Genomic DNA, 281,099 nt, shown 5'->3' with positions numbered 1-281,099 from the left:
AACAGCTAGTAGCTTAAGTTCCAATATGGCGGAAAAGCGAATTTTAGCGATAGGTTATTTTACAATTATTGGTATATATGGCAAATGTGAATAAGCTGCGGAGAAACGATGTGTAGTTTGAAAATATCAATTTCCATACTCCCAAATTCTTTCATCGACATCATTTTCAATTTGTTCCATAGTTTAAATTGGCCACCGTCTTTGGTAAACAAAACTTACTAAAGTGCGTTCGGTCAAAGACATGCGCAGTCGCACTTCCTGTACAACAGTTTGGTTGCTGATTAAATTCACTCTCAGTATGGCACATTTTTAACTTATATACGTTTCTTTGTCAGCGTCAATGCATCAAGCGGTCGAGGTCTTAAATACACTCCCTAAAGGTTTCAAGAGTGCCGTCGTAACATACTGAATATAGTTACACACTTTCTACAGTTTCACTTTCTACATGGAATATGTTTGATATTTCTATGGTACGTGTATATCAAGTACATCAACATGAATTATAATTTACTAGTCATTGAAAGATAAATTAAATTTTGAAATAAAATGTATTTTTCTTTTTAGGACGTGTGCTTTTTAATATTTATGCGTAATACGCGGGTAAATATGGTATATGTATTGCTGTACTTGTCCTATAAATGCAGCAATAAAACAGCATAGACACATGTATACTTGCAGTCAAAACGTTATGTTTCACGATCATAATAAACACTAAGTCCTGACTAGCTCTTGTCCGTAAGAAATAAATAATCCGTATGTTTCCGTTAATATTATATACCCTTAACAAATGCGCTCATTTGATTGGTCGAGAGGGGCGCACGCGCGGGTCCGCAAAAGTGATATTGACCCGACTATTCAGAATCAACACTCAAGCGCACGAAGACGGGACAGGTCAGCATTCTGCGTCAGTTTGTGTCCTCTCGTCTTCAGTACAAGAACACGAACAAAGACACAAGAAATCAACTGCTTTTCTTCCCTTCGTGTCCTAGTGTTTTCGTGTCCTCGCCCCGATACACGAATATCCGAAATGGCAGGAATCAGTGAGCATATTTTATGAAAATTATTTAGCATATTTTAAAATAGATTTCATAATCAAATACTTCTGAAAATTCTGTCTTCTTTCGTGTTAATTTAATACGAAGGGAAGCTACTGCCAGATCTGAAGTGTAATAGTAATAGATATGATTACTGTTCCTAATAGCTATTTTCGAACAAATTGAATAATTTTGGTCTGTAGTGTTTATAAATCATATACATGTATATAGAAACTGTAAACAGGAGAGATATTGGGTTGTAGCATTGTTTGGTCTATGCTATATAAATTTACCAGTTTGTAGAAGCGATGTATAGGAGAGAAGGTGGGTTATATCATTGATTGTTCTTTGTTTTCTGTACGTATATCTCGAAGCGGTACATAGGAGAGATATGCAGTTGGTTATAAACTTGTTTGTCTGTGTTGTCTATACGTTTATGTAGGAAGGGCGTATTGGAGATACAATTCTATGAACAGTGTTGTCTATACGTTTGTGTAGGAAGGGTGTATTGGAGGGACCATTTTTTAAATTGTGTTGTCTATACGTTTATGTAGGAAGGGTGTATTGGAGATACCATAGCATGAACCATGTTTATACATTCATGTAGGAAGGGTGTATTTGAGATACATTTGTATGAAGTGTGTTGTCTATACGTTTATGTAGGAAGGGTGTATTGGAGAGACCATTGTATGAACCATGTTTATACGTTCATGTAGAAAGGGTGTATTTGAGATACGTTTGTATGAAGTGTGTTGTCTATACGTTTATGTAGGAAGGGTGTATTGGAGAGACCATTATTTGAACTGTGCTGTTTATAAGTTTATGTAGGAAGGGTGTATTGGAGAGACCATTGTTCGAACTGTGTTGTCTATATGTTTATGTAGGAAGGGTGTATCGGAGAGACCAGTGTTTGAACTGTGTTGTCACGTTTGTGTAGAAAGGGTGTATCGGAGATACCATTGTTTGAACAGTGTTGTCTATATGTTTGGGTAGGAAGGGTGTTTTGGAGATACCAGTGTATGAACTGTGTTGTCTATACGTTCTTGTAGGAAGGGTGTATTGGAGAGACCATTGTTTAAACTGTGTTGTGTATACGTTTGTGTAGGAAGGGTGTATTGGAGAGACCATTGTTTGAACTGTGTTGTCTATACGTTTATGTAGGAAGGGTGTATTTGAGATACGTTTGTATGAAGTGTGTTGGCTATACGTTTAAATAAGAAGGGCGTATTGGATATACCATTGTTTGAACTATATTGTCTAAACGTTTAAATAGGAAGGGCTTATTGGAGATGAACAGTGTTGTCGATACGTTTATGCAGGAAGGGTGTATTGGAGAGACCATTGTTTAAACTGCGTTGTCTATACGTTTATGCAGGAAGGGTGTATTGGAGCGCCAATTGTATGAACTGTGTTATCTATAATTTTATGTAGGAAGGGTGTATTGGAGAGACCATTGTTTGAACTCTGTTGTCTATAAGTTTTTGTAGAAAGGGTGTATTGGAGAGACCATTGTATGAACTGTGCTGTCTATAAGTTTATGTAGGAAGGGTGTATTGGAGAGACCATTGTTTGAACTGTGTTGTCTATATGTTTTTTGTAGAAAGGGTGTATTGGAGAGACCATTGTTTAAACTGTGTTGTTTATAAATTTATGTAGGAATGGTGTATTGGTGAGACCATTGTATGATCTGTGTTGTTTATACGTTTATGGAGAGACCATTGGTTATACCATTGCTTGATCTGTTTGGGTTTAACACATATATAGGAACGGTATATTCAAGGGCCCGTGTGTAAAAGAAGCTGGCACGAAATATACCATTTTTATGAGACGTTTATTAATTAGGAGTCAATGTGTAAAGGAGGTACATTGGCTTCGAGCAGCATTTGGTCCGGTTACACGTGATCATTTTGGTGCACGGTATATTTTGCCTGTCAGTGTTGACTGCGTCAATGTGGAACAGTGATATACTGTATAAGTGGTTATTTCCGCGGGTCGAAGAGTTAGCGAATACGGCATTTCAAACATTTAGCGTGCGGAAATATAAGCGAATTCCCCTTTTCTAACTTGCGTAAAAATAGCTTTTCATAAGAAACACTAATGTGTCTGGCTTAATAATTACATTTTTGCTGCATGACAACATTATTATCCCTTATATGGAGCCAGCGAACGTTCATATATAAGAGAATGTGCTGCACATTACTAAAATTACTGAAATTGCTGTTTGTCATTTCTTTATAAAAAATAATTACTTGAAAACGAACTATAGTATTTATTGAGGAAAACAGAATATGTGTAATTATCAACCTGAGAAAAGGCTAATTTATTTATTTATTTAATAAAACAATCAAGCCTATTTTATTATTTGGTGCTGAAATTTGGGGAACAGGAAATAATGAAGTAATCGAACGAGTACAGTTGAAATTTCTAAAGTACGTTCTAAAACTTAAAAGGTCAACATCGGGTTACATGGTAAATGGCGAGACAGGTTGCATGCCTATAAATATCGATATAGAAGAAAAAAAATATATCTTTCTGGTCAAGAATTGTCAGCAATGAAAATGATAATTTTCCAACCAAAACTCTCCTCCATTATCTATGAAAATATGTATGCTATTAGCAGAAATTATAACCATGAATCTTTTAAGAAAAAAAATGTCCGTGGCTTTATGCTGTTCAATCTATTTTAATTAAGTGCGGTTTTAATAATATTTGGAACAAATATTCACAAATAGCAAATGGCTTAAAAAGGCAGTTAAATACAAACTGAAGGATTTATTTATAAACGCATGGTACTCGTTAGTTGAAAATTCTAGCAATAGCACATTCTATAGATTATTCAAAACTTCATTTGGTCAAGAACAATATCTATCCAATACCCCAAAGTCTCTATTGCCTTCTATCATAAAATTTCGCACGAGAAACCATAGGTTACCTGTAGAAACAGGAAATTGGACAAGATTACCATTTAATCAAAGAACATGCAACAACTGTGAAAATAAGTTAGGAGACGAGTTTCATTATCTTTTCGAGTGTAACCTGTTTTCAAATGAACGAAAAAAAAATCAAACCATATTTCTTCAGAAATCCGAATGTATTTAAATTTGTACAACTTATAAATACTGGAAATAAAAAGGAGTTTTTAAAATTGCGCAAATTTGTTAAATTTATATTGTCACAGCTAAGATAAATGATATTTTGTATTTTCATCTCCGTACATTTTATGACTCTCCGATGCCCGAATGGGGGGTATCATTTATTATATTCTAATACTGACATATGACATCTAGATATGAAAGGCGTTATTGTGAAAACTCATCATATTTTGTTAGAATTGAATTGTACTATTATTTTCTTATGAGCCTCCAATATATTGTTAAAAAGTCTCACCTCATTTATTCATGTATTCATGAAATGAGTGAAATAAAAGGTTTTTAACTTGACTTGACTTGACTAACAATATGCATTGAAGTAAATCCTTTTGTTACATTTTGTAAAGGTGTGAAATGCAGTTTTAAAAGTCAGTATGTTGTCTCGCTTCTATACTCGCCTATGTCAGTTTACGGTAAAAAGGCAATATGTAATAATATTTACTATTAAGAGAATTTGCAGAATGATGTTCGGTAAGATAAAGAAATAGTATTTAATGGATCGCGATAATTTTATTTTAACGGTACTTGGTAAAATCCAAAAACGGGTAAAGCAGGTGTTTTATCCGATAAGTGGTGTTAATTTGTATTGTAGTATTCTTAACTCTAAATGCGATGTATTTTTTCAGAACGATTTGTAGTCTAGTGGATAGGGTGTCGGACCTCTATTCTTTTTATGTTGGTATGGTGTAGGTTCGAGCCCTTCTTCTTTTTCTTTCTTTTTTTTTTTTTTGATTATTTTTACTTACTTTTTTTTTTTTACTTATTCATAATGTTTTTAACGATCGCAACATTGGTTGGTTTCATTTTCCTTTCTTTATTTATTTTACAATTTAATTAATAGATGCAATGTCTATTCTAATATGAGATCCTGTGAAAAATGTCAATAAGTGCTCAGTATAAGTGCACAAGAAAATCATGATACAAATAGTTTTACTTGTATTCCTTCACCAGGTAAAACATCCTGGAAAAAATAAAAAAAAGTAACTCGTCCTGTATTCGAACCAGCACCGTAAGCTTACAAATCATACATGTTAACCACTAGACCACGCCACTACTTATATCAGTTTTGCGAATTTATGATATTTGTCATAGAATATGTACACTTGATTCCCTATTTCATTGTTATGGGTTGATATGTATTAGTAAATAAAGGCCACAGTTATCGCGTTTTGTTAATACATGTATTACCTGTTTTACTTTATCCCTTTGGAGGGCATTATTTACAAACGTCGTGCGATTTTATGATTTTGTTTCATGGAAACTTTTGAAGTGCTTTTTGAGGATTATAAACAGAGGTTATGACTATATTTGTTTGGAGATAAAATATACACGCTCTGAAAGATAGTCTTTGATTAATTAGCTCATGAATTTTGAAAAACTGAATCATTCAAACTGTTTTGAGGAGCTGGTAGATGAATTCTAGATTCAGTTGTAACCATTTGTAGTGAGCACCATAACTTTACGCTCGAACATACAAAACTTTTAAATCTACCGTTGTTATGCAATAATAAGAGGTGGTTAATATACGGTTTAGTTGTGCCTTCTTGCCATAATGGCACACCTAGTGGCATAATTACCCGAGGGCTTTAGCCCGAGGGCCTTAATGGAACTGTGTGTGTCATTATGGCTAGAAGAAGGATCAAACCAGTCGTTTATTGACCTTTTTATTATATACATTTGCTTCATAGTATCTATTTTGGTATTTTCATTTCACATATTTTCCAAACCCTTAAAAGCATTATTTGTATTGCTTTTTTCATCGACAATGCCGTCAATATTTAAAAATCGACCTGAAAATGATTCAGCTGTAATAACGGTTTTAAACGGCTTTTTTGTTACTATTTATAGTAACGTATATAATAATTTACAATAGCTCTATGTTTATACTCGAATGGATGCATTATTCTTATTATGTAAATATTACGGATTGTAGACATACATTTTGAATAACACATAGATATATATGTTCAGTATGTTATTTAAAAAATAATTATAATGTATCTTTTTGTGTGTTGTTAATAATGTATTTGTAAGATATATAATTTTTTTGGTATTGAGTACTCCCTCTTAAAGTGGCCTAAAATAGAACAACTTTCAAAATATTACGGGGTATAATGATTACGCAGAATCAGGGTGTACGACGGTCAATATCTTTATACTAACTATCACTCGGCTCAACATAATTAAGGTGGAATACCTCTAATCTGAAGTTATTGGGTTCCGTTTCGACATTTTGTTTAATATAAGATCCAGCATATTCCTCATAGAATGCGTATTTTACTTTTTTGATATTTCTGTAACTTTTCTCTCTGCAAACCTTCAAACACGACCATTGACGTCCAATTTTTATGAACCGCGATTTCACGTCCGTCAGACGGTTTTCGTAAATCGTTCTATGCATTCTACAAGAATCGAATTGCTTGTTTCTCGTCGTATTTTCTTTTAAAAAGTCATTAAAATGGTGTATAATTTGTGTTTTTTTTCTTTTTTTCCAGCGTCAACGAAATGCAGATTTTAAACGTTCGCATGCGAGTTCTTTAGGAGTTCTGTCCTGGTCAGATTATAGCTTACTGACTGCTGGTGAAGTAACACTATTAGCATACGAATAGTATACCTACATGTATGAATTTTCGTTATTTTACATATCTACGGTTTTTCTGTCAAAGATACAGCCTTGTGACGTCAGAAGTGTTATGCTACTAGGGCAGGGTCGGGTATTACTGAACACTCCAGCGATTATTTTGGTTGTTCGGTAATCAACACACATTACCGATCAAATCGGCACTTCCGAACAGAAATATCAGGGTATTTCCGAACATTATGGTATGACAATTTTATGAATACTGACGAGTTCTTTATTTTCAATCTTTTAAGACATATATGTGAATAACATATGAGTACAGTACATTATTCATTTGATACTAAAAAGTCAATCATACAAGGTCTGAAAAGGTAAATTATAAATCATAATGCAGCCTTATTCAATGTTATGTTAAAGTCAACCAGTGTATTGTGGTTACCAGCATGTGACAGAGGGAATGAGGACTAACTGCAACCATTCTCATGACTCTGCATTGTGTCGTTAGTAGTATTACTGCCAAATGGAAACCCGGCGAGTTTTTGCTGGTGGCCAAAGTTAATCAAATACTTATTTAATTAATTTAGTTCTTTGCTTTATTTGATCTAAACTAAAATCGTCAATTCAGTGTCAATTAGGTGCATTCATCTTCTTTTCAGTTTCACGGTTCTTTTTAAGTCAATGGCCCTTAATAACATGTAGAGACAGGAAATTTAGGAATGTTTCTGTCCCACTCTTTGATACGTTTTCAATAAGCATTGTAAAAATGTTTAACGCATTAAAATGTTATTGCACTGTTCTTGACCTTCAACATATCAAAACTGAAACCTGTGGATGCCGGTATTTTTCTTACGAACAACATATTGTATCATACTGGTGACATTGTCCAGCAGAAATCTGCATTATTTTATCAATGGACCGTATATAACAGGGAATGACAGCAGTCATTAGCAAGACGCAAAATCATCAGCCATTTTAAAAGAAAACAAGAATAAATTTATTAATGACTGATAATATCATCATTTCGTTGGCCGATGAGTTAGCGTCCGATGAAAACTACAACACAGTTTAGTGGGAAAAGGCCGCGACTTTATTTAAAGATTTCTCATGGCAACTGGCAAGGTGAGGTAATGTTTAAAATGCACATACTATGCAAACAGCTAAAGATGTATGCTGAAAATAACCTAATTTCATTTGCCCAGCGACACTGCAAAGGTACAAACAAAATACATTAAATAAATAAGATAAAATTTGAATCAATCGAAAGAAAAACTATCCCCAGCGATGGCTGCAAAAGTGGAAAAAACTGTTAGCAATAAACATTATCAAAGAACCAATACGATTTGAATCATTATTTTCCGTCTTTTATTATTAATCACCTTGCCTAGTGCCATACCTGAAATGCACTTATGTGTGTTGAAGGGCCACTAAAATTATTATTTTATATACATATATATACATTATAAATAAATAAAACTGCTTAGTAAAATAAATTATAATTGCCCCAAGGTTAATAACAAGCGTTACTTATATCATATCAAAGTAGAAATTCGTTTAAAGTTTAGCAGTATATTAGAAAAACATAGAAATTTTTAGTGAACGAACAACATCCCTATAAACAACCCATCTGTCAAATCCATTTTTTTTCTATCCCGTAGAATTGGATACTTAAATATTCTAAAAGATTTGTCCCCCTACAAAAATAATGCCATTTGTACATAAATAAAATTAAACAATAGTCTAAAACGATATTTAACCTAGTTGTGTAAATATTAAGCGCTCGTACATTGTTGCAAATGCACCAAAACGAAGACATGTAACTTGTTTTAAACAATGATGAGGTTTTAAAGGCGCTGAACCCACCAAAGTGTGGCCCACTCACGCAGGCCCTTTTCGAAATTCAAAATATTTATAAATATGAGTAAATTGACAATGGATTTGTAGAATGAAAAATGTTTTATATGCTACATCTAGTTTTCGTGTAAAACAATTATTACTTTCTATGATTTCATGATATTTAAAATTTCTTCTCCAAAGCATGGACCTAACTCATCCAAACAAAATGGTCGAATTCTACCAGTGTATAAATGTAAACGTCTATTTTAAAGTGACATCCCTCAATTTTTATTATTATTATTTTCTTTTTAAACACGAGAATGTACTTTCATTATTTGATAATGTAAATGTGCCGCATTTGTGGAACATTTGTTAAGCATGTTAAACATACAGAGAAATAAACATAAACGATAGTAGAGCAATTTAAATGTGATGTAGAAAAAAGGGGGGTATAAATTATTTAATATTCTATAAGCGTTCAAAGTAGATTTAAAACATACGTTTATGTTTCTTATAAATATTTCCAATTTTACAAAACTAAAGCATTTTGGTGTCCTCATGGAGGCAAGCCCCTTTAATGTGATTAGAAAAATGGTCATGATAATGTTTCATTTAACAGCTAAATAAATAAAATGTATATATCAGGGACGATCCGACCTAAACATTTATTACCATTTGTTTATTTGTATATAAACATATATATAAGATACTTGCCTCTTCTAAAATAGAGATGTTTTACTGCAATAAATGGCTGCAGATACGAATCATCCTGTTAAATGAATGCTCATCTAGATTTTTGATCGGACGTCCATCAACACCACAGGTGTACAAACCATATAGACAATCACTGGAAACATGGCGACAGTAAGAAATTTGTGAACCGTTGTGCCAGTCGATGGAATCTGTGATGGCAATTATTTAGCCAATGCCGCTGAAAAATATGAATGAAACAGCAGCACAGCTGATGTAAGATTACGATAATGATCTTATATGTGATACTCCTTGGAAAACAAAACTCACAAAGAGAAAAGGGCCTGTAAGGCGGCTGTAAGATACAATCTGGCTGTCAGACATGCGTACCATGGAAGTGTAGTCACCCATATCATTTCTGATTTCTGACAATTTGTTTTACAATTTTAACTTTTAAATGTTGATCTGGAAGTTTTTTCCTTAAATTAGCACGAACAATAATGAAAGACTATCTATGACAATGCACTTGAATGCTAACTGGACAGGTCAAGATACTATGCCAGAATCACGCAAAAATACCAATTAAACATGAATCCAAACTGCCATGCCATTATGTGCGGAACTCAAATTAGCTATAAACAAAATTTTCTTGTACGAATTTTGCTATTTTTAACTAAAACCTACTTGTTCAAAGGACAAAAGGATACAGTACATTTATTGCGTATATAGTTATATCCCAATCACAGACCTGCACTGACCAAACAGACGGATACTCTTCAAGGGGGTCCTCTTTGGTGGGACCCTGGTTGTTAGAGGTTCCAGTTTGTTTAGTTCTGCTCATTGTTTTCTCGTTTAGGGCAAACCCATTATTTTAACTGGGGACCATACGCCGCTTTTCATGGAATTACACACTAGTGTAGCATTGAAGGTTCCATGTGCACCGCCGTATGAACACATCTGCGGATGCCTCTAAATTGTTTTTTTGTACTTTTAACATGTGTAAATGTTGAGTTCTGCTCAACCCGGGGCTAGAGGGCGTGGACGGTAGCATGCATTTCCACTACCGTCCATGAACAGGCTCAATCAAACCGAGCCTGCAACAATTTCGTTTTTGTTGTGTTGAGCGACCTGTGGAGTTTCCACTTTTTCTATTTAGCAATGACTTTTTTTTTTTTACTTTGCAACTCTCGACGTTGGGGACGGCCGATGAGAAGCTTAATTTACCTTAAAGTATATAAGTGCAGGCCTGTCAAAGGAAGCTGTCGCAGACGACAACTAGCCGACATTTTTTATTGTTAAGGCTCCCTCTAACAGTTAAGTGTTATTTATTTTACTCCTTAAACCAATATAAAGCATGTACTTGTGCCCCCACAACAGAAGTACATAGCCGCACAGATTATGAAGACGTGGCTGCAGGCAAGTTTTCTGCCAAACCAGGGATACAAACTAGCTGTATTTATCTAGGGGCCCAGACTGTCAAAAATAAATGTTAAACATTGGGTATATGGGCATTTTATACAACATTTTACAATTTAGGGGCCCAACCAAAAATATATGGCAAAGGGCTACTGGGCCGCGCTTATTTATATCCCTGCTAACGTACGCTTACACGCTTATAATCAGCCAATATATTTATCATTACATACTGTCGTACTGGGCAGCAGTATATGTAATTCATTTTTTTCTTTTTAAGCTAAAATCACATATGGAAAAAAATCCGCAACCGAGCATTCATGCTGACATTTCAGTCATTACACCAAAAGGTACAATAAAGTGTACAATAGCTCAATGCTTTAATCCACAACGCCGCTGTGAAAACTTATGAAGAACGAAAAACAACTTCCCATTACTTCCCATTTCCAGATTTTTATGATGCATAATTTTTGAAGTCCAAAAAATTATGTTTTAATGCAATGTTTAAAACAGAAAAGGGTTCAATGGCTTTCTATTGCTCCAAACTTGTGCGCCAATACCTTTATTCTATAAATTTAAGGTTAATACTTTGTTTCTAGTGCAGATGTATGAACATTTTTTTTAAACTAACATTTTTCTATAATGTTGTTAGTGAAAGCACAGTAAAATGTATACATTCATGTACTATCGCAATAATTTAGAGCATTAGAAAGCCATTGAACCCTATTTTGTTTTAAACTTAGCATTAGGACCTTTTTTTGGACTTCAAAAATTATGCGTCATAAAAATCTGAAAAGGGGAAATAATTCTATCAAAACTGAAGGCAACCAAGTTATTTTTATTTTAATTTGTATCATATGAAATGCTTAAGGTGATGTCACTTTTTGAATTTCCGGTGAATAACAAAAAACCAAAGAATATTCAGTTCTTTCCAAAAACTGTTATATTATGATTCAACCAAATAGTTTCCATTGTCTACCAGAAAGGAACAATTCTTATATCTTAATACTGAGATTTGATACCTTTATAACAGACAGTAAACTAAAACAATAGACATTCATATGTGACGTCGATGAGCTCAACAAAGCAATTTCAAGCACAAATATTAATGTGGAATGTAAAGTAAGTTACACACTACAATATCCGTCCAAGATACTTTCAAAAACAATGAATTTGCAGAATAGAGAGATAAAAGTAATTTTGACAGCTCGTGAAAACTAATGACAAATTTTGACAGGTATATGATGACTCATGACCTAATTAATTTTTTTCTGTTATTTCTAACTTCCAGTTTGATTTTCATAAAATAGATATTCTTTATTGTAGCTTACAACTCGTACATTAAAACAATAAAAGAATATATTGTTACCTCACTGTCGTTTTGTCTATCCATCTCTCGTACGAATTCCTATTGTTTCAGTCATTTGTCAGTAATTAGAGCAACTCACAGTGTTGCAATCATACAAAACACATCCCTTATTTTCACATAGATGTTGAGGATTTATCTAATGAGCACATGTATTGGAAACACAATTTCAATACCGACTGTGTATTGTAATAATACTAAACTATCTCAGCTGTGACATCTCCTTAATAAATGGACCAAGTTTGAAAGAAATATCTTTATTATTTTTTAAGAAATATTAGTTTTTATGTCGAAAGCCCGATCGGGCAATGTTACCAGTCTGCTAAATGAATACCACGCAATCATAGCTTATATGCAAGATAAATTCAGTGAAAGTCTATGTTGTTCCATTGCTGACGAGGATTGAAATGGCCATACAAACGTGGCAAATCCAAAAACGAAGTTCATGCTTTTTTCATTATAAATAGTTAGTAAAGGCAAGGTATTTCGACCTAATGAGTGTGCATATGCATAATGATAAATTCAAGTATAAATATGCATAATCTGCGACATATACATAGAACCTAAATATTCAAAAGGACACAATACGTGGAGTGTTACAGAAACATAAATGTAACGGTTTGGATAAAAAATGTATACCGATTTTGAAAACTATGTCTCTTTGAATGTTTGCGATTTGGACTAACTTTTTTAAATGCCAATCTTAAGATAATAGCGTTTGTTACTAATGATCTTTTTCGTATTTTGCATTGACTCAATATGTTATAATGTTAATTCTCGTTTATACACAGCTTTACCTTTTAGCTCAAATATGGAGTTTCTTGGTCTTCCCTAAATTATATTCTAGGTTATATATAAACAATTTTCTTTCGATTTGTAGTCTGCTGAGAACAGATCGAGGAGATAAAAGAAACTATCTATCTAGTCAACCCTTGCAAAACCAAAACGCGTATTTGGAAGACGAAAGTTGTATTTCGCATTTGAATTGAATATGTAAGCAGGCTGCAAATGATTGACCCAATGGTAATTTTCAATTTCATGATCCACATAAGTGTAAGCATTGTAAACAGGTAATATATAGGTCGCACCATGGAAAAAAGCTGTTCTGGGTAAACTTTTGTTGAGGTACGAATGTAATATAGAACGAATCGCTCTTTCATGTAGCTTCTGCCAAATATTAACAGTAAGGTGTTCCTTAATCGAAAACTGGCCAATTCGAACAAAACTACTAAATTTAGATTATTTGTGAGATTTATTGACGTGTATTTGTGACACCTAAAGTGTAATTAACTCTTAGAAATTACTATTGCGGTTAAATATATAACTGAGCTTTATGAATTCAAGAATAAGTGACAATGACATCGAACCTGCCTGTTTGAACAGCAATAACAACTACATTTTATCACAGCATTCAATAACACAAAGTCATTGTGTTAGTAGGATTGTTTAGGAGTGAAATTTGAAAAGGAGCCATGCCATTTACAATGCTTTTTTTCATGATGTTTTGTTGTATCTTTTGAAGTGTGATTCTAAAAACAGAAGAATATGATTACCAGAACTTTACAGACACTTAGCGGAGCAATCATCGATAGTTGATACAGTACTTGAAAACCCATTTAAAGGTGAACCTTCAATAGAAACCATTTAACTAAATGCACAGAAATAAATAATATGAATATTGTTTAAAATGCACAAAACAGTCGCAGTTAATGGAAGTCTGAAAAGGACATTGTATGCTGAGGGTTTCAATTAACAAAGAATGATTATGTACTGTAAAACGCAACAATTAACGACATATTCATTCCTACATGGCTAAACGTACAAAACGATTGAGTGTTGGTAGTTAGAAATGAATCGTGCATTATTTCTGCAGTCTGACTAAAGTTTTTGATCTTCATAAAAGTTAAATATGATGATAGATCTTTCTGTAAAATCGGATTTCCAATATCGCTATTTTTATTTTCACCAGTCTTTATTTATCTGTACCATAGAAGCGTTTGGTTAAAAGGAACCGGACTCAGATTTTGGCTAAAATATTTTTGCTTTAGAATAAAACTTTCATTATAAATTATGAATAATAAGAACATAAGATTTTGTTTCTAAACTATCTTTTAAAACATGTGAAATCAAGAAAAAATCACACCTGAGTAAAGTATCGAACCCGGGCCGCCGAAGCAAATAAATATATTCCCGCCTATTGACCAATACACCACAGAGGTACACGTACTATCGATGGCTAAATATACATTTTTATAATTAAGGCAGTTTACCTCCGGTACCCCTTACAAACACTTTTCAATTCTGAATAAAAAAATTAAAAGAAAAACAATTAAATTATCATATGTTTCTATCAGCGTTTTGATAACATATCGACAAAACTCGAATCCCAGGTTAAATACAGATTGTTTTAAAATTTAAACTTCTACTTTCACTTTTAAAATATTCAAATCAAGCTTCTGACTGGTCAGCATCTTAATAGCCTGTCTGCATATCCAATGCGTAGCGTTAATTGGGGATCATTTTAATCGGATTGATTATTTCTTTGAATATTTATTGATTTTCCGTCTAGAAATATTATAATTTACATAATTTAAGAAGCACCTGTGTCTTTTTGACAGTTGGATCAATGATGAAATCTATTAAGAACAAAGTGCGGCCATTCTGCGAGGTGACTTAATTGTGCAAAATGTCGACTGTTGTAACAGCCAACACATTTTAGGGACAATACACATTTTTGTCTATTACAAGCTGCAGAAGCCCACGGGAACGTTTGTGACTAAGACCAAAGGTCGAGGTCACAAACATATCTAAAGGGTCTCTGCAGACGTTAATAAACAAAACTATAAACGTGTTATATGGCTTTTATTGCATAAAACATGACGACGAGATTTATTGTTTTCATATATGATGACTTTACGAGTCTGGTACAATTATTAATCATTAGCATTCTGTTGTTCTTGGAAATGGTAAACATGTTTTAAATACCCGTATCCATAACCGGGATCCGTAAATCAACAACACTTTCAAAAGCACGAATTGAAGTGTTTTAAACATTTTTTATCACTCTATATTACAAACCAGACATAACTTTTGAGTACGGACACAATTTGAGTAAGGATGAGTACGAAAAAAGTGACAAGCTTTCAAGATTTACATAAATTCTGCGAGAAATTAGATAAAAAGAACACACCGATGGATACTTTCCAAAATCTTTAATATGAGTCCTAAAAATAAACACTTGCAGAAGTTACACGCGATTCAATCAATTCAGGATTATCGACAAAAATTGACCAGACGCTGAGCTTAAAAAAGTGAGTAAACAGAGGGAGAAGCGAGGATGCAGTGCGACATTCTACGGATTAGATTGTATCTTTAATGCAATAAAAAGCAATTATTATGTAAGAAACATGACTAAGATACCAGATGTCCATCTGCGCAAGGTTATATGTCCGTCACTGGCAAAGCATTCCAAAAATAAAAACCATGTATTAACAGCGCGTGAATCGCCCTGTTAATACATGATTTTTCTCCCGTTAATACATGGGCGAAGCAGTGAAAAAGACCTGGACCGATAGTCTAATACATAGAGAGATGTTTCCTAAATAATACTTTGCTTTCGATGAATTGAAATACAATAGTTGCATGGATAATGGTAAATCGAAGGAAAAGAAATAGACGGTGAATATAACCTGCTTTACGTCACAAACAGTCACAAGCTTTAAACGTATTTAGAAACTACTTAACGTTTGAAAGTCACTTTGTCGCTTGTATCAATTCAAATGATCACGATCAATTCTTGTCAATAAACGTTCAAAAGGTCTTCCGGCAATTTACCGAGAGAAGTATAAATACAACATACATTTGTATCTGTGTCATTCCTGTGAGGTTTTCCTAACTGTGGAATAATATTCGTACATTACATTATTTTGTCTGTATATAATAAGAAGCATATTTGCCAAAATGGTTGCAACACATGTCTTGCTTGTAGAAGCGATGCTCATTTTGTCCGCATTTGGCCAAAATGATTCGGTTTGGCAATATCAGCGGCTCTACAATCATCTTGAGAAAAAATTGTATGGTAAACTTCGACCAGTTCTTGACCAGTCCAAACCAGTTATAGTGGTTATTGATGCTCATCTTCTAGGCGTTCAGGAACTGCACGAAAAGGAGCAGTTGTTGGAATCAACGATTGCCCTAAGCTGCCGTTGGAAGTACGAAACTTTGGTATGGAACACATCAAAATATGGTGGAATTAACAGAATAAAATTTTCACCAAGAGATGCTTGGATTCCTGACCTTACTGTAGGCAACTCTGTAAACGCATTGTTTTTGCTAACAGAGACCAATGAAAACATGAACAGAATAACCGTCACAAGTAATGGAGACGCCAAGTGGGATACAGGGGGTAATGTGCTTACAGCTTGTCGTATGGACATCATTAAATATCCGTTTGATACTCAAACTTGCAATATCATAATTGGTAAATTGGAATTTGACAGTGAAGTATACATGACATCAAATAATGTCAACACTATATCGGCAAGGTATGAGGAAAATGGCGAATGGATGTTGGAAAGTGCAATAGTAGAGCAGAGACTGCTTTATCATGACGTTACCAACCTTTATATCAAATTAACTCTATCGCGGCATTCGTTCTTTTACATTTTAAACGTTATATTACCTGTGGTTCTTCTGTCATTTATGATGGTGTTAAGTTTTAAGATACCACCGGCTAGTGGGGAGCGTTTAGGCTACAATATCGCTTTGTTACTGACCTTCGTTGTGCTGCTTAACCTGATCGGTGACTCTATGCCAAGGGTATCAAAACATGTATCATACCTACAACTGTATGTAAACTATCAGCTTACTATTGCCGTGGTTGTTACCGCGCTTTCTGTCTTGTTAGTAAATTTTGCACACACACGAAACGAGGCCAACGTTCCTGTTATTGTCAAACTGTATTACAAGTGTTCTAGAAAGAGGAACAAAGCCGTCAACTTTACAAATTTAGAAGAAGTTTCCAAGACAGGGAAAACTGAGGCTGTGCAAGAAGGGGTGATGAAAGCAGAGTCAACTTTCTGCTCGGAGACTGACTTGCTCGTAGATAAAGAGATCGTGTTGCAGCATATTGGAAACACTCTTTCATGGGTTTTTGCGACAATGTTTATAACGTCGACAATTTTGTTCTTCATTGTCATTCTAATTTAGAACATAAAATCTTGTCAATGAAGGGATTGGAAAATAATAATAAAGACAATAAAGGTAACAATTTATGTAGTATGTCAAGAATTACGTTGTTTATTCAGAATGAATTCGATCACCGACCAGGCAACTATGGTTTTACTAAACTGTAATCAAACTCTTGAGAAGTGGTCTAATCAGAGTGAAGAGTGACGTCATCTGTCTATAACGGTTCAACCCACATGAAACAGCTAGTAGCTTAAGTTCCAATATGGCGGAAAAGCGAATTTTAGCGATAGGTTATTTTACAATTATTAGTATATATGGCAAATGTGAATAAGCTGCTGAGAAACGATGTGTAGTTTAAAATATCAATTTCCATACTCCCAAACTCTTTCGTCGACATCATTTTCAATTTGTTCCATAGTTTAAATTGGCCACCGTCTTTGGTAAACAACACTTACATAAGTGCGTTCGGTCAAAGACATGCGCAGTCGCACTTCCTGTACAACAGTTTGGTTGCTGATTAAATTCACTCTTAGTATGGCACATTTTTTGACTTATATACGTTTCTTTGTCAGCGTCAATGCATCAAGCGGTCGAGGTCTTAAATACACTCCCTAAAGGTTTAAAGAGTGCCGTCGTAACATATTGAATGTAGTTACACACTTTCTACAGTTTCACTTTCTACATGGAATATGTTTGATATTTCTATGGTACGTGTATATCAAGTGCATCAACATGAATTATAATTTACTAGTCATTGAAAGATAAATTAAATTTTGAAATAAAATGGGCTAGTCCCTTTTCAAATGTATTGTTCTTTTTAGGACGTGTGCTTTTTAATATTTATGCGTAATACGCGGGTAAATATGGTATATGTATTGCTGTACTTGTCCTATAAATGCAGCAATAAAACAGCATAGACACATGTATACTTGCAGCCAACGTTATGTTTCACAATCATAATAAACACTGAGTCCTGACAAGCTCTTGTCCGTAAGAAATAAATAATCCGTATGTTTCCGTTAATATTATATACCCTTAGCAAATGCGCTCATTTGATTGGTCGAGAGGGGCGCACGCGCGGGTCCGCAAAAGTGATATTGACCCGATTATTTAGAATCAACACTCAAGCGCACGAAGATGGGACAGGTCAGCATTCTGCGTCAGTTTGTGTCCTCTCGTCTTCAGTACAAGAACACGAACAAAGACACAAGAAATCAACTGCTTTTCTTCCCTTCATATCCTAGTGTTTTCGTGTCCTCGCCCCGAATACAGGAATGTCCGAAATGGCAGGAATCAGTCAGCATATTTTATGAAAATTATTCAACATATTTTAAAATAGATTTCATAATCAAATTCTTCTGAAAAGTCTTCTTTCGTGTTAATGTAACACGAAGCTACTGCCAGATCTGAATAGTAATGGTAATAGATATGATTACTGTTCCTAATAGCTATTTCCGAACAAATTATATAATTTTGGTCTGTAGTGTTTATAAATCATATACATGTATATAGAAACTGTAAACAGGAGAGATATTGGGTTGTAGCATTGTTTGGTCTATGCTATCATTACCAATTTGTAGAAGAGATGCATAGGAGAGAAGGTGGGTTATACCATTGATTGTTCTATGTTTTCTGTACGTATCTCGAAGCGGTACATAGGAGAGATATGCAGTGGGTTATAAACTTGTTTGTCTGTATTTTCTATAATTTATATAGGAAAGGCGTATTGGAGATACAATGTATGAACAGTGTTGTCTATACGTTTATGTAGGAAGGGCGTATTGGAGATGCAATGTATGAACAGTGTTGTCTATACGTTTATGTAGGAAGGGTGTATTGGAGAGACCATTGTTTAAATTGTGTTGTCTTTACGTTTATGTAGGAAGGGTGTATTGGAGATACCATTGTATGAACCATGTTTATACGTTCATGTAGGAAGAGTGTATTGGAGATACGTTTGTATGAAGTGTGTTGTATATACGTTTATGTAGGAAGGGTGTATTGGAGAGACCATTATTTGAACTGTGTTGTCTATACGTTTATGTAGAAAGGGTGTATTGGAGATACCATTGTTCGAACTGTGTTGTCTATACGTTTATGTAGGAAGGGTGTATTGGAGATACCATTGTTCGAACTGTGTTGTCTATACGTTTGTGTAGGAAGGGTGTATTGGAGAGACCATTGTTTGAACTGTGTTGTCTATACGTTTGTGTAGGAAGGGTGTATCGGAGATACCATTGTTTGAACAGTGTTGTCTATACGTTTGTGCAGGAAGGATGTATTGGAGATACCATTGTACGAACTGTGTTGTCTATACGTTCATGTAGGAAGGGTGTATTGGAGAGACCATTGTTTAAACTGTGTTGTCTATACGTTTGTGTAGGAAGGGTGTATTGGAGGGACCATTGTTTGAACTGTGTTGTCTATACGTTTATGTAGGAAGGGTGTATTGGAGAGACCATTGTTTGAACTGTGTTGTCTATACGTTTATGTAGGAAGGGCGTATTGGAGATACCATTGTATGAACTATGTTGTCTAAACGTTTAAATAGGAAGGGCGTATTGGAGATACCATTGTATGAACAGTGTTATCGATACGTTTATGTAGGAAGGGTGTATTGGAGAGACCATTGTTTAAACTGTGTTGTCTATACGTTTATGCAGGAAGGGTGTATTGGAGAGACAATTGTATGAACTGTGTTGTCTATACGTTTATGTAGGAAGGGTGTATTGGAGAGACCATTGTTTGAATGAACTGTGTTGTCTATAACTTTATGTACGAAGGGTGTATTGGAGAGACCATTGTTTGAACTCTGTTGTCTATAAGTTTTTGTAGGAAGGGTGTATTGGAGAGACCATTGTATGAACTGTGTTGTCTATAAGTTTATGTAGGAAGGGTGTATTGGAGAGACCATTGTTTGAACTCTGTTGTCTATAAGTTTTTGTAGGAAGGGTGTATCGGAGATACCATTGTATGAACAGTGTTGTCTATAATTTTATGTAGGAAGGGTGTATTGGAGAGACCATTGTATGATCTGTGCTGTCTATACGTTTATGTAGGAAGGGTGTGTTGGAGAGACCATTGTATGATCTGTGCTGTCTATACGTTTATGTAGGAAGGGTGTGTTGGAGAGACCATTGTATGATCTGTGCTGTCTATACGTTTATGGAGAGACCATTGGTTATACCATTGCTTGATCTGTTTTGGTTAAACACATATATAGGAACGGTATATTCAAGGGCCCGTGTGTAAAAGAAGCTGGCACGAAATATACCATTTTTATGAGACGTTTATTAATTAGGAGTCAATGTGTAAAGGTGGTACATTGGTTTCGAGCAGCATTTGGTCCGGTTAAACGTGAACATTTTGGTGTACGGTATATTTTGCCTGTCAATGTTGGCTCCGTCAATGTGGAACGGTGATATAACAAGTAAAAAGGCAATATTTTGTGTCTTCTCCATCCCTTTTTACCCTTAAATTAAAAATGATTTCAAGATAATTTTCTGCATGTACTTACTATTGAGAATTTGCAGAATGATGTTCGGTAAGATAAAGAAATAGTACATGTATTACCTCTTATACTTTATCCCTTTGGAGGGCATTATTTACAAACGTCGTAAGATTTTAAGATTTTGTTTCATGGAAACTTTTGAAGTGCTTTTTGAAGATTATAAACAGAGGTTATGACTATATTTGTTTTGAGATAAAATATACACGCTCTGAAAGATTGTCTTTGATTAATAAGCTCATGAATTTTGAAAAACTAAATCATTCAAACGGGTTTGAGGAGCTGGTAGATGAATTCTAAATTCAATTTTAACCATTTCTAGTGAGCACCATAACTTTATGCTCGAACATACAAAACTTTTAAGTCTACCGTTGTTATGCAATAATAACAGGTTAATATACGGCTTGGTTGTGCCTTCTTGCCATAATGGCACAACTAGTGGCATAATTGCCCGAGGGCCATTATGAAACTAGGTGTGCCATTATGGCTAGAAGGCAAAACCAGCCGTTTATTGACCTTTCTATTATATACCTTTGCTTCATATTTATCTTGGTATTTTCATTTCACATATTTTCCAAAAACTTAAAAGCATTATTTGTATTGCTTTTTTTCATCAACAATGCCGTCAATATTTAACAATCGACCTGAAAATCTTCTTTTTCTTCTTCTTGTTCGCAACTACACTGTCAGACCAGTAGCCTCGATGAAACTTGTGATTTGCCGCAGATCCTCAATGCCTCCATACAGTTTCTGGTGGATTGATGTATCTATCGGCCAAGTCGCAGCTCGCTCCTGGTCATGCCCTTTACATCTCTGAAGTATATGCTCCGCAGTCTGATCTTCCTCACCACATGGACAAGTTGGCGATGATGCCAGTCTGTATTTCTTGTACATGTGAGCATTGAGCTTGTTGTGCCCTGAGCGGAGCCTGACCATCATCACTTGTTCAGACCGATCAAGGAGATGAAAAGCATCTTCCTCCATCCTTGGTCTCGTTAGTTCTTTGATGATGGTGACTTTCTCCTTGTAACTCACAGGTTCTGTTGGTTGATCTGACTGAGCTCCTAGCTTAGCCAGTTTGTCTGCCTCTTCATTGCCTGCAAGTCCACAATGGGATGGAATCCACTAAAATGCTACTTTGCAGGTTATACTCAGGCTCTGCATTCTCCTGACTAGCTGCGGAGCTTTATTGTTGATCAGAGCTTCCATGACAGACAGTGCATCTGTTGAAAGACGACTGAGGAGCTTTCTTCTGCCGAGTCTTCAACCATTGAGACGGCCTTCATGAGTGTTTCAGTCTCTGCCTTGTAATTGCTGCAGTGTTTTCCTGTGGCTGCATGTAGTGTTTCTCTCTTGCCAGATGGGTATTGAATGAAACCTCCTGCTCCTCCATCTTTGACGGCGCATGTGGCTGATCCGTCTGTATAGACATGAGTCCATGATTCCAGAGGATAGTCTTTATTAATCATAGCAAATATGAGGCTCTTCCGAATGCCTTCATACTCTTGCTTCCCGCGGTCAAGATGAGGAACAGCAAGTCTCACAGTCACTGAGGACAGATCATTCGCTAGTGGGTTTACAATGTCTTTACTACCTAGGGGTATGTTGGTATGTTCAGCTCAGATTTGAACTCTTGATTGAGTTTCTTTGCCTCATGAACCTGAAAATGAGTCAGCATCCTTTCACCCGCCATAATGTCGTTGCTACATGACGTCAACGTCAGAACGTGCTTACGTTCCGGTTACCCGGGGCCATTATGATTATGGCGCGTGAGGCGCACTTCGCCATTATGGATTCGTCAACAGAGGCCGTAATGACGGTTTTAAACGGCTTTTTGTTACTATTTATAGTAACGTATATAATAATTTACAATAGCTCTATGTCTATACTCAAATGGATGCATTATTCTTATTATGTAAATATTACGGAATGTAGACATACATTTTGAATAACCCATAGATCTATATGTTCAGTATATTATTGAAAAAATATAATGCATGCTTGTGTGTTGTTAATAATGTATTTATAAGATATATAATTCTTTTTGGTATTAAATACTCCCTCTTAAAGTGGCCTAAAAGAGACCAACTTTCAAAATATTACGGGCTATAATGATAACGCAGAATCAGGGTATACGTACGGTCCATATCTTTATACTAACTATCACTCGACTCAACATAATTAAACGCATTCCAAACATAACTTTCCGCCATATTTGTTTGCCTTCATGTGGTACATATATACAGTTCCTTGTGTCTGGTAACGCAGCTCAGTCACATATTTTTGGGCGGGAAAAATAACCACAGAGATACGAAACATGTAATCACCAGCTTTCACAAATCATCAATACAATACAACATATTGTTGCATCCCCCGTCTGTTTTCTAAGTGTTTTTTCTTTTTTCCAGCGCCAACGAAATGCAGATTTTAAACATTAGGATATGACTTCTTAAGGTGTTCTGTCTTGCTTAGATTATAGCTTACTGACTGCTGGTGAAGTAACACAATTAACATATTTATAGTATACATATGAGTTTTCGTTTTTGACTTATTATATACCTACGAATTTTCTGGCAAAAAAAAAAAGCCTTGTGAAGCCTCAGAAATGTTAGGTCGGGTATTACTGAACACTCCAGCGATTGTTTTGGTTGTTCGGTAATACATAATTATGACTCGTATTGGAAAATGTTAACATGCTGTAAATTGTGTGTCTTTTTATTTGGGCCTATTTGCGAACTAACACATCGACATTTAAGCTGGTAGATCTAATATCAAAATAAAGTGCATATGCAATTGAAGGTATTACCGATCTTATCGGCACTACCGAACAGAAATATAAGGGTAATTCCGAACATTCTGGTATGACTGTGCTGAATACTAACGAGTTCTTTATTTTCAATGTTTTAAGACGTACATATGTGAATAAATTATGAAAGTCCGAAAAGGTAATCATAATGCAGCATTATTCAATGTTTTGTCAACCAGTGTATTATGGGCAGGCGTGGATCCAGCCAATTTTCTCAGGGGTGGGGTGTGTGTGTTTGGGGGTAGGGTAGGGGGTCCGACCGAACCCTTACTATGACAAACATGTGTTTTTATAAACTAAATAATTTGATGTGATTTTTGTGGATGTTAGCCGTTTACAAGTATAGTCAACGTTTCCAGTTCTAGCCACGAGGAGGCCTCCACATTTAGAACTTTTTTTTTCATTTTATTTTTTATTGTCACTTTTTACATTTTCTGTGTGATGTCAGTGTGTGCAAACGCAGCATAACAGTATGATTCCGACCGACCGCTTTACCTGCAATGTTTGCTGATGAGGTCTCAGCCATAGGCATCTAATCATATAAGACACTTGATTGGAACATACGCCTTTTGTTTTGCCCTACGAACGTTTAACAGACTATCTTTGTGTCAATCTGTTTTGCATGGTGCAAATGCATTAGCGCTAATGCTGATAATCTGTCCTCATTCATGGTGCTTCGCATGTAGCTTTTAATTCGACGAAGTCCAGAAAATGAGCGCTCAGCCTCACATGAACTGACAGGTAGAGTACAGCCTATGTGCAGAAGGGTTTTAATGTCTAGAAAAACATCTCCGTCCGTAATTTTGTACGTATCCAGAAGACTGTCTGGCTTAACCCCCTTTTCAACAAGTTTTCCACAAGCCCTCTTCCATTCTAATAATTTCACTATCAGATCATTCGAGGATGAGTTTTGTAAGTCGGACTCCCAGAAGAGCAAATCAGTTGAAAGCTTTTGCATTTCCTACTCTGACAGGTTTATCATTTGTTCGGGGATTAAACAGGCCAGAGTATAAGCAGCATGGTCGTCTTTCTGAAATCTGTCATTAAGTTCATTAGACAAGTGATCCAAGAACGGAATTGCAACTGAAAGTTTGAAGTACTCTGGAGGACTTTAGGCAGTTATGTTTGATCTCTTTGATTGTCTACTGCACGTTCGTGGGGCCTTTTCTTGGATTTTCAGCTCGTCTGCAATGCGTTTGTAGTCTGCATACCATATTGTGAACCCTCATCTCTTTAACTCTTTCGACCCGGTCATTTACGAGATTGCATGCCTTGTACACGTCCAAATCGCGCTTCTGAAGCTTTGACGCTAGAGGCTTGACTGTCTCCAGAATAGCTCTAATGCAAATGAATGTCACGAGAAATTGAAATGACAGCAAAGTACCCAACAGACCTTGTGTGGTTATTTTAGTCTCAATGCAAATGAATGTCACGAGAAACTGAAATGACAGCAAAGTACCCAACATACCTTGTGTGGTTATTTTAGTCTCAACATCTCACGACCAGTTATCTTCTGCGTTCTCGCTGAGTGAGGGATCTATTATGTACCGGAGGCACTCAATAACCACGGCATACATGTCGTAAAATACGTCGTAGCATGTATGCCGTTCTACCCACCTGGTTTTACACAAACCAAAGAGCTTCTTTCTGTTTGTCTCAATGCCATGTTGTACAAGTACACGCTCAAAATAGCATTGTCTTTTGGGCGACGCATCAAGGAAGACGAACGTGGAATTTACTCCACCAGTCATGTTTCTGTTTCTGCAGTGTGTGTAAACAGCAGGTTTATTCATTGCCTTTATTCGGGCTTGACATTCATATTCTAAGTCTTACCATTGTTATTCTATATGTCGTTATTCTTATTGTATGTTCGATATTCTTATTGTAAAAGACGTTATTGTTGTTGTATATTCATTATTGTTTTTGCAAGCTTGATATTCTTATTATATGTGTGATTTCCCGTGATATAAGTAGCACAGCGACGCTATGCAAATACAATCACATAACATAGAATAAGAATGACACGTTTTGTAAATAGAAACGTCAGATATTGAACAACAATGATGACTTTTACCATAAGAATATCGAACATACAATAAGAATAACGACATATACAATAGCAATGGTAATACTTAGAATATGAATGACACGACGTTGAATAACAATATCAAAGATACAATAAGAATAACGAAATATAGAATAACAGTAATGACTTTTAGAATATGAATGACAAGACATTGAACAACAATAACAAACATATAATAATAATAACATACATATATAATTTAGCAATGTTTGACATGCCACAGCCTGCAGCTTTGTAATCAGTTTCATCTGCAGTTTCTAGATTCGAATTTTTTTACTGTTCTGATTGGTCCTTGGTTTGCTCATGACTTTCAGAATCGGTGGTTGACGTTTGATTGCAATGTGATTCAAATTTGAAAAACAAAATCAGATATTTTCTGCTTCTTTAAAGGGTGTTGCCCAGATAATACCCTTTCAGAAGACTGTTTTGTGTCATCAATCACATGACAAAAAACAAAAAGATTTTGTTGTAACATTTCTTCATGCAGATTTGAAGTATGTGTCCACATAATGTAAATGCGGGCCAGATTTAGAATTTTCTTCAGGAAAGCCTAAAGGACGTATAGTCTGGTTGTGCATTTGTCTGCTGATGACAACATTTGGTAATTGTGGAAATATTGTCACTATTGAGCGGCTAAAGGCATTTGCGGTGGCAAACAGGGACGAGTACTGCCCGTCTTTGTCTGACTTCATGATTTCATTCTTCAACGATTTTGGGATATCATTGGGGACTCTAGCATCATCAGAGATCGAGGTTTCGAAAATATATTGAAATTCGGATGGTTTGCTCGACATTGCTGCATATGTGTTATTGCTTGTGTATTTCATAAAGTTTGTGAGCAACTCATACACACACCGAACCAGACACTTGCCGTGGTGATTTTCTGTGCCAAAAACAGAATTTGAAACGGACCGAAAAAGAAACATCTCCAACAACTTTCATGAGAGCAATGTTTTGCTTGATTTCTGTATCTTTTGAAAACAAGCATTTCGAGATTTCGTCTTCGGGGGAAGAAATTTTATCACGTGTTACAACTGCCTTCGGGAAAGCGTTTTCACAGCATTTGCAAAGGTCTTTCGCGCTGACTTCCACTTGGATGCTGTCACATTTTCTGACTCCATATTGCGGTGTTAACTTCTCAAAATGTAAGACTGAACAGTTAAACGTATCAAGATCAAGTATCTCAAATGATAAACTGGGTAGATCTAATTTTGTTTGAAACTTAAAAAACCAAACTCTTATATTTCTGACATTCAGAAAAAAAGAAATATCCAGAAAATTCTAATTCTTTGTCTTATAGATGCTGTGTCTACGAGTGCAGACGGGACAGCAAACAATAAGATATGAATATAGTTACATTATATATTAGTGACGAAATATAATGACGTCATCTCATGATGTCATTCAGGAGTAGTACACACGGTGCACAATCACGTGACTTGTGACGTTTCAACTGGGCTATCACGCCAAGCAGAATTCGTAAACAAAACGTTGGTTTTGAAGGTAAAGTTTTCAAAGATATATTTTTGTGAAAATATCATTATCCACGTGCAGTAAACTTTACAAAGTATTGCGTTGGTAGGGAAAAACGTTACCTGCGTTAATTGCGGCATTGCATTCAACGAAAGGAACGAGAAAATTGTGATTTAAAATAGTGCTTTCTGTGAGAGCTTTTGGACTTTAGAACGGACATTTTTCGACTTCGGCGATTTGTCCAGAAATACGCCAATTTTTGAGCGAAAATTCTACCAAAATGATCTTACATATCAAAGAGAACGCAGCGGTGACAACTAGTTGGTCGTTTATCGAGGAACAGTCGCCTGGGTTTGGTTTTCAAGCCATTTGAAAATACGCTTGCTGTGGAAGCATTGCGGTTTGTCCGGGTTACCAGCAAAACTAAAGCAGACACGGACATATGTTATATCACCGGAGGTACGCATTGATATAAGGACTTGCACCGGTTAGGTGTCATTTTACACAAATATATATTTAAAAACTTTACCTTCAAAAACACCGTTTTGTTTACGAATTCGGATTGGCGTGATATCCCAGTTGAAACGTCTTAAGTCACGTGGTTGTGCACAGTGGTACAGTGACTCCTAGTTTAACAAAACGGCTTAAATTACTTAAGCTCAGCTGAAGCTTCTATTGCTTTTGTAACTGAAACAAAGCTTACTTTCTTCATACACGGTGTCCAAAAACACGGAATCCAGATTGAGACTGCTATTTTACCGATTATATGTGTACATATTGCTGAATATGAATTACGTCGGGGTCGAATGTAGCAGCAGCGACATACACTTTGAATGCTGTCCTAATGTGTTAACTATTAAAATAAAAATAAATAAAAACTTTTGACAGGTCGTTAGTATCCTGACAGAAATTATCCCACCCACACAGCAAGAGCTTAATTCATACCGAAATTTGCGTATGCAAAGTAGTGACTTTAAAGGTAAAAATGCCATTATGGTAATATACAAGTTCTGTATAGTTACTAAATTTTTCAACAATTTTCAATATTTTTCCTATTAGTTCCGATGTTTAACAAGTCACAAGTTATTAGGAGTATAGCCTAGTAAGTCAATATTAACCTTTATCCTGTTAAATGTCTATAATGGACTAGTCCATCATTCAATTTATACAGTACCGCTTATTATTCAAAGGGGAGTTCACTGAAAAGTTACTGATTGAATATCGTGTAGGGCAGACCATGATCAGCCTGCAAAGGCAGAATAACTTGCCGCCAGCAGGCTAAAGATTAAGTGAATGAAATGTGTTTAATTTCTGCGAAGAGTATAATTCTCTGAGGATTTTAACTGAACAGAACAGAATAGAATACATATTTTATTTAGGTCTTACTAGAATATTTATAGTTTATAGTTACATACACACAGGTCATACATACACACTCTTCATCAGAATTCTGTTTAAGAAATACTATATAGCAGAATCATGTTTAACCATTAGCCCGCTAAATTTCTGAAATTGACTGGTCTATCATCTAATTTGGGCAGTGCCATTTATCATTGGAAGGGTGTGTTCACTGAAAATTTATTGACTAAATAGCGAAGAGTACACTTGCCGCCGGTGTAACATTTAATACTGACGTCCTTTTTCAATGTTGAGACCTGACCCCGCCAACATCAACATCAAATTTAGATCAATGGGGTCAATTTTCAACGGGGTCAATATTTAATGTTACACCGGCAGGCTAAAGTTTACACGTGCGGAGTATTTTCATGATAGAGTAGCCCAAGTGTATTTGGCGTATGGCCGACTCGTATTGTTGAGATATATTGAACAAAGATCTGCTAATATACTATTTCGATGTAATATGTCCTTTATGAAATAGGGAAGCACTATTCCATGGCACGTGTGTGGTACCAAATGTAGTAGGTCGACGTGACGTCAACGCGTAACCTTGTTTTAACAGGGTTCAGTCATGTGAAGTAACAAGTCCCGCGGAATTAATAACTTAGGAGTGCGTAGACGTCACGCGCCTAATAATCGATACAGTGTGTGTGAATTAAGCTGTCATATCATTTCGATTCTGAAACGTCTTTTATATAATACAGTAGATCAAATGTGGTAGTGCTCTTTCTCGGCGCTTCTACGGAGACGAAAATATGCATGTATGTTTCTTATTTGGATAGTTTATATTACTCAGTGATAGACAATATATACATGTATTTTACAGAATATGTAGCGGTATGCAATAAAAATGATATCCTTCCCCACTTCGTTCACAATTGTAAAGGTACATTTATTTAAATCAGTTTATAAAAATTCACACTTCCTTCTAGAATTACGAAAAGTCTCACAGAGAGAAAGTAATAGCAACTATGAATTGTTTAAATGTTTAAAATAGTTGTGATAACCGAGCCTACGAAAGCTTTCTGTAACGGAACAATTCTCTTAAACTTTTGTTTTAAATCCTGGTCAGTTTGTTTATAATTTAACAATGTCATGACGTCTATGCCGATATTCGATATTTCTTTTCGGTGATAGAATGTCTATATAATTATGTGGAAAAAAAACTAAATAAAGCATTGATGAGTACTTTAGAAACAATATACTTGTATATGTAATAATTTCTGAAATGATCCTTTAAAGCATTATGTATCAAGTTTTAAAACAACCTTTTACTCGCCACTACTAGAATCGCTGCAAAAATGAGTAATGGCAGAAAGGGCATTCTCATGGTGTCAACTCCATTACACTTGTAGGTAGAACACAAGCATAGATCTCCATAACCATATGGAGTGTCTCCCGTTTGGCAGTCATTCATCTTCCACAGGTCGCCGTAGACGTCGCATGTCCTCCAAACCTTTCCATCTACATAATAGAACGTTTACCATTAGAATACACCAGACAGTTTGTTTTTCATTTTAATACAAACAATACACATGCCTATGAGGTTATAACACACTAAATAGCCACCACTACATATTCTATATAAAATGACAAGTTTTCACAATGCTGCAATACACACCTAGACCCATTTTAAATTTCTTTAACTTACATTTTCTTGTAGAGCAACATTTATACTGTAAAAATATCCAAAGAAAAGTAGGAGTCATGTTTGATGCAAGAAAAATATTTCTGGTCAAACGGACACACCGTAATTTTTACACTGAAATGACAATCACAATTTAGGGTAGGGGTGTATGAATAAATTACACATGTTAAATCAGTTTGGAGTCTTTTTTCAACATGCAAATGCTACCAGTATGTCAAGTATAGGCATGCAATATGATTTCAACCGATATATAGCAATGATTTCAAGGAAAAATCCTTCTTACAGCAAAAAAAACAAAACAAACAAACTGAGAACTATTTGAATCCGCCATTATGAGGTGCTCAGGCTATTTAGTGTCTGTATGCCTATGAAGCCATCTTAACTGGCGTGATCTTTACATTACAAAATATAAATACCAGTAGCTACCATTGTATCCAAGTGAAAAAGGGTAATTTATAATACATTTATTTACTATTCATACAGATACTTTTACAAAGATTTGTTTGTTTTTAAAATTGGCAATACATGTAATACATCATAATTATATAAAATTCCTCTAGGTTCTAGGTTTGAATACCAGTGGGCGTTTAATAGCACAGATAGAAATCGTCCTACCTTCTTTTCTCTTTCCCTTTACACAGTAATGTCTGCAGGTGATTAATTCAGCGTAAGCAGATTTGAAAGGGTCATTGCAATTAACGTTTTCGCTGCAATTGTAACATGCCAGTGCCTTTACTCCTGTTAAAAGACAGTTGGCTAAAATAAAAACAACTGTTACAACATAAAATTGCTTATTGATGAAATATTTTCCCTAGTGAAAAATGATAAACATTACGCCTGTCAGTGAAGAAAGCTGTCCCCGTCACTGCTGAGGGTTCGTGACTCGTGACCCTACATTGGATAAATAAAGTTCAAAATTTTAGATTCATTCATTCAGCTAGCCCGCGGAGAAGCGACTATTTTGTAATTGAGAGGTTGCATACGTGTAGGTTCAAAGAGCATCTCATGCGACAAAAATTACAAAAGTAAAACTTATTCACATAAAAGTTATGTGTAAGCGTACAAGTTATGTATCAGGTAAAGATTACCTTATAGTCTTTCACATTTTGTATGAGCATGTGCATGATGTCGCTGTGACGTGCTATAATTGATGAATGAATGCGTAAATTCTTACACTACTATAACAAAATAGCGTCTTAATGAAAAACCTTCGTTTTTCTTTAAATCTTCTACAAATTGAAGAATAAGGCATGCAAGAAAAAGAATCAATCACTGGCAGCGGGTAAAGATGGGAATATCTGGCACTCGGGTAAGTGTTTAAGCAGTAACACGACAGAAGCCTCGTTACCGCCTAAACAGTTACCCTCGTGCCGGATATTCTCATCTTTACCCGCAAACAGTGAAAGTGAAAGATTCTTATATTCTACCATCGCCAATAAAATAATTACCTTCTAGCGAAATAGGTGCAGTTTATGTATGGTTGTTTTTTAAGGTAGTTCTGCATGTTCGGATCAATTTTTTTCTACAATGTAGAATTAAATTAAACCCTGATTTTTCAAAGCTCTGAATATACTGAGAAAATCAAACAAAAACGATAGGGACATGTGTTTGATTGTTTGCTACACTGATTTGAAAAATTAGAACCTAACACAAGTCTTTATAAGGGGAGTCTATGGGGAAATCACAATTTTCATAATATTTCGCCAACAGAATTTTTTCTACAATGTAGATTTTAATGAAACTTCTCACAGTCATAAAAACATATGGCATATAATGTGGTGATATTAAATTATAGGTCCGTGTGCTTGTTTTTGAGATATTTGCCTATGATTAAAGTGATTCACAGATTTCAAGCTGGTTTTATGTTATTGTTTTGAATTTTTTAAAGTGTCACATGTTTTAATACCGTATTTCAACTTTAGAAGATAGTAACATTGCCATTGTAATAGTTTTACGCATGGGTTGACATTAATTCATAAAATCCAGGCTTTATTCTACGCTATTCGGATAAACGACATTACGCTATCACTTCAGGTTTATCAACATAATGATCCATGACATAGCCACTCGGCATTCCTCGGCTGGTACAGAACACCATGCTCAATTATTTAACAGTAATGTCTTAGGCGTTAGACGTCCAACCTTGTGGTCCGGGTTCGAAACACATTATTTGTTTACGTTGTTAATTTCATTTTTGTTATTATTATAAGCGTGACATTGCAAACGTCATTCAAACGTCTTTTGACGTAAATGCAATGAGCGTTTTATAAATCTAGTATTAATCTAGTAAACTTGAGTCAACTCAGTTAGATTGGGTATAACTTATATCTAAATATTATATCTAAATTATTTTAGTTAGGTAAAGGCGTAAACGTCCAATCCTGGGGTTCCACATACTGATGACAAATATTTAAAACAGACATTGCAACCAAAATTTTACAAGATGATAATTATGTGTTTATACATAGATGTGCCCTAGAAGGAGCATTTGCTATGCTTTAACTTGTGTTCGCGACTAAGATTCCCGCGAATTTTAACAAGTGTACTTAATTTTACCTGATTAATGTCACCGGACATATTTATTATGAATATATACTGCATTGAATCCATGTATTAATATTATTTCAGAGTAAAAAGGCTTTATTTTTATATTTAAAGGTATACTAAACTCAAAATTTATAATATGAGCCGCGCCATGAGAAAACCAACATAGTGCATTTGCGACCAGCCTGGTCAGGATCTATGCTGTTCGCTAACGGTTTCTCTAATTGCAATAGGCTTTGAAATATATCTAAATATAAAACATTTAAGGAGGTAGGTTACCTTCATATTTGTATGTGCGCATGTCCAACCGGAAGCTAACATGACGATTTACGACGACGTTTACGACAAACTAAATGTGTTTGTATATTCATTCTTCTGAAAACAAATCATGAACCTGTCTTCGATCTGATGCTTTATGGTTTAATAATGCAGAAATAATGAATAAATTGCCGCAGAAACGCTTCAAAACAATGTTGCCTTAAAATGACGTCACTGACGTCATGACGTTACGTGTCAGTTACCGCGCAAAATTAATAGCTTTTATCTTGAAAATACGTTATTCTGTGCAATATCTATACTTTAACTATTTTCAAATAAACATTATTTGCTGAAATATTTTTTATGAGTCTTTTTCTCTGAATAATAATCAATATTTTGCTTCTTTTATGTAGTTATATTAAAATGTTATGCGGAATGTAAGAAAATGGGCGACGGTAACCAATGTTTTTTGGAATATAGTTGGGTGAAAGGTTACTTGTTACGGCCATTTTCCAAATAGAAAATCTAGCAGTTTGTTTGTAATACCTATTTTTCAGGTTCCGTTGATAATTTGTTACTTATATACTAAAACTAAGATCTAAAATTGTTCAAATTTCAGTAGAAAATTGTGGTTTCTTGAATTGAATTGATGTTACCATGGAAGCGAAGCCCGTGACCTATGTATCTAAATGTAAAATTCAAAAGCGTTGACACTGGTCTGTTTAAGAAACACAGCTTCGGCTTTTTATTTTCATTTCAACTATATCTATGAGAATAATATAAGCTTGCTGAACGATTTTTCCATGAAAAATGCCAGACAAGGGGTACTGCTGTCAGTATTCTAAGCTGTGAAATTTGTTTGAATAAATGCAAATAATACGAAAATATAACTTACGTTAGAAATAATACGTTTTAAAGCTACATCAACTAGAAAGATAATCTTATTCAATATTTTTTATAAGAAATTACGACAAAAAGCAAGATATAAGCTATTTTAAACATCTCTGTTGCCATGGTTACTTTAAACTTTAAGAAAAGTAGGGTACCGTGTAAAGTGCTTGGTATTTTGCTAATAATATTACCCAAATATTCCATGTCGGTCATTAACAGAATGGCACTGAAGCCGTCGAAAACCCCTATTTTTATACATAGTTGTTTAAAAATGAGAGAAAATGCGTTACCATGGAAACACGAGCCCCGCGACATATACATTTTAAGCTTATATTAGAAAGCTAACGTGCATACTAGTAAAATTATCAATTATGCAGACATCTACGGATATCAATGAAACTAAGATACACTGAAAAGTGTTAAATATCCGTATTTTCCTTCTTCTTTCAATATGAAATACCTTTGGAGGGTCATGTTCTTCAAACCTGGATAAAAATTGAACTTGAAGGGACAGAGACAAACGAAATTGAGATTGTAGCAGTTAAAACTTCATATTACACAAAATAAAAAAAAATGCTACGGTTCAACTAATTCGAATTTACCCTTGTAACAAGGTAACCTACCTCCTTAAGTCAAAGATATCTTTGAGTTCGTAATTGTTATTAAATCAAATAAATGAAAACGAAGCAAAGTGTAGATTTTATTTACCTGTTTCAAGAACAGCCAAAATACCACACATTGTTAGCAGTATAATGACTTTTGCAGCCATATTTCACGAATGCTGCCAACGATTCAGACGTTACGTGGGAAATGATAGATGTTAATTAAAGTTGTCTAGTTTTGATACTTTTAGCAAAATTTAGTGCCACTCCCACAGAACTAAAGTGTTTCCGTCATCTTCATATTGTAAATGCCTGATATGCATCTGTTTAAGAAAGTACGTGCATAAATTCAACGGGCACTTTAATTTTATCTAAAGAGTTTACCTATACGTACACATTCGCTAAGAAATAATAAATCGCAATCTAGAAGGTGTCTGTTGCCCGGCGATGTGTTTAACACTTTCTGCAATGTACGTAGAGCTATTGAACCATATCTAATTAATTACTTCTGTGCCAAGGATCGATTCTAGCCGATCTGTACAGAACATTTACATAGTTCGTTTGATTAAGCTGAATTCTTCATAATATTGTTCCTATGGATATCAAAATATATAACTGTTTCAAGCATATGATGACGTCATTATAATTATTATTATTATTATTACTAGTATACCAAATTTATATGACGCCCTTTTCAAGATAAACACGTTTAAAGGCGCTTTACATAATTATAGCAAACGCAGCAAAAAGGGCGAGAAATTCATCCTCTACTAGCACATACACAGAGCGTTCTGACCAGAGGGACAGAGTGAGATAAAGCCACCAGAACAGATAGAGAGAAATCCTTTTTAGATACAGGCCTTTCTGGCTAACTTAGCCTAGCTCTTGGTCTGGTTTTTTAACGTGCCCGGTGTATAGCACCGACACACGCGAAGCCGTCTTTCCTGGGAAAAACCAGTACAGGCCTCTTAGTGAGGTGGGAGACACTCAAGAGCATTTCAGACCAGTCCAGTGCCTGGACCAGACCTCAGGATTGACAGTCAAGCGTGTTACCGCTAGACCACTGACCCACCCATTTTTGAGACGTCACACAAGAGAAGTCATCGTAACAATAATTCCCGCAAAATAATGAATAGATTTCAGTCCTTTGGATGTAATACATCTGTCTGAAAAAAATTCATACAAAAATTTAGAACTTGTAAAGACGAAATATAAAATTAAGTTGTTCTAAACATCAAGATATCGAAATTCATCAAACAGAAATATGAGTCTAAACAGCCACTGATGTGAAAAAAATCACGTTTCATTCCCAACTGATTTGTCCTTACATTTCTAGGAAATTGATTATCACCCACAAAATGTAGCATGGATATGTTCATGAGGTACTTCTACACCCCGCTACATTCACCGATTTTTGATAAAATACTACATGCAGTAACAAAATGACAAAAACGGGGAAAAAAAACACTCACTGATCTCGCTTGATTTGTCAACATTGGCGAAATGCCTGCGGTACCGGAAGCGAAGTGCCTTCATTCCTCATTGGCACAGGCGGTACCACAGGCACAGTTTAGTACCCGTGATAAAAGAAGTTTCGGTTGGTATATCTGTCTCAATTGATCAATTGTATATTTATTTCAAAATGTATCATGTTAAATATATCAACCCTTAAAATAACTTAAAAGATACTGATATGCTTTTCATGCCTCTACTACTTTGTTGTTTGACAGCAAAAATATACTTCTTTATAGGCCCGTTTTCACGATGTTGTTAACACACTACATGTTGACAAATACATGTTCAAATGTACTGACAGGGAGAAAACCTAACTTTGAGTAGAAAAAACCCGAACTCAGTTTACATGAGGAATGGATAAAAACCTAACTTGCACGACATCACGGAAGGATAAACACCTAACTGACAAGTATTCTATAGAAATGAATGATTTCATGTACATGGTCTGATTATTGTAAACATTAGTTTACTTTATAAGCGGTATTGTCTTCAAACTTTGTCATTAATTTTACAAGATGTTATATGTGTGCCCACTACAGCCAAATATTTTTTCATAATTTTAATATTATGCAAATAGCAGTGTTTGCAAAAATCTGGATAAACCCTCGAAAATAATTCAATATAAAAGTCAAAGTTATTATATATTTATATAAGAAATTATTTAATACCACCGATGTTCGAAGTTCTGTAACCCTCCCCTCCTCCCTCTCTCACTGTTTCAGAAGAATTGCGTTTGTTTCAAATCTTGTATATCTAAAATTATAGTGTAAGAGATTTTATAGAAGTGCTAATGGAATATTTTGATATTGTTTAAATTGGATTAGATTTATGATTAATTATTAAATATGATAAAAATGGTGCAAAGCCAGATGAATTCAGAGAAAGACTCTTAAATCGTTCCGACGTGTTTTAGTCATACTTGCGATCTCTGTGTGCTTTTAATTTTCATTTGGCTGACTACTGGCTCCCATATTTCCTTTGGCAGTAACTTACTGTCTTAGCATTTGGAATTCTACTAACAAACTTGTCGAAATACTTTTTAAGTTGTTTACATCAAGTTTTGTCTGATTTTTTTTTATCATAGTCACCGAGTTACAATGTGCGCGAGACATAGCTAAAGAACCAGTCAGATCATAGAGTGTGATGCTGTAAAGACACAGATGTTTTTTTTTTCTAACACTGCAGCAATCGAGAGGCTCTCAGCAAGTACATCACGGATTTCATACCTTAAATTTTCTTTATCACCTCCATACACTTGAAGTAACACACAATCTAAATGATATTTTTTGTTTTCTCATTTTATACCTGAAAAAGTCTGCTTGTCCGCGGACACACAGAATGAAAAATGCACTTGTTTGCCGGCAAAAAATCACGAGTTGGACAAGTTGGACATAGGAATCCCACATCCCTGCAGGGGTGGATGGGTCAAAGAACTTCGAGCATCTAATGTTCATACATAAAGCACAGACAGCTATGTTTTCGTTTGGTTAGGTATTTATCCATTCTTAGTTCGTATTTATTCAGCACTGTTTCCTATACAAGTCAGGAATTATCCGCAAATTTAAACCAACCTCATAATCAATACAGTTTTTAAGCTATAAAAATGAATTTCAAACTTTGGTACTGTTAAACATTGTCAAATAAGAGATGTTTATTGAACTAATACAGTTGATAAATAAGGTTTTATTCTATACCTATTTTATCTATCCAATCGCGAAAGTTCATTTGCAACACGTGACCGTACAATATATTACGGTATTTTGATGCACGTGCGTACAAAAATCCTGTATTTTCTGTATTTGGACGCACGCGCGTACAAAAATCCTGTATTTTCTGTATTTGGACGGTTCAACAGTCCCATGTTAAACATTCGATAAAGCCCGAAACGCGTGAAAATGTTCCGAATGTAAATCGGATGAAATAGGCTCTAAGTACAGAGTTTGATTATGCGTCTTGAAATCTGGATTTAATTTGAGTTTTTTTTCTTTTTTACAAAACACAAAAACGATTCAAGGGATAACAATGCTATCTGATTTAGACATTAAAACGTTTGTTAATAATCAAAAACTTTAAAAAAAGTAATAAGGATCATCAGATGTTGAAAAGTCGCTAAAAGAAGCCGTTCCGGACGAAACCTAGAAATTGGTATCAGCCTTAACTGTCTGAATAGCTACCTCAGCAGTTTTGATTTAACGGTTAAGAAACAAAATGGAGAAGATTATGAATGGCAGCGGACGGGCGGTCAGCATCCAAAACATGTCTGCTCTATAATTCAGTTTTCGTCGGATCTTCACCAAACTTGCTGACAATGTTTGTGGGCATTACATCTCGGTCAATTTCGATAACCAGCCAAATTGTATACCAGGCACTCTTTGGTTATAGTCCTTGAATTACATGTACTCGAAAAACGGGAAATTTAGCCTTCCCCGCTCTTTTAAGTCGAACAGTTTTCATCCGATCTTCACCAAACTTGCTGACAATGTTTGTGGGCATAATATCTCAGCCAAGTATTATTACCACCCAAATTGCCAAATGGCTGTTGTAGGGAGGTTGCATCATATACTTTTTTAATGATGATACGCAGAAAAAACAACATTCAATGAATTACGTATATTACGTATGAAGTGAAATAAATATAGAATAAAAAAGTTAATATAAGGTCTAACATTGTTCTGTATAATATAGATTTCCACTCATGACAACCTGGGAAAAACTAGAAAAGGCAGGAATACAATATTCAGTGAAACATTTTTAATTTAAACTATCATTATAGTAAGATAAAATAGATATAGAATAAAAAGGTTATTTAACATTGTACTGTACAATACGAGATATATCTGGACTCGTACCCAGCTGAGAAAACCATATTGAACTCGCCTAGCGGCTCGTCCAATATGGTTTTCTCAGCTGGGTACGAGTCCAAATATATCTCCGTATTGTACAGAACAATGTTAAATAATCTAATATTATTGCATTTTTTTTGGTACTTTAAAACAGTTAGAAACATAAAATATGTTCATTTTGAAGACTTCTATGAGTACATTTTAATGAATTCCAGCCACATAATGTGACTTGTCGATAAATATTTAGCACACAAAACATGTTATCATGACAGTGTAGTGTGTACATGTAAATAAAAGCACCTAGTGAGCACAGTTCATATAAATAAATCAGATCAATTCCCAAATGAGGCAGTGCCTTTCTTATATTATTTTCAATAAACATAATACTTTTTACGATAAATTAGGCAATCAAATATATGTACAATTTTTTTATTTTATTTTCAATAAACATAATATTTTTTACGATAAATTAGGCAATCAAATATATGTATAATTCTGATCTTCTTTATAAAAAGTCGACCAAAATGTTACTGTCAGTGCACGTATCAATTTTAACAGGACGCAAAAATTAAAACGGCGCATAAAATTATACATTCTTAGACAAAATTGAAATACTTTTTGCAATAGTGCAATTAAGCACAGAATGTAAATATTGTTAAATGTAACAAATTGTGTGCAATTTATAACATAACCTTGTTTACAAATGGAAAGAAAATATAATGTAAATATAAGCTCGATTTATAAATTTGCCCATCCCAATCTGATTAAAATCTCGTACTTCTCGTCGAGGAAGCATTGAGGGAATGATTTTAATCAGACTGTGTCGATCCTATTCTGTTGTTCATATCACATGAACTCAAAAAACATATTTCATTTCTTAAATAAATTTCGGATAATGAAATGAAAAGAGCTAAATAGATTCACCACACCATCTATTTTACAATATAAACTACTAACTTCACATCATACTGGATCATTGCGTTGATATTTCAAATGTTTTAAAAAGGTCTTCATGTTCAAGAGAATACATAGCTTCTACAGTTATATTTTTTGCATTTCAAACAACATCTGTTAGTTGATGAAATTGCATTAGTGTGTCTCGATTTTATATACAAACGACTTTGGGGGAAAAAGAGTATTCAACTTGGGTCTGATTACCGAGTAGAAAGAGATTTGCGGTTTACAGAAATGACTCCAATTACAGTACATACACACCAGCTTTTCGTTCAAAAATAACTTAAACATGTTGCATACGCAATTACAGTTTGAAGGAACTAATCCATGCAGGAATAAGGAACTGTGATAAGAAACATTCTTTGCTCAACGTTTGAGATTTGTTAACTAAATTTCAATTATTTCAAAAGTTTAAATTTCTGTTCAATGCATTTTGTGTTTACACAACATAAACCCTTTCATACTTGCATAAAGACGATCAAGCTTCTTTTCTGAGGTAAGTATTACACTTATGCAAAAGACCATGTAACAAAAGACAGAATGCCTTAATACCTTTTCCGTTTTAGGGGCGGCAAATTCAATTGTCCGTATTGCCCAGGTTGTCCCAAAGCTTATACGGACAAGTGAAATTTGACCAGACTTTACTGTATAAATATCATACGGACAAGTAAAAATTAGGAAATGACAAAAACAGATAGGCAAGTCAAAATCAGTTTGCGCCGCCCCTGCCGTTTTAAGTTGGCGTTTGCAATAGGACTTATTCTCGGCGATATATGTCCCACATAAAACCCAACTCACTCAATCACTATCCGTTTTAAATGAATTTAAATTAATGATATGATTCATTGTTTTAATACAATTCTACTGAGCTCAGCAGGGAAAAAAAATACCCAGAAATCAGCGTAGGCTGATATCTGGCCGAGACGAGGAAAGATCAAATGAACGGAAAACGTGTTTCATTGTTCTATCTTTGGCATCTACTTAGATCAACAGGAAAAAACAAAATACTTAAAATTGGGAAGTTCCTGGTCGAAACATATGCACTACATAGTGATTTATATTGGAGACAGTATCATGCATCACGTAGCTCATTCGTCGTCCACCTCTGATTCACGTGAGGAACTCCTTTCAGTCACTAAATTATATGTATAGTATCTGCTATACATTTATGTCAATACTGTTAGGAGTCTGGTAAGGAATGCAACAACACTGTTAATGTTAACTGAACACAGTATGTATGTAAAATGCAATTGAAAAATATGATCAAATAAATCACCAAAAAAAAAAAAATCATTTTACCCTACGTACGTACAATGCAACTTCTAGAGCGGACACCATTGGGAGATGGAAATGTTTTTGTTGTACAGAGGTTGTTGCTATTGAAAAGTTAATTTACTATGAATTTCTTTAAATGAGTAAGAAGATATTGTCTTTATAGGGAGGTATTCGCTCCTCATAAGTGCCTTTTTCAGAGATTATATTGTGATTTAAATGTTTCTGAGAAATAGGGTCTGATTGCAGATAAAATGTTTTCTTGCAGTTTACGTATGTTGAAAGTAACTACAGTGCAACCTCTGTAGAGCAACACCCTTTGGGAGATACAAATATTGACTGTTGTGTAGAGGTTGTTGTTATGGAGACTCAAAGGTAAATTTGATAGTATATTTCAGCTTAGGGAAATTTTGATACTGTTGCTATAGAGAAGTTTTTGCTTAAGAGAAGGCCGCTCTGAAGAGGTTGTACTGTATACTGTGTTGGTATATCATCTAAATAAGTCATCTGTAATATCATGATGGCGATGTTTAAGTAGCTCTAGTTGTGTGTCGAGTGTCACGTACATTTTATGCGATAAAGGCAAAAGAACTTAAGGTGGTATTTCATCGGTATGAAAAGCTCGTATATAAATAAATCCAAAGGGTAATTATTTTGCTGAAAACAGACATATTTTGGATAAAAGTTTTGGGACGTAGTTGTGCATTCTTGGTAGTTGGTAGTGCAGTAAAGTGTGTCAATATGTCTCTGTAAATCATTTCGCAGCCACAACAGATTTACTTTTAATTCATGAAAATTAACTGTTTCTAAAAGTTAAATAAACTGTTGAACATAACAGGTCTGAGTAGTGTTAGCCTGAACGTTGTCTTTTGACTTTTATCCCCGAATATCGCGAATTTGTTTAGTAATATTGTGTGGCTGTGACTAAAAACAAATCTGGTGTGTCTGTTATATTTTACAGACTCCGGCATATACCGGATTCAAGCAATTTCAACAAAAAAGATCTGAAATGTATATATTTTGTAACCATAGTGATACTAACCCTAACCTTTAGTCAGTATATTATGCATACTTTACACTAAATGCGTGCGGACATGCAAAAATATTGCGTAATTTTGTCGTACACTCCAATTGATAATCATTCCGCGCATGCCCAGAACGCCTGCTCCAGATCTGTAATGAGAAACATCGATATCGTATATTATCTACTAAAGGAACATGCTTTTCACTTATCAGCAACAGTTTATTTTCGCACAAGTTCATTTTTTTCTTCTCTTAAAATTGTCATATATAACGTCATTTTCAAATGTTATCATACTTTAAATGTAACTGGAATATTTAACAACAACAATAGTAATAATTATAGTTATTTGATAATTTACTTGTTTACTGAGAGTATATTTTCTAGGTCAATACATAAAAAACAACAGAGAAAAGATGGGAAATGGTGGTCTAGTGGTTATGGTGTCGGCAGCGCAACCCGGGGATTACGAGTTTGAGTCCCACTGGCGTCATGACAACAACTTCTCATATGAGAGTGGTTCGGTTCAATTAAGTTTGAGTCTTTCATCACAATCTTGCAATAATTAATAGATATAACATAAGCATGGTTAAAAGAATCTGAATTACTTTTATGCACTTCGATTATGCACCATTTCTAAGTCTGTTTAGATTTGATTGAACCATTTCTTGCATACCAGACCGGAATTTCTAGTGATTTCATTGCTGCTGGAAAACTCTATCTTACAACCAAGAGTGACCCTCGTGCTGTAAATGACGTATAACGAACTACATCTATGTAGCAGAAGCTCGTGTAGTAATAATAATGATTTTACTTAAAATCGGATAAAAATCAAATACCTTAATAGTTTCACATTATTCCTTACAATAAATATTCAGATTAATAAAAGCTATTTTACGGAAAAAACATAACGCTTCACTACAGATGATAGAACAAAAGCGGAATTATTACGTTGCATTTTTTTAACATTGCAACATCATGACGTTCCTGTTTATGGACGTATCGCTCCCGCACTTTGTTAATGCGCTATAGAAAAAAGTGCTGTGAGAAAGTATTTGGTTTGAATCTATTTTACTAAAATTTGTTGACTATGGCATGTAAGATAAAGATTCAATCATTGATGGTAAGTGCATATGAAAATATCCGGCTCTCGGGTAACTACTTACGCGGTACCTCGACAGAGAATCGTTACCGCTAAAACAGTTACCGTTGAGCCGGACATTCCCATCTGAAACTACCACCAGTGAAAGAAGACGCGAAGGTAGATAAGTGGGTATAGTCACGAAATATCCTTTTCGATTTGCCATCTGCTTGTAAGAGTAGTCCTTCGCTTCCAAAACCAGAAAACGTACTTGGAAAATGGAAGTTATATTCCACTTTGGAACTGAATATTTTTTAAAGCAGGCCACAAATGATGCACCCCAGTGGGGTATCTTGAAGGTGTTCCTTAAACGGAAAAACCGGCCAATTTGAATAAAACTACTGAAGTATGTGTGTATTTGTCACTACATGTTTATTTGATACTTATGGGGTATTTGAGACTTACAGTTACTATCGCGACAAAATACATAACTGAGAACACCTGAAATTGTCGTACAGGATGTGCCGGTGTGAACAGCAATAACAACTACATTATACCGACGCGTTAGATAATACATGTATCAATCGGATCATTTTAAGAGAATCCGTTGACATTTTTCTCATAAAGTTTTGCTGCATTTGTTGATGTGTGGTATTCATAAAATAGAAGACAATGAATACCAAAACTTTACAGACACTTAGCGGAGCAATAATCGATAGTTGGTTTATATAGTACTTGAAAATTTGAAATCCATTTAAAGGTGACCATTCAATAGAAATTTGATAACGCCTGCCATTTTAGTAAATGCACAGAAATTAACAATATGAATAGTGTTTGAAATGCACATAAAAGTAGCAGTTAATGGAATTTTGAAAAGGACATTGTCTATTGTGAGTTTTAACTAACAAAAAATGAAAACACTACTGTAGATCCAAACATTACAACATGTTATGGCATATTCATTCCTGTCGGTCTAACAGTCGAAAGATGAAGTGTAGTAAAAAAGAAGACAAAAATGCATTATTTATTTAAACATTTTTTTTCTATGTATAAATCAATTAATTTATATACTTTTACAAGCTTGTGTGTTAATTTGCCTGTTGGCTCAATGATACAATTTGTTTGGAACGAAGTACGTCCACTCTATGAGATTATATAAAGGTTCAAAATATCGACTGTTGGAACAGCAAGAACTTTGTATCCAAACGTTTGTTTTCCCGCTTCTACGTCAGGTCACACGACCACTTGACACGACTGGTATTATATAATAGAGAGCTTTCACCTCTATAATACTCCGCTTTCGATGAATATACAATAACTTCATAATGGCAAATCGCAGGAAATAAAATTTGAAGGTGAATACGACCTACTTTACGTGACATTTGAAATGTATAAAGTCATATAATTATAGGTTATTAACTCTGTACGAGTTCTGCGGCGGTAATGTTGCGCGACTTTAGGAGCGCAATATTATCCGCGAAAGAACAAGTGGATATATCCACATACAAAGTTGATAACCTTTTTATTACATACCCACTTTTAAATAATTAATTTATGTCTAAATTATCGTTCTGTAGCGAAAGACAGGGAAAATACGAAAAGATTTTCTCCGCAAATCAAACTGACGCGCATTAATATTTTCCGCACAAATGTCGCAACGTGCGCGTAGACGCCATGGACTTCACGCGATTCTTTCCATTACAAAGTTAAGAAAACATTCTACGTCCGATATGAAAGCGTTCCACGTCAATATGGAAAACATATTGCACGATCGCGGTCCATTGAAACTCAATGGAAAATAATTTTAGGTATGTTATAATGACATCGATTTTGTTAAAACTTTGGACACTTATTTCGCCTTCACGAGTCTTTTCCCCAGTACTCCAGCGCACGAAGACGAGACAGATCACCTGTTATTCTTCCTTTCGTCTCATTGTGTCCTCATGCCCTCGACCTGAAAACACTAGGACACGAAATGGCAGAAATCAGTCGCCATATTTTTTAACAATTATTTAACATAATTTCTAATCAAACATGTGAAAGCGTTCTGAAGATCTATCTCTTTTTGCATACAGGAAAACATAAATTCACTCCGTGATACAAGGGGAAGCTACTGTCAAATTATCAGTGTAATAGCAATGAATAAGATTACTGTTCCTTATAGCTATTTTCGAGCAAATTGAATAATTTTATGATACTTATATGTGAAACTGTATACAGGAAAGACATTGGATTGTAGCATTGTTTGGTCTATGCTATATTTGCTTATTTGTAGACACTATATAGGAGAGACAGGGGGTAAAAACATTGTTTGGTCTATGCTATCTTTACTTATTTGAAGACACTGTATATAGGAGAGGCAGGGGGTTATAGCATTGTTTGATCTGTGTTTTCTATACGTATCTGTAGGAATGGTGTATTGGAGAGACTTTTGGTTAGAACATTGCTTGTTATGTATCTTTATGAAAGGTATATTCAAGGGACCATGTAGGCTATTAAAGCAGCTAGTTGGAAGTGTTGTTTATATTTATTAGGAGGCACGAAATATACCCTTTTTATGAGACGTTTATTTATTTGGAGGCACGATGTAAAGGAGGTACTGTAACATTAGCTTCGAGAAGCATTTGGTCCGGTTGCACGTGATCATTTTCCTGCACGGTGTATGTATACTGTATGCTCGAACGTACACAATTTTTAAATCTACCGTTGTTATGCAATAATTTAGAGATGTGAGAGATGTTGCACATTTCATTCTCATGAACAGACTAAATCAAACCGAGTCTGCTATTATTCTTCTTGTTTGCATTCTTTGCTTCCAAAGGATCGTTTTACAGATTTTATTAACTATCACAACAGCAATCTTTAAGTGCCGTGTGGCGGTTGTAAAAGGTCTTCCCGTACTTGGATTCAGTGTTGTTATATTTTCTGGTCCTTTGGGATCTTGTCACATCTTTTTGTATTGTAAATGATGCATTATTAAGATATGCACTTATTTTCGGTATTGAGTACTCTCTCTTACAAGCGGCCTAAAAGTGTGCAACATATTTCAAAATATTACGGGATATTATGATAACGCAGAGTCAGGGTGTATGTACGGTCCATCTCTTTATACAAAAGATTAACTCGGCACAAATATTCATTTCAACATAATACACGTATTCCAAACATAACTTTCTGCAATATCGGTTTACCTTCAAGTGGTACATATACACATTTCCTTGTGCCTGGTGCCTGAAAACAGTCAAATTTTGGGCGGGAAAATTAACCACAGAGATTCGCAACATGACCATTAGCTTTCATAAATTATCAATAAAATACATATTGTTGCATCTCCGTCTACTTTTTAAGTGTTTTTTTTTTATTCAACGTCAACGAAATGCAGTTCTGTCTTGGTCAGAATATAGCTTACTGACTGCTAGTGAAGTAATATATATTAACAAAAGCATAATATACAGGAAACGGACAAAATCTCCCCTGGACAAAATTGGAAATTGCATTAGAATTGCTTAATTCATAGTGATACATGAACATTCCATATCTGATCTGACGAATACTAGTAGATTGCCAAACTGTCTGTCATTAATTATCTATTTTTTTAATTACATGTATGTTGTTTATTACAGTACTTGCTATTGTTATACAATAGAATTCATTTCCATTTGATATTATAATGATAGAAGGAAGTGCTACAAACGTTAGTATGCTGTAACGGTCCTTTTTTCCCCAAGATATTATTTACAATAAATGCACAAGTCCCACAATAGTGGGAAACATCAGCAGTATGGTAACATATACTAATATACAAACTGCATAATGGAAAATGGCAACATTACAAACAAAGAGCATATAAATTCAAACAAACATATTTGAGCCGCGCCATGAGAAAACCAACATAGTGGGTTTGCGACCAGCATGGATCCAGACCAGCCTGCGAATCCGCGCAGTCTAGTCAGGATCCATGCTGTTCGCTTTTAAAGCCTATTGGAATTGGAGAAACTGTTAGCGAACAGCATGTATCCTTACCAGACTGCGCGGATGCGCAGGCTGGTCTGTATCCATGCTGGTCGCAAACCCACTAAGTTGGTTTTCTCATGGCGCGGCTCATTTTTACACTTGAAACATTCTATCATCTTAAGCATTTTCAACATTTTACAGTGTGAAACTTCAAACTGGCTTGAACAAAAAGGTTATGAAAGGTTCAATTGGAAAAAAAAAATTAAGTCTTATTGAAGTCTTGCATAATCTTGTCACAAAAATACTTAGTTTTTCAAGTTTCTTCATATTATTAGATGTTAATAAATTGATAAATTTAAAGATACTTGGTCTGCAGTAATTATTTATATATTTTCTTTTGACTATATGTATATACATGTTTCCATAATGAAATAGAAAGGAAAACAAAGGGGGGGGGGGGGGGGGGGGGGGGGGGGATTTGTCCAATTTGATATTTTCATAAGGGGGATTTTGTCCACCTTGATAATTTCACGAGGGGGTTGGGGGGCGGTTGTTCTGGTAGATCAGAAACAGCAGGAGGTAGGGGGTTTTTGTCCAACATTCATAGTATACCTATGAATTTTCATTATTTCACATACCTATGGATACAGCCTTGTGACGTCAGAAGTGTTATGCTACTAGGGCAGGGTCGGGTATTACTGAACACTCCAGCGATTATTTTGGTTGTTCGGTAAGCAACACACATTACCGATCAAATCGGCACTACCGAACAGAAATATCAGGGTATTTACGAACATTATGATATGACAGTTTTATGAATAAATACATACATATGTGAATAAAATATGAGTACAGTACATTATTCATTTAATACGAAAAAGTCAATCATACAAGGTCTGAAAAGGTAATCATAATGCAGTATTATTCGATGTTATGTTAAGGTGAACTAGTGTATTGTGGGTACCAGTACCTGGCAGGGAGAATGAGAATTAACTGAATCCATTCTCTTGACTCCGCATCAACATTTAGTAGTATTTACCGCCAGATGGAAACCCGACCATTTTTTTTTGCTGGTGGCCAAAGTTAATCAAATTATTTGATTAATTTAGTTCTTTGCTTTAATTGATCCAAACTAAAATCGTCAATTCAGTGTCAGTTAGGTGCATTCATCTTCTTTTCAGTTTCACTGTTCTTTTTAAATCAATTGCCCTTAATAACTGTATTAACATGTTGAAACAGGAAATTTAGGAATGTTTCTGTCCCACTCTTTGAGATACGTTTTCAATAAGCGTTGTAAAAATGTGTAACGCAGTAAAATGACATTGCACTGCACTTGGTCTTCAACGCCTGTGGATTCTTGTATTTTTCTTACGAACTACACATTGTATCGTACTGGTGACATTGTCCAGCAGACATCTAAATTACCAGAAGCAAACAGCATTATACACGGAACATGCTTGGTTTTTCAATAGTAAAGATCCGAAAGACCAAGCGGTTGGTAGTTTTGACTTTTGGATGATGCAAACCATACAGTATAATTTATTGTGTTTCATAACATTACATAAGAAATAAATATTATTTTCTTTTACTTAAGCTCAGCTTACCACGGACTGGTTGGCAGGACAACGGAAGACTGAACTCTTGCCTTGTTCAAAGATAAGTCCGGATTCAATCGGATAAATGGTCAATAGTTTATATTTCAGTGGTCAATAGTCATATGCGAAGAAATAAGGAATCAATAACTCATTTTCTTGAATCTCTTTATTCAGTTTTCATCCAGTCAGACTGCTGCGGGTGATATATTATAACACAAACTATTGACAGGTCATGTGAAAATAAGCAACAGAGCTGCACATCATTCTGCAGACATATGTTCAGGCTTTAACCCTTACCCTGCTATATGCCCGTAATGAACGTTTGGACAGTACCATTAGCTGTTAAAAGGTGAGTTGACCAAAAAGATACTGATAGAATGGCGAACAGTGCAGATCATGATCAGACTGCACGGATGTGCAGGCTGATCATGATCTACACTGATCACAAACAAGCAATCAATCATGTCCAGCATGATGAAGATTAAGAGGCATATTGGCAAAAGAATAGTCACAGTTCTATCATTAGCCCCATACTGGATGGATTACAATTATGCGTCGTTTTAAAAAATACATAATTAGATATTTTAATACTTTATTACACTATTTACTCATTTTGAGTGATATTGTTCTTCTAGCACCAGACCTTTCATGTTCATCAACACAAGGGCTTTTCCTGACTGTCATGTACATTTTTTTATTTTTTTTTTAAATTCTTCAACATTTGTGCCTATACGTGTATGCCATAAATCGCATTAGAATTCAGAAATCGATAATGTTTATACATTGGAAGTTGGGAAATTGCAGTAAAAGGTCTTTTTCTTAAAAAAAACCCCAATAGAACACAACATACTTACAATATATAGATCTACATATCAAAAGAGTTAGACTTGAATTCTTACATCATTGGTTAGGGGCTCTCCCAGTATTTAAGATAAGAAGGTATTATTACACAAAAGAACGGCGTTATTATGAGCTAATTTAATATGCATATTTATAAAAAAAAATCAAATTTACGTTGGAAATGTATCTGGTTACTCTAACAGAAAGCATATAAATAAAAAACAACTTTTGACAGGATCCTGACAGAAAGTGCCCTTCCCATACAACAAAGTCTATATTCCTACCGAAATTTGCCGAACATTGACTTGAAAGAATGGTAATACGCATTTCAATGAAATCAGTTGTTATTAAAAAGTTCTGTATATTCAATAAAATTTTCAACAATTCTAACTATTTTTCACATTACTCTTGATGTTTAACAAATCACAACTTATGAGTAGTACACGCCATGTACCCGGATAATCATAACTCTGTTCAGCGACCCTAACTCAGTGCCAACATGGCTGACAGAAAGACGATGTACGTAGTTAATTTCCTTGTCTTTTTTCGTGTTTTTATGTGAGTATGCAATGTTAGCGTAAAACTTTTGATAGTCATAATATTCTGTATTGATAACATGTTTTGTGTAGTAAATATTTCATTCGAAATGTCACATTATGTGGCTGGAATTCATTAAAATGTACTGAAAAAAGTCTTCAAAATGAACATGTTTTATGTTTCTAACTGTTTTAAAGTACCAGAAATTGCAGTAAGACCTTACTTATTAAATGTATTAGTTCCATAAATATCTCTTTGACAATGTTTAACAGTATCAAAGTTTGAAATCGATTTTTATAGCTTAAAAATTGTATTGATTATGAGGTGGGTTTAAATTTGCGGATAATTCCTAACTGGTATAGGAAACAGTGCTGGATAAATACGAACTTAGAATGGATAAACACCTAACCAAACGAAAACTGCTGTTCGTCTGTGCTTTTTTATGGGCTGCTGATGCTCGAAGTTCTTTGATCCACCCACCCCTGCAGGGATGTTGGATTCCTATGTCCAACTTATCCGACTCGTGATTTTTTGCCGGCGGACAAGTGCATTTTTCATTCTGTGTGTCCGCGGAAAAGCATACTTTTTCAGGTATAAAATGAGAAAACATAAACTATCATTTAGATTGTGTGTTGCTTCAGGGGTATGGAGGTGATAAAGATAATGGGTTCTTTGACTATGTCTCGCGCACATGTAACTCGGTGACTATGATAAAATATCAGAGAAGATTTAGATACAAGAAGATTTATTTAACGTCGGAAAAGTATAAACATATAACACTAGCTTAAAGCTATTTTCCGACAAACACATGTAAATAAGTTCAACATAAGTAAAACAGCTGTAATAAAATGCAAATATGTTAAAGCACATTAAAGCAAATAAAGCATCTGGCTCTAAGTAGATAAGAAACCAATCACAAATTATCACATACATGTTACAGCGCATTAAAACAAAATAGCACATATGTACTAGCAAATAAAACGAAAAAGTAATTTACCACATACAGATTTAGCATATTTAAAGCTGACACTACACAAAAATAAGAAGAGTCACATTTTACAACATGCATTTAAAAAAAAACAACATAAAAGAAGAAATTATATACATGCTGAAGGGAACATAAGAACTATTTAAAGTAGCTGAAGAAAAATATTTGCATCATCAGCATATAGCATTCTGTAACTAAAACTATAAAAGGAAAACAAGGGTTACACACAGAGAACAAAAAGGACATTTAAAGACATCAGAAACGTAAACAACTTATAAAAAGTATTATGACAAGTTTGTAAGTAGAATTCCAACTGCTGAGACAATAAGTCACTGTCAAAGGAAATATTTGACCCAGTAGTCAGCCAAATTAAAATCAAAAGCACACAGAGATCGCAAGTATGACTAAAACAAGTCGGAACGTTTTAAGAGTCTTTCTCTGAATTCATCTGGCTTTGCACCATTGCGTGGGCAGTGTTTCGGGCATGACCTGAAAAGATCCCGAACACTGCTTACGCGATTTCAGACTTTTATAAACGTTAAAAGGCAAATATTTCCACAGCTTATATTTTACCACAGTTACTGTGATATGCTTTTCTTTTCATTGTCCTAAAAAAAGAACTCGATCTCCAGTCTGTTTGCGCTTTCATGAAGGTTTGATATTACAAATCAGAGCAAGTGAAATTTGACTATGGACAAGTGGATTTTAAGTGTCTGTGGACAAGTGAAAAATGTAAGGATACCCACACCCCTGTCCCGTCAGTCCATTCATCACTCCCCCACCCCACCCCACCCCACCACACACACACTTTTCTTCCCTATTTACCATCTGAAAAATATCATATTTAATAATTAATCATAAATCTAACCCCATTTAAACAATATCAAAAATATTCCATTAGCACCTCTATAAAAATCTCTTACACTATACGATATACAAGATTTGAAACAAACACAATTCTTCTGAAACAGTGTGTGTGTGTGCGTGTGTGTGTGTGCGTGTGTGTGTGTGTGTGCGTGCGTGCGTGCGTGTGTGTGTGTGAGAGAGAGAGAGAGAGAGAGGGAGGGAGAGAGGGTTGGGGACTACATAACGTCGAACATCGGTGGTATTGAATAATTTCTTATGTAAATATAATAATTTTGACTTTTATACTGAGTTATTTTTTAGGGTTTATTCCAAACATTGCTATTTGCATTATATTAAAATTATGAAAAAATATTTGACTGTCGTGGGCATACATATAACTTCTTAAAATTAATGGCAAAGTTTGAAGACAATACCGCTTATAAAGTAATGTTTACAATAATCAGACCATGTACATGTCAACTCATTCATTTCTATAGAATACTAGTCAGTTAGGTGTTTATCCGTCACACAATTTCGTGTAAGTTAGGTTTTTATCCATTCCTCATGTAAACTGAGTTCGGTTTTTATCAAATCAAAGTTAGGTTTTTATCCCTTTTCTCGCTGTCAGTACATTTGAACATGTATTGTGTCAACATGTAGTGGGTTAACAACATAGTGTAAAGAGACCTATAAAGCAGTATATCTTTGCTTTCAAACAACAAAATAGTCGAGGCATCAAAAGCATAGAAGTATTTTTAAAGATTTTTTGTAAAAGTTTTCATTGAAAAAGTTGCCTTGTTCGTCGTTTTTCCACCTGAATACACAAAGGTTGATATATTTAACATGATACATTTTGAAATAAATATACACTTGATCAATGGAGATAGATATAACAACAGAAACATTCCTTTATACATCGTAATTATACAGAAAACAAAGTTGTATCGGCTTTACATCCGCCATGTTGGCACTGAGTTAGGGTCGCTGAACAGAGTTAAGATTATCCGGGTACATGGCGTGTAGTAGGGTAACCAAATAAAGCAGATCGACGTTATGCTAACGCGTAACCGTGGTTTAACAGCGTTCTGAAACGGTAGAACATATAATAGTAGATCAAATGTGGTAGCGGTCTTTCTCGGCGCTTGTATGGAGACAGAAATGTGCATGGGTTTTTTTCTTATTAGACTAGTTTAATGTAGTTATCTGGGATAGTCAATACATATCTTACAGAATATGTAGAGGTATGCAATAAAAATCATATACTTCCACTTCAGTCACTATTGTAAAGGTACATTTTTTCTAAATCATTTCATACAAAATCACATTTTCATTTATAATTACGAAATGAGCCGCGCCATGAGAAAACCAACATAGTGACTTTGCGACCAGCATGGATCCAGACCAGCCTGCGTATCCGCGCAGTGTGGTCATGATCCATACTATTCGCTTTTAAAGCCTACTGCAATTAGAGAAACCGTTAGCGAACAGCATGGATACTGACCAGACTGAGCGGATACGTAGTCTGGTCTGGATCCATGCTGGTCGCAAAGCCACTATGTTGGTTTTCTCATGGCGCGGCTCAAATGACTTACAGAGAGAAAGAAATAGCAACAATGAACTGTTTAAAGTTTAAAATAGTTATGATAATCGAACCTATGTAAACATTCTGTTACACAACTTTTTTTATAATTTTAAATCCTGGTCAATTTGTTTATCATTTAACAATGTCAAGACTTCTGTGTGGATATTCGACCATGATTTCTTTTCAGTGATAGAATGTTTATATAATTATATGAATAAAACTAAATAAAGCATTGATAAATACTTTAGAAACAATATACATGTATGCAATGTTTATGAAATGATCCTTTAAAGCATTATATACCAAGTTTTAAAACAACATTTTCCTCGCCACTACTAGAATCGCTGCAAAAGTGAGTAATGGAAGGAAGTGCATCCTCATGTTGCCAACACCATTACACCTGTCGGTAGTACACAAGCATACTTCTGAATGACCAAGTGGAGTATCTGCCATTTTACAGTCATTCATCTTGCCATACTCGGCGTAGAAGTCGCATGTCCTCGCAACCTTTCCATCTACATAATAGAACGTTTACCATTAGAAGACACCAGACAGTTTTGTTTTTTTATTTCAATACAAACGATACACATGCATATGAAGTACAAAATAAAAATATCAATAAGCAGCTACCGGTGTGTCCAAGTAAAAGAATGTAATTTATAATACATGCATTTTGCTATTCATAAATATTTGTTTGATTTTCGAAATTGGCAATGCACGTAATATATCACAATCCTATACAACTCCTCAAGGTTGTGGATTTGAATACCAGTGCGCTGGAAAATCACGGCGGTCTCAACGATTACTTTCTTTAGCCAACATAGTTTTTTTTTATTAGTGACGAAAGATAACTTAATAAGGTTGCTTGTGTTTTTTTCTCTCTAAAAATATACTGTATTTCCAACATGTAATAATCTATCAAGTCATTACTTTCTATTGATATTTTGAAATATAGTTTTAAAATAACAAAACGGAAGAAAACATTAAATCGCACAGATGGAAATCGTCCTACCTGATTCCCTCTTTCCCTTTACACAATAATTATCACAGTGGAGTACTATAGCGTCAGACGACTTGAAAGGGTCACCGCAATTGTTGCATCTGTAACATTCCAGTGCCTTTACCCCTGTGAAAAGATAGCTGGCTTAAGTAAATATAACAACATAAAAATGCTTATTGATGATATATTTTCCCTAGTGAAATATGATAAACAAATGCACCTGTCAGTGAATATGAAAAACGCCGCGTCGGGACTTCTTCAAATCACTTGCCCGTCAATGCCGAGGGTTTGAAATCCCACCGTGACTGGGTGAAAATTTCTTTAAAATTTCAGATCCAACCAGCTAGCTCGGTGTTTCTACGCAGGCGATCTTAGGTGCCTACTGTAATGTTAACCTGTAATATATCACAGATCTGTTTTAGTCACCGTCATTTTCTTTAAGGGTTTCACTAACAAACGTTATCCAGACACCTGGGAATTATATAAGTTCTTTTGAATAGGAAATGATCGTGTTTAGGTATCCATCAATTGTCTTGCTCAAAAGGAGATACTTCGACTAATGCGCATTATAACTGATAACAAGGCAGTCTGAAAGACAGCTAAATCCCCCGCCACTGTTATGGATAGTGAAAGGGTAAACCTTTGACCTTTAGCTGTTACCTTGACCTTGAACTGATATGACTGACTCATGAATTCTGCACAAGGTCTTGATGAGGTGATCATTTGACCCAAGTTTCATGAAAATCCTCAAGGGGTTTAGGAGATACAGAGCTCAAACCTTTGACCTTGAGTTATGACCTTGACCTTGAGTTGACATGGTAGACTCATGAGCTCTTGATGAGATGATCATTTGACCCAAGTTTGATGAAAATCCTTCAAGTGGTTTAGGAGATACAGAGTGAACACAAAATGGAAGGCTCAAACCTTTGACCCTAAGCTGTGACCTTGACCCTGAGCCAGCATGGCTGACTCGTAAGGTCTGCACATCAATTTGATAAGGTGATCATTTGATCCAAGTTTTATAAAATTCCTTGAAAGGGGTTTAGGAGATAAAGAGCAGACACGAAATGGAAGACTAAAACAGTTGACCTTGAGTTCTGACCTTGACCTTGAGCCGGCATGGCTAACTCATGAGTTTTGCACATCGCCTTGATGAGGTGATCATTTGACCCAAGTTTGATGAAAATCCTTCAAGGGGTTTAGGAGATATAGAGCGGACACAAAATGGAAGGCTCAAACCTTTGACCTTGAGTTGTGACCTTGACCTTGAGCCGGCATGGCTGACTCATGGGTTCTGCACATCGTCTTGACGAGGTGATAATTTGACCCAAGTTTGATGAAAATCCTTCAAGGGGTTTAGGAGATATAGAGCGGACACAAAATGGAAGACACAAACATTTGACTTTGAGTTGTGACCTTGAGCCGGCATGGCTGACTCATGGGTTCTGCACATCGTCTTGACGAGGTGATCATTTGACCCAAGTTTTACAAAATTCCTTCAAGGGGTTTAGGAGATATAGAGCGGACACACAATGGAATGCTCAAACTTTTGACCTTTAGTTGTGACCTTGACCTTGAGCCGGCATGGCTGACTCATGGGTTCTGCACATCGTTTTGATGAGGTGATCATTTGACCCAAGTTTGATAAAATTCCTTCAAGGGGTTTAGGAGATATAGAGCGGACACAAAATGGAAGGCTCAAACCTTTGACCTTGAGTTGTGACCTTGACCTTGAGCCGGCATGGCTGACTCATGGGTTCTGTGCATTGTCTTGATGAGGTGATCATTTGACCCAGGTTTCATGAAAATCCTTCAAGGGGTTTAGGAGATATGGAGCGGAAACGAAAGTGTTACGGACCTTGAGTTGTGACCTTGACCTTGAGCCGGCATGGCTGACTCATGGGTTCTGCGCATTGTCTTGATGAGGTGATCATTTGACCCAGGTTTCATGAAAATCCTTCAAGGGGTTTAGGAGATATAGAGCGGACACAAAATGGAAGGCTCAAACCTTTGACCTTGAGTTGTGACCTTGACCTTGAGCCGGCATGGTTGACTCATGGGTTCTGCGCATCGTTTTGATGAGGTGATCATTTGATCCAAGTTTGATGAAAATCCTTCAAGGGGTTTAGGAGATATAGAGCGGACACAAAATGGAAGGCTCAAACCTTTGACCTTGAGTTGTGACCTTGACCTTGAGCCGGCATGGCTGACTCATGGGTTGTGCACATCGTCTTGACGAGGTGATAATTTGACCCAAGTTTGATGAAAATCCTTCAAGGGGTTTAGGAGATATAGAGCGGACACAAAATGGAAGACACAAACATTTGACTTTGAGTTGTGACCTTGAGCCGGCATGGCTGACTCATGGGTTCTGCACATCGTCTTGACGAGGTGATCATTTGACCCAAGTTTTACAAAATTCCTTCAAGGGGTTTAGGAGATATAGAGCGGACACACAATGGAATGCTCAAACTTTTGACCTTTAGTTGTGACCTTGACCTTGAGCCGGCATGGCTGACTCATGGGTTCTGCACATCGTTTTGATGAGGTGATCATTTGACCCAAGTTTGATAAAATTCCTTCAAGGGGTTTAGGAGATATAGAGCGGACACAAAATGGAAGGCTCAAACCTTTGACCTTGAGTTGTGACCTTGACCTTGAGCCGGCATGGCTGACTCATGGGTTCTGCGCATTGTCTTGATGAGGTGATCATTTGACCCAGGTTTCATGAAAATCCTTCAAGGGGTTTAGGAGATATGGAGCGGAAACGAAAATGTTACGGACAGACGGACGGAAGGACGGACGGAGACCATTCCTATAACCCACCACCACTTGTGGCGGGGGATTAATAAGGGATGTATAATGAGCAGGCTATAAACACCGTGTCCAACGTACACGTTGCATTTACGGCGGGTACGCTAAATATTGAACGTTCCATTACCGGCATTTCCTGTTGATTTTGTCAACATTCTGCATAGTGAGGTAAGAAAAACTAGTTATTTTCACTGAAGTTCAACGTGCTTAAAGAAGCGATAAATTTAGTACGAGCGACAGATCATTCACGCTTCCCATAGTAATGCGATTTTGACTAGTAATTCTCTAGTTTCTTCAAACATTCGAGTTAACTGACGTATGGTGTCGGTTTCCAGCGTGGAAATTCACTTTCAAGTTCACTTTCTGTCCATCAAAACCATTCTATTGACTTTTCATCTGTTTAACGAGTGAATAGTATAACAATTTACTAATATAAATATTAATCCTGCCTCCTACAAGATTCTTGCAATCTATTGGTCAACAGACGTCACGTGGAAACAGGATACGTTCCATATCCTGCTAGTACATTTCAGATATGAATTTTGATTAAAAACAAAATGGCTGCCGCATCGCTAGCGTAATTGAATCAAGTCAGATTATAAGCTCTAGCTACAGATATCGTTTCCGAGATAAAAAAATATAGTGTTTTTTTGCCGTTCTACTTTTCCTATCTAAATTAGGTTCATGAAGTTAGTGGCAATAGAAGAGCAGTAACTCTGTATGGGACGGCCGCGATTGCCACTGAGGTTGAAATGTTGTTTTAGTTAAATCATCGTAAAGCAAATGAATTAAAACACTTGTAAGTAGGATCATTTAATCTACCTGCAACATAAAGGAATAAACAGGAAACGTGACGAAAGTCGAAGTTTTAAGAGATTTCTGACATCGTTTAATATGATTTTTCGAAATGAAAGGATGGAACATAAAAGTTTTTTTTTCAAAACCAGTTCATAACCTGTATAAATGAGCATCTGTATGTTGTGATTCAGTCAAAATACAGTTCATTTACATTTTATTGCTGGTGTTAATCAACTCATTCAACTACAGTCGAACTTCGATGGCTCGAATTCGAGGGTCCCGTTGAAATAAGTTCGAGTTTTCCGTTGTTCGAGCCATCCAAATGGCGGCCATTTTGAATTTGGGAATTCGAGGGCATGATGTGTTACAAACCTTACATCGTAATATATTGTCATATTGTACCTACATGTGTGTATAATACGGTGATTTGTAAAAACAAACGCTGAAATAGTCTTTATTATTAATTTTCAAACATGACATAGATACATAGATGTATAAGAAAAGCATGTTGACCAGAGAAGATTGCAGGATTCCAGTCAATGTCAATCACAGCGAGGATTAAAAGGTATTCGGCAAGAGAAAATCGTTACACTGCTTGTTGGTGACAGGATACGGGATAGACGCTGTCTCGAAAATCCATATCATAATATGAATTTCCTTTTATGTTCCATCCTTTCGTTTCCTTGACAGCGTATATCCCGTATCCGGTCACCAACAAGCAGTGTGACTAATAATATCACGGCATACATTGCTGATGCAGGGGCGCTATATGTCAAAGTTAGTGTTGTACGTCCCATAAACCGACACAGCTGCAGAAATACGTCATATAAAACGTTCATTCTCTTTAGTCATTCAGTCAGTAGCTACTGATTTTCTTCATTTGGGAATAGTTTTCTACTTCTTGATACATGTTTTGTAACCAATTTCATAAAAAAAAAAAAAAAAAAAAAAAAAAAAAAAACCGAACTGTATCAGTTCATGTTACTGTATTTCACTGGATATTCAGAATCATTCTTCTTGTTGTTCAAGCGGAAACTAGAAATTGAGTTATCCAAGCAAACTGAAATTCTACCATATTTTACAAATAAATAAAAGGTTTATAAATAAAAGACCCTTGTTGAAACCAAAAAATGCACCGGTAAGTTATTTTTCAGTAAAATATTATCAAACTGTCTTTAAATATTCAAAATATATGATCCTCAGTTGGAGTTGGGACGTACAACACTAATTTTAGCATATAGCTCCTCTACATCAACATTTTATGCCGTGATATATATTTATATAAGCAAATTGTTATACTATTCTCTCGTTAAACAGATAAAACGTCAATAGAATAGTTTTGGGAGACAGAAAGTGAACTTGAAAGTGAATGTCCTCGTTGGAAGCCGACACCACTCGTCAGTTAACTCGAATGTTTGAACAAACTAGAGAATTACCAGTCAAAATCACATTACCATGGGAAGCGTGAATGATCTGTCGCTCGTACTGAATATATCGCTTCTTTCAACACGTTGAACTTAATGAAAATAAGTACATGTAGTTTTTCTTACCTCACCATGCAGGATGTTGACAAATCCACTGGAAATGCCGGTAATGGAACGTACAATAAACCGTTTATTTAGCGTACCCGCCGTAAATGCGACGTATACGTTGGACACGGTGATAAAGGTATACAGACAGTAAATGGGAAAATGGTGCGGAAAAAATGCATTAATCGCAAATAGTCTTTAATTTTCTTCTCTGTAGAACTATTTTCCTTAATAGTTTCTTTGCAATTTTTGGCTGAAATCAAATGACAAATCTACGCTTTACCAGGCAGGTAGCATTTTCATAATGAAATAAATAATAAAATAACAACATTAGATTCAATAAAAAACTCTAGTATATTCGGTAATATTCAAACCTTTGAAAGTAATTATCAGAAATAGAATTTAACAAGAAATTAATGTATTTTATGTTCATAACGGAAAATGGGGTAGCCACGTTTTAAACAAAGGCATTAAGAGCCTTTAACAGTACTCTGCATTAGGTTAAAATTTTACACGCTGTATACATGTATGGTTGAACACAATAATGTGTACTACCACTAAGAAAACTAAACAATCGGCTGTTACTGCGTGATACTTGAGTCGTGCCATGAGAAAACCAACATAGTGGGTTTGCGACCAGCATGGATCCAGGCCAGCATGCGCATCCGCACAGTCTGGTCAGGATCCATGCTGTTCGCTTTCAAAGCCTATTGGAATTGGAGAAACTGTTAGCAAACAGCATGCTGGTCGCAAATCCACTATGTTGGTTTTCTCGTGGCGTGGATCATTAATATAGCTCAACGTACACAATTAGTTATATACATTTAGTAAATTTAAATAGATTTGATGAAGAATTTACTGTTCATATCTTAATATAAAACATTTTTGAGAAAGATGGCCATTGAATATCTTTAGGTTCCTAATTTTTATAAAATCAAATAAATGAAAACGAAGTAAAGTGTAAATTTTACTTACCTGTTTCAAGAACAGCCAAAATACCAAAAACTGTTAGCAGTATAATGACTTTTGCAGCCATATTTCACCAAAGTTGTCTACGGTTCAGACGTTAAGAGGGAAATGATAGATGTCGAATAATGTTATCTAGTTTTGACAACTTTAGCAAAATTTGGTGCCACTTTCGCAGAACTAAAGGGTTTCCGTCCTCTTTCCGTCCTCTTCATGTTGCCTGATAAATAAACATCTTTCTAGGAAACTACACTTGCGCAAATTCAACGAAAACCTTAATTTTATCACTATCTTTTATTAAAGAGATTGACTATACGTATATATTCGCTTAGAAATATTAAATCGCAGTCTATATATGATGTAGGTTACCCGGTGATGCTTTGACCACTTTCTACACAAATATAGATCTAATTGAGCCGCGCCATGAGAAAACCAACATAGTGGGTTTGCGACCAGCATGGATCCAGACCAGCCTGCGCATCCGCGCAGTCGCCAGCCTGCGCATCCGCGCAGTCTGGTCAGGATCCATGCTGTTCGCTTTTAAAGCCTATTGGAATTGGAGAAACTGTTAGCGAACAGCATGGATCCTGACCAGACTGCGCGGACGCGCAGGCTGGTCTGGATCCATGCTGGTCGCAAACCCACTATGTTGGTTTTCTCATTGCGCGGCTCAATTAATAGTTACTCGATAATTTACTTGTTTACATTTTGAGGTTAATATATAATAAACACAGAGAAAAAAGATGGGAAGCGGCGGTCTAGTAGATATGGTGTCGGCAGCGCAACTCGGGAACTATGAGTTCGAGCCCCACCAGCGTCATGACAATACCTTCTCATATGACGCCTTTAATGGTTCTCAAGGAACAGGGAGTGGTTCGGTTCAAATAAGTTTGTGGCTTTCATCTCAATCGTGCTAAAATAAATGAGTATCAACTAAACATGGTAATAAGAATGTGAATGACTTTTATGCACTTCCATTATTCACTTTTTAAGACTGTTTAGAATAAGGACAAGGAAGAAAGTCTTAAAGGCATAGTAGCATTCAAAGAACAAAGCCTCCCTAGAAGGAAATGATTAAAGGTCTTTGCCTGCTTCTTGATGTAGATTATGCTAAAACAAATCTTGTTACTTATAATTGATTTTCTTCCGCACTATAAGTAGTTCTTTACCAGATAATTTACACTGATACATTTCAGCATTTCACAGACAAAATATTTAACTGCATCAAAAACTGTACCGACGTAAGCTTGCGACGAGATATATTTTGCTTGTAATTCTTTATAAAACTGTTGAATTAGCAAGTGGATATAGATTCCTATATATGAGCCGTGCCATGAGAAAACCAACATAGTGTCTTTGCGACCAGCATGGATCCGCGCAGTCTGGTCAGGATCCATGCTGTTCGCTTTCAAAGCCTATTGTTATTAGAGAAACCGTTAGCGAACAGCATGGATCCTGACCTGACTGCGCGGATGCGCAGGCTGGTCTGGATCCATGCTGGTCGCAAAGCCACTATGTTGGTTTTCTCATGGCACGGCTCATATAATACAAATATAACCGAGCGCCTTTTCTTTTTGATCCATATGACTTCCTTTGCAAAATACTTCACATAAAAGAAATGCGAAGCAATACAAATTGATCATAAAGAAATACCTATAATTTCATAAATGAGTAAAAAAGACTATCGATCACAAAATGCCTTTGACGGTTAAACAAGCTTGTGAAAGCCATTGAATACTTTTTGCGGAAATAATCAACTGGCTTACGCTCAAGGATCTGTTTTAAAAATTCACGTTTAACGCATTTTACAATTAATGACGAAAATAGCGGTAGATGAAATAAGCGATTAGCTGGAAAGAAAGAGGGAAGTTGTGATAAATGAAATGAGGAATTATCTGGAAAAAGGAGGGAAATGATATGAATAAGATTAATTAATAATAATTATACGCACTCAAGGATGTGGCAATTTTCCTGTATGAATGTGCTTACTTCTTTGTAATTTTTAAGACTCTTTTGAAACGTTTGGTCCTCCAGTCATTTTTCACCATGGGCTTCTATGGAAAAATTGCACTTTTCTCGATTGTAACTTGAAAAGGTAACAATTGCTTGTTACAGTAAGTAAAAGTAACAGAAAAACAAACCAGAAACTATCACCAATAACAAAATTTTATTCATAAAAGTAACCGAATTCAAATACAAAAAAATGTACCTTAAAATGTCAGATGGCCGTAAAATCCGATCTTACTTGTAAAAATAGTCCAAATCCTGTCCTGGTCAAATTTAAATCCAATCAGTATAAATTCCACAATATTTCACAACAGTTCAAAATTAAATTTAGTATATCCAATGAATATAAATCCTCTCTTCAAAGATAACTTCTTCGAATGTTAAATATCAAAACTGGTAATATTTTGTTATTAAGAAATACAGGAAAGTTTTCAATGGCGGATATCCTAAAAAACAACAGAAAAAACGCTCGTACATACTTAACTACTCTATTCTAGCCTAGGGGCACAGCGTCCGCTTTAAGTACGGGTGATCGCGGGTTCGATCCCCTATCGCGTCATACCAAAGACGTGAAAAATGGTACCAGTATCTCCCTTGCTTGACGCTCAGCATTAAAAAGAGAAACTGGCTTCTCTTCCATCATACTCTCTTGGCGATAGGAATGAGGTACCGAGAGTTGTAGAACTTGTTTCACAATCGACCCAAAATACATTAGTATAAATCAAACTTAACAGTAGGGTTAAATTGTTGAAATTCAGAAGTTCTAAATCATAATTCAGTCACGTGTCCATGGTTTCAACCACATACTTTTGATTACATGAAAACGGACTTCAAGAAAGGGTAGTCTCGCAGCATGTGAAAGGCAGAAAATGATGTTATTGGGGAAGATTTCTACAACACACAGAAGGTTTAATTAAAATTTATTGATAAGAAATAGCACAACCAATACAATGTTCAATTCAGTGATATATATTGTTTATTTCTTTATCTACTTTAAAGTAATGTCCTATGAATTTAAAGTTTTAGGCGAAATAGTGCGCGGCTCTGTCGGGAACACCAGGTCATCACAATCGACCATATGGGCGAACCCTGAAACACAACTACATAGTGTTCATAACTTTTGTTTTTTGTAATTACATTATCAGGTGATGCTGACTTTGGTAAACAAGAGCAGCAACAATATGTTACAATCCTTATCATTCAACTGATATTGCAGGTTCGGTTTTCCGCCCAACACAAGAACACATTTAGAACTACAAATAAACTTAAAAAAAAGTCCCAGATTACAGACTTTCATACTGTTGACAGATTGAGCCTTGTGACCGGTGTTCCGAGCCGCACCAGATTGGTACTGGACATCTAATGTTAGCCACTGCAGTCATTGCCTGAAAGCAGATGAGCCGCGCCATGAGAAAACCAACATAGTGGGTTTGCGACCAGCATGGATCCAGACCAGCCTGCGCATCCGCGAAGTCTGGTCAGGATCCATGCTGTTCGCTAAAGGTTTCTTTAATTGCATTAGGCTTTGAAAGCGAACAGCATGGATCCTGACCAGACTGCGCGGATGCACAGGCTGGTCTGGATCCATGCTGGTCGCAAACCCACTATGTTGGTTTTCTCATGGCACGGCTCAGATATATACCAACTGCAGCAAACACCTTAAGGATGTACGAGCGTTTTTTTTTTCAGGATATCCGCCATTTTGAAAAATGTTTCTTCGAATATTGCTTTCTAACAAAAGTTTTGCCAAAAATTAATGCTAAATAATTAAAATATGGCTAATAATATACCATTTAACCAAATATATTATGCTTTCTGCGAAATTTTTTTTTCACCCTTATTTTTGGCTGGCATTTGCCGAAAATTGACGAAAGATTTACAATGGGGTAGGGGTAGGTAATTTCAAATACCTATGAAAGTAGATCAGGTTTGGTTTTGATATTTTTCTGACTGATACATATAATGTTAAGCTGTAAAGAAAATAAAAGTTTTCAAGATAGCACTCTATATTATCTAGAAAATATAAATTAAAACAAAAAGAACAAAAAATATCAAAATTCACCACTTTTTAATAGTTTTTTCTCAATAAATCTCTTAGATGCACGGTGACCCCACCTTTTTTTCATTCCATTTTGAAGTATTTTTGTGTGTCATTAATGTTGCAAAATATTTTGAAAATCTTAACGTCAGAAATTTTTTTGTAGATCTAAATACGTTTTTTCCATTGAAAATAAAGTGGGTGGGGTAATTATGTCAACATGTAAAAATTAAAGAGATTTGTTCGTGACATTTACGCTTATATAATACTGACATCACCATATATTCACATTAACCTGTAAGACCTGAAATCCCTATAAGATTAAATAGGATATTATATGTTTTATAAAGTACCAACATTTTTTCAATTTTACAAAATTTCAGAAATGCGTAAACAGTGGGTGAAGAAAATACCCTATAAAATTAAAACGAGTTCGGTGACCTATGTTTTTTTCTGCTCTTGTTTGTCTTAGAAACTAATGTCCTTCAAGCTCACAGGGTATGAAAAATTTCTTAACGTTAGAAAAAATTCGCTCGTACATCCTTAAAATAGAGATGTTTGGGCATATACAAAACCATTAAAACTTAACAATTCCATTTTAGCGATAAGACAGTATTTGACTTAGAATTAGATCTACAGCTAAACTAGACTGGCTCTATATTCTAACACGATCTGCAGCAATTGCTATATAAACATTTAGCGAAATCGCCTATACATGAATCTACGATAAAATATCGTTACATTTCACCCCCTATGATTGTGGCATAAGAGATTCTACTTCAGTTCCGTTACATACGAATTATTTCAGGGCCAAACGGTTGAAAACAGCATTTCAAAAACATTAATTTGATAAAAAGTCATACTGACTATGTGTAGGACCGTAAAACACGTTTCGATCTCTACGAGCGTATTCAATTAGCTTAATTAAGATTCAGCGGTGACGTCATAAATGTATGACATAAAATATGACGTCATAATGATGTGACTTCATATAAAGTTAAGCTCGTAATTTGTAACACAGGGTTAACTCGCCTAATTTGATGATTCTCTTCATAATTAGTTTGCGAGCTGTCAGATTACTAATTCATAAATACTTCTCAACATTCCGATAAAAAGAAACAAATTTCTATACGTTCCATTGGCTATGCAACTCTTTCTAACCATAGGGGGTAAATTGTAACAGCATATGACCCGAATGACGTATTACGCTGAAAATGTAGTACTGTAAAATGCGAATTATTTGTGTTGTTAGAATCGAAATAATAAATCTGTTCCAATAATTTTATCAATTAATAAAACATGGGCAGTCGTTTGGATGCGAATAATTAAATCACTCGTGCTACGCACTCGTGATTTAATTATTACGCATCCAAACTCCTGCCCATATTTTATTAACTGATAACATATAGGAACAGATTTATTATTTCTTAAATAACTTTTAGCTCAAGTTAGAAAATCTAGTTACAAACGAAATAGATATACATTTTCAAAAGGCCTTAAAAACGTATCTATTATCACAACAGCCCTGCTGAATAGTTTAAAACAGTATTTTAAGGCTAAACATCATCTTGAATGTTGTTGGAGGGCGGAATTCAAAATGTTTATGTGTTTCCTCCTTGAAAAGACGATGTAAAAGAAAGCTGCATTTACGTCACATTATGACGTAACTATGTCGCGCGCGCTTGCAAATCAAAGTACTCAAAAAAAAAAACAAAGACAAATATCAAACAGGGAATGCCACGTACCAAAATCGCAGCCTCCCCAAAACAAAACCTACAGCACGCAGACGTGCACACCACAAACATACACGTGCACACACACAAAGCCAACACACGAGGACAAAACGAACAAAGGAACACACACACATACACGCGCATACACACAAAGCCTACACAAGAGGACAAAACGAACAAACAAAGGAACACAGTGGAGCACCGCCTTCGAAACTTCCCAATAACGGTGGCTATTGTGTAGAGAATAGCCACATTTATTGGGGAAGATTTCTACAACACACAGAAGGTTTAAAATTTATTGATATGAAATAGCACAACCAATACAATGTTTAAGGTATTAGGCCCATAATAGAGTACCTCCTTTTTGAAGAGTATTCAATTCGTACCATAAACCTACTTTGACTGCAATTTTCAGGGGGGCGTAGGTTCAAGCCCCAGTGGGACCAAATTTTTTTCTCCTTATTTTCCTTTTTTCTAGTAAGTTTTGATGTCTTTCAATACTTGTTATTGATTTATTGTACAAAAGTGGGAAAAAAATTCTTTTGATATGCGATTTCTTGCTGTTCAAAGTGAATTTACCTCTGAAACTGAAGGGGTAGAGTTAGACATCATTAAAAATACTGAGTTACATGCGGTAAAAGTTCTCTATTTTGCCTTCATTCTTTAGATTACATATTATGAAAGAAATGCAGGTAGGTTTTACTTCTGCCCCAAGGTTATTTTTTAATAAAGTGAGCAAAATTCAAAACAGACCAGCAGGATTCAAGCTTAATGTTTCAATGTTGGAGTTAGAATTCTGTCTCATTAAATCCGTTTACTTGAGGTATCCCAGAAAAAAATGATACTGACAGTTTTATTTTAAAATAGAAAAAGTGGAAACTCCACAGGTTGCTCAACACAACAAAAACGAAAATGTTGCAGGCTCGGTTTGATTGAGCCTGTTCATGGACGGTAGTGGAAATGCATGCTACCGTCCACGCCCTCTAGCCCCGGGTTGAGCAGAACTCAACATTTACACATGCTAAAAGTACAAAAAACAATTTAGAGACATCCGCAGATGTGTTCATACGGCGGTGCACATGGAACCTTCAATGCTACACTAGTGTGTAATTCCATGAAAAGCGGCGTATCGTCCCCAGTTAAAATAATGGGTTTGCCCTAAACGAGAAAACAATAAGCAGAACTAAACAAACTGGAATTTAGAAAGGGGATCTGAGGTTATGGAGCCTGTATATCACAGGAACTGCCAAAAGACAAAATTAAAAAGCAGGCACCATATCCAAGGGGTGATTAAGCAATACCCAAAGCTATGAAAGCGGGAGTATTGGAACCACCCAGGCCGAAATGTTCATGCTTAGAAACTAAACAGTACCAGTAACACGACATAAAAGTCGTGCTGAACGATCTGAGAAGATCGAAACCTGATCCACTCTAACACTATGGACTCAACCTCCAAAACGCTATTATATGCCTTGAGAGCAGGTTCACCACCTCCATGTCAGCAAAATCTTCTGAAATTTTAGATAAAATACAGTAGGCCTATGATTGCATTTTATCAGCATGTGTTTGCACTTACAACAACACTTGCTTTTAAATTTGAATTAAAATTAAAGTATTTGGTAATTAAGACAATACTCTGATTTAAAAAACAGGAAGTTATTAGTAAATGTTTGTAAAAAAACCCCTTCTTTTTTAGATGATAGAGCTACCTAATTCTTCATTAAGACTACTGGGCCAATTCTTAAAACTGGTGAAATCGCTTCCTTTGAACAGGTGGAGATCACTGTCAAAGCGGGAATTAAGATCACTTATAATGGCTTGTAGGAACTGCTGTCTGCTATATTCCAAGGCTGGCTCTTGAGTATCATCTAGCTTATACCACTTCCTCAAGTATGTTCCAGGACTGATTAAGTAGATGAATATATTATCATTACATTGTACATTTAAAGTGTTAAACATGCAAGCAAACAAGAAAAAGAAATTGAATAGATGGCTAGTAAACAGCAGAGGAAAAAGAAGATCACAGACAGAGGACACCCTCAAAAACATTCCAGTGTTAATATAAATTTAGATAAAGTAATTGCTATCGGCTACATAGTTACCAAACCTATGTTTATGATGATGTCCTGAAAAGATTAGTGTAAGCTGTCTACAGTAAATTGTAGCACTATATGTAAAGTAAAACTAACTAGTAGAACTAACATACAAAGCAGGTAAGGATATGTTGTTTTACTGCAGCATTACAGAAGTGTGTTACAAGTATCAGGATTACCTTGTTTTGTACTTTGTCAGGATACATTTTACAGACTCAAGTTCATTCAAAACATCTCCAAGCGAAATGTTCTTCAATCTGTTGTATAGCTTCTGACACCTGTACTAGTGCGGACACAATATCCATCTGGGAGTACAGCCAGAAAGTAAGGTTTCTGTCCTTCAGCAACTTCAGAAAATGTTTGCCCTTTGCAGCTGAGTCTTTTCTATGAGCTGCATCTCCTGGATTCTGAATCTAAATATAAATTTGACGAACGTATGCTACTTTTTGTATATTACTAAAACACTGCAAATTTGAAAAAAAAAATCAAATGTGTTCTGGTATCATTCTTATTAAATTCGTAAAACATTTTCTAACCTGTTCAAGATGCAGGGATATTGCAGGCAAACCAAACAAAACATGATCAATGGTCCTTTTAGTATGCGCCAACCACCTTGTTCCACCTACTCGTGTTGGAACTTTCATCTTCATTCCTAAACTTGTGAAGGCAGCCTGCAAATTTGCTCTATTCAGTGGACTGTACCTTAAAATCATTTGAATTACATTGTTAAATATTTTGAAATACTAATATTTTTTTTGAAGTTGCTGTGTATAAACCCTGACAAACATTTCCAACTAGGCATATTTCTCTCAACATAGCGAATGGACTCCAATGAAAAAATTAAGTGTGATATCTAGATCTTATTTATCATGTTTATGTAGACGAAATAAAGAAATTTACTTACTTATAAAACAGGTACAGATTTAGGAGTAAAGCATCACACTTTTGTGGTGTAGTTGTTTGTAAGGCCTTCAAACCGTCCCTGTATGCGAGTTCAAGTCTGAAGGAGAAAATAATCAAGTTCCAAATCAATTTATTAAATTTATACAGTGAATATTACACAGTAGCAAGTTACCATGGTGATATTATTACTTCTAGAAACATACCTTGACATGATTATCATTTTTAGAAATTGTTCACCTGTGTGCAGAGCAGTGGATGGCATAAATGAATGGTCTGTCAGTGTACGAGGGGTGTTCAATAAATACCCGGAAAAGTGCTCTCATTTCTTTATTTCTGGTCCCATTTTGCTAAAATTTGAAAATATGACGGATATGAACATACTGAATGCAAATACCTAAATTACAGATTTCAGAACATGCACAATATTTATTTGTCGTCTCCTAGGCAACGCCATTACCTCAAAAGAGGCCCAGCGTCATTATGATTCCCTAGTCTACATTTTGTAGCATTTTCATTTATTTTTGATGATGCATGAAGAATTGAGAGCACTTTTCCGGGTATTTATTGAACATCCCTCGTATTCTCTTATTGCGCTCGAAGCAACCATTCTACTTTTCTGCCAAGCATTTACATGTAGCACATCTGTTCCCATGGGCATACTACTTAGTTAGTTCTCACATGTCATCAACACAAACTTCTGTATACTTGTTACATCACAAACGTAAATATGCCTTTGCTATATTTTCACCGTCGGCCTTTGGAACATTCTTAATCCCCATGAATTGTGTATGTACCTGTAACCAATGAAGTATAAAATACATTTATTATAGCTCTTTGCTGTAATATATTGGAAAGCAAAGCTCAATTCCTCTTTCTTTTTAAGCTCAATATTCAACTTTAGATATAAACAAAAAGACTTGGTTCTGAACTTCATCTTTCCATTCAAATTAGTTTTAAGTCAGTATGAAATGTGGTCACACATTAAACCGGAATACACATTCCAAAAACGGAATACACCTTTATATTTTTAATTCAAGGTATTTGAAGGTTTTCTTTTACAAAATTCAGTCATATGTAATATAAATAACGAACTTACAAAAATGAAATAAAATACGTTCGCGCAAAACGATTTGTATACGAGGTCGATATTCGGCGAACGCACGGGAAATATCCATAACCGAAATGCAGCCGTATTTTATTTGAAAAAATGTTTTTTATTAGGTTTAATGGCAGAATTCATTCATATATAACAAAAATAATTAATTTACAAAAGGAAAATAAAATACGTTCGCGCAAGACGTTTTTATACGAGACTGAAATTCGTCGAGCGAACAGGATTCCGGTGAAATTTCCATAACCGAAATGCTCCCGTATTACTTTAATAAATGGCATTTTTGTAGAATTTATGACAGAGTTCAATCTCTTGCTGAAAAAAAGAAAACAAACAATTTAATAAGATTATACCGACTTACAAATGATACGCCTGTTCCCCATAGTAAACGAATATCGAATGTCTCATTTTTTTCTCCGAAATATATCAACACAATAAAAGACACGCATATTACGCGAAATGTATGATGTGGCAGTATATTTTATTAAAATATAACCCACATAATTAGTGTTAATATTTGAATAAATTGTTTCTATTATTCTCTGAAAATGCTAAAACATGCAGAAGTTACATCTTATATAACAGAACATATATATTATTGTACCCGTTATTTATTTGTTAGTACATTGGTATCTTGTGTCAGCACCGTACATAATGCGATAAACAATATACAATCACACTGATTAGAGATAATAATTGATAACACGTGTCAGTCCACTCGTGTCAATAAAGCTAACACAATTATGGCGATTGTGGTTCATTCATGAGTGCGCAAATTTCCCGCGAGCTCATCGATTTTTCAACCTAGTATAAAAACGTTTCGCGCAAATGTATCTTAAATTATTTATTTAAGTTAATAGTATTTTTAATTTATGTCATCCCCTTACACAAGTACCATTTTGTCGAAGAAATAGGGTATAGCGCGTGCTCGCTGAAATTCAATCTCGTATAAAACCGTGCGAAGTATTCTATTTCCTTTCGTAAGTTAATTATTTATGTTGTATATGATTGAATTCTGTCAAAACCCTTCAAAACACCTTTAATTAAAATAATAAAGGTGTATTTCGTTTATGGAAACATCAGGTGGATTCCGGTTTGTGTGTGACCGGTATGAAAACTCATCATTTTTAATATGACAAGGAGGAAAAAGACATATTTCAAGAGTTAATCGGAAAAAATAGTAAATGATTACATCGGCTTCTGCTTTACTATTAAAAGCTTTCATGAAATGTGACAATTTTATTAAATTAAAAACACAATAAATCACCTTGCCGCGAAGACTCGAGCGTACAAGAACAATCTCAGCTTGCCCCCGAAATATATCCCCACATGATGTTTGTTTATTTTTATGACTTTATTTTGACCTTGAGTTTGTTATCTAATATTTGCGGTCATTTAAATCGGTATTTCGATACGGGAATTGGCCAGAGTAGACAAGTTCCTTTTATAGAAAATATATTTTTAATATTGAAAGAATGAAAAATAAATGTAAATATACTTTTCTGATACCTCAATTGTTGTAGACTATTCCCGTGAGATCGTTATTAAATTCTCCAAGCCGCTAGATAAACAAGTTACTGTGTTCCGTTCTCGGGTTTTTAGCACCAGCGTTCAATCCGGGCATTCCGAATTTCTAGGAAAACACACCGGGAAAACCAAATTCTATTTTTAAACTGCTATATACGGCAGTATCGGAACAAATCGGTGTTTATTTACTTATTTTAAAAATTTACTCGCTTATAATTTTCGGTGGTCCGTCGGACAACACAGATTCGAAAAGTTAGTGGTCCTCCCTGAAAACCACTGGTCTCGGACCAGCGGACCAGCGTTAGTGTCGAGCCCTGTCCGAGCATTTCGTGTTCTACGAGCTTTGTTCAATATTTCAATCTGTCTGTCTGCCCGTCTCTACACACTGCCGTTAGGCTGTCAATATCCGACCCATATATCAGATTCTTGCTTTCAGCACCGTTATTTCAGTTTTCTTTCCTTCAGGAATATCCAACAATTTGTCCTCAGGGTCAAGAACAATTTTAAACCTTCAGATCAAGGTCAGATTTGAATAAAGGAAAATTAATTATATAAGCACAATTATCAGCCATAAGCTTGTCACTATTACAATTCTTTAAGATGTTCCCTTAATGTAAGCTGGACATGATTCTAAACAGATAAAGCCATTAAACAAAACAATACTATTCCCTTGACATTTAAAATTCAAATTAATCAGGAGTCAAAGGCAAAAATAACCCTGCAGTATCCGCTATCGCAACGTATAAAATGTCTTGTTATAAAAGAAAATGTAAAATCCTTTGTCTCCACACATGTATATATTGAGGTTAATGTCAGAACGAATGTCATTGAGAATCTTCAAAACGATTCGTCAGGTGATTAGAGGTGGTGGTGGTGGCGGTGTGTGTGTGTGTGTGTGGGGGGGGGGGGGGGGGGGGGGGGGGCCCTTGCATTTATTCACATTTTCATATTCTTTATATCGTCACTTACCGGTTACCGTTGCACAGTGGTTAAGGCGTCCGCCTCGGGATCGGGAGGCCGAAAGGGGATGCTTGTCATTGGACTCGTTCCGAAATGCCGGTTCGTGAGCCGCGAGCTAGTTAGATGAATGGTTACCGACTTCTATCCGCCTGGCCCTTGGCAAAGTGGTAGGAGTTTGGAGGCAACTGGTACGCACACAAAATGAGTCTCATAAACCAAACTGGCTAGTCCTTTAGAAAGGGGTAACAATATGATAAGCAAGACCTTTATCCTTATCTTTTATAAAATAGACATGATTAAAACATTGCCGCGAAAATGTCAACTGATGTAACTTGTCGTTTTGTATTCAGCCCGTTAAACAATTTCATTTCGTCGATGAAAACATCTGAAACTCGTCTTCAATTACTCTGCGATATACGCAATAATTGCAGTATGTGGACAGGTGTAAATGCTGTCGTTGGTTTATCTATGGTGGCTTTTAGGATGTTTCGTGATGTTGCACTGGCTTGCGCGCGGTTTATGCAACACGTTTCTTTGTGTCGTCCTGGCACACACCTCGAACATCATAACAAAATTTTGAAAGTGTGTGTGTTGTTTTGGTATGCGTGCGTGCCACGTGTCAAAACGAAACTGATAAAGATACATAGAACTCGACATAAAGATACATTTAATTTCGTATTTAACAGACAGCACGAGTAACGGCGGAAAACATTCATACATTTGATGGATTCTAAAACTGTTGGTGAGAAAGTGCTTCTTTGTTTGCAGTAAAGAGAGAACGTCCTGTAAGAGGACTGCACTGGTTCTTCCAAGGAAAGACGGCTTTGCGTGTATCGTAGCTATACACCGGACACGTTTAAAGAACTAGACTGTCTATTCACAAAGAACTAGGCTAAGTTAACCGGACAAGCCTGTATCTTAAAGGGATTTCTCTTTCTTCTAAGGGCTTTTTCTCACTCTGTCCCACTGGTCTGTACAAGTTGAGAGTACAGACGATGAATTTCGCGCCCTGCTAGGCTGCGTTTGTGCTATGCAAAGCTTCTTTAAATATGTTTATTATGAAAAGGGCGCTATATAAATGTGGTACAATAATAATGATAATAATATAACGCCATCCGGTTGTTCAGAGGTACTTATCAATTACTTATCAAAGTTTCCAGCTAGATGGAAAAAATGATAGCATGTTATAGAAATATTCTAGAATGAAATTGGAAAGAATGCCACAGACGCGACGAATGGTAAATAACTTCACGGTGTAATCGGCTCTCCAGGGACATATCTAGCTAATTACTACCTTCGTACCTGTAAAAAATAACAACGGTTTAATTTTTTTATAGGTCAGAATGTACTTAGTGTCTCCGCTACTATTTCCAATGTAAAATGACAATGCAAAGCATTTACATGTCAACATGTCCAGTCTTATATTTCTTGCGAGATAGCTCCCGTCTTGAAAGTCTGTATATAGACAATCAATAAATAACAAAACATATTGGGTTTTCCATAATGCATTGAAACCATAGTCACGTGACTGAGATACATGATGATAAAACGATAATACTGCGTAGGAAGACATCAGAAGGTACATACATTAACTTGCATTCTACCCTGCAGGTTCTACACAAACATAGAACAATATAACGTTACGTAGCTTTAAGTTATCTACTGACATTCAAGTATAAGTACAGCTTAAACCTGAATGAAAATTACATAAACTAGACGGGAAAATAGCACTATATACTGACGTGGACTACTTTCAGTGTAACCACAGAGGCAGAATCGGCGAATCACTATTTCGTTCCTTATTTGAACACTTTCTCAAGAATCTGCACTTTCTTTTGAGTTTGTAACAAAGTCGTTAAGCTCGCTTTGATGCTTTGCCTTATTTCATATGAACGTCTTATTGGCTATCATCTGCATGATTTTTTTCGGCGTGCCGTATTAAGCACGATTTTATGACCTCGTATGACATTATGCCGCCTGAATAATGTACCAATCGGATTGCTTGGTAAGGTATTCTAGGTATTTTCAGCCATAATGAGAGATTTTGTAAGAGTGGCGCTGATTGGAGGAAAGGCTGAAAATGCTTCACTCTGAGTCATGTGTGACACTGAGTGAAATGACAACGCGTTCGTCATCTATAACCTCTATAAGTACAGCACCATCGGGTTGTATGCGTACCACTTGGACAGGTGTGCGTAACCAAATATTCATCTGCTCATCCCGACATATTTCTGTTTTATTAAGTTTTCTTGTTAAGTTATTTCTGTTTTGTTAAGTTTCCTTTCCTTAAGTTTTGTTTTTACAAAAAGGTTATTTGTTTTATACAGTCATTAACTCTTACCCTGCATTACAGCAACAATTTCTAACCAGTGCAAATCATTACTAACCTGCAACAACATGTCCGATACTGTTAAATTTTAGACTCTAAATTTTAAATTAATCTTTCCGGTGAAAACAGTACTGTACATATTCTGAATGATAGACTTTGATAATAAGCTGAAGTAGGATAAGGGTTCATGCTGCTTCCAGCAATTCCAGAAAGTATAGAACGTATTTCAATATTGTTTGCTTAGTGTTTCCATCGTTTAAGCACCAAAGGCTCAAAGTGAGCTTTTGTGATTGTTTGGTGTCCGTCGTGTGTCCCTCCACAATTTCTAAACACAGTCTTCTTCACAACTACTGTCCTCATTTATACAAAACTTCACAGAGGCCCCTTTCAACTTTGCCAAAAGATTTAAAATACAGGTTTCTGCCCATGTATAACTTGTGCTTCAGTTACATCACGCCGACCATCTTTTTTAAAGATATTTCTTGTTTTATAGTATTTTTTCAATATTTAAAAACGAATACGTGTATACTAACAATGAATACAATTTGTCACGGTCCAGTTGTTTTTGTCGTAAGCTTCTGAACATTGTATGAAAAAATTGCAATGAAATTGTCAACTAAAAAAGTTTCAGATCAATCTACTTGCGTATATTGACATTTTATCCACTTTTGTGTTAATTCTAGTTGGCACGACTCCAACCTTAATCTTTACATGAATTTTTACAAAATAAGTCAATGTGTACATGTTTTACATGCAGAATTGCTTTTACATCAATAAAGTTCGACACGCTTCAATAATTTTGCAACAAGCACAAAACAATTTTCATTTGCAAACATTCCATTGTTCAATAGAATTACTTCTGTTCCGTTCTATATATAAGCAAGAAACTCCTCTAAGCTCTGCGCATGCCCCAGCTTCAAAATCCTGGAAAGCTTCGTCAAATATATTTAAGTAAAATTAATTTAAATGAAACATATAGCATGCATATAAATTCTTAATAAAATTGAACACGCGAAACAAGGAAGTAGGAAGTTACTGGTGACAGTTGGTGCACAATATACACTCCCGTGCTTATTAGTAGGGTGACTTTCTGGCTTTAAAAAATATGAACCTGGACCCCCCTGTACAACAATATAAGTTATATACCAAAATGTTCGTAGAAGTCTGAAGTTTATGAAACTACCGGCATAAATCGGCATAAATGGTGGCGTTCTGAGAAATCCAAGATGGCGTCCAAGATTGCCGCCAAAAATCAAAAATATCATTTTTTTTCAGCTTTGTGGACCCAAGTGTTGCACTTAATGATTTTAATTATGTTTTATGTCTTTATATGCACGGATACACATTGGAATTACATTATTTAGTTGTTTTTTACATATATTTCTGTAAATTTTGCAAAAAAGAAGAAAATTGTTCCCTCTGAATTGGTTAAATTTAGGCTATTGGGTGTTTATTTTTTTAACAGCAGGTAAAAGGATATGACAAAATGTACATGTATTTATCCTCAGATATGACATATAACATTCAGATAATAAAAATATACACACATAGTTAGAAAAAAATAGATTTTTTAATTCATAAGCTTTTATAAGTGGGTGGGGTAATTTGACATGAATTTTAGAAATAAATGTAACTGGTTAATATGACTAGAAACTGACATTCCCTATCAACTCAAAGCACTGTTTATATATATAATGTTAAAAACATGTTATATTTGAGCAAGAAGAATGTGTAAACTGATATGTAGAATCCAAGGTGGCTTTCAAAATGGCCACATCTTTCACTGAAAATAGCCAGACTTAAGAGCACCGAGCATATTATGTATGATCTTTTCTGACTTAAGTCACCTTTTCTTAACCTACACATGTTTTATTGTAAAAAACACATTCAGCGTTTAATAAGAGCTTATATCAGTTTTACTTCAAATATTTACCTACCAGTATTTATGGAACAAACTAGGCTGTGCCTTGTTTGATCAAGAGTAACTCATTTGGTTGTCGTCCTATAAAATAACACGAAGAGTAGCTGATCATTGAGAATGGAAGAAACTGGTAAGTAGGATTGATCTTATATGTCCATATCTGTTTCATTTACTATCATTTTAACACTTATTTTGTTGCTGCAACAAATTTTATTGGTTACCAATAATATTTTGGGGTAGGACCAAATTGTTGAGGTACAAATAGCCATATCACTAGTTAATGTTTGGAAGCGGGAACATTCAAATAGATAAATGTAAACAATGTAGAAATACTTAAAATTACATACTAATAAAGCCTAAAAAGGGTAAATCTAGAAGAAAATATTTTACAATTATTGTTCCTGATAGATTTTACAATGATACACAATGTCAATGTAATAAAATATTGAAACCCAGAATGCAAACAGTGCATGACCTTGTCAAAGTTCTAAATAAACAAGAATCAATTAAATCATGGGGTTAAAACGAGTAGACAAGTCCAAAAAACTTCCATGAACTATTTGTACAACTGAATAATTTGTTCAGGACAATGATTTTGTTAATTCAAAGGCTGTCAGTATAAATGGAGAGGAAATGTATTTAAGACTCTTGGCCATCAGTGCCTCCAAGAAAGTACCACTTGAAGAAGTTCTTTCATTTGAAAATGCTCCTGTACCACTTAGTTTGTTTTCTGATGACGGCGACATGATGTCAACGAAGAAGTCTGATTTTGGTGAGAAGCTAGAGAAACTTGCTGGTTCTGATTTCATTGTCTCAAGTGTTTCTGAGCCTGACTGTATTGTTTTTGATGTTATGGCTATTGTTCAAATGCTACAACTTTCTAAAGATCAAAAACAGACATACATTCAGATGGTCTCTGGGTTTTGGAGCTATATCGTTAAAAGCAGTTTGCATTGTAAACAGATTCATGTTGTCTTTGACCGATATTTGACAGATAGCTTGAAGACCAAGACACGCAGGAAACGTGGAAACACTAGTACCACTGCGCTAGTTGCTATGAACATGTTGATTCCTGACTGGAAGAAAGTCTTGACTTAGGAGCAAAAGCAAGAATGAGTTAATAAAGCTGTATACAAGATATTTGACAGAAAATTGTCATAATCTGCTTGAGACAGATAAAGTTATTTTTGTTTCAGGTGGTATGGATGAAAAAATCCTACAAGTCTGTTGTAGTGCTGTTTCTTTTGTTTATCAAATGGAATCGAGTCAGGAAGAAGCTGATTGTAGGATGATATAACACTTGGCATATACATCCGGTCTTGGCACCAGGAAGGCCGTTGTTAAGAGGTGTTGCACATTTCATTATCTCTCATGAACAGACTCAATCAAACCGAGTCTGCTATTATTATTCTTGGTTGAATTCTTTGCTTCCAAAGGATCTTTTTACTGATTTTATTAGTCCAGAAACAGACGTTTTGGTTCTGTTAACTCTTCACACCAGTAGTCTTGGTATTGACACAATCTTTCTCATAACTGGTCGAAGATCTATCTACACATACTGACGTTACCAGATATATACCAATCCATGGAGTGGTTGCGAAGTTGTTGTTGGCCCAACATGATATCTTGTTACCTGTATACTGTGTTATAGGATGTGACACTTGTTCCTCAATGTATGGTGTGGATAAAAAGAAGGCATTCTAGGTACTGCTGAAATATGCAGAACAACTTCATGATCTCTCCAGTCTTGGTAGTGCACCATATTTGTCTTTCAAGTCTAAGTCTGCTGCCACTGCTTTTGTGGGGTATCTTTATGGGTCTTCAAACTGTCTTTTTTTAATTCCTTGCGTTCAAGTATCGTTCTCGAAAAGAAGCGGGTGAAACCAAGAAAGCTACCACCAACTGACGACAGCTTTATGTTGCATTTACTCCGCTGTACGTATCAGATACGAATTTTGAGAAATGCAGCAAATAAAGATTTTAGTTTGCTAATCCAAGCCGATTTTGGTTTCATGGTTGATACAGATACTGGTCTATAGAGTCCACACATCATGTCTCAGCTTGCAGCAGCATCCGAATTACATAGTGACCTAGTGTGTCTCTGTAAAGATTTTTGCTCTGGTAACTGCATTTGCACAAGAAATGAGCACCCATGTACACATGCCTGTGAATGTAAAGGCTTCATTGACAACACAGATACATGCCAAAACGTGTTTACAATATTAGCTTTTGGTGCAACTAATGACTATAAGACTTATATAGTAAAACTGTCCCTTGCAGTCTTATCCTACTGTTTACAGTTAAAACAAAGCAAACTAAGTTTGCCATTTATCTAACTTTGTGTTATTCAGTTACACCACATAACATGTAGTCAGTAATACATTTCTACAGAACTGAAGTATATCCAAATTTCGATGAATTCATTTTGATTTAAGCAAATATAGATTTGTCGCGATTGTTTTGGATTAAAGAAAGGTTACATAAATTTTATAACCTTAGAAATACCACAAGGGGAGTGTATCAGTAAATGGATACACCTACCTACATCATTCACAAGAGTTGATCTGGCCTAGTGGCCTAGTTTTTGACCCCAAAAGACCCAGTTTCGGATTTAATCATTAGATCACCAAGACAAACATTCTGACTAAGTTTCATATAGATTAAGTAAAAACTGTTGCCTTGAGAGTGTTCACAAACTTTTCATTTGATTTGACCACGTGACCTAGTTTTTGACCCAAAATGACCCAAATTAAAACTAGACCTAGAAATTATCAAGACAAATATTCTGACCAAGTTTCATAAAGATTGAGTTACAACTGTGGTCTATAGAGTGTTCACAAACGTTTCCTTTAATCTGGCCTACTGACCTAGTTTTTGACCCCACATGACCCAGATTCGAACTTGACCTAGAAATTATCAAGACAAACATTCTGATCAAGTTTCACAAGCTGGATCGGACTCAATATGGCCCAGATTCGAACATGACCTAGAAATCATCAAGACCAAGTTTCATAAAGACTGGGTCACAACTTTGGCCTCTAGAGTGTTCACAAGCTTTTCCTTTGATCTGGCCTAATGACCTAGTTTTTAACCCCACATAACCCAGTTTCAAACTTGACCTAAAAATGATCATGACAAACATTCTGACCAAGTTTCTTAAAGATTGAATCAAAATTGTGGCTTCTAAAGTGTTCACAAGCTTTTCCTTTTATTTGACCAGGTGACGTGGTTTTGACCCCACATAATCCTGATTCAAATCTGACTAGCAATCATCAAGACAAACATTCTGACTAAGTTTCATAAAGGTTGAATCACAACTGTGGCCCCCAGAGTGTTCCCAAGCTTTTCCTTTGATCTTGCCTACTGACCTAGTTTTTTACCCCACATGACCCAGATTCGAACTTAACCTAGAAATTATCAAGACAAACACTCTGATCAAGTTTCATAAATATTGGGTCACAACTATGGCCTCTAGTGTTCACTGGCTTTTCCTTTGATCTGGCCTACTGACCTAGTTTAGACCCCACATGACCCAGTTTCGAACTTGACTTAGAAATCATCAAGACAATCATTCTGACCAAGTTTCATAAAGACTGGGTCACAAATGTTTTCTATCCAAAATGAATAAATATCAATAAATTCTGTTTATTACAATACGTTTTGTTACTTTTATGTCATTAAGTCCAATTGCCACTCATATGAATGAAATTTAGCCTTATATTGGACCATTTTCAGTGTAAGTGGCAGCCATTTTGGAAGCCATCTTTGATTTTCGCTTTTAGATAGTACATTCTTTTAGCCTAAATGTAGCATGATTGTAATATACTATGCACACAGAGCAATCAAAGCTAAAGGTAAAGTTTAATAAATAGTTTAAAAATATAAAATGTAACGGTGTACGCATTTATATCTAAAACGCGTGCAAAATTACCCCACCCACTTATGAAAGCTTATGGATTCAAGTATTTAACCTCTTTTCTTATGTCATGTAACTATTTTTATTACCTGAAGGTTACAGTTGATTTCCATGCACAAATCTATTCAAATTTCGTAAACAGACCTTTGTTCTGCTGTTAAAAACGCCACCTCATACCCTAAATTTAAATATTTTATGGGAACATTTTGTCTAATTTTTGGCAATATTAATGGAAAATTCACGAAATTTACCAATAAATGGTCATATTAATGTGTATTCTTGCGTATTTAAGACATCAAAATTAATTAAAATCATTATGTGCAATATAAGGGTCCACAAAATTGCAAAAGTGATATTTTTAATTTTTGGCGGCCATCTTGGACGCCATCTTGGATTTCTCAGAATGCCACCACTTATGCCAATTTGTGCCGGTAGTTTCTGAAACTTCAGCCTATTACGAACATTTTGGTATATAACTTATCTTGTTGTACAGGGGGGTCCAGGTAACTTTAAAAATAGAGCCCTTTTGACTCGATTGTCACCCTACTATATAGAAAAGAGCATCTTACTGCGCTAGATCTAATAATTGTTCGACCAGTATCAACAGAAAAATTCGCTCACACTCTCACCTAAATACGGTGGCACAGGGTTTACATATATTTTTTTTTGGTAATAATACGTGCGCACGTAATAACTAATAAGTACCTATACATGCGCTGATGATTTTTACACTAACAGTGCGTATGTAATAAATAATACATAAATAATACATTCATAGATGTTTTATACTAATACGTGTGCATTTGTTAGATATTACATGCGCATATATTAGCTTTGCTTTCGTTTGTTTGTTTTGTGGTTTTACGCAGTTATTTTTCAATTATGTAACGACTGGCAGTTAACTTAACCAGAGTTATTAGATTCTGTACCAGTACAAATCTGTTCTCCGCAAGTAACTGGCAACTTTCCCACATAAGAGGTGGAGGACGAATGATTTCAGACACAATGTCTTTTATCAAATCGTCACGGAGAACATACTTCCCGCCGGGAATTCGAACTCATGACCCTGCGACCCGTAGATCCGTTCTATTCTCTCCCTATTGTCATAAGCCGACGGGCTCGACACGTATTAGCTAATATTTGCGCACATAATAGTTTAATAAACATCTGCTCTGCGCAGGTATAATTTATTACGTGTGTATGCATTACTGAATACGTGCGCATGTATTGCTTTATACTTGCACAGATGTTTATTATTAGTACGTGCGCTCGTGCTAATATGTGCGTTATTTATACAAAATTTAGACCACAAAACGCACCAGAGGCCACCATAAAATAAGCGGGTACCCTCTCCCATACCTAATAATTTAGAAAAAAAAAATGCAACAGAGGCCGCAATTTTATACCTGTGTTTTAAAAATTTCCAGTGGCCAAAAGAATGCACTAGAGGCCACCATTTCATACCATTATTTCAAACATTTTCAGGGGGAAAGACCCATGACCCCACCCCCATCCCTAAAATAAGCGGGGTATATCCTCCAGTACCATAAAATTTTGACCAAAAATGCACCAGAGGCCATTATTTCATACCTATATTTCAAAAATCCAAATCCATTTGCACTGGTCTGCGACTATTTTCAGGAAAACTCGCAGACTTTCAGGAGTCGATGCCAAACAAGTTATTCCTCCTATTGAAATCACAAGCAGGTTTGAATCCATTTGAACTTGTCCCCGATATCTTAAGCAACGCTCGCAGACTTTCAGGAGGCGATGCCAAACGAATTCTTCCTCTTCTAGACATCCCTTACAAGCTATTTTTCATTTGCACTGTTCTGCGTCACTTTCAGGAACACTCGCAGACTTTCAGGAGGCGGTGCCAAACGAGTACTTCCTCCCTTATACATCACCAAAAGGTTAGAATCCATTTGCACTGGTCTGCGACACATGCAGGAACACTCGCAGACTTTCAGGAGGTGATGTCAAACAAGTTCTTCCCCCATAGACAACGTAAACAGGTTCATATTCATTTGCACTGGTCTCCCAACATTTTCAGGGACATTCGCAGACTGTAAGGAGGCAGTGCCAAACGAGTCCATTCTCTAATAGACATACCTTACAGGTTCATTTTCATTTGCAGTGGTCTGCATCATTTAAATAACACTCGCAGACTCTCAGGAGGTGGTGCCAAACGAGTTCTTCCTCCTGTTTTTATCAGCAACAGGTTCGAATCCTATTGCACTGGGCTGCGACATTTGCAGAAACTTTTGAAGACTTTCAGGAGGCCTTGCCGAACAAGTCACAGCAATAATTCTGCACTCTATAATCTCACTGATCTCATTACCTGTCCCACTGCGTGTTACATATTTCAGTTGTTTACCATTCATACGCAGAAACAGTTTTCACAGTGTAGAAACGATTGAACAACCAAAACGGAAATAGCGATGTCATTTCAACCATTTGTTGAAATGTGATAAACGTAGTCTATCTTTTTCGATTGATATTTGGATAATTACCAAACAAAGGTATGTTTATTCCTTGAGATGTTTTTCGAAAGGCATGTTTCAAGTGTTCCCCAGTCAATATAAGTCCAGAATGACTTACAAGAGCAGTAGGTATAGTGCGTATTTTCTGACCTGGCGAAGATATTTTTAGTACAGGCTTTACCATTAAAATCAATAGGTAACTTGGTGCTTATCGGATTTATCCGACGTAATAAAACGAAATCTAATGATATAACCGATTACCCTAAACTCAATGATAGAATGGCCCATTTATGACCTTTCTATAAATATCTCCGCCAGGTCAGAAAATATGCACTATAAGGTGAAATCAATTGATTAAATGGTGAATGTTTAGATGATGCCAACAAAAAGTAAATGAGTTTTATCAAAAATTAAGGCAAATTTTCAGAATGCATGTCACATTATAAGAATTTAGTATAATTATTTTCTTTTTCATTGATCACGATTTCAGTCTTAATTCATCCCTGATTTCGTTTAAAACACAAATTCGCGGTGCTTTGTATTGTATTGTATTGTATTGTATTGTATTGTACGCCCTACTGAAATGATAGTGAACGATTTATTTTGATTTTTACACACAAGATTGTACTACTTATTCAGTTACTGCAAATATTTTGATACGATTTTGTCCATACTGAACGGCAGATTGTTATTACTAATTACGATTATATTCTGATTCCTGCATGTTTAGGTACAAAGAAGACATACAAGTGTTATCATTGCAAAGAAACGACACCAGACTTTGAAAAAAAAACACAATTAAACACAACTTGATTCAAAACTGACGAAAACATTGAAATAAGAATCGATGCACACGACAACATTAAAAATAAGACAGTTTTATTCACAAAAGATTTCAAAGTAATCCCAAAAGAAACAATAGAATGAAGATACCAATTAAAAAAAAAACAACTATAAAAATAACAAAATCCGCTAGTAAATTAGAATCGCCCTTGAAAAAAGTACCAAATAATACTGGTGCTCAGAAAACGAATACAGAGGCTTAGACAAGTTAAGCAGTCCAAATTAATGACACTCGAAAAAAATAAGGAGAAGAGTTCTATAAGACTGTATTTCATTCTTATCTTTTCATAATCATCTTGTTCAAACTATGATGTATGTTCTTAATCTGTATTACTAGGAATAAAATATGTTTAAACTTAAAAATTAAGGCTTAGGCAAGTTAAGCAGTCCAAATTAATGACGCTCGAAAAAATTAAGCTGCTTAATTATAACCTGAGAAAAAAGAAAAAACGATGAGAAAGTGTTTTAAAATGACTTAAATTTTTAAAATGCTAAGCATGATGTATATGTTGTAATACCACTCATATTGAAGGCAATATTACACGAAAATGAGGTGGTGCCAGTGTTTACAGGGCGTGTTTATACTACACCCAACATAATCATGAATAACTGGTACTCAAACCAAACAGCTGCCAAATTACAAACAAATATTGTACAACTTAGTTATTGTATGTGCATTTGTATTTGATAAAACTGCATGTAAATGTTTTTTTCTTTCAGGTCCAATACCACTGGCAATGTCCACAAAATTTCTCCCCTTTTAACAGTTAAATGAAAAAGAATTACTATAATCACTCTTTACTTTTTTATTAATCGCTATAAATTGTCAATAAAATATCATCAAATCGTTTGTGGGCAGTTTTCAATAAATAGTTCAATATGAACTTGAATGAAACCTTGACTACAGATGTCGGTATATTTCTACGCAAATGATTAATATCTTGTAACGTATGAGTTCAAGAACAATTTATTGCAAATGCTGGACTTATTTAATATGAACCTTATACACGTCCATTTTCAACTGGAAGGAAAAACTCTGTTTATTCGTGTGACACTTTCTGAAGTTTAAACAGAAATTGGTGATTGCTTTTGATTACGGTAACATAACGACTGTGAACACACTTACTGATAAAATCTAAGAGGTATTATCTCTTCAATATATAAACTATTGACAACTTACAGATAAAGACTCGTAAACTCCCTTGAAGGGTAAAAAAATAAATGCAAATGATAGCGGCGTGTAAACCCAGATACTGTGTATGTCATATAATTAGATCGCTATTTCCGTTTTGGTTGTTCACTGTTCCTACACTGTGGTTTTGTCACGCTGATATTCTTTTCCCATTACGTGTACAATGTTTAATTTCTTTGCTGTTCATAGGGAGCAACAAACCGCTGTCATTTCACTAAGCCGATTATCTTTTATCAAAATAGTGCAATCATGTAAAATGAACTGCAGTCTGTCTCACAGATTCTACCTCTATAAACAAGTTAAAACTATTTTTAAATTATTCTTTTACATTTCAGAGCAATTGAGAAATTAAAGATGCTCCATACATCCCAGACTTACACAATATGTTGAGATCAAGTAATCTGTAACACTGTTTATTTTTCCCTTCATACTGACACCGATATTTTCTCAGAAAATCCTTTCTCTCTAGGCTCATCTCAACACGTTTCATTAGAGACAATGTTACTGAATGTTTTTAGAAAGTGCTATTAAAAAGGATTTTATGGCAGGAAGATTTATCTTAAGAGACTAACGATTAATAGATCAATTTGTAGACTGACTCCTGTCCCTTTGTTTGTTCTGTCATTCTTCTGATTTGTAAGTTCATCATTGGAACAGTGGAAGTAACTTCGGTAGGTTTGTTTCTATCTTGACATTTGAGCCGTGCCATGAGAAAACCAACATAGTGGGTTTGCGACCAGCATGGATCCAGACCAGCCTGCGCATCCGCGCAGTCTGGTCAGGATCCATGCTGTTCGCTTTCAAAGACTATTGGAATTAGAGAGACTGTTAGCGAACAGCATGGATCCTGACCAGACTGCGCGGATGCGCAGGCTGGTCTGGATCCATGCTGGTCGCAAACCCACTATGTTGGTTTTCTCATGGCGCGGCTCATTTTTATATCCCTTATCTCCGAACAAGTATGGATAAGTCATCAGATAAAAATGTGCTAATTGGTGTTATTATATTTTCTGGTTCTTTTGGATCATGGACTCAATCAAACCGAGTCTGCTACTATTCTTTTTGGTTGCATTCTTTGTCTCCAAGGATATTTTTACAGATTTTATTAACTATCATAACAACAATCTTTAAATGCCATGTGGCGGTTATGAAAAGTCTACCAGTACTTGGCTTCAGTGTTGTTATATTTTCTGGGGAGTCCATTCAATAGATGTGTAATAGAGATTCGCTTAAGCCGTTAAAGAAATAAATACTTCGGAGTAATTTACCCCTCGAAACCAGACAAAAGACCTCTCTTAATTACCACACAATGGGGACACTTTTGATTGTTTTGTTTTATACGGTAAAAGAAGAGGTAACCACATGTAAAAAGAGTAGGTCCATTCAACTAAGATATGGTGACTTAATATGTTTAAGGTGAATGCGTGGTTTTAACTATTTTCTTTTTCCAATTCTTATCCAGCTTAACATGGTAGATGAAAACTTCGTATGTCTTCTTGGGCTATACAGTAGAACCGAGTTTGCAGCTTGGTAAATCACCGACCTTCCTTAAACTCACTACAATATGATTCGATTTGAGTGCTAGAAGTTACCTGAAATAGAAGTGATCGTACGTGATTTTCTATTTTACAGTATATTATGCATAAAAAAACGCCCAAAATCATCTGTGTATGGAAATAACTCACATTGTGTAGACATAATTATGTACGTATGAAACAAATCTAAACGAAAGTAGTGTTTTTATTTAAAACGGCAACTTAGCTGTTGCACTAACGAAGTTTTGCCAAGCTCTTTTTACATGTTGGTTATATGTTTTGCTTCAAATAACCAAATAAAATAGACACGAAAAGAAACTAAATATGGCTTTTTGCGTAAGTATAACTTTGCAAATACAATACCATTTTTGAATGCAGCATTCTGAATACATAACTGATATAGAACTATGTGATTAACGACGTAACTGCGATTGTCATTTCATTTGATTTGATATTGTTGATAATATCGATGCAATTAAATTAAATTTGAATTAAATTAAAACATGGTAATTACGTCACTCCTTTGTACTCTCAGTACTGTAATTTCAATATTGGACTGCTTTCAATGGGACTCAGTACAGTATTTTCCAAGAGGAGCCCAATATTTTGTTTAATATTGGACAGTTTATTTAATATCATACGGCACGAGGAAAACGATTAATATACACATTCTATTCATTCTATTCATTCGTGTAGTCTCCAATATTTAGCAATAGTTGAATTTCATACAAATACATTACTGTAACCCACTGAAAGAAGTCCAATATTATAACACAGTACTGATTATGTCGTAGGGTAAAATAGTGACACCTGTAAATCCTTAATGTTTTAGTTGTTTTATTTCATTTTCCCCGTTAATGTCCTGTCTGGTGTTCCGTACTTTTACCAAATCCTCCAATATTTATATATAGTATAAGGGAAGTAAATCATCGCCTCCTTTACTAATCTTACTAATATTTATGCATGTGACTTATTCCAACCAATCACGATCTGGTCACTCATAAATGGTCAATGTTTTGAAAACGTTTATTTGTTGTTACTGTGCAAATAAAACCAAATATCTTTGGATATATTCTACATATAGTCAGGTAATTAACATTTTTGTACTTTGTAATAATATTTCTTGATGTAACTGAAATTCTGTATTGATATTTCATGTATTTAATGAATTATTATAAATTACTGTGTTTAGAGCGGTCAGTTACGCGCCACCACACCTATTGTACTAGCATTTAGGAGTGACCTGTCGCTTTTATTAATAGATTTGAAAGGTTACTGGAATAAACCACTTCAGTAAAGGGGTACCCTACCTTTTTATAACTTATTTTATAATAAATATTTATATGACTGCCTCTTCGACAATTAGACGCCGTGGTGCAGTGTAAGCGTGACTGTTCTAGAATCTAACTTTTGTGAGTTCGAATTACAACGGAGATCAATATTTTATTTTCATTTTATATTTTTTTCATTTTATATTTTGGTAACATGCATTTAAAATGATAATAATGTTAAAGATGTATTCGTATGGATGGATCCGTACCCGTAGATACTTCCTATTTGAATTGAATTACTTGTATCATTTTGCTATTTTCGCATATAACATAGGTTTTTCAAATATCTTTTTGATTGTGAATTATTCAAAACATGGTTGACATAGCTCTTGACAATTTGGTCGACACTGATTCGGATAAAACTGACACCGCCAGCGAGTGTGAGGATGTTCCATTGGGCGCGTGTGTTTGAAATGTATTGAATATATTGAACTTGTATGAATGAAATTAAAAATGAAATTGAAGTGATGAAATAAAATGAAATAAAAAAAAAAAAACGTGAAAAAAATATAAATACACATGTAAAACAAATTCAATCATAAAACAAATCGCCCTATGTGGGATTCGGACCCACAGCCTCCTAATCGCAAAAGTGAAATCACTAGCAAGACTCCGCAATTCTACCAACTGAGCTACCAATGCAATTTCAATCCGTTTAGTGTTTGGAATATATTTATAGTTTTAGATAAGTCAAATATCTTTCAAACCCTTATTTAATAAATGGAACAGTCTGGAAAATCCAAATCTAAAAATAAAAGCGACAGGTCACTCCTAATTGCTAATAATGCTCGTTTGTTTACCTTTTTGACAGCTGTCATCTGTCAAATGATGATTGTTATTTCTTGTTTATATTTACTATTTGTTGTTTTATATTTTCAGAGTACATCTATGATAGTAATGAAATCATATTGAACATTATTATTAAACCCATAATTGAACATTAAAAAATCTTTGTCATCCGACCCACCCCCACATACAGCCATGTAGCCAAGTCATCTACAACTATAAAATACTTGAGCTAGTTGGGAGCAAGAAGAAGGGTGACAAATGGCGCCCAACATGGGACCGTGACGGCATTACACTGGTTAGTCTCCGACACCTGTAATTGCTTATATATAAAGTACCCGCTGAGGTAGCAGTTGGTAGTTTCCAGCCACAGATTCGAATTGGCCAGGGTCAAAATCTGTCATTAGAGATAAAACCTTGAAGTGAAGGCTGTTTTGATGTTTGAAATATTTGTTGATGTGAGTTTGTGATTAACAAGTTTAAGAATGGTATGTTGCAGAAATTCTGGCAGATACGAATGTAAGCTTGATGGCATCATTTTCATATAAATGCTTGAAATGCATATATACCACTATCAGCATTGAGCGTCTCGTGAACTGTCAAATGTCATATAGGCCTCACACAGTTGAAAATAGTGAAAAAAGTAATCGGTAGACAGGTATTTTTGTCCAGCTCTGCAAGTAATACTTGAAACTGAGTACAGAATGCAAGTGGCCATTTGGCTCTATCATTTCCCCTTACATTTTAAGGCCAGTTGGAGATATTGCTAATTTGGGCTGAAATGTCATGTATTTTCGCGGGCTGAAATTATCTTTCAGGTGGCTTGTGGATTTAAAAATCTATGCTTTGTATGAAGTTTACTATGTATTTTATTTTCTTCTTCAAGTAAGATGTAAACCGGTATCTTTTTATTTTCAGGTCTGCATCTCGTAAGATATCGGAAGCCGTCTGACTTGGCCACATCGCTCGGAAGTCCGAAGTACTAGAAAAAACCGCCATCTGCTACCTGAAATTCGAGGACGAATTTCAAAATGGTGGGGAAATATGTCACGGTATAGAACTTGAATATTTAAACGGGGAGAAAATGTGTAGGCGGCCGGATAGCTCAGTCGGTAGAGCATCGGAACGGTATTCCGAGGCCCCGGGTTCGAGTCCCGGTCTGGCTGCACATTTTTCTCACCCTGTGACAATAACAAAAAGGAAAATTAATATTTCATCAAAGTTTTATGTATAGATGCCTAATCAATATGGAAGTAATCGCAAAATATCTTAAATAACATTATACAATTCTTTGCATGCGTCGTCGTAGTCCTACTCCCTAAACGACACATTGCAAGAGAAACAACCTCCCTTGAAAAATATTGAATATGTTTCCAGTTTTAAGAATTGTGTGAGAATTTGATTCCTCTCTGCATAAAAAGTCAGTTTTAGCTGACCAGTGATGATAGATGATAGAGGATGTACTCCAGTAGGTTCCTGGATTTCGCGACGAGGAAGGGCCTAAATTGAAACTGAAAGAAATTGTAGGAACAGCGATAATGCTAAACAGTGAATTGAAGATTATTTAAGTAGAAACAGTCAGTTTTTATGGCACTATCTGAAAAACATTTAACTATAATGGGCAACTGTTGCCATCTGCATATGGTAAATTATGTATAAAACACACTCACACACAAACGCACGCACGCACGCACACACACACAAAACGCCTATACGATGAATAATGTCTTTTTTGAAAATAATGTCTATTTAAATCAATGATAAGTCTGATTTCAAAGAAATAAAATGAGGAACATTCATTTACATACTGAAGTTTGAAAACATTAAGATATTTTTAGAAGATTTAAAATGGCAATTGAGTACAAGAACAAGTGGAAATATTTAAACAAAGTAGATAACTATCATACATTGTTTGAAACAAAGAACTCTTTATATAAAAAGTTCATAAATCTATTTACATTCAAGTGTTTTTTCCAATTTCTGTTCATAAATTAAAAATTCTCTTCGTATGATGTTGTTCTATTTTGCCTATTTTAATTACCTTCTTTATCCAAAGAGCAATTCAAATAACTGTTAATGATCACGTAAGATCTTTTGTTGCCACTCTCCATTTAATTTTGATTTAAAGTTTTACTCTTCACAGAGCATTGTATTTCATACTTACATAAATATAATTTCAGAACAGGTAACAAAGATTGATTGAACTTTTTTCGACTGTCTGTGGTCTATTTCGTAGGATTCGCAGGCTTTTTTCACTTAAACATGTTTATACAATATACAAACACGTACGTTCGATCTCGTTTTGTGCAATGTGGTATACATATATTCTGTAGAGCAATGATCTATGAAGTATGAAACTTCAGGTGAAAAGTCATTGTAACGGCAACAACACTGTAGTAACTCTCGCATTGTTTAGAAAAGGTAGGAACGGTTTCAGTGTTTGGAAATTGCATTTTATAACACAAAATTAAAATGGGACATGGAGTAGATAAATAAACACATAACGTATATGTTTCAATGCTGCCTTCTTTGAAAAAAAAATCAGTTACCATGGTTACAAATAACTATAAGAATAATATGAAAAAGTGTATCCATCAGTTTTGACTTATTGTTCAAAGAAGTGAGATTTTAGCAGGCTTTTAAAAGCAGCCAGCATGTCAACTCTCTAATCTTGATTGAAGGGAATTCAAAAGATTGGAAGCAGTGATTGCTATACATTATGTATTAGTCTTTGGCTGAAATAGTGACAGCGTGTCTTGTTACCTGTCACATTAGGTTTCTAACTGGTCTATACGCTTCTATCATATCCCTTATTTAGGCAGAAGTCTCATTGTGTAGAGTCTTAAAGGTGTGAGTCAGAACCTTGTACTGTACCTTGTAATTCACTGGTAACCAATGGAGCACATTCCGTACCGATGTAATATGATTGTGACGGGACGGCCTAGTGACAACTCCAGCTTCTGTGTTCTGGATTGTTTGTCAAGTGTTCTGTCATGATATATTTAGAAACGTTTAGTTTTCACCATATTTTAACATGCACGTAAATGCGTTTTACCATGCTGTTTTTATGCAACGAAAAAGATCAAATATATTTCATTACACAGCTATACGAAAACACACTAACCTGACTTAGTAGCAACAATTTACAATATTGACATGTCAGCTATATTATTTAGATAATATAAAACGATGACTGTGTATTTTTTGTGACACTGCCAAATTAAGTGTACCTATGCATTTAATTACATCTTCACTTTTCGCTGACGGTGAATTACAAATAATAATCGGTAGTATGTATCTTATTACCGTTTGTTGACATTCAATATCACATAACGTACTGATAAAATAACATTTTTTTTCAACAACATTATGCGTGATAATAAATAAGCTTCGCAAGTTATATTCTACAATCCCGACGAAAGTTTACAAGATCTGATCTTTTTCTTTAAACTGCATTCAATAATGTTTGAAATGTCAGCAATTATAACCCCAATTTAGGTTACTTTATTCTTTATTTAGGTCTAACTATAAATCGTCGTAAAACGTTTATACGGCAACTTCATCTACACCATAGAACAGATCCTACTTTTTTACTTTTGCTAAATCTGATTTCATAATTTAAAAGTATGTCTTAGAGATTTTTTAAGGAAAAAACAGATCAATAAATTTTAGCATGCTGCCACATATGATTCTGCCTTTGCGACCAGTGCAGACCAAGATCCGTGCAGTCTGATAAAAAAATCTATAAGACGTTTACGCAAAGAACAGTATTCTGGCAGTTCGTATGAAGTGCAAAAATTGTGATCTTGTTGGGCATTATGTACAATACTAGCATTAGCATCATAAAGAAAATATCGATGAAAGTAAACATTTATGATTTTTACAAATCATTTGAAATGCATGTGGTACTAGACATTCATAGTTGAGCCGTGCCATGTGAAAACCAACATAGTGGGTTTTGCGACCAGCATGGATCCAGACCAGCCTGCGCATCCGCGCAGTCTGGTCAGGATCCATGCTGTTCGCTATTAGTTTCTCTAATTCCATTAGGTTTGAAAGCGAACAGCATGGATCCTGACCAGACTGCGCGGATGCGCAGGCTGGTCTGGATCGATGCAGGTCGCAAAACCACTATGTTGGTTTTCTCATGGCACGGCTCATTTATTTATTGTATGGAACCATTTTGATTAACAAGCTTGTAATAATATAACTTAAATATATACGGCTACTTTTCATACATACAATGTACAATAATAATTATAAAAAATCATGAAAGACGTCTAATGTGCGCATATCTTTCACACACAAAAAAATGTATTACAGTTAAATATCATACATATTATATTGATATCTGTTGAAATAACTCAATATTTGAGTAGTAGCATACAATTATATTTCTATTATTAGCTATACATGTACTTGTTATGAATTATTTAAACCTAGTACTCAGCTGATGCCTACAGACATGTTTAACTTTTAATGTTCACATAGATAATATGAAGTAGTTGATCATATTTTCAAATGTAAGTCCATAATTACCAGCTGATCAGTGTGTATTACATGTTACACATAAACATAGTCATACAAATATAGACATGAGCGTTCGAATACGTAGGTCGGTCAATCCATCAATTGCGCAAGCAAACTGAAGTTCATAACTTTCTATGGAACCAATATGGCGAACTCAAATATTCTGAATTATTCTCGTTCTTGATAATTTTCACAGTCCCTCTTTTAAGTAAATAAAATACTAAATATAATCTGGAAAGTAGATCCTTCGGAAGCACCGAGAACAGTGCAAACGTTGAAAATTGCAGACTCGGTTTGATTGTCTGTTCATGAGCAGTAATGGAAAATGCTACACTGCTCACGCCCCCCTAGCACCGGCTTAATACTCACTTTCAAAGGGTGTGGAAGATCGATCGTTAGAGCTTGAGTTTAAGGTTTAGTTTAGGACTTTAAATTTGTGACAAATTTTCAATTTCTCTCTTTCTTTAACATATTTGCGAATTTCTCAGCAATTGCAATAACCGGTGCATTTATATTTCCGGACGTCACTGCTGGAAATACAGAGGCATCGCAAACACGTAGATTCTTGATTCCATGAACCTTAAGGTCTACATTTACTACTGAAGTCGGATCATCCTTCCTTCCCATTTTACACGTGCTTGTTGAGTGATGGAAATTTAGTGCAATGTGATGTATCATGCATCTCCAAAAATCATCCGATCTGAATGTGTGATGAGAGCAGAACGACGCTTTATTAATGCTTATGTCAGCACCAATGCTCTGCAATGATTTCGTTGAGATCAACTTCTCAAACATACGGATACCAGCTAACAAGTCTTCTATATCTTGTTTGTCTTTCAAATGATTTGTATCCAATATTGGGCTGTCAAATGGATCAGTACTTCGTAAGCGCACGGTACCAGTGCTCCTTGGATGCAATAAAGCTATGATTGCAGAAAATCCTGGTATGTTTATATAATTGTTGATAAGCTCTGCTGCAACAGAATCGTTGTAATTTAAAAAGTTGTTATCACCAACAATAAAAGGCGGAAAAAACAGCTGAATATCCGGACGTTCTTTTCCAATTTTGGACTGGTCGATATGCATAAACGCTGTAACTTCACTAGTAGCAGTAAAAGGTCCTGTTCCAAATAACATATACTCTATTTTAGGCCGCGCACCGCTAAATGTGTCTATGGTAAGGCTTAATGATTGGTTTATTTTAGCTGAAAGGACAATACCAACATGGTCGTCAAATTTTTGTCCAACCGGTAGATCCGTTTCCACGGATATGCCTAAATCTTGCAAATGACGTTTTGGACCAACACCTGATAACATTAATAACTGCGGAGAATTGAATACACCTGATGATAATATTATGTCCCTTTTGGCCTTAACAAATTGTTTTCTTCCCTGCTTGATAAAATAAACACCTGTTGCTATTTTTAGTTCTAGCTGTATTTTTGTTACCAAGCTATTGGTAGAAATATCAAGATTTGGTCTTCTGCCTACTTTACCAAGGTACTCCAGTCCTGTACTACTGCGAACTCCGTTCCGAATGTTAGTTTGTACTCGACTAAATCCTTCCTGAATTTTGCCATTATAATCTGTTTCAGTGTAACCTGTTTCTTTTCCTGCATTCATGAAGTATTTCCCCAAGGGTGTTGAAAATACTCCAGATACTGCAATTGGTCCTCCGCTTCCGTGATATTTTGATGTTTTCAGACCGGGAATCTTTATATCTTCGGCTTTTTTGAAAAAGGGTAATAAATCATTGTATCCCCAACCTTTGCATCCATACTTATTTACCCATTCATGAAAGTCAAATGGGTTTCCTCTAGTATATACACAAGCATTAATAGCACTTGTTCCACCAACTAGTCTCCCTTTCGGAAGAACAGTCTTTTTGTCCTTCAGTCCTAAAAATATTCCGTTTTCCGTTTCGCTTTTGAACTGCCACGCTAGATCCGTTTTTAAAAAGCTTAAAGCTAGCCCTGGTATATGAATATTTTTATCATAATCAAAGTGATTTCCAGCTTCTAGAAGAAGAACACTATAATTTGCGTCCTCCGATAATCTTGACGCAAGGACGGAACCAGCAGATCCAGCACCAACTATGACGTAATCATATACGTCACTGATTTTGTCCGACACCAAAGATTCCCCGAGACTTGGTTTACCTGCATATCTCAAAATAAGTGAATAAGCCACCGCTAAAATTAATATAATGAAAGCAGTTAACTTAACGAATTCCATTTCCTTTTGTAGTCCTTATGAAAAATTTCAGGTAGTGATGCTTCAGTTTATTATTCAGAAATAAACACAATATTTCGTTTTCTAATTGAAATATTCTAATATACACGACTTATGTATCCACATGTATATTAATAGGTCAAATCTTAAATTTATGTAATATCTAGTAAGATATATGAAACTGCTAATGATCCACATGAATACTTTCCCGTTTCACATGAACATCCAACGACGAAGGGACTAAATAACATGTTAACTGCTATTCAGCAATATGTTATCATATGCACGTCATTAAGTGGAAACTAATCTTATCTATTTACACAGTCTGCCAATCAAGGTTATCCTTTGTGTACTTTGTTTTCTGTCCAATAAACGGAACATTCACAATATACTTGTTTACTTCATAAAAGCATGCCACTCGGTTAGGTTTATTTCCTTATGCACCAGCATGCATATTGGCAGTGAATATAAAGATAATTATGCATCTATGAACAGATGCATAACTCCACAAACTTGTTTTGTGATTTTTCGTGTAACTGAATATGTTGACATATAAAAGGTACAGTCGTGTATTGAATATTTTAACATAGTTACAGTTCAGTAGAGTAGTGCACTTTAATGTACAGTGCAGTATTGTATTTTAACAGATTTAATCCACATGATGTAGAGACCGTACAAGAGTCCTTCGTGTACTTTGATTTTAATAAAAAATACAGTGGTCGGTAGATCTAACGAGTTAAAATGTTAACAATTGGACTCTGTCTAAGAATATTTGGAAAGAATGAATGGCAGTCAGTCTTAATCATAATACTGATTGTCAGCGAATGCTAATGACTTCAAGTGATACAGAAAAGTATGTAGTTTTAAACTGTGATTTCCTTACGATTGAAATTCTCTAGAAGCTCGAAACATTATTGCTTAAAATAAACAAAACTCGATGTCTTTGCCGTTTGCCTGCTGCTAAAGGTCCAAAAATAAAAGAATCGCTGTAAGTTATATTTCACTGGTACTACTAGTTGCTAAGTTTATACTGTAAAACCCACGCCTGAGAAATTTGGGCAGTTTTGACAGATTAAAAATGTTGGCAAAATTTATGGTGGCATATTTCTGCCACGAGATAGCTAGGTAGCTATCGTATCGAGATAATTTGTAAACTTTCCAGGAAATGTGTGCATTTTTTTTTCTGAAAAAAAAAAAAAACAACAAAACAACAACATTTCAGCAATAAATAATATTTTCTAGATATTTTATTATTTCATGAAAACGTTTTAGGACAAAATTTCGCGTTAATTCGAGATGCTAGGTAACTATCACGATAATATTTCAAACTTTCCAGCAAAATTGTACAATTTTTTCTGAAAACATCATCGCAATAAATTATTTTTTATCGATATGATTTTTTATTTCCAGGAAACTTTAAGGTTCTAGGAGATAGTATGAAAACGCGTTTGGACCCCCTGATATTCTTTATGACGTAATTATGACGTAATATGTTTTATAGAATTTCATTGAATATTTTCCCGTAAGGCACAATTACACAACGGCCCAGGAAGTGAACCAATTGCTTGCAGGCTCGAATCTCGAGATTCTGGCCTTCAGTAGAGACATGTATCTTCCGAAGGGGGCTCATATTTCACTACATATTTTTAGTTTTGGACTCATTTATGATGAAAACAAGGGTTTTATCAATCTGGTCATATTTTTGTCCCAGGTCCAATACTTGTGCCTGTGCTTGGGAGACAGGTGGGCATTTAAGTGGAAGGGGTCATTTATATTAATCAACTGGTTATTGATGATGTTTATAGAACTAAAATAAATATATGGTTGAATTGATTTTCCAAGCTACGTGTAGATGGCATGGGTCTAAAATCTTGCCAGAACGGAAGTCAGACGAAATGGAAACGGTCATCAAGCCGTCCAGATTCATTTCAAATTTGCTAAAAAATTAAGCGGTTATGAGACACTTTTCTGCCCGCCATTAATTTTGTCTGGTCACGTGCTATAAATTTAAGTCCGTCATTTGCAAATAATACGGTACAGGTGAGCATTTTGGGCCATTTTTGACTCAGAATTTAGTGTCCTGAGTTTTATCGTTTCTATCATAGATACAACAGAATCGGCAGGCTGACAATATCGCATGGCAAAGCGCTAAGTATTTGCAATACATTCGCTCAACATTTCCCTGGAATTTCTCAAAATTAGATTTTTGTGTTTTTTTTTTTTTTTTGTTTTTTTTCGCGCTGGAATCAACGTAGATTTATACAATTTTCAAATTTACTGTCCCTTGCTTCCTTATTTTGATTTCTCGAGCCATTCGTTCGTATGAGCTAGTGAGCGAGAGTGCGGAGGCTCATAGTCTCGAATACGGATACAATAAGACCAAGAATCATCCACCTGTACAAAAAAATATATAACTGGCAACTGAAGTTAGAAACATGGGTTTAAAGTTTTGTATCTTATCTAGCAGTATTTTATCACAGGGTGAGAGAAAATGTGCAGTCAGTCCGGGGCACGAACCCAGGACCCCTCGCTTACAGGATGAGTGCTCTACCGACTGATCTAACCGCGGCTGCCGGACACATACGTCAGCAAGCCCGTTCCGTGACTCCCGAGTTCAGATGTTCCGTTCATAGCTCCAGTTTTTTGCAACGGAGCTATATATGGAGAATATAGCTCCGTGGGAGCTTTATACGGAAAGGTGCCCCGAATATAGCTCCCCGAGGAAATATAGCCGAAGCCGCGAAGGCAGCTATATAGGGTGTGTTGAAGCATTTCAAAAATAAAAATCATGTATTAACAGCACGCGAGTTGCCCTTGTTTGCACAGATTTTTCTCCCATTCATAAACGGGCGAATCCAGTAAAAAGTAGATTTTATGCAAGAATAATATTTCAAATGTGTTTGCCCTCAATTCACAATCAAATAGCATGGACTCTAAAATCAATATTTTTGTACATTCATTAATTATCCCCGTGAAACCAGTTTCCGCTGGTACAAGCATACATTTTGAAATAAACAATAGGCAAATACACAATTTCCCAAAATGTTTATGGAGTTTCCAAAAACAACATGTCCTGTTTGAGTAAATAAAGTTTAGCTTTTAAATAGGTCAATATACTTGATGTAAAAACAAAACAAACATGAAGGTACTCACTTGTGCTCCCATTTGATGACGTCACCTTATTTCGCCGATCATGTGATTATGTACAGTTACTCTCCAAATGTTTTTCCAAAGATTAAAAACAACTAACTGTTAACACACATACACTAAAGAACCCTAAAGGGAACAGTTAAAATTTCAATTGCTTGTTTTTCTTCATTTCTATATCAAAATAACACTAACAAGGTGTCCTATTATGTATGGCAATGTTACTCTTCTTTTTCTGTGCATGTAGGGCACAGGAAAGAATCGCACCTTCTGATACCACGGACTGGTGAGCAGAATCTAAGGTGGAACCATCTATCACAAACATCATAGCATGCCCACTGCACGATAGTGAGACTGATGCAATGTTTCAGTTCTTCAGGATGGAATCGGTTACAGACACAGCAGAATCTAGTTCTGTTGCTGAATCCTCCGAGTCTGATACAATACCAACATCTGCTCCAGATTTAGCATTCATCCCTGAAGTACTAGGTTCAGGCAAACATGGCAAAGTTTTTTGTTTAGGTTTTTTCACATTAACTTTTGGTCGGTTTTTACCAATACTACCTGGTTTAGTACTTAAGCCGGTGCTAGGGGGTGTGAGCAGTGTTGCATATTCCATTACTGCTCATGAACAGACTCAATAAAACCGAGTCTGCAATTTTCACTGTTTGCTTTGTTCTCGGTGCTTCCGAGGGATCTACTTTCCAGATTTTATTAGTGGTAGGTGTTTTGTGTTTTGAGCCATTTCTTGCAACATGCTCTTTTATTTTATCAGCGACATCAGTTTCTGTAATATGTTTATCTCCAACCACTTTACTCAATGTCTTTCTGACGTTGGCAACACGTACATTTTCCAACACCTGACCTCAACGCTTTTCTAGGAACAGTCTTGCACTGTCTGTTGATGATTCAGCAGCGATTTCTACTGAGGGGACAGTTTGCTTGTCTGTTGAAGAAACCAGCGTTTCATCTACAAGAACTGGAAATGATAGTGATGGAGATAATGCACTGTCACTGATCACGTCTGGATTGAATAGGCTAATACCACAACGTCTAAAAACGGAGCTTAAGTTGCCTGGAGTAAGAGTAGCCATGTACACCTTGCATGCAATTTTACAAACATCATATCTGGTAAGGATATTGCCCCCTGATGATCGAAGGTGTTGATGGCATGCTGCATTCCATGCTACCTCGAAAGGTCCAAATCAACTGACATCCATGGACTGTAACAAATGACTGCAGTGAGGAGGCAGCACAAATAGGACAATGTTATTTGTCTGGGCCCATTCAATAAGGCCTAAAGACACGTGACTTTTGTGTCCATCATAAAGTACAAGGACTTTGGAGGTATCTGTATGAGATGGGAGGACAGGTTCGAGGTGATCCATCATGTATCTTGTGAATATGTCTGTATTAGACCATCCCGATTCAAAAACAGTTCCTTCGGCACCAGGAGAGGCTCCATGAAGTAAGGTAGGTTGCATTCTTAGGGAACACAAAGAATGGTGGTACTTAGTGCCCAAGAGCATTCCCCCACCTATAACTGTTACAGTCTTTGATTTTCCTGCAGTGATGGCCTGAACCTTATAGTGTGAACCTGCAACTATCTTTGGGGGGTTTGTGGTCCATTGTAAGGCCCTTCTCATCTACATTGTAGATACGCCCCGGATGATCTTTAAGGTTGTACTTAGTCAGTATCTTGTTCAGCTCCTCAAAATAACTTGTAATGGTTGGTCGAGTTGCACTTTTGGCACGTGCTACCTCTAAACTACAAGGCTTTTTTAGTTTTAAATTTGGCCACCTATCCAAAAAACTATAAGACCACTTCAAACTCAATGGCATTTGCTTATCACGTAGTCCAAGATGGACAGCATAGTCACTCGCAAGATTTATGGTCTCTTGGCGAGAGTAACCGTAACCTATTTCTGCCATGGAAATCAGATGTTGACTCAGAAATGCTTCCTGCTCCAGTGCAAACATAGGTTGTGGTTCTGATCTGACGGAGTCCAACTCTACTTTTCCCCACACCCTGTCCTGTAGAGTTGTGATTGGTATATTGAACATTTTTGCAATTCTTTCAACAGGCAGATTCTGCAGCTCTTTTATCATGTCATAGGTATCTGTGATTTCCTGTGGGGTATAAAGAACTCTGTACTTCCCTCTACCAGGACCAGAAGTCTGAAATCAAGAAAATGACTTTGTGAATAAGGCAATCAAACATTTGGGAACAATATTTTTGGACACACCCTGTACTTGTTTTAGAGTGGTGACGTCATGAAACCAATATGGGAGCACAGAGCAGACGAGGAGATTTTTTTTTCAAAGTTTCTAGGTGTATTTCATAAATATTTTTAGTTTTTATGAAAGGAATATTTTGGGATTAGTGAAATATATTGAAAAATGGTAAGTTTACTTATTCTAACTTTCATTTACCTTTCTAATGTCCATATTTCCTGGGAAAAAGTGGGCGTCTCCTTTGTGTTTATTTCTGCGGCTCAGTCAAGCGCAAAAATCTCGCGAGAACACTCGTGAGAGAAAAACCGTAAACATCCGGTCGGCGAAATTAGGTATACGGCGGAAACTGGTAACATGGGGATATGTTATGAAAATGATAACACCTTCAAACGGTTAGCGAGTGCGTGTGTTCCGTTAATATTATTTGATAAGATAAGATAAGATGGGACTTTCCTATAAACGTACTACTTTTGAGACTTTTAAATTTCGATTTCATTAAAAAAAAAATCAAAATAACTCTAAAATGGTTTCTAAATTTTAGCAGATATCCGCCGTTGGTTATTGATGTGTATTTGACATGTATGATAAACATGCACGAGCGCAGGTAAATCAAGTTTTGTGGTACAATGTTTTTTTTTTGTTGGATTTAACGTCGCACCAACACATGATAGGTCATATGGTGACTTCCCAGCTTTAATAGGGAGGAAGAGCCCAGGTACCCCTCCGTGCATTATTTCATCGCGAGCGGGCACCTGGGTAGAACCACCGACCTTCCGTAAGCCAGCTGGATGGTTTCCTCACTTGAAGAATTAAACGCCCCGAGTGAGGCTCGAACCCACATCGATGAGGGGCAAGTGATTTGAAGTCAGCGACCTTAACCACTCGGCCACGGAGGCCTCTTGTGGCACAATGTTTAACGTACTTTTGTTAGCATCATTGCATTGTGGTGCACATGAATAATCAGTAATCTATAACTGGTAGATCCAGATATGCCAAATTACTACCTGTGTTTTGTTCTACAAACTAATTATTTCTAAATTAAATTAAACCCTCATATCTGAACTTTATAACGCTCTTTCCAGGTTTATTTCTCGTCATGAATTATGTTGCGCAATAAGACAGATATGTGGTTTTTGTTCATTTAGTTGGCACGGTAAAGACAAATAGTTAAACACATTTCAAATTGATGCCTACGCAATGACACTTCACTCATGTAATTTCAATATTTATGACCATTTTAACTATTCAAATTGAATGTATGTATGCATTTAACAAACTATAGTTAAATACAAATAAAGGTTAAAACACTAACATAAAAAAATCACTATACCCGGTAATACGTTTTTAGAAAATGATTCAGACAGGTCTACCACATCAAGTCAGATAATGATTGTATAATTGAAATGATAGTACCTGTTTATTAAACAAAATCACCTGGAAGAATAAAATACCTGAATTTTTATACATGGGAAACAAAACTGTTCATTTGTAAGCATCCACGTAACTATAAAACCGCAAAAAAAAAAAAAAAAAAATAAAAAATAAAGGAAATAGTTGCTTAGTTATATATTTTAATGTAACTGTCAAAACTGTAGATATTCTATGACGTGTAGGACTTGGTGACTGAATATCTACTTTGCATTACAGCTCACTCAGAGTATGGATTACAGACAGATGATTTATGAGGCTGATCTATGACGACAGATATTAATAATATAACAATGGTAGAGGATTTGAATAACTCTTCTTCCGTATTAATTTTGTTGTAAACGGCCTTTGTAATACCTTTATTTTTGCATTTACATGTTCCAGTGTACATTCATACATTATATTATAATATTCTTACAAAGATTACGGTGTTTATTTATAAAAAAAAATCTTGTATCCGAGAAGACGGGAAATTCTTGTCAATGTGTGTATAATTAAACTGACTATGACGAGTGATTATTTTTTAAAATCAAAATTGACTGATAGTACGCCTGGTGTAAGCATCAATTTTGTAACGTTATTGCGTGAATACTGGAACTGAAATTGTTGTAGGAAAAAAAGGTAATGATATAGTGAGCAGTGATTTAAATTTTTCCTGTTGACACGATCAGCTGTCAAAAACACTATACGTTTAATACTAACTTTGTTGAAACTCGTTCATTCAGATTCTTAACTTGAACTTATTGTTTTTTTGTAAGGTAAACATTAAATATTTAACGTTTTTGGAATGGTTAAGGTGTTTTCCGCTTGCTCGTGATTGACTAGATCCAGCTTGATAAAATAAAGTATAATTATCGTACCACTAACTATTTAGACACATATGAATAATTTTCTGTATCAATTCAATAATAACGTGTATTCTGTTCAAAGCAATAGAATTATCTGCTGTAAAACAATGAAATTATCTTGGGTCTGTTTTATAACATTTCACCGTTGTGTATTCCTACGCAGTTTAAAGAAATGAATACTGTTACACAAACTTTAATCCAGTCAGACTTCGACATATGGAGTGGAAGCAGGAGTGAGATTTTGGAGTTAACTTGAGTGTTATTCTGTAGTAAAATTAAATGTTTTGTTTTCTGATATTACATGATGGAAGTCATAAAGAAGGCAAGTTTAAGAACGAGAATTTGTTGGAAAGGCAACAGCTACTGATAATAGTGATGAGGAAGATGACGGTGACGACAGTTTTTGCAGCGTGATTAGATGATAATGTTAATGCAAAACATGCTGATATTGCCTTTGGCAGTGTTTTGATAAATATGTTGATAACACTAATGATAGTTATTTTGTTGAATTGAAAAAGGTAGGCATAGGAAATAGAGATCAATATAATTGCACCTTTACTAATCCTACCAGGTGTTCTGTATTACAAAAGTGGATCTATTGTGACATTTTGATACAAGCAAAGCTGTATTATCTGCACTATTATTTACCTACTGGTACTTCGTTTTATTATTGGCTTGTTAAAAGTTAATTTTTTACCATATGTAAGTTGACAGAATCATAGGAACCATGTCTTGAGGGGTAAATCAAACACAAATGAATAAATCCTTAATGATTTTGTTGTGCAAAAAAGTATGATATTGTGTCTTAAACAGTTTTCATTTTCCACTCAATTGTGTAATTGCAAGGGAAGTAAACTAATAGATATCTACTTATAAGTACTAGCCCAAGGCAAGAGTTGTCATTCTTTGTGGATCACAACTTTAAATTAAAAATTAAAACTTCTGTTATTGATATTAACAAAACTATCATAAACTTCACATTTGTGAAATCATTTTTGGTTATTTCAAGGACTTGGAAATTAATTTCTAGACTTTATTTAATGTAATTCTATCACTGAAAATTTTAGGGCCTATCTCTAAAAAAGGGAGGGAAAATAATGAAATGATTTTGTTTCAGTTTTGTTTTTAACTTGCTCGTGCTGGCGGTAATGATGATACTGATGATGCTGATGACTTTTATGACAGGATGTTTTTGATGAAGATGTTGTCAGCGATGAAGGTATTTTCTTGATAATGTTGTCAGTAAAATAAGAACGGCATATGATTTATATTTTTGTTATTAATGGCAGTTGTTAATGTCTGTGATGTTTAAAGTGTATTTGAAGTGATACTTCAAGTAAATGTAATATCTATATAATTATTAGATTTCAATTTTAGAATTACAATAATCCTAAACATCAGCATCAGAACAATTCCCATGGTCTTTCTAGCAAGACTGAACTGCAAAACTCATTTGATAGGAATTTCATTATTTTTTTTTTCAAATTATTTCAATATCAGATTGGAATTTCGCAACAAAAATCGTCTTGCCGATTTGGACTCGTGAAAAACAGTGGGCAAATCAGTGCAAGGCATGGCATCATGATCATCCTACTGCATCCTACTGCTTGTGGAACTCATTTATCGCCAATCTAACTACCATGTCTTCTGATCAGTAAAATTTCTTGAAACATAACAAACATTAATGAAAACAATTTGCTCTTGCTGTGGAAAAAAGTTTGACCAGGTCAATTGTTTTGACATTGGTTTCAGCTGTGACATCTGCAAAAGTTTCTTTAGTGTGTGCCTTATAAAATTCATTCACTGTAAACTCCTTTATACTTTGACTCATTGAAGTTTCACTTTCACAGAATTGTTCAGTAACATTATTTAGATTAATGTCATCATCATAATTATCACCGTCGTCATCATTACCACTATCATCATAATCACCACAGCCATAATCTTCATGTACAACTTAATCATCACCAGCACTACCACCATAGCGACAATTAACATCAATACAAGTAACGTCATCACCAGCATCACAACCAGCACTAGCATTATCATGAAAACCATCATCATCGACATTATCATCTTCACTTTCACCAGCACCATCATCATAATCTCTGACAACAACAACACCACATCGTCATTGTTATCATTATCATCAGAATCATCATAACAAGCATTGACATCATCATCACAATCACCTTTATAATCATCGTAATTTTCATTATCATCATTTATCATTGCATCAGCATTATAATCGTTACTTTTGCTATGCTTTTGCTGATGACCAAAGTGAAAAACAGTTTGAGTCGGAATATAAGATGTGATGTTTTTGTTATTATTGTTGTTGATGATGATTATAATGATGGAGATGTTTGTATTGTTGTTAAAGATGATAATATGGTGGCGATTGAAGTTTAGACAGTTTTAATTAGAAGCTTTTAATGAGTTGCCGGTCAATGAGGATTAATTCGTTTTCAGGATAACAATGAGAACGATAAGGATAACGATAATAAAATTGCTGACATGCATTTTTAGCCATAAACAACAATTAATATATTTTGTTGTAAACCTAATAATATAAAACATAAATCATCATCATTCCCATAATTATTAGATTAACTACCAGTCTCATGTTACATTAAATTTTATTCTTTTTTTTCCCAACAGTCACCATTCTTATAGTTGTTTGCAACAGCAACATACATTTATCATTATTATTTGAGCCGCGCCATGAGAAAACCAACATAGTGGCTTTACGACCAGCATGGATCCAGACCAGCCTGCGCATCCGCGCAGTCTGGTCAGGATCCATGCTGTTCGCTAACGGTTTCCCTAATTGCAATAGGCTTTGAAAGCGAACAGCATGGATCCATGCTGGTCGCAAAGCCACTATGTTGCTTTTCTCATGGCGCGGCTCATTTCGTCTTCTGAAATTTCACCAATAAAACCACAGCTTTTAATTTTAATAACTTTGAAAGAAATGCTACATTCAAAAGCGACTCCAAAACCTCACTCCAGATTTAGACTCTAAGGTCACTTCAAATCTCCTCTTCCAGACTCCACTACAATACTCCGCTTGAATCCATTCCATATTTTAGCGTATGCCTCAGACTTTTCTGTTAACGACTTTAACTATTAAACATTTATACAAAGTATAGAAATACTGTATAGAACAATAAATTTTATGAATTCTTGATTACCACTTTTCAGAGAGATGGATGATTTCCTTGAGTCAAGTACTTGTGACAAGTAATACTTCCTGCGTTTGCATCCACTTTTTATGATAAACGTAAGTTTCTACTTATACAACCGAAACAAATATGTGAGTATAGTCGTTTTCTTTTTAAAGTCTATCAAACATTTGGCTTCGCATACCGTCAGTAGGTCTGTCAATTTTGACTGTTGCATCAACAGAAAATCAATTTATTGACAGTAAGACTGAAAACCTTATCTCCTGTACCCAAACACATTTTACTGCTATGAAGAACTCTTACAGTTTTTTTACAGACAGACAGTTGGGATATGCTCGGACAATAGCATACATTGCGTATATAAAGACCGTATTCCCATTAGGGATTTGAATAGCTTCGATAAAGATGATATCTATCGGAAAACACACTGTAGATGAGATTTTTGATTATTCACAATAACACGGATAGCCTAACAAAACCTTACCTCCTGCACCCAAAACACATGTTTTTCTCCCCACTGTTATAAAGTACACTTAATAAGTAGATAGACAGACACTAGCGATGCGCTCAGTTAATATAACTAAACATACATTACATAAAGACTGTATGGGGATTTGAAAAGCTTCAATAGAGAAAGAGAATGTTGATGATATTTATCGGAAAACACACTGTAGATGAGTATCATTTTTTTTTGTTGGTAGTACGTGGGAGTGTATACGGATGAACACCTTATAAACGACATCTGTATTATTGTAATATTGGTTTAAGATATTATACAATTTAATGTACAAACACATATAATATCGATACAGTTACTACGATGATTATCTGTAATTCATTCTTATGATTATGGAAATGGGTGTGGTACTTTTGACAGCCGAAGTATTAAACCGGAATACAGTGAAATGAATTGTTTAAATCATAATGGGATGATAGCGTACCTGGTTTAAGAATCAATTTGGGAAGTTTATGCGTGGATTCTGGAGCTGACGTTGTTTTGAAAAAAATGGGAAATAAAATAGTGAGCAGTGATTTGGATTTATCACGTAGAAACGAACAGTTGAATACTTGCTTGACGCCAGAGCAAATAAAGCTTGTACAGTCCTCGTGGAAACTGATTTCTTCTGATCTTCCTAGACTTGGACTTATCATTTTCATAAGGTAAACATTTCATAATCATATAAAATCATTGTCATACCTAGGAAGTGCTCAATGTTTCAATGCAATTTGTTGGGGTGGGGGTGGGTGGGGGGAGGAGGGGGGATGTGGGAAAGGGGGGGGGGGGGGTCGTTGACTAGACACTGCTGATAATCCCGACAGAAAACATAACCCTGAGCAGCTTCACGTGCAGAAAGGAAATTACTCTCTCCCTTAAGGATGCCTGTCAAAATTCTGAGTGTAGATCCCGTTTTAATAAAATGATTATAAAAGAATTTTAGATAAGCTAAATGTTCTAAATACATGTGATTTATTTGCATTAACAATGCAATCAATGTGCATATGATATTTCAAGCAATCTTTTATTATGTACTGCCACACAGCGAGTGAATTGCTAAGCTATTGGAAGTTTTACCTGCTACAAAACACACTTGCCTAATATTTGGTGGCATGTAAAGTAAATGTCAAAAGTTTGCAGGAAGTATTAGAGAAAGTGAGACTGCTTTATATAACTCAACATCTCATCACTGTTCTGACACGAGTCCGAACCTAGACCAAAATCATACTCAAAAACTACCAGAACTAGCGTAACATAAACTGCACCGCAACCCATACTACATTAAATTTTATGAAACCCATATAACATTTATGACAAGGTATTGTAGTAAGAATTAAAAATATTATGTGCAATGCAGATCTAATCGGTGTGTCTTAGTTTTATGCCTACATGTTAAATTAACAATATTAATTCGAAATTAGTGAATGAGATGGGTTTTACATCGAATCAACACAAAAAAGGTAATTTGAAATTAGTATAACACATTTCTAATCAATTATTCTCATGCCGGCTTGAACAAGCCATGGTTAGACTGTCGACGTCTGGTGAACTACTATATATTCGATTTACAAGAACCTAAAGTCAGTACGTTATTAGCTCATTTAACTATTCAGAATTCTATCTACCGCTTGACTAGGTTCTTGAAGAATTTGCCAAGAGAAGACTACATATACTGTATACTGAAGTATAGACATACATCCGGCCACTTACATTAAATTAACCAATAGCGTTTAACCAATTTCCAGACTGAACAACTGTTTATATCTGCTTTTTATACGTATCGAAAAGATCTTATCTTGATACAATCTTTAAACCATATGATGTATACACATACGACATTGTCTGATATTCTTATTACGTTACTATGTTGTGAAAAAATGCTTCATTAAATGAAACACTGACCTCATTATATTCTTTAAAAACCTAGTCAAGTCAACCGCAGTCTATTTTGCATATTCAAACCTGTCATTACTTCTGTCTAAAAACGTGAAATGGTTCGTGAAAGCAAGAAACCATAGGTATTTTATACATAAGCAAGCAAAAACGATCAAAAAATAAAGTTATTATGTAAAACGAGAATTTACAAAACACAATTTCAGAGGGAAGTAGTTAGTGTATAGTAACAGAAGAATGTACTGATATTACCGAATTCTGCAGTTCATCATTTCTATTATTATTATATGTTCCTTTCAATACCCCGATATCATTTGAACGAGTACTCATTCGAAGAAACATATAGAAACATACTCGCACCGATAGGCGAGGTTGGTACAAGCAATATCTTGCATTTTATTACATAATTTGAGCCGCGCCATCAGAAAATCAACATAGTGGGTTTGCGACCAGCATGGATACAGACCAGGCTGCGCATCCGCACAGTCTGGTCAGGATCCATACTGTTCGCTAACGGTTTCTCTAATTGCAGTAGGCTTTAAAAGCGAACAGCATGGATCCTGGCCAGACTGCGCGGATGCGCAGGCTGGTCTGGATCCATGCTGGTCGCAAACCCATTATGTTGGTTTTCTCATGGCTGCTCATTTATGCAATTTGGATTCATTGTCCATTTAATTGTCAAGACGTTCGTTGTTTCAAACATATGCAAAGTTCAGTAACCATAAAATATTTGCAAGGCTTAAATGTGACAAGTCACTTGCTCGATTCTAAAACCGACAAAAATAGGTCCATCTGGTTGAAGCTTGAGTCCTATATAGCTAGTTAGAGTTAAAGCTATTAAGCAGCATTTTACTTCATTTTGAAAGCACTGATTGTTTTCCGCATAATTTTCCAAAAACCAAGTAGAGCTTGTTATAGGCCGAACATCGTTAAATACATTTACATGTACTAAATAAAGTTATTGCGAAGTTTTCAAGAATAAACGGTGTTAGAGACTTATATCCCCGTAAAACTGTATCTCTATAAAAGAAAAATGCAAAGAAGGGGTGTTAACAGTTATTATAAAAAAGTTTCGCTTCATTAAATACAACCCTCTTAAGTCACTCCTTTTCGTTTCTTTCAATGTCACTTTTTTCGTGGCATAAAATTTGCATTTAGCATGCGATATAGGCATGTCAGTTTCGTCAGTAGAGTAGACAAAAAAAAAACAACAACAATAAAACCGATATGGAGGATATTAAGAAAGATTAGGATTATTTGTATATAAGAAATACGTGCATAGACAGCCTGGAGATTCTAGTACGGATGTCTTACGAACGGCCACGTGGTACAAATGCGAATCACTAACAGTTACTGGAAAAGAAATTTTTTTATAGAATAACTTCATTCATTATGTTTTCTAGTTATATAATACAAATGTTTTATTATTACTTTAAACGCCAGAACATAAGCTTGAGACTATGAGTATTGATGCTAGATTGTGTTTACTTGTATTAAAACTTGACTATAGTATTCTTTCTCTAAATTTAGTTAAATAATTGAATTAAAACTCCGACATATAATAGTGTCATGTACAGATAGAAATAGCATTTCTTACTAAATTGTTTGAGTTAAAGATGGTTAATCAGATTTCGGTCAAGTAAAAGTTTTTGTTCAAGTCATTAACATCGTTCATATAGAAGACAGTATGAGGCAAACGTTCTTGTCTGCGCCTTCAAACTAAAGGCAATATGAGGCAAATAATTCGTTGTCAGCGACTTCTAACTAAAGGCAGTATCAGGCAAACAATTCGTTGTCAGCGGCTTCTAACTCAAGGCAATATGAGACACACGATTCCTTGTCAGCGCCTTCAAACTGTAAGCAATATGACGCACACGATTCATTGTCAGCGCCTTCAAACTGTAGGCAATATGAGGCATACGATTCGTTGTCTGCGCCTTCAAACTATAGGCAATATGAGGCAAACAATTCGTTGTCAGCGCCTTCAAACTGTAAGCAATGCAATATGATGCAAACAATTCGTTGTCAACGCCTTCAAACTGTAGGCAATATGGGGCCTGTAGGCAATAAGGCGCACACGATTCGTTGTCTGTGTCTTCAAACTAAAGGCAGTATGACGCACACGATTTGTTGTTTGCGCCTTCAAACTAAAGGCAATATGACGTACACGATTCGTTGTCTGCGACTTCAAACTAAAGGCAATATGTGGCACTTGATTCCTTGTTAGCGCATTCAAACTGTAGGCAATATGACGCACACGATTCGTTGTCTGTGCCTTCAAACTAAAGGCGATATGAATCACACGATGATTTGTTGTTTGCGACTAAAAACTAAAGGCAATATCAGGCACACGATTCCTTGTCTGCGCATTCAAACTGTAGGCAATATCCTTTCGGCTACCATAGTAGACTAATACGTACCATAAAAACGGGGGTCGCTATTACCGCTATCATACACCGACTGACTACCGCAGACGCCTAAAACGTACGATCAAAACGTGGGTCCAGATTACCGACATCGTACAGCGTAGGACTACCGGAATTTTTTATTTTTTCTTTGTATCTGGGGGGGAATCTGAATGCTTTTTATTTATTGCAGAATTTGATCTGAAGTGTAAACTTTCATTTATGTTGTTAACAAAACGGTATAAAATCAGTTAAACTAATAAGTTAAATCATTCATATGACATATTAAATAATATTACGCAACAAATTAAAGGTCTCCATAAAATTTAAAAACAAAACCAAACGTCTCGTGCGCAATAATGTTCTAAAATCATTGTTATCGCAATTTCTTGATAAGAAAATACTTTTCAGACAATTAAGGGATCATTACTCTCCAAAAATACCCATTAGTTTTGATGGTTGATCGTCGCGGTAATTACCGAACTCTGTTTTAAAAACTTAATTAATTACCCATTCCTACGCTACGGTATTTAAAGCTATTTTACTACGTCTGCATTATGCGGTTCCGGCATTCTAGAAGTCTGAAAACCACGGGTCTGCCACTGATGCGTTTTGTAGACTTTTCCCCAGTTACTTTCACTGTGGCACTACGGTAGTTCTGAACTTTATTCCATGAAATACAAAATTTCACTGTGGTAATCAGAAAGAGTGTACATTTATACACTACGGCAGTAATATTTTAAATTGTTATTGCACATGGAACATACTTATATACACTGTGGTAATTCTCTACAGAACGCTTCATCGTTTTTACGCCGCAACGGTAATAAATATGCACACATCGCTTCTTCCATTTGCATACTAGACGGGTGTAAATTTATCCACTACGGAAGTATTGTACTTTTCAAATTTAAAACTCAAACTTTAGGTAAGGATGCATTTGAATTTTCCCAAAGTACACAATGGTAATTTTGACTTTGAGCTGCATGCATTATGCATTATAATGCATGGATACTCTGGAATGCTTTATAAATGGTACAGTATTCAGTATTTTACATGTGCCTTTGTTACTCATTATATTAATTTATAGTCCGGGTCCGTAGTGTAGGAGATACATTCGTGCACTTGTAATCTCTGAATCCTCTCGCTGACGGAGGGTCGCAGGTTCAAGCTCTGCTACCGACTAGGATTTTTTATGGGAGAAAGTAGGCAGTTGCTTACGGACTTTGGCGTCTAGTACTGGTCTTTCCCAGGAACGATGGATCGTTGAACTGGCTGCCTGATATAACTGGAAATATGTTGAAAATGGCCGTAAATTCAAAGAAAAACATACTCTAAAAGGATCTGTTTCCAAAACCGTACATGAATGTGCTTTCGATGAAATGAGATCTTATAATTCTTCATTATATGATTAAACAATTGATACCTTAATTGTGACTTTAAAGAAAAGTATCAACGGAATACAGCTCGCAACTGGGATACGCTCTAATTTAGATATAATGCTATTAATAAATTCAGTTATTTTAAAATCTGTTTGAAAGTCAGTAAGGCATAACAAACTAAGAAAAAGACACTTTTAGCTACTATTATAAGTTTTACCACGAAGTGTCATTCGACATTTTTGAGTTTTTGCATCGTATACACCACAAAAACAGATTATGAATATGAATAAATTTAAATGAACCTTAATAACGTATAGTTGACGCGTTTACATCGTCCGATCCGCTGACATAACTGATAGGTGACTAAAAGTAAAATGCAACAAAAACATTTTTATAACAAAATAAAAAGATAAAACAATAAAATTAACAATTGAATGAAAACACTACAGTACAGGCAATCTCCTATGAACGGGTATGAGTAAGAAAAATCATATATCAAATGCTACACAATCTGAACAACGTATTTTGGACTAAATTTCACGATAGACAGTCTACTTATAGTCCGATCCGGAGAAACGGGTAGGAGACTAAAAGTAAAACATTAAAAGCAAACAAAAACATTTGACAGAAAATAAAAAAAAATATATTTAAACGAAAGCAAGTTGTAAAAGCTGTAACAGATGAGGATCATTCATTACTTACAAATCATCGCAAAAGGTAACATAGAGTATAATGTAATGTTACACAAAAAGTTCACTAAAAGTCATGAAATAATTCCTGTTTTTTGTTGAATTTGTACTGTAGTTCGTTTAAACTGAATAAGAATGAAACAATTTTGTCACCAACTTACGACAATAACCGTTAATCTATATATACATGTATTTTTTTAATAGCCGTCTAAAGGCAAGGGGGTGGTGGGGAGGGGCGGGGTAGGGTAATTAGCATTGTTAATGACGCATAGAAAGAAAGATAAAATGTCCAAAATTCACTGTGATAAACGTGTCATCGGTAGAACTGTTTAATAAGTTAGTTATGTGTCTATATTTAATATGCCCGGTTGTATGATTATTATTTCTATACCATATTACAATGTATCTTAATTCACAAGAAGCCAAACTTTATAAAATATGTTTTTCTTGAATTTCAAAACTTTAACTCTAAACACCTTTTCCCTTGAGACAGCTCATATTAGAAAAGTATATTGCATGTGAAAATTAATTATCAAAAGTTGAATCAATCAAACTTTCTCATTCGTACTAAAAACATAACGTACATATACACACGATACATAGTAAAAATGTGTACAACATGTAATGTTGTCACTAATCTTAGACACTGTCTGTTTCTTTCTCCAGTTTGTGCTTAATGCCCGCTAGTCAGACAGTCATTTCTTCTTCGTCGATTTCCAAGATAATTTTGTTGGCATTTTACGGGGTGTTTCTATTTTAATATGTACCTTCCTGGGTGATTTTTTGCAACCGTTATGTAGCTAAATTGAAGGAAGGGATTTCTTATTAAACTGTAGTAATAATGAGCAATAATAAAACGTATAAAATTATAACATTTAGTGATTTGCAATGGTAATATATACTAAAATCGATTTTCTGGAGTTTCCAATTTTGCTCTTGTTGCCATAAGTTTTACGGACGTTTTCGGATTGGAGGTTTGTATGGACTTGTCCTTTAGTTAGCCAATCCCAGTTCTGGACGCATGATACGAAAGAAAGCATTCACTGAAAGTATTATTTAAAAGATCACGGGGATTAACGCTGAAAATGGATGACAAATATTTTTATGTAAGTAAGACATTTTGATTTTCAACTACAATTATTGCACAACTTCTCTGGAACTGGCTTTTGTACTCAAGGGCTGGATTTATCGAAACATTTTATCCAGTACTAAGAAGATTAACCTGTTAAGAGCAGTCGAATATATAATGCAATAACAGACTTTTCCTCTTCTGACATGCTTAAATATTCCGAGAAATTTGACCCAGAGCGATATTTTGAGTACATTTTTGGATTTGAGCGACTTGTTGACTCCGACCCAATTCATATACATGGTGTAAAAGAAAGTACGTTCAAAGTGTACTGGAAGGGAATTCCAACGCACTATGGTGCCAGGAAAAAAGAGTACTTATAGTAATTACAGGGAGTGAGGATCTAGGTATAGGAGTGGGGATGCACATGTCTTGTTAGACGGGATTGGGGAGGGGGAGGGGCTGACATAGGGAGGAAGTGGTACAGCAACCAAACCTCTCTGCAAATAATTACCACAGTAGACGTTTGCAGGAAGAACGAATTTCAATATAGTACTGCAGTGTAGTTTTACTCGTCCTGTTACTAAGAACTATAGTAGACTTTTGTGAGAAACTTGAATTTTAAGGCAGTGCCATAGTGTAGTTATACATATTAAATGAAATTAAGTGCACTTCCACAGTGCTGAGAAAGTTACCCTGCGAAAGGATTATACTAGTAATCAAAACTTATCCTGTTATTCCCCCGATTACCACAGTAGTTTAATGCAGGGCATGCGAAACCAAAGAGAGTGCCACAGCGTATTAATACATATTCACACAAAATAGCATGTACTGCCACAGTGATGCAGTGGCCGTTTAAATATGTGACTTTTAATAAATAACGTTTAACTGTTTGTTTTATCTGCATATAAATACCATAGTAGGCTATTGCAGGAAACAAGAAACTATAACTTGTGCCACAGTGTAGTTATGCCAATAACCACACAATGGACATAACTACCATAGTGTAGCAACCGTTTTACATAAAAATTATCGCAGCATAAAAATGTAGTATATTTTTGTTAATTCCTTCTATTTTCAATTGCGAAAAAATACAATTTTTACCCAAATACTGCATTATGCGCTATGGAAATGAGCACCCCCATTTTTCTGGTACGTATTAGTCGTCTGCGGTAGCCCGCCAGCAAAACAGTAGCGGTAATGGAGAACCCCAAAAATATAGTCTGCATTTGGCGTCTAAGGTAGTGCGTCGGTGTACGATAGCGGTAGTCGAAAGGATATGACGCACACGATTCGCTGTCTGCGCCTTCAAACTAAAGGCAATATGAGGCACACCATTCGTTGTCTGTGCCTTCAAACTAAAGGCAATATGAGACACATGATTCCTTGTTAGCGCCTTCAAACTAAAGGCAATATAAGGCAAAAGATTCGTTGTCAGCGCCTTCAGCCTGTAGGCAATATGAGTCACACGATTAGTTGTCTACGCCTTCAAACTAAAGGCAATATGAGACACACGATTCGTTGTCTGTGCCTTCAAACTAAAGGCAATTTGAGAGACACGATTCGTTGTCTGTGCCTTCAAACTAAAGTCAATATGAGACACATGTTTATTACTATATCATTTGTTTGTAGGGAAATAGCTTTAAGCTAATGTTAATTGTTAAATTCATATCCGACGTTAAATAAAGTTTCTTGTATCTTGTAAATGATTCCTTGTTAGCGCCTTCAAACTAAAGGCAATATGAGGCAAAAAATTCATTGTCAGCGCCTTCAAACTAAAGACAATTAGTTTTAAGCTAGAGGCAATTTGTAGTCAGCACGCAAAAACCAAAGGCCATTCTTAGTCAACTAGCTTAAGTTACAATTATTGAAATGCGAGTAACGATTTGACTACTTGTTGCCTAATATGTAACAGTTACTGAATGCAGCGGACATACGTGTAAAAATATTACGGAAATTCACTCCTGTTGTGACAATAATTATATCGCTGAAAGGGGCGTTTGGTAAGCGAGTTATGCTATTTGTTCTTTTTAAAGAATTATTTTCCATTTAAGTGCCTTTGCATTTTGCATTTAACATAGATGATCAAGGTGCTACAATAGTAATATAATCTGTGTAAATGTCACAGCAGCCTCACTCTTTATGTTACCGCGGCAATATTTGAATTAATTTGCTGCAATAAATCAACAAAACAAGTTGTTTGCTATACGAACGAGTGATAATTTAGCAGTAATGTGGCATTCATTAAGTCTCTCTAAACTGTTTTTAATTAGAAGACGCAATTATTGGCAAACGTCTTATTCTGCTGTGGATAGTTCATTGCGTATTATTAGATACGACTATTTTAATATATACATCTTTGAATGAGTGATCTAAGACCAAATCATTCAAGGATGGAAGCATTAATACCCCAGTCACACATACGGCGCAGACACATGGGACAGCTACGTCTAGCTACGGATAGAAACGTAGTAATCCGTATCGATCCGTACCTGAGCCGTACTTTAAAGTAGTAATCTGTATCAAACCGTACCAATCCATACGGCTCTGGTACGAATTGATACGGATTACTACGTTTCTATCCGTGGCTAGACATAGCCACCCGCGCCGTATGTTTGACTGGGGTATAAAATCGAACAAATGCCATACGTTTTGAGTGGTAGCATTAAATTAAGACAAATGTCACTCGTTTTGAGTAGAAGCATTAAAACTGAGCAAATTGCATTTGTTTTGAGTGGAAACATTAAAATTGAGCAATGACATTCGTATCAGTGGAAGCATTAAAATTGGACAATGATATTCGTTTTAGTGGAAGCATCAAAATTGAGCAATGACATTCGTTTTGAGTGGAAGCATCAAAATTGAGCAGTGACATTCGCTTTAGTGGAAGCATCAAAATTGTGCAATGACATTCGTTTTAGTGGAAGCATCAAAATTGAGCAATGACATTCGTTTTGAGTGGAAGCATCAAAATTGAGCAATGACATTCGTTTTGAATGGAAGCATTAAAATTGAGCAATGAAATTATGAAGATCTTTGGAAGGACAGAACTCATTGGAAGGACAGAACGCAACCAAGAAAAATAGAGCAAACTCAGAGCCAATCTGTCCATGACCTGTAACTGAATACGCACTACCCGTTACAATTAAATCTATAGGGAGATCCTTTTGGAAGCATAGCATGAAACCAAGCAAAATAATAGTAGAGTCGATTTAGTTCAGCTTGTTTTTTGAGAGGCAATGGAAAGTGCAACACCTCACACGCCCTCTTTGCAACGGCGTAAGTGGAATTCCATTACACAGATATTGAATGAATTCCATAACCCCTAAGGACCAGAAAATATAAGCACAATATAACTAGCTTTCATTGCTAGATAAGACCACAGGTGCACCTCAAGTCATTATTTCATCACGGGCGCGCACCTTGGAAGAACATTCGACCATCCGTAAGTCAGCTGTATGGTTTCGTCACATGATAGAATTCTGTACATCAAGCGCAGTTTCTAATCAACAGCGGTGAGGATGCAAAAAGAACGAAATCAGCGATTTTAACCGCTCGACCATAGAGACCCCACTCGTATATCTATACATTGCAAGTCTGTGTCTCTTACTACATTTAAGTATGACTGCAGCTCTATACACAGTTAGTTTATATAGCTACCTGAGATTTGATTAAAATTTCCTAGATGTTGAATCAGTGATATATGATGCAATATTTCAGTGAAAACCCTCCAAAATAGAAATGATTACCACTCAAAGTAATCGATGCAGTGCAGTCAATGCTACGTTAACCTACGTTTTTCCATGCTTGAACGTCAATATCTTCCAACCTAAAGATGCGTTCAGTGATACTCGTGATACGGCAATAACTAATAAATGTATTTTTACATGCCTCCTATAACCATATTGTTTCCATAAATCATCGCGCAAGCTGTTCGGGAGTTTAATGAATATAAAGCCAAATAATTAATCTCAATATGGTTTCCTGTTGTTTTACATAAGTGTCTAGGGTCTATGAATTTAAATCCTAATGCAGGCTCTTTGTCCAAGTTATAGATGAGCAGCTCGTTGGCCAAGTTATAGAGCGTCCGCTGCGGATGGGGGCGGGGGTGGGGTGGGGGGGGGGGGCGTCGGATGTTCAGTTCCCGGTCCCGTCATACAGAACACGTGAAAAGTTTACTGTAGCTCCCTTTACTGGCGCTTATCATTGATATGTAAAACCCACTTTTTTTAAAACGCTTGTGACGATGGATTCACATACGAATAAGGCGTCGGAAGGGCTTTATATCAGTTGTAGAACTTGCCATCATATTCATATATATATGTAATTACTTGTAGCATAAAAACTTGTTCGGCTAAGATAAAATATAGGTACTAAATAGAAATTTTCTTAATTGCCTCTCCCCTTATTGCAATTTAAATGTGCTGTATTATGAGTATACAATGAAAACCAACATTATAATCCAATACACGTTCCGATGGGTTAAAAGAAATTTAGAGGTAACTACCTATTGCTTTATCTTTTTCTCTGTCGTTACCGCACGCTCTGGTAGGAATCGAGATTATCATACGGACAATTCCACCAAAGTTCCTAAAAGATTGTTTGGCAATTGTTAAACTCTTAACAATTTCTGTTGTTTCGGGTGTCGCTTCTGATCATTCCAAGTGTTCAGTTAATATATGTCCTATACATATCTCTTTGGTTGCACAGAATGCAAGAATGCAATAGCTAATTCATCAGCATGGTTGTCGTAGATTGTCGTAAAAGTTTATATAGCGAACTTAACCATACTGTGTGATGATTTAGGTCGAGCCTGTTTATATGTACCAGAACTGGCTGTTGAATTACAGAATTAGTCTGTGCGCTTCTTTGAATAAAATTGCATCATCTGAATATTCAACATGCTTCTTGTTTCTACAGGAAGGCATACATATAATTATCTTCTTTCAAAATATCTGTTGATGTTTTAAATGGTAGCCATTTCAACAGTCGTGAAGAAACTACGACTGCTGAAAGGACTGCCGTTCAAAATATCGGCGGGCTTTTCGAAAGGAATCCTGTAAAGCAAATATTTATTCTAATATATAAGATGTGAGGACCTGTTCCCCTGTACTTTTCCAAAGAAATTATTTTAATTTCAAAGAAGTGTAGTACAAATGGTGCTGCGAATACAAAAAAAAAAACAACAACAACAGAAAGTTTAAATTTTACTTTTCAGTGTGTTCCTTCATTGACAGTTGCTTTTGCATTTTTGCACATTTCATTTGATTAAAATTCTAAACGAATTTAAAGGCAAGACGTTCATACCAAGTCACACAAAAAATAGGAGAGCGGTAGTCCAGTAGTTAAGGTGTCGGCCGCTCAACCCAGGGGTCGTTTGTTCAAGCCCCACTGGTGTCACGACCACGACTTCTAATTTGACACCAGTACTGGTTTTCCAGGAAGCGGACTCGAGGGTGGTTCAAATAAGCTTGAAGCTTTCATCACGATCGAGCTCAAATAAGTTATGTAAACAAAACTAACAAAAAGTCATCAGTAATTACTTGTTTACTACATTTCGTAACGAACCGCAATTTTCTGGCGGCAAGTACATATGAAAAGCAATAATATCATTTTGCATTAAATTTTGCTGAAAACCACAAGTTCCAGTATTTATACAACTGCAACAAATATTTTTGTTTTGTCTTAATTTCATAAAAGACTGTCAAGTATTTGTATAATCCGTAACATGATATGACATACATGACCGTACAATGAGCGTGTGTCAAAATGTTTAACCTTTAGCCTGCTGGCGGCAAGTGATTCTACCTTTGCGACCAGTGCAGACCAAGATCAGCCTGCACGGCTATTCAGTCAGTAAATTTTCAGTGAACACCCCTTTGAATAAAAAATGGTATGGCCCAAATTGAATGGTGGAACAGTCCATTTTAGAAATTTAGCAGGCTAAGGGTTAAAACAAACCCGAGAAACAAACTATAGGACTGATATGTACTGGATCGTTTCCAACAAATAACAAAATATTTGGAAATAAAGACTTGCACGATATGCACAATTACCATAATCAGTATGCATTGGGTGGAGGTTATAAACGGTTAATTAAAGGAAGAGAATATTTTGATTTATCAGTGAAAACATGCAGTAATATCAGTTGTTCTGGTGGTATGTAAGACTCCATGCAATAATTGTTTACGTGCATAGAAAATGTTTTGTACGGCATTAATGATATGCTTGTCAGATTTACATGTTGATATAAAATATATATAATAAGATGATGAGGATACACTTATTAGTAAAAAGGATGCCATTGAATAAGTTATAATTTACCTTAATTGGTGTTAGCTGAAAGTGAATGTTTGTCCAGCCGATGTGTTAGTACAAAGTTACTGCTTGAAAACAGATGTTGTGGAAAAAATGGGGAATAAAATAGTAAGCAGCGAGTTTGATGTATCCCGTAGAATTAAGCAGTTGAAAACTAGTTTGACACCAGAACAAACACAACTTTTACAAACGACATGGCAACAAATTAATTCTGATCTTCCAAGTCATGGAATGATTGTTTTCAAAAGGTAAAGATATAGTTTTTACTATTAGATATCAATTACTGTATTTGTCTTATTTGAAATGGTCAAGGTGTTGTCACCATTTTGGCTTTACTGGCTAGTGTCCATGAAATATCGCCTAATTCTTATTTTTAAATTAGTCAAAAATAAATTATCTGCCTTAACAAGTCAGTCGATATGCAAAGTAGTGATAAGTTTCTCATGCAGCAGATAGACGGAGTGGATACCATAGAAATTAACATATTTTGGAAATGTCAAATTCAAGTTCTCGTAGGAAGTATTTGATTTTGGTTCATAATTTATACGCTTATATAGAGATATTAATACTGCTTTATATGATATATCTTCCAGCCGCTATTCTAGAACTAGATTTCAGTCTCTTAAATTATACTACCGATTAATTAAGAAATAATTTATAGCAAAAGAGTGTTTTAACACTATTTATGCACGGAGGGCTGTTATACGTCGAGCTAGCCCGAGTGAAATTATTTGTACGACGTTTTACCACCGAGTGTATAAATAGTGTTAAAACACGGTTTTGCTATAACTTATTTCAATTCTAATATGGCCTTAAGCCTCACTCGGGGCGTTGAATTCTCCATGTGAGGAAGCCATCCAGCTGGCTTACGGAAGGTCGGTGGTTCTAACCAGGTGCTCGCTCGTGATGAAATAATACACGGAGGGGCACCTGGGGTCTTCCTCCACCATTAAAGCTGAAAAGCCGCCATATGACCTATCATGTGTCGGTGCGACGTTAAATCCAAAAAATCTAAAACAATAGATAAAATATAGTAGCGCTCTTTCTAGTTCGCAACAAAACATTGACGTCACCACACGTTAACGTGACGTAATTCTAGCGTAAGCGTGTTTTAACAGAGACAAGTATATTAATTAGAATTGTCAATATGACATTCGTCATGTTTGTTGTGTTTGCATCAAAAGTGGCGTAACGTCATTATGCATATATATACAACACGTCCAGTCGGTCTCCACACACCAACGAGGTCGATGTCATTCGTTTGAAATAGTTACTTCTATCTGTAATTGAAATCGTGGTAGCTACTATAGTAAAGAAACTTGTCAGTAGAATCCAGACTAAGAAAGTCTTAAATATGTTACTGCCAATAATTAGTACGATCTACTCGTGTAGGTATTTATAAATAGTTCTTAAGCCCTACAGCCCTCCTTTGGCAAACTAATTACTCTACAAAACTTAACTGTCTATGTCATGTAAACTGCTAGATTTATTCGCTTTGCGCGTTCATGTTCCTGTAATAAGAAACTTAGTAATCAACAAGATGTTAGAGGTACATTTTCAATCACTCGCGCGGTAATCCTTTTTCCACTTGATAAGAAACTTGTAGAAGTCGCTTATAACATACATGTGTATCATTTTAGGATCGTGTAAAATTATCTACTAATGATAAATAAGAGATACAATTAGTTTTAGTATCTTGTAGAATTCGTTTATAAATAAGAAATAAAATGAGAATAAAATTGCGTCAGTTTTAGGATTTATTGTAAACTTCGCTATTAAAGAAACGAGACATACAATAGAAGTGCGTCTGTTTGAGAATCTATCTTGTAATTTTCGCTGACATGCAATGAAAGTGCATAAGTTTAGTATCTTGTGCGATATGCTTATAAATGAGACATGCACTGGAAGCGTATCTAGTAAATCTTGCATGCGGTTTTACGATCAGTAAATGAGGCATATAATGAAAATGCATAAGTTTTTGTTTGTAGTATGAATCAAACACCCAGTTACTAGCTAGACCTAAACAATGATTACATTCTATCTTTTGTTACAAAAAAAAATCTATGATTCGTATCAGAGGAGGAGTATCTTACCTAGGTACAATGTACATAACGTATGATATATACTTAAACTGAATGTAGAAATTTTATATAGTTTAAATCATGCAACATGGTCATTTGACATGCTAGTATTTTTTTTTTTTTTGATCAAAGTCTAACTTTTATTTAATTTTTAATTTTTATTTGATAAATCATATGAAATACGGCTGTCAGTCCGTAAGAATTTGAAACCAAAATTCATTGTTGTTTCACCCAATTTTCCTCTCTTCATTGTTTTCGATGCGATGATAGACATTTACCTATACAGTGTAAGTTTTTCGCCTCCCTCTGATACTAATACAGTTTTCTTGTGTAATATCAAAAGAATACCCGAACGTTTCGTGCAGTACATGATCTGGTACAAAACGTATTGAAACATTTTCCATAGAAATGCACTAAGCCCTGAACAAGACAGCTATAATTACGCATGTAAGTGGAAACAGCCTTTCAGGTTTCATTAAGGAGATTGTCATTTGATATTCTTGGTGGGATCCTAGGTATTTTTTGGAAGAATTATAACTTGTTGGTTTAGCATATTGAAAAACAAATTTCTTGTTCAATATCACTGTGGAATGTCTAGCTCCATGTCAGATAAAAACAACAATTTTCCATTACTCTGATCGATAGTCATACTTCTTATTCTAAATTGCATATGAAATTAAGGTTTTATAGATACATATTTAGACACTGTTAAAAAATTCATCTGTATAGAGCAATTTTAAATGCAATTTTCTTTGTTTTGATTTGTGAATAGTAACACTCGAAGAAATAATATATATGTAATGCAAATTATCTATATATATATTCAATGTATTCTCGAGATCCAGTTAACTTTCAGAGAGAGAAAATATAGCTTCTCTGGTCCCAATCAGTTAAAAAGACTGAACTGTCACTACTGATTTGTGAGACATGCAAACAGAGATTTGAGTATATATATATGCAAATATTGAACCAGTACGAATGTGTAGTACAATTCGGGCTCATATATAAAGCAGCGTCGAAACTAATCTTATTGGGTTAGTGGACTTGCTGTGGCATGTGCGTGTTCGTTTGTACTGGTAGGCGCTATGCCGTAATTGGTCTGGTATATTGTGCTGGTGTTTAGTTCGTATAAATTCTCTCTACTATATATATATATATATATATACACACACACAAGAGGATTAAAGAGGACCGTACCATGTGCGCCCTCTGAAAACCGGCCAGCATACATCTTGTATACTTAAATTTAGAAATTAGAATACTTTGAAGAAATTTTCTGCTTGCTTCGCACGCTAAACATTTTATAATAAGTATAGCGGAGATGACAGAACCATTCTCTGATTTGTTTTAGGTGCATAGGACTAAGAAGAAGAATAGAGTCACATGAATGGCAAACAGGATAAATGTGTATGAATTCTATATTGAAACAATATGAATCAGTTATTCTGCTTCTTCTCCCTTTCTCACAATTCACTGTTTAATTTTATACTGTACTTAAGAAGAACTGATTCTAGCGCGCATAAGGTCTAAATAAATTTATGCAGATTCTGACGTTAAAAAAAGAAAACAATAATTATATAAAAACAAATTGTGAGCAAATGTGCTGGTTAGCCTGTGGCCCGGAACTGCACATTGTTTTGTCAAGCATTACTTGTAATATCAATAGTTTGAAAGATTGGGTGAACAGTAATATCTAAATAAATATACGTGATAATGCACCAGAGCGGTTATACAGTTCATTTTATCCGGTGAATATGCCCCAGAATCCGTCTAATTTGTCTCCACATAAATTCACTTGCACATGCGTTTGTGGTTGTCTATGGACCTGGTAGTTTTTATTAGGTATCTATGATATAATTTTGATATATACCTGGCTAGCAGATATGAATATATCAGTCTTAATCTATTACATTTTTTATTTCAAAACTTGCGAGAATATACGAGAGTTGTGGCTTTAAATACCAAGCAAAAGTAAGTTTCGGCTACATGAAAATTCCCCCAGAAAATCAAATGGCCAGACCCTTACGCACTCTGAAATGCATTAAATAGAAAAAGGGCAAGTGTCGGCATCTATGTTGAAATCTCCTACACCAATGTGTAAGTCAAAACAATGATTTCTATTTAAATCAGTTAAAATTACTTTAGTAAACAATTATTTATTGAAGTGTGATTTTTATGAAAAGATAAAAACTTACTTGATTCACTCTCAGACTGGTGCCCGCTGCCTGGACTAATAGCGTTTGTGTCATATGAGATTTAATGAATATGAATGAATGAAATTAATTTGAAGAAAACTGGTATATTCATTTTTTAACTGTTCAGACTACATTTTGAAAAAATTGCATCTTAAAAATTCATTTGATACATGGCATTCATAACACTTTCTGAAAATATTCCATAGTACACTACTACAGTTTTGTGTGTGTGTGTGTGCTTCATGGGAACTTGACAACAGGCGTTAAATGACATAAAACGATCAATTTGATTCAATTTATGTGTTTGTATATGTACATTACCATTTTGAAAAAAAAAAAAAAAACTGTAATGTGCCTTTAACCCAAACATGTTTGTCTGCAACATAAGGCATAGATGGCATGACCGGGTAAAAATTAATAGGTAAGGTAAAAGCAATACAACACAGTGGTTTAAATTAAATCTATGAACACAATAATTAGCCACATATCAATCAGTATGCCTATTCAAGTTTTAAAACCTGAAAAAAGGCAAATAGTTGATAACTTAAATATTGATTGAACACTACACAGCGGACGTCAGGTATGAGGTCATACTCTCCAAATTATACAAGTTAGAGCACAAAGATCTTACTACACCGTCTGATCGCATTAAAGTATTTTATTACGATTGAAAGCAAGTCCTTAAATACAGTTAGAGCAAGTAATTCATTAAAATTAATTAAGTAGGTAAACAATATTTTTGGAGTAGAAACTCAGAATGCTGAAACATCGATGTCTAAGTGTTCTGACTAATCAAAAGTTTATCATTACAGATGAGCCGCAGCATGAGAAAGTCAACATAGTGCATTAGCGACCAGTATGGATCCAGACCAGCCTGCGTGTCCGCGGAGACTGCGCGGATGCGCAGGCTGGTCTGGATCCATGCTGGTCGCAAATGCACTATGTTGTTTTTCTCATGTTGCGGCTCAAATATACTGGTTATATTCTTGTTTGATGCCTGTTTTCATTATAGTCATAAACCAAAGACCTCCTCCACTGCATGTTTCATTGCAGTTAGACTCTTTGTTTTGTACGCTGTATGTAATAACTCTGCTTTGCTAGGAATCATAGATGTTGCATTCTATAGCATAATGATGCAATAATACTCGAACTGTTAATAATGCATTTCTTAGAGAGATTAATGATGATAATAATTAAAATAGTGATTATGATAATAAGCATTTTTTATCATCTTATAGTTTGAAATAGAAATTAGCATTAGGGCCTTGACAATGGAAATGCTTTCAGTGTGTTTTTTTTTATTTGGTAATTATTTTAACATTTGAACTCCCCTATAATGCGTTATTTAAAATAAACATAGTACTAGGTGGTTGTTGTTTACTAGAAGGTTTTAAAGTTTTCTTTTTTTTTAAATAGTTATAAAATGTGTAGCAAATAAACGTTTCTTCCTTTAAATTTATTTCGCATCTTAAATCAAGTACGGGCAGTTTTTTAGTGATTCTGTCTATTTTTACTTTCAATTATATTCTAAATTTCAATTAATTACGGGGGAGGGCACCTGTGTCCTATGGACACACATCTAGGTTTTTAATAACTGAAAGCTACTGCGTGCCATCTAGTTAAGAATGAAGCAATATACACAAATCAAGCTGGGAATATAGATAAAATTATTTTAATTCGTAAGAGGTATTATAAATATATTGTCAATTTAATGGTTTATATAAAATTCTGACCAATGAATATTTCTAATAAACCAATGGCATTTTATTTTAATTATGAAAAATTTACTGTATTCAGACTAACATATTTATCGTGGAAATTCTATAACAAAGATCTACAAGCTACCACCAAATAAAGTCAAAATTGAGTTTTTTCTTGTGTCAATAAAATGGAAAAATTATGAATGGACGATCCTCTTTCAATAATCATTTTGACGATAAATTAAAGACTATTAAAATTTATTTGTTGTACATTTAAAATGTTCCATTACAACGCTTACAATTCTTTGCAATGACGGATAATATAAATTGTATTTTTATAATATCTTAACAGAAATAGAAGAAATGTTTGTTCTGAAAATGTGGATTAAACAGATTTATTGATAGATATTAAGTATATGTGGATGGCAAAACAGATGTGAAAAAACAACAACATTCCTCTCCGAGTTTAAAACTGGTTCTATGGTATAAGAAAAAAAATGCGGGACACCGGAAATGTTTTCCTTAAAATCCTTGTATCCGTATAACCAGCAGTCCGAATTTGAATCATCAAAAAGTTTCATACCAATTTGGATCATCTTTCCTTAGTATTAACGACATTCTCTTTGTTTCCTATCAGTTATTTTCAACGTTTTCAGGCGAACACTTTTTTCCTCGTCAGAAGAGCTGAAGAAGATGTACTCCTACAATTTGTATGACATTACCTTAAGATCTTTTATATGAAATAAGGAAGGCAAGAAGTCGTGGAATGAAAATATTTTTTCTTTATCACCAAGTTTTCGCAAAAAACGTGTTCACTAAATCTTAGTTTTACTGTATTATAAATTAGTATGATTGTAGTCACTCTATATTGGTTATGCTGGAAAGCTAGATATATGAAATACCAAACAAACGTTTTACGGCTTCTTGAAGTATGCTCTCGGCAAGATACTTATAGATAAGTTAAGCGCATGCACTATTCATTAAAATATAAATTAATTTAAAGCAGTTCCACTTAAGCCGGTGCCTGAAGGCTTCAGGGTGATGCATTTCTAATCAGCCAACTGAGTTTGCTATTATTTTTATTGGTTGCGTTTTATGCTTTTAAAGGATCATATTATAGTTTTATTCTGTTCCTAGATGCATTTCCGGACGAACGTTTAAAGAAAATTATTACATTAATTTTGTTCTCTCCAAGTCTTGCTCAGAATAACACTTCTGTATGCTGCTGAATACATGTGATATCTGTACAATATCGGATTTCAATGCTGTTGAATGAAAAACACGAATCATAGTTTAATTAATTCAGAATTTTGATATCTATATCGAAAACGTATTTAACAATTTAATTTTGTTTATGTCAGTCATGATGTATAAATTAATGAACAGGTCCTTGTGAAATATGTCTGGATCAAAATGATGATTCCCTAAGTTCAATTTTCACCGATAAAAGAATAAGTGCTGCGATTATCCAAAACTTTTTGAGCAAAATCGATCATAGAATGACGAATGAAAGGTTGTACTTCTGAGTAAAACTGAAAAGGTTCAATTGTTAACTACATTTCTAATGGGCGAGGAATTGATTTGGTGTCTGGCGATGAACAAAGCAAAAATGTACTTGAACAGAACTGCTGTTCTATGAAGAGAAAGGAAATGTGATGTGAGCGTAATTTGGATGAAAATAGAATTCTGACGAAACTGGTGCTAGGGGATGTGGTAATTTGCTGGAGTGCAAACAAATTTTCTATCATCTTTAATGCATTGAATAGAGTATGGAATGCTTTAGTGATTACAATGTTTTAGATTAACATTCTATATAAGAGAAACCACAAGTAGCTGTGGTTGCAAGATAAATAACTCAAAAAACCGATTTGTTGAGTACGTTATTTTCCCCAAATCCGCCGTTACGAAAGCTTTCTTTGACTGAAACCGTTTATATAGTTCTATCGTTTTTAGTGAAAAGTAACTTAAATAAGGCAGCAAAAATACGTTTTTGTAGACTGAACTGTAAAACAAAATCATTTACCGAATTTGACAAATGAAAAATCCACTCAGTAACAGATAATTCGTCGCATGTAGCTCGATCACGAATTAATCGGTTTTGACGTTTGTCATAAACATCACATTAGCCTAGTCTCAGAGTAGCAGCAAAATCTAAATGACTTTCCTTTATAAGTACACCCCCATCCCCTCCACTGATTTATAAATCTTAGACAGAAGACGAATATTTAGATTGTTAGATTGTTACATACTATGTACCGATATACATTAAATGTAAATGAATGTTTATATATGTCACTGCAGTTCATATATATTTGAGCCGTGCCATGTGAAAACCAACACAGTGGCTTTGCGACCAGCATGGATCCAGACCAGCCTGCGCATCCGCGCACTCTGGTCAGGATCCATACTGTTCGCTTTCAAAGTTTATTGCAATTAGAGAAACTGTTAACGAACAGCATGAATCCTGACCAGACTGCGCGGATGCGCAGGCTGGTCTGTATCCATGCTGGTCGCAAAGCCACTATGTTGGTATTCTCATGACGTGGCTCATATGTCACTGCAGTTCATATATAATTATAAAAACCTGTATAGTTAATGTAACAACGAAAATATGAAACAGAACTAGTAACTGTAAAATTAAGAAAACTTAGTAGGAAAAGCGAGAACTATTAAACCAGCGAATAATACTTTAAATAAAAATGCACAGATTAACCACAATATTTGAATTCGAGACATTTCATAGTAACTGGTGGGTTTTTTTGTTGTTTTTTTTTTTTTAGAAAAAAGGCATTAAGGTTAAGAGATTTGCCACATATAGTGGTAATCGTGTTTCATCTATTATACAGTACATATGGATCATCTTGGCCCGCCCTGTTAGCGCGGTAGGTTAAACGCATATCCTCGGAGATGCGGCGTATCTTATAATCTGATTTCTAAATCAATCGTGGAGTCTTAAATCAACAGAAAACGATCACTCACATGATAGCAATCAGTTTGTCAAACCGCTAGTAACGTTGGTGTGAAACATGGAAAATTAAAAACATGAAGTAGCGAGTTAGATTTATCCTCTTGAATCGACTAGAAGAATAGATGTTTTACGCCTGAACAAACAGAGCTTGAACAAGCGTTTGGAAAACTGATTTCTTCTCGGAAGATAATTTGGACTGATTGTTTCGATCAGGAAACTTCTTTATCATTATTACATGTATTTGTTTTACCAATAAAACGTTCATGGTTTTGTCACCGTCTTGGCCCAATGTCGACAAAATCCTACCAAATGCTGATTATAAAGGTTTACTAAACACAAAATTCATAATTGAAAATTTGAACAATTACGCATAATTACAGTCATAGTTTGCGTAGCATAAAATTAACATAATATATATGTATAGTAGGTTTAAAATAGCACAAACGTAATAAATGTTGGCTAAACATAGCATACATTTGTACTACTATTAACAAAACTGAAAACCTTTTAGCAAACTGATATTTAATTATGAATGTAGTTCTACAATAAAAGTGAGGTATAATATTTTTGATGAGGATTTTCTACATAAGAAGGAAATGTCTTCCAAGATAAAATATATATCTTAATGAAAGATGGTCTTAAGATATCTGAAATACTATTTTATATATTAATTATTTGCTCTCACCTTTCTGAACTTGAATGTCTATGGTTATGGTTATTGCTGCAATAAAGAGAATGAAAACAGTAGCCTAAGAGACCGGTGTAAAACTGAGTTACAGTCGCGGGAAAATATTACAGCAATTATGATTATAAAGTGATTTAGAAGTAAAAGTAAAATTCGGGAAGAGTTGATCGACTATCTGATATTGTACATAAATTGTACAAACTCCAAACTCGAGTTATCTGCAAATTTTCCCCAAGTCCTGAAGCACATGTTTTATCTGCTTTCTATGCAATATCGATTATTTTACAATTCTACGGCTGAAATAAGGTACAACTGTCAGTGCCATGTGCACGTCTAGATTTATAAGTTCTTGTTATTTTAATAACAGACACAAGTCAATAAGATAAGCTATTTTCAGCAGGAGTCGTCTGTTTCGAATTATTCATTTTATATTGTTATGCACATGATGCCTGAGAAAGATCTTGTAAAATAGAAGTTACATACACTGTAGCATCAAACGTTGTTCAAAGTGTAGAATCATTACGCGAAAAGAGACAATACTTAACAAGTGATTATTCTGCATTTTATATTTTTTTTTGTACTAATATTAATTGCACAACCTTGATATGTGCCCAACGTTAGAAAGCACTCGTATCGTCTCAATGTTAGTTGTTTTAAAACAGGCAGAACGATATTTATAAGATGATACTTTTTTATAATGAGCCTAAAATTGGGTAAAACAATATTATAATAATGCATTTTTGTAAGGTTTATGTTGCACTGACACAGTTATAAGCCATCTGGCGTCTCTCCAGCTTTGCACGGTGGAGGAAGATCCTAGGTGCCCCTATGAGCATTATTTCAGGCATGGGCGGGCTCCCGGGTAGAACTACAGATCTTTTACATGGCAGCTTAAGGTTTCATCAAATGAAATAATTCTCTGTCCTAATTTGTTTTTCGAAACCGCCGCGGTGTTGGACAAGGGATTTGAAGATACAGAAAATCATAGTTCTGTTGTATATTTTTTTCGACTCGCAAGGTTTTAAACAAGTAAATGAATATGGAAACACTATTTCATTGCGCATGTATGGCGCCAAATAGTCGATCGACGTGACGTCAACGCATAAAGTGTTAAAACACATTCTAACATGGCTCGATTTGATTTCCAGTTAAACAAAAAAGGAAATCAAGCTCTTTATATTTTAGAAATATTTATAGCAAAAGAGTGTTTTAACACTATTTATGCAAGATGGGCGGTTGGTTATACGTCTGGCGTAATAATTTCACGATGGCGCAGCCCGAATGAAATTATTTGTACGACGTATTACCGCCCGAGTGTATAAAAAGTGTTAAAACACGATTTTGCTATACATTATTTCGATTCTAATATGCCCTTAATCTAAATCAGTAGAAGAAATATAGCAGCGCTCTTTCTTGGTCGCAACAAAAACATTGACGTCGTCGCACCGACCTTGCAAAATCCACGAGAGCCGAATACAAAATCCCAGATCTAGCTACTGTTATAATGACCCTTTTATTATATACCTCTACCTTTTGTTTGTTGTTTTGTTATTGAACGAAATCTTCAATGTTTATCGATATTAAAATGGAACTAAGTGAAGATTTTATGTGCGCTATTTATAGAACTGTGTCAGGTCATGCATATTTATGAAAGTAGTCCGGCAGCATACACTACGGAAGGTACAATACGGTATTTGAAAGGTACAATACGGAATATTTCTCTGTCTGTTCATATCTAATTTTGAAATACAAGCCGAGGTTTTACAGAATTTATATAGGTATATAAAATGATAATTGTTTTTATTTACCAGGTTTGCCTTCATTGATGATCGTTATATCGTTATAATGGTAAACATAAGGTTGCAATACAGTCAAAGCTTAGGCATCAGTTTAACAAAACGGGTTATCCATTTCACAGGTAGAAGTCTTTCTTACAACACTTGGTATATAATTCATCCTTTTCCTACTTGTATGTTTCTATAAAATGTCAATAACAGTTGCCTCATTCATATCAAAATTAATTTTAGTACCTGTCTGGAGAAAAAAATGATATAAGAATGTATGCTGTCCATAAAATGTAGTATACCATTTTATTAGGCCTGTTTCTTTCTTATTTATTCGAAATGTTACAAATATAACACTTTACGTAATAAATAGTCAAATAATATACGATGGAAATGCTATGGCCACAGAAATCAAGGTAATAAAATATTGCAAAATGTAAACATGGTAAACGGTTTTAAGTTAATTCAAATATTTACCACATGCTGTCGCCACAAATCATAAAATGATAGACGAATTAAATGCTGATGTAAATATTCGTTTTATCTCCTCAAGACTTTTTCTATTGTATGATAGTGGAAGCTTACAAGATTGTCTATTATGAAACCTCACAGACGTAAGTTAATTTTAGTACCTGTCAGAAGAAAGAAATGATGTAAGAATGTATGCTGTCGTTAAAATGTAGTATACCATTTTATTAGACCTGTTTCTTTCTTATTCATTCGAAATGTTACAAATATAACACTTTACGTAACAAATAGTCAAATAATATACAATGGAAATGCTCAAGGTAATAAAATATTGCAAAATGTAAACGGTTCTTAGTTAATTCAAATATTTACCACACGCTGTCGCCACAAATCATAAAATGATAGACGAATTAAATGCTGATGTAAATATTCGTTTTATCTCCTCAAGACTTTATATATTGTATTATAGTGGAAGCTTACAAGATTGTCTATAATGAAACCTCGCAGACATAAAGCAAATCAGTAAATGCAAGCAAAACGACGATAATAAAGCTTTCTCATTTACAACCTTTATCCTGCGTCACATTACCATTTGTAATTTGTTAGACTTACACCGTGTTATACAATAACTCCGATATAAAAACATTCCAGGAGGTGCAAAAAGAGTTATAAGGCGTAACTGTAAGTTAAATTAGTCTTAGAAATGTTTAGATATTCACGACATGTTGTCGCCACAAGTAAAAAAAATGTATGATATGTAATGTTATATAATCAGCTCTGAATAACAGAAGAATTACGTATTTGTGCTCCTTATATCACATCATCAAATTTTTTTCTGATATGATTACTATGTTTTTTCTCCTAAATCCCATTAAAAGCATCGGGGAAGTGAAATTTTGTCTTGCAACTTGCTTAGTCGTACCCTTAACAGTTAGGCTCTTGGTGCTCCGACTTTAAGACAATTTTGTCCGTTTCGTATTAATACATTATATGTAATTTCGGGTATATTGGAAGTGTTACTTCCTATACCCACATGTACGCTCCTTCCCGTCTAACTTATGAGTTACGGTGTTTGTCAACCATGTAATAGTTTGAGCTCTCAACATTGTATAAACCCTGGCCGTTCCTATGAGCGGCATCTTGTTCCTTTGTCTGTTCCTTTTCCCATCGCTCATTTGTTTAACTCTGTGCTTGTATGTATATATGTGCATGTGTATGCGTGCGTATATGTGTTGTTTTTGTGCGCATTTATGTTTTACTGCTGTGGTTTGGGGAGTTTGTGTTTTTAGAACGTGGCATTCACTAATGAGAATTTATCCTTGGTTTCTCTAACAACCACCAACCCAGCCAACAACCTCTACTCGCACCTATTCTATTTTCATACCTTTATATGAGCCATGTCATGAGAAAACCAACATAGTGGGTTTGCGACCAGCATGAATCCAGACCAGCCTGCGCATCCGCGCAGTCTGGTCAGGATCCATGCTGTTTGCTAACGGTTTCTCTAATTGCAGTAGGCTTTAAAAGCGAACAGCATGGATCCTGACCAGACTGCGCGGATGCGCAGGCTGGTCTGGATCCATGCTGGTCGCAAACCCACTATGTTGGTTTTCTCATGACACGGCTCATATTTTTATTACAATTAAAATGTACTTGTGCTTGTTGATGGGTATTTGAAGCAGTCTGTTTCAGACTGTTTTATCATTCCACTACAATTTCCATTTGCGGCAGACCTTTTCCGAGTTACGTGGCTCAAGGTGTATATACTGTGCCATGAGCTTTCAGGAAATGTACACATTCTTTTTAGTTTCTAAATCTTTTATCAAAGAAAATGGCTGCAACACTAACCAAGTGATATTGATTTGAAAAGTAATACACGAAGTAATTGCATACGTTCAAAAACCAGCCATGGGAATAAATTGAAACTTCCATTAGATGCGTAACATAATTTATTTATAGAGGAAAGCTTTTTATGCCTTTCGAGTTGGTAATAATTAAACATTTTCACCATCTTGCATTTTGCAATTGTCATAGATGTTATATTTTCAATATTTTAAGTATGTGAACTGTTCACTCTCATTGGCTAGTTTCCGGGTTTTAATTATTTATAGGTAGTAGATATAAGATAAACAAAAACCAAAGCTTATTGCGCATCTTCATAAAAAACAAACTTACTCAGTGATTCAATGTGATTTGACTCTCTGGAATAGAAGACAAACATACATCACCCTGTTCCCTAGCAATCTGTCGCCTTGGATACATATAGCGTAGACTAGACTTGGAATGTACTCTTTAAACTAAATAACGTGACATTTAGCTCCACATGTGGGCCTGGGTATGCTGTGATACCTTAAGATAACCCCAAACAAAAAAATCAAGTAACAAATGGTATCAAAATCGTGAATAAATGGTGAACAAATCGGTATTTGCCGATTTATTAACACCATTTGTTTACGATTCATTTAATAAATCGGAAGCAAATCGGGTTTAGCAGAGAAAGTCCCTCCCTAATTCATTGCAACTAACTGATTTGTTTACCATTCATTAGAAACATATTTTGTGCAGTACCATTTATTACCGATTCATTAAAAAGTAAAATTGTGACTTTTTGGGCGGGAAACACGAGTATATTGTCAGCCATCTTTAATACATTTTGGCGGGATAACTGAAATACACAGAGACACTACATGCATCCTCTAAAATACTGGAATTTTAACTGTTATGGAGTAAATGCAAATGTTTGATTGTCTAATATAGTTGTAAAAGGACATGTTTAAGTGCATACATTAACTCTTTACACTATATTTGAAGCTGCTAAGTTTTTAGGAAATAATTACAAGATTGTCATATGTTTTCATGACAACTTTAAAGAAATTTTATAAATTAGATCTGATGCATATCGAAGGCTCAGCGCAAGACTATTCTAACTTGATTTTCAGAAATTAGTCAGGAAGTGAAAAAAATTGCGTTGTAGTTTTGGATTTGGCCTTATAAATTGTTTCTCATCATCAGTACATCTTAAAAGGCTAAATTGATACCAAACACTTTTCAGGTTTTCAATAAAACCATTTATTTTGATTTTATACACATCTTTAAACTTAGCATAGTTTTGCACCAGAAACACACACTACTTAAAACTAATTTTTTATGCAAGACTATTCTATCTCAAGTTGGAATAGTTTTGCATTAAAAAAATGTTGAATTCAAATTATTTTTTGGTGCAGAATAATTCTAACTCCAGTTTGAATACTTCTGCAATATATCTTAAGTCATGCAGACTCATGCCTTATGAAGAAAAATGATATATATGAGTAGTCCCATAGGAAAAATGGAACCTGGAGCCCCACCCCCAATATTTTTAAAAAAAAAAAAATAAAAAATCTTTATAATTAAATGACTTTAGTAACACATTCTGCTTAGTTCTTACTTCTGATCAAGTTGTTTCTCTTAGAGCATTCTAGCAATAAATATAACAGTAAAAGTTGTACAACGTTACTAGCAAAATGTGCATTTTCTTACAATTTTAACATAATTTAGACTTACATTGCATTTCATACAACAATTGGTAAAATCATGCGTGATAAAGAGATTCCACAAAGACATCTAAGACACAGCAAACTGGGTGTCTTTTAATACACATATCATGTATTGACCTTTTTATTTGAAACTTTAAAACTGTAACAATAACTGTTAAGAGAAAAGACCCTCTGAAATGTTAAGGGCACTGAAAAGCAACATTCATTGCAGAGATCAAAAACACTTTCTAGAAACTGTTTAAACAGTTTTCCAGCAAAGGGATAGCAAATCATGGAATTTCTGCCAAGAAATATTTGGCTGATTTGCATTCAACCTGTCTGAAGCTATGTTCATGGGGTTTTTAGCAGGGCTTAAGCTAGGCTAAGATTTTAGGGAGAAGTCACTTCTCCCTCGGCTAGGATTAGGGAGAGTGAAGAGATTTTAGGGAAACGTGGAAACATTTTAGCGCCATGACATGCAATTTGAAAAAGGAACTAAATATACTTATATCTGTTTGTATATAATTTCCTGTCTTTGTAAAGTAAATAACAAATTCACTGAAAATATCAGTGATTCTGTTTTCTTATCTATGTAAATCTAACCTCTTATCTTTGTGAATCTAATGTGATTAAATTGCAAATTAAAGTGTGTTTTTTCACTCTTGTCTAATGATTGCCCAAACCAAGAAAACCCTTTAAATATGAAAACAATTAAAAAAAGATAATTCCATATCAGCAAAAAATAAATCAAGCTCACAGTGCTAATTGCACTCAAAGTCAAAACATGAAAACCCATAAAAGCATTTCACATTCTTTTTAAATAACAAGTGGGTATTGCTCTGGTCTTAGAGTTACCATTGTCCCTCCGTCTGTCCGTCCCAATGTACATCATTCATAAATTATCTAAAAAAGTATTTCAGCCAAAGTCATCAAACCTCACAAGATTGTTATTCAGCAAGGGGAAGCAGAGCACCAGTGGTTTTAATTTGGATCTCACACAGACAAGATTTATGGCCCTTGACTTCTAGTCTAAAATAGGCATAAAAAGGGCCTAAGTTTGTGTCGCATGTATCTCAGAAAGTATCTGACACAGTATTATGAAACATAACAGGAATATTAATTAGCATAATAAGTTGTACATTTGGGGTTTTGTTAGAGATATCACTCAGTCAGACTAGAGTTATGGCCCTTGACTTAGTAAAAAAGATATGCAAAGTTGTGTTGCATATATCTAAAAAAGTATATATCATAGGGTCATGAAACATCATCAGAATATTGTTCGGCATGTGAAGTTGTGCACATGGGATTTTGTTCTGGATTTTTGTCAGTCAGACTAGTGTTGTGGCCCTTGATTGTCAAAAATATGCGTAAGTGGGATACAAGTTTGTGTCACTTGAATCTCAAAAAGTATTTGACTTAAGAGTCATAAAACATTAGGGGATTGTTAAATAGCATCTGAAGTTGCGCACCTGGTGTTCTGTTTGGGATTTCACTCAGCCAGACTGGATTTATGGTCCTTGACTTGGTGAAAAATACAAATAAAGTGCTAAATGTGTTGCATATATTTTTATCTTAAAAAAAATCTCCTAGATTCATGAAATCATGCAGGAATATTATCTGATATGTGAATTTGTGCACCTGAGTTTTTTTTTTTTTTTTTTTTTTTTTTTTCACTTTGTTTGGCCAGAGTTATGGTCCTTGACTAAGTCAAAAAATAAAAGTTTGTTCTACATGTTTATCAAAATGTACTTTACCTACAGTCATAAAACATTAGAGGATTGTTTTATAGCCTATGAAATTTTGCATCAGGTGTTCTCTTTGGGATTTTACTCGGCTAGGCCTGAGTTTTGGCCCATCACTAAGTGAAAAATTCACATAAAGTTCTTAAATTTGTGTTGCAAACATCTTAAAAAATATTAAACATATATATAATATAATGTATTGACTACTTTGATAGAGTTTCCAACTTTCTATCAATACATTTGGCGAGTCAGATATTAGTAGATATTTGTCTAGGACTATTTTACTGTATACATGTATATCAGTATATATATAATATCACCAACTTCAAGAATGTGGTCTATGTCATCTGATTTCCATAACATAGGAGACTGTGCATTTGTAAGAAGCATTATAGCTGTTACACTATTTGCCATGCACTTGCATCCAGCCCCACGGTACCTTGTATGCCCTTGATGATATGAACCTTGTACAGACAACATAATAACCTGAAAAGGTAATTTATTTAAGCTCTTTGAAGTAAAGTTAGTGAAACAGTGTCATACCATTTTTAGCTCATCTGATTTTTTGGGGAAAAAAAATGATGAGTTATTGTCACCACTTGATCGGCGTCTGCGTCGGCGTTGCCTGGTTAAGTTTTATGTTTAGGTCAGCTTTTCTCCTAAACTATCAAAGCTATTGCTTTAAAACTTGCAACACTTGTTCACCATCATAAGCTGACCCAGTACATCAAGAAACATAACTCCGTCCTGCTTTTTGCAAGATTTATGGCCCCTTTTGGACTTAGAAAATATCAGATTCCTTGGTTAAGTTTTATGTTTAGGTCAACTTTTTCTCTTAAACTATCAAAGCTATTGCTTTGAAACTTGCAACACTTGTTCGCCATCATAAACTGACCCTGTACAACAAGAAACATAACTCCATCCTGCTTTTTGCAATAATTATTGACCCTTTTAGACTTAGAAAATCAGTTTTCTTAGTTGAGTATTATGTTTAAGTCAGCCTTTCTCATAAACTATCAAAGCTATTGCTTTAAAACTTGCAACAGAGAAAATATCAGATTCCTTGGTTAAGTTTTATGTTTAGGTCAACTTTTTCTCTTAAACTATAAAAGCTATTGCTTTGAAACTTGCAACACTTGTTCGCCATCATAAACTGACCCTGTACAACAAGAAACATAACTCCATCCTGCTTTTTGCAATAATTATTGCCCCTTTTAGACTTAGAAAATCAGTTTTCTTAGTTGAGTATTATGTTTAAGTCAGCTTTTCTCATAAACTATCAAAGCTATTGCTTTAAAACTTGCAACAGTTTTTCACCATCATAAGTGGACGCTGTACATCAAGAAACATAACTCTATCCTCCTTTTTTCAAGAATGATGGCCCTTTTTAGACTTAGAAAATCATGGGTAGGACAATATTTCTATTAGACAAAAAAATCAGGTGAGCGTTAGCACCCGCAAGGCGGTGCTCTTGTTCAATTATAACAGTAGTGAAACAGTTTTTTGTTTATTAACTTTTAAAGTGACGAAACAAGATATACTATATTTATATTAATTAGCTTTGTATCTGGACATATGCACGAGTTCTGCAATGGAAATACTGCGCGACGATAGAAGCGTAATATTCTCCGCTGAAGAATGAGTGCATATTTCCCAATGCAAAGGTAATGACCTTTGTATTACATACCTATCTACCCGTATAAATGTAACATGTTAATATTATGAATTTGTTTAATAGCCTGAATAAGACTGAAAATACTGAAATAAATAAAAGAATTAATGCAACGACACATTAAATTATGTTACGCACCCGATATGAATTACATGCGTCAGTTTATAGAAAAATATTGGCTTTCCAGTACCATTGTAACTTAATGGTAACCACTTATATAGTATCAAGTCTAAGTCTCCCGTGCAAACCCAGATCAGGCAGCACTATCAATGCTGTATCATGGTTTGCTGTTCAAACCAGTAGGTATGATTAAAATGTCCAAGTAGCAAACACTACAGACTCTGATCAGCTGCACAGCTGATGCATGATTTTGAGCTACAGTCTGGTCGTCAAGTCCGATAAAGTTATTCCGCACTCGTCCGGATTTCAAATATGCACAATTAAGTGACAAGGGAAATGAATGCAAAATCAAACACTGACACCTATCTTGGAAATGAAGTCTATTTAACTCATTATAAATCTGTACAAAGAGCAAAGTCCTGTGGGCCTGTAACAGTTGTACAGTTTTATGATTGGTCCCACTGCGTAATGTTTGTTTGCACATGATTTCAAATACGATATATTGAATTTGTCACATTGTCAACGTACTTCATCAAACAACATCAAACTAAGCATAAAACACATTGAAACAGGTCACAGAAAAAAGAACGTGATTTTCTTGATGAGTGAGTTCAGATTCAAATTATGGTCAGTTCCTATGAGAACTGTGCGAAAATGTTGAGACGAGACCTAATATAAAGTAAGCTATAAAAAGCTGTCCATCATTAGTGTCGCTCTAGGAGTGACACTGTTTCTAAAATAATTACTCCTCTTATAAAGTACCAATGAACAATATCAAATTTCATGATTCATATATACTAGGACCTTTTTAAAAAGAAAACTGTCATACTTACATTTAAGTTTCTTGATTTCTTAAAACATTCTGCTTTTTATAAAAGATGGCTAACCCCAAAAAATCATAATCTGGCAGACATTTTCAGACAATACAATGGAATCACAAGTGCCAAAAGAGCTATGACATCATAAACTCATGTAATGACATCATCAAGTTTTGTTAGAATAGTCTTACATAAAACATATCACAGTTAAGTTACATTATCTTTGTTTGCAAAACTATTCTAACTCGAGTTAGAATAGTTTTGCATTAATGTGTAGTCAGTAATAATATAAAACTGTATTGCAAAACTAATCTAACTTGAGTTAGAATAGTTTTGCACAAAGTAATTTATAACTGGAAATAGAATATATTTTTGGTATTTGAAAAAAAATAAAAAAATCTTGGAATATAACTGTAATAATTCACATAATTATGTAATTCCAGATTTTACAAGAGAAAATGTGAAATAACCATTTTCTATAAAATATCAAGTTAGAATAGTCTTGCGCCGAGCCCTCGATATGTTCTAATATGTATCATATTTTTGAATTTTGCAATTGCTATACTGTAAATAAAATCTATATATTTCATGTTGTTCTTTCGTTACTAGAACATTTAGTTTGCCATTTTTATAGTTAATGCTACCATTTCTAGAGAATTACAATTCGTCCTCAAACTTTTTGTACCCATGCTTTCGTCCCTTCAAAATAATACTGAGTTATTAGTACGATTCATTACCGATTCATTAGCACGATTTATTAGTGCCACCGATTTCCAAATTCCTTTCATTTCAACTTCAGCATACCCGATTTGTTACCGATTCATTATTTAGCAAAACAATTTAAAGTCCTGATTTGTTACCGATTTATTAAACGATTTGTTTACGATTTATTACCGATTCATTAGCTCATTTGCATACCATTTGAATCGTGATCAAATCGTGAACAAATCACCCGATTTGTTTACCATTTATTACACCGATTCATTCCAATCTTTTTTTTGTTTGGGACAGATTTGTCTAGTCAGAAATCACAACTGATACGTCTGTCACTTCATGTGAAGAGTTTTCATATCGATGTATTATTACTAACGTTTTTCTTCATATTATATTTGTTGGGTTTAGAGTGGGTCGTGCCGTTACAGTTAAGGTCATTTGGTGATTTGCTGTTGTTGGAGGAAGACTCCAGTTGCCTTGTTTAGGTTAAGGCATGAGCGAGCACCTAGGTAGAACCACAGACGTTCCGTTAGTCTGGTGGATGACATTTTCACATGAAGAATTCTGCGTCTAAAGCGAGGTTTCGAACCCGCATTGGTGAGGAACAAGTGATTCGAAGATAGCGGCCTCGGTCAACTTTTCTCTCTCAAAACGTGCAAAGTTAAATGAACATCAACACTAATAAAATGTCTTGCTGATTTACATGCTATTACGTTTTTGCACAAAAATGGAAATTAACCAAAACAGTATTAATTATTGAGTAGTGTAACAGTACACTGGCATAACAGCTTTATTTTAGTATGGGAAACTAGACTAAATAATTATGTCTCCCACCACACAGTGGTGTGGGTGACATCTTGATTTACTCCTGTCTGTGTGTGTGTGTTTGTCTGTCTCTGTGTCTGTCACAAATCTTGTCCGCGCTCTATTCTCATTTCTCATCCAATCTTCACCAAACTTGAACAAAATGTGTTTGCCAATAAGATTTCGGCCAAGTTCGATAACTAGCCAGTCGGTCCAGGCACTTCGGAATTGTGGCCTTTGAATTACTGATCAGAACCAATCATCAAAACCACTTTGAATCACTAAACCAAAACTTACTGAACCGAGTGGCCCTTTGAATTACTGAACCAAAACGTACACTTGAAGTGTACTTTTCTGAACCAAAACGTACACTTGAAGTCACAGAAGTGTACTCTTTTATTTACTATTCAGATGATTAGGCAGTTGTGGGAGACTTGCGCTTTTCTCGAAAGCAGCTCGAGTTGAAATTGAGAAAAATAGTGCCACGTGGTAATGTAATAGATTTATAAAGACAGCAGGGATTAAACCGAAAATATCGTTTATGTAATGCGCAACCATGTTCACAGGAGTGATTTCAATTAGAAATTAATACTGAAATATTATAGTTAAATATAAACAGTTTCAGTTTCACTATTTTGATATAATTCGGAAATAAATGTCTTCATATCAAGTAATTGCTCCTTATTTATTTAATATATGAGCTGGTTAGGTAAATGAGAACAGATAAGCGGTATATCAGTTGCGTGTTCTGGAATCTTCAGCAGAAATTCCATATTATTTCCAGATTATTTTATTTTTAAAGTCGTTCATCAATTCCATGTGTTTCCGAAGATCTTTTCAAAACTCGATCTGTTATTCATCATTTAAACTGCATTTTCAAATACTTATTGGCCATATGCATTAGTTTTGCCAGGATGTTAACATTATGCTAATTCCAATGAATTTTTAACCAATATCATATTATGAGTGTATGGGACACCTTTCATTTACCAAGTCAAACTTTGTGTAATTTTGCTTTGTTCTATTCTTTGATTTCTTTGGAAATGTTTAAAATCACACAAATTTGTTTTATTTGTTGTTTATGTTTTAAACGCTTCTTTATAACATACATTTTTTTGTACTTACAAATATATTTATTACCAGAAAATACAATTATTAATAATATATCATATGAGGGTGTGATTTTATGACAATAGATTTATGGATGTCATTCGTACCCAATGCATTTAGTATTATTCTACGGCTTTTACGTATTTAACAATATTATATACTTTTTGATATCATTCAACAACAACAACAATTAATTCAATGAAATCATAATATAAAACTTAACACATCCATCATTCATAGAATGTTGTCATAAAACAGATTAAGTGATGTCACAAATTCGATCTGGTTAATGAAGTCCTTAATTTTGTTTGAAATTATCTTAATATATTTTTATATAAAATATAAATTTATGGAAATCATAAAAGAGAGTGAAGGTGTAATGATATCATAAAATAAAATTAATTTTAAGACCTCAAATAATTCTGTTATAGATGTCTGGTAAATTAGGTTTGTCATATCATATCTAAATACATTTAACGATAATGATGTCACAAAATGAATTCCACAGATCTGAAAGGCGAATAAGTAGTAAAGTTGTACATCATTTACACACGACAGAGACAAGAGTAAGTTTTTATAATATGTTTTTATGATAGCAAATAGGTTTGAGTATCTGTAAAATAATAACTATACATTTATTTACATGGATTTGCATTACTTATTACCGTTGTATTAATGTTAATTAAAACCAGCAACGGTAACCAGGCAAAAAGTTTCTGCAATGCACCTATACCTACTAGTAGGAAGTTTACAAATACATTTTTATATGAGCGCGCCATGAGAAAAACCAACATAGTGGCTTTGCGGAAACGTATAAGGATCCAGACAGTCTGCGTACGCAGTGGTCAGGATCCATGTGTTCGCTTTCAGTAACTATTGGAATATTTGAGAAATGTAGCAACAGCATGATCTGACCAGACTGCGCGGATGCGCAGGCTGGTCTGGATCCTTGCTGGTCGCAAAGCCAATATGTTGGTTTTCTCATGGCACGGCTCATATATAGAAGCCGTTTTAGTTTTTGACCAACAATACGCCAGTAATGATATTTCGTTTTGCCTGGAATCGTTATTATATTATATCCTTATATAAAAGTTCATAGTTTTGCCTGGTATCGTCAAAATATCATATGCAAATATAGTAGTTTATAGTAAATGGAATAATTTTAGTAATCGTGCATACACTCACTAACTTGCAAATAAATATATAGGTGTAAAATTCCTGTTTCTTTCGTTGGAAATAAAACATATTAATCTGTAAATGCGACATACTCTGCAAGTATATGTTATATGGCGGTAAAGTCAGCTAATAAAAAACATGTTTGGTTTTATTTAAATATTTACTGCGTGCTGTCGCCAGAAATCATTAAATGATAGACGAAATGAATGCTTTATGTAAACATTTGTTATGTTCTGTATCGTATTATTATAGTGGAAGCTTTCAGCTTTCATGGGTGTCTGAGTTTTATGAAGTTCCATAGCCATGATGAAAAATTAACAATCACAACAGTAGTCTTTAAAATCTGTGCGGCGGCTGCAACACGTATCCCGTACTTGGAATCAAGTTTTATTTTCTTGGGCTATGGGATCATGAAGAATATTAAATCTAACTGTAATAATAGTTAAATATATTTGAAGATTCTTTCAAAGCATCGAATGCAACCAATCAAAATCATTACAGATTATGATCAAAACAGGCATTCCAAAGGACCAGAAAATATTATAATATGGTATTCAAGAACGAGGAGACTTTTTTCGTCCGTCAGCGACACTTACGAAGGCAACTCTTTGGATAATAAATAAAAGCTATTAGAAGATTCAGTTTGACCGATTCTGGTTATGAGATATAATGAAAAGTGCCCCCTAGCACCAGCTTAAGCAGAACTACATAAAGATACATCGAAAGGATACCATGATCCCAAAGGACCAGCAAAGTAAAAAACAACAACACTGAGTCCAATTACGGGGAGACTCTTAACGGTCACTACACTGCACTTATAGAATGTTGTTGTTGAAGCTAATGCAACCTTGCAAAATAAAAGCAGTCCCGGTTTGAGTGAATCTGTTGATAAGAGGTAATAAACGTGAAAAGCCCCTCATGGTCCCTCATGGCCCTAGCATCGACTTAGAGGAATTCTAAATATGTACAAGAAGACCCAGAAATAACAACAACACCAAGCACCCAGTTCTGGGTTGAAAACGGAACACATTTGGTGAAGAATACATTAATACATGAAATGATTAATAGCATTGTTCAATCTTGGCAAAATTATTTTTAAAATACCTTACAGAAAATACCTAACCGCACTTACCTATTAACATGTAGATGAAATGAATAATGTTAACGCTTGGCAAGATTGTGTACGTGTTTTCCCAGAATTAAAAATCACCATGCAAGGACACCTACCACTGCGTGAAATATGTTTAACCTTTACCTTGCTAAATTTCGAAAATGGACAGGTCCATCATTCAATTTAGGCAGTACAATTTATTATTCGAAGGGGTGTTCGCTGAAAATTTACTAACTGAATAGCGAACAGTGCAGACCATGATCAGACTGCACGGATGTGCAGGCTGATCTTGGTCTTCACTGGTCGCAAAGGCGAATCACTTGCCGCCAGAAGGCTAAAGGTTAACTGATTCTTATTGTTTTTATATGCTTGGTTGCTTTTCATGTTTTTAATACTCTAAATGCTTAAGTATGATAAAGCATGATATGAGTAACATTTCTGTAACTTCAAAATTCCGGTATTAATTTTCAAACTTTAAAGAATTTTTCGTTGTTGAAGTTGCGGGCTGAAATATTTAACTCGATGGTAACTTTTGTTACTTTACATATTATACGGGTTTTAAATTGTTTGTTTGTTTTTAATTAGATTCAAGCTTGTGATGTATGAAAGCGAAACAAAGGACAAAACCGACTCAATGGCTTCTAGTTCAGAACTAGTCAAAACCAGCTTTCCTTCTATAATTTTGTTTTTAGTTTTATTGTCAATCCAATTAAGAAAAGCATTTCATAAAAATGGTACGATAAAATGATTCCATCACGGCGAAGTACTTTCACCTTTAGCCGTTATAACCAAATATTTAAAATGAACAATATATATTTTAATTTATCTATTTGGTATAGGTTAATTTTATTACTATCTGGTCTTCGACAGATTATTTTGTATATGTATACAGATCAATGACGGTCGATTTATGACAATGCGAAGTATTTAATGAAAAGGGTAAGTTATTCATCTGCTTGGTTTGTTATGTTCAATAGATCGCCTCAAGTGGAATTTTATGTAAGACTGTTTAGATCGGTTAAATCAGATAAACGTATGGGATGTGGTTACTCTTCGATTAATGATTATTTTAGTGAAATATTTCAAATTTGAAATCGGATATATTTGATACATTAAGAGTCTAACCTGTGCAATTTTGCTTAGTTTTGAATAAATAAAAAATGATCATAAAGTTATTCTTTGCGCTTATTGCACCAACTGAGGTTAAATTTATTATGGCGGTTCTTTTTCTTGCAATACTTATGGACCTATATACTCACTGGAGGAAAAGAGTGCGCGAAGTGACAAAACTTTGTACAAATATTCGAGAATATAAACGTTCATTTAACCAAAAAGCCGATGAATTAGTACATCCGTGTTAATTAAGACTGGAATGATAGGTAGCATGTACATTTCTTGGATGCACTGGTAGTGATATATGTTCTACAAAAACGTATATATTATCAGGAAGGAAGTTAATCTGTTAGTTGGTTATCTAAAAATCAGTAACTGTAGGAGACATATTATATCGTGTCTGATTATAGTTTAATTAAGTTTACTTAACAATGAGCTGCTATATTGTTTCACTGGTAAGTGAGCAGTGACAGCTTTTTTGCAAACATTCATTACGACATCGACTGACGCATACTTTGAGAAAATTGTTTTCGACCAGTTTGCTACAAGCCATGTGTGCGGAAGCATATCCGTGAACTAGAAATGTACAGTGTTTTGGAGTGTAATATCGAATGTTATATCTACGACGAGCTAAGAACTTCTTGAGGTACAACAACAAATGAAACAGTGATTGGATACCGGTATCAAATATCAAAACTGTCGATGACAGTATTCTAAAACTCGGCGATATAAAAACAAGAACAACAACAAAAACGAAACAACAAAGAAACAGAGTTTGGATTGCGATATCAAACATCAAAAGTAGTTTTGATAGGATCTTACAACTTAATGATCAGCAATAATGAAACAGACTTTGAGCTGCGATATCAAATATTGAAAATACATATGAGAGACCCCGCGGAACACCAACAACAGTGTTTGGATATCGTTAACAGATATACAAATATAAAATAATATGCATACCTTTAGCAAACTGAAATGAAGGGACAGTCAGCTATATAATTAAATAACACAATAATTACATTTATGTTGTATCATACGATTATGTTCATTTGTTTATTGTTTTATTGCCACGAATATACAATATATATGTACCACATGGGTCTATGACCGCCTGGTTCATTAAAAATTAAAACATTATCAATTTATTATTTTTTTATTATTATTATCATTATCATTATTATCAAAAATCAAAACTATCGATGACATTATCTAAAAACTCAGTGGTATTATAAAAAAATAAACAGAGTTCCGATCGCGGTATCAAATATCAAAAGTGTTTTTCGATATAGTTTTACAACTCAGTGGCACAACAGCAATACTGAGACAGAGTCTGGATTGCGATATCAAAAATATCTTTGAGAGGATCTAACGACACATTAGCAAAATGAAACATTGACTGCATATCGATATCAAATATGAAAAACAAAACTATTGATAGCAGTATCTTAAATTCGATGGTGCAAAAACAAAAAGGAGCAGAGTCTTGATTGCGATATCAAATATTAAAAAAGTGTCTTTAATTGGATCTTTCAGGTCAATAGCATAACAACAAAACGAAGAGTTTGGATTGTGATATCAAATATCAAAATATTTTTGGTTTGATTTTACACCTCAATGGTAGAATAACAAAACGGAACTCTTTATATAGTCCTATTAAATATCAAAAGATATCTATTACAAGGTCTTCTAACTCAATGGTACATAAACAAAAAGGAACATAGTTTTGATTGCGATATCAAATATGAAAAGTAACTATGATAGGGTCCTAGAACTCAATGGTAAAACAATAAAATGAAGATGAGTTTGGATAGCGATATCAAATATCAAAAGTAACTTTTGTTTGATTTTACATCTCAATGGTAGAACAACTAATCGAAATTATCAAATATCAATTAATATCTCTGACAGCGTCTTATAACTCAATCGTACATCAACAAAAAGGAACAGAGTTTTGACTGCGATATCAAATATCAAATATATTCTTAATAGGGTCTAAAACAACAAAATAAGAGCGATATTCAAGTTTAAGAGCGATATTCAAGGATCGAACAGTCGTTTAAAAGATGACAGCCCAGTTTTTACTTTTACCCTCACAAAAGCATAAAAAACTGAAAGGCTCTAAATGGAGTAAATTTTAAGTTTTCTGTCTTAAAAAAAACTATTGTTTTATCAAACTTCATGCATTAATTTGAAATATATTTATTGTTGATGCAGATACAAATAAAGTATGTTTAAAGCTTTAAGTATGATATTAAATATCAATGATCAGAATTGGCATCTATATAAACATTCTACGTGGAGAGATACAAGGAGTCAATATAAGTTATATGAACTTTCTGTGTAATCACAATGCAAAATAAATATATGAGCCGCGCCATGAGAAAACCAACATCGTGCGTTTGCGACCAGCATGGATCCAGACCAGCCTGCGCATTCGCGCAGTCTGTTCAGGATCCATGCTGTTCGCTTTCAAAGCCTATTGTAATTAGAGAAACTGTTAACGAACAGCATGGATCCTGACCAGACTGCGCAGATGCGCAGGCTGGTCTGGATCTATGCTGGTCGCAAACACACTATGTTGGTTTTCTCATGGCGCGGCTCATTATTAATTCTTATTTATAAGTACTACAAACTATCATTCTTGTACTTTTTATCATACCAGCCCGACAATACAAAAGGTTTTATTTCGACATTAAACAATTTCAGCCCTAAAGAAAACATCTATGTGTACTTGTGGTGACTTGACAAGGGATTATAAATAAAAACAATCTTTTAAGTCTATGACCAGTAACCATTCCAAATATGTAAATATTTTGGTTAATACTATACTTATAATACTATACTACGCAGTTTTATTTTGACGTTAGAACAACTACAATCTGACTAAAGTACTTGATCTTCTAAACGAAAATCTGAGAATGACCCATTCACATTCGTCTTCTGTATATTTTGGATTTCCAATATTGCTATTTTTATTTTCGCAAATCTATTTTTATTTGAACCAATCAGACGACTTGTTCGAATGTCAAAGCGTAAGAAAAATATGCAGTCAATCCAGGGCTCGAACCCGTGACCCCTCGCTTACAGAGCAAGTGGCCTACCGATTGAGCTAACCGGCTATCTGACACATTACGACATAAGAATTGTAAATATCAAAAATCGAGGCTAACTATAAATTTGCAAAATGTTGTAAGTTAAGCTCTGATTGGCTAGCGAAGGTCGTCAGAACGAGGCTATCAGTAGCTCGTTCTCAGATCCTAAGCGTAGCGTTATAGGAGATGTACTTTAGTCAGTTTGAGAACAACTACAAATTATTAAGATTAAAACAACTACTAATTAAGATAAGATAAGATATCGTTTATTATAGTGTCAAGTGGATTTATAATACAATTATAACAATAATTATAAATACAAAAGAGCACCCAGCCCAATGGGCCTATAAATCGTCACCTTAATTCATTAAGAATATATATATATATATGGAGTTCAGTACCCCGACGACTCTTTTTCAGTAAAATCTTTTGAGGTGTAACTATATTCATTTGATAATTTCAATGTTTTGTTTTGTAATCATTTTTGCCCATTTTTATGGTCAGGTAAAAGTAAATTTTCTTTTAATCCAAAATACCATTCATAATGTTCCAGTAGCGTTAAGTCTCGCCAGCTATGTCGTAGATTCATACAGTCGGAGTTCAAGGTATATTTTTTTCTAGTCAAGGATTAGATGTAATCTTAACATATCTGAAAGTTTATTTACACAGGTAAACAGTGCATTGACGGCGTATCTATAAAATGAATTATTTTCGTTTTTCGGAAAAAAAGGTACTTCAATATGCAGTAGATTTCCATATTACTTCAATTGATCTATATCTCACGAGAATGTAAGGATATAGCCATAATGCTATGTTTAAAGATGAAATATAATAGAATAAAATAGTAAAAACATGCAGCTACTCGGGAATTTTCAGAAACGCTTTTCAGTGTTTCCCACCCAGCTAGAGGTGTACTGGTCAGGAACCCAGGCAATCCTTGCGTGTATCAGTGCTATATACTGGGCACGTTAAAGAACCAGGCTGTCTATTCGCAACGAGCTAGGCTAAGTTAGCCGGACAAGCCTGTATCTGATTTCTGATCTCTCTGTGGGGGCTTTGTCTCACTCTGTCCCTCTGGTCAGATCGCTCTGTGTCTGTACTAGTAGAGGATGATTTCGCGCCCTGTGTGGCTGCAGTTGCTGTAAAGCGCCTTTGAACGTGTTTATCATGAAAAGGGCGCTATATAAATCTGGTATAATAATAATAATAACTCTGGCGGATATCGAACCTACACCCACAAAATAAAATGACTGATACAAAGACAAAGACTTGTACTATCACGGCTATTAAGGTGGTACATTTTTGTGTCCTAAGATTAATTATCATTCCACATATATCGTACTGAATGATAGTGTTACTGTAATAAAGAACCACACCATTATTAAGTACAAATGCATCGCTGAACCTCAATACCGAACAATAGTAACTTCAATGAACAATTTAAGGTATCCGATCCACAAATAGATAACGTTTCGATGCCTGGCGACCTCATGTTTTAGTTTTGTCTAGTAAATAAGATGACCATAAATGATATCCATAAATCACAACAGTCATATTTTTTGACTGCAAAATGATAAATCTTACACTGTAGTTGCTGGATTTCTGTTAAAGTATCACTGAAAACTATAAAATCAAAAATAAAAATTCTAATACATATTTTTATCATGTAATTCATATTTTCTTTTTCAGTAGACAATGCACTTTCAAATACTATCAAAATTATATGAGCTTACACGGCATTAATATATGATATATTTTAATAGCATTGTTATACAGAATTTGATTATTTGTGGATACCTTAAAACAAAACACGGCCGTATAGAGTACCTTTTATACTGTTTGCTTTATCGTTATAATAATTGAGCCGCTCCGTGAGAAAACCAACATAGTGTGTTTGCGACCAGCATGGATCCAGACCAGCCTGCGCATCCACGCAGTCTGGTCAGGATCCATTCTGTTCACTAATGGTTTCCCTAATTGCAATAGGATTTGAAAGCGAACAGCATGGGTCCTGACCAGAGTGCGCGGATGCGCAGGCTAGTCTGAATCCATGCTGGTCGCAAACGCACTATGTTGGTTTTCTTATGGTGCGGCTCAATTATGTTGATTTATTAGATAATGTTGTTTTGAACTTTTCAAATTTCTGTTATGTTCTGTTCTTTGTTCTTTATGGCGTAAACGTAGCTAAAATATCAAATACCATAATTTCGGTAAATTGTATTATATCATTATTACCGTGAGTTAATTCTGCAATGCTATATTATAAAATTTGTAATGTTTAATTTCCTTAGATCTCTCGATCTCTCAATAGAATATAGTCAATATTTAATTAAAGTATATACATTATCATTTATTATCTTTTTTTTTTCTCTACAGTGAAAATTGTAAAAATATTTTGAATAAAGATTAAAACAAGCTGTGGGCTTAACGGAACCGGAAGAAATTAACAATACGTTATATAATCCCGTATTATGTACTGTAACAGGATTATTACCTCTAAAGAGTTTTTGTATTCAGACTTCAATTCTATTAGTTTTCCTTGTATATAAGATAAATGTATCTTAATATTATCTTTTTTTTCCAAACTGATTTCCGACAATTGCAATTAATTTCAGTTGTACTCTATGGCAAATACAAGGCGGTATAGAAAGCAAAGGCGACCTCTACTGAACCGTCAGTGGGTTTCGATCTATAACCTTTACCATGACTGTGTCTCATTACTATGGTGGCTGATTTAGGACTTACATGTCGCGTTGGCTTACGCGTGGTTTAAATTATGTAGCACATTTCGTTGTCAGTGACGTTCTAGCGCGCGCCGACGCACCATTACGAAGTTGCGTGTGTCGTTTTGACGCGCGCACTAACGGGACAAAACGAAACGGTCAATGCGAAACGCATTCTCGCATACCAGAGCTCTACCATGGTTCCCCGGTAGGACGTTCGTCTCGGGTACCATGTCGAACATCTGATGAATGAGAATGTGCGAAACGTAGAACGCAACAGAACGAAACATTTTATTTCACACTGTCGTAAACGCCATCTATTAAAATATGTGTTTGCGCACTGGCGTGCACGCCAAGATAAAATGAAATGTTTCGTTGTTTCGCGTTGGCGTGCGCGCCATTAACAAAAATTTTCTTTCTGAAGTGCTGTTGCACGAACCAAGACAAAACAAAATGATTCGTTGTCTTGCGTTGGTGTGCGAGCCAGGGCGACACAATGAAACGTGCTACATAGGGATGTAACGAAACATTTTATTTCATCTTGGCACGTGCGCAAATTTCAAAACGAAATCTTTGTAATGACGCGAACGCCAGCCCGAAATAAGATGTTCCATTCGGTCCTGTTCTATGTTTTGTTATGTCGCGTTTTTAGTTTCGTTTTGTCGCGTTGGTGCGCACCTTAAATAACGACACAGAAAACTTTCAAATTTCGTTATGGCCCGTTGATGCGAATATGCCTGTACAGTACGGCGAAATGCGATACATAACGAAATGTCCGAAATCAGCAAGCATACATAACAATAATCTATGGGAAAAGTGAAATTTTTCTATCATTTATTACATTTTTTTCCTTAAATTTGTAGTTATTGAATTCCAAGTTCCAAGTTTATTGATAGATTCAGGGCCCATAAGGGCATGTGACATGCATGACATATAAAACATTATTATATGTTCTAAGAATAACCTAAATTTTATTGGCCGAAACCGCTCATCATCTTTCAAAATATATTTCATGTTTAATGGTTAGTAGGTTTTCCCTTCTAGAAATAGAATGGGAGTTATTTATTCTTACTTTCAAACATTAGATATGTTTCAACAAATATTTGTTACTTATTCATTAACCTGAACCCATATAATAAAACAGTTATTGACTCTTGAGCCATTGGATATGATGTGATATTGCCCCTTTCCGGTGAATATCACATCATATCCAATGGCTCAAGAGTCAATATTGCCATTTTCCGGTGAATATCACATCATATCCAATGGCTCAAGAGTCAATAATTGTATAATGTAGCATAATAATATCAGATGGCAAGACAACTAGTATATAACCAAATAAGTTTTTATAATGTGTAGGATAAGGCATTTTATTTTGACCAGAAAAATGTTGAGTATTCCATCCTCATCCAAGCTGACCTACAAAGATTTACAACAGACATTAGAATCTTTCCAAAAGCATGAAAAACAAACCCTGACTGCCAAAAGATGGAAACCTCAACACCACCTAGTCAAACAAATAGAATATGGGTCATTTACAGGCTAACATGATCTTTTTACAAAATATCGACAATTGCAACAGTGTGTCTGTACAGTTGCTGTTCATTAATAATGAAAATTTTACAGCGTTTGGATGTTCATAATAAAACTTGTCAATATACTTCTTTTTTCCATTAGACAAATAACTGCAATTAAAAAGATAGTGAAACTCATCAGATAAAATGTTCGAAGGACATAAATGACAATATTTTAATTCTGTGGGAATATTGCTAAATATATCCTTCTCAACAGGTAACTTATGGTTATTGCATCTTAATTTACATTTGATGAGGATATTTTACAGCTGAATAAATACTTAGTCAAAGAGAACAATATTTTAGTGAACGACTGCCATTTGATATCTTTAAAAATACCAATTTGTCAAAGCCTTTACCCCCTATCACGCTGGTCACGATTGGTTCTGTCTTTGCAACCAGTGCTGATCATGATCAGCCTGCACATTCGTGCAGTCTGATCAAGATCTGCACTGTTTGCCATTCAGTCAGTATCTTTTTGTAACCATCCCTTATAATAGTTAATGGTGCTGTCCAAACTGAAAGATGGACAAGTTTATTATAGAAATTTAGCAGGTTAAGGGTTAAGTACTTCGTTCGCTTAAAGCATATGCAGACACCTTTCAATAAGTATACATATAAAATCGATAAAAACAGTTATATAGGAAAATATAGAGTAGATTTTTGTTTTTAATCTTTCAGCATTTTATTTTTTTATATATACTTAGTTAATAAAATCGACTAGTATTGCTAAAAGGGACACACAGTTGTGTACTCTGCTTCTGTCAAAAGAGTAATATCTTTGCGAACTGATATTTCTACAATTTATTTATATTCATTTACAAACTCCAACTTCTAAAGCTATTTATGCCAGTGATACGTATAATTAGACTAGCTACTAGACTGATAATACAGAATTTGCCAAACAATTTCAATTTATTTTATGTAATAGTGACAAATGCCAGTCTATTTTAGAGATTTTCTTAGATTACTGATTTGTAATCACTTCAAATGAATCAATTGAATTTAGTATTTTTGGACAGAACATTTGTATAGGACTCCCTATGGTCAGCAAAACGTCACACCTGACTAAAGTGTACTTGTGTCAAAATGTCACGTGATTCAGGTGTAAACAGGTGTTTTTGGAGCTCTAAAAAATCCTTAAATTTGTGATTTAAAAGCTTTCCGAGGAAATATTTTATCAATTATGGACATGTTTAATTCATTTAAGATACATATATTTAAATTGTGATGGATTATGCAGAAAATTGATGGCAAACAGAAAAAAATCAGATAAAAGTAAAAAACGTAAGGTGAGCGACGGTTCAGCGAACAATGGCGGCGATAAAAAATCTGGACGATATACAAATACACCTGAAGAGGTTTGTGTAAGTAGTATACTAAAAGACACTAATTCAGTATTATTTGACAATGATAACAGCAGTACAGTTTTAAATCTTGAGAGTTTGTTTAATTCCGAAGTTGAGGGTACAGATGCCCAGTTGAATAGTTATAATCAAGGCAGTTTGTTTGTCAACATGAGTTCCGACAATGCAGAGGTTCGGGCAGAGGCCAGTGATGCCAAAGAAAACAAATCACAGCCTGATTCACCATCAAATTCGGACTTGATGAAGTGTTTGATGATGATTCACGAGAGGCTTGACATTGTGGATAAACGTTTAGGTACTCTTGAGTCACTTGAGAAAAAAGTTGATAAATTTGAGCTTGAAATTGTTAAAATGTGGAACTATGTGCAAGATCAAACTGTTACATCGAATGAGAGAATATTAAAGGTGGAAGAGAAAACTGAAAGTATTGACTTTAACTTAGGCGTATCAATGTCTCGAATTGTTGAACTGGAAACTCAAAACAAAAATCTGACCAATGACCTACTTTACCAAAAATCTCAAAGCATGAGAAATAATCTTGTGTTTGGTAACATACCAGAGGAGGCCCAGCAGGGTAAATCAGAGGATACGGAAAAAGTGTTGCGTGACTTTTTAGTGGAAAAAATGAAATTCGCAAAGGAATTGGTATCTCAAATTCAATTTGAGAGAGTTCATAGAATGGGTGAAAAAGAGGATAGGAAAATTAGAAAAATGGTTGCAAAATTTACATTATTCAAAGAAAAGGAAATGGTGAGAAAATCATGGAAAGTGCTTGAAAATACTAATTTTTATTTCCATGAACAGTATCCGAAAGAAATTGTTGACAAGAGGCGGAAGCTAACAAAGGCCGCCAAAGAGGCGAAGAAGGAGGGAAAGAGAGCTTGGGTGTCATATGACACTCTTTACATAGATGGACGTGCGCAAAAGGATGAATAGGGATACAGCGGGGGTGGTCTGAGCGTTCTATCTTGGAATGTAAATGGACTTACGGACAATAAGAAATGTAGCCAGGACTTTGTAGATATTATTATAGCAAATGATATCATATTTTTGTATGAAACATGGACATCTAAGTCAAGCAAAATAGATATAGATGGCTATGTAACGCATAACTTTTATCGGAAATTTCAGCATCGTAACTCTAAGCGTGCTAGTGGTGGAACAGCTATTTATTACAAAGACTCTTTAAAAGATGGTATACAAATTGTCCGTAACCATAATGATACTGTTATATGGCTTAAGTTAGATAAGAATTTCTTTCGTGTTGAGAATGACATTTATCTGTGTGCAGTTTATCTGTGGTGCGAAGATTCGCCAGCTTACAATATATGTAACGTAAATCTATTTGATCTAATTCAAAACGATGTGTTTGATTTTGAAAGTTATGGGTCACTGTATATAATTGGAGACTGGAATAGTCGGGTAGGCCTAAGAAACGATTATATTTCTTGTGATATGTATAACGATGTCATAGATGTTGATGATTATATTCCAGATATACCCCTATCTAGGGCCTCACTTGATAGACATTGCAATGCGTTTGGGATTAAACTATTAGATCTTTGTAAATCTACAAATCTGCGGATTGTGAATGGGCGTTTAGGCAATGACCATTGTAACGGTTCTTTTACCTATACGTCTAGACAAGGGTCGTCAGTTATAGATTATCTGTTAACAAATGAATGTAATTTTATGAATATAAAGGAATTTACGGTACATGATTTTAACGAATGGAGTGATCATTGTCCGTTAACGTTCTCGTTATTTTGTAACGTTTTATGTCATGATAATTATACGGAAGAAAATGAGACTTATGTTAAACACACATGGTCACAAGATTTGAGAAATGATTTTCGGTCTGGCCTTATATCGAAACTGACGGAATTAAATACGTTGACAAGAGATGTTGATTTAAATGATAGTACATGCATTGATAGTATTATCAATGGATTCACCTCTATTATACATGATGTTGCTGATCCTTTGTTTAGCAAAAAACATACAAGTCACAAAACTCTAAAATTTATTGATGTATCTATTTCTAAAAATAAAGACTGGTTTGATTATGAATGCATACAAGCGAGACAAGTATATGTTAATGCATTGAATAGCTACAATAGGAATAAAACAAATTATAATAGGGATCAATTTTCTATTTTGAAAAATGAGTATAAAAGGATTGTTAAGCAGAAGCGAAGAAAATACGAATTGAAAAATATAGCCCGTATTGAAAATTTACGACATTCAAATCCGAAGGAGTTTTGGAAGTATTTTACCAGTAAAAGTAAATCTCAGCATAATATAAGTTTAGACACTTTTTTGAAATATTTTTCACAACTTGGAGATGACATATTTAAGGCAAAAAATGAAGAAGCAGAATGTTTTTCAACAAATTATGATTTCAATGATTTGAGTGGATCTGATGAGTTTCTAGATAGACCTATAACTGTAAATGAAATATTGGATTCTGTTAAGACATTAAAGAGGGGTAAATCACCTGGTATTGATTTGTTATTGAATGAATATTTCTTAGAATCTATTGATATTTTGTCGTCACATTTATGTGATATATTCAATTATATTTTAGATAGCGGACATTTTCCTGAAATGTGGACTGAAGGCGTAATTGTACCATTACATAAAAAGGGCAATAAAAGCGATGTCAATAATTACAGAGGAATTACATTAGTTAGCTGCTTGTCGAAATTATTTACAACAATTTTAAATAAAAGGATAATGACATACTGTGAAAAAAATAATCTTATATCTGATGCACAGTTTGGTTTTAGAAAAGGTAAATCGACAGTTGATGCATTGTTTATTCTGTTAACTTTAGTTCAGAAGTATATCAATGAAAACAAACGCCTTTATTGTGTCTTTATTGATTTTAAAAAGTGCTTTGATAGTATATATAGAAATGCTCTTTGGTTAAAGTTGTATAAGAGTGGAATTAGAGGTAAAATGCTCCGCATTGTAAAAGATATGTATGAAAAAGTCAAGTCTTGTGTTAGATTGTGTAGTACCTACTCAGATTTCTTCGAATATGCAGTTGGCTTGAGACAAGGGGAGGTAATTTCACCCATATTATTTTCCCTCTTTGTAGAAGACCTTGAATTATTTCTTCAACAAAATATAAGTTGTGGTCTCACTATAGATGATATTGTACTTATTTTACTTCTGTTTGCAGATGATATGGTTATTTTAGGTAATTCTCCTGAAGAATTGAATCAAACTTTAGATTTATTAAATAATTATTGTAAAAAATGGAGTTTGGAAGTAAATACCGATAAAACAAAAGTTGTGGTATTTAGAAAACGGGGTGGTTTATTGCCAAATGAGGAATTTTATTACAACGGTAATAAACTTGAAATTTTGAATGATTTTAATCATTTGGGTACTATATTCAACTATACAGGTAGCTTTGTACTTAACCAAGAGCACCTTGTTGGAAAAGCATTAAAGGCCTTAAATTTATTACTTGTTAATTGTAATAAATACCAGTTAAAACCTAAACTTTTGTGTCAGTTGTTTGATTCATTCGTTGGATCTATTTTAAGTTACGCATCAGAAATATGGGGGTTTAGCAAATCAAAGGAAATTGAGAGAATACATTTAAAATTCTGTAAAAGGATATTAAAGGTTAAGACAACTACATGTACAAATGCCGTATATGGGGAACTTGCACGATATCCCCTTTATATTATGAGATACGTTAAGATTATTAAATATTGGTTTAAATTAGTAAACACTGATAACATAATATTGCAGCATGTATATAGACTTGCATATAATGACTGTTTGGTTGGTAAGATTAACTGGTTGTCAAAGGTTAAAAAACTATTATCGGATTATGGTTTTACGTATGTTTGGGAATCACCCGATACTGTATGTGATAAGAAATTTGTTTCATATTTAAACAACGTGTGATTGATTGCTTTGTCCAAGGCTGGTATGTTGGCAAGCAAAATAGTTCTGTTTTAGAATTATACAATAATGTTAAATGTGTTTTTGAGTATGAAAACTACTTGGACATCTTACCTAGTAATCTAAGAAGTTATTTAACCAAAATAAGGCTGTCCTCTCACTCTCTGAGAATTCAAACAGGCCGGTATGGTATAATGAGAAGCGAGAGAAATCAGCGTTATTGTATATATTGCGATAAGCATGACATTGAGGACGAATATCATTTCATTTTGATTTGCCCATGTTACTCTGATTTGAGAAAATTGTATATTAAGAAATATTACTATATTAGACCGAGCATGTTTAAATTCATTGAACTATTAAGAACTGATAAGAAAGCAATTTTATCAAACTTAGCAAAATATATTAAACACGCTATGACTTTGAGAACATCTGTTACTTATATATAGCAGCCCATCCTCTCAGAAGTTTAGAGCAATATTATTATAATTATAATCTACACTTGTTGAAATGTGACTTTATTATATGTATTGTATTTGTAAATTTGTTTTATGATGATGTGCCTGTGGTACAAGTCAAATAAAATATCTGTTCTGTTCTGTTCTGTTCTGTCAAAATACTTGTGAAATTGGACGGCAATATTCACAATTTTGAAAACAGAAATTAAAAAATGAAATATAATTGATAGTCTAGGAGCTAGTCTAACGTATGATGTATAAATAATTCGATAATAAGAAAAGTCTGAATAATAGATACTTTTGGTTAATGTTTAGGTACTGGCATTTACAGGCATACGTCAAACACAATTATTGAACATTATGAAACTGAACTTTTTATCACACAATCGTCTTTTTTCAAGATTCTAAAACTGTTTGGCCTTCCTTAGAAGTCTTTAATTCATGGAACATTAAAAACTTTTTCATTTGTAAGAATGTTTATGTTTCTATCTATTGCCGTTTTTAGCTCATCTGATTTTTTGAAAAAAAATGATGAGTTATTGTCATCACTTGAGCGGTTGTCGGCGTCGGCGTCGGCGTCGGTGTCGGCGTCGGCGTCGGCGTCTGCGTCGGCGTTGCCTGGTTAAGTTTTATGTTTAGGTCAGCTTTTCTCCTAAACTATCAAAGCTATTGCTTTGAAACTTGGAATACTTGTTCACCATCATAAGCTGACCCTGTATAGCAAGAAACATAACTCCATCTTGCTTTTTGCAAGATTTATGGCCCCTTTTGTACTTAGAAAATATCAGATTTCTTGGTTAAGTTTTATGTTTAGGTCAACTTTTCTCCTAAACTATCAAAGCTATTGCTTTGAAACTTGGAATACTTGTTCACCATCATAAGCAGACCCTGTACATCAAGAAACATAACTCCATCTTGCTTTTTGCAAGATTTATTGCCCCTTTTGGACTTAGAAAATCAGTTTTCTTGGTTAAGTTTTATGTTTAGGTCAGCTTTTATCCTAAACTATCAAAGCTATTGCTTTAAAACTTGCAACACTTGTTCACCATCATAAGTTGACCCTGTATAGCAAGAAACATAACTCTGTCCTGCTTTTTGCAAGATTTATGGCCCCTTTTGGACTTAGAAAATATCAGATTTCTTGGTTAAGTTTTATGTTTAGGTCAACTTTTCTCTTAAACTATCAAAGCTATTGCTTTGAAACTTGCAACACTTGTTCACCATCATAAGCTGACCCTGTACAGCAAGCAACATAACTCCATCCTGCTTTTTGCAATAATTATTGCCCCTTTTGGGCTTAGAAAATCATTTTCTTGGTTGAGTATTATGTTTAAGTCAACTTTTCTCATAAACTATCAAAGCTATTGCTTTAAAACTTGCAACAGTTTTTCACCATCATAAGTGGACACTGTACATGAAGAAACATAACTCTGTCCTGCTTTTTGCAAGAATGATGGCCCTTTTTAGACTTAGAAAATCATGGGTAGGACAATATTTCTATTACACAAAAAAAATCAGATGAGCGTCAGCACCCGCAAGGCGGTGCTCTTGTTGATAATACGGTCTGTCCAAAGGTCTTTTGGAAGCATAGATCGAAACTAAGCAAAATGATAGCCAAAACATGAGATAATGAAACGTGCAGCAACCCTCCTGCGTCTTAGCGCTGGCTTAAGCGGAGTTCTATTATAACTTTAAGTGTAAATACCAGTAAGACGAAAATTGTAATCTTCTGGAAGAACAAGAGATGGCTTAGAAATGCTGGAGATTTTTACTTTGAACAATGTCATAATGTTTTAGAAGTTGTAGATGTTTTTCTTATCTTGGTGTGCATTTTTCCTTTAATTATAAGTTCGGCCGAACTAAATCATATTTAATAGATCAAGCTAGAAAAGCAATGTTTGCTGTTATTATTATTACAAAATCAAGTAAATTGTGTTTACCTATAGCTACTGTATGGATCGGAAGTGTGGAGAATTGAGCAAATCACGTTGTTTAGATAAATTTCAATAAAAGTATTTCAAACATATTTTGAATATGAAGTCCACGCCAAATTGTATGTTGTATGGGTGGTGTGTGTGTGTGTTGGGAGGGGGGGGGGGGGGGGGGGGGGGGGTAAAATATGTCTGACATGGTATAAAACCGCATATATATTTACTATCTTTATTTATTTATTTTATTTGGGTTTTACGGCGCACCAACACAGTATAGGCTATATGGCGCCAAACAGGACTACATATTTTGGTTTCACATCTCATTTACATCGGAATAAAAGCATTAGGTATGGAATCAAAATTTGCATACCTGCTGGAATCACAGAGTTGCAGCAAAACCAAGTGTTACGACCATATTAGTCGCCTCTTACGATCATGCAAGGGTAAGGCAGTGGTTCAAATTCTTTTCATGCACAGATCGTCCCAGAACTACATGGGGCTAGAGTAAGTAATGTGAAATGTATTTAACTTAATTAAATATATAAATTAATTGTGTGTAGAGTTAAATTCATTTTTAAATATCATGTAGTAACAGTCGATCGTTAAAATATCTAGTTCTTTAGCGGCTGTACACATTTATCCTGTATTTAACTATATACTTGTACACAGTATGTATTGTTTCAACCCTTAGCCTGCTGGCGGCAGATGATTCTGCCTTTGCGACCAGTGCAGACCAAGATCAGCCTGCACATCCGTGCAGTCTGATCATGATCTGCACTGTTCGCTATTCAGTCAGTAAATTTTCAGTGAAAACCCCTTTGAATAATAAATGGTACTGTCCAAATTGAAAGAAGGACCAGTCCATTATAGAAATATAGCAGGGTAAGGGTTAAACCTAATGCGTAGTACTGTAAATCCACAAAGGTTGTTAATTCTATAACTATTCACTTAAACAATATGTAGAGACTATACGAAATTTGGGTCTAATATTCATTCAGGTATTACTCGTATGTCAGATGTTTACCGTGGTTCTCTGGCAGAAGTTTGTATCTGGTACTATGTTGATCCTTTGATGAATGAGACTGAGTTTACATATATTTTATCTTGTTATAATTAGATTTATATCAAGAAGGATATTGAATTAATACTTCTCTACAAATCATTCAAATTGTGTAAACAGCGTTAGAAGATACCTTTGCACTAATACCGGATGTCAATGTTATAAAACCTTGTCTGTAATCACAATGTTAGATAAGTTAAATTGAATGCTTATCTCATTTTGATTTAATTATAAATCATAAACTTACAAAAATATAATCATAAACAGGTGTTAAATTTAATTATATATAAAATTTTCAATCATTTCAAATAATCCATCCATTGTTTAGAAGAATAAAAGAGACTTATGTGCATGGGTAACTAGTATTTATTATATACATCATCTATAGTTATAAATATAGGTACTTATCATTTCGGAACACGTGCCAGTTGAGCAGATAACAACACGTTTGTTTTTTTATAACACATTTATCGTCCATACAATAATTATAGGTTATTAGATTTGTATCGAGAAATATACATTAGTTCTGCAGCGGAAATAATGCGCCTTTAGGAGCGCAGTATTATTCTGTGAAAGATCGAGTGCATATTTCTCGATGCAAATCTAATAATCTTTTCATATGACATACACATCTATACTTACAATTGTTTTATAAATGATATAAATATGTTCTTAAATCAGAATATAATTGAAAATATCGTCGTTAAAGAACTTTTAAGCGCGGCGACATACATGAAACTGACGTCACAAATGATGTCAATCATATTGATAGTCAAACTAAACATGTTCATATCTCATCATTATTTATCGTGTATGATTACACAACTACATAACAATAATGCCCACACATTGTATTTTTTTCAAACACATTATTTGTTTCCAGAGTCTGACTGACTGGGCTACACTGATAAATTCGCAACTGCTTACAAAAACGAAAGAACAAAATGCACAAATGTACATGTAATTTAAACGGTTGTGACGGTCTTACCATGACTTATTATTTCTTTTATGAAATATAGATTTATTTCGCTACTTTACCTAACTTTTACGCTATCCTATCTATGTATCAGTTGTAATGGTATAAATGAAACATACATTGTTAATCAAGAGCTGACATCACAATGCTTGATTTCAAAGTCTTTTTCATTTGTTCCCAGATAGGCAAGCAATAAATTCAAGACAATGACACTTCCGTGAACAAATGTGGGCTCTAACTTTGTCCACACGACCACATGCAATAAATGTTGTTTCTACGGAAGCATAAGAGCGCCAAATCTTTCCTACATTTAAGAGAGCAAACGTTGTCTTACCGAAACATGTACCTTGAGGATTTAAAATGTATACAGTTGGCAAGCACTTTGACGTGCGGAGTCGCATGGCAAATGTTACCATTTTGGCAAGTTATAAAGTGTATTTGTGACCATAAATAAGTATTTAAATACGCACAATTAAACGTACATACAGGCCTAGAATGACAAGTGCTGAACGCAAACGAAAACTGAACTTTGGATCGATGATTGACATTTTGTTCACATTAAGTAGCACAATTCACTGTGTTGTGTTTGTTCTTCAGAATTTCCACATATTTCAAATTCGATAAACCGTCTCATTGATACCTTGTTTCGTGTTAAAAATTATTCGTTTGTATGACCATAAGAATTTAATCAGTTAATTAATATATTCTGTTCTTCTTGAAAAAAATAAACCCTTTACTAACAACCATAGCCGCATTATTCGCAAGGTATTATTTGCGGTGTAGGTTTTTTTATTTATATATATTTTTTTTATCTATTTATTTTTGAAATTTTAAACTTTGTAACATTATTATTGCCCCATGTGGTTCTGGGACGATCTGTGTATAAAAAGAATTGGAACCACTGCCTTACCCTTGCATTATCGTAAAAGGCGACTAATAGGGTCTTAACACTTGGTTTTGCTGTAACTCTGTGATTCCAGCAGGTATGCAAATTTCGATTCCATACCTCATGTTTTTATTTCGATGTAAATGAGATGTGAAGCCAAAATTTGCAGTCCTGTGACCTATACTGTGTCGGTGCGCCGTAAAACCCAAATAAATAAATAAATTGTAACATTATTTGAATCTCATACTAGTATTATCTTGATTCATTAATATCCAGTCTATAAAAGTTAGCATTTAAATATTCAATACGCGTTAATTTCACAGTAAAATATTTGAGAAGCCAGCCATTTCTCCAACAAGAACTGGACAGCAAAGAATACGTTTTTACCAAACCAATTAGTAATACACAGATATATCTAGTTCTATTTATTTTTATTGCTTTTATTGTTTCGGGAAGTAAGTATTTCCAAGGAAGATAAGGTAAAGTGAAACGTAGACACAGTTAATGCAGTGATTGTAAGATACCATATAACAGTCTAATTCTATTTTACCGCATCCGCCGCGAGGCGCTAAATAGATATAAAGAGAAGCTCCGCCAAAGCTGAGAATAAAGATACCTTAAGTCTTTTGTCTTGACAGAAATCATAATTTCAGTGATGCAAAATCTGCATCTTCTGCATGTACTGCTATTGAATAGCAATAAAGCATTTGTTTCGTGTTGCAACATAACAGAAGTTATGAAATGAAATCAAAATGCGCTAACGCTATACTAACATAGAACGTGTAAAAAGCTCCAAAATGGATATAATGCTAATGAAAGATATCGAATGTCCACGAAATATTAGCGTTGTTTTATGACGTTGACGTCATTTCCTTTTGAAGTTTCCTTTATGGGGTGCCGAAAAAGTATGATAATCCTTCATGTAAGCAGACTATTTCTAAAGATATGCAAAAGAAACAGTAAAAACCAGACAAAAACAGCAGCTTATGCCAGAATACAAGTTTAATTTTTCTTTGTTTCGTTCAACTTAAAAGGAAATAAACTGACTTCATCATAAGCATTTAGTCCCCCTATATTACAATAAGGTTTGCTTAATTATAAAAATCTAGTCACTGTACCATATACTGAAATGGTTGAAATATGGCATAATAATATGGATATATGCTGGACGTGTACAAGCCTCGTAGAGATTTAAGGTCGGTAAATAGCCCAGTGTCGTTGGTTATTCCGAGGAGTCGAACAGTAAAGTATGATGACAGAAGTTTCAAGCATGCAGCTCCAAAGCTTTGAAATGCCCTCCCAGCAAGCATCATAGATTCAAGCTCACTGTCTGCATTTAGAAAAACCCTGAAAACACACCTCTTTCACACATGTCATATAAAATAATAAAATCTAAAATACTGTTGAAAAATGGCGTTAAACCCAAAACAAACAAACAAACAAACAAAAATAAAATAACAGGATTGTTTCGTGTTGATAAAGGGATTGCTCTCCTTTAATTAACTCTTTCGCTGCCAATTTTCTAGGAAAACAAGCTTTCCAGTGCCAAATATATTTCCATAAATATAATAAAATTGAGTATTTATCTTTGAAACTGTCTTGAATTAGTATTTGTGGGTATTTTATTATAAAACTTTGGGAACATAGTGTATATAGACTATTGTGTAACATTTGACCTTCAAGTGACTGTAAATTGAACAAATGACCTTGACCGTGACCTTGACCTACCAGTTTTTGAATTTTTTGGGTAAAATATTGTCATGTCACATAAAAAATAATGTTTCAAAACTTAAAAATAACCAAATAATCCCGGACATCTAATTTACACTTTTTGAACATTTAGAGTCTGTTTTTTTTACAGATAAAGCATAATATAAGATAGAAATAACCCAAACTTTCATGCTCCAAATAAGAAGCGGTTCGATTCCAAAAAATAAGTAATTTACAGAAATTATTTAAAATTGAGTATTTATCTTTGAAACTGTCTTGAATTAGTATTTGTGGGTATTTTGTTATATAACTTTGGGAACATAGTGTATATAGACTATTGTGTATCATTTGACCTTCAAGTGACTGTAAATTGAACAATTGACCTTGACCTACCGGTTTTTACATTTTTTGGGTAAAATATTGTCATGTCACATAAAAAACAAATGCTTCAAAACTTAAAAATGATCCTGGACATCTAATTTAAACTTTTTGAACAATCAGAGCCAGTTTTATACAGATAAAGCTTATAAAGATAGAAATAACCATACTTTTAGGCTCCAAATAAGAAGCGGTTAGATTAAAAAAAAATTTACAGAAATTATTCAAAATTTGGTATTAGCTTGACCAAGATCTTATACATTGTTATACTAGTATTGGTTATTATGTTGCTAGGAAACTTTGAGGACAAAGTCTATATACACTACTGTGTTACATTTAAGCTTCATGTGACTGTAGTCTGAACTTATGACCTTGACCTTGACCTTAAATTTCCAGAATGTACCAATTTTTCTCAATTTCAGTCAAGCCATTGGTGCTCTCATAGATCAAAAGCTGTTATAAAACTTTCAACTGATGCGGCACACTTGATATAGACATTTTGAGTATTTAGATGTGATTCTATAAACATAAAAACACAAATAATGACAGAAGTCAATTTTTATACTTCCAGTAATAAACAGCTGAAGTGGACAAAATACAGAAAAGCGTAAATTTTACTTTTACAAAGATGCTAATTGTTAAAGTTTTTAACTGAGCTATTGTACATGTTCAATACATGATTAGATCCATAAAATCTTAGTTAGAGTCACAAAACTTCTATGCTAGTCATTTCATATCAATAGATGACCATTTAAGAATGGTTTTTAGTCATGTCACCTGTCAGTTAGTGTATGTAATGTGATTTAACGTTGAGCAAAATTTACGGATTACTATTCCTTTTAATCTTTTACCAATATATTTGTATGTATGCATTCTTTAATGTCTCTGTAAAGCACTTTTGAACGCACATATTTTGTATGAAATGAGTGCTACATAAATGTGGTATACTACTATTACTACTACTACTACTACTACTACTAATAATAATATCCGGAATTAGCATTTTATACATTAATCTATATCATTCATGAAATGCAGTTTAATAAAACTTGCTTATATATAGATGCACATTTATGATACACTCTTAGTCCTGATTGATAAAAGATGTAATTTATAAATAGTTCACATTTAGCTTTTTTAGTTACTCGGCAGTTTATTCATTTATCTTCTGTTTCAGTCATGAGAAATAGTACATCAGTTGTTTGTCACAACTCAAGTTTTATATATTTACTGTATCTGAATCCAGGTGATTACTGTATTTCATAATTAGTCAGCTATAAATACATTTTTGTAAACTGTCTGACATTTGTATTCAATTGTATGTGGTTGCTGAATTGGATGGCATCATCAAAACATACTCGGTGATTAATTATGCACATTGAAAGGATGTAATTAATTAGTACGTATCATTATATAGACTGGCATCAGTCGTTAGAGTCATAAATGTAAAACACTTGGCCATAAAATCAATCCTCTTTGATAGCACTTTCTGAAAAAAAAATTATAATATCTCTTACCTCTGACTCTAACGTGTTGAGATGAGCCTAGAGAGAAAATGGTTTTCTTCAGTGTCAGTATGAATGGAGAAAGAATAAACTTTATCACAGATAACTTGATCTCAACAGACTTTGTAAGTTTAATCATTATAGTCAATCTGTATTTAATGACACCGGTTTAGTTGTTAAATAAGTGGGCGTAATAATACTGCTTAGATACAGAAGTAAAGACTGCGATTTATTTTTTTTTATGTACACTTTTGTTTCCCCCCTTTTTCACATTGTTTTAATTGGTTCAGTGTTGCATACAGAAGTCATTATATCTCCGAAACGACAAAATCGGTAACGTTTTAACGGCAGCTGATTTAGCAAACCATTTAACGTCACATCATGGGTAATGTCTGGTACATGTAAATGCACGTATAGTGTACGCGACGTATTCATAATAGCTAATGGAGCTTTGTGACTTCTTTAATATTCCACATCTGCGCATAAGTAAGTAAATGTAAATGCACAAATGCACAGGTCAGTTTATCTTAAAATATTTGCGATGCTACGTAACCATTGTCATTTTTATAAGTGCTTTAGAGCATGTAAATATGTACTTCATACGATTATTACAGAAATATTGCTGCATACATTTCCAGTTAATCTCATACAGTGTTGATGTAAATGTAAATCTTACGTCAAGCATTATATTTTTGAATTAACACTTAGATTAGTATCAAAAAGAAATTTGAAAGAAAATGCTACACTTTTGATTGGCTACAATTTTTCATAGAATAATACTTGTGTGTGATGTTAAAAGGGATACTTGTTCACCAGTACCAGATTTGAAAACCTTGTCTGTAATCATTTAATTAACGTAATCAAATTCATTAATTCATCTTCTTTGTTATCATTTATCTTACTCAAATTCACAGATCCATCTGATAAATATTTTTCAAGCAAAACAAATATTACTCATGAACCTGTCTTAACTGCCTCCTACATTAAACAACCACTTGCATTAAACGGTCCGTCAGCTTGCATACTAAATCGACTTTTTGTTCTATTTTCAACTTGGCTCCCTCGGCCTCGCTATTTCAAACAAGTTTGACTGTAATTATTTAAAGTGTCAAGCATGAGTTTTCAAAATAAAATCAGGAACAGGTGTACTTTCAATCTTTTATTTATATGAAGCTCCGAGGTAGTACGATGATCATTTTGTAAGCGAAATATCTATAACAGTTGCAAATATCATTATTGTAGTTTAAAAGGCTTATCAATCGGAACATAATGTGTTCAGAGCAGACATGATTTATCTTTATTTGTTAAAAACGTAAAATTCAGCCCTTCTAATTTCGATAAAAAAACAAAAACAGATAGTTCAGTCTTTGTAGTTTAACAGATTTTATCTTGACCACTACCCTCTGCCACACTGAAAAGCTAGTGTACCATGGCTATAGAATTTCATCACTCATTTGTTGAAACTTAAGTGTATAAATGAGCCGTGCCATGGGAAAACCAACATAATGGGTATGCGACCAGCATGGATCCAGACCAGCCTGCGCATCCGCGCAGTCTGGTCAGGCTCCATGCTGTTCGCTTTTAAAGCCTATTGGAATTGGAGAAACTGTTAGCGAACAGCATGGAGCCTGACCAGACTGCGCGGATGCGCAGGCTGGTCTGGATCCATGCTGGTCGCAAACCCACTATGTTGGTTTTCCCATGGCACGGCTCAAATGTATTTTTGCCGTACTAAGCATCGCTTTACAACAATGTTGCAATACTTCAGTTATCATAGCATCCCTCCAAACCAGAACCCCTGAATACCGGAAAACCCCTAAAACTGAACGAATTTGGTCTCCCGAAATTTGGTTTTTCCTATTCCATTAGAAAAATACTCCTGTTAACCGGAACCCCTCTATTTATCAACAAAATTATTACCCTAAAAAAAAAACAATTTTAAAATACAATCTTAATTTTGGCACTTTCTTTTTACCATAATTACAAAAACATATTCTGTTTGGTAATATATGATCATAAAATATTTAATGGTGTTGTTTCATACAGTAACTAAACAAAATCAGGATTTTCAATGAATTAGGTTGCTTGGTAACAGAATAACTATTCCTAATATAGCACACAATATATGGAAAAAACCCGTTTAAACCGAAAACCCCTCTAAACCGAACATTAAAACTAGTCCAGAGGCTGCTCGGTTTAGAAGGGCCCGCAGTCTATGAGATTTCTTCTCTACAAACCACCTTACATCATTATCTACATTAACTGTATTGTTCAATTATTCCATTGACGTTAGATTTACAAGAGTTAGATTTATTTGCTCGTTTGTATTATAAATAATGTTGCATAATAAGGCACTCATTGTGTTGTCTCATTATATGCAGGTCTTCTTTTACACGGAAGCCAGTCTTCGGTTTGATTGAAATGCTATTGTAAAGACACGAGAATGTCAAATATGACATTGTTAAGTCATGGTATTGAAGAAACATGACATTTCATCATTTGAGCGCATATTTATTAAGTCAGTCCTTAATTGTCATAGGCGAAAAATGAGAACAACCGTCTAGACAAAATCTTTGGTGGTCAAACGCTGATTAAAAAGCGGCATTCTGGATACAATCTTTTGTGGTCAGACACTAATAATGTAGCAACAAGGCGAATGATTGACATAGGCATCCTCTAGACGCTTCAGGCCGATGTTAGATATCACATTAAAACGTCCAAGAGAAAATGATTGCATTTTCTACAATGTTTTGTGTAACATTCGCGTTATTTTTAAGATATTTTGATAAAACTTATTCTGACATTATCTTCAAGGTTACAAAGGCCAGAGTAAAACCTAAAAGGCGTCAGAGCCTCTTCAGAACTTACGAAACATCATTTAGCGAAAGACAAGTCCTTCTTAATTAGCGCATTGTCAATTTAGAACATTTAACAGAAATGTATGATAATAAACTGTCCAGGTAATAAGTAAGATCAAACGTCATCAATGTTAAATCTCACATAATTTGACAAGGTATTTTTACGAGTATTGTTCTTTCTACCGTTATGTATATACACATCTTGAGTAGCTAGATATACAAATGCAATTACAATTCTAAATGTAAATACGGTACAGTTTTGTTAAGCAATATAATAAAAGTTTGTTTTACAATCATATTAAGCAAATTCACTACAGAATTTAGGGATGATACGCCCCCGGAACCATCCCCCACCCTGACTTCGTTTCTGTCTGTACAATATAAAGCTGAATCCACGTAAATTTCTGCTCACGCCGTTTGCACAACATCAATAATAATTACTAATACCAGGGCATGGGATGTAATATTCTAATGCCTTTTGGAATTTTTCTGCTCGTTTTCCCTAGCACATGCACAAGTATTTGGGTGAAATTTAATAGCACAACACTTAATCTGGCTTCCCAAGCATAATTATATATTCGATATAACTTGTACAGCAGTGAATATATTAAAAAAAATTCTTTGTTTCCGGTAACATACTAAAAATATTAGGGTAGGTAGGTCGGAAAAAATGTTTTTTTTTTTATTAAGGGAGACTTTTCGGAAATTATTTTTGTGTCAAAAAATGAATACAAATAATGGGGTTATGTCTTTAGAGCATCAGGAAGTTGATTTCTAACATTACTGACTGTGGTTAAAGCATAAAAACTGCAGTTTGGCAACTTTTTGTCAAAAAGTTGAAAACATTATTCTCCAAGTCCATAAAAGCATTTAGGGTCGTGCCAAGAATTTAGGGTAGGTCGGGATACCGGAAACAAAGAATATTTTTACGTCCTATGAAATTGAAAGCTTGAAAAGGTGTTCTCAATTTATGCTCGCTTCAGTCGCCGATCAAGATTACATAACACTTATCCTGGCAACAAACCAATAAGACCCTTCTCATTATTAAAGGAACTGAATACTCCAATGCAAATAAAAGCTAGAAGCATGAAAATACAGTTAACATTTACGAAACAAAATTAAACTTACAACAATCCAAACATAACAGTCTGGACACGTCCGTCTGCCATTCCCAAAATACATTTAATCGACTCATTTCATTTTACCCTTTTAAACTGGCCAATAATTTGTAGGTATACGTGTGTTTTAACGGATAATAAATTAGGACAGACTTGTAAAATGGTGTATTTCGTGTTACTTTTAAAAGAGATATAAATTGATAAGATTAGCTTTGTTTTCAAGATGAGAGACCTGTTTCGAATCATATACTTTATATTGCATTAGTAAATATTTCCGTGTGGGAGTGAGTCTATTCCCTGGTTGAACACGTGCAGAATTAGCTACTAAAAGGTGCATGTACTGTATATCAAAATGGCAGAAAGATCCAACTATTTGTGTGTAAATCGCAAAACTCATCTTGTATTTGACTTCGTGTATGATATTTAAAAGCCATACGATCTTCTTATTCCCTTTAAGATGAACAGTTATGCTGCTGAAGTTATCAAAATGTAATATTAAAATACAATACCCGATTCCTTTTGTCGATCAGAATCTATACAATACCTATAGCACATGGAAATCATAGAAAACTGATATAAATTTAACTGATGCCTATCTTTATATGTTTACGCAACATTATCTAAATGAATTTAATTAGTGCGTCTGCGCTCTTCCAATATGTCTATTGTTCTTGCTTATAAGTAAGTAGTATTGCTAATAACTCACAAGAATTCATTTTGAAAATAATGTCGTAAATAAAATGCCATTCCTAATTCACTTTGGTCCAATATATAAAATTCATCCAGTATTAGCTTTGATACAATTTAATTATATAAAGCATCCATAAGAAGCTTTGAGGCAATATAAACAATAAAAATCCCATCAAATTATGGCTTTGGGACAATATAAAGTATTACATCCGATAGAAAGAGGTAATGGTATGATCGGGACAATTATCGTAAACAATCATAAAGTTCTACTCATAGCGTAGACTGGAATATTGCAATCAGAAAAGAGAGGAACGTTAATCAGCTTACAGTTCAATCCGTTATCTCTTTATGAAAATTGGCGGATTTCATTATGTCAGAAAATTAGAATTTTCGAATTCATCTTTTTTTCGTAGTAATCTTTTACATTGAATGTAGATTAATTGTTCCAACCACACGCTGTCAGGTAAGAATAGCTTACATCCCTTGATTTAGTTTCTAAACACTAATTCAACATCTCTCGAACACTGGCTGACCTAAACATAGTTATTGTTCTTCTACATTCGCTTTTGAGCTATTTGAGAGAACAAATACATTTATAAAACACTACATTCACACTTAGATAAGATATCCATAGCTGGAGTTTTTTTTAATCAAATTTTACATAAGGGAATTATTAACCCGATATGGAATATGTCGAGTCCGTATGCAATGTCTCTTAACTAGTAGCATTACCGTCAGTAGTAGAGGACAAGACAAACACATTTATTATATACCTGTATAAATTCTGTCAAAAAAAAAACAAACCAGCTTTCATTTCACAAGGAAATACGAACAGGCTGAAAATATCCTGTATTGTACCTTCCAAAATCCCGTATTGTACCTTCCGTATTGTATGTTGCCGAAATCGTGGTTCAAGCATTTGTCAAAATGAACACCGTTTAAGCAACAAAAAAACAAACAAACAAAAAACAAAAACAAACAAACCCAAAACAGCAGAGCTTCAAGCTTTTTACGCTGTAGATTTGGAGCCATAAAATATGGGGGTCTCTGTGACACATTTGTAAGACTTATATACACGGGCAATGAGCGTTTAGAGTGATTTTGATTTTCTGAACAACAAACCGAGCATGGAATATTTCAGGTACCGTCAAGTAAAGAATGTAGTTAGATTTAATTAAACGGTGATTAATCAACTCCTTATGCTGCTATGATATAACATGCAATAAAAAATTATCGGCATACTAGTATTTCACAATGTTTTCACATGTGCATAGGTTAAAGCCCCACTGGGACCAGAATTTGTTTTTCCTATATTTCTTTTTATTCTAGAAAGTTTTTACTTTTTCAAGATTTATTATTGAGTTATTGTATAAAAGTTAAAAGATTTCATTTTATAGGTGATTTCTTGCTGTTTAAAGTGAATTGATATATGAAATAGAAGGGTGCAGAGTTTGACATCTTTAAAAATACTGAGCTACATGCGGTAAAAATTACCTATTTTGCCTTTACTCTTAAGATTACATATTTTGGAAGAAATGTAGGTAGGATTTACTTCAGTCTGCCCCAAGATTATTTTTGAAATGAAGTGAGCAAATTTAAAACAGGCCCACAGGACTCGATCTTAATTTTTCAATGTTGGATTTAGAAATTTGTCTCATTAAATCCTTTTACTTGAGGCATACTAGAACAAAATGATAATCACAGTTTTCTATTTTGTGTTTTACAATAGAATGCAACCAAGAAGAATAATAGCAGACTCGGTTTGACTGATTCTGTTCATGAGAGGTAACTGGTTTTGAACATTTGAAATATTCACCATTAGGTGGGTCATACCTTAAGTGTTTCTAGAGTGCTAGAGTTAGTGGAACACTAGACACCGTTGGCTTTATTATGAAACAGACAATTCAAAACATATTATCTGAAGAGGAAAGTTGCCTAATTAAAATGTTGGTATATGTTCGTAGTGAAAATAGTCTGCACAGAGTGGGATTCCGGTATCTCTATTTCTAGAGTTAGTGGAACACTAGACACCGTTGGCTTTATTAGAAACAGAAATTCAAAATCACATTATCTGAATGGACAATAGATGCCCAAAATATAAAATGTTGTTCATAAGGTTCGTTGAATTGAAATATTTTCACATAGGTGGGTCTCCTAAGGTTTCTCATTCTAGAGTTAGTGGAACACTAGACACCGTTGACTTTATTATGAAACAGACAATTCAAAACATATTATCTGAAGAGGAAAGTTGCCTAATTAAAATGTTGGTATATGTTCGTAGTGAAAATAGTCTGCACAGAGTGGGATTCCGGTATCTCTATTTCTAGAAATAGTGGAACACTAGACACCATTGGCTTTATTATGAAACAGACAATTCAAAATATATCATCTGAAGAGGAAAGTTGCCTAATTAAAATGTTTGTATCTGTTCGTAGTAAAAATAGTCTAAACAGAGTGGGATACTGATATCTCTATTTTACTCAAAGATGGTTTTCTGTGTAAAGGTCTGTTTGTTTTTGCATAAAAATTGAATTGATATTAACCAAACGGTTGTTCCTAAAAGTCATGACATGTCATAATGATCCTTTTCCAATCTGATAATAAGGATTTGAAAACAGACATTAGAAGATAAACGGTAAGGATAGATTAAGTCTAGAATTGATAACAAAAACATATATAAAGAAACTCAGGCACGATGTCATTGTTCTGATGTTGAAAAGGTTTCGGAAATAATACAGCTTAATGTTAAGAGTGTCAGATTTAAAAAAGATAATAGATAAGGGTAGATTTCTCGGAAGCACAGAGCACCACAAACACAGCCTCAGAGCCATGTATTTGCAAAGAAGGCCCACAACAACAAAATAGCTGTAACAGAAAAAATATTTAAGACGGGTTGCTTCAAACCTAACTTCAACATGACGCATGGTTTTCAAATCTTTATCAGATAGGCAAAGTGATCATTATGAAATTTCATGACATTTTGGTTAGTTTTTTATGCTAAAACAAGGTTGCAATGTAGTGTCGGGTTTTTGAAAGAGCGATCCTTTTTCTTTGATAGAAACACATGGCGTTGCTTCAATCTAAGCATTTTCACTTAGTTTCAAATTGCATTCCAGAGCGGCTTGTCTTACGCCAGTCAAAACTATTATCTGCTGCCATAATGCGAATGACTGACACAGGCATTGGATTTCATCTCTTCCGTAATACCAACATACCTGCATGTTTTCATGAATCATGCCCTTGCGCCATGTTGAAGTTAGGTTTTGATAATGTATACTTTGATGCCAAGAACGGGTTAACTGGAAACTACGTTTGCGCCATTTATTCTTTTTTTTTTCGGAATACATGTATTTGCGCATTCTAAAGCACAGTGATCAGTTATAGAAGTATGTAAAGCCTGGGGAAAATACCAGCCAAAATTGTAATTTCAAGTAAATTTATACTAGTAAAAAGCAAAGGCATTTATTTGCCACGAGTAAAAAATATACATTCTAATATGCTTGCCTCTGCTAAAACACTCTTACGCTAGAATGACGTCACATTAACGTGCGGTGACGTCAAAGTTTTTGTTGCGACCAAGGAAGAGCGCTTCTATATTTTATCTATTGTTTTAGATTAAGGGCATATTAGAATCGAAATAATTTATAGCACACGCGTGTTTTAACACTATTTATACACTCGGGTGGTGATACGTCGTTCAAATAATTTCACGAGGGCTGCGCCCTCGTGAAATTATTACGCCCGACGTATAACCATCCATCGTGCATAAATAGTGTTAAAGCACTCTTTTGCTAAAAATTATTTCTTAATTCCAGTACATACAGTTACAACGTTAATGGATTCGCACGAACGTAGGGTTTTTGTTCATATTTCAAAGATTTTTATCTTTATGTTTTATGTGTTGTAAAATGTTTATATTTACTGTAAAAATAAAATCAGTTAAAATGTTCTCGTTCATAATGTACGCGCAGGTAATATGTTGAACTCGATTCCTTAAAAGTAACAAAATGAAACATTGCTTTTTATCATAATGTCCAATCATGATAAGCGGTCACTATAACTTCAATGGATATCGCATAAAGTAGGTTACAGTCTGTATCTTATACATTCAGTGACCAGAAATCATAGAGTGGCTAAAACTGTCAGAGGAAATAATTATTTTTTATCAAAACATTATTTACTGTTTTTTTTCATAGTTGTTGCTTCATTCATGAGAGATGGATATATCAATATGTGAATTCATAATAACGAGACAAACATGGACGCTCAAATATCACCTTCGTCTGGTTACCTGTCGTTTTTATAGGGGACATGAGCTGGCTGTAAAGGCCGCATTTTGTGTTGTCAAGATAAATCGAAAGATCTGCCCTATCCTAAATCATGTAACCTTGCGAATTTGCAAAAGCTGTTCTACTTAAGACTTTTTGCTGATATTTATTTTGTTTCATTTGTTAAAGATGGGTAAGGCTAAAAGTAGTTTTTTTTTTTTTAGTTTCTTGACATATGATAACATATATCAGTCTCATCCTGTTCCAACGTATACGCTGCAAGGTACTTAAAACATACAAAAAAATGCTAACAAACTAAATCAGTAAAGATTTCCTAAGTGTTCTATCTTGATAAATTTCATTATTTCAGTGATACAAGAGACTATACGTGCATATACCCCAAATATATAAATTTAGTTTGTCGGTACAAGGAAACCAGATTTTATTATAGAAATATATCCATTCTAACAGAAAATGGAATGGTTTCATTTAAAGAACAGGGGGAAATCTGAAATGAACGAAATTTATAGGGTAACTGAAATTGAAATGCAAGAGAAAAAAACATCCAAAGAAACAAGGACATATTTCCACAACTGGTTTATAAACTACTTCATCTGTACAGTATATTTACACCTATATCATTTACACCTTTCAAGTTAAGATTTTTATCAAGACGAGCATTGAGAGGAAACAAGAAAAAATTGATTCTGCAAATCTTTTTTAGAACAACACCTTTCCTACTGTTAAAAAGATGCCAGTTAAAAATACCGGATATCAGAATAACTGTGCCCGTAATCATGAAACAGAATTGAATTCCCGGATTTATCTGGAATAGATCAGACAACTGCATATGATAGTGAATTTTATTTTAACGTTATAATCATAAACTTACAATTTGGAATCAGGAGATTAAGTGTAAATTACATTTTCAGTCATTTCATATTTGATGCGGATTCAAAGAAAACAATCGGCAGCTGATGTTCTGATATTACAAAAGAACGAAAGTCAGCTGGTTTTTTTTCTAAATATTTTAGATGTGTAAATTAACAACTTTCCTAGTTTCAATTATCTTTTGTCGTAGCGAATTGATAATTCTAGAAGTAAGTTAAGAGATTCTTTAAGAATCATTGAAACAGTTAACGGACATAACATATAATATTTTTGCCTGACTCGGGGATTTGCTCACAAATTTCTATTTTATTGAATATGTGGTATGGCTACTTTTCTGTGGTACGGTCTATTGGGTTTAGTTACAAGGAGTTATACAATGGTTCGCAACCAGAGTGGTAGTTTTAAAGTATTGTCAGGATGAATACCACTGGCTGTCGTTAGTTTGTTCAATTTATTGTAATTAACTCAGAATAGCCCAGCCAGAAAGCTTAATTTAATAAGATCAACTCAGTTTGATTTGAATAACTAATTAAGAATGAAAGAAGTAACACCAGGTTAGTTTGATAAAATTGTATTAAGTCAACAGTTAAGTCTACACACAAGATGGTAAGGTGAAGTTGTGAAACAATGCAAAGTTATTCTGAACAAGTGCCAGCGAGGTTTGTAAAATGTGATTTTGAATTGCAATAACAGACACTGACTCTATAATAGTACAAAGTATGAACAGATTGCAAACAGCTAACACGAAAGGCCACCCTAACATGATTGCTGACTGAAACCTAATTTAAACCTCGAATGTACTTAAATTGAAGTATTACGGGAAAAGTAAAATATGTTCCTAACTAAACTTGAGCGATTCTGATCCTTTACCGTATTTAAGACTGTTATTAAATTTAGACTGTTATTTACCTAAATTATAAGATCTGTCAAATAATAGCAGTTTGTGCTCAAGGGAATCAGTCGCCTGGAGGGCAGCTCATAGGTCTAACAGTCAGGTCCCACTAGGAGACAAGCAACAAAGGATCCTTATATAAAGTTGAAGAAGAGCTGTAAGAGTAAACTTACAAACTCCTACTCCAGCTTGAACTCGAAAGAGTTGGTTAAAAAAATAATTGTTTAATTTCAAAGATGATTAATCTCTTTCCCTAAGATCTAAACAATTAATTAAATGTCTATTATTTTCAGAAAAGATTGCTAGAATAAAATTAATGATTTATTCTAAAATACCTTGGTTTTCCAAAGGATTTCCTTTTTCCTAAAATATGTTTTTGAGAAGAGTGGACCAGAATATCTTGACTGCTGTCGAAACCCCACTTATATACACTCAAATGAGGCAAAAATCCAACTAGCCAATCAGAATGATTCAGATTGGACTGACCCAATCTAAAGGCTTATCAGGTTTACACATAAAAAGTATTAAAGTAATTAAAAGTTCCCACGAGGCCAAAATTATCAAAACTAATATGATATCTGCACACACATATACAATGGTTAAAAGAAAATGACTAAAAATAAATCAGTAAATCATAAACCAAAACCAATAAACAACAGTGTCCCCTAATTATAGTGGACAAAGCCAATAGATGGACTCTGGCTATTTTAGATGTAGGTAAGTCAGGGATTAGTGCTTACAATAAACTTACTTAACCGTAAAAGTACCCTTTTAAAACTTTTAACTATTAATTTTACTAGTAACACTTAGCTTTGTCATATCTCATTAAACTGAACAAATGGCATTCAGTTTAGTTTTTGCATGTATTTAATCCAAAATAGCGAGCAAATAAGAGATTTTCAAAGCATGAATTATGTCGTAACATGAAAGTTTTCAGCATTAAAGCTAAATATCTGGTCACTTAAGCACTTAAACATAATGTACTATATGATTGTAAAAGAATAACAGTCAGTTTTTCTTTCGTCTGAATCTCCGTTTTGTCGCTTTGTGTTTCCATACGAAAGATGATACGATGTTGTCATGACATGATATTAGTGAGATGTTGTCAGTACATAATATCGTCATTATTTGACCGTATTTACATAGTCCTTTCCCTGTTTTCTAAAATTTTAGCAAATGTGAATTTGTTTTTTTAGAATATCCTGTAAGACATTTATTAGAGACATGACACTAGTATGAATTTCAACAAAGCAAAATAGTTACACTGGCATCTTGCACACATGTCGGGTCAATGTAAATGTTATATCCTTTCCGCAGCCTTAACGTAATAAAACGTATTAGCGTCTGATGGCCCTTTCACGCTTCCGTAGAAAGAACATTTATTACACGAAATTTATTTTGAAAATGTTTCTGAAATGTCTCCCCAATAGCACAAAAAACAAAGTCCACGCGCATACATTTAGACGGGGTGACCGCTGCGCGTGACCCTGAGTATCTACGAATCAAAATACGGCTTTCGTTTTCAAGTTTAGCATTTCTACTTTCATTTTCTTTAGTTCTGGAAATAGCTGAAGGTCAAGTGACGTCATTTTCTGTGTTGTCAAAAACATATATAATATTATGCCTGGCGAGATTGCATAAATATGTGCTGGCCGCCCTAAGGATATGGAAACTACATGCATTTTCTTTGCCTCATTGTACGTGCAATTCTTCAGATGTTTTGGCAAAACATTATATTTATTCTCTTTGTAATATTTGAATTATCTTTCAGCGCAAGAGGTTACTATTTCGTCAGTATAATTTACAGTGCAATCATAGTATAATGATGTTTTGCCAACATGTCATTAACATGGTCTTCCATATCCGCATCACACTACGTGAGAATATTCATAGACAAAGATGTTGCCCAATAATGTTTTTGTTTATATAATATCACATTTCTAAGCGTTAATTGACTGAGTCTGGCAATCCAAAGTAGAACAATGGAAAATTGTTATTTCCTATCTTAGTGTGCCAATTACATTATGCAGTTATTTATCATGCATTTCATGTCATTTTTGAGCCGCCAGCTGCTTAAGCGATCTTAGAGACTACTTAGTGTTGCCAAAAATATTCAAACCAAAGTCATTGGTAAACATCTCATACAGCTCTTCAATTGTTTTATTTAAATGGTCATTAATTCCTAGTTAACGAAAACTAATATAATAGCAGCTAACTGACTGTAGGTAATTCATGTAACTGTCAATGACTTGTAACTGTAGTATATTTTTAGCTCGTCTGATGTTCGAAAAAATTCTACGAGGTATTGTGGTCACTTGATCGGTGGCGTCGGTGTCACCGATGGTTAATTGTTTTGTTTAGGTCCACCTTTTCTCAAAAACTGTAAAAGCTACAGCTTTTAAACTTTGTACACTTGTTTATCATAATCAGATGACTATGTAGGCTAAGAACCATAACTCTGATATGCATTTTGTCAGAATTATGGCCCTTTTTGTACTTAGAAAATTTGAGTTTCGTTGTTAACATTTTTGTTTAGGTCACATTTTTTCAAAAACTGTTAGAGCTACAGATTTTAAACTTTGCAACTATCATTATTAGGGGACTAAATAGGCTAAGAACCATACCTCTAACCTGCATTTTGTAGGAATTATGGCCCTTTTTGTACTTAGAAAATCTGTATATCTCTTTCTTACTTACTGTCCAGAACTTGGTACTCGCAGGCAGTGGTCTTGTTTAATACTTCTATTAACGAGTACAAATTTATATAAAATTAGCTTTTTGTCAAGATTAGAGTTCTATTTCGATTCATATACATTGTACTTAAAATATTTGATGAATAAATATTTCCGTGTGAGATTTGACCTTATACTGAGTAAATATGTGAAGAAATAAGTACATGGCATTGCTTTAACTATTTGGTTATCTGCTTGTCTTTGAGGCGATAAATATGCATTTACAATTATTACGCTTACGAGTAGAATGGTATAAGGTGTGAGTGATGTCCTATCACTGAATTAAGCGAGATTCTAGCAGACAGATAAATGGAATGGCAATCCAAGTGGCCCAAAATGACTGGTAAACAAAACAATACTGAGTCACATTGACACAGTTTATGACATACTTAACTGATTATTTTTTGAAATTATCAAGTGTTCACGTCTGGTAAGAACCTTTTAAAACACATCTAGACGGACTCATATTATGGAGTATTTCTACACCCTTCACTATAAGCTGGTTCCGTGCATACAACTCCGAATTATTCGAAATATTTTATCAGTTGGCCTTTTATGCCCCTCGAACTGGCAGAGGACTTGCAAATAGAACAGACTTATCAACAATACATACAATCCTGTTTACAAACTATCCAGACTCTCATTGCTTGTCGCAATTATAAGTAATTGTGGTATTAAGATCTTGGTTTCATAACAAGATGGTGCAATTGATTTACCGTTGGAATACGGTAGCACATCTGCAAAGAAGTATTAAAATACAAGTGAGGAAAGTCGAAAAGCAAATTTCCATGTAATGTTCTATAATCTTATTTCATCTTTGAAGGAAGAAAGGCTTTACATAAGTAATTAGTTCCTTCCATAAAAAATCAGAGAGCGTTAAAAGATGCTAAGCGAATATTTACACAACTTTGAAAAACTAGTAATACAAAATGTAGGCTTAAATTAATAGTCTGGCGGCATGCTGTTTAAGTAATTTGTGGAAACAATTTGCGTTTAAGTGTTGAAAGCGTTAATACTACAATCTTAATGATAGGGATGCATACAAAATTATTAAATTAAGTTGCAGAAAATTGTTAATAAAACGACATTTGCAGCTTATAATCAACAAAGTTTTGAAACATTTGCCCTTAAATTGAAGTTGTTTACCAAATTTTGTGAAGGACATTTCCCTGGTTTGTAATTGTAGGTTATTAGATTTGTATCGAGAAATATACACGAATTCTGCAGGGGAAATACTGCGCGACTTTAGGAGCGCAATATTATTTCGCTAAAGTACGAGTGCATATTTCTAGATGCAAATCTAATAATCTTTTTATTACATACACATACCACACTTGTTTGATTTAACATTTTTATTCCTTCCTTTTTGTGACAACATATACAATGTACATATACAGAAAATATACAAAACATTCTAAGAAAGTTAAAAGGGTTGGACCACAAGTTCATATAACATTAGTAGTTCGGTCCGTCCCCGAAGGTATATTTAAAGGAAAATTTTATATTATAGATTGCATTGTGTTCTTATAAAAATGACAAAATGTAATTGGAAGAGAACAAAGTTAAGCGAAATGAATAACAACAATGTTGGAGAAGAAGTAGAATGATTTAACTGTAGAAATTAAAAGAAAGCTAGATAGATGGTAATATAAGAAAAGAGAGAGTCCAGAGTGTTCCAAGGGTCGTAACTTGATGTGTGGGGTACAACTACGTTAAGTTTATATACTAAAGTAATACGGCAGCAATCAGATTTCTTAATGAAAACGATTTGTATGTTTGAGATATTTTTGTACTTCTAAAAATATTAGTGAATTTTCTTCTTCTTTATCTCCAAACAAAAGAGTACGCGTATTCAGTGGATGAAAGATACGTGTGGCGTTAAAAAGTTGTATTCTTTGTAAAGCATAATGTCTACATTTAAAGAGAAAATGTTCGGCATCTTCAGTATCGTGACCACAATGATCACACTTGTAATCATTGCATAAATAATATAAATTTGTTCTTTAGCCTGAGTAAAACTGAAAATATAGTCGTTAAAGAACTTATAAACGTGACGGAATACATGACACTGACGTCATAAATAACGTGTCGTCAGTCACCCGATATGAAACTGGAACGTCAATATGGGAAAATATTGACGTTTCAGGTTCCGCTGATACAAATAACATACGGGTATTCTTTATAGATGTTAAGATAATTATACTCGATTTTGTATGTGCTTGTTTTTCCGGTATATTTAATATTCCACTTCTTGCTGTTAGTATTAGGAGTTCTTTTATAACTTTTAGGTAAATGTAAAAACTGTCATAAACCTTGCGTTTAAGTATTTTCCGTCATACCCCACCATATTCTCAAAACTACAATTTGTCTGAACACGGATTATGTATTGGAAACTTCTATCATTTAGCAAAACAGAACGAAATAGATAACGAAAATAATCATTCCAGGAGGTTACTTGATTTATTTATGACATTACTCTTTGAAGCTAGACGAACATGCATAAACACAGGTTACTTTACTAAAATGTAAAACATTGATTACTGATTGGAAATGGTCTATATGTTCGGGATTATGTTAAACCAGAATTTGCCTCGTTTATAATTAATGTAACCCTGTAATCTATAAAACTATTTCACAGAAAGTTCCTAACGATACTTTAGTAAGAACAATAGCTTGACAATAAATGTTAGATCTACCAACATTACCTTGTTTGTGTCTATTTATCTAATTCTGTCATTTTGAGTGTGTGTGTGATATGGTACTTTAACCGTTAATCTGAACGAATAATTACGCTTTCGTACGTATTGACATATTTCATTATAACTGATGCATAAATGAGCCGCGCCATGAGAAAACAAACATAGTGGGTTTGCGACCAGCATGGATCCAGACCAGCCTGCGCATCCGCGAAGTCTGGTCAGGATCCATGCTGTTCGCTTTCAAAGCCTATTGGAAGTAGAGAAGCTTTTAGCGAACAATATGGATCCTGACCAGACTGCGCGGATGCGCAGGCTGGTCTGGATCCATACTGGTCGCAAACCCACTATGTTGGTTTTCTCATGGCACGGCTCAAATATGCTTTAGGTAAGAGCTTCTGTGCTAGCTGGTTTTATGACGTTGTTTTGCAGGTTTGTGTCAGTAACCCTGCATTAAACATAAAATATATAAAATAACAAGCTTTAATTTTAATGACGCTTGAAAATGTATTATGTTCAAATGTATTATGATGCACTTTTTTCTTCACTTAATTTTAAACTATCTGTTTGACATTGTAAGAATGATGAAGTTACCAAGGCCGGCTTATTGTTTTGGTATATGGTCATTGAACCGGCATATATTTATGACATGCTGGTATTCAAATCATGATAACATATCATCCCACTGTTGAATCAGCTCCTTATTCCATATCATGTTTTGTACACATGCAGATTTTTTATGAGACTGCAAATATGAACACTGCATGCATTTGCAGCATCTTAATATGATTATAGTAGAGGATAACTGATGCATGCACATTCCTATCACACATATGTTTGTGAATCTTGTAATCGCTCTAGTTTGAATAAATATCAAAATAAAATGCCGAAGAGAAAACACCTGTTTTTCGTCTTATCCATTATTCATACACCTCTTTAGATTGTTGATAAAATTTGTTTACTTCTTTATTAGCTCACCTGTCACAAAGTGACAAGGTGAGCTTTTGTGATCGCGCAGCGTCCGTCGTCCGTGCGTTCGTACGTGCGTGCGTCCGTAAAGTTTTGATTGTGACCACTCTGGAGGTCACATTTTTCATGGGATCTTTATGAAAGTTGGTCAGAATATTCATCTTGTTGATATCTAGGTCAAGTTCGAAACTGGGTCACATGCAGTCCAAAACTAGGTCAGTAGGTCTAAAAGTAGAAAAACCTTGTGACCTCTCTAGAGGCCATACTTTTCAATGGATCTTCATGAAAATTGGTCAGAATATTTACCTTGATGATATCTAGGTTAGGTTTGAAACTGGGTCATGTGCCGTCAAAAAATTAGGTCAGTAGGTCAAATAATAGAAAAACCTTGTGACCTCTCTAGAGGCCATACTTTTCAATGGATCTTCATGAAAATTGGTCTGAATGTTCATCTTGATGATATCTAGGTCAAGTTTGAAACTGGGTCACGTGTGGTCAAAAACTAGGACAGTAGGTATAAAAATAGAAAAACCTTGTGACCTCTCTAGAGGCCATATTTTTCATGAGATCTTCATGAAAATTGGTGAGAATCTATGAAAATTGATGATTTCTATGTCAAATTCAAAACTGGGTCACATGACGTCAAAAACTAGGTCACTATGTCAAATAATAGAAAAAAAGACGTCATACTCAATTCAAAACTGGGTCATGTTGGGACAGGTGAGCGATTCAGGACCATCATGGTCCTCTTGTATCATTATGGGTTGCATATCCGCCAGTGCTTGCGTCGCCACATGCCTATCTTTAAAAAATATCAGATACAGCGTCGCCAAATGCCTATCATTAAAAAACATCAGATACAGCGTCGCCACATGCCTATCTTTAAAAAACATCAGATACAGCGTCGCCACATGCCTATCTTTAAAAAACATACAGATACAAACGTCGCCACATGCTATCTTTTAAAAATATCAGATTACAGCGTCGCAAATGCCTATCATTAAATAACATCAGATACAGCGTCGCACATCCTATCTTTAAAAAACATCAATACAGCGTCGCCACATGCCTATCTTTAAAAAACATCAGATACAGCGTCGCCACATGCCTATCTTTAAAAAACATCAGATACAGCGTAAATGCAATCAATGTCGTACTAACGACAATATCAGCCAGTTTTCGTGCTTCTATACTTTGGCAGATTTAAGTAGAAAATGGTCTTCTAGACACGACAATAAATAATTGCTATACACCATAGTACAAAGTACACTTAATTGTAGCTTTTGCAATTTATCTACACTACGTACAATTGCTTCTACCAGCGCTCTCGCAAAAATATTTCAAATTCATATATGATTCCGACATTCTCTGGTTTTTAAAGGGAAAAATGCGCAATACTTACACCCGAGGAATGCCGAACTGCCTAACGAGAATTCTTAATCATACGGACATTTACAAATGTCATTATGGTTCCACAACATTAACTCGCATGTTTTGTAATCGTTTATCATTATTTCAACTGTCTGTCTATATTTCACAGCTTAAAACACAGTGATGTTTTTTTTCTTATTATTTTCCGGGTTTTTTTTTGTGTGTTGCTGCATTATTTACCGGTTTCAACTCCTGATTGTTGTTTTGCCATAAACTGTTTTCCTTTGTTTGTTTGTTTTGTCCTCAGTTTTCTGTAAATGTTTTACATTGTCTATGATATTTGTAGATATTACATACACAATGTTGTAGAGTGCGTTCTTGATCGAAGCATTACATATGTTCTTAGTTTTTGTTTTGCAAAGCTCAAATGAAGGAAAATGGTTTACGTATTTTTAGTAAAAACTGTTTCAATTGAGCAATTAAAAGTGCAAACATATTGTTTTATTGTTCATGCCACTGTCATGCCCAGCATATCTATGAAATTCGTGGATCCGTCCATCATTCTGTACTCTTTAATATTTATTGTCAAATAGACTCATAAAGATTGAACTATTTTTACATAGCTTGTATGGAATGAATTTAGACTAATTCCTAGCCTATAATATTTTTTTTTATTTTTAATATTGTGGAAAGAGCCAGACTGCGCGGATGCGCAGGCTGGTCTGAATCCATGCTGGTCGCAAACGCACTATGTTGGTTTTCTCATGGCGTGGCTCATTTAAAGGGAACATACCAAAACTGATGTCATTCGAAAAAAGATTGACTGTATAGAAGTCGCAATTTGACCGCGATGGTTGACCTTAGGCTGATAATTCATATCGATTATTTCATTGTAGAAATCAAGGGTGCTTAGGATAGCCGTGTATATTTATATGGAATTAGTTTGTAAACAGTGCAGTATCAAAGTATATAATATATACTTACATTTGATCAGTTAAAACTTTCCAATACACTAATTTATATTTACACAAATTTATATTTTCTTTTTCTCGTGCAGCTCGTGTTTAACATACTCTCCTTTTCAATATTACTTTGCAACTTTGTCCCATATTACAATCAGTTCTTTGAGAAAATCTCTAAAATAGACTGGTATATTATTATTATTATTATTATTATTATTATACCAGATTTATATAGAGCCCTTTTCATGATCAATTTCACGTGCAAAGGCCCTTTACATAGTTCAAATGCAGCCACACAGGGCGCATAATTCATCCTCTACTAGCACAGACACAGAGCGATCTAACCAGAGCGACAGAGCGAGACAAAGCCCCTGCAACAGAGAGATCAGAAATCAGATTCAGGCTTGTCTGGCTAACTTAGCCTAGTTCGTTGCGAATAGACAGCCTGGTTCTTTAACGTGCCCAGTGTATAGCACTGATACACGCAAGGATTGCCTGGGTTCCTGACCAGTACACCTCTAGTTGGGTGGGAAACACTGAAAAGCGTTTCTGAAAATTCCAGAGTAGCTGCCGGGGATCGAACCCCCGGCCTCAGGATTGGAAGGCCAGTGTGCAAACCACCTATGCGACTATTTCGAAAATAAAAGAAAAAATTCAAAAGTTAAAATTTTGTGACAAATTCTTCATTGTCACTCTAGTGGCTAGTCTAAGAATGAACTGTATGCGCCTTTATATAAGCGTGTGCATTTGAACTGTAAAAGTGTTAAAAATAAACGTACTGATCTTGTATTGAGAGGCAGATTTTGCTTTAACTAGCAAAGGTTAGCAATTATATATTTTAGATATGTGCGCTTACAGAATAAGATCAAACCTGTAATAACATTTGAGCCGCGCCATGAGAAAACCACATAGTGCGTTTGCGACCAGCATGGATCCGGACCAGCCTGTGCATCCGCGCAGTCTGGTCAGGATCCATGCTGCTCGCTTTCAAAGCCTATTGCAATTAGAGAAACCATTAGCGAACAGCATGGATCCTGACCAGACTGCGTGGATGCACAGGCTGGTCTGGATCCATGCTGGTCGCAAACGCACTATGTTGGTTTTCTCATGGCGTGGCTCATTTAAAGGGAACATACCAAAACTGATGTCATTCGAAAAAAGATTGACTGTATAGTAGTCGCAACTTGACCGCAATGGTTGACCTTAGGCTGATTATTCATATAGATTATTTCATTGTAGAAATCAAGGGTGCTTAGTATAGCCGTGTATATTTATATGGAATTAGTTTGTAAACAGTGCAGTATCAAAGTATATAATATATACTTACATTTGATCAGTTAAAACTTTCCAATACACTAATTTATATTTACACAAATTTATATTTTCTTTTTCTCGTGCAGCTCGTGTTTAACATACACTCCTTTTCAATATTAGGTTGTGCCTTATTATGTATTATAATACAAAGGTCATCCATCCGGGTCAAGTTGCGTCCACTATACTATATACTCTAAAGCAAACAAAAATTTGTCGTTTAATATATCATTTTCATTTTTTTATGTTTTATGTTCTGTTTGAAATAATTAAAAATATGTAATGATTAATTTTAAATCTAAAATAGATTAAATATTTTATCCACTATATCAAATTGGTAGAAATGGTACTTTTTCGATTTATCAAAGGAAAAAAAAAACACCTTATTACATTCTTGAAATTAATACTCGTGGTTTTAATAACGCAGATCTTTAATGCGAAATTTCCGTATTTCTTAGGAATGAAACAATTAGATTATAATAAACACTTTACGCCGAGAATATTCATTACCCGGATGCTGTCATTGAAGGAATTTTGCGCAGCGATTGGCAGACAAGTATTTGCAGAATTATAGCGAATGGTAACAGAAACAGTAGAAATATGAATGAAAATAGATGTAAACAATGGTACCAAAAGCATATATAAAAAGGCAGACGCTTGAACTAAACTGTTTTTATAGGCACGGATATTGTTAAGTGCGTTACTAGCAGGAGAATACTAGTAAATGAATATATGAGACACAGAATATCTTTCACTGGTCTCAGTCTATTATATAAGAGTAGTAATATTAGAATTAACAAGAAATATTAATGAAAACTATAAAGTACGGTGAAATTGTTAACTACTGATTTATCATTTATTTTTGCTAGTAGTACTGGAAGTTAAAATAAATAAAGTACTTTAGTACTAGTACCAGCTATATTATCAGGGAAAATGTAAATCACATTAAAGTCGTGTGTCTGTAGTTGAGTAAATGAGCAATGGAAGTAAAATAATTTGTTTGATAGAAGAGTTAGTGAAACATAGAGAAATGGGTAATAAATTAGTAACTTGTGATTTATCTTTGCCACATAAAAGCAAACATTTGCATATGTGTTTGACGCGAGATCAGATTTACCTTGTACAATCGTCGTGGGATCTTATTAGTTCTGACCTTCCAAGACTTGGACTTATTATCTATCTCAGGTAACTTTTTACAATATAAAAATCGTTTTGATTTTACGTTACAGTATTCTTTTTTTTCTTCAAATAATTGTCTATTAATTTTTAAAATTCTATGCTGAGTGAATGACAGATAAATAAAAATCTTTGAAGAATTCGAAAACGTGTATCTCACCTGTTATTGATTAACGTGCACACTTTATGTATTTTGCTTGTAAGATATATCTGCATTATGAAAATCATTGAACATTTTGAAAACACGTGTTTGAGATAGTCACCTGTGTTGTGGCTTTCTTGCACTCGTAATGTTTTGCTTGCGTGTTCATAACTGATTGCATAATGTTTTCATGTTTGTGATACAGGAAATTGCATAAAATTTCTCAAGGGTGTATTTCTTCCTTAGAAAAAATTCAAAAGGTAAATACTACATTCGGCCAAAATTGAAAACAATAACCTCGAACACTAACCACCCCATCTGTTTGACATTTATGTTGCTTTTTACGGCGCAGTCCATTACAAAAGCCGAGCAACTTTTCCAATGTCTGCGAGTTTTTTTTTTCGTAATTGGATACAAGAAAATAATTGTCCCAGTACATTTCTTTATATGCTTGTCATATCCTTTGGTTTCGTTGTTTTTGGTGGGTTTTTTTGTAGATGTTAGTATTCAACACATCCATGCATTGCACTGATGTAGATATTCATTATTTAGGTTAGGCTGCATTCTTTGAATGTTCCTGTCCTTATTGAATTGTTTTTCTTTTCGTTTTTGTTCATATTGTCGATATAGGCAATATCAGCACTTTGAATGGCGATTATTGGCAAAGTCATACGATCAGAAACACTATATTACACCCTGTGGTTTATCGAGTTCCTTTATTAACATTTATGTCTGGAGGGGAATACTGTACAACTTGCATTACATTTTGTATGAGACCGCCTGTAGGAAAGCCGGAATGCGGTCACGCAAGTGATCTCTTATTAAAACTGAAATGTGCTCTCGTAATGCAAGTGGTCTTGTAAGAGGGGTGTTCTCTCAAGCAATATAAACAAAAACATTTAAGATCGGCCATCAGTCAGTTGCTTTGGCAGTATCTAAAATAAACGCAGACAGACGTTTTTAATTTAGTGTTTTTAGATATAATATTGTTCATGGCAATAAAAATTCTATCCAGTCACAAGATTTATTTAATTTGTAACAAAGTCATTTTTGAAAGGTCGCAAAAATAATCGTAAAATGTTTTTTTAGAATTGATATTAAAGCAAAGAACGTTATACAACAAAAACAAAATGACGTCATTTTCACGCCATATTTAAACAGAGTATTTAATATTTGTATGGCATTAATCATATTTTTATAGAAAAGCCTGTATTCTTATGTTTAATAGCAAATTAAAAAAGCTTTCAATATGTGTGTTTAACTACTTTAAAAAAAAATTGGTAATGTTATGTTTTAGAAATTTGGATGTGTTAGTAATAACAAAGAACTGCTTAAGATACTCGCAAAATCATAAATGGTGTATTTATTATTCAGCTGTTGTGGACAGCGTATGTCAGGAATTGGGTATTTCGTTTGTATTTATGACTCGTAGGGGTTTTATAGGTACATGTTATGAAGACTATTAAGTAACAACAACTGACCATCATGATTTTTCAGGTAGATGCGTAACACAAACTACGACATGATTTTCTCTGTGCCACAATTGAAAACATTTTCATTAAAAATTGTTATTTCTTTTTAATTTTCTATAAAAACAAAGAAATATTGTAGAACACAGAATCGCTTGATACCGTCAAGCTTAGAGTATAAATAAGTCTATCTTCGATGAAAAGTTAAGTGTGTATTAATGCTAATATCATATTACCTGCAATTAAAAAAGTATCAGATCCGCGCACTTATATTTCTATGGAGTCATCGTCTCTAGAAAACTGTCCAATCCTAATGAATGTATTCAAATGTGTGTTTTTTTTTTTGTTACAACCTCTGTTAAGTATTAAAACAAATTAGTCACTGCTGACTTTGATATTCATGAAAAAAATGTTTTCATTTCTTCGTGATAAGGAGTATTACGATCTTTTACTTTTTATTTGCCTTGTGATGTCAAGTAATCTAATAATTATAACGTTTATTTCTTTCTGTTGTCTTCTCAGAAAACCTTATTTTCTCTAGGCCCATCTCAGATGTGAGAGATATTTTTGTAAAAATTTTCAGAATAAGCTATTAAAACGGATTTTTATAGCAGGAGTCATATGACTGATGCCAGTCTACTAGATTGACACCTAAACTAGTCTTCAAACTCCTCTGTTTGGATGTTCTAGTACGCTTATTTCTGTATTTTGTTACAATTCGATCTCATATTTTAAATATCTGTAAAAGGGAAATGGGTGGGGTATCTAGAATGAATTCTTATTTTCTCTAGGCCCATCTCAGATGTGAGAGATATTTTTGTAAAAGTTTTCAGAAAGAGCTATTAAAACGGATTTTTATAGCAGGAGTCATATGACTGATGCCAGTCTACTAGATTGACAACTAAACTAGTCTTCAAACTCCTCTGTTTGGATGTTCTAGTACGCTTATTTCTGTATTTTGTTACAATTCGATCTCATATTTTAAATATCTGTAAAAGGGAAATGGGTGGGGTATCTAGAATGAATTCTTATTTTCTCTAGGCCCATCTCAGATGTGAGAGATATTTTTGTAAAAGTTTTCAGAAAGAGCTATTAAAACGGATTTTTATAGCAGGAGTCATATGACTGATGCCAGTCTACTAGATTGACAACTAAACTAGTCTTCAAACTCCTCTGTTTGGATGTTCTAGTACGCTTATTTCTGTATTTTGTTACAATTCGATCTCATATTTTAAATATCTGTAAAATGGAAATGGGTGGGATATCAAAAATGAGTTCTAATTAGCAATCACATTGACGTCTAGAAATTCAGCAAACCTGAACCTGTAAACTGATGTTCATATACTTAAGCAGCTTTGACTTTTACTAGTATTCAAAATAGCTTTATCTTGTACTGTTTTCTTGGTCTCACAATGCTTACTTATTTCTAAAGTAAAACATTTCTAGCACGAATTTCTTTCACACGAATTTGACTTTTCATCTTTTCTATAATTTTCACAAAGATTTTGAAGCACTAGACTTGTCTTGTTTCACATTTGATATTCGATGGAAGCTTAAAGGATAACACTTAATGAAAGCACTTTTGAACGTGTACATGTGCATAACAAAGAGCGCCACATATATGTTGTATAATAATATTGAACAATAACAATGAAAATTAAACATATTGTTTTCAATAAGTCTAAATTCTCATAATTTATAAAGTCCATAGCAAACTTAAGGGAACAAAAATAGCTGTATGTCTTGTCAGAAATGACAAAGAACTCTGTAACATAGCGTGGCTACCCGAGCGGCTTACCAGTGTACATTCCATCATTTTTCAAATTTTATTTGTTTAACTAAATGGTTTAAGTTCATATTACATAAAAGAAAAACAACCTAACTTTCGAAATCGTTCCTGGAAACCTTTAGGCTTTCAGTTTGTTTTGTTTAGCTTGTTTTGCTTTATGTTGATTGATACACTTTCTTAATTTCAAGGCTCTAATGTTTTTAAAAGCCAGTAGAATTTCGTGCATGCTAATATAATGATAACGTTTAACAGTTATTCCAGAGACACAACATTTTACTTATCTTTTTAAATCATCAATACATATTTCATAAATTTTATGTTACTGAGAGCTCTGAGTAAGAAGGGAAATATTTATAACAAGAGCTCCGCCTAACGGGGCATAAAACGCTCGTTTGCATGGAGAATAGGACAGAGCAGTAAAATGGGCATTAAAACAACAAATAATTTAGAGGTGTGCATGTTGGGGTAGGGGAGGGAGTGCAGAATCTGGATGAGGGACGAAGATACAGTATCAAAATATTTAACTGAAAATAAATAAAAAAAAAGGTATTCATGTGAGACCTGAGACGTTGACCTGTGAGTCACATGTTTGAAAGCCCTGGCCAATATAATTTTTGTCTTAGAACCAAGAAAACGAATAAATTACCAAATATTATTTCCCTGAGACATTGACCTTTGAGTCACTGACCCAAAAATCGATAGGGATCTTCCTCTAGTGGTACTTATTCATTATGTAAAGTTTAAAAGCCATGGCTATTATACTTACTGATTTGCAGACTGAAACCATTTCCATTCTCCTGGTTGCTGTGATCTTGACACTTAATCTGAAGAGATCCTAGAACATATAGGGACCCTCCTCAAGTGGAGCTAGGTCATCAAGTGTGTAATATATTGTGTGACTTGAAGCCCGAAAACAAAAGAAAAGTACCAGAAATTTAGTCAGCCCTCTGTGACCTTGAGCTTTTACCCACTTTGACCAAAAAATAGGAAATATTTTACACTATTGGTACTTTGTCATTGGATAAAAATTAAAAATCGTAGCTGTTATACTTTATGACTTTATCAAAGTTATCACAAGTCTAAAAGCCAGTATTAGTCTTCGGGTCAACGGAAAAAGCAAGAAGCCTTCTCAAGTGGTGCTTAGTCATTCTGTGAAGTTTGAAGCTGCATAAAAAATACTTTGTGACTCAGAGCTCGGAAATGAAAACATTAACAGAAATTCAATTAAGTCCCTGAGTCCTTGACCTTAGAGCCACTGATTCCAATACTAAGAGAAATCTTCCTCTGGTGTAACTCAATCATTGTGATCAATGTGTTAAATTCTTAGGGTTCGCAAACCATTTTCAGTTGTTAGCTCACTGTGACTTTGACTTTTCATCTGTTGACCCCAAATAACAATTAGGATCCTCATCATGTAGTGCGTAGTTTTTTTTTGTAATGTTTGAAATCTAAAGCTTTTATACTTATGAAAAAATTAAATTGGGCGTATAAAAAGAGAATAAATTTTCTGTTTTTTTTTCCGATAGATTTTTAATGTCAAATGTTTACGGTATAATAATTATATTAGTATGCTATTTATATAGCTTTATCTTCCAGTCATCGTTTTTAATTTGCATCATGTGACCTTTCAACAGTGGACGGTGCAAAATTTTGTTAATTAAACGATAAAAGTCGATGTCCGATTAAAGTATCCGCCAATCTGGACGCACTGTTGTTCTAGTATTGTAAACGGTCTCGACCATCCGGATACATAGGTCTGGCCAGTTTAAATTGCTTTGATAAATATTAAACATATTTTTAAACAATTAACACTGTCCACTACAATACGGCTGTTCCATTATGTTTTGTTTCTAAATTTCTATATTGAACAAAACAGGATAGTAACGTTACATCGTGTACAGACAGAATTAATGCAGAATTTTAAATTCATCCTTTCGGAAATTCATCTAATGCTATATCCAAATTTTGTGAACATTAATTTCGTTGATAAATGATTAACTAGCTGGGGCATACATTTAATTATTACTAAGATAAAGTTAAGGATTTTATTAAAACGCGTTTGCCCATTAGTTAAGTAAATGTTTTAGAACAAAAACTACCTCTTGTAGAATTGACTGCACTTTTATAGTCCGTAATTAAATCGGGAAGCAGGGCAAAATGAACTTTATGTAACTGAAAACTCTTCAAAAGAAACACCTGCTATTATTTCATCGAATGATGAAACGCCCGTATTCACCTATGTTGTACGTGTGAAATTTAGGATTACAAGATTTCATTTGACTTTTTCATATTGTCATAGACTGTACAAATACATATCCGATAACTCAGAAGACATCGGATGTATAAATAGTTAGAGAACAGGACATGGGAAAGTTGAACATTTAACGTTTACGTTTTCCATTCAAAGTATAACTCTCAGACGAATACAGGTCCTGCTCTTTTAAAAATTACTCGAGTGCAAAGTTGTTACGGAATTAACACACTTGGTCTACAAAGCAATGTTAAAAGCTTCAATTTGAATGAGAAATTTAGATTAAACATTGATAATTTCTGTCGGTATCTCGTTTTTCCTCAGTTTTAAAAGAAGACCAGAACTATCGAAATTATATCACTACATTTGATAAACTAAATGCATACTCGCATGGAAATCACGAGCAGCTGTGGCCGTAAACATCATTAGCAACGTCACATTACAGAAACATTGAGTCCCAATCCTCTAGTCATGTACTTAATTTTCTCCTATGACGCTGCTAATCTGCATGTATATTAGGTCTTGCTCATAAATATACTACAGCATGATTTATTATTACATAACATGGTGTAACAGCGCCAAGACGTAAATATCAATTGTCATAGTTGCAGAATTGGCTCTTCGGTATCGGTAAACACATAACCGCATTGACGGACAATAAATCTCACAGGAAATGATATATGGACAGAGAACTACTACAAGTTGGTAATGGTTTTATGTCATCGGAAGTTGTTCCTAATAATTTAATTCACCTTTTATTTACAATTTGTTTCCACGTAAAAGAGTCTTAATAAGCATTTGAACTGAATCAAAATCTGTTGTCATTTGAACCTTCCTTTCTGGACTTGCATTTGATTTGTGCAGGACTTTGTAGTAGCTTCATCGGCATTACGTTATTTAGCAACAGTGTATACTACAGTGACCTTTCTATTGTCTACCAAAACTGCCTGTAGCTAAATCCGGAATTCATATTTCACTGGATTTGTAGACAATCTCCTGCATATTCTGGTTCATAACTCGATAAGAATAGCTTAGATATGATGTAATGAATTAATTTCGAATTTATTTTCAGGTTGGCTCTTGGCAGGAAATGCCGTTATATGCAGAAATAAGTTTTTTGTCAATTTTATTGTTGTAGTGAAAGATATAAATTTAGATTTATATTAATATGTTAGATTTATATTATAAAATTATGATAGTATTCAGGCAAAACAAGAAACTCTGCAAAACAAGAAATGTTCTGCAGATCTAAACCTGACATCTTAAATATACTTGTTTCCACGATTTCAAGGGGCATTTTTGTGGAAATTTCCAATATTCTGGTATTGACCTCACTATAAGCCATATCAAAGTTGTTAGAACGTATCACTAACATTAATAAAAGTTTGTTTTTGTTTACTTCAGAAATGTCCAATGTGTTATGTACAAAGAGTTGATTAATTTGAACCATAAACAAAACGCAATATGAATCAAATGATTCGCCTTACCGAAAGATCGCGAAAATTTCCTTAGAGTTCCGTGTGTTTTATTGCAGCTGAAAGAGCTGATCTTATCATTCTCCCAAAAAGATATTGGTTCAACATTAATTTTACGATAATTAATATCTACAGCCTGCTGTAGTAATTAATAACTAATAATGTTATGTATGTATTTTTATGAGATATTAGTTGTTTTGTTTTAATTGAATTTACGCATTCCGTTTTCGGCATAGTACGTGTACAATAATTTGAGAAAAATATATATTAATATTCTTTGAGCATTGTATGCGAGACCTACAGAAACGTTTAGTACAGATGAGTTTCTGTTAATTAATTGTATTAATCCATATGTTATATGGGAAGTTCATTGGGACAGAACGATAGTATACTTGTTCAGCGGCATAATTTTAAATTTTATAAATAACAGTTAACTCCAGATATGAGCCGCACCATGAGAAAACCAACATAGTGCATTTGCGACCAGCATGGATCCAGACCAGCCTGTGCATCCGCACAGTCTGGTTAGGATCCATGCTGTTCGTTAATGGTTCCTCTAATTGCAATAGGCTTTGAAAGACTGCGCGGATGCATAGGATGGTCTGGATCCATGCTGGTCGCAAATGCACTATGTTGGTTTTCACATGGTAACGCTCATTTATTATCATTTCTGTTAGACTTAATGGGGATCAAATTGAATCGGATTTGGTGAATGTTATGAATTTTAATAAATATTAACAACTGATCATTCATATATTCATTGATCAAATGATGCCCCAGATGGCATGTGGTTTGGATTTTTTGTTCGTTACATAAGTCTCTAACATACATACACAAATACATAACAATTTAAAAATGTCATGGAATATTGCTTCAAATAATCGTATCATCATAGGTAACAAATAAATACATACTTTAATGCGTTTTTATGTAATTTTGAAGCCATAACTTCCGAACAAACTTAGTGTTCTTCAGTAGTGGAATTACATGAATATGAATATGAAAGTACAGTTCAGCCCTTAGGGCTACAACTTAACTAAAAGGACATATCTATATTACAGTGGATTGTTTAAAATGTTACTTGCATGCTTTTTAGACTTAAAAGTATTTAAATACTTGGCCTGTCATCACGGATGTTTGGCACTAAGTATGATAAAATCATGTAATGCTACGTAATAGTTCGTAAACATTGAATTACTGTCTGTTCTAGATCTTCTGTATTCAATGTCTGTTTGAGTTTTGTTCTATGAACGACTTATATTAATAGATCATTGTGCATTCTGCTTATATACTCATTTATTTTAAATTTATGAGAGACATCTTCTATATTTATTCGCTAGTTAAGAATAGGGATTATATTTACAGTGTTTTTACCTTTATATACTTGCTTTGCATTTCAGCGTTAACTTTTAAAGATAGAATGTAAATGTACTTTCTGTCGTACATATTGGTATGACAAATGTTATGTCTATTGCTGTATAAATTTAGAAATGGGATGTCTTTTCATAATTCGTAATATATTTGCCTTTTTTCATATTAAATTTCTGCAAGGAAATGTCAGAACAAAGCAAAAAAAAAAACTATCATGAAATGCTTCAACAAAATAAAATTAGAATATGATCTCTGATATAGAATAATTCTACATTACAAAAACTGCTACTGTTTTAAGGATGAAAGTGTGAAATGCTTATCCATTCATAAGGCGATTTGATAACACAAGACAAAAAAGACTGTATAGTAGTATGTTTACGATGAAATGTATTTTTAAAATAGCAGTACCTACTTCATTGTCAGACAAGAGAAGGACAAAGAAAACAACATACAGTTGTTTGTATGATTGTACATTGATGCGAAGGAAATGAACTATAAATATACTTTATTGACGAAAAATCATCATCAACAACAACAACAATACTTAAATTTAGTTTATACTAGTAATTTATTTTATCCCGATTTTGGTGAAAGCATCATCCCTATTTTAACCACTCTCGAGTCCGCTTCCTGGAAAATTCAGTACTGGTGTCATATGAGAAGTCATGGTCTCGGCCCCATTGGGGCTCGAACCCAAGACCCGGCTTCTCAGATGTCATTAATACGGATCACAACTTAATGGTTTTCAGCTGTTCAATTGTTAAAATGCATTTATAACAAGTATTTGAAATCCAACACATTAAATCGCCATAATATAAACTTTTTTTTCAAAATCATAACTTTGTCGAACATTTTAATAATGTCGGATTAAAGATAAGGTACAATCGGTGCTGGGAAAAGGCATGGACATCTGGGTAGAACTACAGACCTTAAAGTGAGGTTTTGGACACACATTGGTGAGAAGCTAGTGATTCGAAGTCAGCTACCTTAACCACTTGGCCACAGAATCCCCGAAATTACCTTTCAGTGCAAATGCCCATAATACGGCCTACTTCTCTTCAGTTCGACTGCAAACCAAATTAACAATTTTCAGTAAAATTATCGTTTTTTTTTATCTTGAGTTTACAATATAAGCAGAGATGTATCATTATAAACTGGTCTTCTCATCTTATCGCGACAGTCTGTAGAATCAGCTGTTTCAAATATTAGTTACTTTTACAATGCATGTTATTTTTCAACAAGTGTTGTTTTGCCTTATTGTAATTTATACACTTCTTAAGAATGCTCATTTCGTTTATTTCACACAAACTGAAAATGTCAGTCAACAAACAGCTAAAAATCGTTTTTATTGTTAACATATTTATGCTTAAAATTTAGTTGGTGATAAAACTAGAATATGCGTAAATTGAAATTTCCAACAATATATATTCCAATTACAAAATGCAAATATGTGTTTCGTTTTCTTTTTCATGATCTTAAGCAGGCTAATTAAGTAACTGGTTATTATTAGCTATATTCGATGGAATGTATTAAAGGGTAATTGTAACTTGCAAATTGGTCTATTTATACAGCAATGCTCTTTAAGGAAACATGAATTAAGAAGATTAGTTTATTTTAAAGATGAGAAGTCTGTTTAGAATTACATACTTTATATTGCATTAGGAAATATTTCCTTGTGGGTGTGAATTCGTGCGCTGATTGAAAAGATCCTGCAGAAATAACTACTAATTGGTGCATAACCTGAATGTTAATTCGTTTCTTGAGATAATGATTATTGCAGTTACATAACTTTTAAAAATTATCATTTTAAAATGACGGATTGATCAAGCTGTTCGCAAGCACTGCGTAATTTGGAAAAAGGTACACTCTTACAGACTACATTTGAAGTGCACTTTGTATCAGAGTAGTATTCGACAATATACTTACTAGATGAAAAAACATACTTCTGAAGCAATTAAATATATCTAATAACATTTCAATTAATTTCATTAATCGTGAATCATATAACTCGATAAATTCGCCATTGAAAAACTATCCAATTTATTGTGAGTTTGGAGAATTACAGATTGATGATATAGATACAATTGGCAATTATTAACACACAGTACCGTTTATAAATACTTTAATTACATAGTACTGTGAAGTTATTGTTAATATTTTCTAATATTAATCCGTGGGTCTATTATTTATCTAATGAACTTAACATTAAATATTTAACATGGTACAATAAAGTACTGACTTTATCTCCAATGGAACGCTATCTAGTTTTGCATATTGCAGTTTTGTATATTATATTCAATAGAACCTAGGAATTCACGCGTTTACATTAAAGACGATTCTAACTTTCGTTTATGTTCTTGGACTCATTAGCACGCACCACTTATTACAAATGTAATACACTGTTGCGTGTGTCCATTACATAAATTGTATAGTAGACACGTTAGTAACTCGTCTATAAACCGAGGTGATTTTGGAACAGAATAGGAAATGTGTAAAATATTACAAGCTTTTTGAGTGATCACATAATTGGGGGCAATGCCCCCAGATTTAACAAACCGTCTTTCAATTTTCTTGTCGAGCTTATGACCAAACTGACAAAACACAGAAAACAAGTTCCAAAGTATTTACCAAACATAACTTTCATATTGCATTTTGCAATTATATTTTCGATCCAGATATGATTAAATAGATCTACACATTTTATATCAACAACAGTATGTGAAGAAAACTAAACTGCATTATAAATATAAATTATAATAGATCTTCTTAAGCGTAAGAATAGTAAAGACGCTTGATTTGATCACGTGATCGATTCTGAAACCGACAATTGTTTTGATCATGTGACCTATTCTGAAATCCAATAACTAATTTCAATACGCTCAAAAAATGTGTTAATGATTCTGCGTGAAAATAGCAACTACTAAGGAATTGCAACGCCACTGATAAGCCGACAGATTATTGATTTTTTTCATCACCGTGCCTCGACACTGTTGTGGATGTGTATTAGGGAGAGGGGGTGGGGGGGGGGGGGGCGGGAATTAATTGACTGTTTGATTTTTTTGTAATTATTATCTAATCTAATAATTGTCAGTAGATTTTTTTCTCTCATTGTTCGAATTCGTAAAATCAACTATGAACAGATTACTTCTGTTTTACACCAACTATTAAGAACATTTTAAAGCTTAAAGGCATATTTATGTACTTGGACGGACCGTCCTTATTCGTGATTGTTTATTATGTATAATTATATATTTTGATCTCAAAATCAGCTGTAAATCGTTAATCAAAATGTCCTGTCCACAGAAGTTGCATAAAAATGAATTGAATTTCAAATAGTTACTAAAATTTTATACACAATTGCACGGTGCATATCCATATTGGCGGACTCTGCGAAATATGCTTTATCGGCGGTTTCTTGCGTCGGCACCGGCGATTCTTTGCTATAAACAGGTTGGCAGTTATAAAAAAATCAGATAAACACACCAAATTAATTAAGCTATAATGTCTCCAGATAATCATTAGCTTAAAGCCTCCCAGTGCGTAATGCAGATAGCCTGCCTGTGCATCAAAAAAAAAAAAAAAAAAAAAAAAAAAAAAAAAAAGTACGCAGAGAGACCGCCGGTGCCACGACAAAACCGAAAGTAAGTGGTTTTGAAAAATTCCATTTACATTTCGGCCTATTTATCTTTATTATTTGGAAGAATATTGATAAATGAATACAAATAGTGCGCTTGATAGTATGATATCAAAGCAAAAACTGGTTAAAGACTGTGGAAAAAGTCGGGCTAGTGTTCCATGTCAGTACACCATCAACAAATTTCATCGAGTTGCGAGCAAAATCGCTGATAATTAAAAAGTAAACACTATAAAATATAGAAAAGACAGTCTAATGTTCCGTGCTCTACTTATTTTGAGCAGCATATGATCATGGACGGAAGCTCGATTTTTCGCCTCCCATACCAACCTGGGCACTGTTTATAGCAAAATATAGCCGGTGCCGACGCAAAGAAACCGCCGATATAGCAGATTTCGCAAAGAGTGCGTCGATATGGATATGTACTGTGAATTGGAGAGAACATCCTGAATATACATGTCATCTAGGGAAGGTTTGAATCCATGGAGATGTTGTCAAAAGTTATGGCATCAGAATCTTGCGGGCATGCAGTAATTTCAGTTGGAACCACCACGCCACCGCAAATCAGGAGAGATATTTTTTTTTTACTTTTTCCTGAAATCCGACCTCACAATAGGGCCAACAGAAACGCGCTTATTCTGGAAAAGTACAGCATTTCCAAAACTGAACATGTGCCCGTTTCTTTAGTCTAAAAATCAGAACATTATGTATATGACGTGTTTAAAATAATTATAATGTTCGGGAAATCCTTGAAAAAGGACCGAAGAAAACATTCATTCCCAGATTTTTATTAAAAAAAAAAAAAAAAAAAAACGCCATATACGCTGATCAAACTGGTATTTATCTGCAGGAAAATTATCGTTTAACGTAAAAAGTGCGCTAAATACTGTTATAATTGCGTGTACATATACGTATTTCATCATTTTTCAGACCGAGTAATTTTTGCTATGGGAGGTAATCCACCACTCCGCGATAATAACTTGCCTCAGGTGCCCGTTATATGTTAGCCTCATTTTCTTGGTAATTATCCCTGCAGATATATATTTATGTTACCAGTTTAATGTATTTCATTTATCTGAGGGTGCAAATGGTTTCTGGTGGTGATATTCGAAGGCAGAACCACCAGAAATCTTGTTCTTTTTCCACGGGCGTTTCGTATCCTAATTTACTCGAACCTAACTGTATACGCCAGTTCGGTAGGTTCATTGATATGACGAATCACGGTTTTCATAGTGTTTAATGTATTTCTTATATCGTGATATTGATAGTTTGAAATACAGGTGTACATTAAATAACCTAAAATTGAAAAAGACAATGTTATTTTGATCAACAAACATAACAAACAATATGAATAATAATATCATCATATATCATGTATGTTTTTAAGAAAACAGTTACTGAATTTTAGCAATAGTTGGAATGGAAAAAGGTAGATCTATAAAAAAATATTTTTACAGGTGTTTGTGTGTTAACTAATGACGACTCTTTATTAAAATGATGCTTATTTGTAACAAAAAACATTCCTGAATTTTTAATTGATAAGTATTGTACACATTAGAAAACATAGCCTAGATTTTTTCAATGTCAGTTCAAGGAAATCCTGTTCACATATTGGAATATTTTGACTTTCTTTCCAAACTTTCACAAAGTGTTACAAAGTTTGCTTGTTTCTGTTAGACTGTCAAGAACAGATGATGTCAGGACATAGAGTGCAAACAGAAGTATTGAAGAAATTGAAATACATTGTATAGCTTTATCTTTTTCATTTTATCAAACCTGGCAATGAAAGGTTTTTGTTTGTCGATGAACAGCTGCTTTTATCTTTACCTTTTGAACAAAATATAGAAGTGTATTGAACACAAAGATAATAAATTTTATTGTTGTGCACTCTTAAAGTTGTGACCACTCCATTTCTTGCCACACACAAGTGCATTACATAATGCCTGCATGTACGTCCCTGACATGAATGGGTTACATCAAGTCTTGAAACTGCAAAGCATTGCCCCCATCAGTCCTCTCAATACTTTGATTTTATTTTATGTCCTCAGCGTGCGTCGCCTTCTTAACAAGATAAGTCTGGGACGGATAAAAGTGTAATTTAATGAATGTGTAAGTATTAAAACGTTACCTAAAACAGGTGTAGCTACAATGATGTAATCACAATATTAATGTGTACTAAAACTGAAAAACTGAAATCTTTTTAAACGAATGACTTTGATACATGGGGTTTTATTATGAAAGTAGCTTTGTAAACAATCTTAGTTTATGTATTGTAAAGTTAAATTCATTTAATGTTGACTTTTACGTCTGAAACTATTTTAGTGAAAGTTGCCTATTTAGAATGTTTCAACAGGGCATCAACAGTTATGAGCTATAACATAAAAAGACAATTTCAAAAAAAAAAATGTTTTCGTATCAGTGTAGAATAAATCAGCACCAGATCATTCCAGTATTGCACTGGTGTAGGTTAAGCGCAATTTGTATGCAATTAAAGTCACACTACATAATTTCTGATATGGCAAAGTTCCGACTGTAACAGTGTAGGAAGACACTGGTAAATCAACGGGAATTATTTTATAAACAGATAAACTTCTGCGGATAATTACAATGTATTAGGCAAATTGCAAACTCTTTCAAATCTGTTTCATTACTGTTTATTTTTAAATCAATCCGTGTTGAAACACTAAAAAGCATTTACAGCAAAATGTTAATGATAGTGTATGCCAACCTAATACTAGTACGTAGATTTAGTGTAAAATAGTGTTGATAAAATGCATAATTATGTCTCACATAAATGCCCAATGCTAATTTCCCATTGGTTTATCTCGAATAATATACCATATTTCCCAGTGATTTAATATCACATTAGCAACGGAGCTATTTTGGTTCTCTGTGCATGCGATATTATTTTTCATATCTGCCGTTGAGTGATATGATACTTTCGCATTGATTAAAATGCTGCAACGATCAATTTTGACGAGGCGTTTATATATATTAAAGGATTAAAATTCCATCAAAGTTTGAATCGAAACTATGATCATCGGATAGGTAATAATCAAACTAAGAAAATGAATGGTCACACTTACACGTTCCATTTAAAAAAATAAGAAATTTATCACCGTTTTACGAATGTTACTGCTGTTGATTTCGCTGCAATACGCGCATGAATATAGAGGTTTACGATATGTGAACATCTCTGCTAAACCAGTCGTATTAATTGAAAAACGTCTTACAGCAAACTCGTCACAATTTTGGAGTGTTTCCTGGTAAAGATTTTATTTTGTTGGTTAAAAAAACCCATTTAACCCTTTATGTTGATTTTCCAGTCAATGTTTTGACTTTTATATGTTTTCGGTGTAATTAAATGAATATTGCATTCCTGAGCGGGTGATGAAATTATGTTCACCGCTCGAAATATGAATATACTTGAAAAATTAACTAAAACACATGAACAAAATTAAAAGGAAATTGTGGAACAATAAAGCTTAAATCATTCGTAAAATTTTATGTCTGCATAAATTCGCGAACCAATTCATCGTTATACAGTTGGCTACTATATTTACATAGCTTATGTGGAATGAACTGTCGGTGACATATCAACTGCTATATTCATGCATTCATGTTCTAATGAGAGACGCAACTGAATATAATCAGATTATTCTAAGATGGGAGACCTACATCAAATTAGTAATTCTATATTTGAGCCGCACCATAAGAAAACCAACATAGTGCGTTTGCGACAAGCATGGATCCAGACCAGCCTGCGCATCCGCGCAGTCTGGTCAGGATCCATGCTGTTCGCTTTCAAAGCCTATTCCAATTAGAGAAACTGTTTTTTCGAACAGCATGGATCCTGACCAGACTGTGCGGATGCACATGCTGGTCTGGATCCATGCTGGCTTTAAACACACTATGTTGACTTTCTCATGGTGCGGCTCAAAAGAAAATTCTGATTGTACAAAACTTGACGGTTCATCTGTTTACAATTAGTGCAATTTAAATGGCAGATTTATTTATATGTGACAGCAAATATATATGTTACTGTGTTTATTCATTATCAAAATGATGGTGCCTGGGAAAAATAGCATAATTTCATAATACTCTGAATGAAAAACAGAAATGAATGAATCCCAATACGATGCTTCGGGAGAGCTCCGTATTGAATATATATAAAAAGAGCAGACGACTGAACTAAACTGTCATTATTGGCAGAGAAATGGTTGGAGTGCGTTACTCGTTGCAGGAGAATCATCTGGTATTAGCAACTCAGAAAATATTTCACTTGTCTTAGTTTGTACTGTTGGATTGGCGTATTGCTATTTGATAAATATAATAGAATAAAACGAGAAATATAAAGAAATACGTTTAGTTTAATTGTTATTGCTTACTCATAAAATCTTCGTCGTTTTTAATCATTCGAACGAATTTTCATAAAGTTGAGGTATTAGCACTACTGCGTGGAGTATCAAAGGAAAACATAAATGTTTAATTGAATTGACTTGTTTGATGGAATAGTGAGCAAAATTAACAGAAATGGGTAATAGATTAGTGACTTGTGATCTATCTTTACCACATAAAGGCAAACAGCTACATACGTGTTTGACGCCAGATCAGATTTACTTTGTACAATCGTCATGGCATCTTATTAGTTCAGACCTTCCAAAACTTGGACTTATTGTGTTTCTAAGGTAAAACATTACAATACGTAATTCTATAATACTGTCTTTTTAATTTCCTTTTTATAAAAACTTATTTATTTGAGTTTTAAAGGTCCATTACTAAGGGAAAGTGAGTTGGCAATTTTTTTCATAGCCAGTGCATAGACTTCTGCAAGACACTAAATAATGAAGATTGGCAGGTCAAAATTTACAGAAGGTCTTTGGAACTCAAAGAAATGTATATGTATTATGTTGAAATTTCAATGAATCGACAGAATGACCCCCCAGGTCTTTTTAACTTTCTTCATACTTCATAGAAAAATAACTGTACATATACTGCGATTTGTTTCGAATTTCTACTTACCAACTTTCATTTTCCAATAAAATGAAATAGTTTCTGTGCTTTTTAAAAGAAATTAAAATGTTCACTTTCCTTAGTATTGGACCTTTAAGATCTGTTCATGATTTACAATACATATTTTGCAATTGCTATAACACATTATATTTATTTGCTTTACAAAACTACCTAATTTTAATTAATGACATAGCAATATTTCCTTTCCAAGTTCATCAGTTTATTTTTTATTTTTCACTATCCTATTCTTCTAATGTAAGTACCGTTTCTAACGAATCAATTTGGTATATATTAAGTAAGTAAATAAATTTTTACAACAGAAGAAAGAATATACAAAGTCCTAAATTTCCGTTGAAGCATTGAATACATCTCAAAATTTACTCAATTTGTCTAGATTGTTTTTATCGTATTAAATAAATTCTCTCAACATTTAAAACGTTTTTTATGTTGTGCAGAAAATGATACGAAGTAAGTATCTCCAAGGATAAAGAAACTAATACCAGTATCTTCGCTTGCACAGAAAATGTTACAAAATAAATTGTTGAAAATTATGTAATATGTTTATCTTAATATACAAAGATACCTATATAATAAGTATATCTTTATTTACATAGAAAATGTTATTCAGATAAGTTATCGTCATTTACACAGAAAATGTTACTGAAATGAATTATCTTTATTTACACAGAAAATAATATATGTATATCTTCATTTATACAGAAAGTAACATGATATGATTTATCCTTATTTATAATGTAAAATGGTATAAATTGAATACCTTCATTTACACGTAAAATAATTCAAAATCTCTTCATTTGACCGGGCAAGAATTTGAAATGTATGTATATCGTTAAACAGAAATGAGAGCGAGTATTAAATATTATTAATACATGTAAATGATAAGCTATACTTAATGTGTCTTTCAAAGCATTGTTTGAATTCCGCAATGGCACATACTCCCATCATGCAGTTCGACATTCTTCGGACGTAAATGTAGCTGAATGTGCACACAACTTTCCGTGAAAACCGGGGAATGTCGAATTCGCATACGAATGATACGTAAATTGCTGAATGCCATTACGAGTCCACAGGAAAAATGCTAACATTCACATGTCAAATACTGTGGATCAAGGCCACCTTTTATAAACTACCATCTTTAACAATTGTGAAAAGATATCATCTGTTTCAAAATGTGATTAAAAAACAAGGAAAGCAACTTCGTTTTTTTGTATACATTTAATGTAGTTAAGGAAAATGTTTTATTTATGTACAAAATTAACGGCTACGTTCTTGTCCGTTTTCGGGGGTGGGGTGGGGGGCAGATATTGTTTCTGTGGGAATATCTATTTTTTTTGTGTTTATTTGCTTTTATTTATTTATTTCTGTTTTAAAGAAAATCATATTTGTAAAATTTATATGAACAATACTTCTTCAATATTTTAAATTGTTTTAAAAACAAATGAATTTAGCAGAATATATCTTTTGGTTCTGTTTGGCTTCGATGAAATTTAAAGCAAGTTAATGCTATTATAGTAAAAGCTGTAGTAAAACATCATAGGAAAATTCCATATATTCTAATGGAGACGGCAACCTTAGACAATCCTAACATTTCTTTTTCTTAAAAAGTCCATTGTGTTAAGTAATCAAATGCCCCAAAACACTGTTGTCTTTTTTATTCATAGCAAATGTTACATTTTCCTAGCCTACCGATAATGAGTGTCACGATTTTTAGCGTTTAATCTTTGTCTGAAGTAAGGTTACTTCTGGACTGACAAGATAAGAAAATTGACCAGTCTGCTAGCGCCGTAATTAAGTGTGCTAGTGTGCCAACTTTCTTGATAAGTTGCTTTACTGACGTCAAATTATTAGAGAGATGTCAAAGGAAACTTGGCGGGGACTTATGTTTGAGCTGTAATTACATTGTAGCAATCATTTTGACATATAGAGTACACGTTTTAATTACATTGTAGCAATCATTTTGACATATAGAATACACGTTTTAATTACATTGTAGCAATCGTTTTGACATATAGAATACACGTTTTAATTTCATTTTAGCAATCATTTTGACATATAGAAATACACGTTTTAATTACATTGTAGCAATCATTTTGACATAGAAATACACGTTTTAATTACATTGTTACAGTCATTTTGACATGTAGAAATACATGTTTTTACATTCTAGCAATCATTTTGACATGTAGACATACACGTTAAAACTTTTTATTACATAGTAACAAATATTTTGACATGCAGAAAATACGTTTTGATGACAGTATAGCAATTATTTTGACATATAGAAACATACGTTTTAATTACATTGTTGGAATAATTTTGACAGATAGAAATTAACGTTTTAATCCTTTTTAAATATAGAAATACAGCAAACATGAAGATGTGAACAATCTTTTAAGTATTCATAAAGCAGTTTTTTGATTTATATTTACATCTGGAACTCATCTGTAGTTAAGACTTTGACCGATGTAAAGACATGTTATAAAAATATCTCAGATGTGTACTGATTGCCAAAATTGAAATGTTTCCGAACACTTTTTACAAGAATTTCGTATTCAGTTTGCTTGTAATTTGACACTGAATTATACAACGACATCGTTAGTTTTTCTAACAATAATGAAGCACTAGATATGTTTTGGTTTCATAGTTTATGTTTGAAAAGCATGTTTTATCCAAAATTGTACACGTGGATTTTTAATAATAAAGTGACATACATCTGTTCAGTATCGATACCTTTCCTGGCTTCCAGATCGGCTAATATAGTATAGTATAGTAAAGTGTACTTCATCCTGATAATACAATTTTATTTGGTTTATATAATATTTCTCCATTTCGGCCATGCATAGCTTTTAAACAGTTATGTTTGGCGATCCAGAACCATCTCATGCATGATTATATAAAAACAAGTTTTACAGATATTGCAGAGAAGTAAAATATTACTTACCTTTTGACATTTTCAACAAATATTTCATTAATTTTAAAGGCTTGCCTAAACCAAGTGCGTGAGAACTGTAGGCACTAGAAAATTTAAGATAAAAAACATATCTATTGCGTATATAAAACATATTACATGACTCCTGTTGTAAATAGCTTGTGCTATTGAGAGGTTTATAGTTTAGCACTGTATTTTACTGGTTTTTACAACTTGAAGACTCAAATATGAAAAGTTACATTTGATATCGTGTTATAAAAACACTGAATGGTTTGCCTATCAATAGTCAGAACTATTGTCCAATGTACGGAGGCAAACCATTCATTAAGGTTGAAATAGATCAATTTAATTCAGAATGTGGACAGGTTCATTTTTTTCGACTGTGTCTACACTTTGAAATTAGATTTAGCGTAAAAATGTGCGGAAAGGAATAACTTCGCATTTCAGACTCACCTGCGCCATTGAATTGTATGGAATATCTAAGAAATATATACCGCATTTTGTTCAGTGCAAATCCATTTTGGCTGTTTACTAACTAAGAACATATACTGGCACATGAAAATATAACCTCGAAAAACAAATTTATGTTATATGGGAATCGCTCATAGCATTTTCATAGACAATTATGAGCTCATTACAATTTCGAGTAAAAGTACATGTACTCATTTATTGTTTTCTTTAATATCGAATATTTTACTTATGGCAATTAATTAATTAATTAATTAATTAGAAAATCGTCTTGATGTGGACGAGAGCTAGAAAACGAAAAGACAAAAATACTAGCCCGTAACTTTTTCGATGCCCACAACTTGTTCAAATTATAACTTTGTCCTAAATCATTTATCTAAATATGTAGTATGCATAAAATTCTGCATGCTTTTTCGATTAACAAAGCTTAAGAAAATTTACGTTTACCAATGTCTAAGAATGGCACTGTCAGATTTGGTTTAAAGAAATGAATGGCATACAAATTAATTTCTTTTACTAGATTATGGTACTGTATCTATCTTTAATACCTTAAACATGAAAGTTGAATATAAATGAAGTCGAAAGAATCAAGTGCTGTATTATTTGAACATTTAAACAACTGTTAGAAAATTAAAGTTGTTCGCCGAAGCACTTAAAATAGCCTGTTTTGGGACTTTCGATAATTACGAGTGTGTAAATTTCCGTTGAAAAAACGCATCAGGTATTTTTCTCTCTCTTATTATTAACTGTAATATTTCTTTTCATAGAATGATAGAAATCTCAGTGTGTATTGGAAAACAATCGTACTTGATTTGTAACGAATCATGGTTAAATGTTAGAAGTTTCTCGATGGTTTGGTTAAATTCTTAACGAACACGTGGATAGATCTACGACAGCTTCTTTTATCGGTAACACTGTAAATAAGCAATGTAGTAAAATCTTTATCAAACAATATATTTATCAATAGCCTTCATCGTGTATCGATTTTAAGAAGTGTCAAGAACATGCAAAATTCACGTTAAATATTTGTAGAAAGTTTTACAGACTTTTCTCATTGGGTCATTTTCCATCTTTTCCACATTGACACTTTTATGAACTGTTTTGTTTATATTTCAGATTCTTCGAGACGGAGCCTAGTATGAAGTCACTGTTTCCAAAAATAGTACAGATGAACCAAGACAATAAATTAGAGTGTAATATTGATCGTGATATGCTTCAAAAACATGCAGTAACTGTGTTAGAAGGACTAGGTGCAGCTGTAGAAAGTCTTGATGATTCTCATTTTCTCAACGGTGTCCTTATTGCAATAGGACAGACACACGTACAACGAGAGGTTAAACCACATATGCTCAAGGTATGCTTATCAATTGGTAATGTTTTTACCTCCTCGAAACAAATCTTTTTAAGTATAATCACGAAACAGTTCCATTGACTCCGTGGCAGAAAATTCACTTTGCATGCAAAAGATCGAACACCCACGAGCAGACGATACCACTGCCTTTTTAATGAAAATATCACTCTTTTGGCGTTAATGCGATGCACATGGGTGGGGTATCATGTCTATAGTGTAGTATTCTGGCGAAGCAGCATTAACGATCTCTGCATTGTTCACGCTGAATCGTTATATGACTGACAAAAATGTTAGATCCTAAAGCCGAAAATATGTACACAATAGCTCTTTCCATTGCACAGATACAAACGAGACGTCAAATTATATATTATAATAAATGTGTTTCGTAACACAACATTTACTCGTTTATATATTACATAAATATTTGTATATCATCCTGGTCGCGATAAATACATTCAAATGTACTTTACATATACATGGACAAACGAAAATCATCCTCTACCAGCGCAAATAAAGGGCACTTTTACTGCAGGAACAGAGAGACAAAACCCTAAGAAGAGAGTATGAGATAAATGTTAGATATACAGTGTAGGCATGTCCCGCTTACTAAGTCTAACTCTCTGTAAATTAATATATGACTCTTTAACAGGCTCTGATATGAGCGTCGATACACACAAATCTCTAATGCTTGCTGCGAAGACTCGGTACTAGTCTCTAGGTCGGGTAGGAGACACACAGGAGCATCTCAGAAATTTTCAGTGTCTGGAACGAGATTCGAAAAACGGACCTTTGAATTGACAGCATGTACCTGTTGGACTGGACAACCATTCGATTTTAGTTCAACTTCCTATGAAAAGTAACCTTAAACTTCATTGTATGAGTTCATACATTACACGTATATTATTGTTTTAACCATTCTATACACAGATGCGAGAGGTAAATTCTGTTTGCTTAAGGCGCGGAACTGTTCTGACAATCAGCACTATTTTTGTGGGATTACATAATTCACCGATTGCGATTTCGGCATGCTTCGACCGTTTTTCATAACACGATCAAATACAATAACATTAGTATTTAATTAGTCTGGAAGAATATAGTATGTTTGTAAGTAATTGAAAGTCAAATTCATAAGTTTAAAAGACAAAGATCTTTAACTAGTAAATATGAATCATGCATCATCATTTGCAAAGTAGCATAAACAATTTGACAGGAAGCTGTAAGCATTTAGCGTGAAATATATGGAGGTTAATATTTTCCATTTAATATTTGGCAATAAGTATTTGTAAATTAAAATAGCGTATCGGCCTTCCATAAGCCATGAAGTTAATGGCATTTTTATCAAAACGAGCTATGTGTCACTTGTCCCTCATTTCCGAATGGTCAACAATGTAATTCACTCAGATGTGAGTATTTACCTTCCTTTTTTGTGTCTATTAGTGGAACAAATTGCTTCATGAATAAATATGACGTTAAAAGTGCGTGGAACCCAGTACTGACATGACACACAACATCTTGCTATAGATAATTGCCTTATTACAACGTCTTAAGTATGATTTACGTAAAAGCTTCACGTGATATATGTGAACACGTGATTTAAACAAATCACGTATTGGCGATTCACTTAAGACTTTGTTGAAGTAAATTAAGAATGTGATTTGTCAACACCCAATTTTCTCTGACAATCCATTTCAGTATTAGAGATGATGTACCACGATTATCGATTGCTAACGCTTCTTCAAAGAACAAGATAGAATTGACAATCAGTGTGTTAATTGACCGCTGGTATATCACCACAATAATCTATTTTTACCCGGTTACAATTTACATACAGGAGAATGACATTTAATTAAGAGAAAGTGTCTGGTTGATTCATTTAGTTACACATACATTCAAAAAGAGGGAATTTTAGTGAACCTCTTGCTAAATAAAGTAATATGAAATAGGTCAGTTTCTGCTTGTGTTTGTAGGTGTGTTACGGTTTGCATCTATCTTTTTCAATAATATGAGTCATATAAACGACAGTGTCAACTTATAGTGGTGAATAATTGCCCAGCTTTATAATGCTGTTTCACTTGAATATACCGCCGTAGACAAATGGCCTAATACCTCGTCCTGCCACATTATACTGACACGGGGCGGACCAGTTCCAGAACTATCCTCTTTATGCTTAGCGCCAAGCAAGGAAGCTACTAGTACCTATTTTTTCACGTCTTTGGTATGACGTGGTCAGGGAGCGAACCCATGACCACCCGCACTTGAAGTGGGCACTCTACCACTAAACTACCGAGATGGCAGTATAATATCGAGAAATTACAGTTTCCTAACAGCAGATGTATGGCAGAGCAAATGAATTTAGATCGAATTATTTTCCAGTAGATAGGTACTTGGTGAAATACTTTATGTGTGGTCTACCCAAGCTGAAAATATAAAATCTGGTAAAGATTCTAAATTTTCTTTTTATAATTTTTTGAAGTGCCGTGCGTTTTCATAAACTACTGAAGTTATATTTTCATCAATGACAAACTTGTCAGTTAAGTAGCAGAGATGTTCTTCACTGTAAAAATGTGCACACCGTATTGGGACGCTCAGTGGCAAAACATCACTAGAGAGTTGAAGCTGATAAATGGCTCACACCAGACTGTTTTCGTTTCCCCATCTATGTTCAACAGTTTTGGAAAATTGTAAACAGCGTTTTCTTCTGCAAGATGAAACCCTCACTCTTCGCGTGTAAATAATTATAAAAAAGCAAACAATATAAACATGTATTCGATGTATTTATCTAAGTAGAGCAAATGTCAGTAAGGGCTCAAATCATATCAAATTGGTCCCAGTAGGCTTTAAGAGTCATACACGGTCAAAAGAGGAAGGCGCAGCTTGTAGAATTGTGGAAGGGGTCAACACAAATATATTTTAATGAAATGATATTTTAATTTATAAAATGCAAATTTGCCGCAATGCAGAATCTCACGAAGTTACATAAAAGTTTGGTTTTGATATATCTTAACTTAGTTGTAAAGAATGGAAGCAAACAAGTTTTCTTACATATATAATACAATATATTTGCCTGTTCTCTCTGACGCAAAGCATGTCATACATTACGCAACCATTTGGCTCTTACATACTCTCTGTATAATTTTTGTAATATTTATTTCGGCATGCTGATTTCGCCCGAAAAAAAAAGACAAAGTGTTTGAAATAATTTGTCCTCCACCATTGATTCATATATGGGAAATTAACATTTACTTGCGCAGAGATTAGGACAATATTGTTACATAAACCACGAACGATTAGGTCAACTGCCCGCCTTTACATGAACTGAAATATTGTTGAAAAATGGTGCTAAAACTCAAAAGCAACAAATATATAACTCAGTAATACAAACCAAGCCTTCTTGTTTCAAAATAAAATTAATCATACAGTAATCTTGCCATTCCTACGTTACAGGCTACAGCTTGTTCCGAAGGAGCACAATATAGTCTATATAACTAACCAAATGAATTTGATCATGTACGTATTCATTGTAACATTGTTGTTTCAGAAACTTTGGCCATCCTTGCATTACGGATTACAGCAGGTTCTTAAGGAACACTATACCAAACAAGTGTCAGAAGCCTGGAAGAAAGTGTTTGATTATATTTGTGCATATATGAAACTTGGTATGGAGAATCCGGATATGGACGTTGACAATCAGGCAGATATAGTACGGAGAGCTTAGTGAAGAGCATTTGATTCAAAATTTGAGTGGCAACAAAACAAATAAGGCGCCATTTAAAGTCTGTGAATAATTCTTTCTGAATATAGTGCATATTTGCCGATGTATTTGGAAGAGCATGATGCCGGGCATGGTTTAAAGAACAATTCAGTACAAAGCCAAATGCAATGAGAAATGTGTTCTGTTGTTCTATTTTCAAGGGCTTTTTAAGAATTTTTGTATATAACACATACTTCATGATTGCAATAATAGAAAATTAAGTGGTATATAGAATTACGAAATATTATCTGAAACAAAATGTAATAGTCACCTCGATATCTATATATATCTTAAACGTAAGTATTTTTTAAGATGTGTGACTAAGAATCACTCCGGTTTCTAGGTAGCTTGCACGATGATTTAGCTGAAAGACGCCACATACAACGTTAAAATGTTATGGCAGTTTTAATCTGTCTGACATATGTTGCAAAGATATGGCTTGTGTTGGACAGAGATATATAAATTAACACCTGATTAAATGAAGCATTGACAATGCTACTTTAAATGGATGTTTTATACGTCTTTATAAAATATTTAAGATCCTTTAGAAGTCTAAAATACAACCATGCAAAACTCTCTTATATAGACAACTGTATGAACACAATGAACAAAAAAGGCCCAGAAATAATACAAATATAGACATTAAGTTTGGACGACTTTTAATGGCACTAAAATTCTGCAATTATGAAAGTTATTCAAATCTATAAGACTGGAAACAGTCAAGCAAGTAAATAGCATATACAGTTTGTTTGAGACCGTTCTAAGAGGTAATGAAATGTGAAGCACCACTCATGCCCGCTATACACCGATATGTAAGGGGTATTCCGAAACATATGACAATGGACTCATTACTTTATTATAAATGATCGGGATCATGTGCGAGATACATCAATATAAAGGGTGGTTTTAATCCTTTTTATAAAACACTATAATGTGACTTTCACAGTTGGCGAAAAGGCAAATGCATTTGATCATACACTGCTGTTGGTATCTATACTTAATCAAAATGTACAACATAGAGATGAATATCATCATGATATGTCAGTATAAAGAACAACATCATACCTTTCTTTTGTAGCTAGTACATGTCTTCAATTAGTTATAATTAACAAAGTTATGAGGCTAGTATCATTACTTCAAACTCACCTCTTGTAAACTTACTTATTTTGTACGGAGAGATTTTCTGGACTACATGATCCCAGTTTTGCATCAGAAAAATAACAACACAGTGTTCAATTACGGGACGTTGGTCAATTCAAGTTGTTGTTGTTTTTTTTTTGGCCATAAGATATCTATGTGCATCTGATAACCTCTAACACCTCTGCACAAATCTGTAAAATTAAAACATGAAAGAAATAACACCGCCTTTTTAAAAATGTAATGTGTTCAAATGTTAAGCAATCAGTTAAATGTTAAAGGAAACATGACTGTAAAATTTAATATGTATATACATGGCTCTTTTCACATCGAAAATCATACACCTTACTCGTTAAAAAAAGTTTTTACCTGGGAAATGTAGTAAAACCACGCACTTCAGCAAAACCATGACTATTAAGGACGAAAGCATGTCATACATCAATGAACCATTTGGCCTTTACATATTATCTGTATAGTTTTGTAATTTTTATTACGGCATGCCGATTCCGCCTGAAAAAAACAAAACACTTTTTTCTCGGTGTAATATATAAGTCAATTGTATATGTTACTTTTGTATGGTTGACGTTTTGCAGTGATGCAAAGTGCATTACTGTGTAATTTATCCTTTCATATTTGATATATGAGGGGCGGTAAAAACGTTCCAGAAAAAGTGCTCTGTAGTGTTTGTTTTGTAACGAGGAATGATAAAATTTGACTGATTCATAAAAGAGAACTCAAAGAATTAATACACAAAACCACCGAATGATTGACAAACAGTAATAATAACGTTACTACGAGAACTGTTTTAAGGTCATTAGTGGAAAAATCTTTTCAATATATACCTGTAAATTTCCTGCATGAAATACAGCCTTTTTATCACTACTGATTACAGAACTCTGTATTCAACGCCCATCAGATACGAAACAAATATTCAGTGGTAGGATTACTTTAGTTGTCACGTCAAATATGACGTCAGACGTGACGTAAACACGGTGTCCGACGTTTCATGCGTCAAAGAGTTCACTTTTTTATCTTTATTTTTCTAAAAAATAGTCAGTTTTGGCTGATTTAATTCTATAAACAGGTATTTGTATATATTTTTAAGTAATGGGTTATTAAAGCACTACCTTGATCTGCAATGTTCGGTGGACTCACGTGAATTTTGCAAGAGCGGATTAGACTTCAAGTGCCACTTTAGCTGCTCGTGGGATTTAGGCCTGGCAAACTCACTCGAACCGAATTTTATATTGTAGATCAAAGTACTATAATAATGACTCTATTATATTTGAACGTATGATCTGTATCGAAATGACACTTTTACATATAACAAGCCGTGAAAATAATGAAAATCTGTCTGTCGCGTAGATTGTTTACGACATTCCTCACTACTATGTAATAAAGTAAACCTATATTTTAACTGCTTTGATTAGATAAATGGACAAGTGATCAATATCATGAATAATTACAGTGTAAATATTCCTGTTCCAATGCCATAATCAGTTCTTGTTCCATTGCCATAATCATTATCAATGCGTTTGTTTATATAGATAAGAAAAGAATGTATAAAATATTTCATATTTCATGTTCATGGTTATATTGTGGTTAACATTTTTTGCAGAGATAAAATCTTCTAAGAAATAAAGAAATAAATCATGTTTGAGTTTCTTCTGCTTTGATATGAAATTATATAAGACTGACTGCTGACATACTGTTTAAACCATATATTATATAGACAAGTGAGACTGACATAGGTATTTTCAACCGAAGACAGAATATCGTATGGAACTTCTCCGCCGCCTCACTGGCTGGCAATATTCATGTCATGCTCACTGGTATGTGATATTTATTTCAATATATCATCAAATATCTTACTTTTACACTTAAAAACATATTGGCATGCGACTCATTATTTCCAATTAATACAGTATTACATGTACACGGATTCGTAGACACTTTCGAAAAGGAAGACCACAAGATGTTAAGCCGAACAGCTGTGGAAAATTTAGAGGAGGTCACACGATAAGTCGGATTTGGTTTTAGTTTATACATAATTTATTTAAGGTCGATTATGAAGGAAGTTCTACAACTTATATTAATCACTCTCGACACCTCATTCCTGATGGAATCCATCGCCTCGAGGGTATGGGATTTGGTTTTATGTCAAATGATTTAAATATTGAAAGTTATGTTATGAATATCTAGAAAACACAAAGTGACATGGCGTCGGTCAGTCAAAGCGGAACAGCTGCTAAATAATAATAATAAATTGCAATAAATTAATTTATTCAAAATGAATGACGATTGTTTGTAAGTATCAAGTAGTTTAGACAAATCAAATATAAACAACAGGTAATTTTCTTAACTTCTACAAAATTGTAACGGTAGTTTGTCAACTGTTTGTTAGCAGTAGTAATTTAAATGTTACAGATATCTAAGAAATACTTATTTTTGGAATGTAAATCTAAATTTTGTTAGTTGATACATGAAATTGGTGAGAATCTTTCTTTTCAGCTAGTGCCACTCTGTACTTGCCACGTTGAATCTTTTGTGCGCAGTGAGGTTCTAACATTCTTTTTGTAACATGGTTATCAGGTACTGTATGAGCGGCAGCGTTCTTTTAATGCGATTATATCTGAAGGATTTTATCATTGTTTTTTTTTTTGTCCCTGTATCCGCAAATTGAAAATGGGAAAAAATATGTTCTCTTTCTTAATTATTAATATTATACATTTGTGTGTTGTTGCAAGTGGAATTACTATCTGTAGACTTATTAAATAGAACAGTATTTACAAATCACCTTTTTAAGCTCACCTGAGCCAAAGGCTCAGGGTGAGCTATTCTGATCACTCACCATCCGGCGTCCGTCGTCCGTAAACTTCTATTTTAAACGACATCTCCTCATAAACCGCTAGGCCAATTTAATCCAAACTTTACAGGAATGATCCTTGGGTAAAGCTCTACAAAAATTATTCAAAGAATTGAATTCGATGCAGAACTCTGGTTGCCATGGCAACCGATAGGAAAAAAATTAAAAATCTTGTTCTCAAAAACCAGAAGCCCTAGAGCTTAGATATTTGGTGTGAAGCATTGCCTAGTAGACCTCTATCAAATTTGTTCAAATCATGACCCCGGAGTCAAAATTGACCCCGGCCCAGGGGTCACTTGATTTTACAAAGGAAAATCTTAAAAAATCTCCTTCTCAAAAACCAGAAGCCCTAGAGCTTAGATGTTTGACATATAGCATTGCCTAGTGGACCTCTACTAAAATTGTTCAAATCTTGACCCCGGGGTCAAAATTGACCCCACCCCAGGGGTCACTTGATTTTACATAGATTTTTATGGGAAAATCTTCGAATTTTTTTAAAACATAAACCAAAAGGCCTAGAGCTAAGATATTTGACATGTAGCATTGCCTAGTAGACTTCTACAAAATTTGTTCAAATTATGACCCCCGGGGTCGAAATTGACCCCGCCCCAGGGGTCACTTGATTTTACATAGGAAAATCTTCAAAATTTTTCTAAAAATAAGCCAAAAGACCTAGAGCTTAGATATTTGACATGTAGCATTGCCTAGTGGACCTCTACAAATTTGTTTAAATCATGACTCCCCGGGGTCAAAATTGACCCCGCTCCAGGGGTCACTTGATTTTACATAGGAAAATCTTCAAAAAATTTCTAAAAATAAACCAGAAGGCCTAGATCTTAGATATTTGACATGTAGCATTGCCTAGTAGACTTCTACAAAATTTGTTCAAATCATGACCCCGAGGTCAAAATTGACCCCGCCCCATGGGGTTGCTTGATTGTACATAGAAAAACCTTCAAAATTTTCTAAAAATAAACCAGAAGGCCTAGAGCTTAGATATTTGACATGTAGCATTGCCTAGTGGACCTCTACAAAATTTGTTCAATCTTGACCCCCAGGGCCAAATTGACCCAGCCCCAGGGGTTACTTGATTGTACATAGGGAACTCTTCATACATTTCCTAAAAATAAACCAGAAGGCCTAGATCTTAGATATTTGATATGTAACTTTGCCTAGTAGACTTCTACAAACTTTGTTAAAATCATGACCCCTGGGGTAAAATTGGCCCCGCCCCAGGGGTTACTTGATTGTACATCGGAAAATCTACCAAAAAAATTCTAAAAATCAACAGCTTGACATTTGAAACATGTAGCTTATATTACTCAGGTGAGCGATCCAGGGTCATCATGACCCTCTTGTTTCTAAAGTATATTTGTACGTCAGAGAAAATATATCTTAATTCCAGCACGGCATATCATATTAAGTAAGAAGACGATAACCCGATGATAAAATCTATTATTTCCATGTAACATGACGACGTGTTTCCATGACGACGTGTTATTTCATACGCTGTAATCTCTAATAACTTGTTTTCATGATCAAATATATGAGTAGATCCTTGAGAGGCACAGAACGCAACCAAGTACAATGACAGGAGAAACGGACTGTTTGTACATGAGAGGTAAGCGTACAACATTCCTCAGCTCCCTCACTCTCAATAGTATAATAAAATGCTTTCCATTTCCTTTCTATTAATACTGAAGAGAGAGAATTAAAATCAAATTCTAATATGGAAAATCTTCGCAAATCGTTAACACACGTCACGTTGACGTATTATTTGGCGCCATACAGGCGCCAAGCAAGAGTGCTACTAAATTTGATTTACAATTTGATATAAAAACATTTCAAATATTACAGGATCGAAATATGACTGAATTACAACTTCATTCATACACACTGTAAAAGTTATTCCACGGGATGTGTTTCTTCCCGTATTTTAACACTGTTAAAACACGATTAAGCGTTGACGTAACGGCGACCTTCTGTTTCGCGCTATACATGCTGGCATTGACCTTTTATCAATGAAATATGACTTTAAATATAACAAGCGATCTTATCTGAACTAATTTTATTTCAAGCTTGACTGGTTTGACATTGATGAGTCTAACTACTTCCTCTTAGTTAAAGATAATCTGATATGCGTTCCATTGCGCAAAGATTATGTCCTAGGGATTTGGGGTTAACTGTCTTCAGGAATTATATGTATATGAGTCGCGCCATGAGAAAAGCAACATAGTGCGTTTGCGACCAGCATGGATCCAGACCAGCCTGCGCATCCACGCAGTCTGGTCAGGATCCATGCTGTTCGCTTTCAAAGCCTATCGCAATTAGAGAAACCGTTAGCGAACAGCATGGATCCTGACCAGACTGTGCCGACGCGCAGACTGGTCTGGATCCATGCTGGTCGCAAACGCCCTATATTGGTTTTCTCATGGCGCGGCTCATATATATATATTTATCTATTTGTCACTGATGAAAGAGGCTAGAACAGACAGGAGATGATTCGTTTACACAGTAAACATGTGTAGGGATAACACACTGTAAATCAGTTAAGATCACAATTTGCTTAAATTTCCTGGTACGTGTCCGTGTTGAGTCCGTGACCCTCGAGTCCGTGATCCAATACTCAAGCTGCATAGGCGTGTTGGTTTTAAAGAATATGTATTTTGCTTTTACTATCGTTTAAGGTATCCGATCCATAAATAGGTACATTTCGATGCCTGGTGACCCCATGATTTTTTGGTATCATTTGAAAGAGTTGTGTCTGCTGAACAAGAATTAATAAATAAAATGACCATAAATAGTATGCAAGAATAATTACATTCCTGTTTTATGACCGCAAAATGATAAATCTTACACTGTAACAACTGGATTTCTGTTGAAGTATCATTGAAGACTATAAAGTAAAAAAATAAAAATTCTATAACATATTTTTATCATGTAATTTATATTTCCTTTTTCAGTAGATGATATACTTTCAAATGATACAAAAATCATATGAGGTTACCAGGCATCAATATTTGATATATTTATATAGCACTGTTATATAGAACTTGCTTATTTGTGGATCGGATACCTTAAATACATTGTTTATTGTCCTTCAATAATATATTCTCGCTTTATGTATTTGTGTTTTCATTTCTCTTTGTTTAGTGCTACCATTTGGTTTTACTCTCCTGTATCAATATTGCGCAATCAGAGTGACTTTGATCAGAAAAAAATAACCGGTGTTCTCTAGATTTTGTTCTTCTTTTTCCCGCATCTCTTGCAACTTGACTGGACTTCAGCAACAATATAAACGTGCTTAAAATCGCTATATTTAGCTAAAACTGTTTTGAACACGACTAAGCTGTATTGAATTGGCGAAAAGAATTTAATGCAGCTTCCTGCAAACCAAGACAACAATTATACCTGAAATGTTCAATTTAAATCAGTTGCGTAATCATGATCCCATTACTTTCGCTTGTAACTTACTTGCAAAATCCATTTATAACTTATATTTGTCTGGATTATTGGCAGAAGCAAAAGTACTCAAAATATAATCATTGTAAATGAGTTGATAAACAACACCATGGTCTGAAATACCTCTTATAAAGATTTACTTAGAAACTCAGAGTCATTTGAAATACTTAAAGCATATAACTGTATAAAAATGAATTAAGTAGTCAGGGTAATATTAAATTTTTTGTTTAGTATTGCCTTAATGTCATTTCAATGTTATATTTCTGTACGATAAAGACAGCTTACCAGTCACAAAGAGATAGATGACATATCGCCAAAAAAATATTGACCACCAAGGGGATTGATCATGCGACCCCTTGATCGAAAGTCTTTTTCCGTACATAAGACTAATCGAGTGATTTCCTGTATCACTAAAATAAATTATATTTAAATGAAACACAGAAAGTACACGTAACATAAGGCACTCACCCATTTGTCTTTTCAGCGCACCATTTTAACATGAAATATAACATTAAAAGTCTAATAACGATGCACTTATAGGTACTTAAGAACATTTAGGAAGCTAACCTTCCGCTGCCTGTGTTTATATATAATCTTAATTATATTCCAATGACGTAATAACGTGACTGTCTTTATCTTATTTAAAAAACTTATTAGCATTGAGGTTGTATCGGTGAAGTCGTGGTGATGATATTAAGTCGTGGATTTTGTACAAGTCTATCATGTTGAGATCGCAGTGTATAATAGAAGATGTATAATAGAAGTAATTTTAGATTACATGCGAATGCAATGCAAGAAAATGACGATAAATCATACCAAGAAGTTTTAGGATCTAAAGGACTTTCCTAGTTTTAGAAGCGAAAAAACAATTTCATACCTTTTCCGTCACTCAGAATAGTTTGATTTTCTTTTCAATTTTACGAGGTTTTGTGTGAACAGACTTTTTCATGTCAACTAAGATATCCTGACACTTTTATAAAAACTCATCTACAAGTAAAGTAAAAAAATAAAACTTAAAAAGTTTTTGGTATCCTAAATAACTATGATTTCCAATTGGAAAACTCCACATCAATATGTTTTTCTTCTTTTTTACAGATAAATTCAGATTTTTTAAGAAATTTAAAAAAAAAAATATGCCTTATTACTATCATCATGCAGTAATAATGCAGAATAAGAAAAGTATTGACAGATACGCCTTGTTCTGGGAAATGTGGATAAACCAGCATCTTGTACTAATTTACTTCCTTTGAAAACCTCCTGCTATACTGTCGAACTTTAACGTAATTACTCTATTCTTTTTTATTCAAATACATTTTTCATTTGCTAAATTCTGATTTCTACGTTGAACTGTTTTCTGACAATCATTAATATAAATTTCATTGTTCCTTCAATTACTGCTTCTAGAATTGTGCATTGTCAGTTTAATGAAATTAAAAACAAAGTCTTTTTTATCGATCTTTATAGGCTTTATAGGTATATCTTGAAAATTGCCTTTTGTTCCAATTTGTATAAATTCAGTCAAAAAGAAAAGTAATTATTGGAACTATTGTCACATTTTCCTTGTCACGCGGTGATGACTGAGAAAAAGTTCTGCTTTTTTCTTGTTTTTGACCTAATGACACTTCTGAAAACTTACATTGCATGTTAATTGCCTTTTTGTGACATTTCATATTATAGGTTGCTGTATCTGGTGATGTAACTGTCTATCATTATATGTGACGTCGTCTTTGAAAAGCGGTCCAGATGCGGCATGACGTAATATCGAGAAACGACGTCTAAAGTTGCGCCAAGTTTACGCGCGCAGCTTTCTTACACATGTTTTAATTAGCAAAAGTTTGACCGTTAAAGTACGACTGCTTGTTACATGACTGATAACAGCCTACTAGAGAAAGAATATTTAGACATCAGACCTGTAAAAAAATAGTGGTATTACGCCTGAGACAAAATATTTCGTTCATAATCAGTTGTTTCCTCTTCGCCACTGTATGTTTCCGGTTTCGGATTTTATCAGGGAAGCATGTGAAGTTTACTTTTGTTTATCTACCTTTTGTTCAACGATGAACGGATCTGAGACTTGTAATACTGTTTACTGATTTGGTAAGTACTGTTTATAAACAGTTGTAAATGTAGATTCTCTAATATATTTGAAACTTTCACTGAAATAAGTCGGTCTTTTACCCGGAAGTGAATCCAAAACATACCGAGGGAAATTTATGAAATTTATCTTGTGGCCACTAAACACAGATGATTTCACTATGCCTGTGTATTTAATATAAAATGGCCAGTTGGGTTATCACAAAGATTATTGAAGGCAGGCAGCTTCTTACTCAAGGTGACCTGGATTCATCAAATTATTTCTTTGTCCATAGTAAGCATTAGTATGGAAAAATACAAAATACATGTAGCTATGATAATTAATAAATTTGATGCAGACTTTCAGATGCCTGCCTATGTCACATCATTTCTCGAAAAGTCCCCTCTCACAGTAGTAGCCAAGGTATTTTAAAAGGAAATATGTAGATGTCCGGTAACTGGACACCTACCCTGCATTCTGGCTGTCCGGCAACAAGACGACTAGCCTCTCCGCGAATGTTTTTCTAGCTGTTCGACGATCATTTTATATATGAATACTGTAATGAATAAATTTATTGTATGATATTTTTTTGGCATACTAAGGTTTGAATATTCACCTGTAAGGTTTATTCAGACAATATTTTAAAATTGATTACCGGACGCCTAGTAAACTCCTATAGGATAGAGTACGTAGGCTAGGCGTCCTGTTACCGGTAGGCTAAACACTGGCTAGGTTTCTGGTTACCGGATGTCTAGACGCTTCCATTTATAAAATAGTAACTGTTTTTGCTGTAGGTCTCATAAGTCATGTTATTTCTGTATGCTAACTACTCTCTTTCCATTATTGTTGATTCAGAATGTTTTGTAACAGGATGACTGTATATGGATAGTGGGAATTTATGCTATATAATGAAAATCTTTTAATTTTTTTTAATTTTTGAGCCTTGCTGTGTGTAAAACAATTTATGATCCTTTAAAAAATAGATTCATAGTATAATAACTTTTAAAGTATTTTGTGGTAAGTTAATGAAACCTTTCACAATCACATTATTAATTAAGTATTCAGTTTTTGATTTTTAGTGATGTTTACAGTACATGTAATGTATCTTCTTTCAGATAATATTCCTTGTTCCTTTGGTGGTTCATTCCACTACAGCTGATTCATATACCCTACAACAGCCAGGAAATTGGTCTGTTTACTTTAAGATCTGAAGAAAATCTAACATATTTTGGATGTGCTTTGAGGAATCAGGTAAGTAACATGCAGCTTATGGCTCCTATTATAATTTTAATGCAATATATTATTTAATTATACCTTTGTCTAGGTTTTGTTGGAGCCTATACAAAATAAGTCTACTTCTACACTAATGATTTGTACAATGTATGTACATGTACTATGACTATTGAATGGCTTAAACTGACAAAACTGGCATTACTGAAATTTAATTTCAACAATCCGGTTTTGAGGAGGATCAGTTTGTTTAAAGTCTTCATTACATTGGCTATTAGCCTGAGAAAAGTCTGTGGTACTCGATAAGTACATGGATAATTTGAATGCTTAACACTACATGTACATGTGTATAAGTTGATATCTCATTAAGTTGTAGAAGAGTTCTAAATAATAGGAATTTTAATTAATTATTTGAAGTAAATCAGTTAATTGTAATTTAGTTTAATTGTAATGTGATTATTTTCAAATTTAATTAACCCATTCTTGACTTAGAAATTGTGATGTGATTGATTTTTTTTTACCAGTTTTATTGCACCAAGAATATGGATTAGAATGAAGACTATAAAGGTTACTGAGATACATGAAGATAACAGATATTTACCAAAGACTTTTAAATCTTTTTTCAGGAAGGCAAGTGTTTCCTCTTGTTTATGAAAGCAACTCAGTTGGTTAAGGGGCAGACAACTTGTGAGCATGGTACATCACTACCTGTACTGGTATTCCATTTTGACAATGCTGCTAGCTAGAATAGAAATAACATCTTGCTGTGGTATGGTCTGTGGAGAGCTTTACTAGGTAACAACCATTTGATAGCTGTTAAAACAGTGTATACTTTTAACCATTAGGCTGAATAAGGCAGCTATGTCTGCCTTTGCAACCAGTGCAGATCAAGATCAACCTGCATATCTGTGCAGTCTGATCATGATCTGCAGTGTTTGATATTTAGTCAGCATATTTTCTATGAGAACCCCCTATAAGCTATATATAAATGGTACTGTCTCATTTTAAGATGGAGTAGTCCATTTTGCAAATTTAGCAGGTTAAGGGTTAACACAATAAAGGCAAAAAAATGTGTTTTAGAACATCATATTTGCAGTAATCAAGATCTACAAACAAAGTACCTTTAATATACTGACAGCACGCTGTTGTCAGTCTGTCAATATTTTAGAGCATTGGTTGTAAGAATCATCTATTATCAAATAGTGATAACTCTTTATTAAATAAAGCGACTCCCAGGTAAATTATTTAAAATAAAATGTTTTACTTATTTGTTACAGGATATCACAGATCGATTGAATATTCAACAATGATCACAGACCATGCAAAGTTTGAATCTGACTTGCACTTTTGAATTTAGAAGAATCTGTGGAGGAGGGTGAATGCTGAGACCTGTAATAATACATGATATTGCTGACAGTGTGTCAGTCATCAAAGAAAGGTCATAACATTGCACAGTTGGTCAACAATGATTTAAAACCTGTCACATTCTACCAGTGGAGAAATATCTTACCACAATATTTTAAACTTTTGAAGAAGATAACCAAGTATTACCACTTTATCATGTCTGCAGAAACACCTGGATTGTTAGTGTTAAAAGTGACAATCCAAGTTGAGACAGTTTACTTACTAAAATCTACTCCCCCTTGCCAAACGAATATTATTGACATAGAATGACACAACCCTGACAATGGTACCTGTATGAACTCATAAGAGAATAGTATTTGTCTGAAAAGTCAAAGGATTCAGTTTGTCCCAGACCACTTGAACTGAAAACTGAAATTGTGATTGACAAGGATTTTTCTGAGAACTGAAAAAAGGAAGTGAATGTAAAAGATAGAAATTGTTGTTGAATTCAAACGTTTTAATACACAACACTTTAGCCTGTTTTGCTGTTCATATAGATGTGTTTAGCTGTAAAGGTTAAACATCAAGTAAAGGTTGTAGTTTCAGTTACCTACATTAAAGTATTGGCTGGAAATAAATATTTACTTTTCACCAGAGCTTGTAGCAGTGTAACCTTCATCAAAAGTTATGCTATTGTGTTAATCATTAAAGTATTTTTAGAAAAAGGAATTTAGTATGTATGTTGCCATGGTAACATAATTCAAATTATATTTCATTGAAATTATGGATTTGTATTTCAATAAGGGATCTACAGTATATAATGTAATGGTAAAAGAATGTTCACTTTCTTTAGTATTGTCAGTTATAACTAGCCAGTGAAAAAAAACAGATTATGAGGAAAGGGATGACTGAAATGTTTATTCTTACGATAACTACTTTTGTTACTTTTTTGTTTTGTTATTTTAAAGTTTTTATGTGAAATTTTCAGATTTCTTTCCTGGATATTTATACTTTCAGATATTTAACTTATTAGAAATAGCTTTTTAAAATAAGCTCTTGTTTTTAAGTATTATTGTAGGAAAAGGGAATTTAAATTATATGTCGCCATGGTAACACAATTTTCTTAGAAAGTATGGAAAATTTTTAATTAGCTGTACTTTCTAGTATTCTACTTTAAAATATGCATAAACAATAAAAAATCAATAGTAATATATGTTTCATTTATTTCAAAATAGTCATTTATTACCAGCAGGTAAATGGCAATTTATGAAGAAACAATGAGAGAAATGCCTTATTCTTATAGTTATTACTCATGTTACAAACGCTGTCATAAAACAAAACATTTTAATTTTTTTAACATGGAATTTTGAGATAATATTTTTGAATACATACCACTTTATAATATTTAAGTTATCTGAAACACTTTGCCAAATTTAGCTCTTTTTGAAAGTATTATTATAGAAAATAGAATCGAATGCATATGTTGCCATGGTAACATAATTTAATAATGTTTTTATAGAAAATGTGAAGGACTTTAGCCAGTTAGATGTTTGCACTTTAAGTGAATATCTAAATATTCTTTGTAAAAGAAGATTCATTTATCTAAAAATAGCCAGTGATTACCAATAAGTGAAAACACAAACTGAAGAAACAACGACTGAAATAGTTTATTCTTGTGGTTATTACCCGTGTTACGAAATCTGTCATAAAACCAAACATTTTATATCTTTTCACATAAAATTTTCAAATTTTACTTTCGAACACATATACTTCGAAATATTCAACTTATAAGAAACATTATTTCAAACTAAGCTTTTGTTTTTTTAAGTTCTATTGTAGAAAAGGGAATTTAATGCATATGTTGCCATGGTAACACAATTTGAATAATGTTTTCATAGAAAATATGAAAGATTTTAATTAGCTGTATTTTTCTGTTTTAAGTAAGCATCACAAGAATAAAATTTCATAGTAATAGAAGGTTCTTTTTTTCCAAAATAGTCATTTATTACCAGCATCTAAAAGACACGTTGAGAAGAAACAATGACAAATCTAACTTATTCTTATGGTTATTACCAATGTTACAAAAACTTGTCATAAAACCAAACATTCTTAATATTTTCATGTGAAATTTTCAGAATATTTTTATAAATACATATGCCTTCTAATATTTTACTTTTTAAAGTCCTTACTTTAAGTGAACAAGTTTTTTTTAAAGTTTTATCATAGAAAAGGGAATTTAATATATTTGTTGCTATGGTAACACAATTTGAGAAATATTTTTATAGAAATTGTTGTAGATTTAGTTGATTATCATTTTGTGTAATAAGAAGGGATCTTATATATATCATGCAATTGTAACAGAAGATAAATTTATTTCAGAATTGTTAGCCATTACCAGTAAGCTAGAAATAAACTAGAAAGAAAGAATAACTGAAATGTTCTGTTTTTATTTTTAATATCTATGTTACAAAATCTGTCATAAAACTGACAATTTTGAAGATTTTCATCTGAAATTTTCAGGATTTATTTCTGAATGGGTATACTTTCTAAATATGCAAAAATCTGAAAATGTCAAATTTCCTCATCTGGACCCATTTTCTCAGTCATGGTCACATATTACTGTATATCACAATGTACTTGTACATCACGATGTACTGGTGTATCCTGATGTAACTGTGTACCAAAATGTAACTGTTTTGACAATGTACTGGTTAATCATGGTGTACTGGTGTATCATGATGTCACTTAGTATCATAATGTAACTATATATCATTATGCAACGTTATATCATTGCGTAACTGTGACATTTTGTACTTCTGCATCATGATGTAACTGTGTATTATAGTGTAACTGTGTACCAAAATGTAGTCTCGTGTATCATGATGTAATTGCGTTTCATGATGTAATTGTATATAATATAGGCGGCCTGTGATGTAATCGTGTTTTGTGATGCACTGTTGTATCTCAAACAGTCGTTCATGCTGAACTTGTGTTTTCTGCATGATGTACTGCAATAGCGTGATGTACTCACGTATCACGTTAAACGGTCAATGCTCTACTCGTATATTATTATTTAGCATTCAATAACAGACTTTGCACATATTATTTTCTCAATCTTATGTAACAAATATTTGCAATAAAATACATCTTGAAGATATATAATTTAAAGTAAACATCTGATGTAAGAAAAAGGACTGGTTCTTACAACCTGTTTACTAACCAGTAAACATTAATTTCAAAGTCTAATCTACCTCACATTTCACTACATTGACAGATATTTTTAATTTAATGAACACTTTAGAATTGACAGAAAAAAAGACAATTTAACTGAAATGTTTTGTCTTTGTGTTTCACATTAGGCACAAGCCACAATTAGCTTTTATGATTACACTCATTAGGAAACGAAATACCTGCTATTTTCTGGAAGTTATATTAGAAATTGTAATGTTATCTTCAAGATTATGCTATTAAATGAAAAATGGTTCATCTTAGGTGGTAATTATTTCAAAGTCAATTTAGTAAATCCCGTTTATACTGAAATTTGAAAATCAGCAGGGTTTCGCCTTTCCTCTTACATACTCTCTGAAACGAACGATTTGCATTCATTTTGTCTTCGAAACTGGGTAATTTGTTGTCTATTATTTGAAATATATTACTTGTAATCAGTATTCCCGCTAGCCAAACTCCTCATTTATCGTTTAATGCTGAGTAAGGTAACTTGGCCATTCAGTATTTTTTACCGTTTGGTGAAATCATTACCATGAACATTATTCAATATTAAGATACTATAATTAAATTGTGGCAATTAAGGTAGTTCTGAACGTTTGATAAACCAGAGGTAAAGGCATAAGGCCATTTTTTTCTGGATAAAACAGAATAAAGACTTAACCCGACATATGGATACGAATAATTGATGTATGAATTTATAAACATCACAATGTCAATATCCTTCTTAACATAAAATTCAAAATTAACATGTATACATTTGAAACATTTAAAAAAAATTGGATCTGTTTCGCTAAAAAGTGTACCTAACATGCAAATATATACGACAAAAATAGCTTAAATTGAAAACAAAGCCCGATAATCAACATAAGTGCACATTTTCTAGATTTTTTGAAAATCTTAAATTTTTAAATAATAAATTTTCTGCAATTCTTATCGAACAACTAATGCTTCGTCTTTTCTCTTTTGATTCATTACATTTTGACGTGGTCACCGGCGTTCTAGTAGTAAAAATGATGAAATGAAATAACATTTCAGATTAATTACGTAACACCATTTCTATTGTTGGAAATGCAAGTCTGTACTTGGCGTCATTAATCGAAACAGAAAAGGGAATAAGCCTGTGGACGTTTTTCATATTTTTCCGAAACTAAAAATCATGTTACATGCAGAGTCTTAAATATAAGCCAAAGGGAAATGTCGAATTAGTTCAAGTTGTCTGAGATCGGATTTGTAATGTTAAGCAATTATGCATCCAGCTATGCGTTTCGTCTAGGTTATATTGAAATAAGACACAGCAATGTTTCATTAAAGCTAACTATAATCTGACAATTTTAGAATCACCGATGATCACTGTCTTGGTTGTGAGCCGGCAACAAATGTGAAGGAGAAAATATATTAATTATTTATGAAAACGTAGCATATATAAATGATATACATGCTCCTTTGCAGTATTTTATAGGAAATAATAACACTTCAAACTCCTATATGCAAAACTTCATACGCTGAATATCATTCCTATAAAGTTTGATGACTGTGTGCGACACATACTTTTACGACATTTATGCATACTTTCGAGGGACATAACTCTATGTAAAATAGAATTAAGATAATTTCCCTCTGTAGTATGTTCTGTTATTTATTTAATACATCATATCGTGTGGCAAGGCTTGTTTCCTTAATCTCACCATTGTTCAAAAAAGACTTTGGTTACAAAGAATTTTTCGAAATTTACAAAACAAACCCTCATTGTAGAAAACCATTCGTATCACAAAATGTTGACAAATTATTTTGCCAATATACTTCGTTGCTTTAATTTGACATGAGGTATAGACACTCGGATAATAAGATCTGTTGACAGAATAATTAAACCTTGACACATTTTCGCTGGCTATCTTTGTGTAACAAAATGTATATATATTTATAGCTTTACTGTTGACGTAATTACCAGGTTTTTCAGTAATGATGTACGAACAGAGATTGAGGCATTAATAGTACAGATAATGAGAAATAAAACCTAGATCATTAATATTACACACAAGCGCCAGGCCTTGTCGATTTTCTAAATTAAGTGGTTTGGTGTTCACAGACTTTTATGTAAGATTGCTTTATAAGTCTACCGAAACTGTCATTCATATTTACGAGTTCAACTTCAAGTGGCAGAAGTAGCAAAGTTATAAACTACCTTAACATATTACTTGACTTTGCTATTTTGTTATAAATGGTATATTACAGACTAATCGTATTAGCTATCTTGGCAATGATACCGGGTTTTGTTAAAAATTGAACAGCATTTAAAATTCAACTTAATCTAAATGTTTTCTTTATTGTATTACTCAGAGATCTTCAATCAAAATTAACATGAAAGGATATGGAGATAATTTTCAAAATGCGATCTATCAAAAGAAGATATTTGTGATACACCAAAAGAATATTGATACAACTGTGATACATCAAAAGAATATTGATACAACTGAGAAGCATCAAAAGAATATTGAAACAACTGAGACACATCAAAAGAATATTGATACACCTGAGACACATCAAAAGAATGTTGATACACCTGAGACTCATCAAAAGAATATTGATACAACTGAGACACATCAAAAGAATATTGATACACCTGAGACACATCAAAAGAATATTGATACAACTGAGACACATCAAAAGAATATTGATACAACTGAGACTGTTTAATCACCCCTTGGATATGGCGCCTGCTTTTTAATTTTGTTTTTTGACAGTTCCTGTGATACGCAGGCTCTATAACCTCAGATCCCCTTCCTAAATTCCAGTTTGTTTAGTTCTGCCCATTGTTTTCTCGTTTGGGGCAAACCATTTACTTTATCTGGGGACCAAACGCCGCTCTTCATGGAATTACACGCCTCAACACGTGTATCATCGAAGGTTCCATGTTCACCGCCGTTTGAATACATCTGCGGATGTCTCAAAATTGCTTTTTGTACTTTTAGCATGTGTAAATGTTGAGTTCTGCTCTCAACCCGGGGCTAGAGGATGAGGACGGTAGAATGCATTTCCACTACCGTCCATGAACAGGCTCAATCAAACCGAGCCTGCAACATTTTCGTTTTTTTCGTGTTAAGCGACCTGTGAAGTTTCCACTTTTCTCTATTTTGAAATCAGCAACCATATATGACTAAGGATTATGTGTCACACGTATTTGAAAGCTGACTGCAAATGTTATTACCGCCTTACGTTATTGAAAACAAGTACAGTCTGTATATCAAAAGATTCATTCCTTCCGTCTTTGATAAGAAGTGCGCTTTATTCGTCTACGAGTATCAGCGCTCGAAGTCACTATTATATCGGTTATTTGATGCTTCGGACAGCATGTCCATCAGGTATATTTGTGAAACATCTTTTAACCCTTACCCTGCTAAATTTCTATAATGAACTTGTTCATCTTCCAATTTGGACAGTACCATTAACTGTAAAAATGGGGTGCTTACCAAAACCAAACAGATACTGGCTGAATAACGAACAGTGTAGAACATGATCAGACTGCACGGATGTGCAGGCTGATAATGATGATCAGACTGCACGGATGTGCAGGCTGATAATGATCTACAATGGTCGCAAAAACAGAATCAATCCTCTCCAGCATGATAAGGCCATACCAAATTGATTTGTCGTTCGTCGGAACTACCGCATCAATGATTTCATTCCCGAGAAAAAGAAAACAAAATTCAGCCGCCCGCACGTATGTAAAAATCTCCGAAATTTTTTTTCTTCTGATTACGGGGTCCGGAATGATAACGGCAAAACAGGTTTTATCGCTGTTTTAATGCGTATTGATCGGAATTCATGCGTTCGTAATGCATGTAGCTGATGACTCAAACTCAAAAAGTCAGAAATTATGATGTTGTTCATCATTTGTTTTAAATCTGGAGTGTCTGTGCTAATGCCACACTTGGCTTTCGATGTGCCGGTAGGTGATGAAGTAGGCACGTTCTACGATTGTTCAATACAGAATACAGTGAAAAGAACAGAGCCCGACTTGTAAGACGTGCACGGAGATTCAATTAAAAATATTTGGATTAAACATAGAAATACTGTTCAGATAAAGTTTTCAAACTATTTGTTATCAGTTGTTTAGTTCAATATGTTAGATCTAGAGCCAAAGCAAAGTGCTTTCTTTAAAAAAAAAAGTTTATTCACAGATCCTGACTGTTCCATCACATTAAATTTAATTGTCTCGTGCCCAAATTATTTTGAACGTAACTTCTTTCGTACGGCAGTCAGATATTCTATCAAAATGCATATATCCAATTTTAAAAAATGTTTAGCTTTTCAAATAAGTAGTGTTGATATAAAGATAATTTCTGTCGTATTGTAACCCCAATTTTCCCTGTTTGTATATTAATTGGCTGTGAATTGATTGAAAGAAAGAAACTGAAAAAAAAAACAGACCTTCCAACTCAAAATTTCTTGGTCAATCAAAGTACAACAAATAACACTTTTAAGAGTGGCCATATTGGGATCATTTTTTGTCCGTCTGTTATCATTTTTCTCTGAAATGAACCTCTACCACAACAGCTTAAGCTAGCCTGATTTGTTAAGAAATTATTCCAGTGGGATTCGAGCAATGTCGAAGCATTTGTGTGCCCAACTCTGTTTGGTCTCATTGGTCAAGTGATTTATTACTTTCCCCTCACCTCTACCGTTTGGAGTTTCACTAGGGGCACAAAGTTGCTCGTGTCGAAGCCATCTAACTGCGGTTCAGAAGATATGTTATTCCACTTGGGTGCCCGTTTTGTCTTAAATATTCCTCATCCTCTGCCGTTAAATGGGCACGCCTTCAGATTAATGTAGAACAATCAAAATTAAAAATAAGACACTCATCCCTTAGTAATTATAAATACAAAATAAAAACAAACTGATTCAGTGAGTTTTGGCAAGAATTTATTTGCAAAACCATTCATGTAGTCTTTAAAACATATAGAAAAGCTATCTACTGTGTTAGTCACACTGTAAATGTTAGATTTCTGTGTTATTCTTAAAGAAATGTTAACTTCATATATAATCATAACTGGTTATGCCGAACTTTTAGGGTCCAAGCTGGAAAAAAAATACCCGCTCGCTCCATGTAAAATCTACCCGCCTCTGAAAAAATCAAAATTGAGAAAAAAAAATTCGCTCGCTCGCTGCCATTTTTTTTTTTAATTTCCGAAGAACTATTAATCAATTTGGTATGGCCTAAGGGTTAACGTTGTTGCGGCAGTGCACTTGGTCGTGGGGTTAAATTTTATTTTTGTCGTAAATACTGCACATCGATACATGATCGATTCCTGACTTTAGCTCGTTTATTTATGTAAAATGTGTACGTTATGATGGAGGACTACCAGCGTCGAAGTTATGTCGCCTTATTATCGCCGGTGTTATGATTTGAAGAGCTTTGCACCAGCAGTGAAATTTTCTAGTCGTTTAGATGCATATTATTACAGAAGTCGAGCTGCGCACTTGTCATATATTTCCCTTGAATCTGAACTTTAAACAATCAACTTATTTGAGGACTAAATCACTCTCTGACTTCTAATCCTCTATTCATGTTTTCAAACAAAAATGCTATAACATTGTTAATCTATATAAGGCCATATTCATAGTACATAACAGACAATTTCAATATATATATTTCCGATAAATATTCACTTATATAAACATACAATTGGATTGACATTAAAATGGCGATGGCAATTAGGGCAGCACATTTAATAGACGTTGTTTATGCGAATTCGTTTGCTACTTTATTGTTTACCGTTTATTACTTAAGATTCCCAGTCTAGAGCTTTAAATTAAACAGTAAACATCAGTTCTTGCACTATGAATTATATAATGTGCATGTACTCGAATGTAGAAATTGCTATTGATTGTGCAGGAACCAGTTAGTTTGTTTCGACATTAGTTTATTAAACCTCTAAGATATGCAATATTTTACAGAATTAAAAGTGCCTGAAGTTGTGTTTTGCAATAATTCGTCTGAGCTGAAGACAAATTCCATTTATTTATTGCTTATAACGGCACTGTATCTTAAAGCGTTCAGCTTACGTGTGTCCAATAAAAGGGTAATGCGATATAACTGTTCTAATCAGATTTTTACACTACGCATATATGTAAATAATTTTCAGAATGCACACAGCTGAATGAGTCTTTTATTATTCACCGAGACTGGAACCTAAAACCAACAACAAACAGTATCTTATTATACGTCAGAACCATTTGAAAATTGACTGCAAAAGAAGTACTACCGTACGATACTGAGAATTAGTGTGCTCTATTCGTCCATGACAATAAGTGCACTGAATTTGTCTTTGACTACCAGCGTCAAAGTTGAACAAAAAATTGAAAGTGCTTTGAAGTTTAATTTTCAGGATCATTAGATATATGCTTCTTACTTGACATACATTGTATGTTTAACGTATAGACTTGCCGCGATGATAAGAAAGGTCTCACTTTATTTACTTCTTGTTGAAAATGAAACGTTCTCAACATTGAAATCACGTTCGATTATTAGCGTACGTTTTCATGTTTAACTGTTTTTCATACACGTGTATGTTAGTTATACATATACAATTGTCCGACTACTCGTTCGTGAAAACTTTTGAGCAGACTGACGTTGTTTATTTTGTATTAATTTCTTTTTATTGGTATTCCTTCTCCATGCGGATTATTTTACTGCTATTTATTAACCAACAACACCTCATATTTATATAACATTCTAACACAGTATGATTTGTTTGTTTTTATGCAGCGAAGGCAAAACCTGTGACGGTATTATGCAAAACATTATTGTTGATACGTCACATTTATTACGCAAACGCTATAGCGGCGCGCTGAAAATGAATACGTCTTACAACAGGCAAATACTTGTTGGATACGTCAAGGATGTAGATAGTTATCATTGGTATCGTGTTATAACAGAATATACATATCTCAAAAAGTAATTTTCTCTTGAATAAAATCATTGTTTGCCGTTCAGTTGCAAGTTATGTCACTCGTGCTGCGCACTTGTTACGTAATTCCTTCGCATCTCAACTCTAAACAATGATCTTATTCAACCACGAAATCACTGTTTAAAATGTGTAAGTGACAGTTGTTGTATAATCATGATTGATGGTGCAGATCTTCTTATTAATAACAACATTTTTTTGTTATCGTATCATAGGAAACACCATAAGATATAAAGCTTAAATATAAAATAGGTTTCAGTACACATGTACGTTTGTAAATGAATGTTTATCATTACAATTCACCGTAAAAGTATATATACTTATTCACGTTTTTATTAACATGTTATAAACGACATTCATATCTTTGAGAACTGGTATAAAAAGGAACACTGTGTACTTTTATCTAATTTAACAACACCATGACAACCATTAGAAATGTCGCAAGAGCACAAAAGAAATTCTCCTGGGAGTTCCATATTTACTACTGAATTACATTATCTAAGGGAACTGAAAGTACACGAATATCAGCTCAACACTGATTTTCCGATAATGTTAAAGGGATCTGTACTCATCTATTCAAAAGTCTCTACTTATTACATACTTTGAGCTAAATGCACTATTTTCCTGATATGACACGAGTAAACACTGTTTGGACCTTCAATTACTTTTTGAAACATACTGACGTCATGATTGTTCTACAGAGCCATTCAAATATCTAAGTTTATTCAAATTAAAATCAAAGATTTACCTTTAAATTTAAGTAACGATGGCATGCATAACAGTTCACATGTTTCTATGAATGACAAAGTCGTGAGTAAAATATAGGTGCATGCCTTGAGGTTTGCAGTCAAAAAAATAATAAAATCATTTATTAACCTTAAACAGATTGTGGTATTGTACTTAAAAGCCCATGTAAATAGAACACTTTGTAAGATAATAATGACGGGGGAAAAGGCATGCCCAGCACACAGATGTTTATGTTTCAATAGTATGTGGCTGTTTCTGTTGAAGCTTTGTCCTTATTTCAAATGCGTTCCCGATCAGAAAATTATTTTTAGTTGGAAGATCATGCTATTTATTCAGATTATAGGTAAATTATCCGCTAAAGCATTCACACACGTACGCCGCACGCACGCATACACACAGAATATGCAACAAACTTCACAACAGTTTTTTCAAAAAAGGAAAGAAATGCTATAAACACTGTTTCTACATTATTTCAGGTAGAGCAAGCTTTCAAATTATATTTTATCATTTGAAACCATCTGACATACCCAAAAAATAATGACAATGACGAAAGAAAGTGACATGGTACTAACATGAGTTCACAAACATTTTGTTTGCAATCAAAATGTTTGTCGTTTTAATATTTCACATTCCTCCATACGTAAACAGTAATTGCGTCACAATTTCTAAAAATAGTACAAAAAAGTCTAGCGTAATATTGACCGTGATAATTTTGCTACAAAACCTTGCACACATTGTGGAAGAAGGCTTAGGACAACTGAAGATAGTTTTAATGAATGTACTTTTCTTTACTGTGTTCTTTCTGCAACATGAAATACAGAAAAGTGGATAGTATAGTTTATAAGATGATCTTTTGGAAGCAATGAAGGTAATCGAATAAAATGATAGAAGACTTGATTTGTTCGTGAGAGGTAATTAGATGTGCAACAACCTTAAAGCCGCCAAGCTTATATACAGATACATTGAATGAACAAATGGATCTCAAAGGACCAGAAATTATAACAATACTTAGTACATGTACAAGAATAATTTTTACGAGCATCTGCGCTTTGAGTAGAAATAATTTGTTTTAGAGATATTGCTATATTTAAGGTATAACCGACTGTCAAATTTAACCCTCTTTTGCCGTGAAATTGTCATATTTGGAAAACCCGGAAATCATTTACATGGCTATAAGTTTCTAATTTGTTGTAGAGATTTTTTAGAATTAATGCAGAAATCATTCTGAATCATTTGATGCATTATATAGGCATAGTATATAAACCTTAATTCACGCCTCCCACGGTGTTATAATAAAGCCATAACCATAATTGTGTAATTCTAATGTGTGTTTCCCCATCACTATTCTCCCCTGGATTCTTAATGTTCATATCAGTCCGTCATAATGATATTCTTTTCAAATAAAATATATAGAAACATTTTAAAACTATTCTAAAAAAAGAAAGAGTGAATTATTTTCTTTGAAAAAAATCCCCCTTTTTCAAAATATGTGTCTGATGCACACCACCGAGTTGCTACGCATCTGAATACCCAATTATTATACACTAGTAGATGCAGAAATCATTCCTGACTAATTGTATGTATCATATTGGTATATTTGTCTGAAACTAAGACCGCCCATGTGATTATCATTATACCCTGAACCGTGTGATTCTCACCCCGCCGCGTAATTATCACACGCGTGGTAATATTATCACGCGTGTGATACGCACGCGACACCGGTTTTAAAGAATGAGTATTTTTCATTGTACTATCATTTAAATGCATTATGTATTGTCCTTCTATAGTGTACTCTCACTTAACGCATTTATGTTTTCATTTCATGTCTCTGTTCAGTGCAACCGTTTGGTTCTACTTTCCTATATCAATATTGCGCACTCATAGTGACTTTGATCAGCAAAATAACTGGTGTTCTCCGAATTTTGGTTTTCTTTTTCCGCATCTCGTTTTATTTGCGACTCGACTTGACATCAGCAGCAATAAAAACTTGCTTAAAATTGCTATATTCAGCTGAAATTGTTTTGGACACGACTCAGATACATATTTACGGCTGTATTGAATTGGCGAAAAGAACTTTATGCAGTTTCCAGCAAACCAAGACAACAATTATAGCTTAAATGTTCGATTTAAATCAGTTGCGTTACTGTCGCTTGTAACTTACTTGCAAAATCCATTTTATAACTTACGTTTTCTGAATTATTGGCGGAAGCAAAAGTACCCAAAATGTAATCCTGTAAATGATCTGATAAACGAAACGGCTTACTCGACAACATCATGTTCTGAAATACCACTTTTAAAGATTTACTACAAAACTCAGAATCATTTGAAATTACTTAAAGCATATAAGTGTATAAAAATGATTTTAGTAGTCAGGGTAATATTAAATTGTTTGTTTAGTATTGCCTTGAATGTCATATTAATGCTATATTTCTGTAAAATTAAGACAGCTTACCAGTCACTTTACAAGAAGATAGATGACATATCGCCAAAAAATATTGACCACAAAGGGGACTGATCATGCGACCCCTTGATAGAAAGTCCTTTTGTGTACATAAGACTAATCGAGTGATTTCTGCAGATATTACGGTAAAGAGTTTTATCCTGTATCACTAGAATAAACTATATTTTAAATGAAACACAGAAAGTACACGTAACATAAGGCATTCACCCATTTGTCTTTTCAGTGCATCCTTTTAACATTAGATATTACATTAAAAGTCTGATAACGATGCACTTATAGGTACTTAAGAACATTCAGGAAGCTAAGCTGCCGCTGCCTGTGTTTATATATAATCTTAATTATATTCCAATGACGTAATAACGTGACTGTCTTTATCTTATTTTAAAAGAAGTTTCTTAGCATCGAGGTTGTATCAGTGAAGTCCTGGTGATGATATTAAGTCGTGGAATCTGAACTGATGTGTCATGCTGAGATCACAATATGTATTAAAGAAGTAATCATAAATTACACGCGAATATCATGCATGAAAATGACAATAAATCTTACCAAGAAGTTTTAGGATCTAAAGGACTTGTTTTGAAGCGAAAAAAAGAAACAGTTTTTATACCTACTCCGTCACGCAGACAAATGGTTCAAATATAAGCTACACGAAAGGTAAACTTCTGAATTCCTTATAAGCAATGTTTATATATTTTATTTCATAAATCATATGTACATAAATGTTTGATGTTGAAAGTCCGTACGTATTATTTATTGAAACCAACCAAGTACACTGCCAAAACCTTTGAGTTTGATATACTTAGATAGAATTAGTATCTATACTGACATGCCCTGCTTCAGTGTTTAGTTGTTACTATGAAATGCGGAAAGCGGTAGTACAATTTTACTGCAAGTAGATGTTTCAACATTTGGTTCGCATGCCAGAGTATTTCACTGTGTAAAATTGGCGAGTGCGGAAGTTTTAAGCCGGTGCGTAGTTCGTAGGTCGTAGATCGAGAAATAAAATTCCATTTGCTCGACGTTACTTCTTTTTTGTTGAACACTTTGGTGTAGTTAACAGTCTAGATGTAGGGTAGATTTCCTTCGTGGCAACAATACAATGTGCCGTCTACCTAAGGCCGCCCCTGAAAATCGGACTGGTTCTTGAATTTATTCTCCTAGTGGTCGCGAATTGCACACAGTTGCATCATTCAGATCTCAAAGAATGCTTACGTTAAATAAATATATCATTTTACATTGTGCAGTGCAGTATGGACTCATTCAGACTTTCCGCTTTTCAACTGCATACTCGTCCAAATATACCTCAGTTTCGTATAGTATAACATGTGCGATAACCTAATATTATCGTTATCATATAATTTATGTATTTATGTGTCTAGATAGGGTAGATTCTCCTGTTAGATGTGATGGTCTGGAACTGTAAGATTAAGTAATGATATGCCCCTTATCTATTTTAAAGAAATTCAATTTTAATTTAAAACACATTTTACAAATTGAGGATATATACATTTAATAATAAACTCTAGCAATTATTGAAGTTTTTCTTTGAACCACTGTTACTTATTGTTTATTTGAGCCGTGCCATGAGAAAACCAGCATAGTGGCTTTGTGACCAGCATGGATCCAGACCAGCCTGCGCATCCGCGCAGTCAGGTCAGGATCCATGCTGTTCACTAACAGTTTCTCTAATTATAATAGGCTTTGAAAGCGAACAGCATGGATCCTGACCAGACTGCGCGGATGCGCAGGCTGGTCTGGATCCATGCTGGTCGCAAAGCCACTATGTTGGTTTTCCCATGGCACGGCTCATTTCATTTTTATAGAAAAAAGACTGTTTTTACAATTCATACGTACATAATTCTTCCAAAATGATATTAGACAGTTGGCTAACTGGGAAAAGAGGCCTTGTTAACAAATCCGTAGGCATTGTTTAGTACAATATGACATCATACCTCAAAATGATTGTTATTGTTTCTTCTATTCAACAAGGGTGGATTCCAGGCTCAAAAATCCAATTTTGATTTTTTGTGAGGCCTCAAAAGGAAACCTTTTTCTCCATTTTACGGGAAATTAAAGAAAAATTTAATTTTATCATTATTTGATGAACTGTGTATCTGTTTTAGATTAAATGTATTGTAATATGAATAAACATGTTCATCACATTAACTATTTTGAAAATTGAGGCCCCTACAGGTTTTATTTTTAAATATTTTGAAATTTTAGATAGGTTACGCATAATTTATAAGTATATTGTTTTTACACTATTTTTGAAATCTCCACGATAGTAAGGTTGGGTATTTAAGGTTCAGGTGTGTAACAGGCATTCTACTACACAAAATAATACAAAGGCATCACTATGGGGATATGTTTATTGTAGAATAATCGATAAGAAAATTTTAAAGTCCATTAGAAATGTTTGGTAAATTGCCCTCGTTTTTTATATGTTATAAACCATAAAATGTACCAGAATATTTTCAGCAATTTAATATTTGTATTAGGTAGTTATTTTCACCAAAGAAAAACAATTTCAGGCCCCAAAGGGGTTTAAATTACTCATATTTCATGATCATTTAGATTAACAAGTAGTTATTAGTTAACAGAAACGTTGCCGAAATATGTTTAGCATATAACGATTTATGAATCACCATTTAATGCGTATTGGGGTATTCACATCTCTGTAATAGGGTGTAAGTGGAACTTTAACTAATATACCATAGTATGAATATTGTTCCAAGACCAGATTAATTTAAAAAATTGTGACCTCTTGATATAGCATGTCTGTATTCATGAGCCATTCATCTGATTTATTTTAGTGAAACTCTTGTAACATTTCATTGGAATATACCCAAGGCAGCAATAAGATCACTTGATTCGGCTAGTCAGAGAGACAAGTCAGTGTCATTTTTAACCAGTTTGGTAACAGGGGATTTAGGTTTCAGCTGCCCAACCTGGAGGTCAGTGTTTCATGTACCACTTATTTTAAAGCCGCATCTCACATGACACCAGTACTGGGGTGTGTTCACTTCAGTAAATGTCACAATGACACTGCACAGCTGATAATTACATTTTATTATTGTAAGTATTCAAATTCCTGAAAAGAATCACTTATATTCATGTGAACACGTGGCGCCTTTTTTCCAAACCAGCTACATTTCTGGTAGGTGGAGTTTATGAAATAGCCACAAAGGGGGCTGGAAAATTCTAATATTTTCAAAAAATGTTGTAAGCAGCAGTATGCTTTATTTTGTGTCTTGCAGCAACAGATTGTAAATATCGGCTCCTCTTTGTCCCCATATACTCACTTCTATTCATGCTATAGGAACAAGAATATCCAGGACCTGTGAATCTTCTTTTATTAAAACAAACATATTTCACAGGTCCTGGATATTCTTGTTCCTATAGCATTTTTATGTCGTTTATAACATGTTAATAAAAACGTGAATAAGTATATATACTTTTACGGTGAATTGTAATGATAAACATTCATTTACAAACGTACATGTGTACTGAAACCTATTTTATATTTAAGCTTTATATCTTATGGTGTTTCCTATGATACGATAACAAAAAAATGTTGTTATTAATAAGAAGATCTGCACCATCAATCATGATTATACAACAACTGTCACTTACACATTTTAAACAGTGATTTCGTGGTTGAATAAGATCATTGTTTAGAGTTGAGATGCGAAGGAATTACGTAACAAGTGCGCAGCACGAGTGACATAACTTGCAACTGAACGGCAAACAATGATTTTATTCAAGAGAAAATTACTTTTTGAGATATGTATATTCTGTTATAACACGATACCAATGATAACTATCTATATCCTTGACGTATCCAGCAAGTATTTGCCTGTTGTGAGACGTATTCATTTTTAGCGCGCCGCTATAGTGTTTGCGTAATAAATGTGCCGTATCAACAATAATGTTTTGCATAATAACGTCACAGGTTTTGCCTTCGCTGCATAAAAACAAACAAATCATACCGTGTTAGAATGTTAAATAAACATGCATGAGGTGTTGTTGGTTAATAAATAGCAGTAAAATAATTCAGATGGAAAAGGAATACCAATAAAAAGAAATTAATACAAAATAAACAACGTCAGACTGCTCAGATTTTTCACGAACGAATATTCGGACAATTGTATATGTATAACTAACATACACGTGTATGAAAAACAGTTAAACATGAAAACGTACGCTAATAATCGAACGTGATTTATATGTTGAGAACGTTTCATTTTCAACAAGAAGTAAATAAAGCGAGACCTTTCTTATCATCGCGGCAAGTCTATACGTTAAACATACAATGTATGTCAAGTAAGAAGCATATATATCTAATGATCCTGAAAATTAAACTTCAAAGCACTTTCAATTTTTTGTTCAACTTTGACGCTGGTAGTCAAAGACAAATTCAGTGCACTTATTGTCATGGACGAATAGAGCACACTAATTCTCAGTATCGTACGGTAGTACTTCTTTTGCAGTCAATTTTCAAATGGTTCTGACGTATAATAAGATACTGTTTGTTGTTGGTTTTAGGTTCCAGTCTCGGTGAATAATAAAAGACTCATTCAGCTGTGTGCATTCTGAAAATTATTTACATATATGCGTAGTGTAAAAATCTGATTAGAACAGTTATATCGCATTACCCTTTTATTGGACACACGTAGGCTGAACGCTTTAAGATACAGTGCCGTTATAAGCAATAAATAAATGGAATTTGTCTTCAGCTCAGACGAATTATTGCAAAACACAACTTCAGGCACTTTTAATTCTGTAAAATATTGCATATCTTAGAGGTTTAATAAACTAATGTCGAAACAAACTAACTGGTTCCTGCACAATCAATAGCAATTTCTACATTCGAGTACATGCACATTATATAATTCATAGTGCAAGAACTGATGTTTGCTGTTTTATTAAAAGCTCTAGACTGGGAATCTTAAGTAATAAACGGTAACCAATGAAGTGGCAAACGAATTCGCATAAGCAACGTCTATTAAATGTGCTGCCCTAATTGCCATCGCCATTTTAATGTCAATTCAATTGTATGTTTATATAAGTGAATATTTATCGGAAATATATATATTGAAATTGTCTGTTATGTACTATGAATATGGCCTTATATAGATTAACAATGTTATAGCATTTTTGTTTGAAAACATGAATAGAGGATTAGAAGTCAGAGAGTGATTTAGTCCTCAAATAAGTTGATTGTTTAAAGTTCAGATTCAAGGGAAATATATGACATGCGCAGCTCGATTGCTGTAATAATACGCATCTAAACGACTAGAAAATTTCACTGCTGATGCAAAGCTCTTCAAATCATAACACCGGCGATAATAAGGCGACATAACTTCGACGCTGGTAGTCCTCCATCATAACGTACACATTTTACATAAATAAACGAGCTAAAGTCAGGAATCGATCATGTATCGATGTGCAGTATTTACGACAAAAATAAAATTTAACCCCACGACCAAGTGCACTGCCGCAACAACGTTAACCCTTAGGCCATACCAAATTGATTAATAGTTCTTCGGAAATTAAAAAAAAAATGGCAGCGAGCGAGCGAATTTTTTTTTTCTCAATTTTGATTTTTTCAGAGGCGGGTAGATTTTACATGGAGCGAGCGGGTATTTTTTTTCCAGCTTGGACCCTAAAAGTTCGGCATAACCAGTTATGATTATATATGAAGTTAACATTTCTTTAAGAATAACACAGAAATCTAACATTTACAGTGTGACTAACACAGTAGATAGCTTTTCTATATGTTTTAAAGACTACATGAATGGTTTTGCAAATAAATTCTTGCCAAAACTCACTGAATCAGTTTGTTTTTATTTTGTATTTATAATTACTAAGGGATGAGTGTCTTATTTTTAATTTTGATTGTTCTACATTAATCTGAAGGCGTGCCCATTTAACGGCAGAGGATGAGGAATATTTAAGACAAAACGGGCACCCAAGTGGAATAACATATCTTCTGAACCGCAGTTAGATGGCTTCGACACGAGCAACTTTGTGCCCCTAGTGAAACTCCAAACGGTAGAGGTGAGGGGAAAGTAATAAATCACTTGACCAATGAGACCAAACAGAGTTGGGCACACAAATGCTTCGACATTGCTCGAATCCCACTGGAATAATTTCTTAACAAATCAGGCTAGCTTAAGCTGTTGTGGTAGAGGTTCATTTCAGAGAAAAATGATAACAGACGGACAAAAAATGATCCCAATATGGCCACTCTTAAAAGTGTTATTTGTTGTACTTTGATTGACCAAGAAATTTTGAGTTGGAAGGTCTGTTTTTTTTTCAGTTTCTTTCTTTCAATCAATTCACAGCCAATTAATATACAAACAGGGAAAATTGGGGTTACAATACGACAGAAATTATCTTTATATCAACACTACTTATTTGAAAAGCTAAACATTTTTTAAAATTGGATATATGCATTTTGATAGAATATCTGACTGCCGTACTAAAGAAGTTACGTTCAAAATAATTTGGGCACGAGACAATTAAATTTAATGTGATGGATCAGTCAGGATCTGTGAATAAACTTTTTTTTTTAAAGAAAGCACTTTGCTTTGGCTCTAGATCTAACATATTGAACTAAACAACTGATAACAAATAGTTTGAAAACTTTATCTGAACAGTATTTCTATGTTTAATCCAAATATTTTTAATTGAATCTCCGTGCACGTCTTACAAGTCGGGCTCTGTTCTTTTCACTGTATTCTGTATTGAACAATCGTAGAACGTGCCTACTTCATCACCTACCGGCACATCGAAAGCCAAGTGTGGCATTAGCACAGACACTCCAGATTTAAAACAAATGATGAACAACATCATAATTTCTGACTTTTTGAGTTTGAGTCATCAGCTACATGCATTACGAACGCATGAATTCCGATCAATACGCATTAAAACAGCGATAAAACCTGTTTTGCCGTTATCATTCCGGACCGCGTAATCAGAAGAAAAAAAATTTCGGAGATTTTTACATACGTGCGGGCGGCTGAATTTTTGTTTTCTTTTTCTCGGGAATGAAATCATTGATGCGGTAGTTCCGACGAACGACAAATCAATTTGGTATGGCCTTATCATGCTGGAGAGGATTGATTCTGTTTTTGCGACCATTGTAGATCATTATCAGCCTGCACATCCGTGCAGTCTGATCATGTTCTACACTGTTCGTTATTCAGCCAGTATCTGTTTGGTTTTGGTAAGCACCCCTTTTTACAGTTAATGGTACTGTCCAAATTGGAAGATGAACAAGTTCATTATAGAAATTTAGCAGGGTAAGGGTTAAAAGATGTTTCACAAATATACCTGATGGACATGCTGTCCGAAGCATCAAATAACCGATATAATAGTGACTTCGAGCGCTGATACTCGTAGACGAATAAAGCGCACTTCTTATCAAAGACGGAAGGAATGAATCTTTTGATATACAGACTGTACTTGTTTTCAATAACGTAAGGCGGTAATAACATTTGCAGTCAGCTTTCAAATACGTGTGACACATAATCCTTAGTCATATATGGTTGCTGATTTCAAAATAGAGAAAAGTGGAAACTTCACAGGTCGCTTAACACGAAAAAAACGAAAATGTTGCAGGCTCGGTTTGATTGAGCCTGTTCATGGACGGTAGTGGAAATGCATTCTACCGTCCTCATCCTCTAGCCCCGGGTTGAGAGCAGAACTCAACATTTACACATGCTAAAAGTACAAAAAGCAATTTTGAGACATCCGCAGATGTATTCAAACGGCGGTGAACATGGAACCTTCGATGATACACGTGTTGAGGCGTGTAATTCCATGAAGAGCGGCGTTTGGTCCCCAGATAAAGTAAATGGTTTGCCCCAAACGAGAAAACAATGGGCAGAACTAAACAAACTGGAATTTAGGAAGGGGATCTGAGGTTATAGAGCCTGCGTATCACAGGAACTGTCAAAAACAAAATTAAAAAGCAGGCGCCATATCCAAGGGGTGATTAAACAGTCTCAGTTGTATCAATATCTTTTGATGTGTCTCAGTTGTATCAATATTCTTTTGATGTGTCTCAGGTGTATCAATATTCTTTTGATGTGTCCCAGTTGTATCAATATTCTTTTGATGAGTCTCAGGTGTATCAACATTCTTTTGATGTGTCTCAGTTGCATCAATATTCTTTTGGTGTGTCTCAGTTGTTTCAATATTCTTTTGATGCTTCTCAGTTGTATCAATATTCTTTTGATGTATCACAGTTGTATCAATATTCTTTTGGTGTATCACAAATATCTTCTTTTGATAGATCGCATTTTGAAAATTATCTCCATATCCTTTCATGTTAATTTTGATTGAAGATCTCTGAGTAATACAATAAAGAAAACATTTAGATTAAGTTGAATTTTAAATGCTGTTCAATTTTTAACAAAACCCGGTATCATTGCCAAGATAGCTAATACGATTAGTCTGTAATATACCATTTATAACAAAATAGCAAAGTCAAGTAATATGTTAAGGTAGTTTATAACTTTGCTACTTCTGCCACTTGAAGTTGAACTCGTAAATATGAATGACAGTTTCGGTAGACTTATAAAGCAATCTTACATAAAAGTCTGTGAACACCAAACCACTTAATTTAGAAAATCGACAAGGCCTGGCGCTTGTGTGTAATATTAATGATCTAGGTTTTATTTCTCATTATCTGTACTATTAATGACTCAATCTCTGTTCGTACATCATTACTGAAAAACCTGGTAATTACGTCAACAGTAAAGCTATAAATATATATACATTTTGTTACACAAAGATACCCATACGAAAAAGAAATTTGATAAAAGGTCAATAAAAGGCAAACAAAGGGCTAGCAAAAGGTACTTCTATGTTTTGTTAAAACCTTTTATAAGCCTTTCATTTAACAAAATACTAACAAAAGACTATTAAGGATTTTGTGAGTAATACATTTTGTTTACCTTTTGTTTCAGATTCTGCCTTTTATTAATGTTTCATTACACTTAGAATTTGAAATTTACCTTTTATTAGCATTGGATTGGACTTATATTCTTAAATGTTGCCATTTGTTTGTATTTCATTCCACTTAGAATCACACTTACATATTTTGTTTGTATTTCATTACACTTGCTTTCAAAAACAAGAAGTTTTGTTCATATTTCAATACATTTGTAGGTTTGGACGACTTGTTTCACAAAATCTAGCATAAACAAATTAGTTTCATATTTCATTGATATTGGCTAAATACTGCTGCTGCTGTTTTGAATTTAGAGCTACATCTACCATTCACTATGTTCTTCATATACATAATTACACTTCTGACGATTGCAAAGGTTTGTCAGTAAGTAAATGGCTACTGAGCACTTGCAAATGCATAATATTCTTTATCATACATAATCAGCTTTAAGAGAGACAATCTATAAACAGAGACCACTTAAAATAATAATTAAAACTTCTCCTGAAAAAACAATTCCAATGTTTTTCTCATTCCATAGAATTCCTTAGAATTTTTTAAGATAATGCAAAGTTTTCCTAGTAAGATTTTGTTTTATTTAAATTGCAGCAAAGATTATATTGAAAATCTTAAGATCTGTTTGGATTATACTAGGTATCCAAATCAATTGAAATGAAACAAGGAATCTAACTAATTAAAATTTATGTCAATGTTTTCATTTTGTATATTAAAAGGATGTTAATTAGAATTTTATTTATAATTAATATAACAAGATATATCATTGAAAATAGGTCCTATTTATAAATTATATAAGCTATTTATTTTTTTGTTATTGAACACCTCAAACAACAGCACCAGATAATAGGCATTAAAAGTCATTTCATAAGTACAACAAATTGTAAATGATATTATGCTTTTGATATAATGCTACATCCTCATAAATGAATTAGTCTATTCTTTTGATGACTGGCAGTGATTAATTATCCTGCTTTTACAGCCACTTGATATACTGCTGTTCAATGTATACACATGTGTTAACACACAGAGAAACAGCTTATCTGATCAAGATAAGGACCAATGAAAATACAGGCTTCTGAACCGTTTTTCACCTGTACAGCAAAAAATAATCCCCATCTTTCTGCTTGTTTTTTTTTTCTCTGAGATCTTTGCAAATGCTGTGAGCAAATAAATGGTCAAATTTTCCCATGAACTGTATACTTATATATTTTAAGAACATAGATATTCCCTTCAGTAACTATATATTGTACCAAAGAAAATGGCTCATGAATACAAAAATTTGAATGTAAACAGGAAGTTCGTTGTTCATGTTGTTGGAGGTAAATGGAATAAAGCTAACTTGAAACTTTAAAATGCTTTTAGAGAGATATCAGGTAAGAGTTTCAAACTTTCTAATGTACAATTTAAGTTTTACAGCTATATGTCACAGATCTTGAATAAATAGTCTGAAGCAGGAACTTTATTCATCTCAGTAGATTGAACTTTCGATCGCCTGGTTACAGGTAATTTTTTCAGGTAAATGTGAATGATAGATAATTTATAATGCTTGTAAGAAAACAGTTAAATATTCAATACTTAATTGTTGCAGTTCTCAATTATTTTTTTTTTTAAAAGTACAAATATGTTAAACTTAGTAAAATCACTCTGAACCTAGGACTTACAACAGCCTATAAACATTTTCAGATGAAACAGTACGTGTGCATATATCTAGTTATTAGAGGTATATGCCTATATGTATGAACTGATGTAGTTGGAGAAATCAGATCGCTTCAGTGCATGACTATGCTACAGGATGATACAAGATCACAGACAGAAATACGATCAAGGATCAAACATAAATTACATAATACTTAACTAAATTGTAAGTTAAATTTGCAAACAGTCTTATACTATACAATTACTATAAAAGGTTGATAAATTGTTTATTTTGTTGGGGTTAGCCTCACACTGAATTTAAAGGTTGATCATAATACACCAATATTTTGTCAGTTCTAAATTCTAAAATTTCTTTTTACGATTGTCTGATAATAAAAAAAAAAAACAACAAAAAACTTGCATTATTTTATGGTGAAGCAGATGAGAGATAGTACCCACAGATGGTGCTCTCAATATTTTCATTTCAGTGTCCAATAAATAAATAAATAAATGGTTTTGATACATGTAGAATGTTTAAAACTGGCTTAAGAGTTGTCATTTCACATACTACTGTACTAAGTTAGGAATATTGTATTGCCTAAAATTATATTTTAATCGCAATTACTAATATAACTCATTTCTGTAATTATGTTATATCATTTTCAGAAATGAATGGCTGGAATGAAGTTCCTGACCCTGGTGATGATTTTGGAAAAGCAAAGAGACATTCTGATGCCACCTTGTATTGAGCCTGCAATACTCCAAAATGATTTTGTTGTATTCATAATTTTCTATCAAATAATCTTTTAGTTTAATTTTCAAATTTAAGCTAAGTGAATTTTTATTATTCTTAACCACAAGTGTAAAAGCCGCTGGCAGATGTGTTGTTCCCCTTTGAATTTTATTCTTTTTGTTTTTTATGAAAGCCAGATCTGTCTCAACATTAGATTAAAATAATTTTGTAATGATACTATTTCTTCTTTTTTTGTTTTGTGTCAATATCAGCAATGTTTTCCAATGGTTTTCCATCAAACCTTTCCAAACTTTTGCAAAGAATTCTTCTAAAAAATTCCTTCAACTTTAATGCGATGATTTCCAATGTTCAAAGAGTTCCATGGAATTTCAACTGCATTTTCACAGGGCTGCTCCCATGGGTATGTGAGTTTAAATTTAAATTAATTTTCAGACTTTTTTTTCATGCCGTTTTTCCAAACTTTTCCATGGAACATGTACAGACGGGTGTTTTTGTGACATAAACACTTTCTAGTTTTAGTTTATGTTTGGGATCATGCAAGATATCTGGACAGTTTTTTTTAATTCAAAATCAAGAATTTATTCAATTCGGCAAAACAAACATTTTGGTTATCTTACAGTATTTGTTCATTGCTGTGAAATTGATAATTGCATGCATTTAAATAACTTTTTACATTATTCTTTTGATCATAAATATATGTATAAAAATGTATATATTGATTTGTCAATAGTGTTTCATTAATGTGTTCTTACGAAAACTTAAATAAAAGGCAATTGATGATATACCTTTTATTTATGTTTTGATAAAAGGTCTCTCTGCCTTTTATTCATATTTTGTTTCCTATATTTTATTTGCAGTTTGTTTCTCATATATAATGAATGTGAATGCCTCTTATTAGTATTTTGTTACTACCTTTTATTCATGTTTTGTTTCTTTGAAACAAAATATTAATAAAAGGTCTCTCTGCCTTTTATTCATATTTTGTTTCCTATATTTTATTTGCAATTTGTTTCTCATGTAATGAATGTGAATGCCTTTTGTTAGTATTTTGTTACTACCTTTTATTCATGTTTTATTTGCCTTTTGTTATCTCATTTGCATATCATTTGCTAGGCTAATAAAAGGTCTTCAAAACATAACATTTTATTTGCCTTTTGTTTCAGCCTTTTGTTACCCATTTTTTTTCGTATGGGTAGCCAGCGAAAATGTGTCAAGGTTTAATTATTTTGTCAACAGATCTTATTATCCGAGTGTCTATATCTCATGTCAAATTAAAGCAACGAAGTATATTGGCAAAATAATTTGTCAACATTTTGTGATACGAAATGTTTGTTTTAATAAAAGAAGACCATTTTGATTCTATATAATTATATATTTCGTTATTTGTTATTAACGATTGTTATACTTGTAAGGATTCCTGAGAATAAGAAGTTTTATGTAAAAATGGCTGCATGAAATAATTTTCCAGGCACCTAAGTGATGGTCAGGACAAAATTCCAATCTGAGGACCCTCCATGTAGTTTCAGCTGCGGCGCGCTGGAAAAGAAACTGCAAAATGCAGGTAAATATTTTATGGATATCTTCAAAGATGCAGAGAATTATCCTTGGTAACGTGTTAGAATCGAAATGACATATCTTATTTAGTGAATTGCTGTTGAATAAAATCATTCTTTTGCCGTTCAGATGCGTATTATTACAATTTCTTCGCATCTGAACTCCAAACAATGATATTATTCGACGCCAAGTCACTAAATGAGATATATTATTTCTGAAACAAAATATGTCAAGCATCAGTTGTTACATTTTAGATATTATGGTTAAATTGTTGACTTGCAAAAATTATGTATCAATGTAAGGTATTTATTTTAAAATTAAATATTGGTATACTACAAGATCAATATACCAGACAAAACGAACTTTTTGTGAACTCTATTGGGTCATCTCTGACCACCCCTTTATTACGGGCTTCAGTAGAGACTGAAAGAAAACTACACAAAACGATTACCAGGTACCTGGAGTTAAGTGTTTTATGACAGCTGTGCGGGTACGAAAATTAATTTGAAAAAATCTCTGTGTTATTGACGCCGACAATCATTTGACAATAATACTGATATTCACTGGAGAACTTGATGACGAGCATGTTTGTTTTTAATTTTGATTTGACGAAAACAATCAAGGAGCAATATAAATAACACCCTTCTATACACATTGCATATAATCCTGACGTACTGTGAAGAGCTTAATTTTGGACTTTAGCAACATTCGGAACATTCTGAGATCTCTAACGTCAAATACTAACAGCAATTTTATCATTAAAACATGCACAGTATCGATTGCGTATATAGCAATTATAATTGTCTTTGGTCAAATAGATTTTTATACATCCTAAACAATACGCTTTTTCAATAATCTGCTCGTATAGTTGCCATGATTTAGCCTTCAATTGCATACCTTGCGTATTATGTTAACATATCGATGTTGGGCAGGAAAATCCCGTTCAGTTCGTTTTTCAGTTCTTATTGGAGAAAACAATATTTCAATATGTTTTACAAAAGACACAGACAGTGCGCATACTATTTTCTCAATCTCATCTTAAAGAAATTAGAAATTTATATACACCTTGAAGATATATAATTTAATGCTAACATCTGCTATAAGAAAATAGATTAGGTCTTACAACCTGTTTACATACCAGTAAACATTAATTTCAAAACCATTTCTATCTTACTTTTACCGCTTTGATAGATGTTCGTAATTTCACTGTACAATTTTAGATCAACAAACAGAAAAAAAAACACGAATTTTAGCTGAAAAGTTCCGTCTATGTATGTCACATTAGGGACAACCTACAACTAGCATTGATGCAAGTACTCATTTACTAAAAATAACTGTACTCATTTGGTGAAAAAATAACTGCTTCAGGACGTTATATTAGAAATTGTAATGTTATCTTTTGTAATGTTATCTTTCAGATTATGCTAAAAGTTGAAAAATGGTTCATCTTAGGTGGTAATTATTTCAAAGTCAATTTAGTAAATCATGTTTATGCTGAAATTTGAAAATCAGCGGGGATAGTGCCTTACCAGTTACATACTCTCTGAAACGAACGATTTGCTTTCATTTTCGTCTTCAAAACTAGGTAATTTATTGTTCATCATTTGAAATATATTACTTGTAATCAGTATTACCGCATTAATTGGTTAATGCAGAAAAGATCACTTGGTAAACCAGTACATTTTACCGTTTGGTGAAATCATTACTATGAACTTTACTCAATATTAAGGTACTTCAACTAAATTTTAGCAATTAAGGTAGTTCTGCACGTTTGATAAACCAGACGTAAAGGCATAACGCAATTTTATCTGGATAAAACAGAATAAAGATGGCTACCAATAAATGATGTTTGAATTTATAAACACGACCATGTCAGTAGCATTCTTAACATAAAATTCATAATTACAATGTAATATGTATACACTTGAAATATTTTTTAATAATTGGACCTGTTTCGTTATAAACATGCAAATATATATGGCAAAAAAAACCCCAACTTAAATTGGAAACAAAATTCGACTAATCAACATAAGTGCGCATTTTCTAGATTTTAAATCCGAAATCAATTCCCTGCAAATCTCATCAAACAACTAGTACAACGACTTTCCTCCTTCAATTCATTACATTTTGACGCGGTGACCGGTGCTCTTGTAGTTAAAATATGATGAAAATGATATAATATTAAAGATTAATTACGTAGCGCCATGTCTGTTGGTTCAACATCGATGAAATTCAAGTCTGTACACGGCGACATTAATCGAAACAGAAATACGAGAAGTCTGAAGGCGTTTTTCATATTTTTCCGAAACTAAAAATCATATTACATGCAGAGTCTTAAATATAAGCCAAAGGAAAATGTCTGATTAGTTCAAGTTGTCTGAGATCGGATTTGTAATGTTAAGAAATTATGCATCCAGCTATGCGTTTGGTCTATGTTAAATTGTAATAAGACACAGCAATGTTACATTAAACCTAACTATAATCTGACAATCTTAGAACCACCGATGACCACCGTCTTGATTGTGAGCCGGCACAGAATGTTAAAACGTGGCATATATAAATGATATAAAAGATTTTGCAGTATATTATAGGAAATAATAACGCTTCAAACTCATACATGCAAAACTTCATGCATGCGTTGAATATCATTCCTATAAAGTTTGATGACTTGTTGAGATTGGTGTGACACACACTTTTACGCCATTTATGCATATTTTCAAGGGACATAACTCTGTGTAAAAATAGAACTAATAAATTTTTAGAAAATGAATTAAATGAACTTCGTTTCTCTCTGTAATATTTTCTGTTATTTATGTATAGGATATAAGCCTCAAACGATCCAATATGTAAAATACTCGACTGTCCGAAGCGCGTCAGCCCTGAGGACCGTCCAGTATTTTACATATTGGATCGTTTGAGGCTTATATCTTACTTAAAACATTGTTTTTATGACATAACCAATAAAGAATTACGTATAAACCATTGAAGTAAAATATTCATAAATTAATTCGGTTTTACAGCATTTAATAACAATTGTTATATGATTATGAAATACCCTGTAGATCCTCATGACAATTTTTCGCACGTTTTTCTCATAATGCACGATTGCGTTTTTCTCGTGTTTCTCGCCTTCGTAATATAGGACTTTCGTTAGCTCGGGATTCTCGTGATGCTATTAACTGGTTAACACATGCACGGAATAAACAGTAGTGTTCTCACGAATGGCGGCGGGAGGAAAGAAATTTTGTGACATTTTGGAAACAAAAACTGGATTTATTTTAATTCGTAGCAAGGGTAAAGTGCTTCTGTTCTTTTATTTAAGCGTGTACAAGGAAACTTTCTAGGTGTTAAAATTTACAAGGGTATGGCGGATGGGGATAACGTTCCACTGAAAGCGAAGTTGGAACCGGACAGCTGGAGAAATTGACTGCTGCATGTGCACTGAATGATAAAATGGGTGATTTGTTTACATGCCTGGCAATATACTGTTGTTGTGATTTATAAGTTCAAAGACAGTTGTTTTTGGGTTGTAGATGAATTTGCCGACAATCTTCAAATTTAGAGCAAGAAGACTTACAGAACACACACTTTTGATGTATTATCGGATACAGCTACTGGTAAGTCAAAACCATTCTAAACTTGATATTATTTCCGTTCCTGTTAAGTGGTTAATACACGGCGCATAACGGCGAGGCGGACGCTGAAAACTAAGGAAAACTTGCTTTCAATATGAATTTTTTTATGCACCCAAACTGCTCTTATTTAAGTTATTATCACAATGGATGACAGTGCTTGAGGCACCCAAAGGGGGAAATATATTTAATTAAGTCCCAACTGGAATACTGAAAAAACAAATTGATATCATTCACCTTGAATTTATTAGATTTTTTTTCACTTAAATCTCAGTATTTCATCCGAAATCATAAATTGAAATAGTATACATGAGTACAAAATTAATAAATATTGAGACAAAACTGTGGTTCATGTAAGTACATGTTCCCTTAGTTGCCATTGTTTTTCTTTTTCAATAGGCAGTCTCACAAACTGAACTAAAAAAAATGTGAGCAAATGCTTCACACTGGCTTCGAACACAAGAAATGAAGTCAATCTGTTATACGTGGGGTGCTATAAACGTTTATATTTTGAAAGGAACACTCTTTTTTGCACTTGTTTTTTTTCAATACGGATAACGCCAATGTTTTCAACGGAAAATTAAGGGTATTGGATAAAATGTGTTAGTAGGATCTAGACTAGTCACTTAAATTAATAAGTATTTACCGTTCTGAATGGTATATTTAGAAATTAGCCTGACATTCCCTAGAAAAACCAGCTTGAAGCTACACTGGAAGTAATGCTCAAATAAACATGAACTGTAAATTCCTATGGTTAATGCTAAAAATTACTGTCAATACCCAGAACAAAAATATCATTTGCAGGCCTTTAAACGAACATGCAGAAACGTGTAAGCATTCAGTTACTTTTTTCTATGCACAGATGCACGGATAAATTTGGAAAATGTGGATTGTGACATAACAAAATATGGGCTACGATTCACTTAACTTTCGTAAATCGTAAATTATTACTATTATTTTTAAGCTTCTCGAAGGGAGAGCATATACATGTAGTTGCCACTTTGTCCGTCCGTCCGTCTGTCTCTCTGGAGTATAACTTGAAAAGTATTAACGGCATTTTATTGAAATTTCACATAATTATAGAGGCCATTGAGCCAAAGAGCATTGTCAAAGAACCATAACTCTACTTTAACGAGCTTTTGATTTATCTCCCTTTATTATACAAAATAAGGCTTATCCGGAGCATTACTTGGAAAGTATTAATGACATTTCATTGAAACTTCACAAAATGATAGAGATCATTGACGGAAAGTTCAGAGTCAAAGAACCATCACTCTACCTAGTTTTTGAATTATCTCCCTTTTTATTATACAAATAAGGCTTGTTCGGAGCATTACTTTCACAAAGTATTAACAGCATTTCATTGACACTTGACAAAAGTGAGAGGCCATTGATGGGAATTGCAGTGTCAAAGAACCATAATTCGGGGAGCATCATTCGGTTTTACCGATTCCTTGTTGCGACTGAAATAATGTGAAAAAGGTAGTTAAACGTAAAACAAGCACTCCCGAATTATTATGGTTGATTTGTACTGTATTTAATCTTTTATTTGCAAAGTTAATGCAAGCAGTAGATAACCGTTTCGTTAAATGTAGAGGACTTGAGACTGTATGACTAGTAGGCCCTCCCTCGTCTCGAAATCCAGGAATTTACTACAGTACAGCCTCAAAGAACTATCATGATTGGTCTTATAAAACTGCTTTTTAAGCAGAAAGGAATAAATTCTTGCACAGTTTTTAAAACTGGAAACGTGAACAATATTGAGGAAACTGTTGCTCTAGCAAGTTGTCGTTTAGGGAGTAAGACTACGTTGACGCATGCAAAAAATATATAAATTTATTTTTAAGATTTTGCGATTTTGTTCATATTTATTAGGCATCTATACATAAAACTTAGTTTTGATATTAATTTTCCTTTTTATTATCAGTAGAATCTACTGTGTTACAATATTGGACTGCTTTCATTTGGCTACACTATTTTTATATGGAATTCACTATTGTTAAATATTGGACTTCACGAGTACATTGATTCTGTATATTAATCGTTTTTCTCGTGCAATCCAATATTATATAAACAGTCTAATATTTATAGGTTATTAGCTTTGTATCGGGAAATATACACGAGTTCTTCAGCGGAAGTATTGCGCGACTTTAGGAGCGCAATATTCTTCCGCTAAAGAAGGAGTGTATATTTCCCGATGCAAAGATAATAACCTTTTTATTACATACGCATCTACACGTATAAATATTATGTAAATATCATAAATATGTTCAATAGCTTGAATAGAATTGACAATACTGAACTAAATAGAAAAAATAGTGCAACAACACACACTGAATTACGTCACGCATCCGATATGAAATTCAGGCGTCAGTGTATGGAAAAATATTGACGTTTCCGGTACCAGTGTAACTTAACGGGGAATAGAAACGAGTATGTAATAATAAAATAATATTGGACTCCATGTGGGAAATACTGTGCTGAGTCCGATTGAAAGCAGTCCAATATTAAAAATACAGTACTGCGGGTACAAAGGAGTGACGTCATGACAATGTTTTAATTTATACATAAAGTAGTGTGACAAGGCTTGTTTCCTTAAACTCGCCATTGTTCAAATAAAGACTTTGGTTACAAAGGATTTCTTGAAATTTATAAAACAAACCCTTATTGTAGAAAACCATTCTTGTCACTTGAATTTGAAACTAGACAAACGTGAGGTATAGAAATTTGGATAATAAGATCTGTTGGCAAAATAATACAACCTGGACACAGTTTTCGCCGCCTGTCCTTGTGTAGCACAATGTATATATATTCATGGCTTTATTATGCTCTAGTTACTGTTGACGTAATTACCCGGCTTTTCAGTAATGATGTACGAACCGAGATTGAGTCCTTAATAATACAGATAATGAGAAATAAAACTAAGATGGTAAATATTACACACGAGCGCCAGGCCTGATCGATCTTCTAATTTGATTTTTTCCCAGGCTTTTATTTAAGATTGTTGTATAATTCGGTAAGAACTTTGCACTTTGAATAACATATGTGCATGTACTTGAATGTACAAATTGTTACTTATTGTGAAGGACTTTGTTAGTATTTACTAAATTGGTTTATCAATCCTGTAAAGTATTCGATATTGTACTGTCTAACGTTATCTTGTTTCAAAAGTTCGTCTCAGCTGCATAACAATTCTTTCTTTCTTTACATCTTATCTTTATGCAACTAGTATTCAGCTTACAACTGTTCAATAAACGGGTTTTGAGTGAGATGTGATGTGATCACTCAATAATGAACAAAACATGCTTCAAATGGTTTTGTCAATCAGGATATGAAGGTAAGGACTTTGGACACTTTCTATATGAATTTGCCTACTTCAAGAGTGAAAAAAAAAAAAAACACTCAGAAATAAATATTTAATTACAAATACCATCAAAATACATATTTGAGAATATTTCCTAAAGTCAAACTTTCAATATTGGTTTCGTAAAACGGTTTTTTTTTGCTCTAAATAGAATTACGTACCATGTTATATACATGTAAAAGCTATTTTTCTTTATACAACATTGTCCCCCCGCCGCGTGCATAAAAACCATATTTGGCCAGCATTTGTAGATACTATTTATACCCATTTTCTGTAACTATTGAGTTAATGCAAGGGGTGGGGGACAGTACTTTTAAACAAAAAATATAACTACAGGGTGTTCCCAATTGTAAACTAACCAATACTTTTTATATTCATTTTAAATAATTTGATAGTCACATATTTTTACATCTGTTTGTAACTCAAATAACATACAAATGTTTGCAAACATGCGCATAGGTATATTATACATGTATAGTAGTGAGAGAAACAAAAATTGTGAAATCATTATTATTCGTTGGATTGAATTTTCATTGAATTTGACTTATCCTGGTTGTTTGTTGCAGTAGATTGGCAAATGTGTACTGTAAAATACTAGCAACACACCAGACAATCTACTGCATGTCCTCCTCGCGACGCGCACGCCATTAGCGATGAGGAGTTTATTTGCTCCCCAGTTTATTTACGTTTTTCTTTTATTCTTTTTATATTTTTCATTTCTTTATGTTTTCATCTTTTTCTGTGCGTTTATATTTATTTCTTTTAGACACATATCAAATGTCACACGCATTCATTACTTCATGTTCTTCCTTTTGTGAAAACTGAACTGAACTGAAGATTGTTCTTTGTGGCGGACTAGGCGTAAACACCAGAACAAAGAGGCAATATGTGCACAGCAGTTAATCTGATCCTGATTATAGTCTATCCAACAAAAATAACGCTTGGCATTGATATGCCTGTGATGCATAGGTCAAGAACAGTAGCTCCTTGGCAGGTCATATCAGTGACGTTTTCACATTTTTTCACTTTTTCAATTGGAATTCATTTATTTGAAACTTCCGTAAAGTGATGACATCATAATTTTACGGAAATTAAACATTTTTTTTTTAAAAAAATATACCCTGGTCTAAATTAAATAAAAAAAATCTTGATAAGCACGGATACAAACCAGTTTCTGCTGTAATATGTTAACTAACACACTGGTTTATATGTGATTCGAAACCACTCGGGTATTGTTTAAATACTTAATGAGAATTTTGCATTCAAAATGTAGGCTAGAGTTTGTTTGTTTTGGGTTTAACACAAGGGTTCAATAGTAAAAGTTCAGTTATATAACGGCGGGCAATTAGCCTAAATGGATTTTGTACGAGTACAAACCTGTTCTCCGCAAGTAACTGCCAACATCCCCACATGAATCAGAGGTGGCGGACTAATGATTTCAGACATATAAGCTTTTAACAAATCGTCACGGAGATTATACGCTATGCCCGCGGATCGGACTTGCGGCCTCGCGATCCGTAGATCTACGCTCTTCCTACTGAGCAAATCGGGGGTGGGGTGTGGGGGAATTGGAGGGAGGTGGCTTGGCGGTTATGTGTCACAACCATTTGAAAGTTGATTGCAAAGGATTTTACTATCTTAAGTTTTTGAGGACAAGTTCACTTTATTCGTATTCGTTTATGACAAGTTTACTCTATTCTCGTCTATGACTTCCAGCGTCGAAGTCTTTTTGCATTATAATATTTCTTGTCGTCGAGATGCGTATTAATATAGCACTCGAGCTACGCACATGTCATATAATTCCCGTGCATCTGAACTTTAAACAATCAACTTCTTTGACGACGAAATCACAGTCATGTATTATTTCTTAAATCAAGTTTTGTTGAAAGTACTATTTCATGAAAGGATTGAATGGTCAGAGCCTGTTTTTGCAAACGACCAAAGTAGGAAATCAAAGAATGACTTAAGTGTCAAAATGTGACTTATCATTATGAAATAAATACAGATTGCCATAAAACGTCACATTTCTATACCATCGACAGATTAGGATAGATCAGCAAACGTTTATCAAAACAAACTCTGAATGAACAAAAATGTGGCCAAATCTGTATGTCTTCTTCCAAACGTAAACGTGTATGAATTCGCGTCCTTTTAATCACATAAATTACTCAAGTGTATGATTTAGTTACAGTGCTGTATGGGAATTAGACTTGCTAGTGGACGGAAAAGGAATTACCAAAATTTAATTTTATATTGATGCCATGAACGCCTGTATCTTCTGTAGATTTTTTCCAGAGAACTTATACGGTAAAATTATCGCATGATAGTGGACACTGGGTGTGTACTGGATCTTTTCTTTAGATTTGAAGTGTGAAAGGAAATCAAGTTACTAAACAGTAAGATATAGAATAATCTAGCAAATAGTCTGTCCGTAGCTGCATATCTTGAATGATGAACTCTTGCCCTTGTTTTTTGTAGAATGACAACACTTTTTAACGAGCATTTTAATTGTGAAATAAAGTAACATTCTTTGAAAGTGGAGTCCTGAAAGAAATGGGAGCACAATCATAATTATATGATAGCTCTTTTCAATAACATTAACGCATGAAAAATATATGTGTTACTATGAAAACTTACATCACCACTCAATATTAACTTCTAATATTCCATTCATGTTTTCAAAAAAAAAAAATGCTATACGTCATATTCATAGTGCATAACAGCTGAAATATAAAACGACAGATGCAATATTCATTTTTATGAGCATACAATCGCATTGACAGTAAAATGGCGATGGCAATTAAGACAGTACATGTACTATAGCTATATACAGACGTTATTTATGTGAATTCCTTGACCATCTTATTGATTGCCGTATATCACTTAAGATTCCCTGTCTAGAGCTTTACAATAACAGCAAACATCAGTTCTTGCACAATGAATTACATAATAAGTATAAAAAATGTACTCGAATGTAGAAATTGCTATTGATTGTGCAACAATCAGTTAGTTATTTTCGACATTAGTTTGTTAAACCTCTAAGCTATGCGATACTTTACAGAAATAAAAGTGCCTTAAGTTATATTTAGCAATAATTCGTCTGAGCTGCAGACAAAGTCCATTTCTTTATTGCTTATAACGGCACTGTATCTTAAGGCGTTAAACTTCCGTATGTCCAATAAACGGGCAATGCGATATAACTAATTCTAACCAGGCTTCTTCCTGTATAAGAAAATATTTTTCAACGTACTCGGACCAAACCAACAACAAACAGGATCTTATTATGTGTCAGAACCATTTGAAATTGACAATAAGTGCTTGACTACCAGCGTTAAAAGTGGTAATATGATGTGAAAGTGCTTTGACGTTTATTTTTCTTGGTGATTAAATATTTTGATTCTTACCTGACAGTCATTGTATGTTTAACGTATAGACTTGCCGAGATGAAGAGAAAGGTATCTCTGTGTTTACTTATTGTTGAAAATGAAACGTTTTCCCCATTGACTTCACGTTCAATTGTAACTGTACGTTTTCATGTTTAAATGGTTTTCATCTGTGTATGTTAGATATACAATCGTCAGTACTGACGTTCGTGAAAACCTTTGAGCAGACTGACGTTGTTTTCTTTTTACTGGTACTCCTTTTTCATGCGAATTATTTTTCTGCATATTTATTAACCAACAACATTTCATGCATGTTTATATAACATTCCAACACGGTATGATTTGTTTGTCTATAAGCAGCGAAGACACAAACTGTGACGTTATTATGCAAAACATTACTGTTGATACGTCACATTTATTACGCAAACGCTGAATCTGCGCGCTGAAAATGAATACGTCATACAACAGGCAAATATTTCCTGGATACGTATCATTGGTTTCTTGTTATAACAGAGACTATATGAGCCTGCGCATCCGCGCAGTCTGGTCAGGATCCATGCTGTTCGCTATCAATGCCTATTGCAATTAGAGAAACCGTTAGCGAACAGCATGTATCCTAACCAGACTGCGCGGATGCGCAGGCTGGTCTGGATCCATGCTGGTCGCAAAGCCACTATGTTGGTTTTCCCATGGCGCGGCTCATATATATCTTCAAAAGTAATTTTCTCTTGAATAAAATTATTGTTTGCCGTTTAGATGCATGTTATGTCACTCGAGCTGGCACTTGTTATGTGATTCTTTCGCATCTCAACTCTAAATAATGATCTTATTCAACCAAGAAATCACTGTTTAAAATAATTATATAGAATAAAATAAAATAGCAGATAATTTACCTTGCTAATTATTAGTTATTTACTCTTATCAATAACAACTATTTTTGTTATCTTTTCGAATGGAAATTTCACACCGATGTAAAGCTTAAATATAAAATAGGTTTCAGTGTACATATATGTTTTTAAATACATTTTCTCTTGAATGTGTATCATTAAAACGTTGTAAAATTATATATACTTATTCACGTTTTTAACATGTTATAAATGACATTCATATCTTTAAAAACCGTTATGAAAATGAACACTGGGTACTTTTATCTAATTCAACAAGACCATGACAATCATTGGAAATGTCGCAATAGCGCAAAAGAAATTCTTCTGGGAGTACCATATTTACTACTGTAACAGCTTAAGAGAATTGAATTACATTATCTAAGGAAACTGAAAGTACACGAATATCAGCTCAACACTCATTTTCCGATAATGTTAAAGAGATTTGTACTCATCTATTCAAAAGTCTCTACTAATTACATATTTTGCATTAGATACATTATCTTCCAGATATGACACGGATAAACTCTTTTGGGAACTTCAGTTACTTCTGGAAAAAACGTTGTTATGATTTTTCTACAGAGCCATTCAGAAGTAACGAAGACATGCATAACTTTTGTATGATAAAGTCGTGAGTAAAATGTAGGCGCATCAGTGCATTCTTTAGCGGATTATTTAACTATAATCTGAATATGTACTGAAAATAGATTTTCTGATTGGGAACACATTTGAAATCATTATTATCTGACAAAGTGTTCTATTAACATAAGCAGGAGCACAATCAATTTAAGGTTAGAAACTTACTTTATATTTTGACAGCAAACCTCTAGGCATTGATGCACCTACATTTTACTCACGACTTTTTCAAAAGTTATGCATGTCTTCGTTACTTCTGAATGGCTCTGTAGAAAAATCATAACAACGTTTTTATCAAAAGTAATCGAAGGTCCCGAAAGAGTTTGGACAGAAAGCTTATAAGCTTACGGTTGTCCTTTCCCTACAAATTAAAGTGGATAGTATAGTTTATAAGATGATCCTTTGGAAGCAATGAAGGCAATCGAATAAAATGATAAATGACTAGGTTTGTTCGTGAGAGGTAATTAAATGTGTAACAACCTTAAAGCCACCAAGCTTAAATACAGATACATTGAATGAAGAAATGGATCTCAAAGGACCAGAAATAATAACAACACTAAGTACATGTGTACTTAGGATGATTTTACGACCGCAACACGGCACTTAAGCTACAGTCACACATACGGATATGTCCGTGCGTTGAGGTACGGTGCGGATAGGATTAGTCTGTGGGTGTATAACTACGGAGCAGTACGTCTTAGTACGGGAAAAATGGTGAAAAACAGGAAACAAACAAAACAATACAGGACGCGAATAAGTACGGATAGTTACGAGGTACTACGTTGAATTACGTTTTACTGCGCCTTGCAGCTTGCCCAGCGCACGGACGGGTCTGCGGTAAACTACGCTGAACTATGCTCGAGTACGAGCAGCCTCGGATAACTACGTTCGGCTACGGTGAGGTACGTAACAGCACGGATACATTTAAGTAAGTTTAACTACGGATGAATAAGTTTCAGCCAAGTTGGACTAAAGTCACGCTCAAATGGCTACGGTTTGCTCTAACTTTTGTGCATGTTCAAAAGTTGGAGAAACTTGCAAGTTTGGAATAAGTTTTGAATACGTTTTGACCACGTTTTGGTACGGATTAATACGAATGACTACTCTGAGGTACGGCTCAGGTACGGATCGACACGGATTACTACGTTTCTGTCCGTAGCTAGACGTAGCTTTCCGCGCCGTATGTGTGACTGGGGTATTAAATACTGCTGTTGCGATAGATAATCAAATCCCCATGTCAAGATCACAACACCCAAATAAAACTTGCCAAGATAATGGAAATTATACAACCGGCAAGGACGAGAGAAAATTCCCACTCCTATTGTACAAAACAGTATATAGCCTTGAACTAGAACTTGATATACATGTTTTTTTTTCTTCAAAATATATACGAGTAATATTTTGCTTTTCCCTCATTTACTAATTGTAAAACAGTGGTCAGTTGAATGTGAATATTTGTTTGTTTTGTCTTGGATTTAACGCCGTTTTTCAACAGTATTTCAGTTATGTAACGGCGGGCAGTTAACCTAACCAGTGCTCCTGGATTTTGTACCAGTAAAAACCTGTTCTCCGCAAGTAACTGACAACTTCCCCACATGAATCAGAGGTGGAGGACTAATGATTTCAGACACAATGTCGTTTATCAAATAGTCACGGAGAACACACGCCCCGCCCGAGGATCGAACTCGCGACCCCGCGATCCGTAGACCGACGCTCTACCTACTGAGCTAAGCGGGTGGGTTTGAATGTGAATATTCCTCTGATATCATTTGCTTTAAATGTGCCAATTAGCTGAACAATTTGGTAGCCAGTAATTGCTTAAAACATCTTATTACATTAATTTAGTAATGATTGCTATTTTACAATGTCTTTGGTATAATTTATGTATTACCTTCAAACAAAGCATGTTAATACGTTGTTTGAGCAAGTAATTTAAGAAAGTAATTTGTCAAGAATAGATTTTCTATTGCGATCATATTCTTTAATTAGAGATGACGTCAAAAGATACTTGTTTGCCTAAACATATTATCCGCAGACAATAAGATAACAATGGTCATCAATGCACTAAATTAAGCGAAGGCGTATTACAAAAAAAAGGACACGAGTTCAACTTGGTGAATCATCCAGTACAGTGCTGTCAAATGTCCTCTTCTTCACATTTAACTGACGTGAATTAGATAATGAGCCAACCTCTTGTGGATTTACAATTCGTAAAAAGGCTGATGTCTGATGGAATTTAACTGAATTTATTTGTTAAATAAAGCGCTCTGAAATCTTTTTATTTTTTTTTACAAACAAAAGAAAGCCGTTTTAAAAAGACAGGTGTAATACCCTGGAATCAGTTTAATGTGAGAGACATTATGCACAGACCAACTCAAGCGGAAAACGCTTTCTTCGAAGGATGACGAAAACGGATAGCAAGGCGGCGATTCCGAGTTTCATTGAGTCCACTATTTTACGTGAAGAGATTTCGCTTGTCTGACTTCAGATATCAATGTGAAGTCACTCGAAAAAGAAATCATCTGAGTGACTCGAGATTAAACACAATTAGCGGAATACAAATAAAAAAACTAGTTGTGAAAACAAAGTGAAATTATTGAAAATGGCAGGCCTTTGTAAAAGCATATTTCTTGTTTCTATTTACTATAATTACTATACTTGCTAATAGCAATACGTTAAAACTCTCTACGCATACTGGTATTCATGAATGTATCTTGAAATTGTTTCCATGTTATTGCTATGTTGTACCTTTCAACAAACTTGAAAGTTGTCTTCATTTTTCGAAAAACGCCGTCTAAGAACGAGTTCGTGACCTGTACTAACCAATGCCACGTGACTTAAGTGAAAATGTCAGACAAAGCGTTTATCCTGAATGACGCTGTTGACAGTTTTAAAGCTATGTTTAACTCAGTATATTTAGCAAGAATAATGATATATCTAAAAATGATAAGTAAGAGTAATAAATATAATAAAAAAACCTGTTCAAATACCAACAGATATCAATTTACAGAGTGAGCTGAATACGGTCTGCGTATCACATGAATGAAGGTGTGATTAGCCGATCGATTAAAGTATTCTAGGTAGAGAAGCCAGTTACCGTCATTTGAAAATATAACTTCAAGATGCTTGTGAGACGTCATAATGTTGACTGGAACACCATGCATATACGAAGATGTTGGATGTTTGTCAAATTTACAGGAATTGAGAAGAGACTATGTTTTAGGGCTAAAGTCAACCAGCTAGTGAGCTAAAGCATAGACGTATGTCAAATTAGTTTCATCTAAAGTGGCCTCGATGAAACCTTGGTTACAGTGTCACTCTGTTAGTTTGTACTGTGTTGCCGAAATAAATGGCTGTAAAAACAAAAAGTGTTAACGAGTGTGGGTTCTTCTTGTTCCATTGTGAATTTCAACGAGTAATACCGAAAAAGGTTTTCACTATTTTAATATAAGTATATCTTCATAATCAGTCATACTGTGTATAGTATCCTAAAAATACACAATATGAACAATACTTACTATAATTACTTACACTCATGTAAGACACATAATTATTACACAAAATACCGGACAGTTCATATTAAGCAGATCTCTATATCAGATAATAACATTTTAGGCTCAATTATATACATGTGTGTGTAGTGGCATATTACAGCTAAAATAAATATACTTCAGGTAGTGTATAAACTTACATGTACATAGTTATGCAATCAGTTACAGGTTACAAATATAAATATTGCTTACCAGGCTGTGGACCTAAATGCACCACTTCATAATTTTAATGCAATATTAATTCAACTGTTTTTTTTTAAAAAAAAAGCCAATGTATTCAGTTACATGACTATCCAGACAATGACCAGGTATCTTATAAAATCCTAAACCAATGGAATTAAAACATTTCAGAGGGAAAATTCTGACCTAGGGTCAATGTACATGGACGTACACAAAATACAACACAACTGACAAAGGGAGATAACTCTGATTTAAAATGTTACTATCCAAACCCTTAAAATCAGGAATGCCGCATGAAATCTGAGTGCTTGAGCAAATACTTTTTACTTCATGATATAATATCAAATAATCTTTATCATCAAACTGACAGTTCTTGATACTAGACGTATGTCAAATTTCAGATATGTATTTTACATCTAAAGAGGCGTCTGTGACACCTAGGTTACAGTAACTTCGAAAACTGCTATGGGTTAAAAGGACTTTTTGCAGTCTTGTTGGAGAGGACATTTTTTGCAAAATATGGATAAAAACATCTTTTTGTTTCACTATTTCACATTTTACTAGAGAAAGTACAACAAATTTCACGGTGAGAAATTACGTTTTAAGTTAAAAACTAACATACTCTTGATTCTATATAAATAACAAGCATTCAATCGCTGTCATGACTTTTGATCATACATATAATTACGGTAACATTATTGTTTCTGAAACTCTGACAATGCTCACATAACGGACTACAACAGGTTTGAAGGAGCGCAAAAGATTCAAATCTTATACAGTAACTTCTATAATGAAAATTGGAAAGAAAAAATAAAAGGCAGTGTTTTAAATGTCGGCCACGCTGAACTGACTGGTTATACGGTATTTTCAATAGATCGAAGATAGGTCTATGATGACTTATCTAAAGATCAGACATTTTTATATAATTTTTTTGCAAAAGCGTCTAGAATAAGAATTAAGCATCCGCATCTATCGATAACCTTTCATCATCGTCTGACATATTCGCAGCCAAAATCCATGCAATCGAAAAAGTCTGACACAAAAATCATGTCCGTATCTATTTTAGTGTAGTTGTAAATAGTGTACTTTTCCAGAGTACATAATATCGACAGGCACTTATTTTTGCAGACAATTAATCCTACTAGACACGGAACACTCTTATGCACACTGAACATTTCGGAACGTAGTGAACCTATAAATCTGTGTTTACCGAACATGAAATTCATTTTATTTCATAGCATTCGTGGCGATGGATTCAATCAGGAATGAGGTGTCGAGAGTGATTAATATAAGTTTTAGAACTTCCTTCACAATCGACCTAAAATTAATTATATATAAACTAAATTCATTTTATACAAAAGTTAACTGAAAACCGCTATAATGTTTAGAAACAAGTTATTTTTTATATTAAATCTCTTTGAAATTAGTTGCTGTTTTAAGGCACAGTACTGTTATTATATGTACACTGACAGAGACCAACTTGCCACAAAATTTAATACAGTTAAATGAATAAACTGTTACTGTTTGTGGAAATGAAGACAGAACTAAAACTCATTTTTGTTCTACAACTGAGAGCTCTGAAAACCTTTGAGAGTACTTCTATTAATAGTTCGACGAAATATAATCTATGGGGAAGTGTTTCCCCTATCGCGGAAACCGGTGACAAACGAGTTTATTGTGCCACTTAAATCATATGAGGTGCTCTCATGCAATCTACGTATAAATCTAAGAAAAACTTATCGACTGTGTAATAAACTTCACGTAAAACTGTCTTTCGGTTACCTGATGAGCTTGAATTTAGGTTGAAGTGCAGCCGATACACGGATCTTGTTTCCATAAGTCACAACAAACAATTGATTTTCCCAAAGTCATTCTTAGGTAACACAAGTTTTTTTTGAATACCATTATCCGAGCAAAGTGCCGAAATGTATCTTTTCTAATTGTAAGGGACACATAGCTACATCAGTTCCTGAGTTTAAATTGGCTAACGGATTTACGTTTTGTACGGAACTGGAATATCAGAGTCCTGAGAATTGCGGAACATTTTCATTGGTCGCGAAAATCCGTAAGTCGCGTTCATTGAATGGACTCGATAAGACTATTTTCAATTTTGTAAAGTTTATAAATACAGCGTTCGTCTTCAGTTGGCGGCTTTCCATGAGTGAGAACGGACATATGGTTAAATTTTACGTTTGATCCGCTAGGTTATATTTTCCGTAAGTCACGGAATCCATAAGTGGTTAAAATCCGTCAGTTTTTACCATTATATAAATCTATTCAATAAACAGTACTGTATACAAGTACAGATCATATACGATTTCCGTAAGTTATGGAATTCGTAAGTTGATAAAACCGTCAGTCAGTAGAGTCTACACTTGATCATAGATACAAGTAACAATTCACAAGGTCAGCACTGGAGAAGCATACTACCAATAAACCTTAACAATGTTCACCCCTTCAAAGACACTATTTCGAAAGCAACGCATTTACAAGTTATTTAGTTGTTTTGTTTCAACATCATTTATAAATACAACTTACCATTTCAATATCAGTTAAAAGGTATACAACGTTAAAAGATTTTATTGCTATTTTCTACTTGTGGTATTTTACCGTTCCGACCATTTCGGTAATTAATACAGGATTCTAGTCGATGCCATCCCGTACCTTGTACAGTACAATACACGCCTTGTATAGCTTACAGTACAATTGAACATTGGCAATAAGTAAGAGTGTTTTATGATTCCGATATGCTACAAAGCCATTCAATGACTTTTATAAATTATCTCATGGTATAAGTAACACTGAATGTGCACTTTTCATATCTTCCTTTAAAGCAACATTAAATTGTACTGTATAAGTTCACTAAACATATAATGGCTTCACCATTTCAGCTAGTCATACATTTAAATATTTAAAACCGGACAAAACAAATAAAATAAATCCAAACTGTAATAGATCATATTTACGAATATATCATTATTTCAGAAATTCGGACTAACTCTTTATGCTTACAGAATACCTTAAGCTCTGAAAAATCCCTATACCAAACAATTACCAGAATGCTGGACGAAAGTCTTTTGATTATATTTTTTGCATAATATAAAATCCCCAGTTTGAACATTGACAATCATGCGGATATCAAACATATGTCGTACATGTGGCAACAAAACAAAATACAAGACGGCATATGTAAAATGTGACTAATAATACGTCAATAGACAATGTTAAACCGTGTTGTTTGTATATATTGTAAATATATATCTATATATATATAATATATTACAGACAACCTTGTGTTCTACATGCTGCAAATATATTTACATTCTACAGACAGAACAAAAATCAAAAGCCAATGGGCATTATGTCAATACAGTGCTAATTGTGTATATTTAAATTACATGTTATAAAAAGAATACTTGTACTAAAAAAAACAAGATAGAAAAGCTTTGGGCCCCACTAGTATCAACTAACTACATTGTTATTATCTAATATCATATTGCACTGAATGGATTCTCGTCTAGTGGAATTATCAAATGATATCTTATAAAAAATAAAAGAATGGAGTTTATAAACAAAGAAGTCCCCTTTATACACATTAAACATCAGTCTTTATAGTAGTAATAATCACTACTACGAGTTTTACAAAAATCTTCGACTTCATTTCTAACAGAGTAAACAGCTAGGAGCCACATCCTTGTCTTTATTGCAGTATTTTTTTTTCTAGCGTAGTAAGGTGTGGATATGACCTTGCTACAGTAATTACAGATGCAAGGGCACGTTTTATACATTTTGAACAGTTTACTTTACATTTTATTGTCAATTTCAGTTTCATATTTTGCATGCATATGGAAATCTCTGCTATTGATAAGGATCTCTGACTTCATTACTATGTGGAAGTAGTAATATTGGAATTGATATTAGGACTTCATACAGATTTGTGATATTTGACATAATTGCAAACATATTTAATTCTGGTGGGAGTGGGGAGGGCGGACGTTGATCACTTGTTTTCAGTTAAAGAAGTATATTCGACCAATGAATCTCTGAATTTGCATTAAGACTTCATGGACTCAGATGGTCAATCTTTCTGGAGATTAAAATTACCTTAAACAATATAGTTCAGTTTTCAATATTATTGATAGGGATGATCAAAGACAGTGTATTTTGACTTAGCAAGAAATAAACTAATGTGTATAAAGGGGTGAACAATAACCCGGCTGAATGTTTTCTAAACAGCACAATTCGTCACCGAAGCAACTGGAGTTAATCTTTGATTTCTAAGACATTTAATATATTTTGTCAATGGAATAGCTTGCAAAATGCCCTTAAGCATTACTAGGTTTACTCACATATCTGTTTTATTCTATTTGTGATGGCTTTTTGTGATTGCAGTGTGTATTGTATGTTGTAAATAAAGATTTTTTTTTTCCTTTCGATTTGCAAAATTTCAAATTTTTGTTTTTAATTTCTGGTCTGGCCCATAATAATGGCATTAGATTTAACAACACAAACGAGAAAAATATTTTTCACTAGAAAAAAAGCAGAAAAGAACTCAAAGAGCAGAAAAGAAAGCAATTTGTGTCAGACATCACGTGGAAAATACCTTTCGTTTTCAGTCTGATGAATGCGCCAGAGAGAAGGTTACTTTTACGTGTGTAGTAATTTTATTTTTTATTCAATTTTAGATATTGATTTATTATATTGTAGGCATTAGTTGTTATTTGCAGCATTTAGTTCATATGATAAGTAGGTATAGGCCTTTTATTCCAACCGAAATTCCGGATATTGCTTTGTGAAGTATTAATTTATGGTAATTTCTAAACCCATTTCTTTGTGTTACTTTTATTGGATTGTATATAAGGAAGCTTTATACTACTACTTCTGTATACGCATTTGCTAAGGATTGTTGTATGTTGTGTATCGTGTTGTTTCTACGTATTAAGTTTATAGCTCACTCTTCAACTCTGTATGTGTACAAGGCTTTGTCATTTTAATGTCGGTAATCAACACTAAACTTATTACACAATACGTACGCCTGGAACAAACATCCATAAACAGTGTCTTATATTTTTAGTTTTATACTTTAATTTTTTTAGTTAAGTATTTAAGTGTTTAATGTTTGATATGCATAATTATAGTCAAACATTTTTACAAATGTCACCTAACAATAAGGTAAAAACTGGCCTTTGAACCAAAGTGACTTGCATTTTAAAGTATCCTTGCTCCATTACATCAATGTAGGTTTCTTAGAGGCTGACCTTTAACAATATAAGAACAATGGTCTTTCTCGAGAGGTAACTGATTGCACAACATTAACTGTTTTTCCTTCCAAAATACCAGTTGATCAGTATATGACTGTATATAGTGGAATAGGTGTTTGTAGTAGTGAACTGTTTAGTCAATATTCACTGTTGCGTATTCAAAAGCTGTTCTCCTAAGGAGGAGGTGAAGAAAACAAAAGCAACAACAAAACCCTCTAAGTAAATACACCAAAGTAATCGTCAATAACACTTGGGTTATAATTTTCTTGTTCATTTTAAACTTCTAGACGGGATAAAATGATATTTGTTGTGTTTCGTTCATTGTACATCTTAGTCCTTCCTCATCATTTAACTTGAAAGTATTTTATAGAGCCCCCATTCCTGATTAGACATTTATCAGAATAATGGTCTTGATAAGATCTGAGTTAAATTTGAAACTCAGTCATTTCGGTTGAACAACTACGTTAAGTCTGAATTTAAGCACAACCTTGTATGTGCAATACATTTAATTCCATATACCGAAACTTAATGGTCAATTTCTCATATGGGTCATGATATGTCAATAATTAGATCACTAAATACAACAATAAAAATCCTGCTCACACTACGAAGGCAATGTTTTTTTCTCCAACATTCATCAGACTGTTTGTTTGCCTAGGGTTTACAACAAAGACACCAGTGTCGTTATATCATCTCCTGTTCAGTCAATACTACGTACACTGATTTGTTTGGCGCAGAGTTTCCTTTTGCTGCATCTTGCAGCAACTTTCGTACTTGCTTAATAAAGAAGTAGCGGATAAAGGCGTCGCAGAAGGAATTGCGTTGAAGTGTTTTTCTCATGATAAAGGTTGTGGTTAGCGACACACAAAGTAAAAAGCATACTTTTTAACGATACCAAATATGTAATTACGTTTAGCTTCTTCTGTATTTATTTAATATATCAATTCGTATTCAGTGGTATATCTATATGTAATTAACTTTGAAAGGTTTGTTCTCTTCTATCAAAGTAATATATTTTCTTATACTTCAGAACCCTTTTTATTCATTATCAAAATGGATATAAAAATATTGTAATGTAAAAGGATAATGAATCTTTGTTTGAGGTTTGCTATTAATCTCATATGAAAAGTCTATAGGAAGTTTATGCTTTGATACATCAATATCGTAATTGTCAGACGTATGTACTTAAGAAGCTTAAGAAGCCTTGCTTGTACGCAATAAAATATGTTTCGTAACTAATGACTGAATTCTGCACTTAAAGACTTAAAGAGACAAAGTTGCAGATTGAGGTCGTTTTGTCGGAATTAAGAAAAACCTTACGTAGTTGTGAATGAAAATAGTGATTCGGTAAGTGCTAGACAATGTTAATAAGATAACATAAGACTAGACATTTTATTTAGGATGTTCAAGCGATGTTTCAGTAAAAATTCATACTATTCAATCTATAAAGATCTAAATCCGTTTGTTCACTATTAACATTCTAAATATCTCTCCTCAGATATTATTGAAAATGTTAGCAACCGCTACACGCAATAATAAGACACTACTGTTAAGTAAATTATTTTTGAAATTATTTGCATTTGTTTCCGCACACTAATAAGCTCTTTCTTAATTAACAACTGACAACCCCGACGATTGTTCGCGAATTCTTACTTCAGTGTTTTGTCTGTATTGTACTAAGTACTAAAATAAATATCACTGTCTTGACCATGCTGTTAAAGCCACTTGTTCACAGCTGGGGTGAAAAAAGGATTGTGATTTGCTATACATACCACTCCATGAAGTATACATATATATTCTCATTTCGAAGTATCATACAGGCATAATAGATAACATACATATATAAAATAATTATCATACAGGGAGAAATAATCCTGAGGATTGTTTCAGATCAGCCTATGTATCTATTTATTATGCAAATAAAAAGTCAATTTTTGAATAGAAAACATTCTACCGATTGCACTGTTCTGACGGATCTTCTGGAATGATGTTGCTAAGTTCCTTACAGATGAATGACGTCATTGACCTTAATGTTACTAACCATCTTTAACAGAAATGAAAAAATAACAAATTTATATATATACATTATTATTATTATTATTATAACTATTATTTATATAATTTATTATTATGATTATCATCATCATCATCATCATCATCATCATCATCATAAAGGTATTATTTAGAATGGTCAATATACCATGCGTTACGAGTACGCATACATATTGTAAATACCTAGTATATTTTATGCTAAAATAAACTAAATCAAATGATTGCTCGTTACAGGTAAAACTACTCGTTTAAAATTGGTGGGTTTACTCTTACAGTTTCATTTGGACATGTAAGACTGAATTGTGCAACTAGTTTGAAAAGTTTTGATTTTTTACATCTTGGACGCAAATTGAAATAAAGAACTAACGTACAGGTATGAGTTTGAAATCGCATCCTCTGTAATATATTATGAAAATACGAAAATTACGATTATTTGACCTTACTCTTTTCGATCATTGTTTTGTATTTACATGGAACTGTACACGAGCAAACAGGTCAGAAATCCTAACAGAACAGGCAAATGTTATAAAATACATTTCTTTTAACCCCAAAATAGATGCAACAAGTTCATTTTAATGCAGTTTAGTGTTTTACCTAATCAATATTTATTTAAACTGTGTAATTACAACGTTGATTGCAAAATCATTGTGAATACTAAAGATTTACAATTGTTTTAAAAAATCTATCTGCTCTTTATGTACTTGTGGAAAACATATTCAATAAGTTATTTGCTTTCTGTCTGGTCCTGTAATTTTGGACGTCTATATGAACAAAAAGTTTATTCTTTATCTTTTTCAAAAATATGTTTCTTCAAAATAATACCATTATATAGATATTCACTAGACATTTCTGACACAATGACTCTAACATAACATCAGTATTAATATACGTCAGCTTTCCAGACATTTTGATCTATTTTATATCAAACTTGACACTTACCGTTCTAATCCTGTATTAGCATTTCCTTCAACATGTCAAATATATGTTTATACCTAACGTCGGACGATGTGATGAATGCAGTGGTAACATATATTTGCACATGATAGTGTTAGCGGTAAAAACTTTATAATCTGTCTTGATAAAACAGTTCACGTTTATTATTGTATTACTTAGATGGAATGAAGATTAACCTGGCTTAGAGTGCTATACAAGAAGCAAACGCACTCTATCTGAGAAAGTTCAACTCCTGTTTGAACAAATTACCTAGGTATTACTAAACATTTGTCTGATGATTCATATTTTATGGTAAAAAGTTTCGATTTGAAATCCATGACAGTCATACATTAGTTTAAACAATATTTATTTTGAAGCAACATACACATAACATATACAACAAATTTTTACAGGTCAAATGCATGGATTGGAAAACAAGCTGATATCTTATGTAAATTCCTTTCCATTATAAGACCAAAAACGTAAAAATTGTATTAATAGTTCTTCAACTCCGTGTAGTGCGCTTCTACAACGATCTTTTCAGTACTCCTTACATTCCATAGTCCATCGGCGCTACTTTCGGCGACTTTAGCATCCATATCTCGGGAGGTATAAAATTGTCTTTCCTAGTGATAAGGTTGTCAAGTATCTGTTGTAGTGTATGTGACTATGTGCAATGTTTGACATGATGAATTTCCCGAACAGTTCGAGCGGTATACTTGGTCAAAATATTAAAGACCCACCAAAAACGTGTGACATACTTTTTTTACCTTGACATTAACTTCATGAAAATCATTATCGGTGGAAACAGTTATAGTAAAAGATGGATGGCAGATACACAACAAGTCAGGCCCTTCACAACTTCACGTTATTCTTATGTTAATATCTTTTCAGGGTTGCTTTAAAAACAAAGTTTTATAACTATCTTACACTGTAAAATTTTTAAAACAAAATGTGGTCAAAACTAAATGCGCCAAGTACTGCGCACGTTGCTACTTTAATTCAATAAAATGTAAAGACATAAACAAATTGTCTTTGCCTGATATACGTCACTGTCAGTATGAAACTATAACTTGTATTTCTTATTTTTTATGCAAATCATGTATAATCATAAAATAAAACAATGAAAGAATGCAAAAGAATGAAAGGATACAGTTTTTCTGCAACTGACCCCTTAAATTGCTGACTTTGAATCACCTGCCCCTCAGCTGCTTTTATTCGAGCCCTATTGAGGAAGCTTTGTGGTAGGTTGGTGGGTTCTTTCCTCTCTAAAAAAACAAAGAAAAATATCAAACAGGGAATGCCACGCACCAAAAACGTAGCCTCCTCAAAACGAAACCCCCAGCACGCAGACGCGTGCACCACACACACACACACACACGCACACACACACACACACACACACACACACACACACACCCAAAGCCAACACAAAAGGACAAAACGAACAACACACACGCACACAAAGCCAACACATTAGACGAAACGAACAAACAAAGGAACACAGTGGGGCACCGCCTTGGAACGGTCAGTGGCAAAAACACCACTGGGCAGCTTAAACCGGTTTATGGTGCACCTAACCTCACTCTTACCCCCACCATGTTCCAAAGACATGGGACAGTGTAAATAAAAGTAATCCCCTCCAGGTGAATCACTTACACACGTAATGGAAACAAAAAGGCATGGCATGTAAAACACAAAAATGCTCGTGTATAAATATATAAAAAACAAACCTTAAGAACCAAAAACGTATGTACTCAATGCCTTTTCAGAAGACAGAGCAACAAGAGAAACACCCTTAAGGGCCCGACGAAACAGGCCAGAAGACAAATATCAAAACAGTTCAGTCCTGGTAGAATTGAAAAACTGCTTATCATAGAGTCCTCCCCCTCTTCCGTCAGACGCAATCAAAGAGGGAAGTGTAGTGTCCAACTGTAAACGGGTTGAACACTAAACATGCGGTATGTCTCAAAACAGTTGGGTCGTAACCTCTTTTAATAAAACGTTTGATAATTTTTCCAAATACATTTGGAAAATTACCGTGACCCAAGATCTTACGAAGTTTGTTAACCACATCCCCATTAACGGGTTTAGAAATACCTTCTCGCAGAAGTGTCTTTAAATTACTATTGAATTTTAAAACTAAATCAGAATTACGATCATCAATGCCTTAAAAAGAACGAATTGTTTAAATAAACTAAACTGCAACAAAGTAAATAATGAATTTCTATTCCTAGTTTTTCGTAATAATTTCAGACTTAACAATTGGTCTGCCTTAAAATTCAACTTACATTTTCTGGCTCGATGTCATTTTGTGAAAAAGGACAATTTTACTTGATTTTGACAAACAAACTCTATATTTGCTCAAATAGAAAAAAGAAATTAAATTTAACTTTTAGCCTTGTCAACTATTGACAAATTAAAACAAAAAAAGACGGCTTAAGCAATAACAGCCAGTTATTACAACTATGACACAAGCCGTTGTTTTATATTTTAACAATATAACCTTGTTATTCTAACTGTAAATCGTAAAGAAAGCTTACTTTAAACAGACTTTGATCAATGTTTATGTGGAACACAGAATGCTTCTATTACGTTATTTGTATTCATACAACTAAATATTTCTAATGTATTGTGCGACAACAAATAATGAGGCTT

General features: G+C 34.1%; 5 protein-coding genes, 2 long non-coding RNA genes and 1 other non-coding gene across 11 annotated transcripts; 4 read left to right on the top strand and 4 right to left on the bottom strand.

The window, feature by feature from the left end:
- Positions 1 to 28,487: 28,487 nt before the first annotated feature.
- On the bottom strand, positions 28,488 to 34,730 carry LOC123545496 (uncharacterized). The gene is made up of 3 exons (XM_045331821.2): positions 34,577 to 34,730; positions 30,791 to 30,913; positions 28,488 to 29,991 (listed from the first exon to the last, which is right to left on the bottom strand). The coding sequence occupies exons 1-3, from the start codon at positions 34,635 to 34,637 to the stop codon at positions 29,786 to 29,788; spliced, it is 390 nt and encodes a 129-aa protein (XP_045187756.1). The 5' UTR covers positions 34,638 to 34,730; the 3' UTR covers positions 28,488 to 29,785.
- Positions 34,731 to 53,482: 18,752 nt separating this feature from the next.
- On the bottom strand, positions 53,483 to 60,832 carry LOC123545498 (uncharacterized). The gene is made up of 3 exons (XM_045331822.2): positions 60,615 to 60,832; positions 54,511 to 54,624; positions 53,483 to 54,013 (listed from the first exon to the last, which is right to left on the bottom strand). The coding sequence occupies exons 1-3, from the start codon at positions 60,673 to 60,675 to the stop codon at positions 53,808 to 53,810; spliced, it is 381 nt and encodes a 126-aa protein (XP_045187757.2). The 5' UTR covers positions 60,676 to 60,832; the 3' UTR covers positions 53,483 to 53,807.
- Positions 60,833 to 68,186: 7,354 nt separating this feature from the next.
- On the bottom strand, positions 68,187 to 71,829 carry LOC128559369 (uncharacterized). Its single transcript, XM_053550711.1, has 4 exons — positions 71,758 to 71,829; positions 69,381 to 69,476; positions 69,013 to 69,178; positions 68,187 to 68,889 (listed from the first exon to the last, which is right to left on the bottom strand). Exons 3-4 carry the CDS (start codon positions 69,124 to 69,126, stop codon positions 68,698 to 68,700), a joined length of 306 nt encoding a protein of 101 aa, XP_053406686.1. The 5' UTR covers positions 69,127 to 69,178; positions 69,381 to 69,476; positions 71,758 to 71,829; the 3' UTR covers positions 68,187 to 68,697.
- An 18,578-nt stretch (positions 71,830 to 90,407) lies between these two features.
- On the top strand, positions 90,408 to 90,479 carry Trnat-ggu (transfer RNA threonine (anticodon GGU)). Its single transcript has one exon. It is a non-coding gene; the product is annotated as a tRNA-Thr (tRNA).
- Positions 90,480 to 94,290: 3,811 nt separating this feature from the next.
- LOC123565353 (glucose dehydrogenase [FAD, quinone]-like) lies at positions 94,291 to 99,547 on the bottom strand. Its single transcript, XM_045359221.2, has 2 exons — positions 99,418 to 99,547; positions 94,291 to 96,035 (listed from the first exon to the last, which is right to left on the bottom strand). The coding sequence occupies exons 1-2, from the start codon at positions 99,545 to 99,547 to the stop codon at positions 94,291 to 94,293; spliced, it is 1,875 nt and encodes a 624-aa protein (XP_045215156.2).
- A 7,965-nt stretch (positions 99,548 to 107,512) lies between these two features.
- Positions 107,513 to 218,922, top strand: LOC123534298 (neuroglobin-1-like). 4 transcript variants are annotated; one of them, XM_045316473.2, is made up of 3 exons: positions 107,513 to 108,079; positions 212,146 to 212,383; positions 215,919 to 218,922. In XM_045316473.2, the coding sequence occupies exons 1-3, from the start codon at positions 107,925 to 107,927 to the stop codon at positions 216,093 to 216,095; spliced, it is 570 nt and encodes a 189-aa protein (XP_045172408.2). In that variant the 5' UTR covers positions 107,513 to 107,924; the 3' UTR covers positions 216,096 to 218,922. The 4 variants fall into 4 exon arrangements, with proteins under 4 accessions (XP_045172408.2, XP_045172423.2, XP_045172430.2 ...); XM_045316488.2 differs by lacking the exon at positions 107,513 to 108,079 and adding an exon at positions 120,951 to 121,418; XM_045316495.2 differs by lacking the exon at positions 107,513 to 108,079 and adding an exon at positions 190,049 to 190,476.
- A 6,386-nt stretch (positions 218,923 to 225,308) lies between these two features.
- On the top strand, positions 225,309 to 230,674 carry LOC128559342 (uncharacterized). Its single transcript, XR_008372283.1, has 4 exons — positions 225,309 to 225,693; positions 226,786 to 226,921; positions 227,527 to 227,695; positions 228,178 to 230,674. It is a non-coding gene; the product is annotated as an uncharacterized LOC128559342 (long non-coding RNA).
- A 19,774-nt stretch (positions 230,675 to 250,448) lies between these two features.
- Positions 250,449 to 254,201, top strand: LOC128559344 (uncharacterized). Its single transcript, XR_008372284.1, has 3 exons — positions 250,449 to 251,995; positions 252,306 to 252,483; positions 252,924 to 254,201. It is a non-coding gene; the product is annotated as an uncharacterized LOC128559344 (long non-coding RNA).
- The last annotated feature ends 26,898 nt before the right edge of the window (positions 254,202 to 281,099 follow it).

This window comes from Mercenaria mercenaria, chromosome 1, assembly GCF_021730395.1.
Source record: "Mercenaria mercenaria strain notata chromosome 1, MADL_Memer_1, whole genome shotgun sequence".
Taxonomy (NCBI): Eukaryota; Metazoa; Mollusca; class Bivalvia; order Venerida; family Veneridae; genus Mercenaria; species Mercenaria mercenaria.
Note: the sequence above shows the minus strand (reverse complement) of the source record. Positions and strands in the feature narration are given on the sequence as shown.

Coding starts and splice junctions, on each gene's coding strand:
- LOC128559369 (XM_053550711.1), bottom strand. CDS start 69,126: ATGAAGATGAAAGTTCCAACACGAGTAGGTGGAACAAGGTGGTTGGCG. Junction 68,890..69,012: donor TATCCCTGCATCTTGAACAG/GTTAGAAAATGT, acceptor ATTTATATTTAG/ATTCAGAATCCAGGAGATGC.
- LOC123534298 (XM_045316495.2), top strand. CDS start 190,265: ATGAGCAATGGAAGTAAAATAATTTGTTTGATAGAAGAGTTAGTGAAA. Junction 190,477..212,145: donor GGACTTATTATCTATCTCAG/GTAACTTTTTAC, acceptor TTTATATTTCAG/ATTCTTCGAGACGGAGCCTA. Junction 212,384..215,918: donor TTAAACCACATATGCTCAAG/GTATGCTTATCA, acceptor TTGTTGTTTCAG/AAACTTTGGCCATCCTTGCA.
- LOC123545498 (XM_045331822.2), bottom strand. CDS start 60,675: ATGGCTGCAAAAGTCATTATACTGCTAACAGTTTTTGGTATTTTGGCT. Junction 54,625..60,614: donor TTTGGCTGTTCTTGAAACAG/GTAAGTAAAATT, acceptor ATCTTTTCACAG/GGGTAAAGGCACTGGAATGT. Junction 54,014..54,510: donor AAAGGGAAAGAGGGAATCAG/GTAGGACGATTT, acceptor TCTATTATGTAG/ATGGAAAGGTTGCGAGGACA.
- LOC123545496 (XM_045331821.2), bottom strand. CDS start 34,637: ATGGCTGCAAAAGTCATTATACTGCTAACAATGTGTGGTATTTTGGCT. Junction 30,914..34,576: donor TTTGGCTGTTCTTGAAACAG/GTAAATAAAATC, acceptor GTCTTTTAACAG/GAGTAAAGGCACTGGCATGT. Junction 29,992..30,790: donor AAAGGGAAAGAGAAAAGAAG/GTAGGACGATTT, acceptor TCTATTATGTAG/ATGGAAAGGTTTGGAGGACA.
- LOC123565353 (XM_045359221.2), bottom strand. CDS start 99,547: ATGTTTGTGATAGATGGTTCCACCTTAGATTCTGCTCACCAGTCCGTG. Junction 96,036..99,417: donor CATACATAATAGGACACCTT/GTTAGTGTTATT, acceptor TATTAATTTTAG/CGGTGGCTTATTCACTTATT.